General features: G+C 39.1%; 2 protein-coding genes across 19 annotated transcripts; both read left to right on the forward strand.

Annotated features, from left to right (window-relative positions):
• The first annotated feature begins 6,266 nt into the window (after positions 1-6,266).
• Positions 6,267-163,534, forward strand: PLEKHA5 (pleckstrin homology domain containing A5). 18 transcript variants are annotated; one of them, XM_088055873.1, is made up of 30 exons: positions 6,267-6,396; positions 6,543-6,619; positions 9,489-9,546; positions 98,005-98,088; positions 99,054-99,174; positions 105,427-105,531; positions 108,956-109,028; positions 112,398-112,498; positions 113,437-113,552; positions 118,574-119,044; positions 123,693-124,161; positions 128,543-128,626; positions 131,275-131,394; positions 132,007-132,060; positions 138,295-138,375; positions 144,067-144,129; positions 144,701-144,781; positions 144,916-145,065; positions 146,447-146,548; positions 147,586-147,697; positions 147,960-148,006; positions 148,792-148,980; positions 149,495-149,612; positions 151,903-152,018; positions 153,306-153,515; positions 156,097-156,255; positions 157,475-157,596; positions 158,390-158,535; positions 159,630-159,734; positions 162,646-163,534. In XM_088055873.1, exons 1-29 carry the CDS (start codon positions 6,308-6,310, stop codon positions 159,722-159,724), a joined length of 3,813 nt encoding a protein of 1,270 aa, XP_087911999.1. In that variant the 5' UTR covers positions 6,267-6,307; the 3' UTR covers positions 159,725-159,734; positions 162,646-163,534. The 18 variants fall into 18 exon arrangements, with proteins under 18 accessions (XP_087911999.1, XP_087911998.1, XP_087912012.1 ...); XM_088055872.1 differs by having other exon boundaries at positions 159,630-159,714; XM_088055886.1 differs by lacking the exon at positions 148,792-148,980.
• An 18,584-nt stretch (positions 163,535-182,118) lies between these two features.
• Positions 182,119-225,435, forward strand: AEBP2 (AE binding protein 2). Its single transcript, XM_014256009.2, has 8 exons — positions 182,119-182,626; positions 199,773-199,980; positions 202,953-203,060; positions 210,837-211,023; positions 215,906-216,030; positions 218,731-218,798; positions 221,594-221,707; positions 223,320-225,435. The coding sequence occupies exons 1-8, from the start codon at positions 182,190-182,192 to the stop codon at positions 223,348-223,350; spliced, it is 1,278 nt and encodes a 425-aa protein (XP_014111484.2). The 5' UTR covers positions 182,119-182,189; the 3' UTR covers positions 223,351-225,435.
• The last annotated feature ends 62,923 nt before the right edge of the window (positions 225,436-288,358 follow it).

Here is a 288,358-nt window from a genome sequence, read left to right on the forward strand (position 1 = left end):
AAAAAAAGAGGGAGGGGGAGAATGGATGCATATGAGGAAAGGTATGAAAAGAGACCACATAAAAGACCACATAAATAAAGCCTTTGCAGCTACAGGGCCCTGTATATCTCACATAATGCAAACCACAGGTGAAGCTCTTCCAGATATTCCACATGAAGCTCATTCTTATTTGTTCAAGCAATTACTGAACAAACAAAGGCAATTCTTCGGGAGAAACTCAGGTCATCCTCTTCTAGAGCAGAGAAAGCTTCTTCATCTCCTACTGTTTGAAACAGAGCAGGTTTTTGTGCAACTGGACAGCAGCAGTGAAAATAACTGTGAAGAAAAGCAGATGCTGAAGTCTACCAGATACTGAAGAGATCTGTGAAACAGAGAAGCCAGCTGAGAGACAGGGAATTTATTTGTGTTGCACTGTATATGATTTCCATCTAGATGATTCAAGTGAGAGGGTTATTTGAGAGATGAAATACCCTTAAGTCAAATGTAGCTAGCAATGGCCAGTTGGAGGAAAAGTAACATATTGAGATCACTGTGCTTCCCTCATAAATTATTTCCTTCTTAATACTATTTTAAAATAATCCTGGCAATAAACATGATATTAAAATGTCATTTTTAACACTCTGTGAACATCACAGGCAGCTATTGTTATAGTAGGCTTGAGGGCTTCCTAAGCAAGAAGGCTGTGAAATGGTGTGAAAGTAAAAAAGAAGGTTCCAGAAAAGTAGCTGCTCATCTTGAAAAGCAGCATCTTCAATCCTTTTTGAATATCATAGCATCAGTAAAAGAAACCTGAATGTCCCAAAGAGGGCATCCATCATTTCAGGCTGGAAGATTCTCATGTAACCTCACACATGGCATGGACCATACAGTGAACGAGTCTCTGAAAAAAGGCTTGCAACAAAAAAGTGTATAGACTTTTTTCAAAATTACACTGAACAGGCAAGATGATTCTGGCAAGATGGTGCTGGTTCAGAGAATAATAACCCCTTTTTCTTTTCTGGTGTTGTCTGCCAGGGAAAGGCAAATTTCACACTTTGGCTTTGGAGTTTGTTTTGTATTAGTCTGACTGGATGTTTCAAAGAAAATGGCCTCATATTAGGATTCACTGCCATGAAGGAAACAAAAATTCTACACAGCACGGCTAGACCTGGAAATCATTAGTTGCAGATAAAAAAAAAATAGTTTTGAAATGAGAACAACTGCTTTTCCTGTCAAGCACAAATTGCAAAACTTATGAAGCTGTAAGATACCACTCTGTTTCTACTCCCTGAGTGTGCACAGGCTTTGGTTGTGTATCTCCCAGTGTGTGAGGATATCTGGTGCTGATGGCAGGCAGGCTAATGACCCAATGCTTGTTCAGTCACATTGATGCTTTAACCCAGAAGAGGACTCCTGTGCCACTGGTACCAATGACCCCCCGAAAAACTTTCAGCCTCCAGAGCAACCAGACAGGAGCCCTGGACAGTCGTCAGGCTCTTTATTTGGAGCAAAAGAGAGGCTCCATTCTAACAACAGAGCTGTCTGCAGAGGCTGTGTTCAACAGCTTTTTTCCTCTTTCTTATTTCCTCTGACCTAGGCTAATTGCTTCTTTCATCTGCACAGAGATATCCTGACTCCAGAGAACGTCAATTAGCAGATTTGTTGATTTTTTCCCCCCTCCTCATCACTGAAGAATGTAGCCTAAAGGAGTGGTTCTTCTCTTCTCACCCCATGTGTTGGATCTAGTTATCAAGTGACCTCAGGATGTGTTAGATCAGCTTATTGATCTGATAGGAAACTAATTATTTGAGAGGATTTGTGATTTATTTTCTAACAGATCAGCAAACTGATGTAATTCACCATGGGCTGCAGTATTGCTACAAAGGCAAGAAAAACTAATGTTTGGGGATGGGGTAAAAAGGAACCCACCCTTCAGAAGTAGAGAAGTGCACATTCCCTCGTGAGAATGTGTAACATAAAACTGCACCTCCAGCAATGGTCTCTCCTCACATTTAAAGGGTTATATTGTCTCACTAGTTAAACAACATAAAAAATGTAAAGTCACAGACTCCATGAAATAACCTCATCCAGTTTGATTCATGTTGACAGAACACACAGAATCAATCGTGATGAACACAGTTCTGCTGAGAGGTTTTAGGTGGAGTATCTGCACTGGGATGGGGCAGCCCTGGCTGTATGGACAGACTGGGGTCTGGAGTGCTGGAAATGGACCAGCAATGGAAATGTATGGAATGCTGGGGTCTGGAGTGCCAGGGAAAGGGACCTGGGGGTGCTGGTCGAGGGCAAGCTGGACATGAGGCAGCAGTGCCGTGGAAGCCAGGAGGGACATCCCTGTCCTGGGGGTATCAGGGACAGCATCTCCAGCTGGGCAAGGGAGGGGATTGTCCTGCTCTGCTTGGGGCTGGGATGGCCTCACCTCGAGTTCTGGGGGCAGTTCTGGGTGCCACAATATAAAAAGGACATGAAGCTGTTAGACAGTGTCTAAAGGAGGCCACAAGGAAGGTGAAGGGCCTTGAGGAGAAGCTGTGTGAGGAGCAGCTGAGGGCACTGGGTCTGCTCAGCCTGGAGGAGACTGAAGGGACACCTCACTGCAGTCACAGCATCCTCACGAGGGGAAGAGAGGGGCAGGCACTGCTCTCTTCACTCTCATGACCTGTGGCAGGACCCAAGGGAATGGCCTGAAGTTGCATCAGGGGAGGCTTAGGTTGGATGTTAGGATAAGGTGCTTCCCCCAGAGGGTGGTGGGGCACTGGAACAGGCTCCCCAGGGAAGTGGTCATGGCCCCAAGCCTAACAGAGTTTAAGAAAGGTTTGGAAAACTCCCTCAGGCACGTGGTGTGACTGTGCAGGGCCAGGAGTTGGACTTTGATGACCCTTGTGGGTCTCTTCCAGCTCAGGATGTTCTGTGATTCTCTGACTGCCGTCCACTCCCTGCTTCAGAGGCTTTGTCAGGTGTTATGCTTAGGGTCTAGCCCTCTTTACTCAGCTCATCGTGTTTGTTGTCACCTCAGACCTGTTGGGAGAGGTGTGGATGGAATTCTCTGAGTCTTATTCAATGAATGTTCTCTCAACACTGTTTTTAATTAATCTCATTTAAAGGATTCATTGTTTTGTGGGCAGGGTTCCTTTGCCCCAGGAATTTTAAGTATTTTGATTATGAATACATTATTGAACCAAAATTATTTTCTTAAAACATCAATAGTCTTACTTCTCCCTTAGTACTCCCTGGCCCGGAGGGATTTGCTAGGAAAGGTTCTGTCGTGTGGAGGTGAAAGAGGAAGGGAAGAAGCTTGGATCAGGATGGAGAAACACGGGAAAAGTCTCAGTGGAGCTGGCTTTTTGCTTCATCTCATGCTCCCAGGGGTGGGGGTACTGATGGGAGGGCTCTGTCTCACAGATTAACATCCTGCTCCACATCCTCTTCCCGTTGGTGACAGGAGCAGCAGATAAATAAAGCCATACATGCAGAGAGCAGAGCACAGCTGTGCCAATGGTGGTCACCACTCCAGCAGTCTGTCTTCAACTCTTCTGGGAAAAAAAACAAACAAAAAAACCCCATTGGGCAGATGGGAACATTCTGATGGATTTCTCTGAGCTTTATAAATCACACTGACCAGTTTCACATTTGGAATCATTAGCTCTTTTTTAAAGTAAAAGGAATGATGTAAAAGGTACGATATGTAGTGTCTTGAATTATGCATGCAGTTTTTATAGTGATATAAACTCCTTTCAAAGACAAGTTTTACTCCCCCTAGAGATAAGTCTTTTTTTTCCCTAAATGTTGTTCTTGAGTCCTTCTTTTAAGAGCATTCATGCACTTGACTGTAGAAAAAAAAGTATCATTACTGAACCTTGCAAAAAAACTCCATGTGTGATTTGTTTTGATCAAACTTTTAGACCAACTTTGAAGCCAAAGTTTTAACTGTGGAACCTACAGCAGCCTTCAGAAAGAAAAGCTGCCAGCAGCAGCCTGCACAAATGGTGAAGATGCGCTCTCCCTCATACCCTTTGCTCCACAAAATGGCAAAATTTCGGGCTCCCAGAAATCGCTGGGAGTTCAGGGTGCATAGCACCTGGCAGGATGAACATCTGCAAATACATTTTATTTGATGGCTACTTAACATAAAATACTTGAGTCCCTGAACCCAATGTCCCTGGGTGAAGTAGAACCAGGGTCTTCCATCACTCCCTGTCTGAGCTTCCTACTCATGAAACCAGCAAGTCATGCCACCACCCTATAACCCAATAATTACATTTGCAAAATAATGTGAGGGGGAGGAGGAGCATCTTCAGTATCCTCATAGAATAGTCTCAGCTTCAGAACACCGTGTAGCTTGGAGCAAAAGCATTTTCCTGGGAATAGAGTGGCATGGTTTTGAATGCCCTTCATCCTTGAGGCTGAATATGCTCCCCGTAGTGCTTGTGGTGATGACTCTGCTGCCAGCCTGTTTGCTGTGAGTTATTCAGAAATGAAACTTGTCTTTCTTAGGTGTGGCCTGAACATGGCCAATCTATCCAGCCTCTGTGGCATCTGGGGCAGCAATGCCTTGCCTGAGAATTTGGGCATATTTTAAGTACCATGATCCTGGTTTTGCCAAGACGGCAGCAATTCTAAGCACAAGCAAAGCAGAAAGAGGCTGCAAAGCAAGGGACTGGCAGAACGTGGTGGCCTGAGGAAGCCATGTGGCAAATCACATGCTGAGATTGGGCAGGATTTATGCACCTAAGTTCTACCTAAATACCTAATTTATGGATCTAGGCCAATATAAGTCTAGCTGTGCTGCATGCACTTCTCTGCTTGGGAAAAAAATTGATTCTGCATACTGGAAGGTATCCACTCTTCTGGGGATTAAGAGCACTTGCTCTATGCTTTACTTAGGCTGTGTGGGGAAATATTAGGGCATGAGCACTACCACCTCAGGAGTCCCAAATGCACATGATTCCCACCTTGCTGTTGCCAGGCAGCTTTCCACAGCCCTTCACAGGAAGAGCCATTACTCACTTCACTCATCATCTAAGGGCTCTTTCTCTTAGGAGAGAAGGGAACTGTTTATAGAATAACTTGTGTTTTCCCCAGAGTATTGTTCCTCTGGTAGTCTATAAATCTCAGGTGCTGTCAGTGCTGAGTGGAAATGAAAGGTATTGATGGACAGGGTGGAATTCTTATCTTGCATCCAGTTACTTAAAGATAATTCCAGATCTTCTCATATGGCTGCTCTTCGTGCCTGGAATATCTTGTGTGGGACAACAGGGATTTAAAGTTTTGACCACAAGGCATAATGGGGACCAAACAACAAAACACAGTTTTAGTTTTCCTAGGGTGTTCAGAATGGGAGAGGGGACAAAACTGCCTGTGCAAAATACCGTGAATTACAGATGTGGACATGGGAATGCTGCAAGACTTCCCAGCTTTAGTGCTTATTCAGAAACTGGTATTGCAAGACAAGGTTCCCTTAGAAATATCATGGCCACGGCACAGCGTGTTTTTAATTTACATTTGTCATGTGTAAGTTAAATCGAAGGGGTGCATGGCTATAATGCACGTGCAATAGGATTATTTACGTGCACTAAACTATACACAAGGGCACAGAGAGTCATTTCTGCAGTGGATTTTACCTGAATTACTGCCACCTTCCTGAAGCACTGAAAACACGCACCCATGCCATATCCCAGACCTCTTTCGCCAAGTGGGGCACAAAGCACAGATAGCACGGTTTGCATGAAGGAAAAATATGCCACTTCTTTATACTTTGAGCCTTTACGTAAGAAATTTCAAAAACGCCTGAAGCGGAGGGTGTGAGAAGAGCGCGTTCACCCGGGGAGGAAATAGGACAAAACTTTCCATTTCCTTTGTCCTTACGGACCCGATGAGGGGCTGCCAGGGGCGCAGCCACGATTCTGGAGTTGGCAGCGCTGGGGTGCGAACGAGCGGAGCCGGGGCCGAGGCGCCGTGCCCTCCTCTGGCCGGCCGCAGCTAGCTAGCTAGCTAGCTCGCTCCCTCCGTCCCTCCTCCCCGGCTGCCGGCCGCACATCGGCTCCCGGCCCCGCGGGACTGCCCCGGCCGCCTCCCCGCGCTCCCTCCATCCCCGCGGCTCCCTCCCCACACGCCGGAACCCGCCCCCGCCGGCCGGGCGCGCCCCCGCGGCCAGCGCGCCCCCGCGGCGGGCGGGGCGGGGCGGGGCGGGGCGGGCGCTGCTCCCGCCCCTCCCCAAGGTGTTGGCGGCGGCGGGGACGCGCTCGCTGCTCGTGCCCGCGCCGCCCCCCCGCCCGCGCTCCCCTCGGCTCTCCCCGGCTGCGGCTGCTCGGCCATGGCGGAGCTGAGCGCGGAGCGGCTGCGGGCGCTGCCCGGCAGCTGGGGTTACGGGATCAGCCAGGGCGGCCGCGTCTTCTTCATCAAGTGAGCGCGGGGCCGGCCAGGAGGGGAGCGGGGCCGGGCCGGGAGGGGCGTGCGGGGAAAGGAAGGGAAGGGGAGGAGGGGGGGGGTTGAGCAGGGGGCGGCGGGGCTGCGCCTGCCTGACTCGGTCCGTGTGTCCGTCCCCGCAGCGAGGAGGCGAAGAGCACGACCTGGCTGCACCCGCTCACCGGCGAGGCCGTGATCACCGGGCACCGCCGCAGCGCAGGTAGGACCCTGCCCGGAGCCCTGCCCGGAGCCGTGCCCGGGGCCCCCGGCCCTGCCCCGGCTCGGCCGCCCCCGCCCGCCCCTGGCCCGGGCGGGTTCAGCCCGGGGTCCCCGCGGAGCCGCCGCAGCCCCCCGGGACAAGTCCCGATCCCGCTTTCCCCGCACTTCGCGCAGTTGTTCCCCCCGGGGTGAGCAGCGCTGCAGCCGCCGTGCGCTCCTGCGTGTCCAGCCTGCTCTCCAGTTTCTTCGAGCGCCTTCTCCCCCTGCCCCCGAGTTATGCCTGTGTAATGTATCTGTCTCCGCTTTCCCTCCGTTGCCTTGTATCACCCCTGCGAGGCTGTGTAGTTACCATTAGAGACCGCCTCGTTCCTCTCGTGCTCCTTGCTGGCTACCCCGGTTATCCACCTGCATAGCATCCTTCCTCACTTTAGCACGAAACCTCTCGCCGTATTTCTATTTCCAGCGGTACCTAGATTTAACCACGATAGGTGTACTAGAAATGTAGGGGCTGATTTCGCTAGTCACCTAGAAACCCTTTTTCTCCCTGCGCTTACATCTAGGCTGAGAGTCTGTGTGGTTTCCAAGTGACTGAGAGAGGTGGAATAGGTAGGAGGAAAAGGGACTTGAAACATTAGAAATAACTTGGAGGGAGGAGGGTGGAATCAAGTCTTTGCTTCTGCTGTTTGCTCCACTCTGGAGAAGTAGCAGCAGGAGGTGCTGGAGGAGGAGGATTTACAGCAGACACTCTGGAGACCCGGAGCCAAACTCTTGACTGCTGGAATTGCACACAGGCTGCATATGCCACTGGGAGGTGGTGGAGTGTAGTAATACGTGCAGTTGTTTTTATGTATATAATCACTTGGATAATCATGGGGAAATAATCTGCAAGTGAATTGGTCTGTATCAGATTATCTGCTTTCATGTTTGGTTAATACTTATGCATTAAGGAATCAGAATCAGAAACAGCCTTTTAGAAAACTGTGGACAGCCTTTTTTTTTTTGTTTTTTTTTTTTAGTTTTTGAGTTTAAAATAGTTTAATAGTGAATAGTTTAAAAACCACAGGGTTCTGTCTGTTAGAACTCTGCAGTTTGATTTGCAGCAAAGGTTCTGTTGTTTAAAAGAAGTCATTTAATGCTTGGAAGTAGAACTACTGATTGCTGTCAGGCTCCTCTTCCTCCTGCTCTCAGTGCTCAGACTGAGAGAGTGGCCTTCATCTACAGGAATATGCATGGGGGCAGATGTGTGTGAAGTGCTTTTCTCGTTCAACACCGGCATTAGCTGAGTATTAATTCTTTTTTTAAACTATTCCTCCTGTCTCTGTTGACTGATGATGATTTCCCGGTAATTTTCCAAGTGTCTCATTTGTTTCTGCTGTTAAGTGCCTTCGAAAGGAAATGCAGTTTGCTTTTGAGTGTCTGGAGTGTTGTGTGTAGCAGAGCAGAGTTATCATCAGGTAAATTAAACTTATTTTTGGACACAAGACTGAGACATTACCTTGGATACATTGGCCATAATTCATCAATCAGATACCAAAGTGTCTAAAAACCAAATCTGTTCCTATAGTTTTCCTCATTCACGAGTATGTAAATGAATCTCTCCACACACAGATATAATCAAACAGAATTATTCTGAGGTTTATCTCTTCTTCTGATGTGACCATTGTTTTGGAACCTAGTCAAAATATGTTCAAAATGCATCTATCTTCTCTTAAGAAACAATTTTTGAGTGAATGGCACTTCTTTTGCAGATGTATATTATTGCAAAGCTCTCTGTTAAATAATTCTGTGAGGCATGTTCTAGACGGTGAGGAGAGCTTTGTCCTCCATTATGAACTGAAGTGCTTTTTATTCTTGCAGCTATTCAGCACTGGAAGGGTATTTTTTGCAAAGTTCTTACAGCAACCATAAATACTTCTGCTGGAGAGACTTCCTGTTTGCTGTACTTTGCCCCATTATCGAAATATACCTTGATTTTTGTTCTGCGGAAGACAGGAGCAAAAAAAAAAAGCAGCCAGAGCAAATAAGTAATAAGGAGGATAAAAACCACCACATAACCCAGACTGATTGCTTTCTTTTTCTTTAGGCATGCATTCTGCTTTCATAATTCAATGAGAGAGCTCTATGTATCAATCATTATTTTTATTGACAGGGGCAAACTTTTAAGGGTAGTGGTGCATCTAGAGGTACAATATCTCCAGAGCTTCAATCACACCAGGAAACTGTTAAGTTGAGAGATTTTGACCATTAGTGGTATGGGGTTTTTTATATCTGGGCTCCTGACTCCAAAGAGTGGTAAAAGAAAGGAAGAGATATACCCACATCCTCCACTAGATTTACATGGAAAATGATTTTCATGTAAAATGCAATAGAGTTGTAAACACTGCAGGAACACTTGTTAGTCACAACAGTGGTGGAATTATGCTAATACAATGCTAATGCTCTGGTGTAGTTGGTATCGTGCCTCTTCAGGAGCTTCTGACTTGCATGGAACTCAGTTAGCTGGATTTTTGTTTAGATCTCTGCCTGCCAGGTAATCTGATGCTGCTGAAGTTCAAGGCAGGGAGATGTAACGATGACCCTGAGTTGCTGGGCAAAGGGACCTTAAACACGGGCACACTGAAGCCATCCTTGTTATTATTTGAGAACGAGAAACCTCAATCAGATTTTCAGGCGTGCAGCTTCTCTTGGCTCACGGAATTCACACTTAGGCAGTCTTGTGAGTCAGTTCTGAAATACTTGTTTCTGGGACTAAAGGTTTCGACATGTGGAATCAGACACGGTATTTCTACTCCCTCAATGTTAGGGAGTAGACCAGTATGGCTAGCATCATTTCAAAAGGTAATTGGAATGTTTTGCTGCTTGTTTTCCAGACTTACCCACAGGTTGGGAGGAAGCATATACTTTTGAAGGTGCAAGATACTATGTAAAGTAAGTTGAATGTTTGTCACAATACTATAATTTTCAATTAGTTTGTCTAAATGTCACTGTAATTTTGAATGCGTTCCCAACTGAACTTGAATGTTGTGCTATCAGTCCAAAAGGTGCATTTAAATTTGTTATAGGGTATGTAACCCTTTTTTTACTGAATTCTGCACAGCTAAAACAATTTCTTGACTTTTTGTGTTTATTAAAGCTGTTTGAGGATGCAGATTCAAATGCAGTTTCTGCTATGAATGTAACCATCTGACAACAAATGTCCTTGCAATCCAAGAATACCTTGAATTTGTCTGTTTGCTTGACATTTGTGTGCATACCCTCTTGTGCCACAAATGCTTTCACCAAGGCAAGATTTTACTTCATCACTGGGAGAAGAGTTGATTTCAGCCCTGTTGGCTAATTACATTGTTTAAAGCCACACTGAAGGTTTAATTTGGCCATTTTCTTTGCAGACCTCCTGCTTCTGCTTCTAGCATTGATTTCCATTATTTATTTCTTTTTTCTTCTGGTTTCAGTATGTTTAAAGGAGCACGTTCACTGTGGTAGCCTTGCTGTGTGTATTGGCTTCTTGGATGAGAGACATGAAAATCAAGCTCTTGTGTAGAAATCCAGGGGGTGTATTGGTTGGATCTGTACAAACTTCTTACAAGCTTTTCCTCTCCAGATAGTTAGTCCATTATTCCTTATCTGGAAAATTTTTAAGTGCCACCTATGTATATTTGATTAATATACTTCTTTTTCTTCTATTTAACAATTCACAGGTTTTTCTCAAATCATTCAGGAGTTTTTGCTCACGGCACTGTGTTTGGTTTGCTGTATTTTAATTAATAATGTCATTAGTGGGGTAACTTTTATGAGTGAACTTTACAGATAGTTTATAGGCTGCAGGTAGGTTTTTTTCCTGTGTTGTAGTGTTGAGCACAAGGTTGCTGCTCTGTGTAAGAGGCATTGTAGGCAGCATGAGGTGGCTGTTACATGTGTGTTTCATGGTTTACTTTATATGAGTGTGTTTGATTTGGTCCTAAACAAAAGTTAAAAACATGTACTGAAGCATAATGCTCCCAAAAATCTGACCAGAATAGGCACTGTGCTGTCTATGAGGGCAGATTAATTGTTAATAAGCAACTTGTTTTTCTGTTCTATTCTGCCTTCTTGCAATTTACATTGCAGGAGTGTTGTGTAGCAGTTGACAAGAAATACACCAGACTGAGGACAAGGATCCATTAAAAATTTCACCTCAGGAGTTCTGTGCAGATTGTTAAATGATGACAAGTGAGAATTAATGAAAGCTGTGTTTGTGTGTGTATACAATATGAAAAAAAAAATATTCTTCTGGACTTTGAGATGCAACCTTTTCTTGTAGAATAAGCCCATGAACAAAGTGTTGGCCAGCTGTAGTAACTGGAAAATAGCAACTTGAGTTTTCCTGCAATAAACAAGTGTGTGAACAGCTGTTGTAGAGTAACTGATGCTCTTCTGGCCAGACTTACTGAGTGCTAAGTTGGTTGTGCACCCTTGTCCTTCCAAGATCTCGTGTTCAAGGTGCTGCCATAACTGTGAGGATGTGCATGGAGCTGATTGTCTTGCTGACAGCCAACAGAAAATAGCTCCCGTTTGTGTTTGGAAGTTGTGCTGCCTTTGAAAACATGTTGCACAAACACTTCTGTGTGGTTTGAGAGCTGTAGGAGGATAGCAGGGATGGTGCTGTCAGGCCTGCTGAAAGGTTCACGTGGTCTGACCAGTTTGGCATCCTAAGTTAAATACTGGTTTGTTGTGTAGCATCTCAGGCTGAATTTGAATTCCTGCCTGGTGATAGCTTCTTTTAAAGCTGTCTCGCATTCCCTCTCTGTGCTGGTGCTAGAGAGGATGTGAGAGCTAACGAAGACAGGGTGACAACGTTATAATCACTGTCTTCTAATCCTAGGCACTGTAACTCCGGGTGATGTGTTGATTATAATAATTCTGGTTGTCTGAATTTTAACTACTGTGGGGCTTCTGCATGAGGGGTGAACAGCATGGGCTGTTGTGACCTTCTGCTATACAAACACCCCCACATGTGGATTTTTAACCATAACCTGCTGATTTGTGTGTACTGATTTGCTGAATGTTATTAATACCCAATTACGGCGTAGTAAAGCTATGTTAAAACTAAAAAATATTGAAATTTTGTTTGTGGTTAGTTCTGGAAGAAACAGGTCGTTTTATGTTCCATATGAGTTACAAAGTTACAATTAAATGAATTTTAATGTCATGCTTTTGGTGCTTTAGCCACTGAAACCTGTCTGCTGGATTCCTGCAATGTTTCCAGTCAGAGTTAGACAAGAAGGATAGTCAAGTTTCCTGATCACATAAATAATTTGACCTAAGTTCTGAGGCGCAGCTTCAAATATGTGGGTTGAATAGAAATGTTTAACAACCTTCCTTTATGGTAAGATCTTATGCTAGACTGTGTTTGAAAATAAAAACCTTTTGAAAATTATTCCTCTGGTTCTTTAATAATAGGTCTTCAGTGTTCCAAGTGGGTGTGTTGCTGAATCTATTACTGTGCTTTTTTTGGCTTTGATGTAGTAAACACTGTATAATCAAATTGGGATAATGTCGAGGAGATAATCGTCAGCTAAATCTTAGCATTCCTTGGACTGGCATTTCAAACAAATGACTCAGTTTACAGACTGCATTGAAATGTGATTATTTTTAAAGGACACTATTTTTCTTGGGATGTGTGCACTCGGTTTCAGAATAAGTAAATACCAAACGGTGACTATTTTACACTTTTTTTTTTTCTCTCCCATGGCATTGAATTTGTTCTAGTTTTAAGCTGGAAAGATACACTACAACAGGGAGAGATAAGGGGTTGTTCCTTTGCATACTGTGCTTTTCTTTTGGTGTAGGGTTGTCTTAGTAAGTTGATGCTAGCTAGGACTTTGACCTTTTTTGCATGTTATTTTTTGGGGTTTTTTCGAGTAGTATAATATTTGCTAATGACAGAATCATTTCCCCACATCCTCCTCACCTCTGGTAAACCCGAATGACAAAAAGTGTAGTTTGCTATTTGGAGTTAAAAAGAATGTGCAGTGTGGTGATATCTTGTGTATGTTCTCAGGAGAGTGGTTGTATTGTTTAGGGGTTTTGTCTCTTTCAGAGTGAGAAGTCTGGGTTTGTTTAATTTACATTAGACCTGTGCACTGACAGCCCTTCACTGGCACTTGGTGGGAACTCCAGCAGTAAACTTTGCTGAAGTAGTGCTTGGTTTGGTGTTTATACAACTAAACTTTTACCCAGAATATAGGGCCCTTGACTGTAGAACCAAGACATTCAATTACAACATTTGTTATTTTCAGTTAAGTATTGAATCCTCTGTATTATGAAGTAAAACTCGTGGGGCTTGAAAATTGTGATGCAGCAGACTTGGTATTTTCCTTTTGTCCTGCTTTGGGTCTTTCACTGGCCTGGTTACTTGTGCTGAGTGTATTGTGCACTTGTGAGCTCTGAAAAGTTAAGGGCTTTACTCCCAAAACACATCTAAGCTGGACAGCAGTATGGGGAGCTTAAGTTACTTATGTTATTTTTAAGTGCCTAAGGAAAGGGATCCCATGGGACAATCCCATTGTGATTCTTCTCAGTGGTGAAGACAGACCTCATCACAGGCCTCAGACTCCTCATCTAGTAAGATCATTGAGAATTTCCAGCTTGATCTTTTTAGGATTTTGTGACGACTTCATAATCTTTAGGCACCGAAGCACTGGGTTTGAGTCCTATAAAATTACATAAATGTGTATGTGCATTTATGTATTTGCATAAGAAACCTCTGTTGTTGGTTAAAACTACCTAGTGATCTAAACTCAGGCACTTGCTTCCTTTTCTTGCATTTTTGATTCTCATTGCAGTAGTTCTGAATACATGTTTAATATTTATGTAATTTTTTGTTTTCCTTTCCCAACAAGGGTTATATTATTTCAATTACTAATTTATCAAATAAGGTTGTTCTAAAAATCAATACAAATACAATATTTGTGGAATTTTGCATCAGTCTGCCTGGGTTGGCTTCTACAGAAGTACTATTAGGTAAGCTGTTTGCATGTTAGAATTTGATTTTTCTCAACTTTGCTGTAGGACTGACACTTTCTGGGCAGTACAAAAGCTGACTGCAGAAGTTCTTAAAAACTCTTAAGAGGGTTGAAGTTTCATTTTTAGGGTTTGCTCTTGAAGTTTACCTTTTTCTGTGCTCATTAGAACAGTTTTTTCCTGTTGCTAGCTGAATCAAGGCATTGGCAAACCCTGGCCACAGCCAAGGTGAGTGCACTGTTGCATCAAACAGAGGTTTTGTGTGCTTTTATAGAGGCTTTTTGTCAGTGCAGGTTTGTTTATTGTAGACATGTAGCTTGAAAATTGGGAAGGCAAGAAAAATTTATTAAGCGATTAAAAGGGATAAGATCTGGTTCAGCTCTGAGTTTCTATTGTTTACTAAAATAAACCTGTGCTCATTGAGAATTCAGCTTTCGTTTGAACCTTTGTCTTTTATGTGCATTCTAAAGACCCTTTCCCATTCAGATGAGAGTTTCTCCAGAAAAATCAAAGAACAACCAGTAGTGTTTGCAGAAAAGCCCTTTCTTGAAAGGAAATTGGAATTTGAGAAAAATATGAACAGATCAAACAGTTTTTCTCCAGGACTAAAAAATTGCAGTGTTCCTCCTGGAAATTTAGTTCTTGTTTCCTCTAACCTTTATTTTACCAAAATGAAGAATAAACTCAATTCTTTTTCTTACACGGTGTGACCTGTATAGGTCAAATAATGGTGTGTGGGTGAACTGGGACGTAGCTACAAGCTATCCTGTGCCTTTTGTCATGAGCAAAGCTGTTCAGATAAGGAGAACTTTTTTGGGAATGCCTGCACATTTATTATCTCTTTTAACATTTGCTTCTTTCTTCAACTGAAATATTTCGAGAACCAAAAATACCGCAAAGCTGAAGCTGGGTGTGGAGGTGGAAGGATTCTAGGCACAGGAAGAGATGGGTGTGGGTCAGAGGAGAGGTGGGACTTCATCCAAAAAGCAGCTTCTTATGGGTTGGATGTGGAAGGACAAGGCTGTAGGTAGTGCTGTAGTGCAGGGGAAGGCTAAAAGGCTGGGAGCAGTTGCAAAAAGGGAAAGAGTGGAGAGACAACCAGGCAGGAAGGAGCAGTGGCAAGTCAGGAAAAGGAGTGGGAGCTGATTTCCTAGGAGCAAAATTAATGGGATTTCTCCCAGAGGGAAGGGTGGCAAAAGTTCACCCTGCAAAAACAAGTTGTCTGGCTCGTGTGCAGGTCTGGAAGGGCCCATTATCCCTGGCTTAGGAGTCTGTTTCAAAGTTAGTCTGGGAGGTGGAATACCAAATGTGAATGTTAGGAATTGCTGTGCTTCTAAAGGATCTTTTTGCCTATGACGTCTGTGGTTGATATTTTGAGCTGTCTCTTTCCTGCAGTGTGTTTCTAAATTGGGCAATACCTTAAGTGCTTCAGTTTCACTGAGAAAGACTTGAAAGCATGAGAGAATTTACTGATTTTTTTAAAATCATTACCAAGTTTTTCAACACTTGTAAGAATTGACGAGTAATTACTTAAAAATACAAAAATACCTATATATGAGTAGTCACATGAAATACTGAAGTCCATGAGAAAGATATTGAAGACACTCAAACTTTTTTGAGATTTGTTAACAAATTAGTAAATTGGTCTCTAGCTTTAGATCCTTGTTTTTGAAGTGGAAAGATCTTTTCCCTAGCTTTGGTCTTTTTTTGGTGATTAAGTACTACTAGCAGATAAAGTGGATATACTCTACATTTATTACAGTGAAGTGAATTCTTACATGGTCTTTCATGTGTGAAGGATGGCAAAAAGCAGAGGAAATGCTCATCAATCAAAACTTTCATGTAGGTGGTTGCTGCAGTGTTTAATAAATACAGTAGTACATTTTTTTTCCCCAAGCCCTCCCCACTTCGCAAAAAAAAGATAATTGATGTGCCTTCTTAAGACTGATTTTGGGGCACATACCTGTATTTCATCTTCCTGTTGTGTCTGGGTGCTGCACAGGTTCTTTTTCTCTTCCCCACCTTGGTACCATTTCCTGCAGCACCTGGAGCTGAGGGACACTTCCATAAATCTCACCTGGTGCCTTGTGTACTACTTGTTGTAGCTCTGTTTGCTAGAGCTTTTACCAAAATTTTAAAATTAAAATTTTTACCAAAATTTAAAACCAGGTCCAAATTTTACCTGGTGCCTTTTATGTTCTGCTTTTGCTTTAAAGGAGTTGCACCCACTTTTCTTTTTTAACCCTGTGGTCTGATGGAGTTTTGTTGTGCTGATCAAACCCGGTGTCTGTTGTGGTGTTGCGCCAAGCCTGTTTTTCCTGCACATGTTTATGTTACCCCAGCTCTTATTCTAATGAATTACACTTCATTAAACCTGAGATACACTCGGGCTGGCAGTGCAGAGCACTCCTCAGTTCACTTCTGTGTGCTTGTGAGGGGGAGAAGGCTCTTGTGGAGCTTCAGGCAAAGAAATCCTTGCTGGAAGCGAAGCTCCACAGCCCTGACTGCTGGGATTCCTGCCAGCGTGGTGCCTGGATGTGTGTTCTTTTCTGTGTTTCAGTAAGTAAATACCTAAATTTAAACTCTTTCCCCTTCTCTCTCTCCCTCCTCCCTTGCCTTCTTTCTTTGGAATGTGTGAGATAACCATGCCTTGCAGCTCTCTCCTTGCATTTGCTTGACGGTGAGGTGTTCTCTGACAGCGATGGTGAGGAGGGAAGAAGCTGCATCAGTGGTGGCCATCAGAAGTAGAAATTTGGGGGTGGGAACTTGACAGCAGAGGCACTCCAGTAAAACTCTGCTTCCCAGTGCTGGGTAGGACAGGGAGGTCTGGTTAAATGCTTGGTGGAGAAGTTTCATCTCTTCTTCATCTCTGCTCCAGACCTATGAAACTTGAATTGAATACTTATTTGAAATCTATGGGGTGGGGAAAAAAAGGGTTTTTAAGACAGTATTTTGAATTTCTGTGCGGCCTGTGATTGTCTTGAAGCTTTATATAAACAATTAAAAAAACACTTGCATATTCAGGAGGTTCCACAAACTTAGTTCTTCATGGCTTTCTCCACTGTGATTTAGTAAGAATAATTATTTGTAAGGAAAGGTATATTGCCAAGCAACCTAACCTTTAAAATTGGCTCCCTGTTTTTACTTCTTCCAGAATCTATAAAAAATCATGTTTAATAGAAACAAGTGCTTTAAAAATAAATCTTGTGTTTTATTAACTGGAAATGTTTCAGTGTGTCAGACCAGGCAAGAGAGGTCCTACTAGGAAAAGGTATTTGGAAGCAAAATGCCTGGTGAAAGCTCCAATTTTCAAATGCCATCTTTGCCATCTTTCCACTCCAGTATTTCCTGGAAGCTTTTATCATCTACTCCCTGAATAAGTAGGATACCGTAATTGCACAAATCCTGCAAAAATACAGCTTTGGATTTTGTTCTGAGCTGTACTACTAGCAAAATTCTGTCATTTCGGAATTTTTTTTATTCCCTATTTTTTTATTTAATCCTGAAGATTATGCAGCTCCTGACCAGTGTCTGTAAGATTTATCATTTTTGAGACTATTTTTGAGATGAGTAAAAACATGTGATGTATAATCTAAAAATTTTTTTCAGTGAACTTGGTTTATAAAAAGAACAGAAATCTCTCTTCTAAATAAAATTTTGTGAGCAACAAGAATAAACATGTGGTGCTCTCAAATGCTTATGGTGAAAAACAAAACCTTTTAATCTTATTTACTTGAATGCCTGAAAGAGTAACTTGGTTTCCTCTTGGCTAAGACTGTGAGGTGGAGGGTTTTGTTGTGGATTTTAAATTTTGTTCACACCATTTTGTAGGGTTACTTTTGTCTTTTGATGTACAAGGAAAATCCTCTAGATGAATATAAAAGTCTTTGGTTGGAATTTTTTGTAAGGTTTGATGCAAGGTTGACGAAGTTGCAAACAAAAATACATGTTTGAGCAATCAATGTTGTAAGATCAAGTTTTCATTTTAATGATGAATTTTAATCAGAAGAATGATGCAAGCTAAACCTCATTAGATATTCATATCATCTGTTCTGATCTGAAATCTCTCTTGTGGTACAAACTCATCTCTGCTTGATGTGGGGATCTGTTGCTTACATGGTCTGAAACATTGAAATATTTTCAGTTGGTAAAGCACCCAAATGTTACTAATTTATTTTTTTTTTTCAATTAATAGCATTTCAGCTTCTGCTGATTGATCCATCTTCTTTGTTGTATCAGCAGAGTTAAAATAATTTGACTTTTGAAACAATAAAATTTTAACTCGTTTAATTGAAACCTAAAAATATCCCTATTACAGTGAATTTTGGAGGAGTATGTCACTAAAGCTACCCTAACCTCCTCCTCCTCAACCTTGCCTTGAAATGCTGTGAGGATGAGGCTGGAAGGAAGCAGTGTGAATTGTGCTAACCCTGCTGCAAAAGGTGTTTTATTTCCTTTGTACTCCTCTTCCTCTTGTATTCCTTCATCTGCAACTCCTGTCTGTCTGACAATTCAATAACTAAATGAATAATTTTTTCCTTTAAACTGAATTTAAAAGTTTCCCAGGTTTAGGATTGCCACATTAGCGATTGCCACAAAGAGGAGGGTTAAAGGAAAGTTTTTTGTTCTTTAGAGCAGGTAAAGTGACAACAAAACCATTAAATTTGCCTACTTTTCTAGCTGAATATATTGCACAGTGCATAGTACACAGCATAAAAATTGTCATTTTAGAATTACTTAGATGAGTGATGCCTAGTAGTATGGTAAAGTGACTTCTGTTTAAATGCAAATCTAATGAAAGGGTATCCTTTTGGTCTTCCTGTTACCACTAGTGTTTATATCTTACATCTATATATATATATATATATATATATACACACATATATATACAGAACACATTGTTCTTTATGTATCTTCTACAGACCACCCACTCCCAAGTTTCTTACCTGGAACATTTGCATTTTACTTCACTTCCAAGGTATAATAAAAATCTGAACCTTTTCCTGAAGTGCTCTTTATTCTTGCATTCTAAGCTATGCACTTTGCAGTGTGCTTCAGAACTGAGCTCACTCTGTGGTTTTCATCCAGCTTCAGGTGAAAGTGCCAAACCTGTCTAACAAGAAATTCAGGATTTCTGGTGCCTCTGATTGCTCATTTTGTGGTTCAAAACAACAAAAAGTGCTATCAAATTCAGCAATTCAAATACCTGTGTTTTATCCTGTTCATTATAATCTGTTGTTTGGGTGACTGCTGCCTCAAAACTTTTTTGAGTTCAGATATGTAAGTTCCTTGAAAATCTTGCTGTTTGGTTGCTGAAAGAGAACTAGAAGTGAGACATAAATAGAAAACAGTCTGTTGATTAAAGTGGTGATGTCCTATTAGGCTCTAAGTGGGGTTTCACAGCCCTCGATGATTTAAGCAAAGATTGCATCAGGCTGAGGAGTTGGAATTATCAGCATCCTGGTTTTAAATAAGAGGGGGAGGAAGTCTTATGCTCAGTAATGGAGTTGTTTTTTCTTTCCGACTTTTAGTGATGCTGTTTTTAAGTCATTAGTGCAGACAGAGACTTCTCAAACTTTTAATGAGGATTGAAGGTGCCATCATTTTTGTCAAGTATTGCAATCATTAACTTACACAAGAGCTCTTGCTTTTATTATTTTCCTTGAAAAACTGCATTGTGCAATTTGAAACAGGGTTTTAAAAGGCGTTCTGGTAACTTAAGGCTTTTATTTATTTTTTCAAGGAGCTGAAGAAATGAATCTGGCTCTGGTTCAGAACCTGTGTGTCTCATACACTTTCACCAGGCCTGGTGTATAGGAGATTAGGTTGCTGGCAGAGTGAATCTGTAAAGAACAAACAAAATTTTTCACTTGTTTGAAGATGGGTTAAGCACCTCTAAGAAATACTGGAGTAGAATTTGTGGAAAATTGGCTCCTGTATCCCTGTCTAATTTCTTTGCAGCAGTAGGAACCTAAATTGCAATGAATGGAGGTGAGCAGGTTTTGGATTTAACAGCTGGGTTCACCATGTGTCTCTGTTAGGAGTGGAGAGGGGATGGTCAAAAGCAGAGTTTATGGAGGATTTTATGGTCTGGGTTGTTTTTTTCTGTCTGAATTTGACATAGACATGTCAACCACAACAAAAAATCAAACGCAATGCAGACAAAGCTGCAGTTGGCAGCTGTTAATTTGTTTTGATCAGAGGCAAATATTTCAAGTCTTCTGATCAGTTTATTTTCCTTGAGCTAAAGTAATTTGGTTTTTTAGTAGTCTAAAAGCCTCTCTGCACCATTGGTTTGGAAAAAAAAAAATAGGGATTTATTTATATCAGAAAAACAACTGTCTCCAAGTCTTTGTCTCTTCAGGTCTTCTCTTCTTCTGCTGTTTGACCTTCTCTTTCTCTTCCTTTTTATTTTATTTCCGTGTACGTGCCCTTATTGTTCACCCTACTATTTTCACTGTTACTCTGCTTGCTTCTAGCACTGGTAGCTCAAGTAGTGTTAGACATGATCTTCCCCAGTTGGACTGCATGCCAGATTTTCCTAAGGGGAATGTAAATACTGCGAGGTCAGTGCAGTATCAAATGCCTGCAGCCTGAAATGAACCCAGCAAGATTTTCTGCTCTTCAGTCAAAATTAAAGCCTGCTCAAGATATGCTGCTAAATGTTGAAAAGTCGAGACTTCGAATTGTATATTAAGCTTTACAGATTTTTAATTTTTTTTTTATTATTTTAATTAAGCTTACTTTTTTTCCCCTAAAGTAAGTGTGCACTAGGGACTACTCACTAGAATTGTGGTAATTAACAGATATGTTTAGAAATCTCTCTCTGTAAATTGATGGATTAGATTACTTGATTTATTTCTAAAAATGAGGAAGAGGTGTATGTGTGTGCATGCTCACCTGCAACATATTTAATACAGTGACACTTAAACACTTAAACTAATGTGCTGTGAATAGCAAATAAAATCTTCAGCCCATCTATTCCTCTGTTTTTCCCCTCACCTCCTTCACTCTTCCCTTTCTCTCTGAAAAAGGATGGAGAGGGATAAACTCACATGGCAGAGCTAAAACAAATCATTCTTTATGACTTTCTCCTGTACTTCAAACAACCTGCTGGTCATTCTTTCGAGGGAGAACTGCACCCTGTGATTCCTTCAGATCAGTGATGCTCTTTAATTTGCCATATGATAGTTTGAATTGCTTGCTAGGGGCCAGTATTTCTTGTTTTACAAGGAGTGGAAGTAGAGATTAACAATTGAACTTGAGGGGTTTTTGCTTTGTAGGGCTGCTGTCATTAGACTGACATACTTTAGTTCTATTTGTCTTTCAGACTGCTGTCTGTGAAAGACTGGCTGCTATGAGTTTGGGGAAGAATCTGTCTAATTGAAGAAATTAGAAGAAAATAACCTCTGAATGTTAATAGACAAGCCAGGGGTTGAGTTGTGCTTTGGTATTTTCTCATGGGACGCCATGGCAAGACTGACTCTTTCTCCATTTCTCTCCAGGTCTCTTAGATGTCTTGGTAATGTCACTGTGATAACAGAAAAATAAGATTTGTGGTCAGGGAATTTTTGTTTTTTTTTTTTTTTAAATCAAAGCTGTTTTCTTTTTGGGAAGAGATAGAGTGTTGTAGTCATTAGATAAGTCCTTATTGCTTCACAATGTTTTTGTTATGTTCCTGGTAAAGTTTCATGGTTTTGTCTTGGAGACTTCATGATACTCAGATGAAGGAATATTTGGTTATTAAATGCTACACTTTCATTTTCTCAGTGGATTGAAGTGGGTATTGAAAATAACTGTTAGAGGTATTGATGAAAAACTACAGTGCTGAACACAGAATAAAACAGATTTTAAAATTAAAAGCATTAGTAGCTGTCATGTAAGCAAAGTAATGTTAAGTTGAAATGAATACATTAGGAAATACTCATTCTGAAGTAAAGATGAATGCATTATGGAGTGTAAAACTATCTTTCAAGAACAGCACTAAAATACATTCCTTGAACAGCTTTATTAATACTTAGTTTTGTGCCATTGGACAGCATTTTTTACTAGAAATAATTTACTTGGGAGATCAACATTTCATACCTTTTCTCTCTAAAAATGAAAAGATAAAACACCTGTGTGCTGGTAGGCCCTTGCTTAAAATATTCAAGTGAAAACTCAGGCTATTAGCTGTGAAGGAGTAGGAACAGGTCATCTATCAGTGAGATAAAAATAAAATGAAAAGCTATTGATGGTACTTAATAGAAGAATATATATGTGGTGTTTTTTGTTGTTCTTTATGTAATGATATATAATAGGAATTCCCAATGTCCATTTGAAAACGATGGGAATTTCATCAGCAGGATTACAAGAAGTCTGGCATGTGGCTGGCTGGGATTTGTGAGGTTGGTTGGTTTGTTTTTTACAACACTTTGCAGAAATGCTGTTGAATTGGGTGTTGGAAACACCAGTAAGTGCCTGACTTCACCATCTGGGTTGGCTGAGGTTTGGGTTCTGGAGCTGCCTGAGTGAACACCACGATGTCCCTTCAGCTCATCATTGCATCACTGATTTCCCTGGTCTGATTCTGTAACCCCAGTGTTTATTTTGGGAAAGATCCAATATTGTCAGCTGAGATGTCTACAAGGGAATGTAGTATCCAATGTTTGTTTGGTTTTTTGGGGTTTTTTTTTTTCAATCAAGTAGAACATTGATCTTTTTTAGAGGCTTCTTTTGAAGTGTTTAATGATTCCTCCTCATGAGGTGTGATGATTAAACATAGCATCCCTGTGCATCATTAAAACCTGAAAAAAAAGTGCTGATACTTGTTTTTCATTTCAGTAGGAAAGGGTGGTTGCATTTGCTGTCTTTTGTACAGCTCTGTGCCCTGCAAGGCACGGTTTCTTCTCATTGCTGAGTGAAAAATATCTGGTGAAAGGCTCTGAGAACAACAGGGATTCCGTCAGCGCGTCCACTGAGCGCGCTTTGGGATGACTTTGGAGCGTCACCTCTGTGGTGTTGCCTCTCTGCAAACCACTGGCAGCTCTGAATTCTCTGAAATCTGTATTTAAGCAATTTGTCTGCACCCCATTTCTGTAGGTTAAGCTTTTCCTGGTCAGTGAGGATGAATTCTCGGAGTTTTGGGAGGAAGTTCTCATTCTCGAGAAAGTGGCTGCAGCACCTCTACTCCAGGTGCACTTTCAAGTTGCATCTGTTAGATTTTGTCATCTTAAATAATTGAATCCAAAAGTAGAAGAGTTCTTTAGCATCCCTAAAATTATCTGGAGCTTATTGGCAAATACTTTCCTCATATACAGTTTTTTAATAACTATAAACCTAGCTTTTTCTTTGGATGGGGAGATTAAACTGAAAGCAGATAATTGTTTCAAATCCCGATCACACCACAGACAGTAAAATCTTATGTCTGAGCAACCACTAGAATATCATCATGGAAAAATTAAAGTTACAGGAAATTATGTTGCTGTGGAAAAAATAATTTGCTTTATTCCCACAGGCACTAATTATCAGGGCTCTAAACTGAAACTTGTACTTTTCTGCAAAGGATCATTGTAGGGAAAACATAATCAAGAGCCACTAAAATCTCTGGTCTTGTTTTTAGAGATAAGTTGTGCCATTTCACTGGTTGCTTTCCAAGTTATGTATTGAAATGGTAAAACAAAAAATCTTTGCTTGGCTGAATTCCACATAATGGTACATTCTTAACACCCAGCACTCAAATAAAAGAGGTGGAAATGGAGAAGAATGTAATTTCATAATACATTTCCATAATTTAGCAACTTGAGTTTACTATGTTTTTAAATACTTGATTTTTTTTTTTTTTAATTTGCATACAAAACCACTGCTCGTGTTTGTTCACTTTTCAAAGCATCTCAGCTTTTCATGCTCTTTAGGCCATGTTTTGTAGTGCACAAAATACCATGGAAATGTTAGTTCTAGAGTTCTCTGGTGACACTGCTTTGAGCTATTTTTGATTGCTGTTCTGGTGATTCTTTGGACCACCAAAAATTATGTAAGACCATTGCTAGTTTTATAAGTTATCCTTGGATGTTTAATAAATTTCTATATATATATGTGTTTATTTACTTGCTCGAGGCGTAATAAAGAGTGTATAAATATTGTGTGTGGAATGAATGATCTTTGAAGCTAGGATTTTGTTTTCAGTAATTTGCTATACTCTTCCAGTGCTCCTACTTTGATTCACCTGGTGCTAATGGCCAGGGTAATGATTTGGGGAAAGCTGACTCATGTAAAGGTGAGGAGGTGCAGCTCCCAAAAAAAAAGAGAATGGTATAGAGTAGGAGCTGATGTGCATCAGTAACTTTAGAGATGTAAATATTTTGTGAGTTACAGCAGTAAACAGGGAGTCTTGGGGAAGTGGCAACATCCCTCTGAATGGACACATTTCTTCAAAATAAAACTTTTAATGGAGGAAAAAAAAAATATCTACAAGAAAGATTGTTTCTCCAAATGTTCAGGAGTAGGATTGATGAGCAGTCCTGGCAGCTGCGGGGAGAGTGATGAACACTCTACATGAAATTAGGACAGGAATTTACATACAGGAGTTGTTTCCTTTAAGCTGAGAAGAACAGCAATGTTTTCAAGATATGACCTGTCTTGGCAGTAGATGAACTAAATAGTGTGAATTCATCAAAAGTTTATGTATCTTTGTAACCTGTTTTGAGGCCGCTGAAGTGGTTGATGTTAAATATTTTACATGGCTCAGCTCTCCCTTTTAAAGGATTTTATTTTTATCTAACCAAAATTAACCATCTGCTTGTCAGAGATTGTTTTGCTACAAAAACAGATTAAAGCTTTTCATTGCGGTGCAAGATTAATAGGTGGAAGAATATGAAGTTAGAGGCCAATTAAAATATTTTCTTGGTTACCCTGTATAGGTAGTCAGCATTAAAAAAAATAAAAAGAGATGTGTAATGGCATTCTATAGAGAATTTATTTTGGTAAATGTTTTTTCCTCTTTATATACTTGTTCATTTTGACTACTTAATTGATTTTCTTCTATTTTATTTATTTTTATTTTGTTTGCCCATTTGCCTGGGGGGAGGGACTTTTTGAAATTAAAATAATAGCCAAAAAATGCACATCTGTGTAGTGTTAATACTGGTTCAAGGTTTTTCTCTTTATAGCTGACACGTAGGGTTCATTCTTTAGGTACTGACTTGAACACTGAAATCCCTTTCTTTGCAGATTTTACCACTGGCTTCTTTAAAAAATGAATTAAAAAAATATAAGAATCTGTTTCTTGTTTAAGATAACTAGGAAGAAAACTGGCCTCTCACTTTAAATGTGTCAAGGTGGATACTGAATTCAGCAGTAACACACAGTACAGAGGAGTATCAGCTCCATATTCTTTCAGACTTTCAAAGATTTTTAAATATATCCCAACTGTTGTCAATTGTGGTACAGATTTTTTGTGAAGCGGGCACTAAAATTAAAATTTAATTTTGAGTTAAACAACAGCTTGTGTTTGTTTTTGGTTTTTTTGGTGGTTTTTTTTTGTTTGTTTTTGCCTGATGTGATTTGAACCTCTTCAAAGGCAACCTGCAGATAATAGATGCTATTTTATCACTTCAGCTTATGGAGCCACCAGGTCCTAAATTTTAGTGATGACTTTCCAGAGGTGGATGAGTTGGATGTTTGGGTTTTTCTTTTCCTCTTTATGTCGCCTTTTGAGCCAGTATCTTAATTGAATCTTTTATTTCTACTTTGCTAAAATTAACTTGGAGCAAATGTTGCTTCTTTAATGGCTACTCCTGTGGTTTGAGCGAGGAAATTCTGCATGCATTTAAAAAAACTTCACATGCAATTATATCAATTTGTTGCCTTATTGGTATTTCTAGTGCTTAGAGAGTCCTAAGCTGTTCAGGTGAGTGGGTATATTTAATAATTTCATTTGAAAAGTAAAAAGTGCTTTTTGATTCTTAGGTGTGCTCTTTTTTGTCACAATGCCACTGCTTTTCACTGACCTTTTCATGCAAGGATTTCTGGCTCTTTTTAACAAGATTTCCTTTTCCTATTTGAAAGGCAGCACTACTTGCTCAAATTCGATTGATATCTTCGTGATGCTAAGCTTATGAATTGACAGAATTGCATGCCCTCAGGATAGGAAAAAATGTAATCTATTGATATTTGGATTATATTTTATCACTTTCATTTAGGAGAAGAAGCAGAAGCTATGGCCTTCATCCACAGTGCAGAGAGAAAACAGGCTTCTTAAAATCAGACTCCAGCTGGAAAAGTCTTGTGGCTGTAAAGGCCTGACATCTGAAATAATATTGTTCCAGTTCAGCAAGCTTAGTTTCATGTTAAAGTAGTACTGGTTTAACAGGAAAATGATATAACAGGACTGGAGACACAGAGGAGTTTGACAAGGGTGATCAAGGATGGAAGAGCTTCATTTGAGGAATGCCTGCAGTTCCTCACTGAGGGCTGATGTGGAGAGTGCAGGTCTTCAAAGTGAGAAATAGTAAAGTGAAGAACAAGTAAAGAGCATGTTTGCTGTGTGTTCCACTAAGAGAGCTACCAGGAGGAATCACAAATCAAGAAGAGCTGGCCCTTGTGGCTGATGTTCCAAAGGTCTGAAAGAAATGCCTGTCATTCAGGAAAGTGGCTGAAAACACGTGGAAAGTGTAGCTTGGCATGGTGTAGGCTGGAAGTCTTCAGTCATGGAATCCTGTGGTCACTCCTTTCGTTTGGTGTCCCACTTCTGAACATTGGAATTGCCAAAACAAGGCATCCCTGTGCATCCCTCCCATCCTGATGGGCTGTCCCAGGTGTTTGCTGCTGATCACAGCACTGCTGTGTGGCTCTAACCTAGTTCAGCAGCTCTGGAGAGCAATGTTAATTACCAGGGTATAAATATTAATTTACTAGGAGTAAATGAGAGGAATGTTGTTTTAATTATGGCGCTGCAGGTACTTAGAAATGGTCTTGCAGAGTATCTCTGGCTGGTATCTTATCACTAAAGCTTTGATGGATGCTGTGTGTGCACAAAGCATGGCTGCATGCTTAATAGTTTGCTTATAGTAATGTTTTGGCTTTAACTTGTTTTGAAAATAAACTGTGTAAACATGAAAATCTTACTGATCTTCCTACTGAAGCTTTACTACACACACAGATTTAATGAGAGAAACATAAAAGTTACGAAATCATTAGATACTGTCTGCTGGCTGAGTATTGATTCAGACTGGTGTAATTGACTTTTTGCACAAAGGGGTTTGGGTGAATGAGTTGGAACCTGGCAAAGAGTTTTAAAGCTGAATTGTTTTTCAGATTATAAATGGATTTGAAGTATTAAACTTGTACCTGCTTTCAGAAATCCTATGAGATCATTTTAGAGATAGTAGGAGATTAATTTAGATGATACAAGCTTGGGGAGGGTAGAGTAAGATGCTTACAACAGTCTAAATGATGAAATATTTACTTACTTGAAAAGAAAATCTTCTCTTTTTCTCTCCCTTTCTTCCCAAAAGATCCATTTTATCAAAGCACATGGGCATCTGAAGAATGATTTTTCTTCAACTCTAGATCAGTACTTGGATTATTAGGAAGTAACTATCTTTTCTATATTATTCTCTAAAGAAATAAATTCTTTGGAAAATGTAACAAGTGGGATATAAATGTTGTAGAGGTTTAATCATAATTTAGACAACATTTTTTTCTAAAGTTAGGGATTTGGATTTTTTTCCTTTTAACTAGTGAAGCTATGAATTTATTTGAGTAATGAATCCAGAAGCTTTTTTTAACTATGGATCTCAGTGTTAGTCAGCTCTGAAAATGAATTTGTTTTCCTAAGCAAATAGTGTCAGAATACAAAGTTGCATATTCCTAAAATCTGACAGCCAAATACTTACCTTAGTATTGCTAATACTAAGTGTATTTGCAGTGTAAATCACTGTGGGTTGTATACACACAACTCCAAAAGGGTTTGGAGGACAAGAACCCTCTGTTAGAAGGTTCTGTGAAAGGTTTGATGTTTTCGGCTCAATATTATCTCATGTTATGAAACAGAACAGAAAACCTGTGGTGTTTTTTCCTATTTAGGTGTTTGGAAGAGCGGAAATATAGATTACTGGTCTGACACAAATTATGGGTTTTGTTGTTAAACTGCATTTGTGGGAATAGACTTGCAAACTTTCTCACAGGATGGGTATCAATTCTAAATTTGCTGGATGTGCCACTGGAATATCTTTAAAATATGAAGAAAATGCTATAAAGAGAATTTAGTTGGTGAAAGCTGCTTAGTGTACCACCAGCTGGATTCCCACTGTAGGGTTTATGTGCTTTTAATGATTTCTCATTTGGGTTGGGAGGAGCAAGATTAGGAATAAGTATCTAATAGTACTGGAAACCTGGGTTCTCATGTGATCTAATAAACAAGAGAGAACTGAGTAGCAAGAACATTGGAAACAAACACTTTTTAAATAAAGTTTTTTTCTTTAAGTTGTTCATCGCCAGAAATTAGGTTGTGAAGCTTCTACCAACACTGCCTGAATTAAATCCTACCAGGTATTCAGCAAAGCTTTTAAAGCCATTTGGTGGCTTTTTTTACATGGTTGTCCATTTCTGAAGAGAGAATAAGAAAATAACAAGACTGAAGAATAGCCAAGTGAGTTTCCAAATGCTGATAAAGATCTTGCCATGCTTTCCCAATTTTCAGGCTCTTTAATTTGGACTGGTTTGTGACTACTCCTTATCCTAAAAGAAGTCAGTTTAAATCCTGAGAAACAATAGAAGAATTGTTTGGCAGAGAAGCCAGCAGCCAGTATCTTGGCACTACCTTCAGCTTTTTAAGCCAGGTTGCTGACAGCAAAAACACGAACAGAACTTTGAAAAAAAAGTTGAAGATCTCCAGTCTTCCAGAAGCAAGTCTAAATGGAAAATGGACTCCACTCTAGAGAGATTACAGCTTTCTATGCAGTTACTTTAAAATTCCTCTGCATAAAATAATGACACTTGAAAACTATTTTTATCTAAAAATAGTTTTTGTTTTATGTGCAAGCTTTTTAGCTCACATAATTACTTGCACCTACTCTAATGTAATGGCATGTCCGCATCAAAAATTATTGGGGTGCAGATATCCAATTTTCATTCTCTACAAAAAACTCTTGGGACCTAACTCGTTCAGAACTCTTTGTAATAGCTGAAGAAATTGGAATACAGGAAACAACACAAGGAATTTGACATAACTTAGAAGTTATGTCAAGAGCTGCATTTGTCAAAGCAGCATTTGCTTTCTGCCACTGTTTGATGTGTAATTTTTGAGCAAGCTTGAAGCAGTGGTGAATTGAGGCCACTTTAATTGCTGACAGTATGAAATGTGTAATCAGAATAGGGGAAAGATGACAATGGATGTTCTTCAGGCTCTGCTGTACAATTATGTATTGTAGAATGGCTTGGGTTGGGAGGGACCTTAAAGACCATCCATGGCAGGGACACCTTCCACTGTCCCAGGTAGCTCAGGACTCCATCCGACCTGGCCTTGGACACTTCCAGGGATGGGGCAGCCACAGCTTCTCTGGGAACCCTGTGCCAGGGCCTCACCACCCTCATAGTACAGAATTTTTTCCTAATATCCAATCTAAACCTACTCTGAGTCTGAAGCCATTCCCTCTTGTCCTGTCCCTCCAGGCCCTTATAAATAATCCCCCCATCTTTCCTGTAGACTCCCTTCCCCTACTGGAAGGCCACAATTAGGTCACACCTGAGCCTTCTCTTTTCCAGGCTGAACACTCCAAACTGCAGTCAGAGAACTAAATAGAGTGGATGTGGCTTTGCCAGGCTCAAGGTTAATGGCTCAGTCCAAGGGAAAAGGTGTTCAGGGGTTTTTATTTGCTTGTATTTTCATTGTACCTTTGGAGCACTTTGCCAGGATTGGTTCATCTTGGCTGAGATTGGCTTGAAGCTATAAAAGTTATCAGTGCCACACATTCCTTTTCCTGTGGTCATGAAGTCTTTCCTCACTTGCAATAATTTTTGCAATCATTCAGCCATAGGGCAAGTCTCATCAAAATGAAAATGTGTCATTTGTAGTTTACAGTGAGATATGAGCTGATGTGAACCTGTATCACTTTCCAGAAGAGCTGCTGCAAATACCAGCTCCTCAGACAGTTTCAGCTATTCAGGGAAAAGACTTTTGTGCTGGCATAGGCTCCATCTGCCTTAAGAAGGTTTGTTAATGCTGAAATGTTTCTCACTAAATATCATGCTGCCTGGTAATGCTCTATGGGGGGAAAAAAAATCTGACATGTAGATTTGCTTATAGTTTTTATACAGTATTTTTATGTGCATTCTTAAGTGATGCCAGCTCAGTATTTCCCTGCAGTTCACTGGTGTTTCTATTTATACTTACAGTTTTCTTTGATTAACTAAAACAGTAAGTAGGTGCTATTTCTAGCATAGAAGGCATATTGAAATAAAGATGTGGAGATATTCTTTGAAGTCTGCTTTTATGGCTGCCTCCAAAATCAGCAGAAACTTTAGAACCCAGCAAAATTGCTAATACTGCTTATTGGGTTGAGCAACTTGCCTGTCCACAGAAGTTTGAAAAATAATGTTTTTGGGTACAACTGAAATGGAAGATGAGTCAAGTTAAAAAGTAACTGTACTGACAGGAATGAATCACAACTGTAGAATTAACTGCTCTGGCTTAGCAGTGTGTGTTGAGATCTTAAATAAGTAGAACTCTCTGAAACGAATGTAAAACCTGTGGATAACACTTGCCAGGTGCAAGTCTAAACTTTTAGGTACTTTCAAAAGTGAACTTTGGGACTGGGGGAAGGCTGATTCCCCTGTGTGTGTTTTCTCTTGGCTGTCACGTGTGTGCACGTGTGTTTGTATGCACATGAAACAAACTTTGGTATTTAGTATAGTTTCCTGCCAGTTTCGATATCAAAAATTCAGGTCCTCTCTTGGACTTGCAGATCATATCTAGAGACTAAACTATTGAAGTTAACATAGGAAAATGAGTGCCAAGCTGACTGACCAGGTAAGGATTTGTTTTTCAATTAAGGAGGGAAGCACCAAATGTAACATAATGGCAAAAGGAATGTTTACCCTGGCTACAGTTTCTGGGGGAATTTGAATCTTTAAGTTGTCGTTGATTCATTACTATATTTGATTAAAACTAAACAAAACAAAACCCCAAAATAACAAAAGAAGTTGACTTCAGAAGTGATTCAGCAAGTCATTCATCATGTTGATAAAATAAGGGAAAAGACCATTCATTTAGCTGACTTGTTCGTAAGCACTGTGTTTTCTCCATGGATTATTTGATGTGTCCGCTGCTTTTTAAGGCAGAAAACATATTCTGCATTTGATCCACCTGTTATCACAGCATAGCAGTAATTATATGGACCTCTATGCCAAGAAATAGAGTAGGTATTTCTGACTGAATACCCAGAATTTTGTCAGTTTTGGAAAGATGACTTCAGGAAATGGTTGTGCTTTGGACAATACTGTCAGAAACAGTTTTCAGTGCAGAAGCTCTCTTATTGGGCATTGACAGCTGCTGCTGCTGTTGCTGCTAACTCTTCCAGTGCTATTTGACATAGTAATATCATTTTGTCAGCAATGGCAGGGGCTTTTGCCAGCTCTTGATAAGGAAATGTAATTATCCTTGAGAGGAGCATAATCTGTGACCTGCTTCATCTCAGCTTTTGACCAGAGAAGCCGTGGGGTCTCTGTCTTTGAAGATTGTTGAAACTTGACTGCACAAGGTTCTAATTAACCTGAACGAGGTTTGAGGCTGTTCCTGCTTGGAGCACGGGGTCAGAATAAATGAGCTCCAGAGGTGGCTGCCAGCCTAAATCATTGGGTGATGTTTTGTCAGTGAAGCAGAGGCTCTTCCATAAGATAACATTATAGTATTTTTTTTCCCCATGGACATCAGCTTGTGGCTGAGATATGGAAGCACTAAGAATAAATGTGAGTGCAAACACAGATCTCAGTTCTGAGAAGTGAGTGATATCAGGGTGAGCAGAGAAGGGGATTTTTGATGCTTTTGTGGTCGCCAGTATGGTTGTAGGTTACAGAGAGCTGGAAATGTCTCTGAAATTGCAGTTTGTTCAGTAATGATAAAAACTGAGCACCTTTGTGGATCTCGCTACCAATGAGAGGTGACTTTCAGTTTAGCCCCCTGAACTAAAAAATCAAGACACACCTTAAATGTAGACTTTAAAGTCTTGGCTGTGTGTACCTGGGAGGGAACTGAAGCTCAAACTGAGGTGGTTGACTCAGTTCTGAGCTGACTGATATGATGCAGTCTGGACTGGGATGAATACTGGGAGCAAGCACCATGCCCATGCTTCTCACAGAAGCTGCAGTTTGACTTTGTCTGTAGTGTTGGGGTTGGCTGTGATGTTAAGAGAAAGCTTAAAGACCCCCTCATATCCCAGTGGATGTGATGAAAGATCAATATTTGAAATACAGAATAAAAGTTAATGGAAGTGGGTTAAGGCTCCAGCTTGTCCTGAGCGTGGTGAACTGTGAAGGAGAAATTTATGGTGCTTTTACTATGTTTAGTGTTTTTAGTGGGTTTTATTATGCTTGTGGATTTTATTTATTTTTTTAAATTTTTTTTTTGTAGCAAGTATTATTTCTATTTCATATTAATTTGTATATTTTGTTTGGAAGTGCTAAGTGCTACAGTAATTATTAAGGAAAATCTTTTCTATACCACATTGGATTTGGAACGTAGCACTTTTCAATTTATAAAAAAATGTTGAAATAAGTCTTAGTTATCAAATTACCTCTTCTTTCAGGATGCAGATGTGTCTAGGACAAGGCATTTTTCCTGCCTTGTGCTTTAATGACATCTCAGGAATAAATAAAACAGTAGAGGGAGCTTGGTAGTGTCTTTAAATTGTCTAAAAACAGCAGCAGCCAAACAAAACAATGCAACACTTGTGTACCTTCTTGGGAGAGCTGTGTGGTACACAAATGAAAATATGCAGGGAGGTTGCAGAGCAGTGTTGTAAGTTGCTTCATTTCTGGTTTGGTCCAGTAAAATATTACTTCATAAGAGAGAGGAAAATCTCTTTTCAATCCCATGGATGATGATAATGATACAGTGTTTCTCAGTTTGGTTCATGTTGGTTTTTTTACTTGTGGGTAGACAGCAAAAGAACTCAAATATTAAAGTTTGTTCTTTTATGCATTTTTTTAAACTTGTCATTTGTTTCTGTGCTTTTATATGGGCTTGTCCATGAAGAATTTGATGCTAAATCATTTAAAATTAAATTGGAGGATAATTGATTGTGACAGCATTTCTGGGTGTTATCACACAAAATAAGTTTGATTTGATAAAGCTTAAATCAAATAAGTTGTTTGATATTTGTTGTTCTTGTTTGGTTGTTATTTTTAGTTTTGTTTTAAATTCAGTGGCAGTTGAATATTTACTTGTAATTGTTATAGGCACAATGCTTGCCTAGATGTTTCTGGTTTGTTATGTGTAAAATAAGTAGCACTGCTAGTAAGAGTAGGGCTCCAAGCTCCAAGCACAATTGCAGATGTAAGCTACCATTATATGTTTATTTTTTGAATTGACTCTTGATAGAGTACATTCAAACAAACTGTATGTTATGAAGTCTCAGGAATGTGTAGGTTTTTAGGTACCAAACATCTCTCTCCATAACATGATTGTGCTATATATATGTATTTATATATATATTTTTATATATATACATATAGATGTGATACATAGGTGCTTTCATTTTTTTTCTTTCTTTTTTTTCTAGACTGAGAAGTCTAGAAACCAGTACAATCTTATTTTTTGCATTTTGCATGCCTATTTTTGCGTTAGTTTTAATTTATGTAGTGTAACTGTGAATGTTACTTGTAAATATGGTAAAAAGAGGCAGAACTTCCTTAAATTTGGGGAGCCTAAATTTATAAATAACAACTAAAGTTGTTAGTACTTGCACTATTGAGGGGTTTTTTGGTGGTTTGAGTCTGTTGCAGTGTGTGTTACAAATAATCCTAGTTTAATTTATGCTTCAAATCTAATTTAAAAATTTTACAATTCCCTCTGTTTAGTGGGAAACCAAAATGGGAAGAGAGGAACAGGGACTTTTGTAGAAATTACAGACTCATCTTTATTTTTTTGTTTGTTCTAGAGCATCTGTTGTGGAAATTTGATAACAAATGTGCTTATTTGGGGAGTTTTGGGGTTTTTTTTCATTTTTACTGTCTTTTGTAACTACTGCCTTTCCATGCCGGTAGATGAATTTCCTAATCTTATTTCACTGGGACGTGTTTCTTGAAGAAATAATTTCAGGGAGAAGCTTTGGCCTTGTGGCTGTGGTCACACACAGACTTGTAACTCGGTTGAGGTCACTTTTTTGGATTGACTGGGTTTATGCACTCTCTGGAAGCATCAATTAGTGCAACTTTCCCCATGGCAGATGCAGATCACCTGAGCGAAAAACAGCTTTGCCTCTTTACGTGGGAGAAAAGCACCAAGTAGGGGGTACAGATACCCTCGGAAACTTTTGTCCTCTCATTGTCTCTGTTTTCCTTGGTGGTCCCTCTTGCCACTGCATTTAAAACCTCAAACCTTTTAGCTGTTGTCGCCTGGGCAAGGTCATTGTGTCAGCTTGAGAGCACTGTGAGGTTCTTACTGGGATGTTGACTTACGTGGTGTTATCCTCATCGTTGATTTTCAGCCCAGGGGAAGCCAAGCTAACAGGCACAGGGTTCAAATGTGACCATGAAGAGATGAATTTCTACATGTTTATAAAGGCATTTATCTACTGTAAGTAATTTCAAACATGCCTGGTGTGGGTTAGAGCTCAAACATGATTAATCCCTACAAGGTTTTGTGTAAACAGATAGAAGCATTTATTCTGTGTGGAGAAAATATAATGGAGAACTTCAGAAATTAATTTTTGTGTGATATGCTACAGAATGCACTATTTAAATCAAGAAATCTTCCCTGAGTAAATTTTCTGGAGCATAAAAAGATTTTCAGATTGTTTGTTTTTCATCTGTGCTAGTTCAAGACCAAAGCAGCATTGCTGCATAGCTCTGTGTTGTGTGCAAGTATTTCCAGTTTGATGGCTGTTAGAGATTTCCACTGTGCTTTCACATCTTTAACGTGTCCTAAATTTCTTGACATTCCCTGGTAGAGCAGAGAGAAGGCTGCCTAACCAGATGCCTTCCAAAGTGTGGTGTTTTCCAGCCTTCAGAAAATAGAGCAAGCATGAACTTTGGGCACCTCCTTGAGTGAATCTGTGTTGGTGAGATCATCGCTGCAGTTAATTTTAGTTCATGTGTCTGGAAAAAAAAAAAAATTTGGAAGCAGGGATGAAGAAGTGGTACAATGAGGAACAGACTGGAGGAAATTATAACTTTTAGGGTTCATAGAGTGAAGCTTCATGTTTTTGTGCAGGCAACCCCCAACTTCCTACCCCATCATGGCAGTGTAGGGGGAAATAAGTTGTAAAAGACACTGGGAAGATTCTGTTTGACTGCCGTGGTTTCATTTGGACAGGACAAACTATTTGCAAGAGTAACAAGGATTCTGTAAGCAGCTCATTTGTGGAGCAGGATACTGAGAACACCCTACCTGTTGAGTCTGCAACTTCTTCACTCGGTCAAACCTGTTTCTTTAAGAAGCAGAATCAATGTGAGTCATGGCTGCAGTTGTGTCACCTCATATGAGAAGCTTTGATCTTTTATCTAAATCATGCTAATTTCTTTGACAGTGGTTTTTAAAGTAAAATCAGTGTACATTTGTTGTGGGGTTTAGGGATGGGTGTTTCTTGTGGTGGGTTTTTTTTTGAGTATTCAAATAGTGCCTTTCTATTAGAAATATTATTTAGGAAGAAAACTGCAGTAGTTAAAGCAGAGGGCAAGGAACCACTAAGACTGTATTTAAAGGCTGTAAATGATGCAGGGTTATTGAGGCTTAATGGGCTCAGAACCTTTCTTCTAGACACAGAGATTGTAAAATGAGGTTGCAGCGGCCTGTTCCTGGTGTGAGTGATGTCCCTGTACTAAAATAATGATCCAGTTTTGACTGTATTGGTTTGGGTTTGCTTACCTAGAGACTACTCTTAACTTTGCAGCTTGGCTGCTCAGGAGGTCACTAATTGCCAGGATCAGAACTCTGAGCAGAAGTAATTTGGGAATTTAGGACACAGATTGTTTTTTGACTTGTAGAAGCAGAAGGGAAACAGAACTTGAATTTCTTGTTGAAGTGGACCCACATGTTAAACTGTAGCCCTCACCTTTTCTCTCATAGGGCTGACATAGGTTGAAAGGAAGTGGAATAAACGTTTGTATTTTAGACTAATAATATGCTTCAAAGCATAAAGAAAGATTTTTCATCTACGGGAGAAGGAGTCCTGTTATTAAGTCTGTTGTGGCAATGTGTGAAAGTGCCTAATTTTTTTGAACTTCAGAGATCTATCTTGTAATATTTTCCTCTATTTTTTTATGGCATCTGGATGTTTAATCACTTTTCCAAATTAAGAGAAATTCCCCCGGATACCTTTCTTAGACACATTTCAAAAATGAGCAATCCTGTGTCCAAAAACTCTGTATCTTTCTCATCTGACATCATGAAATAACAAGTGCCTGTAGAACTTCTTCCATAGGTGCTTAGCATCCCTTTGGATCCCTTATTTGCTCCAACACGAAAACCTCATCTTTGGGAGTAAGAAAAGCAGTCAGTTGCTTCTGTGGGAGTCCTTTTGCCAGAACCACGTCAAACAATGGACAACATCCATCAGCAAAGTTAATTTATTGCTTTAAGACCCACAATATTGTAGCTATCAGAAATTACCCAATGCAAGCTGTGGTGAACGTGGGGTTGAGTGAGTTTTGTATGAAGTTTATTAAGTGTATTGCGCAACGTTGTCCATGTGATTTTGGCTCTCCTGGGCGGTGGTGCAGGTGATGAACTTAGAGTTTACAACAGTTTACAACCAGTTTAGGACCTCGTCTTTCAAGTGTAGTTAAACAGGTAATAGCAATAAAATGCTGGCTTAGGTGTTTGTGTTGCTTTGATTTAAACACAGTGTCTCTTAAGCTTTTCACTGTTTTGTTCCACTTCTAGCTTGAAACACATGAGTAATGCTGGGGTGGAGGAGCTTTGGCAATTAATTATCTTACCTCGATTATAAATGATCAAGGACTAACACAGAAGGAAAAAAATAAACATCCATTCTGTGCACCACTGCTTAATTGGAGTGTGTTCTTCCATGCTAAACTATGAACTTTATGCTTGGTGTGGTCAACAAGAAAAACTTGTTTGGCCCCAGGGTGAGTAGCTGATGAGTGCTGTGAAGCTCTTGAGGGTTTTCTTTTCTTATTTCTTTATAATTTTTTTTCTCCCTTTTCAAATAATTTAGAATTACACAAACTTTAATGCTGGTGTTGACTTTTTTGCTTCGTTGAGAAATAGTGTGTTATGCCAGTGTGAAAGAGTAAAAACTGTGTTCACAAACACAGCTTTGTATAAGTGGGATTTATAATTTTCAGGCCAAAATATTTAAATAAATTTGGCTCAGGGAGATTAAAGTTTAATCTTCTAGGAAGAAGATTCAACACTAAGATATAACAAAAATCCCTCAAGGCAGGAAGTAGTTTAATGAATATGAGTGTGTGTTGATTTTTAACATGGAAAATGGTGTATCACATTGGTACCTACCAAAAAAATAAGTTGAATTTATTGCATGACAACTCATAAATTAAAATAAATGAAAACAGCAACAACAAAACTAAGAAAAGAGCAAGAGCAGAAGGAATGACTCAATACAGTGCTAATAAAAGTTGTTCAGCATTAAGGATTTTTAGATTTTGAGTTTGTTGCCTGGGCAATGGGGCAGAGTCAAGCATCTCCCAAGACTTGGTAGTTAGAATTCACCAGCAGCAGTGATAAGAACATCAGAACTTCTGAACTAATGAAGTTGAATAGCTGTCACAAGTGGTAGGTACTTCAGGACTATTTTAAGTCGTTCTTCTGGGTGAGAAGGTGCTTGAAGTGGCAGATGCGTCCTGAAACGCTCAATGCAATCTGAATATGGCAGAAAATGGACATAAAGTAAGTGTAAAGAACCAATGTAGGGGAATAATGATTGGAAACTTGCAAGATGTGGAAGCTGAGCTGATCCCTTAATGAGTCTACTTTCATATAGACTTCAGCATTTTACAGTGGTTTGAGAGGTTTCCTTGCTTAGATGTTAAATTTAAGAGGCTGCTTTACTTCTACACTTTTACCAAAGGTATTTTTGTGTCATTCTCTTAGGAGAGTCAATGCAGCAAGAGATATTCCTGTTATTTATAGCACATCATAAAGAAAATCTATAGCTTACAGTCCACAAACTAGCACGTATTTTAATGTGTCTTAGTTCTTGAATTACAAGAGTGCATCCCTGAGCTCTCAGGTTATCAATTTTTACATATTTTAGGAGGAGGGGATGCACAGAAGTGTATTTAAGTCTTCTCATAACCTCAAGTAACCCTATGGAACTAATAGTTCCTTTTTTTTCCAAAAGTAGACAGGCATTAATTGTGTATATAATATATGAGAGGATTTTTCTCATTTGTATTTTATCTTTAGTAGATATCAACTGGCATCTTAATTAATTAGTTACAGATCCTTATCAGCCCTTGATTCGAGTAGCTCTTACATGTGAAAATACTGAAGTGTCTTGCTTTTTCTTCTGAGAAATGTTAGGAACATAATTTTGCTTCTGCAAGAATTTCAAGTGCTAAAAAAATATAAAATCCTGGTAATTTTAAAACTGGTAGCTGCAATATGCATGCATGTTATGGATATGATTAACAGCCACCTTCTTCTTATCTTCCCATCGACTTGAAAGAGAATCTCTTGGAAGTCTTCTGTCTGTCAAAAAGTAATTTATAAATGAAGCCAGGATACTGAAGTCTGCATTTGAATTTTACTGCACCTTGGGGGCAAGAGGAAGAGCCCTTTTAATTTAAATCCACATCAAAGAGTTCTTTCACAAATTGTCCGGAGTCAGGATGGTCCCAGCTTGACATTCACACTTGCGACAATGAATAATTCGCTCGTGTGGTTTCATATGGAATTATGGAAAAGGATAAGATTTAGCAGTGCTATGGATTTTTAGCAACTTTTAAACCCAGAAAAAAATATTTTTTTTCTTTTTTTTTTTCTTTTTTTTTTTTTTTCCAAATTATTGGAATCACTGTGAGATGATTTTCACCTTCTCTGCCTGCTGGGCAATAAGGGTGTCCCCTCTGCTGGTCTGTTCATGTAAAGCAGCCTACTAGTTGGAACAGATTACAAATTTTTTTATTTTTTTTTTTTAAGTGATCATATTCAACTGAAATGTCTCAAATAAAACTAAACATCTTGCCACTTGCTTGCCTTAGAATCTTCTGTTTGTTGGGTTTTTTTATGAGATAATGTGACATTCCCCCATTTTTATATAGCCTGGCTGCTGGCATGTTTAAATTCTGCTTCCTACAGAAGTGAGAATAAGTTATTCCGTGTGGTTGGTTTACCTCTGAGTTTTATTTTGAGACCAGCAAGACTACCATGCAAGTTTGGCCAGCTCCCTCTGTTGGAAACCGGGGAGATTTCTGTGCTGAGCATCTCTGTGAGCACCCTTTCTTCCATAGATCATCCCTCCAGGAAAATGTGGGCCTGCAGCTCTACTCTGTCAGCCAAGAGAGGCCATTGAAGCAGAAATAGTAGCTTAAATTTTCCTTTTCCTGTGCTCTGTTTCAGGTGATAACCTATGGGAGTAATTTGTAGCTCCTCAGGAGTGTTTGAAACCAAAACCAAATCTAATGTGTAGTGTCCTTGGCACCAAGGGTTTTGCTTTTAAAGTTCTGTTCCTGTTTCTTCTGCTTGTTTCTGTAGTCAATTACTGTAAAATGTGCTTATTATGATCTTTTAATTTCTCACAGGGTTTTAAAACAGGCTATTACTTATTTATCAGCAGGAAATGGACAATATTCAAAATAATATAATCAGTTTCTGATGTATTTCCCTGCTTGTTTTCCCATCTGTTCAAAAGTTTTTATGGATTGTGACTGCTCAGGATTTTAAACGTTTTGTGATGTCCCTTCTATCAATTAGTGAATCTTTTAATTGACACTTCTTTCCTTTTAGAAAAATCTGATAGTCTTTGGTCTTGGAAGAGTGCCTTCCATTATGTAATCCTTTGCTGCTGCTTTCTGCTCAGAAATCTCCAAGTTTTGAAATGCCAATTAAGGCAGAAAAGTAAAAATTCTTAGTTTTTTAAACGTTTACCTTGCACACCATTAAAAATTGTCATGAAGGCCTATTTTTCTTCCCTTTCCTGTTTTAATGGATCCTAGAAGGCTTTTCAGCAAAGACAGTCCCATTGCATTGCAGTTACACAATTCTTATATTAAACACTTAATATCCGTAATCTATAAATTTTATGCAACCTCTAGCTGAGCATAGGTGCTTTATTTGTACGTGCTTCATTTGAATATTTCATGTAGAAATGGAAAAATAATTCACTATCTTTTATTTAAGTGCATAAAGACTGCCAACACTAGTTTTAATTGTAACTTTTATAGCAAAAGTGACTATTGTGGCACAGTCAGCTGTAAAAATATAGAACAAAAATATGAAATACATCATATTTTTCTCACTTCATTATGAAGCAAATTGCTATGTCCATAGTATAGTCCATAATATCTATGTTTTCACAAAGCAAACTGACTTTTCTTTAAGGAAGAATTTACTGCAGGCAGAGGAGTTGTATTTAAACAGAGATGCAGACAAACTTTGGCTGCTGAGTTCCTTAAAAGATTGTGATCTGAGCCCCAACGTAGTGGCAGGAAGGGCTTAGCTGAATTACTGGGTAGGAAAAGGGGTCCCTGCAGGTCTGAAATACAACTTCCAGCTGTCACACAGGCAGGTGTTGGTTTGAATTTGCAGAGTCTGCGTTCTGCTGAAGAAGAATCACTGAACTGAAATGATTTGGACCCTGGACACAAACTCCCTGACCAGTTAGATATTACTGGGAAACTCACAGAGTCAAGAGGAATACACAGTTGTGTTTTGCAGGAAGCACATGGAACGCGTTTCACAGTAGAAAATATTTATTTGAACCTTTCAATTTTGTAAATGGGAAAATGGTTCTGATTTCAACTTCCTCAGTACAGGAACTGGATTGAAATAAATCTAGAAGGGAAACTTGTACATTATAGCCCAACTAATGCATTTCCACGAAAAAGTTGCTTGTACTGTGTGCTCAGCAATTACTTTGTGTTTAAGTTGTCCTTGTAAACATTTGGATTCAGTAACTCTTCTGAGGGGAGCAGTATTTTGACCTCATCAGAAGTTCAATACAGCTTAGAAATAACAATTCTGTTAAAAAAAAAAAAAAATCTGTTTTGCTAAAGGTATAGTCAAGGTGTGTAATCCTGAGATCACGAGAAGTGATTTAAGCTGCATTGTTGTCTGGGAATATTATTATTTTCTTTTTTTCTGCACAGGAATTAAAACAGGTCTGAAACTGCTTAAATATGAAGAGTTTCTTAAGAAAGGTACTAATGCATTGAGATCTCTTCTTGCCTAAAGCATGCAGAAACTTTATCGCTATGGATTCTATAACTTGTGGAAATTTACAGTTTTACTGAAAAAATGGTTCCCTGTAAAGAAAAATAAGAAGCACCTTAGTTTGTACTTCTGATCTTCATCTTCAGATGTATTGCATGTGCAGATTTTAACATTTTAGACTTGGAAGGTAGTCGTAAATGGAAATGAAAAGGCATTCTGCAACCACATGTAGAATACTTTGATATTTTTTTTTTTTAAAGCTTGAATATTCCTGCCAGGTGTTCATCTCTACTTTATATCCTCAGTTATCCTCCTATGGTTTCCTACTCATATTCTAAGCATTTCTCACATTTCCTTACCTCATGTGAGCACATTCATTTCCCTATGACCCCCCACATCTCCATATGAAAAGACTGGCAAGAATGTTAGTAGTTGTTTAAGCAATAAGCAATTTATGAGGGTCACCCCATCTCTCAGTATTTCAGTTTTTATTCTTGCCAGTAAAATGCTTTTTGCTAACTTTTCCTTTTTTGTTTGTTGAGAAACAAATGATGGAGAATCACACATGAAAATGTCATTGTTTGGAGGGTTGGACTGTCAGTGTGTTTGGGTGTTAAACAACTCTGGTTTGTTATAAATGGAAATTCAAAGAAGTGATAAACTTAAAATGCATAGCAACTCATAGTTGCCATGGTGCTTCAACTTGAAGTAATTTTCTTCAATATTAAAATGCTTTTGGGGTATCGCTTTTGCTTTTAAGTAGTCACTCTTTAAGAAGGAAATGGCTCTGGGGAGAAGTAACGGGAAATTATTTCGGATTATTTGATGTGACAACCAATGAAGAAGTGTCAAGAAAATTTCTCAGTGTTCTAGAATGTTTGGGACCTGTGTTTTTTTGGCAATGGAGGCTTTTATGGCACAACTTCACAAAACTAAAGACATTAGTTTTAGACATTAGGTGGGTTAGCGCACTCTTGCTCCCAGTTAGGGGGGGTCATGAGTCAATTCTTCACAAAACAAATATGAAGTTGAGTTTGTCAAATTCAGGAACCTCAGTCCCCAGTGTGTCCTGTCCCTTTGTGTCAGTCAGTGGATGAGCGCTTGTCCTTCTCCTCCCTTCCATCCGCGATGTTCGCCTACCTGCAGCTCTTCCTTCTGCGGTAATCAGAAAGAAGATTTGTCTGGATGCGCCACTTTGGAAAGACTTTAAACTTCTCCCAGAGCTGTGATGTCTCACCTCGGGAATTTTCGGTGCCAGAGCTATTGAAGTGTTAGGCTTGGGTCCCCCATGTGGACCCGAGCTGCACTACGGCTCCAACTGCTGCATTTACTCTTTATTTTTCCTGCCTCTCTTTTTTTCAAATGAGCACCTTCCATATGTTCTTCTTGCACAAGACCTTTGACTTCTTAACAAGATATGAATAATAAAGAATTCTATCAGTTACTAATCATTTTATCGTGTTCTTGCAAACAACAAAGGCTTGCAAAAGCCTCCAAAGTGGTGCATGACTTTGATACATAAGTAGTAGTAGTAATCCCAGTGTAGAAACTGGCTGAAAATGAATTTGCATTGAATTTCATTTAAGGAGTTCTAATACTGAGCATTTCTCTCTGACTCTTTAGCTTCATTGCATGTAAAAATCAGTAAAAGTGTCTCAGGAAATAACTGCAGGAAGTTGTTGGTTTTCATCTTTCTTCCGTAAAATACTTTCTATTTTAAAGGCATAACATTTGATTTTTAAAAAATAGAGTTAAAATCTGCTCCTTTGCTGTAGTCACACAAAGACTGCAGCTGGTGGAATCTTCCTGTACAGTGAACAGGCCAATTAATACAAGTTGCATAATATAAACTTCAGATTGCAGCACTGGCTTCTTTAAAGAGCTTGCATCATGTTTATTCAAATGATCAATGCTGTGTGAACCAAACATGTCAGTTAACTCAACATGACCATGTTCAGAGTTAATTTGGGCCTCTGTATTTTGACTGCTGATGTATAGCTTGGAAACTCAAGGTTTCTACAAAAAAAAAACACTGCAGCTTGTAGCTTAAAAGTCTTTAGTTAGGGTTCACTCTGATTCTTAGGGAACCATCAGTAGAGAAGTAAAATAACTTGTTTTTCTAGGAGTAAAAAAAAGGTTGCCTTGGGTGTATTTTAGATTATTTTGGTTTTTGGTTGGGGTTTTTTTGGCTTGTAAACAACAAGCATCTTTCTTTTCTAATTAGTCACTGAAAACATAACAAACTAAATATAAACAGAACAAACTAAATATAGCATGTTTTGAATGCCATTATTTCAGGCTGAGGCATAGCAGGACAATGATTTTCTTAGCACTAAAAGATGACCTCTTCAATAAAAGCAGCATTCTGCAGCTGTTCAAAGCTACCTAATGGGTAAAGCTGAAATTCAGATGCAGCTTTATCCCTGCTCACCAGGACAGTAGGGCAGTGAGTGGTTATTTACTCTTGCTAGAAAGCTCTGTGCATTCCAGCAAGGTTTCGAACAATTTCCTCTGAAAAACAGCCAATAAAATTTTGCATATTTTACATCTCCATGTTGGGTTCAGAGCTGAGAAATGATTTGGGAAGCAGTCAGAAAAGCAGTAGTGCAAACTGCCTTCTAAAGAATGCCTTTCCGACCCTGCCACATCCCTGCAGCGGCTTGTGATGAGAACCAGAATGTTTGCGTTCTGCTTCTCAGTCTAATGCTCCACCAGCTCAGGAACTCTGTCCTCGTTTCCAGAGTCAGGAATAAATCACATCACTTCAGACAGCAGGTCAGTTTTTGAAATGTGCCTTCAGATTAGTCTTTCTGTCTGTCAGCAGTCAGCACAACTTAAGTTGCTTTTTACTCAATTAAGGTGACGTAACCCAGCAGTGCGGTGGACGTAGCTGAGCAGTCTGATAAGTTTGAGGTAATTTGCCTGCCAGCAAATCCTGCTGGAACCTCCACATCAACAAATACTCGAGTTGTTATTGTAAATGGGATAGTGTTTTGAGTTAGAATTCCTAAGGGATTTAATCTTGTAGCTTCAGGCACCTCAGAAGTTATTTCAAAAGGGTTGCCTGTGTTGGCACTTACACTGTGTCCTAGTGATTTCTGGGCTGACTTTTTAAAGACTTTCCTTACACACCAAAAGTGGTTAAACCAGAGAGAAAGATAGAACTTGACATGTTTTTGAAGCTTTCTTCCCAATGCCTCTGCTCTGCTTTCACCTCAAAATTCCCTCAGCAGTTCCTCACTGGTAATTCCTATGCTTTTATAGTTTCAAGTGTGTTACCTCTATTGTGTCAGATTTTAGGAAAGGGAATACAATGCTCTTCCGTGCTGCTGCTGTTACAGTGAAGCTCATAGTTATAAGAACATTTAGCAGCTTCTTCATTACCAATCTGAAATTGTGTATTCTGTCCTGTTCAATTCCAAATGCTTCCATGGCTTTTAGCAAGACTGCTTTGTGTTTTGTGCAGTAGAACTGTAAATTAAATAATCTCATTCATGTAGCTTCTCTAGTTGAACACCAGATGCTTCCAAAAAGTGCTGTTACTCAAGGAGCTGCTTACAATGAGAATTTCTCAATTTATCTCTTGTTCCTCCTTGCCAGCAGGTATCAGTGATGACAAACACAACCTAAAACTGTGAGAGTTGCTACCAGATTGACACCACCTTAAAGCAGTAGATTTTTACCTAAAGAAATGTCAGCTAGGACATTAAATCCTGTGACTTCACTGTAGCTGCTGTCTGGAGCCCGTGGATCTCGTTGTCCTAACAGCTGAGTCTGTGATACCTTCATGATTGGGTGTTCTTTACCAAAACAATCTGCAGGGTTAAGTGCAGCGTGTGGTTGTGTTGCTGCTTTAAAAACATGCAGAATTCAGTTCAGGACATCTTCACATCAGCATCAGAATCACCATCGGTTTCAGGCTTCTGTTTTTATCCGCTCTGTGGATCCCTGTGGCACTCTGGTGTAACTTTGTGTAGACAAAAGCCTGTTTCCACGTTTCCTAAGTGTGTTCCAGCTGGCTTTTGAAATAAAAATGATGCCTTGAGGAAGCTGCTACCAGTGCCTTTAGGCTGTCACCTTGGATTCGTTCCATATGAAGTAAGACCTTGTATCTTGACTTTGGTTTATTTTTGTTTGGTGTTTGTGTGTTTTTGAGGTCCCACTGAGAAAAGATGCCAGAGCCTTCTTAAAGTCAGGGAAGGGGTGGGGGATGGTGTTTATGAAAGGAGTTTCATTTCTCAAGTCAGAAGTAATAATGATCTCTTAAGAAGTGTGTGAGGAGTAATCTTAATTTGTGTGAAATGAGAGGCAATTTTGGATGTACTCCAAGGAGAAATGGTACCTTTAAAATGAAATGTTTAGTTTTAATCTTTATTTTCTTTGCAGGGAACCTGTAGAGGTTGTTTGGATTCTTAATTTTTAATATTAGGGTGGTATCAAGAGGACTGAACCTGCTCTAAAAGGGGGTGAAGTGAGAAGAGGCAAGTTAATACAAGTGTTTGTCTGACACAAAAAGGGATGCCCTAGCTAGGAGAGTTAAAACAGTTGTAGAGACATGAAATGAAAAGTGAGAATTCAGCATATAAGAAGAGAGAGTGGAGAAATCCAGAAGGGAAATAGGAATGCATGTTATTTTGTTAAGGTCACTCTTACAGGATATATATAACAAGCATTTAATATCTGATGTAGTATTGGTAGGGGAACCCTGGACAAGGAAGTCTCTAAGTCTGGGAAAGGTCTTTGAAGCATGAAATAATTGGGTAGTTTGGCTGGGGGAGCTCCAGAGTGTTTTGACAGCCTAATGCAGTCTGAACTAATTGGTAGTTTATGAGTTTGATCCTTGTTCCATTTGAGAGGAGGGACTGGCATTGAGTGAATAGTCTTTGGTAGTGCTTTGAACTGCCTCTATGGCTTGTTGGAGTTCTTCCAAGTTATCTCCAGCTTATTTCTTTATAAATTCGGATCATTATGTCATACTTGATGTCCTCCTCTGAGAGTGTATGCATTCTTGTTATGAGATTTGGTGTCTCAACTTGGAATTAGTGGCAAGGCCAGGTTTGCCACTGGTGTAGTCTGGCACATAACCCATTCTTCTTTGTTTGTATTCATTTTTTTCTTCCCTTGCTCTCCCTGCCTGGCATGTCAGGCAGGAGAAGGGCAGTAAAGCTTTCAGGTGCAATGGATTGCTTCAACTCCAGTGGGGCCATAATGTTTGGTCTTTTGGAAGACTTTTGAGTCTGTTTCCTTGCTGAAGCTGCTCCTCTGTCCTTCTTAGGAGCATCCTGGAAATGGACTTCTCTGGTCAGCCTTGGTTACTGTAGAAGCTCATATCCAGTCAATTGATACTCAAGTCCCATTAAAACCAGTCCTGTCTGAAGTGCTTTTGGCAGCAGAGACTCTCTGAGTGCTCCAGGGGTTGGTACTGAAGATTTCTGTGTCTAATTTTTCCATGTATTCTGGAATTATGAAGCACTCACATAAATATGCAAGTATACATAGGTAAGCTGTAAAATATTTCAGTAAAGAGGAAATAACTCCTTATTTAAATTGCAACATTGTCTTATTAATAATTTATTCATTACATGTAAATTGATCCCATATTATTACTCTCTCCATGGACAAACTGTTCTCTTCCTTTTTGTTCCAAAATTTATTTTTTTTTTTTCAATACTGGTGCATTGCTAAAATGGACAAGTTGGATCAGTACCCCTGTTGCTCCTTTCCAAAAATACTATGCCTACAAATTAATATTGGAAAAGTTTTTTTTGTCTAGTGCTCATTACGGTTACTTAGTCTGGGATTGACAGTGGTTATATGGGGGAAATTATTTAGTATTAAAATGTGCAATTACTGTAAGTTCTTATTAAAAATATACACAGGATGAGTAAAGAAATAGATGTAATTAGATAGTCAATCCAGTTAATGTTTTTGATGCCACAGTTATGAAGCAATACTTCTATATAGAAGTTGGAAGCCCATTTGGGTATGGCCCATTCCCGGTTCATCATGGTGGCTTGTTTGCAGTTCTCCTACAGTTTCATGGTTTCTTCATGCTCAGAAGACAGCAAGGAAGGAACCTCAAAAAACACTCTTTCTGCCTCATTAATGGAAAAATTTGAGCCGTGACAAAAGTGGCGCAGATGAGGAGGCTGTTTTAGAAGTTCGTGCAACAATTGTTGCTTTGGAAGGAAACTCTGAGGCAGATTTTTGGGGCTTGAAGGATAGAGTAAGCATTTCTGTACAAAAGGGAAGTTTTTTCCCAAGTTGTAAGTACTGTAGTGACATGTTTGCTTTGTTTAAAAGAAAGTGTTGGTATTATTCTAAGATCAACATGAGATTTCTCTGTAATACTCTGTCCAGTAAGATTTCCTTGTTGCAAGATCACTTTCAAGCCAGTATGTAATTAACTGGTTTACAAAAGCATCTTGATTTCCCTGTCAGCAATGCAGTACTTTTATTATAAGAGCTTGCTAATTATTATGTCCTTGCTGGAGGACAGTCTCATTCTTGTATTCTCTCTCGCCAGGATTTGGTCATCCTGGATAGAACAGGTAACTGAATCTTAGAGGTTGCTCTATAATTGATCTGTTTTATTGTGAGAGTGCTGCAGAGGTGCATCCTCAGCCATAGAGATCAACTAAAAATACCCCTAAATGCCTAAATATTGAAGACATGAGGTGTACCTGTTGAGGATGAGCAGTGCTGGTGATTTCATCCATACTAGGAATTTTGGATTGTGAAAGCCAGGTGTCCCCAGTTCCATTTATTAGGCTGGAAACCTGGTTAGGGTGAATGAGACCCCTGTTAAAATCAGTAGTGAATTTCAGAATATGCACATTTCCACTTTCTTCAACAGTCACATCAAATGTACTGCAAAGAATAGTGAAAAGGTTGTAAATCCATGGGTGTATCACATTTAAGCAATAATCTGGTGAAATCACATCCAGCAGGTGCAGACTTTGAGATAACAAAAACTGTGCAAAGCGATCAGAGAGTCAGGGAAACAACCTGTAAGGAGAGATTATGTAGCCTACAGAAGAGGGAGCTGGAAGGAACTCCAGAAATACACTAATAATAGCTACAGCAAAGTGAGAGCAATTGGTTTTCTGTGTCTGGTAGCTGGGACAAGTACTAACGCTCTGAAACTGGAGCTGGGAAATAAACAACGTAAAAGGCAGGATATTCCTGATAGTTTCAAAAGCCTTGGTGGGACAGATTACAATTGCAGTCTGTGTTTGTAGTCATGGTGTTAACACACATTCAAATGATTGTTTTGTTTATTAAGCATGTGATCAAAGCACTCAAATATCTAGCTATAGCCTAAATTTATTGGCGAAGACTGTGCTCTGCCATGAGCATTTTTGTTTTTATTCTGAAATTATTATGTCACTAATAAGTTGACATGTGTTAAACTTTCACATTTATTTTTGTATCAGTGTTTGTTCAGTCTTGAGATTTTTTGCTTGCTTCTTTGTTTTTTTGATGCTGCACTCTGCATTCTGAAAGACTTTACAGATGCATATTACTTTTAGGATGGATTTATTAGCTTTCCAGTAGTAATTAATCAGGTACATTCTGTTGCATATTGTCTGCATTTTTGGTCTATTTTTCCCCCTCTCTGAATGTAAATCTCATTGAATTTTCATTCTATGCTTATATGGATGATAAGGTATTAATCCTTGACTGAGTTTTCCTTTATCATGTGTAGCGCACAAATCAAAATACCACTTGGTTTCTGGGCTAAGAAAGGGATTTTCTGAGGTAAAACTGAGGCAGTTGTATGTGTTTGTAATGGTACCAGGTATCAGAGCAGCTGTGTTGTGTGGTAGCTGTGTTCTGTGGTATCTATTCAATGGTTATTAAAGTGGTTATTATATAAATTCTGGAACCAGTATTATGTACTATAACCCACTGTCTGTCACCTTTAGGAATCTGCCTTGCTTTGCATGCTAAACCAAGTGCTTTCTTTGGGGAGCCAAATTTTTGTTATTTTCCTTTGTTCATCTAGTTACCAAGATTTTACAAGTAAATGCTCCTGTAGGGAAATTAATTTTGTCTTTTGGGAGTTAATGCTGTGTTTCTTAAAAATATGTGTGTAGCAATGGCTGAATGGACTGCCTGGGAAATGAGTAAAGAGTCTCTCAGTGCTTTAGCACTCAAGAGTTGTTTTCTGTGATTGCTGGCAAAATTCTTGATGGAAGGCGAAGTCACTTCACCTGAGTTATGATGTTAACCTTGCTGTGATGTAATGTAGGGATAAAAGGGTTAGGCTTGAAGTTTGGGTTGATGCCTGAAGTGCCATTAGTAATTGAATTTCTGGTGGAGTGTGAAAATATTGTTGTTGGGAATAATAGATTTTTTTTATTTGTTAATAAACTAGTTAACTGGGAGTGCAGGTTCTATGCTCTGGCATTAATATTGATTAAACATATTATTTTTTAATAAGAGGAGGGGAGAAAAGCCCCACAAGCGTCAGTTTGTTCTCATAAAGGGTTATATACCTGTTTCAGAACAATTCTAATGCATTCCCTAAGTGCATATTCAGGGTAGGATTTTATTGTAATCTTAAATGTTCTATTTTATTATTACACTGATACCCATGTTCCTATGCAAAAAAGCATTAAGGCTGCCTTTGGGATGTTTTGTCGAAGTGGTTGAATTTTATAGCTCAATTTTAATTGTCAAGGAAATGGGGGTTGCTTTTGTTTTTGTTTTAATCAATGGTCATCTAGAGTATAACCTCAGAATGGTTGTACTAGGCAGACAGACCTAAAAGACCTGTGTGTGATGAATGTCAAGATCTTTAGGAAAAAATATTATAAAAATAGGGTATCTACTGAGTGTGTGGGTGTGTAGCTAAATGCTGCACCAAAGCATGTTGTGGTATTTTAGTGCTCTTAGTCTGCATATGCATATGGGTTTTTTTCTGCTCTCTAGGATACTTTATGATGGGAGATAAAGAATGTGTTCCATTTGTTTCTTTCGATGAGCAAAACTTGCTTTTCAGTGAAGCTGCTCTTCATCCATCCATCCATCCATCCATCCATCCATCCATCCATCCATCCATCCATCCATCCATCCATCCATCCATCCATCCATCCATCCAGATGAATGATGATGAGTGCAGAAGGAATTTTCAGTATCACTTCTCAGTGTGGCTCCCCAGTTTGTCTTTCTGCTTTGTCTGTGCCATTGCTCCTGTGTGCCTCCTCCCCATTCTCTGCGCTTGAGCGCAGGTGACCGCAGGCTCTCAGAGACAGTCCGTGTTCATTGCTGTCCCTGGGGCTGGAGTAGGGCACAGTGCTGGATCTCCATGGCCCCTGGAGTTCCGTGGTGACAGGGTTGGCTGCTGTCCATGTTTGCTTTTTGACTGCCTCTGGGCTTTTCTTTTCCAGCCCTTTTCTGAGAGGCAGCACCTAATCCAAGCCTGATGATGCCTGGCTGCACTTCTGTTCCTGTAAGAATCCCTTTTCAATTAATGCACCCCTTTCAATTGCTATCTTGTATCTCAGGCACAGGCTATTGTGGGTTTTCTCAGCAGCCCTCTTCAATCAAATTTCCCTGTCCTGAATAATTTTATATCAAGTGCAAGTTATTCCTGTGCACTTCACTTGCTTTTTCAGGGAGTTTATGAATATCTTGAGTATAATGGGTCCCGTATTCTGCATATTCCTACCTGTACGTACACGGGGCTCAGGTTTTGTTTCATTACTATGAGACTTCTTTAAGAGATCTGAGTGAAGGACTTAAAAAAAATAAAAATCACATTTTTACAGATAACCATGTGGCTCTGATTAATATGATTCCATTACAATAAATGTGAGAAGCTTTCCCCTGCAGAGGTGATACTAATTTTTTTCACAGTATACTCTATACATTGAAATTTCTATTAATTATGTTCTTCTCTGAATACCTGATAATTATATTCTTCTTAATACCTGATAACCACCCAGTACAGAGGCTGAACTTGGAAAAAAGCAGAGAAGTGAATAAGCAGACAGGATCACCCTTTGGTATCCACATTCTTTGGATAAAACCATCCTCTTACATGCGAAGAGCAGCCATTATGTCATATTACTAATTCTTCTCATTATTTCCTTAGAATAATTAATATTACTTTAAAATAATATTTTTTAAAAAAAATACTAATTTAACCAGGTGGTTTTATTGCAGTTCACTTATGAGTTCTCTAAAATAAAACTTCTTAAGTGACATGCTTTGGGACGCTTTATAACTCTCTTGCCTGTAAAGAAATGCTTCAGTGCTTCTAAGGGGAACTTTGTTTCTCCAGTGAGAAAAACATGTTTTTCTGTGGTTTTGCCTGTCTTAAATGTTTCTTCTGCCTTTTTAGATCAAACCTCTTCTTAAGATTCTAAGAGAATTTTGTCTGTTTGGAGCAATCCTCTGTTCGATTTTTGTGCCATATGCCAGAGGCAATTTTTCTTGGCCTGCTAAAATGCAGCTTTACATTTTTGCTTTCCATACTTGGACCAGGTTGCACCTTTTGGAGGGTCCTTTTTTCTTGTGGATTTTATTTAGTGGCTTTTATGTTTTAAAGATTACAACTGGATAAGAATTGGCTGCTGTGTTTACCCAGCAGCTCCTCTGCTTTCCCCCCAGCTCCCGGCTTTCTTACTTCCAGCTGAAACAGAAAACTCCTGACTTTCTGGTAGATGGCAGCATTTACTGCCTGTTCTCCTGCCCATCCCAGTGCTTGCTGGGGGAGCTGGATTCACTTAATATGTGGGCAAACACGTTAAAGCCAAGAGGGAGGAGGGAGGGAGATTCTTGTCAGCTTTTTCCCAGACTTGGAGCAAGGATGCAGTACCTTTTGGAACGTGGTTTATGCTGCGCAGCTTGGCTCAGGAGAGGTTTTTCTTTTTCAGATCCTGGTTGTGTGGGATTTCTCAGGGGAGATTGAGTAGCTCAGCCTCTGAGTAAGAGGTGATGCTTCTCTGTTGCACAAGTCTGAGTTCTGGATGCACAAACTATAAATACAGGGTATATAAATAGCATATGTTAAAGATTACTTAAGGTGAATTTGAACATAAAGACTAGGATTATTCTAGAAAGAAATCTGTCATTAATGTTGCCTGGCTTTAATAGCAGAGATTATTCAGGCTGTTTAAATCAGGTGGTATTTTCAGTCTTTATTTCAAGCTCTCAGTATTCCCTTCTTTTTGCAAATTTGCTATGAGAACACACTTGATGTCCAGTTTAACATTTTACTTCGGCATAAATTTAGAAGTGAACTGAGAGGACAGAAAAGCAGTGTTGGAGTAGGATGTGGAATAAAATGCAGTGGGGACACAAATGAGGATGGTGTGGGAAAAGTAGGTATGTCAGGGGTAAATAGAATTGCAATATTTGGTGTTTTCATCCTTCCTGTGGAAAAAAAAAGCATGCTTGGCTTCATTGGGTAACTGTGCTTTCAACCAGTTAGTGTATATATATCTAAAGGGGAGGCAAGTGTCAAAATATTTTTAAATGTTGCTTTTTATGTCCTTGAAATGATTGTATGTGGGGGAGGGAATGGAAATAGCTCATTGCATTATGGAAGTGTTGACTTTTGTGTCCAAACCAATTCAAGGAACATACTGAAAATGCAGTTATAATCTGTTTATCATGTTCCTCCTGTTAACAAAAACATTTGGATATTTTTTGCCAATCATATCAGACACTTTAAAATCATAGTATAGTATAGATGGGAAAATCTTCTGAAGAATATGTAACTCACAGACTGGTAAAAATATTAGCCTTTATGGAAGAACTTCATAATACCTGTGCTGTGAATGTTAAATAATATAGCACTTTTCTAATGAAATCTCTAACTCACTGCATTTTTGGGCTGTAAATCTGCTGGAGCTGACTAAATCCTTATGTATCTTGAAGGCACAGGTCACTGGTGGGTTACAGGTATATCAGTGTGACTAAATCAAATCATTGATTCAGAAGAAGAAAGAATGACTTTTGTAATGATACAAGATTTAAAAGGTAGAGTAATTCTATTATTGCTAGGAACAGAAATTTTTGACTGTTTAATCCATTCTGGCTCTCTTTCCTTCTCCCTTCTTTCTGTCCCAGCCCTGAGTAGATAGTCCAGAGGAAAGAAGTCTTTTTCTCCAGGAAACCTACTATTTTTATTTTTCATGCTCTGAAGGCGAATTCTGTTCTTTGTATAAAAATTTATGTAAAGGATTTTTGGGGATAAACCACAGCAGTCCTTTCTCAGCATCTTTGAAGCTTGAGATGAAATCTAAACCAAACAAACGTGAGACTGTTCGGAGGTTTGGTTTTGGTTTGTTTTTTTTTTCTGAAGGAATTTACCTCATGTCTCTTTTACTACTTAAAAGGCTTTTGCTTAGGGTAAGACCCATTCTTGTAGCAACCTTCCTGCTCTTGCTGTTCAAGCCAGGAAGAACATTTGAGGCTCATTTTAATAAATGTAGACTGTCTTATGTTGTGAGATTCATTTTGTTGGGACAAGCTAAATACTTGGATGGGATTTCGTTTTTATTTGGTGGGGTATTGTTATTTTTTTTTAAGTTGCATTTGTGTATTAGCTTATGCTGCAGATCAGGTTACTTCTTTCACATGCTTCTGTGAATAAGCTGTGCATGTTCCACATTAAAATATTAATGCAGGATATATTTGACTCCTTGGCACAAGAATAAGATTTTCCAGGTGAAGTGACTTGAGGTTGTAAAAACCATGCCAAGTACTGCAGTGCCAAAGAGCACTAGTTTATATGTAATTATTCTCAGATGTACTTCATACAATTAATAATTATATTGTACTTAGCATCATGAATAAAACCTGTTTTTCCAACTGTTTAGGTTATTCATATCTGAATCACTTCAACATGGGTTGTTCTGGGGAAGGAAGTTGGCACTAAGTAGAATTTCTTAATGTTTCCAAGAGTGCAGAGGAATTTGAGAATGATTTTTAGAACGGACCTGTTGCCACACTAACCTGTGTTCATCCACAAACAGGCATAAATGTTCCGTACACAATTCAAAAGCAGAAAGCTGCTGTGAGAGGATACCAGTCAGGTCATCTTTCTAAAGCTGCTTCCAAACTTTAAAACTTGCATGAAGTATTTGAGGGTTAATGCTACTTTTGAGTTAATAAAATCAAAAGCTTTGGAGAAAATGCATGTTACAGGCAAGCATAAATGCTGACACTTCATTTGGAGTATCTCTTACCAGGTCTTAAAAGAGCAGAAATGCTTGGTCTGGTCTTTAAAATAAAAATTTAGGGTTTAAAATTCATATCCAGAAGGAGTAAATGTGATAATCATCAAAGGTAACTTCTGTCTTCACACTCAAAAGGAAATTCAAATGCCTGTAAGTCAACTTTCTCAAGCACACAAAAATCTAAAAGAGTTTGTCTAAAGAGAATAAAAAGGAAAAATGTAGTAGGCCACAATGTAGCTCTAAAGAATCAAAGTACCCCTGTATGAAGGAAAAACAAGTCACTTTGACATTCTTTAATACATTCAGGACATTCCTTATCACATTTGAAATGTGAAGTGGTGATGTAATTTTGATTGATCATACAATAATGGCACTGAAAATATCTGTATGTGTTCAATTCAGATATTGGTATTTCTAACAAGCTTTTGGTAGCATTTTTTATCTGAATGTGCTCTTTGGATGGTTCCTATTTACGTGGGTTGGCAGTGGAGTACTAGATTATTGCTTGTGGAGATTGATTATTTTTTATTTTTTTTTTACCTCCTGTTGTAAAAACTAAAGGAAATTATAACTCTAAAATCTGGGAGCAGTAAGTAAAGGATTTCTTTGAATATTAACCTATTACAAGCTATAAAAAAATAAATAAAAACCCAACCAAACAAAACCAACCCAGAAAACAAAGCAAAACCCCAGCACAAATACACCCTGCAACTCATATATTTAACAGAATTTAGTAATACAATGTGTAATACTTACCTGAACAAAAAGTTACTTTCAGACTATGGTAGTATTTTCCCTTAAATACATTTAGTAGGAGCACTTGTTTTAAAACTTACAGCATAATTAACTTCTTTAATACTGCTCATAGATTTTTTTTATATTTTGGTGCAGTAAGAACACTGTGAGTACCTTACTTAATTTAATCTTAAAAAAATAACACAAGTGTGAACACACCTTGTATTAGAGAGAGAGAGATTAGGGTTTTAACACATTAATTGAAACCTACTTTTTGGGAAAGCACTTTTTTCTTTGTCAAACTTCCAGTTCTAAACAAATTACTGAACTTCAGACCTTGGGTTTTCTTGAGCAGGGAATGTTTGAATGAGGAGTTTAGAACAGGGGTTGTGTTTTATTTGTTTGCTTTACACATTTAACGAATTATTCAAAACAGGGGAAAGATGTCAATGAATCTTCAAGCACTGCTGTGCAATCCTGTGTATCCCAGCACATCCTGATGGGCTGTGGTGTGACTTCCTGGGAGCTGGAAGCTGCAAGTATGTGCCTCAGGAGCTGTCCTGGTGTAGGTGGACAAATAAAAAAGTCCTGTCATACTCAATTAATAATCCTCAATTAATAGTTGGGGGTTAGTTGACGCTGCTGTCTCATTAGCCCTTGCAAGTACAAGATTTGGCAGATGTCAACACCTGTAAGGCACCCTTTGCCAAGGAAATACAACAGATTCTTGTTTTTCTCTAGTGGCAGGATGTTGCCAACCTATTTCAGCTCTGTTGGCATCGCTCTGCAGTGAGAGCACAGTGATTCATTTTGGTAGTACTATAATATCTCAGCATTATAGTCTTAGCAGCTAAGCATTTACTAAGAAACAGTATTAATCCATAATTAATGCTCTTTTATAATTATTCTGCAATACTACATGTTTATATACAGAGTAAATTAGATTATTGTTAGAAGGTTTTCAGATATAATTTAATATTTGAACTGCAGCATAGGATATTGCATTGTATCTTTATGTAAATTGTTTCAAGGCACCTAACACAATAGATATTTTTTCAGATGAAGGAATTAATCTGATAAAAATGTTAAACTTTTATTTGTCTGGAGATGGTTGCTGGAGAATTTTGTAGCTGACAATAAAGATGGTCCAGGAGGGTTTGCTCTGTGCTTGGTTGAGTTGTGTAGGTCAAACGTGGTGATTTTTGTCTACAAAAGTCATTGTCAGTCTGCACATTGCAGTTACAGATTTCTTTGGGTACAATCCACTGCAGTAGACAGAGCTGCTGTTGGGCAGAGAAACTTGTAGACAAGTTGGAATAAACACATTTACAGGTTTTGTCCATTTATGCCGTTTGCACACTCACAATGCGCCTGAACTCACACTGTACAAACTTCCCTTTTTCAAACTGGGTTACTGAAAGTAATTCAGTCTTCTTATATAATTTTCTTCCTTTTCAGTTAAGGACAAAACCAGTTTGTTGTATTTTCTTATTTTATTTGAATTTATGCAATTGTTTAGGGATTTTTTTGAGTTTCAAGCAGTGTGCTTTGAAATCTTGGGTCACAAATGGGCTTAAAAGGTGCAGAATCAGCAGCAGTTCTGAAACACAAGCAAATTTTGATTTGTTCTTCTCATCTCTTCAGCAGAGGATTAAAGTAATCATGTTCTCAAGTAATAATCAGTGTATAATAAAGCATTTGATCTTTTATTTTTCTGGTTTTCAAGTAGGATGTCAGAACATTTTTTTTTTAATTTTCACTTTCAGTGCTGCTTTATGACTGTTTGTATTTCAGTTTGTGTGTGGATATTTCTAAGTAATACCTTAGCCTTAAGAAAAGCCCATCAGAGGCTGCTTAAAAGAACAAGTAAAGCTGTGAATGAATTGCCTCTGGCTTTCACTGAAGGCTATCTTGCTCATTAATTTTTCTCTTTTCATTTTGGGCTAACTGGGTTTTTGTACTTTGGTTTCAGCATGTAATATACCATACAGTTTACCTCTCAAATTTCTTGTGATTTTTCTTTTTTTTAAGTTCTTTGGATGATAATGAGCCTTTTACTTACAGGAAGCCAAAGCTCCAGTATTTACTATTCTGTTCTTAAAGGTATTGTAAATGCACATGAATGTACATCAGTGTTAGTAATTTTAAAGATGGGTATTCTAAGAAAATATAATCACCAAATATTCTTGGTGTATACTACCTTAAAAGAATTTGTACTGGAGGATTCAAAACTGAAGAGACTTTTATTAGTCATGTAAATCCAATTGAATTGTTGATTTTCTTGTGGTTTTGTTTTTAGTTTATTTCCTGTGAATCATGTTTGAATAGTATCCTGAGAATAAATTGTGTACTTTTTGAAGGACATGAAATATTGGAGTGATAATGAAACTTCGTCCCTGGGCTGCTGTCCCGAAAGCAAAAGTCAATTAAAAAAGCATTTTCAAGTGTTACTCCCTCTAGTTTTTATTGATGTATGTAGGCTTTTTCCTATTGAGGAGAGTATAAAGCTCATTAAATCAGTTAAATCTATTTTAACGAGAGGGAAAGGCAGAATATGATGATTTTCATCTGTGCTGGTTTTATTTGAACTGTCAGTGAGATTATATTTGCTCTCAGCAGCTTTAGGAGGTTGGTGTCTGACGTGGAGCTCTTGGGGAGGGTAATGCAGGGCTGGTGGCAGCTTGGACAGAAGGAAAGCCTGTGCTATTAGGGGCTAATCCACTCTGCTGGATCCTGTGATTCAGCTGACAACAAAATTAAACAGCTACACCCTGGCTGGTGAATTTTGTTGTCTGAGTATAATAAATAGTATCCCTGTTTCAGGCATCTGTCTGTGAAACCCCCCTAACACAGACTCGTATCAAGTATCTGATGGAAATTTATAATTACAGACCTGTGTTGTGTAGGGAAGTTCAACTGCAAATTGGCTGTGGATCGTTCAGAGTTTAATTATCCTGTTCACTGGTTTCATAATCTTTCAGTGTCTGTGGCTTGAGAATTACTCTACTCTCCCTTCCACAATCCATGCTGCATCAATTTCCAGGGAAACAGGGAACAGAGGGTAAAGCTCTGGCCTGCTGGAGGGAGATGTTCTTATTTGGCAGGCTTGTGTAATTTGAAGTGAAAGTCAGCGCTGTGCCACAAGTGGGTGGATCACGTCCTGCCTTGTTGAAAAGGTGAAGAAGCCAGGGGAATAGAAAAAACTGTTGGAAGTTAGTTTTAAAGTTTGAAAAGACAAAACCCTGGTTTCTAATCCATTGATGCTATATCATTATTCCTACTGGGCTTCATGTAGCTGTGAAAAGCAGCCAAATGTAGGAGAGATTATCTCCAGCAGTTTGACATGTGCTGTGTTCAAGGTTTTTTGAACAGTGTATTTGGTGGCTATTGCAGCATTTGACAGAAACAGAGATTGCCAGAGGTGAGGATTTGTTTTGGAGGTTTTTTGGAGAACCAGCAGCTGTCTGTGGTTCAGTGACTTCAAGAGTCAGAGCTCGTATCTTTGTGTTTAACTGCACCTGGTGGGTTTCTGTATTCACCCCTGACCCCACACCAACTCTCCACAAGTTGTTTTAAAAACTAATTAAAAGCTCTGTGTTGTTTCATACGTGCACACAAAACTTTCAGTGAATTCTCTGAGATGACCAGTCTATGAAACGGTATCTATTACTGAATTATATTACTATTACTGCTAAGGTTTTATTCCATAGTAGAAATGGTCATTTCTGAGCCCTCTGTTGGATTTTTCAGAATCATGGAATGGTTTGGGTTGGAAGGGGATTTAAAGATCATCTTGCTCCCAACCCCCTGCCATGTGCAGGAACACCTTCCACAGGACCAGGTTGTTCAAAGCCCCATCCAACCTGGCCTTGAACACCTCCAGGGAAGGGATGTCCAAAGCTTCTCTTGGCTGTCTTGTTCCAGTGTCTCACTACTCTCATAGTAAAGATTTTTTTCCAATATCTAATGTAACTCTACACTCTTTCAGTTGGCAGCCATTCCCTCTTGTCCTGTGTAAAATACAGAGGGTTTTTTTCATTAGTACCACTATGGAATATCACTTGCTATTTTACTGCTTGTGTTCCTAATCTTGTGTAACTCTTCTGTGATCCTTCAGCTGGACCCTTCTTGTCTGAATGGCACCCTTGGTTCTGGGAATACTGCTAAGGTTTATTCACTCCCTCTTTGAAATCAGGGTGAAGAGTTTGTGAGCTCAAGTCCTTGCAGGTTTGTTAATTTGCATCCTTTCACTGTTGTGAACCATTACCATCTCTTCATTTCTGGCACCTTAGTTTCTTTCAGCAGCTTTAACAAGTGACCTTATAGGGTACTTTCAGGAAAACCAGATTCTCTGTGAGCTGAAATGCCTGTTAGATTATTATTATTATTATTATTATTATTATTATTATTATTGGTTTTGTTAATTTTTTTACTTATTTGGTTTATGGGGTTCTCTTTGTTGTTGTTAGCTTGTTTTACCCAATAGTTCTCTCTGCTATGGCATTCATTTTCAAGAGCTGTTGTGAATGTTTTTATTTCTTTTTTTAATTCATTGGGGTTTTTTTGGTTGAAAAGCTTTCTGATCTTGAAGTTTGAAATATGAGCTGTGTTAGGTTTGAGATATGGGCCTGTCTCTCCCCTTTTTACTCTACACATTTGCAAGTGATTCCTCGGAGCCTGCAATGTATTTATATTTAGACTTGTGACTTTTCATTGAATTTGTATTTCTTTTCCCATTTGATCACTTTGAGAATTTTTCTTTAAGTACTTCTCTCACTTTGCTATTTAGTGATGCTGATCTCTGTTTTGTTTTAATTAATTTTGAGTGCTAGTCACGTTTCCCTTGCAATGTATTAAACTTCCTCTAATGCAGAAGAGTTTTGCTGCCACTGTTTTATCACTGTTATTTCATCAACTTAATTTTTGCATATTGAGAGACTTGAGAGATGAGGCAGAGATCTTGTGCTTGTTCAGATTGGTTCAGCCAGTGCTCATGGTTGTAATTCTGCACTGACTACACAGTCAGCAAGTTGTCAGAATAGCATGTTCTTCTAAGTAGTTAATTTTAAATTCATTAAATTTGTTTTTATAAACTGATAACTGTACAAAGGGGTATTTTTACTACAGTTCCTGCCATTCATAGAAAGAAGCATCTTAATGAGCACATATGTAGCTGCAATTCAGAATGACTGGAAAGTTACTTTGAGAGAAGAACTGAGATATTTTCCAGATGGGATCGCAGCAGTTTTAACTCTGGCTTTATCAGTTAATAAAAGGGATTTGTGCTTTGTGACAGTCATTGAATAAGGATTTGAAAATGTCTATAGGTCTTGCAGCACAAAAGAGCTGCTGAGCTTCAGTGTTTCTTACACAGAAACTTGGATTTGATGTGTTTCACTTCTGTGTTGCTTCAAAAACTGAAAAATATTTTCTGCTGCCTTGGTTGATGCTAAATAGAATGGAAGGGTGTGTTCTCAGCTGACCAGGTCAATGGTGGTGTTGCCCTAAAACATTTTCTTTCCCTTGTACAATTCTTGCAGTTGCAACATTCTGTAGAAAAATTAATTGCATTGGGCATTAAGAAGAACTGTTCAGATTGGATTCCCGAGGTTGTTAGTCTTGCAGCAGAATAAACTTATTCATATATGGAACCATTTATTAAATTTCTTTTAATGGCAATTCTGAGAATAAACATAAAATAAAAAAGGAGTGTCACAAACAGATTGGAATTTAGACACAGTAACAATTTTACCTTGGCAAGTACAGTTCCTTTGTCAGGGACTGTTGTTCTCTTGCCTGTATTGAATGTGTTTTTAAATCAAATGACTATTTTTAAAAGCCAATCAAATGTATTGTGAGAAAGGTGCATGAAGGGGAATTGTCTCTACTCTGAAGAGAGGCAGGGGGTTGGCTGTGTAGTTATAGCTTGTCTTTGGGATAGGCACATCTGTAGCTTGTATTTAAAGAAAGGTGCTTGGTTCAGACCTGGCCGTAGTTTCAGACACCTTATAATATAAATATATATATATATTATTTTTTTTTTTAAACTTAGGAAACAACACTAACAGTGTGGGCAGCAGTGGCAGTTTTATATGTTCTGGCACATTGTCTGATACAATTTTCCAGTTGAATCATTATGGTCATATATTAAAGACCAACACACAGCCTGCTTTTATAAGCTGTGAACAGCAGATATAAACCTTATTTTTCCATTTTACTTATTCAAGAGCGAGAGCACAAACTGTTGTGTCGCGAGCACAAACCTATATTTAGAAATGAAATGACAACAGGAATGGGAATGCTCAGTTGACAATTCAATCTAATTGTGGGTATTTGAAGAGTGAAAGAGCATAAAGAATCAGACTTATCAGGAGATTGCAGTAATTTAAGGAATAAAATCCTAGGCAGTTATATGGTAATGTACTAAATATACACGTACTTTGTGGGTACTTTGGTTCTGTTTGCCCCATGAGAAAGAGTCAACATCTATTTAATTTTTCTGAGTATTGAAGACATTAGGACATGGGTTAACAGGGAAATAAAGACAAAAACCACAACAAAATTTTCAAGTGAGGTGCAAAAATAATTAGAAAATAACAAAAAAAAGACAATATGCGTTACACAGCAGAAACACTGAAAAAATGTAGCACAGTCAAAACTATGGATAGAAACAGGAATATAAATTATACTATAGAAATAAGAAAAAAATTACTCAGCTTTCGAACTTTGCATGTGTTATTTTCCCCTTGTGGTTGTCTAGACACAGATATATCCTTTTTCTTCATTTGGTTTGAAAAATGTTCTTTCCACTTGAAAAGGTCAGCTGACAGATAAGATGTAATAACATAATGGCAAACAGATTCCAAATTGCTACACATTTTTGGAGTATGTAGCTTTATACAGAAAGGGAAGAATTCTTACATATCTGTGATGTAGTGTTTGAGACAGATATCTTGAGGTGCATTACTCCTGGTAAGCAAACTCAGGAGAGCTGCTTGGTCATGGCAAGGTCGAGAAGAGAGCTGAAAGAGCTCACATGTAAGTGACATCCTTGTGGAATTCTTTTTAGGATGCCAGTTTCTTGTGAAACTCAGCTGTATATAATTTACTGAAGAATTTAGTATCACGCTTAGTTAAATGAAGTTAAGTTAGCGAGGAATTAATCACCTTTAGTTAAAAACATCAGTGATATAAGTCAAGGCTCTTAATTAAATCCATATAAAGCCTAGTTTAAACCCTAAAAGTGTATCATATTTAATTCTGAAAGAGCAATGAGTTTGATACTGAGACTGAAAATTAAGTATACTTCTGAACACCCATCCTATTAAAATGAGCTGCTCTGCTGTCTGTGCAGGTGATCAGGGCTGTTTGTGTGTGAGCTGTTGTAAAGAATCTGTTGGCAAGAAAGATGTTTAAAGTATTTGCCACCTGATTTCTTCTTAAATATATTAAAAGAAAAAAAACAAAAACAAAAGCACCAGCATCACTTGAGTCATTAAATATTTTCTAACTTAGCTTCTGACTGTCTGCAGAGGGTTTACTGAAATCATTTGTATTCCTGCACCACTCTCATTGTCTTTATAACACAGTGGTCTGGCATGATTTTAGTGTTTTATGAAGCAACAAGACTTTGGTTTAGATATCAGTACAGAACTAGAAAAATGTCTCGGTTTCCAAGGCTGTTTTGATTTTAGTCCCAGCTTTGTCATGTTCAGAAGAATTATTTTCTTAAAAGTCCTGTGTACAGGCTATATTTCCCTACTTGTGTATTAATTAAATTATTTTTTTCTTTTAAGACATGTTTATTAGATGGCAAATTGGCAAATTTACGCTCACTTCCTGTAAAACTTCCTTATCAAGATCTTGAAACTCAAATTTATGTCATTGTAAAGGAACCCTCTCAAGGTCAGCAAGAGGCTGCTTTGCAAGTGTTCTGCATTAATTGTGGAATCAAAGTATTTTGGCTTTATATGCTGCTCATAACCCCCTTGCATTTCATTATTGTGGCTACAATTTGTAGGTCATTAAAACAATAAAATACAGATTCATCAACAGAAGAAACAAAACTGTCCTAAAATTTCCTTACGCTTCTGTAAAGTTGGGCACTTGTCCAAGAAGTGCAGAGGGGTTGTTTTTTCCATGAAGATTTGTCTTTTGGGGGAGAATATACCCACAGAAATTTAACTTTAGAGCAGACCTTTTGAACTTGTAAACTGTTGTCTACCTCAAAGGAAATTCTTGTAATTTGTGCTCAGCTTGATGGGATTTTGGGAAACGAAGGGGAATGAACTTGAAACAACAGAACAGTGTTTACTTCAATTTTAATGGGTGTTATTAGCGGCTTCTTTTTCCTCTTCCTCATTTTCTGTATGTAGAAGCTGCAAACTAGTGATTAGGTAGCTTTGGATTTGTACAAGTAATCTATCTTCAACTGCATTTATTTATTAATTTTGTTTTCAGAATGAAGCTAGAGCAAGCCTGCCTGGATGAAAACATTTCTCATTCAGGAGGCAACTCTTTTGTCCATGACACCTTGCACTTTAAAAATACATTTTGATTTACCAGTCAGAATCTGCGTGGAAGTTCAGAGAGCAGTAACAAAGCAAATGGTGAAAACTTAGATGATGAAAGAATAAAAGCTTAGGTAAAAATGTGAAATATGATTTAGTACTTGTTTCACTTAGTTCTTTAAAATGCTCACTAGCTGGCAAAAGAAACAGTGAAATTCTTATCAAGAAGATGGCTTTTCATCACCTAATGGTAGACTGCAGAATTCATCTGAATTTTGCAATGTGGACATACACTGTAGTAAGGATCCTTTTTGTATGTTTTGGTGCAAGAAAATTAACTACCAAGGTATTATGTGATTAAAAATCAAGTGAATGCAGTTAGTGTTACATGACTGTAAATAAACTGCTTTGTATGGTGTGTCTCTGGAATATGGAATGGGATGTTTCAGTGTGGTTATAAAATCAGGTTCAGCTGTGCCACAGCTCTGATGTGCACCTTGACTTCTGGGTTTATGGCTGGAAGGGATTGCTGAAGTGAAAATACTTCCTCTCAATTTGTGTGAATTCAAAGGAAAAGGGCAGGGATTAATGTTAAAAGAATTACCTTAGTGTAAAGAGGATTTTTAAAGCATGAGAGTGCAGAGCGAAGGTCTTAGACGTCAAAACTCTCTGTCTAATGTTGCAGATCCTCGTAATAAATATAAGCATTTTTGAATAGATTGGAAAATCCAATTTTTAAGTTACTTGTAGACATTAGTGAAGCTTAGGACTAATGTCCTGCTTCTCTACCAACCATTGTGTTAACCATTATCTGCAATACTGGAAGTGGAGGATTTGATAGTAGAGTTTATTCCAGATCTTTTTCTTATGCTCAGGTGTTGTACAGATCAGGAGGAAGGTTGTGCTGCTCTTTTATACAGCATCCTTTAAAATACAGCATTTATTAAGTAGCCTGCCTGGCTTTGCTTTCAACTTGAATGATAAGCAGGAAAGCATTTTAAAAAACCAGAAGTGCCTGGGGCACAGCTTTTTTCTTTTCACAAGAGGAGGAAAACTTTGTGTATTCATTTGAAAAAATGAATATACAATAAATATGGAAAGAAGACTGTGAGATAGAGAAAACCAAAACACGGAAGACTTCTGTACCACTTGGCTGTGGGTGTATTAAAAGATGTTAATCTCCTGGGGGTAAAAGGTTTGAATATCTGGTTCACAGGATTTTTGCATGTGAATAACCTGCCTTTTGATATCCAAATAAATTGTTTCATTAAGAAGCTAAATGGTTTCTTTATGTATAAAGAGACTTTAAGTGGAGGTAAACACCTCTGGAACATAAATCACTTGCTAGACAGTTCTCAAGCCATCACATGTTTGATAGTTCTCAAGCCTTTCTTCTTGCCTTCCTCGCCCTAAAAAAAAAAAAAAAAAAAAAAAATTGAAATTAATAAATAATAAAAAACCCTGCCCAGAAATCAGCAGGTAGGATAATTCCTAAATCAATATGGACACTATTCAGCAGATCTGCTGTCTTTGTCTGATTTATGAATTGTGCTGCTGAGTGTTCAAATCATATCCTATCCTGAAAAGGTTTTCACTCTATTACAGTGGCATCATGTAATTACTGTGAAGCACATGATGATAGTGTTTAAGCCTCAGGATGCCCTTCAGGGAAGTAGTGCAAATAATTATCTGTGCATCAGCCCAGATTTAAAACAAAAAAGAGAGGGAAGGGGGAAGAAAAAAAAAAATCAATGCTGCTTGGTGGCTGAGTTTTGCGTATTCCAATTAATGATTTTTGATTTGACTTAAAGTTCTGAAATTGTTTGGAAGTAGGCCATCTCCTGCTGAGATGAAGCATCAGGCCATTTTAAATTAGGCACTGAGCATGCTCTCTCAGGTTCCCACTGTTTGAGATTTTGCAGTGTGTGTCTCCGTTCCCCGTTAGAAGAGCTGTCACTCAAGTGGGGTGGAGGAGAGCACAGCATGCCCTTTTGTCATCCTTCCATCAGCACACATATGATTCCTCTTGGAACTGGCAAGTGGAGATGTGAGACAAGCCTTGCTGTTAGATCGCCAGTGTTTTTGGTGAGTTGATATTCATCTCTTTTTCCTTTCTGATGCCTTTAGATAGCTCAGATAAAACTCAGCTTCACACTTGTCTCTCTTCTCTGATAATGGTATCTGTTTGAAATGGCTCTGCCGTCTTTCACTTCAGTGAAATAATTCTGGGAGGCGTGTGTTAATTTCTTTACTGGAGAAGAATTCCTTTTTTTATCAGGAAATCTGGGCTGGGCATAATAAATGGGCATAATGGGCATAATTTTTTTTTTCCTCTGACTTCAAATTAGCTAACTATTCTAAATATAGCAACAGTTCTTCAACCATCACTTTTCAGTGATTTTTCATTATGCTCTTTTAAACCAATCTTGGTTTAAAACCCGGATTATTTTGTGCATCTCATATTTTAGAGGGAGCTTGAGTAGTCTTGCAAAAGAGCATTTTATTTAAGACAATGCTGAAAGATATTTACAGTACTTGGTTTCAAGACAGATTGCTGAACAGGGTAAGTTAGGTGTTGTGTTAATTTTGCTGCTATGCATGTATTTCCTTCTTTGACCAACTAAGGAATAGAAAAAGGTATCTCCTAGTTCTTTGTTATGACTGAGATTTGGCATCTTGTTAAGATATAGTAGGAATTTCTGAACAAATTTATAGTCTTTGTAGTAGTTAAGGTGAATGCCTGATACGGCTTAGGATTTAATTAACTTCTAATTAACTGTGGGGAAGGCGGGATTTATGATTCAAAGTATTACCAAGGCTTAGTTCTTGCACTTGATTTAAAATCTTGTTTTCCTCCAGGAACATCTGCAAATTATAACTTTTAAATTAATTCATGCAAGGCATTAAATTGTAGCCAAAAAAAAAAAAAAAAGTCAGCTGACAATATAATTTTAAAACCTCTAAACTGGGGTTGTGAAAAGCAGGGAGTGAATTGATAAACTGGCACCACCCACTTCCATTCCAAAAAAAAAGTTGTTTCCTGATTTCACTTACCTGTGGGTGAATAAAGATGATTCAGTGTCATGACTGAACTTTGGGTGTTTTTTAAGGTTTCAGTGTGCCACAGTTCATCCCTGGATTGAGACTGGATACTTATATTATCCAATCTAAGTATTTATGCTAATGAATTCACAAATATTTTGGGGTTGGGAGGGGAGCTTGTTTTTACAAGTGGATAGCCTTTATCCTGCTCTGATTGTGGACATAATACTTTAGTCTTTCAGATAAAAGATTTGAATTACAATGGCAAAAGCTGCTTGTCAGTGAATTTGCTGAGTCTGACAAAGATTCTTGCCAAACACAACCCCTGTTATGATTCCAGCTGACCTGATTTATAGTGTAGAATCAATAAGCCCTTAAGCTTCACCATCACTGACACTCCTGGCTGGAAAAGGAACTGGACAGAGGATGGTGTGTGTAAATCTTGAGTACTTGAACATGAGTTTGCTTGACCCCCTAACGCGGGGTTTCTGGTGAAAATGATCTAAATGGGTGCAGGAGTTAAGATTTTTGTTAAATAATGCATTTAATTGAGGCCTTGTGGTGGCAAAGGGCTGTCATAACCCATCAGAAAAGCTGTGCTTGGGCTGCCAGAGCGGGATTCTAGATTGCTGCTCTGACAAATGATGAAAGAGAGGCAGCCAGGGGTAACTGCAGCCCTGTGTTGAGCAGAATAAATCACTCTACTGCCTTGTTACCTTCAAAGCATGTTATTTCTAGTACTGAGTTTTCACTCATAACTGGAACATGTTGTTTCATTGTGGTGGTGCCTTCAGGGGCCATGAGCTGTGTCTCACAGCGATCTGGAGGATAATATGAAGCTGTACAGATTTACCATAGGACAATTTCTGGACAAACAGCAATCCTAGAGAACTTCAAACCCCTCTCAGGAAGTTGTATTCCATAGGTTTTGTAAAGGAACAGTGTTTAGTCTAAAAGAAAGCAGAAATTTGCAAGTGTTGAACATCTCAACACCTTGATTTGTGTCTATTTTACTCTTCAGGATGATGTTTATTCTTTCCTTTGAAGTGAGTGCTGACTCTGGTTAGTTTTCCAAAAAGCTAAATTCTTACATTATTATTACAAAGGTTAACTGGATGTTGTAGGTAAGATCCCGTCTCTGCAGAGCTTCTCTTGTCCCATTTTATTTAACCAGTTTTATTTATATTTTTGTATTTTATACCCATTTTATGTAACCTGCAAGTCCACTTCGGGTCATGGGCAGCTTGTGGAAAAAATCTGCCTTGTGTTTATGATCTTAATGCTAATTGTGCATAAAGAGGTTATTTGGAGAACTCATAAAACTTGACAACAATATATTTATTGCCTTTTGTTTTGCTGCAGTTTTACTCTGTGCTAGTTTTATTTATTTCTTTATATTTCTAGATGTGTGCAGAGAGGGAGGTGAATGTGTGTGAGGGCTGAACAAGATTATTCAAAATGCATTTTAATTGCACTCAATTGAGAGCTGAAATGGAATAAAATGATGTTTTTTCATGTTAAGGAATGCTGTTATTCAGTCATTTTAGACATGTCAGCCATGATTAGGATTTAATTATATTTTATTGTGGATCAATATATGGTAACTTGCAACAAAATACCAGTGAAAGGTTTAAGTTCCTAGGATTGTGCTATGCAGATGTTCTGATTTTTAGAAACTGGAGGTCTGGGGAAGGAACTTGAGGAATTCACTCATGTGACTGAAAATGTAAGGCATGTAAATCAACCTGTTGAGTTATTTTTTTGAAGAGGATGAAAAAGTTAATTTTATTTTTCACATGAATAAAAAGTCACTGTCTTGTCTGGCACTTTTTCACCAGGAGAGCAGTGAGAATGTGGTGGTGGCTTTAGTCCTTTTGAGCACCACTGCTGAAGTAATGTTTAAATAAACTTTTTTGCTTGAATTTTCATGAATATAATTGTTTGTACAGGGGAAAAAAAATCAGTTAAAGATGTGGGGTGAAGGGGAATCTTCGTGTATGTATCACTTCAGCTGCCTGCCAACTGTTTTTTGAATTATTAAAATCTTTTGGACAGTGAAGGCTCAGTCTTTTTCCACTCACATTGTGTTCTAATAAGAGATTTTACTACTGCTGACAATTGCACATACTCAGTTGGTGTGCCAGATGGAGTGCCTGTGACAATTTTAGGCTGAAGGTTTTGTCTAAAAACCTTGTCAGCATTCTGCATCAGATCTTGACCTATTTTAGACAGTTTGCTACAATCTGATACTGCCATTTATTAGTTTCTTTTTTTTATATAAAGTGGAGGAAGGAGTGGAGCTATGTTTCACAAGCATGAGCTAAATTTACTTTTCCAAGTGAAAAAGAAAATGTACACCAGTACTCATTTAAAATAATTGGCTCTAATGTCAGCCATCTCTAATTGAGTCTGAGATTTTATGGAAAAGTAAAGAAGGCATTATTAGTTCTTTCTATATGTGCCTAGTATAAGTTGAAAAATGGGTTTGTTTAAGTGAAAACCTAAAATATTTGGGATTGTGTTATTTTTTAAAAACTTTGGCTTTTTTCATACCAAGAGAGTGGAAATTATGAGTTGGCTAAGTCCTTGCTGAATGAGCTAAAAATTGTCTACTTTTTCAGTACACTGAGGTTTAAAATGGGTATTAAATACAGTCCTGTGAATTTTGGCAGATTTTTGCCATGAATACACTAGATCATTGCAGTTCAATAGTGAATAGATATTTATTGGGACTATCTGTCAATGAAAATTTAGCAAATTGATTTTGTTGCACCCAATCTAGGGATTGTTTAGAACTTTAAATTTCCTAAAAGATGACTATAAAAAAAAACAAAAAGAAAAAAAAAATAAATACAGGACTGTTTCTCAACAGAGAGTCTTGTGGTCCCTTTAAATGTGATCCATTATTAAAATGAAAACAGAACCAACCAAATGGCTTTATTGCATTATTTTGAATAGATGGTTCTTTTTGACAGGATGTGTTCAGCATATGATGAAGGCTTTGGAGGGGAAGAAAATGCACTGAGAAACAAATACAAAAAGGTTTTCAGAGCTGTCATTAAAACACAGGACATCAATATGAGTATTAACTATTTTACTAGGTAGAAATTTGTCTGATATGAGACATTGTATCTTCCCTGGGAAATCTATGTTAGGCTTTTTATTTCTTATTTTTTACTCTCCTGAGAAATAGGATGAATATTTTTTTTTTTCCTTCTGGAGAAAATAGCCCAAACCATCAAGGTTGTCATAGCAGAGAACGAAAGGCATGACTTAAACAACGCCAGTTTTGGTAATACCATCTGTTTCAGCCCACTCTGCCCAGTGCATTTGTTCTCTCTATGAGCAAAGACAAGATATCCTTAGTAGCCCTCACACTGAGGCTGTCAAAATAAGTTCTTCAGTGCTGCCTCTGAAAGTGTCTCCAAGTACAGTGTGGTTCTGGCTGTGATGTGCTTCCTGCAGGAGCAGCTGAATTTAATTTCTAGCTGCCTAAATGATCAGAATAGGTTGAGAATGTTCCCCACAACCTTCCATTGCAGCCTTAGTAACTCACAGTTGTATTTAGTTGCTTTAATGACATATTTTATGTCATGACTGTACAAATTGGGAATGGTAACAGAGGTTTACTTAACCAGAATCCTAGAGGAAGCCTGGTGAAGGAGAAAGTGAAGCCAAAGGGCACATCCCTGATGCAATTAGCTCGATGATGACTGTCATTCAAATACCTCAGGCCCTGATGCATGTCAGTGCAAAGCTGCACCTGGCCCCATAGGAAGAAAAGCCAAATACCCCCAGAGAAACTTCTTGCTCAGGAAGCTGGATTGGTTTCAGTATCTTAGCTACCAGCTTTGCGTTACTCCGTTTAGAAATTCCAGTGGACTCGCAGTCCAGTCTGTTCTGGTATCATACCACGGCACTGCCCTGTTAAAGGGTAAGTTTAAGGTCCTAAATTCATCAGCTCAGGGCCCTGAGCACCAAGATGTTCTTGTCTCGTTGTGTCCTTGTGATGATTCACATTCACAGCATAGATTCAGATTGATAAATTCATCCATCGGATGCAGTTTTTTATTTCATTACCTTGTCTGTGTTGAAACCAAGTCAGAACAGCTTCAGCTTTGGTAAGACAGGACTATTAAATGTATTAATCAGTGTGGGACTTCAAGAGAATTAAATTTATTTGATTTCTTTATTTTATGTAATAGTGACGTGTCTAGTAGAGCAGCAGTGTGCCATTTTCTGACAACTGTGTTGAGGTGATGTTGAGAGTTTTTGACTGCATTCCCCTTCTCCTTTTTCATGCAAAAAATTACAAAAACTTCTGCTGCACCTATGTAAAGCTGGAACAAAGTCAGAGAACTGATTTGTGGAAAAGTAATAGCACAGCAGTCAAGAGAAGAGAAGCTAAAAAATGTCAGGGTCAGTGCAGTGTGAGTGCATGGGGTGTGTCCATACCTGTACGTGTAAGTTTAGCCACTGCTTTACACTAACCACAACCATGTTGTAGTTTCTCTAACACTTCCAGACTTTCTGATCCAGAAAGCTCTTTAGCTTCCCAGTCTCTTATCTCCATAGTTTCATATAAAAGATAAAATTAAAATGGTGCAGCCACTTCCTTGAAAAATATTAGAAGAAAAATAATTTTAATAGTTGTAAAATGTTTCCAGCTGATTCCCTGCAAAGCACTGATATCCATGTGGCGTTGAGGGAAAGTTTACAATTTGAGCCCTGAACACTGCACCCTTTTTGAAAAGCATTTCAGTGTCTGCAAACAGCCTACGCTTTCTTTACTTTTAACTTGGGGGACCAGTAGCATTCTTACTGATAAAAATGTGAATACACTTCCACTTCTCTGCAGCTTTCTCATATTGAATGAAAATAGAAGAAACTTTCTTAACTGAAGAATTACAGTAGTAAGGAATAAGAACCAGTAAGGCCCTGCTGCTTTTTATCTAGAAAAGAAATTAGTTGAAGACAACAGATTCCTTTGCTGATTGTGTTGACATCAGTCTTGGCTCCAGAGGCAGAAATTATAATTTACATGTTTAAAGTTACTGATAGATAACTTTGTCATGTCATCTATGATAGAAAAAGAGTACCCCAATGTGTAGAATAGAGAAGCTTATAACTTCTAAGTAGATGTATCTGCAGTGTGTATCAAGTCCTTTATGACACAGGGGATGGTTACCATCAATTCTGTTTCTGTCAAAATATTAAATTCAAGTTTTCTGACAGGCAGTATCCAATAGATGTGAATCATCAGAATTCATTCTGTAAAGAGCTGAACTGTTTGTAATGTGAATCTTGTTATAATTACGGGGGGAAATGTGTCTTCTCAAGCTCAAGTAGTGAACATTTGATATCGTGATTATTTTTGAGATATCAAAATGACTGACCTAACCTGATTGGAATGTACTTATTGAAACCATGCCAGTGAAGGTAAGCAACTGCTCTGCTCTAGTATGAGCATTTGCAAAATCATTAGAAGACAGTGGAGAAAAATCCTTAGAAAGCTGAATGTCACACACATGAATCTTAATCCTCAGGGAAAGTCTGCAAAGTAAGTTTGAAAGACAAACCTGGAAATGAAATTCAGAAAGCTGTTTGGTCATAAAACTCATGAGCTCAGTGGTTTTAAACCACATAATTCTCTTGACCATTTTAGCCAATCCCACTGATTTAGCACCTTTTTTAGGGAGAGAAAAAAAGGGAAGAATAATATAGAATGACATGAGCAAGCCTTGCTCCCCTCTGTTGGACTCTAAAACTCCTTGTCTTCTCACTGGTGTGATGAACACACCTCATTTCAACTCAGCAAGGTGGGTTTCAGCTTTCCTGACTCAATGAGCAGTGCTGCCTTTAAGTTTGAGCAACATCTCTTTGCTTGTTACCCATTTCCAGCACTGCCCATGGGTGTAATGAAGATCCTTGTGTAAACCTTGCCTTGCTGGCTTCAGTGCAGCTTGCAGAAATGCTAATATCAACATTTGACATCATTGCTCCATGTGCGTAGCACTTACTGTCAGGGAGAGCTCATTGTTTGGTTCCTCAGTATAAATGAGGGAGGTGAAATCTGGCTGGAACCACTTTGTGACAGTCCAAGGGCTTTAACTTAATAGCTCTTAAGAAATTTGAAGTATGAAAAATAATGCAGGCTGTTATTTCTCAGTTTTAGAAGTAATTCTTTGAAATAAGAGGAAAAACTCCAGCCTAGAAGTTCTTTAGGTGCAGTTTAAACCATATTAACTGCAATCACATTTGGGGCTTCTCTAACCTTTTAGCTTTGACTTTTTGTAAATATTGCACATTTAAATATATTTAAAAGCAGCACAGCCTATAGGTGATTTTCAGTAGCTATATTGAAAAGCTTTTGGGCTGCATAAAGCCTTGGGTAAATTTTAGAATTAAGTTTGAGTGTAACTTTATTAAGTTGTATTTGTGTACAATGGGTTCAGTTTGCACTGGTGAGATTCCATAACTTATTTACTTACATAAGATATTGAAAGTCTTGTGTTAGTGTTTTGGACCTTCAAATGTGGGTTCAGTGTCTCACTTCATTCATTGCAGGAAATAAAAAAAAGCCCTGGGGTTCTTTTCTTATCATTCCTTACTGAAGGTATCTGGTAAGTAATCACTAATATAAGTCACAAAATATTTCAAATAACGTCATTTTGCAGTCAGTCTTTGAATATAGAAGAGTGCTTACTGTATGTAAGAGATATATCCTCAAATTATGCTGTCAGGATTATTTTTTAAACACTCATTTGGTTCATCTTTCAGGAAATAATATTCTTATTGTGCTCACTTTTTAAAAAGCTTTTTGAAGCTTAAGAGAAGGAAAACATTAGATGGCTGATAAGAACAGGCAAGTGATGTCTGCAGGGCAGCAGCTTTCTGTGACACTTCTTTAATAGATTGCTACTAGTACTTGCATCAAAAATATTTTAATTCATTAAATAAAAGAAATAATAAATATTAGATATTTATTAAATAAATAAATATTTAAATTTTCATTTATCATAACCCAAGAAAATTGCTGTCAACTTTAGGTTTATAGATTAATTTTTAAAGTTTCCATTATCAACTACTTTATATTTATCAAGTCCAAAAACATTTTTTTTGCACAAATCAAGATAACTGTTGATTTAGACTGTTGTTTATTTTTTGTAGAACAAAAGTCCTTTGCATACTGGAAATTTTGGGTTTGAAGAACCTCCGAGAACAGTGCTGTATGAGCGTGTGATGATGATTCCTTAGCATCCTTGTGGATTGTATTTGGGATTTTGCCACTGGGGGGAGCAGAAGACTGTCACAGGGGACTGGGAATGGAATAAGGGTCTGCCTTCCATCTCAAGATTCAGGCCTTAATGATGAGCTGTGGGAGACTGTGGGTCCTTCATGTCTGGCAGACGCTTGAAAATCTGTTTTACAGTGAATAAAATCTCTAGATAATCAGGTTTTGTGATTGCTCTTTTCTGAAGAGTTGCATTCTGGATTAAACATGAAGTGGAATTTAGAAAAGCAAGAGAAGGAACTAAGGGGGCTTAGGAAAAGGAGGAACTTAGGCAGATAGTGAGAGGGTAAGTGCAGTGGTTTTAAATGGAAAAAGGCAGGTTTAGCTGGGTATTAGGAAGGAATTAATTACTGTGAGGTGCTGAGGCACTGGTACAGGTTGCCCAGAGAAGCTGTGGCTGCCCCATCCTTGGAGGCATCCAAGGCCAGGTTGGACAGGAGTTGGAGCAGCCTGGGATAGTGGAAGGTGTTCCTGCCCATGGCAAGAGGTTGGAATGAGATGATCTTTAAAGTCCCTTCCACACCAAACCATCCTGTGATTGAGTGAAGAGTAGGTTCTGACTGGTGTTGGCTTAAGCAGTGAGATAAAATTCCCTAAAAAGTTCTGTATCAGCTGTTGCCTAATGGCAACTCCTGCTGCAAGAGAGTGCAGTTTGCTTTAATAAAAGATGCTGTAGCTGAGAAATGTATGTATGTTTGTAAAATGAATGCATTCTTTTGCCAGACATTTGCTTTAATCCTGGTCTTTCAGCAGTAAATCTAAAAATGCTACTCCCTTCCTCTGAAAGCATTGAGAAGGAGGAAACATTCACTTTGTTTCTTTTCATTTTCAATGCATAGAATCAAAGGCAGTGTATAAACATGTTATTCTGGAAAGACTACAACTCTAAATGCTGACTGGTTATTCCCAAGCTCATTTAAGTTTCCCTCTCAGTGTCTTTGTGTGTCACTGTAATTGGGAAAAAGTGCCCCATGGGCTGTTGAGCCCTTGCCTTCCCTGCTGAGGGAGCTGGACTGGTAATGTTCATGCTGCATGCAGCTTCCATGACGTGTCTCTAACTTCTTTGATGTTTGGGACAGAACAAGACATTCCAGTTGCAAGCCAAGGTTGGGCTTTCCCTTTGGGAAAACTTGTTCGGTCTGTACTGTCAACAGCAAGCAGTGAAAATTCCTGCCTTAAAATTCATTATCATTTTTGCTCGTGGTGTATAGAGCTTAAACTAAGCAGAGTAAGCTTAAAGAAATGTTTGGGTAACACTTCAGTGCTCTCAGTCATAGATTTACAGCAGGGTTGTGGATATAGCAGAAATATCAGATGGCAGCTCCCAGTAGGTCCTGGAGCATTCCAGCAACCTGGACCAGTGATGTGTTTCCTATGGGGTCATTTGTTGTTCCACCTCTTCTTTTTTTGTTTTGACAGATCTAAGCTGCCCTAAGGCCCTTACCCCTCCTAGGTTGCTTTTTGGTTTGGTTTTTTTTTTTGTTGTTGTTGTTGGTTTTTTGGTTTTTTTTTGATATCACATTCACTTTAAAATTATTTTTTGACTGATGCTTGAAAGAGCCATGGATTCTTATTCTAGGAACATAAACAGCTGAGGGTGCAGATGTCACCACGAGAGTGATTTTTATCAACATGGATAACCCTGATGACTGGAAAAAGACAAACATTACTGTGTTTAGGAAAAAAAATAAAAAAGGCAAGGAAGAGAATCCAGGTAACTAAATGCTGGTCAGCTTCACCTCTTTCACTGAGAATATTAAAGAGCAAGTTCTCATTTAAACTGTTTCTAGGCGTGTGAAAGACTGGAAGGTAATCAGAAAAAGCCAGCAAGGATGTATCCCAAAAAAAAGGATGTATCACAGTAAAATCTGAGTCTGAGACACAGAGTGTGTGCCCTTGTTTCTGATATTTAGCTCTGAGATCCAGAAAAACACTGAATTTCATACATGAAATTTATGAGCATGTTTTCACCGTGTTACATGAAAACAACTGTTAAAGTTAGATAGAAGAAGCTAAAAGTGTGAGTGTGTAGATTAGAGAGTTTTCTTAAGTCACTGCGTGAAAAAGTTAAAGTTTAGAGTTTAAAACAGTTTAGAAAGCAGAAGACAAGATGGAGGATTTAGAATGTTGTTTCTTTTCCTTCTTTCCTCTTCATGTTCTTCTTCCAGAGGTTTTTGGGTAATAGTGAGTGATTGGATAGAGAATGTTGCAGTGCAGCACACAGGTGTTGGGTCATTGGGTCATTAAGAAAAATAATATATGTGTCTATTGTTAATTGCATAAGAATAAGTATAAAGATAAAAGAACTGCGTAGTTCGAGGCCATTTTGTGCCTTCAAAGCCAAAGTGAGCCGCAAGTGAGGCCATTTTGTACCATCAGAACAAAATTGAGCCAGGTTGTAGTGAATGGAACTTGTGCAGAAAGTCTGGAGAGGCCTGCCAGGTTTTGTGCTAATACCCTAATAAACACGAGAAACAAGATCCTAACAGGCTGTGGAGTTTTTGTCCTGACCCAGAGGACTGTGATAAGTGGGACTCCCCGTGAGGGAACATCCCCAAGGAGCTCAGCTCAGAGGAGACTGAGAAATCCAGGAGTGAAAAGAAGTGCAGAAGAAGCACAGCAGCAGAATCAAAAGAGAAAAAAGAGACAAGGTATTTAAAAAAGCTACAAAATCTTGCCTGACCAACCTGTCTACCTCCTACAGTGACTGCCTCTGAAACTGAGGGGGAAAACAGCGGAAACCACTTACATTCAGCAAGGCTTTTGATGTATCTCCATGTGGTACCTTTGTGGGGTATGGATTGGATGAATGGTGAAGAATTGATTGCAGCGTATGCAATCAATAGTTTCAAGTTCTGAATCAGCTTGCAAGGAGTCTTTCCTGGAGTTGCTGCTGGGGTGGAGCTGTTTTGGCGCTGATCAGCAAGTCAAGTGGAGGAGTCAGCGAGTTCCTGGATAACAGCACCCTTGGGAGAAGGGCTCAGAGTGCCAGAGGGCATGGCAGGCACCCACAGGGACCTCGGCAAGCTGGAGTGGGAGCAGAGTGGATCATGCAAGGGCGAGAGTGCAGGTGGAGCAGCAGCACCCAAAAAATGGCCTGCGGCTCCTGGTGGGAGCTCTAATGGGGATGGAAGTTAAATGTCGAGCTGCCCTGGGGAGAATGGTGATTATTCCCATCAGTTTGTTGCTTTAGAATATCTCTTCTGGAATAATCTGTCTGGTTTTCATCACATCAGTATGAGAGGGAAACAAACACAAGTGACTCCAGCACTAGCAGGCTACAGGGCCAGGACATATGATGTGCTAGAAAAGGATGAAGGGGTTCATGTGTTTAGCCTGAAGAAATGACAAAAACAGGGACTTAACTGCAGCCTTTCATTAACTACGTGGACTTTATAAATGAGATAGACTCTCCTCAGAACTGTTAAAAGAGCAATGGTGATAAACTGCAATAAAGCACATTCTAACAGATTAAAATAATAATTGTAAAAAACCCAAGCCTCTGGAGCAGAGAAAGATTCCATGGTTTTCTTGAAGATTTTGGAAACTGAACTGGGCAAGGGCCGGCCTTTGCAATCTGATCTGGTACTGGATTTACCTCTGAGCATGAGGTTGAACTTGATGATCATCAAGAGTCTTGTTCATCTGACATTTTTGTATGAGCCTCATTCCCATGTGGCATCTTTTTGACCTAAGGTTTTTTGTATATTCTAGCATTTACACTGACTGGCCATAAGGCAGCCTGTTGAACTAATCAGAAGCATATTCCCTAAATCAGATGTCTAAAGACCTTAATAAAATAACATAGTAAAGATCTTAGTAACTTAGATGTGAACATAAACCTCCAAATTCTGCGGAAAATAAAGGTAAGATTGCCATGTGGTTATCTGTACATATATGGCTCAGAGCAATTTTACTTTCCCCTCCTCCTTCAGCTGAATTATGTTGTTTTGTCTTTGTATTGGTTTGGCTGAAAAAACCAAAAATTTTCTTCTTGAAAATAGCAAATTATATTCAGTGGAACAGTCCATAACTCTCTGGACCAACAGGGACAATGTGTGTCCTGTTGTCCTACTCTGATTTAGACTGTTAGGATTAGTCTTAGCTGTCTCACGTTTTTAGGAAGTTAAGCTCTTTGTTGAAAATTAGGGTGCTTCAGCACTGACTGCAATCTCTGTTTGAAGGCCTTCAGAAAAAACTGTTTTTTAAAATTAAATCGAAAACTGGACAAAACCAGGAAGTTGGTGTAATTAAATATTAAGATTTTCTCTTTCAAAATCAGCCCTTACACTCTGGTAAGCTACCATGTCTCAAAACTGCTAGCTCTTTTCTTCCAGCTGCTTTGGTCTTTGTCTTTCAGTGTCATGTGCTAATGCTTCATCAGATCTTAACTCTGATCTCAGGGCTGGAGGCTATTAATGAAATTTAGATTCTTCTGGAAATAGCACAGCTCTTACAGAGAGAGGCTTTAATGCCACAGAACTAACCAGAGATGAATTACTTCTATAAAACTTAACACATACTATCAAAAAAAGGAGGAGAAGATTGCTAACTTCATTTCAAGCAGTGGATCAGTATTGTAAATTAAACGTGCCAAGTTAGAAAAAGAGGCACAGTCTCTGAACCACTTAACACATGACCAATGGCAAAACTCTTATATTTTCCAGCTCATTTCTGCATTGTTAATATTTGGTTCAAGTCTCATATTCCATACTTTTTTTTGGAAAACAGCATTTCACAGGTTTTGCACTCCAGATATTTGCTATTCTAAGTGTGACAGGTGAAATTTTTTCAAAATAGGTCACTTGCCTTCGGGGTTTAGCACTTGTGGATTTTGAAGCCAGTCTCTTTCTGACACAGAAGGGTTGGATGATCTCACCCATTAGCTCTGAACAGGCTTGGGTCCTGGCAGGAGTGTCTTGGCCATGTTTGAGCCCTGGCTTTGCACTTGGCTGCTTCTCTTTAACCATTTCCTTCCTGGCCCCCATGGCAGTTTGTGCCCTGTGTTTTTTTGTAGTTCATTCTGCCCCCCAGCTTCTGGTTTTGATGCTGCTCACACTGAAAATTGAGGAACAACTCGGGTTTTGACCCCCATTTTAAGCCTTTTCTATCTGCCTGCCACTTTGGGGGTAATTTCCCAGTCTTTTCCTTTATTCTTTCCTATCAGAAGAATGTTTTCTGTTGTTTTGAGTTGCCATTTCTTTACTTTGAAGTCCTTTGTGTTCCCTCTACTTTGTTACTTTATTCATTCCTTAAAATTTCTTATCTCGCACACGTGGGATCATTTTATAAAAAGCAGCAATTTATCTTGTGAATTTGCATCGTTCTTCTGCAAGACTTGTCTCTTTAGAGCTGACATATTTTCACTAACAAATGTACAAAAATCCAGACCTCCTCTGTGCAGAAAGGCTTGCACTGCCCTCAGTGTAGTTGACTGAAGGCGGTGCTTGCCCACACAGTGCCCCCGTTGATTACTAACCAGCTCTAAATTAGGATGGTGTTGGCTCAGGACTGCTGGAAATCTGTGGGCTGTCATATTTAAAGATGTGTGTGACGCTGATTTGAAAAATATTCATGAAGATAATCTTTGATGTTTAGGATTTTAAAATGAAAGATCTCTGCTCTCTAGTTTAAAATTTGGGATTTGGTAGAATATCCCAGCCATCCCTCCAGCTGCAACTCTGCTTTTTACTCTTGCAAAAGTGAATTTTAGTACCAAATAATTTATTAATTTGCTTTATATTTTTAAAGTAGAGTATTAGTCCCTGTTTTTTCTCTCCTGTACAGAAATTTCCTGCACTGCCTGTTGTGGTGATTTCTTTCCTTTCTGTGGTGTTCTCCACAACATTTATAGCATCACATGCTGCATTAGCATCTGTTTCAGTATTAAAAGTTCTGATTTTAGCATACAAGCATTATGGTTTTGCTCATTATTATTTTTTTTTCCTTTTCATAAAAAATAAAATTTAAAAAAAAAAAAGTTTTCCAATGGAATTGGGCAAGTACTTCCTGAGGATTGAGCTTCAGTTGTGGGGCAAACCTAGGGGCAGAAAGGAGTCAGAAAAGGGAGAAAGGTGAGGGCCAAAAACTTTCCAGCTGAATTAGCTGGAGTTTCGTAGACAGATGCCCAGTGCTGTGGTGCCAGTCTTTGCTCTTCCCCTTCATCTCATGAAGTGTTTTCTGACTATTGCTGCCAGAAAGAAAATCTTTGCAGGTTAGAGATAATTAGAGGAGCATATTTAGATAACATCTGGGGCCTTTTTTGTGTTTTGTTGTTTTGGGGTTGTTTTTTTTTTCACTTTCTCTGACTAATAGTTTGTCTAAAACTCAAGATATGCTGTTAAAATCTGTACTGTTATTTCCTGTTGAAACTTAATCCTGTTGTAAACGTTTTGTTTTCCATCATCTGGAGGATGAGATTTATTGGTAGGAGAGAGTCAGTAGTTTGGAGCTGCAGTAACATTTCAGGAATAAGTGACATCACTCTGGTATCAGCTTTCTCAGAGTCTAGCAATCCTGACAGCTAAGTTGCTTTTCCTCTGGGTCAGGGCTGTGTAGTGTTCATTGGGAAACAGCTTCCAAGAGAAAAGGGTTGTCCCTCTCATCCTTCCATGTGTTTTCTTGTTTGTTTGTCAAGCTTCTGGTAAAGAATTCATGTCTCTGGAGACTGGTGAGTAATTCTTATACATTTTAATGACTGTTTTTCCGAAGACATAAAGCATTTCCTCCCACTTTGGAAAAGAATGCTTCTCTTTAGATTTTTTAATCTAGCATTCAATATCTCACAATATATGCAAAGCAGAATACAACTTTTTTAGCATTGAAGATTTTAAGTAGAAACCTTATTGTAGGTAGAAGTTGTGTTTATTATTTACTGTAACTCTGACTTCCAAGATTTTTATTTAGACATGCTTGTTTGCTAAACCATGTCATACAGATTGAATGTAGCAGGAATTTGAGGTTTATTTTAATTAGCTTGCTGAATGGGAAGTACTTTCCAAATGGAGACTTGTAAGGTACCTGATTTTAACACACTGCCCATATGGCAGTGTTACTGGATTCCAGGTTTCAAATGTAATTTTGGGGGGCTGTAGATGCTTGTGGAGGTCAGAAAACAGAAGACCAGGTACATTTTTAGTCAGTGTATATATCTGTGTGTATCACCTGGGTGTTTATTTCTGCAGGGATGTTGTATATTGAGCTGCAAAATCTGTCAGCATAAAAATTACTTAGGAAAAAACACCGATCAACCCACAAAAGAGAATCTGGTTATAGCTTAGGATCTAAATAACTGGTAAACACTACAGTTTCTACTTGATGGTGACTGTTTTCTCATCATAAGAAAAATATAAAGTACATGTCGTCTTTTCTCCTTCCTGGCAGATAGAAGTCTAATTGTAAAAGTGTTGCAATCCTGTGACATTTGGAAATCTTGTCAGATTCCAGTTTTGAAAAGGTTTGGGTGTTTTTTTATAGCTAGAAAATTACAGCACACTTATCTACAGAGAGGTATTTAGCAAGGGAAGCCCAGGCTTTTGCTGTGTCACTTTGGTTTTGGTTTCTTTAGGTGTTCCTTTAAGGATGACAAGTCTTGATGGATGAATACATGCAAAAATGTCTTATTCATCTGTTTGAAGATTCTGGGGATTAGTGCAACTCATCTTGGTAAAAGTTAGGTATTGATTTTCATCAGGAAATAATTCCAGACTGAATTTGGATGGTCTGAATCAGAGCTGTGGGTGGCTATGTGGATGTAATACATCAGCTTCCAGAAACCTGTGCTTAGGGTAATTTCATTAATGCATCAACTGGCAATTCTTGTGGTACAGTAGTGTGGTGATGATATATTGCAGATGCAGAATTGATGTAATATTTATGATTTACATGTTTTGGAAGATGACTGTTAGCATTGAAGTTCCTTTGTAGCTCTGACTCTTCATGTAGGTGGTTTGGCTCCCAACCCAGAACTAAGAACAATGAGCTCTGGGAAATGCTTTTTAAATTTCTGTTGTTGTGAATAGAAGAACTATTTTCTGTGCCATTATAGTTCCCAAATAAATCCTAACGTTGAATTTAGATAAATATTAATGTTTAGTTTTTGTGAGATGTTTATATTTTTTTTTTTTTCCTTAAAATTGATGAGTTAAATTTTAACATGAGTTTTATCACTGGTTTGTTTTGTTGTTTTTTTTTTTTTTTTTTAGTGTGATTTGGGCTTAACCATAATCGGTTTTTATAGGCAGTTATATCAAACTGTCTTCAAAGATGTTTAAAGTGCGCTGTGCTTTTTGATATATGGAATGTACTATTAGATGGAAATAAATACAGAGGCTATGCACAAAAATGAAGTGATGGTAGCATTTTAGATTTGGAATTGTATAAACTGAGCAGCACAAATAGCTGCTGTGCTGTTTTGTTGACCGGAATTTAGGATTATGCATAAACTTCTAATTTGCTGCTTTTCTGTAGCAAAAAAACCCCATGCAGCTATACTTTCAAGTTAATCATTTAAGCACATAATAATGTGCTTAAATTCTTTCCAGAAAAGAAAAGGGAATGGAATGAGGGACCTTTCTTAAGTATAGGTCTAGAAATGCTTACTGCATCTGTTAGCTTGATCATGGTTGCTAATATGAAACTTTCTGGCTTTGTTGGTTAACTGAACGGAGCCATAGTTAGTGTGGGGATAGCTGGAATTTTCCAGTTGCTTTTTCCAACCCATAGGAGTCACATTCTAGCTCATAAGATTGCCATTTTCTTGCAGGATTAGGGGTTTGGTTTTGGTTTTTTTTAAAGGAGAAAAGGGTACAGTACAAATATGAGCAAGTGTTTTTAAACCTTAAAGTATATCTTCCTTTAAATGTGTAGCTACCTAATATAAGCTAGAAGAGGAACATATTGATGTATTTAAAGCTGTGTGTCACTGAGCTACATGATTGAAAGAAACTTCTGGCTTTGCTTCTAAACTGAGCCAGGTGTATCAGTCTGCCTATTTTACTGGTGAAAAGAGGTTACATGCAGTTCTTCTGGTATTGAAACTCCTATTTTATCTAAATAATATGATCCCTGCTGGAACACCAGGTGTGAACGTTCAGTGTGATCTGCAGTTTCCATTATCTAGACATAGGAACAAATTTTCTGCAGTAAAAAAGAGAAAGCTGTCATGCAGACAAAAATTTCCAGAAGTTTGAAGTGGGGTGTTTATTTTGGGCAGTGGAGAGATGAAGGGAAAAATTTCTGATTTCACCTGAGCAGTGAAGTAGTTTAGAGCCATGATCTCAGAACAAATTCTTTACCTCAAAATACCTTCTGCCTAATGAGGAAAAACATGAACAATATTCATGGCAAGGCACTTTTGCTTGTTCATACTTGCTTTTGGGGAAGCTGATGAACTTACTGCTTGAACTCAACATTTTATTTGCTTCAGACATTGATCTGTTTTCACTTTTAAGCATGTTCTTTTTTGCAAAGCACTGAAAATGCTTATTTTGTGAAGACCACGTTTGCTTTTGTAACATACATGCTATGAAATAAGTTTTTTAGCTTGGCATTAACATGTTTAAAACTTCAGTTACAAGGCAATGCCAGTCATTTCAGGGTTGGAGCTCTCCAAGCAGAAGTGAAAATAAATTTTATCTGAAGTTGTTCAACCAACGTGTATTTTGGCATGCGCATTTTCTGTTCCTTTAAAATGCATAAAGTAGGCTGAATTGTTTGGTTTGGGTGGTTTTGCCTTAATTATCTCCAGGAAAAGGGCATGAGGAGGGAGGGGAGACCAAGGCAAATGTTTTTTGCTGACTTGTGGTTGGCAGAGCATCCTCAGAGTCCCTGCCTGAGGCAGGCACGGACGAGGAGCGTGTTGAGTGTTAGCACACCATACAGTCAGCAGGCATGGGGAAACATTCCAGCCCAAGGCAACAGTGTGGTCAAACTCCTTAAATTCCTACTCCATGGAGGAGTTATTCAAGTGACAGTTTGTTTTCAACATGCAGAACTTAACTTTAGTCTCCATTCTCTACGTGGAATGAGAAGTTGCTGGTGAAATGATGTCTTTTTTTCTTTTTTTTTTCTTTGTCTATTTTTTTCCCCCTTCCCAGCCTTCTGCTGTTAAAATTCATTGCATTATGAGATCCCAGTGGCATAGGAGGAGAATATATTCAAAAATACCTTCAAGGGCTCCATCTTCAAGTAACTCTTTTATTGTGATGTCCACCATTAAAGAGTAATGTTGTTGTCTATACAGCTCTAGCCAGTAGCCTGTTCTAGAGATTTCATTGCCAGGGTGCACAAAATCAGGCTGATAAGGAGTTAAACACGGTCTGTGATTCCTGTTCCATGAGCTGTGTGGTGCCTGGAGCTTCAGTGGGCACCAGGAATCCAGCTTTAAAGCAAAGGAACAAATAAATACTGGTATTTTCAGCCAGGAATGACCAGGGGTGTTGGGTTTTTATCTCTTTGTGCCAATTCTAAAATACTGTGCTACTCCAAACCTGCTGGTTAAATACATCTCAAAACTTACCACGCTTTGGAGTTAGGAAAGGGAGTACACCCATATGGAGGCTGGATCCCCACAAAGAACACAAGGAGGTTTGGCATGCCAGAAGAAAACCACTCAGAAACAATTCAGTGTCAGAAGGTACGTAACAAGTAGAACTGTATTGAGTAGCTGGAGATGTGTAAAAATTCTGCATAGTTACTTTATGGATCTGGAACATCTCTAAAGATGCTGATTCTGCAAAGAGTCTATATGGTGAGAGATACTGTAAAAACATATTTCTTTACAAATCCCCTTTTTTATAGTCTTGAAATGTAGCCTAAAATCTGCTTTCCTGATACAATGTGTAATCCAGAAAGAAAAAAAAAATGAGGGAAGGAGTTTTCACTTCTGGGTTTCATATGAATATTCTCTGACTTGCAAATCTCTTCCTTATGTTCATGTTTTCTACTGGTAAGAGAAGAGTTGAGTAATACTCCATATGGTAAACAGCAGTTAATTTGACTTCTTTGGGTACAATTTTACTAGTCCTTTAAAAGTGTTTCCAAAGCCAGATTCAACATAAGAAACACTTAAACAAGTTCCTAAAGAAGTTGATAAAAAATAATGTTCCCACCCAATACAGAAGGTGGTTTTCTCTGGGGTTTTCTTTGGCATTTTAAAATCACATGAAATGACTGATGTTGAGTTTATGTCTATCATCCCAGTGTTCTTCTGTTCCTGACCCCATGCTCTGACACAAATGGAATTAACTGATTTTCACTTCACATAAGGTGTTTCTCAGTGAACTGAGTCTTCACCAGGATATTTTTCATTACCATATAGTTACACTCTTAGAAGTGACTGGACAAATTAGTTGCTCTCACATTAAAAACATCACTTTTGCCTGCTTGAGGCTGAAGATGTTTTTACACAACAATTAGCTGTTGCCAAAAAAGCCAATTCCATGTCTCTTTACTGTACCCTGGGCTTGAAAAAACCACCTGAGAAAGAAAAACAGCTCCCAGATTCTGATTCTGACTTCAGTTTGAATTTAATGGAAGAAAACACTGGCAAGGTCATTAGAGGCTTCATATCTGTTCAAGAGGTGTTGTCCTGTCGTTTTCTCTGCTGCTGTAGTTTAACCTTGGAAGGACCCACCTGGTTTGCCATTTGCTGAAGGAGCATGTGCTGCTGGGTCATCAAAAATCTTTAATAAATATTAATTGTTATTTCCATTGTATTGTGAGGTGAGGATATAGTTGTGAGAGTCGGGATGTAAAACTAGGGGACTACTGAATTATAATGGTTTTTGCTGGGTGTTTTTCCTGCAGATCTGTCAAATGTGCTGACAGTTCACTTTGTAAATAAACTCTAGTTGTTCCTTTGCATTTCTGAAGTAAAAGGATACTGCAGATCAATCTGTGTAGATGTTGAAATCAAAGATGTAAAAATACAAGGGGAGGCAGCCAAGAAATACTTTTGTCAAATGGAAATTTCTGAACTTTTAGAGCTAACGGTTTGATTATATGAGACAACAGGCATCAAAGTGATTGACAGTCTGCATATAAGCAGTGGGTGGCAGACGTAAACCCTTGATCAGATGGAGTTCTAAAATTTCATCTGGTAAGTTGAATGATGATATATCCTGCTACCAGAATGCTGTTTTTCTTGTGGTACTTATTTTGGCCAAGTCAGCTTTTAAAACACCTGACCGTATACGTGAAGTACATTCTAAAAAGAAAATCTGGTGGGTTTTTTTGTTGGTTTTTTTTAGTGTAGTGTATTAACGTTAACACTTCAAATAATTAGTGTTTACCCATTTTACAGATTTTTTTTTTTTAAAAATTCATTTTAAAAGGCTAAATTACTTTAATTAGAGAGAAAGTGTTACTCTTCATCTGCTCTGCTTCCTTACCTGATAGTGAGTATTGGTGTTGCTGCCTCTTCAGCCATCTGTCTAAATTGTGATTTTCATTTATTTTATAAGAAACTTGGCATTGAGATGGGAAGAAGTAAAGCATCACTTATGGAAATAGGATTTAATCTTCCAGTGTATTCAGGTTAACTTGTCTTTCTTACTATTTGTTAGGTAGACTGGTTCTAAATATGAATTTTTTCAAAATAACTTTTATTGTGGATATTTTGTATATGAGAATATGCTTTTAACTGCTTTTCTTTAGTATGTTTTTTTTTTAACTAAGTTGGCATTTTTGAGATAATTTTGGAGGAAGATGTTGCAGTGATGTGAAAGAATTCTGCACAGCTGGGAATCTTAAGTATTAGCACCACTTGATTAACACTATTATAATGTAACTAACTTTTTCCTGTGTGTTCTGAACTAACAGAAAGAGGATCCTGCCAGTTCTGGTAATGCATATAATAAACAGATCAAGAGGAAGCAAACTAAAACTGTATTTGAAAGAGGGTTTGTTATTTGGATTTTTTGCTTTTGTGTTGGTATGAATCTGACTGTTGCCTGACCTTGGGCATTTTCCATAAGACCAGTGCATCTAGATTGTAGAACCGTAAAATCACAGAATAGTTGGGGTTGGAAGGTCCTTAAAGATCATCTGATTCCAGCCCCATGCTGTGGGCAGTGACACCTTTCAGTAGACCAGATTGCTCAGAGCTCCATCAAAACTGGCCTTGGACATTTCCAGGGATGGGGCAGCCACAGCTTTTCTGGGCAACCTGAGAGGCCTCACCAACCTCACAAGGAAGAATTTCTTCCTAATATCCAATCTAAAGACACTCTCTGTCAGTTTGAGGCCATTCCCCCTTGTCCTGTCGCTCCAGGCCCTTGGGAATAATCTGTCTGCATCTCCCTTGTAGGTTCCCTTCAGGTGCTGCAAGGCCTCAGTTGGGTCACCCAACGCCTTCTCTTTTCCAGGCTGGACATTCCCAATTCTCCCAGCTTTTCCTCGTGAGAGAGGTGCTCCATCCCTCTGACCAGCTTGGTGGCAGAGCAGACCAGAGGGGCAGAATCTCCTCGCTCACCCTGCTGGCTGTGCTGCTTCAGATGTAGCACAGGGTACTGTTAGATAAACGCTCCCAAAAAATGTTCCATTTTGGGCCTGGTAACGGGGAGGGCACCCCTCTCCAGTTTCAGGCGTAATTTGCCCTTTTTTTGCCTTGTTTCTGTCTCACATTTCTCAGCCCATCTCTCATTGCATAAACCTGTGGGTTTCCATTGCTCTTTGATCATATGCATCAAAGCAAGGAGTTGATGTTGTAGATTAATAGCACTAAGCAGCACGGAATTAAGTGCTGCACAGGGCTGGTTTTGCTAATTGCTGACAGGTATTAGCACCAACAATTAGTGCAGACACTCACTTAACTCTGGCAATCAGAGCTGAACTCACCTCAGCAGCAGTGAGCCATCGCTGTGGATCAGAAGGTGGGTCCATCTGGGCTGACATTCTCTGCCTGATAAGGATGTTGATGTTTTAAAATGAAGTTGTGAGAGGACAATGTCAAAGTATGATACTCCTTGGTATTTTTCTGTGGATAGAGTAAGGATGCTTTTCCTGAAAAGCAGTATTTGCTGAAGCATTGAGGCCTGCCTACTTTTTATAAATACTTGAACAAGATGAGTAATAGGCAATGATGAATTAAAAATTAAATAAATGTGGCCTCTCTGCAGCTAGATCAATTCTCAGAGTTTTCCCACAAGCCTGATTGGCGTCCACACCTCTAAATTAAAATACATTATACCTGCTCCAGGATTGTTAGTCTGATTTAGGAGCAAAATAAACATTATGTGTGGATGTTTCAAGAAAACAGTGCAAGATCTATTTTAAAGGATGTGAGAGTTCGGAGAAAATCCTGAGATAATTTCTGATCTACTTGTGATGTCAAACAAATCCCAAACCAGTTTTATTTGTTGCTGATGTTTTAATCTTTTGGAGACTTGTAGAACAACTTGCTGCTATTCTTTTAAGGCAATAATATGATTATTTTTCTGAAATGATCAGCTCCTGAAGCTGCACTCAAATGAGCTCAAAGAAGGGCTCAGCTGCCCCGCTGGACTTTGGAGATGACAAGTGACATGTTCAGTGTTCCAGTTCAGTGCCACACTTTGTACCCCATGTGTCTCTGTGCTTGAACTTTACGTCACAGACAATGAATATTTTTAATAGAGTTTGTACTCTTTTGTCTGAGATGAATGCAGGCCCACACATGTTGTAAGCTTCAATTAATTATCCTCTGTGGTCTGCTGCACATATTTGCATATGCTCTTATCAGTGGACCACCAAGATTATTCAATTAAATCCCTCACAATGGCTTTAAGAAGGCCAGTGATTAAAGCCTTAGTGATGACTGTTCATTTATAAAATAATTATTTTTATAAATTTCAGTCTCAGAGCTTATTTCTTGCAAAATAGGATCTACTGGGAGAGACAGCTTGAAATACAGGATGTGTCTGAATAGGTACCACAGTTAAAACTGATAGACAAGTTGGGTGCACCAACATTTCAGCCGCTTTCTCCTGACAGATTGCTAAAAGAAAGATTTCTAATAATTTCCCAGATGACAATTACTTAGCAGAAGTTTGCCAGACTATTTTTCTTTCTCAGCAGACTTTGGAAGGGTCTGGTTCTGACCTGATGTATTCTGATGTAAGTGCTCGATAAGCGTGGTTTTCTTTTAAAACCTCTGCTGAGTTACTGATAGAAATGTGCTTTTATTTAATAAAAATGGCTGATTACCAGAGGTGTAATTGTGTGGTGACTATACCAATTCCCAGGTATCTGAAGTGATCAAGAAATTGAAGTTGTGTAGCTGTCTGGAGACAGTGTAATGTTGTTACACTTCTGTGTAACCTGGGCTAAAATGATTAAAGGATTGGTGTGATTTACACTGTCTTAAAACCAAGCACAAAAAAAACCCGAAGCAACCTACCATTCATACATATAAAAACCCAAAAAGCAAACAAACCTGAGTAAGGATAAATACTACCAGATAAGAGAAAGATAAAAATGTCACCAAAGGTAGAAAACTTAAGATAACTACGGTATTCAACTACTTCTGTTAATGATTATCATTTTTTGATCCAAATGTGCTTAGAGAGATTTGCAAAGCAACACTGTGGTTTTACCAAATGTCTGTTGAAATTCTGCTGTTGAATTTGAGGTGGTAATTCACTGAAATTATACATATTTTTCTGGTTTTATGTATCTATTGATTTGTAACTCAATAAATTCAGGAGCTTTATTTCTTTGGAGTTCTGTAGGAGGAGTTTTTTTAACAAATGCACAATTGTTTCCACATCAATAGGTATTAAACTGCTTAAATTGTCTGCATTCACTTTTCTTATAAGTATCTTTAGCATTTTTTTTTCAAAATATATTTATTGATAAACATGTTAAAATTGCTAAGAGGAATTGTTGTTAAAGTTGGTTTCTCTTGTAAAATACCTCTAATTTTGATACAGTAAAATGGAAGCATAAGTCAGAACTGCCTTTTGAATTCCTACTTCTATTTCTAACACTTGCTCAAGAACATATCTCACTTAGGCTTCCAATAAATCAGGAAGGCCAAGGCTTGCATAACTGAGCTTAGTGGTAGATAATTTTCTGTCTAGTGAGCTTTAAAAACCGTAAAAGTTGGTATGTAGCTACCAAAGCATTTGCTGAAGGTTTTCACTGAATTTGATGCTTGTAGTTGTAGAGGGGTTGACTAAGACAACTGAGTTATCTCTAATTTACTTGGTGTGATGCATTTCTTCTGGTAGTGTTGTACAGTTGTGCTCATGCAATCATTTGTCCCTTGTAAATACAAGTCGGGTTTATTTCTGAAAATTTCTAATATTGTGTGTGTAAGGAAATACCAGTGAGTGGTTTCTAATTAATGAAATGCCCCAATTTATTAGTGTAACTCCAGCAGCAAAGAGAGCTTTTTTTTGTTTTGGAACACATTTTTTGTTGGGTTGGTTTTTTTTGTTTTGGTTGGTTGGTTGTTTTGGGGTTTTGGTTGGTTGGTTTGTTTTTGTTTTGTTTTTTTAATTGAATGTGGCTTTTTGTTGCCCTCTCTACAAGTTAACTTTTACCACTTCTACCCTCTCTACCTCTTCAGGAGAGGCTGCAGTGTCCCTCCTGCATAAACAAGATTTTGGAAAACATGAGCTGGTCAGACATCTGCTGTCAGTCTTCACAGAATGCCAGGCTGGGTCAGGTTGGAAGGCACCACAGTGGTCATCTGGTGCCACCTCCCTGCTCAGGCAGGGCCATCCCAGAGCCCATGGCACAGCTTCGTGTCCAGACAGTTCTGGAATCTCTCCAGTGAGGCAGATGAGCTCTCTGGGCAGTCTGTTCAGTGCTTGGTCTGCACAGTGCACAGGGAGGAAGTTCTTCCTCATGTTCAGTGGAACCTGGCCATCAGTTCCTGCCCGTTCCTCTTGTCCCACCCATTTCTGGGCCTCACAGTCCATGCTCTGAGCCCTCCCTGAAGACAGACAAGGATGAGGTCCCCTTTCAGCCATCTCTTCTCAGGGCTGAACAGCCCCAGCCCCTCAGCCTTTCCTCCTAAGAGAGATGCTCAGTCCCCCCCACCATCTCTGAAGCTCCAGGATCCGCTCCAGGATCTCCACGTCTCTTTTGTCCTGAGGAGCCCAGAACAGGACACAGCACTCTAGTATGGCCTCACCAGGGCCGAGTAGAGGAGGGTGACATTTGCTTCCTTCCAGTCCTCAGGCACTTCTCTGTGACCTCTCAGACATGATGATGGGTGGCCTGTCGTCAGCAGGAAGAGACAGCAGCAGCCAGATTGGAGAATCCAGTGGTGCTTCTGGTCCACAAACAACCTGCTGAACCACACTGCTCCAAATCCTGTTCCTCTTTAGAAAACACATTGTGGGGTTTCATGTCAGAATTGTTAAGTTGCTCTAGTTCTTGGAATCTCTCCAGATAGTTAACCACTGAAGGATCCTTGGATTTCAAGTCTGAAGCTTACAGACAGTTCTGCCTTCTAACACCACTTCACTATTCTCCTAAACTTACCTCAGGTACCAAACAGTGTGTTAGTCATTTTTATTACAGAGTAATAATCACAGAATTTAAAGTTTTCTTCATCCACACTGCTACTATCAAGGTACTGTATTAGACCCTGGGCTTAAAATGTAATGAAATGTCACATAAGTTGATGGCACATGGCAGATACATCTCACAAATTACAACAATGGCTTTGTGGCTCTTGCTGAGTCTCAGTAGTTTACAAATTGCCAGATATGCTATCTACAGAATAAAAGGCACCTCCCACAAAGTTCTGGGAACCCTGAAAACAGTAACTTTTTCTGACAATGGAGTGTTTGATTAGAAAGAGGAGTCCGTTACTAAAACCTTCGCAATCTGTAATAGAGTGCTTGCTATTTTAGCAAGTATTTCATCCTAGCATTTTGAAAGAGTTTTTTTTCTTTAATGTTTGCTCTTGCTTACGTAAACTTAGTTTTACATTGGAAATATGTCTTGAGAGCATGCTAATCATATCTGCTCAAGTGAGAAAAGGCTGTTTTCATATTAATATTTTCCCTGGAATATGAATGCGGGTTTAGAATGGTCCCATTGAAAGGAAAATTTATCATTTTGGGGCAACAGTGCTTAATCGTTTGGAAAATAAAAATAAATGAAAAGCTGGAGTAGAGTCTGTTTTATGGAAATGTCCAGATGATTTTCACTACAGCAGCAGCAAAGATACCAAAGCTGCTATAACTGTAACTGAGGAGGACTTAAATGGAAAGTCTACAGAACTGGCAGGTTGCCTGAGAAAATAAACTCTGAGCAGCCCAGAAAAATTGTGGCAGCAGTAACTCCAGTTTAGGTGCTACATTGTCTGCCAAGAAAACGAGTAGAATTTTGTCTTCACCTTCCTAAGCGTGTGCATACACAAAGGGTGAGAAGCACTTTGTTCTGTGCAGGTTTGGGATGTGGTGCAGGTCTGTCAGCACTTTGGGACTGGCTGTCTCTTTATCCCCCCCTCTTCTGCTGGGACTCCCTGATGTTAAGTTACCATACTCAGATGTTTCCCTGTGGAGCCACGCAGCCCCGTTTCCAAACTTGTTGTTTAAAAAACTTAATTGAAAAAAGACTGGTAATTCTAGGGTATGATAGCACTGGTGAAAAAGTGCTTGCATTTGCTGTTTGCTGTAAAATGTGGCATTACAGATTTAGTAAAATAGAAGTGTCAGTATAGCCACAGACCACATCCTTGCTTGCAGTTGAGTAGGGACTGCACTTACTTAAATTTTTTCCAAGTTCAGACAACTCTTTGTTATGTAACTGCATTTCCTGCTTTTAAAAATGAGACATTCTTGTGCTGCAAAGCAAGCACACAAGGTAGAAATGTCTGATTTGATTCATCCCCCACCTCCCCTGCCCAAATGAGGAATTAAGGGCTTCACAGAAGCCAAACAAACTGGCCTAGACTTGTCTTATGGTTGTTTCTAGTTGAACGTTAGCTTTAAATATCAGTGCAAAAATTCAGCATTAATGCATAGAGAATGACTTTATTGCTCTGGTAATCTTGGTCTTCTTACCATATTTGTCATCTTTTAAATTACTTTGTCATGACAAATGCATAAAAACTGCTTCTCATAAGAAATATCACTCAGTATATTTGTGATGTATAGGGATTGTGTATGTCCATAACAGAGATGAGTTTTCCAGTCTGTTAATCTTAAGACAGAATAAATGTTAGGAAGCAGATATTTGGTGCAGCATTCTTCAGGAACGTGTTCTTCAGTGCTCATTTCTCAAAGGGAACAGTGTTTCTAAATTAAAGATGTGGAGGCCTCTTAAAGGTTGTGTCCTGGTTTGTGATTTTGTTTGTATTCAGCCTTTGCTTTGATGGCCACATTGACAATAAGCAAATGAGAAGGCCTTAGCACTGAGGAACACATAAATAAACTACAAAGAAAGGGCATGAGAGAAGCTTTGAAGTGGCATCTAGTTTTAATTTGAGTGGGAGAAAACCAGATGTGTCTTGGGGAGTTCTGGCCCAGCTTTTTGCTTTTTTTTTTTTTTTAAGAGGACAGAGAGCTCAACCAAATCATTCAGTGGAGAGACCCCAAACCAACTGTTTCCACCCTGCTACTTTGATTTTTGTTGCCACTGTGAACTGCTCTGTTCCAGAGGAAAAATGGTCTAACCCTTCATTTTAACTGTGTGCATCATCCTGTACAACTGGATAACATATCTCCTTTTTCCATTCCACCTACAGTTATCTGTGTTAATTTCCTATGCAATATACTGACAAAGATAATAGTGATTTCAAAATAGCAAAACTGATCAGAATTTTGATTTGGCTGACTTTTGTGTGTTAGAACAAAACATTGGTACACAGCATTTTGGGTCAGCAGTCCTGTAAACACAAGATGGAATGAAAGCAAAGAAACCTGCTTGTGTAGGACTTCTGTTGGCAAGCTCTGCACCTGGAATGCTGCTTACAAATAGAATAATATCTCTGAATGATATATCTGAGGGCTTTTTTTTTTTTTCAGTAGTCCTTGGATCTCATTAAACCAACAAAAAGATTGCTGTTGACTGTACATTTAGTGAGTAGATTAAAACTACACAACAAGGTTTTTTTGAACATGTCTAGAAAATAAGTAAAGTAATCCTGCCTTTTAAAGAGATTAAGAGTCTCAAAGGATGGAAAGGAGAAAGAGAGTAGATAAGAAAGCAAATAACATGAGTCAAATTCAAGGTTACTGTCATTTCTAACCTGAACAGGATAAATCTTTTTTCTCTGAGGGCTTGTCCATGTGCCAGAACTAAGCTAACCAATAAATTATGCCAAAGCTTGCAGTTTTCAGAGGAAAGAATTGGAAAGGAGAAGTTGAAAAATTCTGGAGAAAAGGGGTGAAGTTAAGTTGGTGCTGCTAGGTTGGTATCAGTTGTCTTGCACTGAGATACCCAAAAATGGACCTTCCAGCCATGTGAGGCTATTTTTATTTTTTTTTTTTGATGTGGTTAGGGTTTTGTGTTTTCGTATTTATTGTTGGTTTGATTTAGTTTGCTTTTGATTCTTTTATGGCAGGTATGAAACCACTACTGGAATCATGCACAGAATATTATCTTGATACATACAGAAATAAAACATGTTTTATTTTACACTGAAACGCTTCTCTCATGTCATCTTAGTGTAGATTTCTGGAGCCCAGCACATTCCAGTACCAAATATTAATGAGGAATAGTTTGTGCCACATACCAAGTCTGGAGAATATGTTCATGAATAGTAAGGAAATACACTGGGAGTTTTACTTGTCTTTGTCTCTAGTGTTTAGCATGCCATTAATATGGATCCTAAAATAGTAAGGGTCATGCCTTCATTATAAGTGCAGAAGACTTTGTGTGTGGTTATCCTATGTTCTCAAACCATGGGAAAATCTGGAAGGAGCAGGAAAAGGCTGTATCTCTGCCTAAGTAACACACTGGCTTCCAGCTGGATGTGTCGAAGTGAATCACTCTCTTACCAGTATAAAAGTACAGATGCAAAGATAAGCAGAGTTGAACTCTGATTTACGCATTGAACTTGATATCAAGTTGATATTGGAGTTCTTAGTAAAAAAAAATCATTTTTTGCTTTATTTCCCTTGAGATTTACTGATGATGTCTAGATTATTGTAGTATAATAAACAAAATTCTACGTGTGTCTGTGTGTACCCAGAAACTTACGAATAACTGAACAACTGTCTAAATTGGATGTTGAAGATTGTGAATATCAAACTGTAGCTTGGTTTGAGTAAAACTCTCTGTGCTCTGCAAAATGGAGTTTAAAACAAATGCCTTAACCTACTGTTATGTGGGAGGGTTATGACAATAATTATCAAGCTTCGCTACACCTTTCGCAAGTATTTTGAGGAGTCTTGTCAAAATACCAGCTAAATTACTGCCAAAAATGCACCAATTACATGAGTAATGAAAAAGTTTTCAAAGGAAAGTATTTAAAATCTATTCATCCAGTTAGACATATTTACTGTCATCACTGCTAGTTGCACAAGCTGAATTTCCAGTGTTCACCCATGAGATTTCACTTGTGTCTGAGCTGAAGGGAAAGAAAAGTCTGTTTTCCCTTTGCCTTGCCCTTTTAGAAGGAAGTGACGATACAGGTCCAGAAGGAGAGTACTGTACAATCCAGAGGAGCATGGGTCATGTCTGTGATATGTTTTCTGCCTTTTTTATGCAATCTCAACTGTCTCTTATACATCTCAACACCTGTGTGATTAGTAAGGAAAATGGTGTTTTGTGTTTAAGGGTTTTTTTGTGGTTTTGGAATGCTAGCTTGATATATGACTCAAACCTGAAGCAAACTATTCTTGAGTATTGCTTCCTTTCTTCTCCTCTCTCACTTTTCCACCCTCTCCCTTTTTTCCCTCCTGGCTTTGTGTGGCTTCCCCACTGCAGTCCTTGAGAGTGGCCTCACACAAAACACGGGATGTGCCTCCTCTTGGGTGGACCTGAGTATTTCTGGTCCCTGAGCAGAAGTCCTGATGCATTTATTTCCACGTTTATGGGTGTCAGCTGACAGTCACCTGCCAGCATTTAATGTGAACAGGAAATCAACGTCTTCACAAAGTTCTTTGTCCAGCTCATCTCCATAGTTTGTTTTTGGTTCTTTTTTTCACTTTGGTGTGAGAGTTTCTGAAGTGTCCTAGCGGGGAAAAAAAAGATTTTGGAAGGGAAGAAAAAGAGGACTCCCAAAAGAAAGAACACCCAACCTAAGAAACCTGGATGATGCCTCCTCAGGAATGTTTTGAATCTGAATTCTCTTTAATCTGGGTCTCTTTCCTTGAGAGACATTTTATGACCAAGGCATTTAGGAATGGCTCAGACTGTCCTCAGTGTCTCTTTCCTGTCTCCTCACTGTAATTGATACATTTCTGCAACAGCATCTTCTTCAGGGGCTAAACTTAGAAATCTGCTGAACTTAGAACAAAGATAAAGTACTGGCAATTGCTTGCTCATCAATTAAGCTCTATAACATAGTCTCTCCATTTAGGCATTAGGAGGTTTCTAAAATCCCGGTAGAGGAAATGCAGAGAATTGGGCTGTCTTTCTAATCTTGCACTCTAGGTTTATGAAGGTTTATCCATTCATTCACCATGATAGTAGTGTGGATTTTTATTAGGCTTTTGTTTGAAGTCAACTTTTAGTCAATAATGCTCTATAATTGCAAATTGTTATGATCCAAGGAATTTTAAAAGTGGAGAATATTAAGATATTGTTAAGTTCAGGTTGTTTTTACGAAGCAGGAAGGGCGGAAAGCGCCCTGTGCTTCATGGTTTTGAAAGTTCAGATGATTAAATGAATAGGCAGTAAAAGAAGCAGGTGTTAAGGATGAAGTGCCTCTGGAGATCATCTAGTCCAACACCTCTGCTAAAGCAGGCTCACCTAGAGCAGGTGACACAGGTTGAATTAAGGTTTGGAATCTCTCCAGAGGAGGCTCCACAGCCTCTCTGGGGATGGTGTTCCAGTGCTCAGTCACTCTCACTGTGCTTTTTCCTCATGTTCAGGTGGAAGTGGCTGTGTTTCAGTTTGTACCCTTTGTCCTGTCGCTGGGCACCACTGAAGACAGCCTGGCCCCCTGCCCTTGGCACCCACCTTTCAGAGGTGTGGATGCATTGATAAGATTCCCTCTCAACCATCTTTTCTCCAGGCTAAACAGGCCCAGCTTCCTCAGCCTTTCCTCACGGGAGAGATGCTCCAGTGGCCTCATCATCTCCATAGCCCTGTGCTGAACCTCCTCCAGAAGTTCCTTGTCTTTCCTGAACTGAGGAGCCCAGAAGCAGCCCTCCCTTTCCCTTCCCTCCCTTCAGAGGCTGGAGGACTCAGACATTGCTTTCCTGTGTGGCAGCAGCTGATAGTTGTTGAATTTGGGCAATTTCTTCCAAGCTGTGGGAGCCGCTGCCATCTCTCAGGATCTGCAGTTCAGGGGAGTGGGATAATGCAAGGGGAACATTTTTGTGCTGCTGGGGGTGAAGCTCAGCCTCCCAGCCAGTGGAAGGCACTTCTGAGCATCAGCCTGAATTAAAAAGTCACCTGGAAAAGCAAAATTGTGATTGCAACCCCTCACTCTTATTCCAGTCACTGAGTATTTATCTGTAATATTGAAAATTTTAAACTGGTTATCTTCATGTCCTGAGGATGAGAACAATTGCTTTTACAGTAAAGTTTTATCCTTACAGAGCAGTTATATGTCTCATGTTCAACTTGTCCCTATCCAGCTGAAATCCTGTTTATGAATACATAAAAGTCACAGCTGAAGTGAATTATCTATGTTCATGTAGAAATTAAAACCACTTTTACTGTTTTTAAAGTTCAGAATGGTTACCAACACAGTGCCAATGTTATCCATCTCTTCTCAGAGTTCTAATGAAGATGCTTCAATACTAGTTCTCATCCTTTTTCTTTGTGTGTGTGTGTATATATGCATTTGTGAGTTTGTAAACTTACGTTGTTATATGCCATAATTAAATATTCTTAATTGTTTTTACTGAACCCATACATTTGATATACAGGATTTACATAATTGAGCTGGAAAAATTTATTGCCTAAACTTTTCTTTCTCTCTCTTTTTCACAGTCATAATGAACGAAAAGTAACCTGCAAACATCCAGTGACAGGGCAGCCATCACAGGACAACTGTATTTTTGTTGTGAATGAGCAGTAAGTGCCTTCTGTTTCACTCTATAAAACACAGGTTTTAAAGCCCATTAATAATGAAGTAAGATTCAGTGATTACTAGTGGCAATATTTATTTTTTCCAAGTCAGATAAACATGGAGATAGTTCTGCTTGTTTAAATTACTTGAAAGTAATGATAAATATTTTATACTAACTTTTAAGATATCAACCATAGCTCAAGTCAGTTGTATGATAGAAATGCATCACATTTATGTACTGTATGAATTTCCTCTTGTCACTTTAGTTATTCTGTAATTTTAATAAACAACCTAGATATTATATAACAATCAAATAAACTTCCAGAAAGGGATAAATTTTATAACCACTGAGGCACAACCACAAGCTGTTAATCTATAATGTTTTGCCTGATAGTTCCTCCTCAACTGGTTATTTCCTTGGCCAGCTGGGACACTTTCTGAGTCACAATAACTCGGATTTGCTGTCTTTGCATTAGTTTTGTAGAACACACAACAGTACAAGAAGGTGTGCATGGAGCTCATACCTGACCTAAAGATTTTATTGGTGTCTGGGTTCTGGGTGTCCTACTCACCACCATTGCTGCAACACGTTACATGGTGGTTTGAGTGAAAACCATCAGAAAATTGGCCAAATTTCACCACTGTGCCTGTTCTCACACAAGTGGGGCAAAGCCAGATGGGGCCTTCGGAGAGCATTTCTTCCCATTTCCATCTCACACTCATACCTGTCTTTTTCCCTCCCACCAACACCTTGCTCTAATAGAGAAATTCTATTTTTAAGCAACATCTTAAGATTCATCTATAATAGATTGGAGTTTAAAACACAGTGCAGGTAACTGCAATGAAGTGTGAATTGCTTTCAAATTGGAAAAGTAGGACACAGGCTGTACAAGGCTACATCTAGGGGTGCTTTTTATTAGCAGTCTGCACACACAGCATGTTCTAGTGCTATTACATATTCTATTTTCAGGACTGCTGCAGCAATGTCATCTGAAGAAAAGAAGGAGCGACCAGTAAGCATGATATGTGAAGCAACTAACTATAATCTGACATCAGATTATGCTGCTCATCCAATGAGCCCTGTGGGCAGAGTAAGTCTTTATGTCCAAATAAATTAGAACTAAAATAATGCAGTTATTCCACAAAGTACCAGGCAGTGCTATGTGTTAGTATTCCACAGAAAAAGAGAAACAAAGCTTATATATTTTTCAGGGCACTCATCTCCTTCCGTGTTTAATATGGAAACTGAAGTGTCTCAAACAAATTGTCACTGTAGCTGTAATTTTTATCAGGTATCTCAGACCTTATGACTTGCAGGTACTTAAATTGACCTTTCTGATCTGTGTGAACAGCAAAACCTTGAGGGAGTGATGAAGCACTGGGCCAGCATTGTAGCAGGAATTGCTCCATCACAAACAATTTCCTGGATGTCTCCAGGAAAAACGGAGAGAGTTGGAATTGTGTGCAAGAAGTAGTTGTGAGAGAGGTGGGAGGTGACCCTGTGCTAAACAGCAGATGACATTGGACCAGAAGCAGAAGTCCTGGCTTCCTAGAAAAGTTCCTGGTAAATGTTTAGGAGAATCCTAGGGTCACCTTAATTTATGTTTACTTCCCCATTCAGCCAGTTTCTCAGGAGGTTAAGGTGAATGCCCAGATGTTCTTACCAATTTCTAGGTTTATTGGATAAAGCTGATGAGCATATTGTGTGCGTTTTTACATTTTTTTTTTTACATTTTCAGCTTTCCTGAGAGAGAAATGCACTTGCTACAGAATTAAGTGCCTTAAGTTTTCTAGGAGACCAAGAAAACAGCTTTGACCAGTGATGACAGACAAGAGCCGTCATCTCTTCTACCCAATAGTTAACAGTTAAACAAGGAGAAAAACCCTATACTTTAGTTAGTCATTGAAAATGTTAACCCTGAGAAGTGCTTTTTCAGCAGATTAATCCAGCCTGCAAGGGAAAAATAAACTTTGGAATGTGTTCCAACTGAACAAATTCCTTAATGTCAGAAACTTGAATTGAAATAATTGACTTACAGTGTGGTGAGAAACATTGCAAGGTTCCTTTAAGTGCATTTGGAAATTTTTTGTTGTTTTAAATATCTCATGGGACAGGCAGAATCCTTGACCTATGTTAGAAAACTGTTACTTAATGAGAAAAGTGTCTTAATCTATTAATGTTGCTGGGGGGAAAAATAGAGAGTCACAGATGTATTATGAACAGTAACAAAATCCATCTCAACTTTCATATGATCATGTTTAAGTCCATGCAGGAAAACCAGTTAAAAATACAACAAACTAGAAAACCCCCAAAGAACAACAGTAAAAAATAAACTCAAAACCAGCTAAGCCCTAAAACAACCAAGCAAGTGAAAACCGAAGGTAATTTCTTGTTAGGGTCATAGCTGTGATGTAGAATGCAATAATTACATAGCTAGTTTCTCAAAATTCATTTTCTGGGAAGCAATCTCTGGTTAAATATGCAAAATTAATTACAATTTAGGAGCATGTGTCTTACATTTTTCACACTTCTCTTTCAAAAGAGAAGTTGAAAATGCCCTTTAGCCTAATGTTTGTTTCAGTCTTTGAGAAGGAAATTGAGATTTCTATGGCCCAGTTACTGTGATTTCTTTTACTTTCATTGATTAATGACACTTTAGTTTCCTGTGAAAATAATACTTTGAAAAAAAAATACTGTTGTTCTACTTTTCATTTCTCCTGTTCTAGTTATTTAAATGCACTTAAAATATTAATATGATTATTGTGGCTGTATGTGTAATTGCTGTGCATCAGTTTTCAGATGTGAATTTGTCTGCATTAGTGCAACATCATTTATAAAGTGTTGGTTTTGGGGAAGTGAATGCTGCCAAAGTAGAACCACAGCTAATACCAGCCTGCCTTTTCTGGCAGCTATTCAAGGATAATGAGTTGAATCCTTTCTAAAGATGACTGTATAGAAATGACCCATGAGTTGTACCTGGATACAAAACTGATTTTCTTCTGTGCTTTCACTCATGTCTTCAAACAGTAGAGCCTGAAATTCTTAACTTTTTGAATGTAATGTGTAGAGGACTGGTGTATTTTAGCACAATAGAACAGGGATAAAATGTTGGTGAGGGTAGTTAGGGAGAACTAATTATATAGGAGTTAGGGAGAACTAATTACAGTGGTTGCCATTTTTTTAGGTGGTTTTTGTTTTCAGAGATAACTCATGACCACACCTGATACTGGAATTTAATGAGGAATGGAAAAGTTTGGGGTACAACTCAAGTTTCAGACAGATAAGGGGTTTAGGAGAAAGTTCTTCCTTGCATTTATGTTAATTGGTCCCAGATAGACGGGGAACTTGGAGAAGTTTCTATTTTGTGTCAGAAAGACTCTCTGGAGTCTAATGCTGCTGCTGACCAGAGGCTAATATGAGGTGAGGCAAAAATCACTTCCTACCCAGTAAAAGTCTTCATTCTAATCTTCCTTTCCCACTGTATGCATGAAGGGGGGGCAAATAACACATTACAGCTCTGTTAAGTGCTACTTACTTCCTCTTAGCTTGAAGCATATTTCCAAACATGAAGCCAGTGGCACAGACCCCTGGCTGTGAAAACCCACAGGTTTCAGATTGCTACAGAAGTATTTCTTTTCATCTCTCTGTAGAATTAAGAAATTGTTTTTTGTAGTTGTCTTTTTTTATCTTATTTTTATTCCTGCTGTTAAAATCACTACCTAGACAAACAGGATTATATGCTATAAATTGCTTTTTAATGTGTAAAGTCAGTCACATTACCAGGCACCCTCCACGGTTCAGATCTGCTGCTCTTCATTGCTGTCCTGATTATCAGCAGAATAAGCTGAATACTTTTCTCACCAAAAATGGGTGTGGAGTGTTAGCCCAGGACAGCTGAGGAGCTCCTGGTGACTCCATTACAGCTGGGATGTTTCCCAGTGCTCATAAACATTAATCAGTTTGTTTATAGGTATTTCAATTCAGCCCAGCTTTAGTTGAGTTTAGTTTAGCCATACAGGTCTGCTCAGGATCCAGGTTTAGCTGGAAACTTTGGACTAATAGTGATGAGGTTCATTAGCAAACAGCACAGTGAACAGGAGGGGTGTGAAGGGCATTACTGGTGCTCAGAGCTGAACCACCTGTACTGTGTTTTCATGGTTTATATTCAGACCAGTCCAGCAGTGCTCCTTGTGCATCTCACATTTTAGTCCTGCCTAAATGGAATCCAGTTTGCTTTATTATGCAAGCCAAAGCACACGAAGAGTAAATGACTGGGAGATTTCCTTCAAGAGCAGCCTCCTGGTCCAAGATGAAATGCTGAGGCAGAAACCCACACAGGTCATGGAAAACTGCAGCATTGGAAGGCACCAAAATTGCCCACAAAATCCAGAAAGCAGCATCATGTTGTTTTGTGGTTTGAAAGATAATGTAAGCTTTGAAGACTGGAAAAATATTTTTAAAGAGAAGTTGAAAGTAACAAAGGTACAGATTTGTATTCTCTGAATTTACATGCAGAAAATTTCCTTATTAGCAAGGTTCTCAACCTCTGTTTTTCAAATTTGCATGCAATAAATTTAATATTAATTAATAGCTTTTGTGCTAGTTCTGAAACTGGGAAAGAAGCCTCACATAAATGCTGTGTTTTTCTACCAGCTAAGTAGAGAGAAAAGCCACTTGTAGGATGATGAAATGTGCAGCCCCAGATGCTGACTGGTCTGCTGTCCAGAGTTCAAAACCCTGCTGGGTGTTTGTTTCTTCAGTTTTGGAAAACAGTGAATTTCGCTGGCTGGACATCCTGGCTTCTTTCTCAGCACATTTGTGCAGGGTTCTTCTCACAGGATCTGATTTTGGAGACATCTGAGTTGCTGGAACTGTGCCTTAGAATGGATCAGATGGTACCAGGTGTGACTCTAAGTTTGCCTGCTCTGTTACCTTCTGCACCTTCCAGCAAGTGATTAGTAGTTGGATCGTTCATTCACCATCCTCACTCTCTCTTTGCCTTCTCCAGAAGATGGAGCTGGGCAATATGTCTTGTATTACTTTGTGCTGTGGGGTAAAAAAGTAAACAAAACCAAAAACCTTCAGTTCTTATTTCTTTTTTTCCCTGTCATAGTTGGAGATAATGAGTTATGTGTGAGAGACCACGGGACAGTCAGGGATCCCAGGCATAACAAGAGGAGGCGGTGATCTGAAGTCTGACAACTCATAATTAGTTTATGTACACGCCTAAAGTATTTCAATATCCCGAAATACTCATCGTTTTAAGGTTCAGTTTGTTGTGAAGTTACTCTCTTTATGCAGTGTGTGGCAAAATAATTACAAGTTATCTAAAGTGTTCCCTGTGTTAACTAAAATTAGAAAGCACTTGTGATGCTTCATTTAATTGAAGGAAGTTTGTATTCACAGTTGGTAGTATATAACCCATTAAAACTCTGCTGTTAGCTCAGTGAAATTGGAGTCAATATGGGTTTTTATCAGACCTACCTTAGAGAGAGCTGTCTAAATTATCTGAAATTGTTAGACTTGACATAAGTGGTTGGTTGTCTTCAGAAGCATCCTTAATGTCTTAGCTATTTTTACAAGTATAGGAATTCTGGAGCACTCTTGAGGGGTTTTGAACCTTTAACATCTAATATTAGAGTAGGTGTGAATGTTACAAATGATTTCTGATCAAAGTGTTAGCACAGCTTTTGTGTGATATGCCGATACAGCAGTCATACAGGTTAACAGAGAGAGATGTAGTTCACTTTATAACTGGATTTTTATAGGTTCTTTGTTATATATTCCTTTTTCACAGCTGGATGTCATAATTTTCTTGGCTTCTTACAAATCTTTCTCCATTTTGCACTGATAGAATTTTTCAGAAGAAAATGCGGAAGTTTTTTTACTTTTATTCTTAATTAGGTTTTCAATTGTTTGCTCTGTCTTGCTTTTCAGAACTGAGTCAAATTTCTGTATCTCCAAGGGAAATTAAAAGCACTCTGGTTGTTTTTATATTCCCTCATGATTCTTGCAAAAAAAGAAACATAAAATGTATTTTGTGTTGTAGACTCTAGGCAGGCACACATAGTTTTTGTAATGCTATTATTTTTTTTTGCCAAGCAATGTTGTATTCTTCAGTTAATGGCATCATTGACAAAAGCTGCACATAATTTTCAATTAAGTTCTCAGTTTATGATTTTTAACCTACAGCTGGATTCTCTCTGAAACATGTGTAAAACCCAACTTTGTTCTGAATTTCCCTAGAGAAACCCCACACCCTCATTTGCAACAAAACCTGAGTGGTTGTTTAACATTCCTCCTCTGGGAATTTTGCATAACCAGATGCTTAGTCCCTCTAGAAGAGATAGGGAAGCTGAAACACAGGATTATATTGTCTTAATCCAAATGGTGGATTTGAAATAGAGACATGAATGCAGCTTTAAAAATGTGCTTAAACTTTACTTCTTTTGCACAGGAGTGTGCTTTCTGCTATCACATCTCATCATGTCTGAGGCACCAATTCTTACAGAATTTAAAACACAAGTAAATGTTCAGCTTATTTAGTTGCAGGACAAACTTTCTAAATGTAGGCTGAGAAGAATGAGCTGTGAATTGGCAAAGCACTGCAGGTCTCTTTGTGCCTTTTCCAATTTCTTTTGGCTATTCAAGTAGAAGGATGAAATCCCAAATGCTTTATTTTTCCTACTTCTCTTAATCATATGTGTTCATTGCAGAATTGTAAAAAGTACAAGCAACAGCTGATATGAACTCTGAAGTTTCATGGAAAGGTTTCTAAGTAGACTTTGGTGCAAGCATGTAAAATAATGAATATTCAAACCCACCAAGAGATGACCCAAGTGATCAGAACAAAGAATACCAAAAAATTAGTTTATTTTAGGAAATGGGGGAATTACATCTTGTTGGAGTCTTTACAAGTTTTCATGTGCTAGGTCAGTGTTGGAAGCAGGAAAGAGTGGAATTTCTTGCCCAGGTGATGTAGTTTTTCATAATTAATAATATTTCTGCCAGTTGACTTCTCTTCCTGCAGCTCACTAGGCATTTTACCTACCTTAGAAGGTCAGATATGTATTTGGTTGGGTTTTTCCTAGTTTAAAAGAGCCCCAAAACATCTTTTAGTACTTGTCTTGGGATTTATCTTTATATTCTCTACAGAAGAAAAGAAAGAAATGCTGAAACCAGCAGAACCATCACAATAATTATTTATCTAAAAAAAGAATACAGTTTGTGTTCTGCAGTCCCCCAGAGGAACACATATAAGAAAAAGATTTTAAAGAAAAGTGTTTTGATTTTCTACAGTTATTGATGTCATGGTTTCTTTAACATGTTCAATTTAATTTAGACATCACGATCTTCAAAGAAGGTTCATAATTTTGGAAAGAGATCGAACTCCATAAAGAGAAATCCTAATGCACCAGTTGTCAGACGAGGCTGGCTCTACAAACAGGTACTCAGACCCTTCTCACCCCCTTCTTTTTTTCTTTTTCCCTCCAGTGTGTGGTACAAAAGACAACTGCTTCTATAAAATACAATGATAGCAGTAGCAGAATGAAGCTATAAACTGTGGTCTTCAATTAATTAACTCCTTACTGAATATCAGTCTGATACAAATAAGGCCATCAGACAAGTAAAGAGCATTGATAAATTAAATAATTGATTTAATTTCAGGTATGTTGAGATAATGGGACAAGGGTGTGTGACCCAGAGTATTGGGGGTTTTCAAGTTTCTTTTGTTAGACTGTATATTTTTTCTCTTTTTTTCTAAAAGTAATATTTTCAAAAAAAAATAGTAAGTGGAGCCATTTCTTCATATATTTCACATAGGTATGTCTATTTCCTTAATTCAAAGCTAATCATCTCAAAACCAGAGATTATTTTAGGTTTTCCCATGGAGTTTAAACTAATCTGAAGTATGTGCTCTTTAGTATTGGAACAGTGTTCTATCCTGCTGTAGATTTGCTATTCTGCAATACCAGATTACACTTGCACTTTATTGGTTTGCAGGAATTCAGAGTACAGTAGCTTGATAAAAAAAAATAGAAAATGAACAACAAAACTCATTAGGCCATATTAAAAATCTGTTTTTAATATCCACCAAGAACCCTTAAGAACTCATAATTTAAACTCAGCTGAGACAAATGTGTGTATGTAATTTTGATCTACACTGTCATTTACTGTGCTTAGACTGACTGGAATGACCTGAGTATATTTCTGGGTGCTGGTGATGAGTCAGTTTTTAAAAACTGCTCAGATAAAAAAGTATGGAAGTGTCTGTTTAGTGGAAGATTTTCCCAGATTTACACAATCCTGTGGCCTCTACTCTTGTTCAATGCTGAGAGTGGAAAATTCTCACAAAGGTGACTTTGATGCAGTTTTCAGGGGCACAGAATCACACAGTTGTCTTGGTTGGAAGGGACCTCATGATAATCTAGCACAATCTCCCCTGTTCAAGCAGGCTCAGCTAGAGCAGGGTTATAGAATCCTGGCATATGCTGAGCTGGAAGGGAAGCATCAGGATCATCGAGTCCAACTCCTGGCCCTGCCCAGGACACCCCCAGAATCACACCATGAGCCTTGGACAGGCTTTGAATATCCTCACAGATGAAGGCTGCACCACAGCCTCTCTGCTGGCAACTTGTGATAGTAATTTGACCATTCTCACAGTAAAAAAGTTTTACCTTTGCTCAGGTGGAATTTTGTGTTTCTTTATTTCTGCCCATGGTTTCTTTTCTTGTCCTTGGCAAAAGTTTGGCTCCACATTCTTTACAGTCTTTCATTAGATATTTATACTGATGCCTCCTGAACTGTTCTCTTCCCAGACTGAACAGTCCCAGCTCTCTCATCCTGTTTTCATATGAAAGATGCTCCAGTCCCTCAGTCATCTCTGTGGCCCTTTGCTGGGTTCCCTCCAGTATGTTCACATTTCTCCTGTACCAGTGAGCCCAGTTCTGGAGCAGCACTGCAGCCAGCCCTCTGCAGTGCTGAGCAGAGAGGAAGGATGTCCTCCCTCCAGCTGCTGGCAGCACTGCTAACACAGTCTGGGATGCTGCTGCCCTTCTTTGCTACGAGGATGCATACCTGGCTCATGATGGTGCATGGGGTTTTCCATCTCCAGATGGAGGACTGAGCATTTCCCTCTGTTGAACTTCAAGAGGTCCTTCTCTGCCCAATTTCCCAGCTTGTCAAGTCCCTCTGAATGACAGCATAGCCATCTGGAGTATGAGGCACTCCTCACAACTCTCATTGTGTGCAGACTTGCTGAGGGTGAGCTCTGTGCCTGTGTGCAGCTCACTAATGAAGTTGTTAAATTGTCTTGGCCATGGTATCGACCCCTGGAGGAGACCACGAGGCACTGGCCTCCCACTCCCTGGGCCTGGCACTTCAACCAGGCTTTAATCCACCTCAGTGTTGGGGATGCTTTACCTGGAGAACAATTCAAGTGCTGTGATGTTCGTAGGAAAAGGCACTGCTGTGTATTTCCATATTGCAGTAGTCATCGAGAGCCAATTCAGTCAAGAGTTTTATCAACAGATATGATCTTCAGAAATGTACAGTGACAGCTTGTGCAGGTTTCTTTCTGATAGTAAAATAACATTTATATAATCACAGAAAGTGGCAATTTTTTGTTTAATTTGGGGTGTGCTGTCTTAATACATGTAATGATCTTCTGTTATTTTTCCGCTAATGTTTAAATCCAGACCATACTACTTTTTTGGAGGATGTTTACAGTGAACATACTTCTTCTCAATAATGTTTCCTAGCTAGTACTTGGTTTATCCTTTCTTCTTCTTTCAGCCCATTTCCCCCACCCCAAAAAGAGCAGAGCTTGAAATACGAGGCTCAAAATTATCCTGACTTTTCTTGGGCTGGGGAACTAACCTAAAAACAGACCCGCCCCACAGCTTCTCATTATAGAATCCCTCTTCTTCATTGTCACAAAACCTATTTACTACAAGAATATTGCTAATTCACACATACTTTTCTTCTTGGAACAGATTAACATATTTATTAAATCTGATTCTACCAGGATGTGTGTGCTGCAGTGCTCTGGCTTATTTACAGTGCAGTAGTGGTGGCAGTCTTTCATTCTGAGTTGTGTGATGTAAATTGGTTATAAGCATAAAAGAAAATTAAATTGCTGTGGCAATGAACTTTATTTGGGAAAGAAATTTGCTCTGGATGTATGAGTGGTAGTAGAAGACAAAGTTCAAAAGAAAGTTTCTTCAGAAAACAACGGAGGATCTACCTAAAATGTTATCTTGCTCTTTTAAGAGAAAAAAGCTTTTTTTAATTTTTTTTTTAATGTTTTTAAATTTAATTAGTTAGACTGTAGATTGTAATCTCTAGCACCCCTGGAGAAAAAGAGGCTCAGAGAGGGCCTCCTTACTCTCTACAGCTGGCTAAGAGGAGATTGTAGTGAGGTGGGGACTGGTCTCTTCTCCCAGGTGACAAGTGACAGGGCAGAAGGGAATAGCCTCAAGTTTTAGGCTGGATATCAGGAAAAAATTCTTCTCCAGAAGGGTTGTCAAGCACTGGAGCTGGCTGCCCAGGGAAGTGGTTGTGTCACCAGCCCCCGAGGTGTAATTAGGTGTGTTAATGTGGCACTTGAGGACGTGTTTTAGTGGTGGACTTGGCAGTGCTGGGTTGGACTCCAAACAGCCTTTTCCATCCTAAACAATTCTGGGATTCTCTCTTAACTTCAGCCTTCCTGGGGCACAGTGACAGCTCAGGATGAGAAGCCAAATCCCTAAAATAGCCAAGAGAAGGAGCTCCCAGCACACACAGCAGAGTTGTGCAGTGCCTGGTTTGTGCTGGGAGCTGCTGCTGTCCCCAGTGTGAGCACTCTGACCTGCTCCCTGTGCTTCATGCAGGATAGCACTGGGATGAAGCTGTGGAAGAAGCGCTGGTTTGTGCTCTCAGATCTCTGTCTCTTCTATTACAGAGGTAAGTTCAGCTCCTGACAGCTTCGTTCGCTAATTTTGCTTGGAGCAGATAAATTTTGACACACCACTCAAATATAAGAAATAAGAGAAATAAGCTGCTGCTCAACTTAATCCATTAATATATTGTATAGCTGTCAATATGCCTGCTACTCTTATTTTTTTCAATTTTTTTTTCCCTTTCTTTCTTAATTACCAGTTTCACATAATTGCTTCCTGCCTGCCAGGCTGTGCTCAAAGGGCAAAGCCATTCACAGCCACCTCTGTTACTAAATTCTGGGTTGTAGTTTTCTCACAGCTTCTGTGGCTGGAAACTAAGCATGTCAGGTTAAATCTGATTTTTATGTGAATTAAGTAGCTGAAACGGGGATAGGGAAGGGATATATTGCAGGGGAGCTAAAACTCAGCCTTTAGAATGATGAAGATGATATATATGCCTTTGGGAACTCTAATCATGAATACTTATGAAATGAAATGGTGTCCAATTCCATGTGAGTAGAAGTCTCTGCTGTATTTGGAATAAAAGAATCTGTTAGTAACCTCATGTAGCTTGATCAGACTTATTTTACATGGAAAAAATTAGCTGCTTCTCATTCTAGTCTGGAGTTACATGGGTTAGTGATCCCCTCACCACTGCTGCAGATTATGAACTGTAGTGCTCCTGAGGAGAAAAACAAATGGGACTTGGGCATAGGGAAACACAGACAATCCTGAAATAAAGTGTACAACCATTTTAGTTCTAAAGGAGGCCAAGAGTGGAGAGGATTGGAAAGCATGGCAAAATAAGTGGAATGTAAGCAGGGCCATTAGCAGCCTTAGCTGTGGGTGAAGGGCAGCAAAGGGTTTCAGTTTGGGATGAAACTTCGGAATTGGTAGAACTGCTGGTGATTCTGGTGATGCTGAAAGCAGAGACTGGTGAATTTAAAATGGTGTTCTCTGAAAGTGCAGTACAGATCCAGTCAAAGATAAATCAGGTCTGAAGCATAAAAGCTCTCTTTGCAACTGGTTTAGTTAACAAATTCTGAATTTTTCAAATATGATCATTAGGCTTTGTTTTTCCTACTCCAAGTGGTACACAGATGTTGGATAAACACTGCTGAATCAAAATTAGGCTAAAGTTCCAGTTGTGGAGGCATCAACTGACTGATAGAGTTACAGTGTGGTTACTTAAGTGGTCATTATATACTCTGTGCTTTTTACAGGTTTATTTTAAAATCTTCAGGCTTCTTCTTCAAAAAGTTGTAAAGAGACTGCTGCCTTAAGAACAGATTAAATTGGATTTAAGCACTGCACAGGAAGTTTGTCAAAATAAAAAAAGCAATAAGCAAAACCAACAACAAATAAAATAAACAGCTCTATAATCTTACTTTTTATTTTCTACATGTTATTCTGCCCAGCAGTCGGAAATACAAGCAAAATAATCTAAATTGTTTACATGAAAAATGTACCTTTTAGGTATCACTCACTAGAAAGTAGTTAAATCTGCTAAACTGGAATTAAATGTGAACACATTTAATATGTGATAGTCCAAAATGTATTAGAAGTGGCTGCTAAAATATAAAAAGCTTTTACTCTAAACCCTTTTATGCTGTTAATTCTGTCTCAGATACTGAAAAAATAGGAAAGTCATGCCCTTGCTCCCAGATCAAACCACACACCCTGCTTGTGGTTGTGCAGTTGTGGTTGTTGGGTTTCTTTAGTTTTGTTAGTAAATCTTAGTAAACTTGCAGAATTTTGTTCCAGTGTTAGCAGCTGAAATGCAATTTATAGATGAAAAGAAAAATTGTGTCATAGTATTTTCTCACAGCTTAGAGAATACTCTTTTTTCTGTTCCCCTGAGGCATGAAGGACCATCCACTTTCATATTGGAAGGTTCTTGTTGGCACAAATAAAAGTTCTTAGAACTGGAGAGAAGATCTGCTCTTTTTATTGTGTACTGCTCATACACAGCACACAAGTAAAGATGGGTATGGGGCAGAGGGATATGTAGATAAAAGCAAGTGTGATTTGAAACAGATTTTTAAAATCTGGAACTGGAATGTAGCAGTATGTCTTTAACAGACCAAAGTCCTCCAGACATGCAGCTGTTCAGTGGAACAAAAATGCTATTCTATGGCACCACTGGGGGGGGATTTACTCAGTCATTAGTCAAAATATGATCTAGGCTAAGAGAACTTTTCCCCCAAACAAAAGTCCAAATAAAGAAACCCAAATATTTGCACGTGTTTAGGGACGGGACACATTTTTGTGTGTGGCTAGCAAGGAGTTAGGATTTGAAGGGAGGTGGGATAGTCATGTTTAAAGGTACTGTTGAATTCCTGAAAGTAAATCCATTCCATTTCTTTTCTGCTTTCTAATCGAAATAAATTCATGCTCAGCTCTGCAATTAAGCAACTGTCCCAGAAAGCATAATTTTTATATCTAACCTGTCATGTGATACTAAAATGGCTGGGCACAACTTTCCCCATATAAATAATTTAAATGAAGGTTCTGGCTTTTCAAAATCTAGGGAGGGAGTAAATGAGAACCTGGAAAAGATTTTTAAGTCCACACATAAGCAATAGTCCTGCTCTGCTGTTCAAGTGTATTTTAATTGTAACTGTGTTAATTTTTCATTGAAATTTTGCAATACCTGTTTGCATCTTCATTTTATAGATACAGTTATTTACTGTGGCCACTGTCTTCAAGTAAGATAAGTGTTATGGGGGACAGTCTCTGACATGCTGATTGTGAATACAAGTTCTGTACATGAAATACAGTTAAGGCTGACTTTATGAATTGCATCCAATTATTCCTTTATTAAAGTATAATAGGATTCAAAAGCTGGTTGTGGCTTTCAATTAAAATGTCAATTTTTTATTAAGATCTACTGATGTGAAATTTGATGTAAAACAAGGTTCTGGGAAAAGGGTGTTTGTTTTGTGGGAGAGCTTTTTTTTACAAATGATCTGAAACATATGCATTCTTAATAATGGAATGTAATTGAGTATAAACTCTTCATGGGAATTACCACTATAATTCATAATTAAATATTATAATGGGGATTATGTAGCATAATATGCCAGAGATCAGAAGAAGAATGTGCACATTTTCTCTAAGACCAACAGTTTTAAACAAGTTTTAAATACTTGTGTTGTCATAGGTGTTTTTACTGAGCAGGCAGCAGATATGTGATATTCTTGTTCTTGGCACTGAATTAGAGGCTTGACTTCCATCTGCTCTTCAGAGTGGGTTTCTGGTTCTTAATGCATTCCCCTCTGAGCTAAAATTCTTGTTAGTGCTCATGTGAGGCTGAAAGAGTTTCATGAAGTGTGTCAGAATGCAAGTGTTGTGTGTCCAAAGGTGTTCCTCTAATCCAAGTATGCATTCCCAGATGAGAAAGAAGAAGGAATACTGGGGAGCATACTTCTGCCTAGTTTTCAGATATCTGTGCTGACTGCTGAGGACCACATTAACCGCAAATATGCCTTTAAGGTGAGGGAATCAGCTTTTCCACTTGATTTTATATCTGAAAGCACAAGAGCCTGATCACAAAAACTCATTTTACAGAGTTATTTGGTGAAAAAGAATTGACAGCTTCTGAGGCTGATTTTTACATAATAGAGTAGCAAAAGTTTCAAGTACTTAGCCTGATGTAAATATAGACATATTTACTAGAATGGGGAAATGGATGGATATCACTTAGTAGAGTATTTTTTCTTTTAGTTCATGGGTCTTAAATCCTGTGTGCTTAATCTTAAATTCTTTAGAATTATAAACCAGCATCTGCAGCCAAATTTATCCCACTAATGAAAGTTCATTAGTTATTTAATACAAAGTATCTCTACACATAAATAAAAATAAGAATTTATTATCACTTAAATCACGATATTACGTAAATCACTCTTAGGAGTGTTTCATGACAATCTTAAATCATGATATAAATTGTTTTACTAAACATTTTGTCCTGACTTTTACTATTGTTGTTTTATGAGCTCCTTTTGGCACCTCGTTTGGTCTCCTAACCAAGACATCATTTATTTACTATGGTAAGTACAAATGAAAACTTAACTGTATCATTCAGACTGCCAAAATCTATGCTAAAATCTTATTTATAAGAACTATATTAATCTACATTAATGAATGCTCTATAATTTTTAGTAGATTGAATAAATTTAAGGGCTTTTTTTTTTTTAATATATTAATGAAGAAGCAGCTATGGTTGAAAATTACAGGCAGTTATTTTGAAAATATGAATGCAGTGGCCAAAAAACACTGTAGTGTTCCTTTTGATCTTTGTTTCTTCTGATCATATTATTTGCAAAAATCTTATTAGATAAAGCATTAGAGTGAATATGCAGTAACAATATTTACCTCTTTTCTTTTACAGAATCTTGCATTTTTATTGCAATGACCATGTCATTTCCAATCAGGCAGCTCATCCAAACATGAGGACCTATTATTTCTGCACAGATACAGGGAAGGAAATGGAGTTGTGGATGAAAGCCATGATAGATGCAGCACTTGTGCAAACAGAGCCTGTGAAAAGGTAATGTGGATTGACAAAACAGTGGAACAGTGGATTGCTTTCTCTTGTTTATTTTGATTTGTTTAATGAAAGGGTAGTCCTTAAAAACAGAATGTAAATTGGCTGAAGTGATTTCTCCTTACATTGAAGAACCCTTTCTAACTCCACAGTGTTAGATAAAATTTTGAAGTAACCAAAATAATCTGAGTTCTGTTCTGAATATTGATTGTTAGGAGCTAGAAGGAAAAAAGGAGCTATCCCTTTAGCCAGTGGCATCAGAAGAAGTGCAGTGACAAATAGTATGTGCAGGCGTGTTTGACTTCCCTGCCCTCCTGACCAAACAGCAGCAGCAGCTCAACTGGTGGTAGCCTTTGGCTTAAACCTGTCATAATCCTCAAATTCACAGCTGGGGTTTCTGGCTAAATTAACCAGTTGTACCTGTGGGCAACCTGTGGGGAGCCATTCTTGTTCATCATTAAGCTGTCATCAAATTTCTGCTTACCTGATCTGGAGCCTTATCTTCCTGTGCCTGTGTGTTGACAATGAAAAGCAAATTATCACTGGAAGCTTTGTGTTCTCAGAGGCTGAACAATGTCTGCTGCTGTCTCTCCAGGGAGAGTCGTTTTCTGTCAGAATGTGGTCCCTTGGGTCAGCTCCATGGCATCTATAATGGAAACCTCATCAGCTGAGAGTTTAAAAGCTCCTCATTATTGACCGCAGAGGAGTTATTGCTGATGGCTGCTGTCACTTGATCTATTCTGCACTCTGTTAGTTCCTGCTACCCTGCAGCTAAATAAATGTCAGCAATGCTGAGAAACTCTGGGTTTTAAAAAAGTAGTTAAAAAATCTCATGGACACAGGTACCGCAGAGAAGTTTAGTAGTAATAGACTCTATCTGAAAAATCGGGTTTGTATTGCAGATACAATGGTAATTTACACATGGAGAAATTAATAAACCAACTCAAACCCACTTAACTTCAAACAAAAATCACATATCAATTGTATAAACACTTTGTAAAGGAATAAAACTGAAGGGGGTCATTCTGAATCTTTTTCTGAACCACTGAGATGACCTTCATTTTGTAATACTGTGAATATCTGCCTGGATATCACAGGCAGAACAGGCTTGCCAACAGCCAAAGAATTGTCAGAAAAGCAACTTACACAACACCATCTTGTTGTTTTAATTCAGGCAAGAAACCTCTGAAGGAAACAGAAGTACATGTGACCTCTTTGAAAACTTCGTTGGTAGCCTTGAAGTAATTACTTCAGAGAAAATAGATTTTAAGAGCAAGTCTCAAAGACTTTCATATCTGTTAGCTATAATAAGGAAGAAAATCCTTCAGACATCTGTTTTCTAAAGAATCCATCTTTTGGCTGTTTCTTAAATTCTTAAAATGAAACATAGCAGGATATGATCTTATGCAGAAGAGAGACTGTTCCTTCCCTGTAAAAATCTGTTAAGTATTAAGTGTTTTATTACCTCATCTCTAAGTAACCTAAAGTTTGGCATGCATGGTGCTCTAAGTATAAATGGTTTTGGTGCAGTCAGATTTGGCAGTGCTTTTGTTTCTGAGTTCTGTTTTTTTTCTAGAGGTTCTGACATTGCACTGAATACAGTTCTGTAACAGACTAGATACTTGAAATACAATAAATGAGTAATTAAGAACTTGCTTCCTTAAATATTCATGTATAAATTGATCTTGGTTCACTCTTAATATAAAATGCCCCATGATAAATCAAGAGGTTTTCTACAGAATAGTTCTTTAAACCTAGAAATCAAGGTACTTCACTGCTTATGGCACTCTGGAAATCAAATCCAACAGTCTGTAAAACCAGATCTTTCATTGAATTTTATCAGGTTTTTTTGTGTCTTTATTTTTCTGGAGATGCAAATTACTTGGAGAGGATAAAGGAAAAAAGGAGTTTTAAAGCATTGAGTTGGTGTGAAGGGAGGGGTGTTGCCAAGCTTTTCATAAACTACTCTTCTACTCTTATTTTCCACACATTGCCACATAAACCACAAAGGAGATACTGAAGTGAGAAAATAAAAATGTACCTGTTTCTCCTAGAACTGGTCTCTACTAGCAGCAGAAATGTTCCCTTCTGCTGTTTAGCTGCAGGGAAGGATAAACAGTATTTGGCCCTCTTGACTTAATGGTAATTACTCCTTTCTAAACAGTTTTGATTTTACCTAGATAGTACATTCAAGTTTAATAATGTACTGAGAGACCTATTTAAATAATTAAACCAAATGCTTTAGTCTGTGAGGAACTACTGAAACTTACGGCTCAAAATATGATCCCAAACACCCACTCTGGGTACTTGCTTGTGTTTGTAGATGGTAGTGTCCACCAACACACTGATTTACCATTTTACCCTAAATGCTAATTCTCTACTCTCCCAGGTTTGAGTGTCATTTCTCTGTCCTTTCACTGTCAGCTTGTGTGCTGCAGCCTTTGTTTCTTCTCAGTGATGCAGCATGTACTAAGATTGCTTTTTTTCCCTCCTGGTGCAGTTACTTTCCCTGAACAGCATAGGCCAGGCTGCCAAAAAAGCACTTGTTAGCATAGAGCCATCCACAGTGGGGGCATACTGACGTCAGTGTGCTTGGAAAAGATGTTTTTTTCCTTTTCAAATGCCTCTGCCTTGCTTTGTTAAATCACAGTCCTCTTGTCCATCTGATCATTAATCACATGCTCCCTCCCTCTCCAGCCCTTTTAGAATTATTTCTTTATATAAACCAGCATAAAACAGTACTTTTCCTGTACTGAATATTGCACATATGATTCCTTTTTGGTTGCAGAAATCTATAAATTGCATTCAGCATATGCTGAAAGACTGGTGTTCGATGTTCATTCTCTTCCTCTTCTCCTTATCCCGTCCCCAAATAGCCTGCAAACCTCATTGAATATGTCTTTGAGAGCTTGCTATAAATATGGAGCCAAATATACATATGGATTTATGTTTCTTACATTTGTTTCTGATCATTTTTTCCCATATGGATCCTTCACTATGGAAAGAGATCCTTTGCTCACGCAGAGTTGGCTGATTTGGTTTCACCAAATTAAGAGAGCCCAGCAGTCTGTTTGAATGTCAGTCCTTCAGCCTCTACACCATCCCAAAGATTGTAAGATGTAAATGTTTGGCTCTGCTGTGTACAACCATAGTAAGGAGTGGTACAGCATGAGGCTGCATGGAAAAACAGTTCTGTGGTTTTGGGGCTTGCTGGTTTTTAATTAAAACACATTGGAAAGTACTCTGAGAGTGTGAATTGAACACACTGCCAAGGCTTGACTTTACCATATGTATGATGAATGTCCTAGAGATGCCACTCTCCCTCTCCCTCATGGATTTTCCACCTTTTCCTCTGCTCTAAAACCACCTGGGAAAGATTTATAAAAAGTTTTATATTATATAATGGGGTGGGTGGTGCTATTGAGACACGCTGCTAACATCAGTGCCCATGTTCAGGATTATTTGCAAGGTAGTCTTTATGTTCATTTGTAAACTCCAGAGTGCAGGCTGAAAACTGAAATTATAACACCATTTTTTCACTTGATAAGTGTGGGAAATTGAGTTTTCCATTAACATTCCTCTTGGGAAATTCCTTAGATTTCTGGTAGAAGACTGGGTAGTACAGTTTTGAGGTGGGAGTGAGGAGGTGATGCTTTTTTTTTCTTCCATAACCTTGAGAAGGAACCTAGGCACAAATGTCTGGTCTTGGGAGCAATTCAAGATCTTGGGGGAAAAAATAAATGGCTTTTTTTGCACAATGGGGTAAGCAATAATGCTGACAGCTGTGTATGTACTCAGTTTTCTTGTGCTTCTGCTAAGTTGTGTGTGATGGGCTTTTGCCTTTTTACAGACACTTGAACTGGACACAGTTATAAAGGTGAATAATATTTGCCAAAAAAAAAAAAAAGGCAAGCAAAACAGAATGAAAAGTTAATTCAACATCATCTTAAAATAAAGTGTTGTTCTTAGTTTGGTTTTATACAGAGATGTAATCTTAAGGAATTATATCTCTTCCTCTTCTTTTCTCCCATACCAAAAAATGTAAAGCAAAACATTTTAAGATGGTGGTTTTTTTTTTTCTAGTGAACTAAACCCAAAATTCACTTTTTGAGCTGGAATTGAATTTCAGGTCCTCCCAGTATGGCAAAAGATGAAACCTCTTGACATTTTTTAATTTTAAAAAGAAGATCACTAATAGAACTGCATACATTGAGTACTTGTATAAATGCTGTAAAGCAGTAGCAACTCCAAAAATATCATTATTTTTGTGGTACAATTCCTTAAGTCAGCAGCTATTTTCCCCCTTAAAATTAGAAAAGCCACAGTCATTCTCCACCAAATGTATGCCAGCCAAAGTGATAACATACCAGAGAAACCTAATTGATACCGATGACCATGAAAAGTCATTTGCTTTCCTTAAAGGAGCTCATTATATGCTAAATTCAGCAGTATTGTGAATCACAAGCTGGCTTTGAAAATCATCTGAATTTCAGGCTGTTGACATTTGGAAGCTGTAGCTCTAGCAGAGCCACTGAGTATTTTTACCCTTTGAATTTTCAGCCCTCCAGGAGCTGAACATCCACTTTTTTCAGACTGGCTTTATTTCCTGTTGCACACATATTTTTTCTAGGGGGTTAATTGACTGTTGAATTTAAAGAAAAATTATGTCATGTTATAATTGGTTTTAAAACAGCAAATAAAGAGAAAAGTGTAGAAGAAAACAATATTTGCCAACCAGAAAAACCCCAAATCAACCAACCAAACAACAAACCGATCAAGCACTACCACCAATCCCCAAACAAAATTAAAAGCAAAAGCAAAGGAACACCAAAACAACAGCAACAAAACCCCTCCAACCTGTCCTTGATTATTGTGAAAATGTCCTGATTTTTTTTCTCTCAAAGTCAAGATATTGTTGCAAAGTGTATGGACAGGGGTTCACTGAAATAACTTCCACTTTTTTATTAGTATTTGTGAGGAATGTTTTTTTTTGGTATTAAAACTTGTCATATGTCCCCTTCCAGAATGGAGAAGTTCACTGTTGAAAATACATCACCTCGAGAGGCAAATAATATTTCAAACCACCGGGTGCTAATTAAGCCAGAGGCACAAAATCACCAGAAAAATAAAGAAGCGAACAAAAACGAGGAGAAGAAAGCTTTGGAAGCCGAAAAATACGGATTCCAGAAAGTCGGGCAAGATAAACCATTAACAAAAATTAACAGCGTCAAGCTAAACCCTTTGGGCTCCGAGTACAGGACTTTGCCCATCAGCACCGTTCCAGGGGGACACTTCAGAGCTGTCCATCTGAATGGATCTGAGAATAAATCCCTGGGAGTTGTGCTGGCGGATGCTGGAGATGGGGCCCATCACAACGCGGTGCAGGCACATGTGGAGTCCGAGCGGGTTATGCAGAGAACCAATTCCATGCTGCAGCTGGAGCAGTGGATTAAAATACAGAGGGGGAAGGGGCAGGAAGAGGAAACAAGAGGAGGGTAAGGACTGTTTAATTTTTATTTTAGGCTTTCTGGTAAATAATACTTGCATTTCTACCCTGGTTAGCTTCTTTAGTTCTTGATCTATATTATATAATTGAATTTTCATTGCTCTCTCTCATGGATGACTTCTGAGAACAGATGTATGAAAGTTTCTTTTATTAGCATTTGAATGGTTATTAATAAATAAAAGTATATTAATAACTCAATAAATAAAAATTACCATAAACCCTTTTTGGGTGTTAGAAATTTCCCTGTCCTGGCAGGAAAATGGTGTCATCAATCATAAAAATTCTTTTTCTTCTTAAAATTTGTTCTTGAAATTGCCTTCTCTTCTGCATTTTTTGTTCACAAATTCTTGTAATTATATTTTGTTTGAAATTCTTTTAAAAATATTCCCGGGAGCTTTTAAACTTCAAACCAGCTTTACGTGAATAGAGAGAGGGAAGTTTTATCTAAAAGCAAGACACAGAAATCTAACTTGATGCTTAAAACTTTTCAAGAAATTAGCTATAACCCAGTTATAATATTGAGCTCTAGTGCTTATTCATGATGTGTGAATGATTGACAATATTGAATGTCGTGCCAATAGCAATTTCTCTGTCTGACAGAAGTGTAGGGACGTTGCTTCAAGGCTGCCTTACAGACAAGCAGCTCCAGCAGGAAAATGTAAAAGGTTTTTAATATTACATTTGGTAGGAAGTGCAGAGATGCTATCACAGGTGATACTTTGAAGAGCTGGAAATTAAGGATTTTGTGTATAGATGGATGGCAGAGCAGAGCTTAAGATAAACCAAATTCAAAAAATGTGTTTCCCCCACAAATTTCAAGATATGTGGCTGGTGGCTTCTTGGTTTTTGCAAAATCTTGGAAAATTTCCATGAACTTGGCTTCCACTTGCCAAGGTTGAATATTTCCTCACTGCTTTTTGCCCTTCATTACATGTAATTAGGAATTGTTAATGTATTGTTTCATTAAATGCTCATCATAAATAGTTTGATCAAGTCTGAACTTGCAGTACAGACAGGAACTTGCACACCCTGACATTTATTTTATTATTCAAACTTGCATGATGAGAACTCAGAAGCCTCTTTGATACAGTTATTTTTTTTAATTGGACTTTAAAACTTGCAACCAAACAGAAGAAATTAGGATAGCTGTGCTATTTTTCAGCTGTGAACAGGTATAAAAACCCTAAAACTGATTTCATTGTGGGAAGCAAATAGAGGGAAGTGCTATAACAATATGTTACTAATTAACAATATTTTATTCTTGAGTATAGGGAACACTTGTTTGCCTAGATAAGGGTGGCACTGGTAACATAAATGCTTTCAAATGCAGTTCTACATGAAGGTAGCAAACTGAAGGAGAATTGGCCTGGAGCTATCTTTTTTGCTTTGCATGGAAACAGCCTTGAATAATGATCCAAATTTCTAATGTATATAGTGATGTCTTTTAAATGGGGTTTCATTTAAATTTAAAATTTTATTTTTGTTCAGGCTGACAGTTTCTGGCTGGAGACAGAAATTTAAGTAGAAGCAAAGTTGGTGAATGAGAGTAGAAAAAAGCTCTGGTTTGTGTTAAAGCTTAAGGCTGGGGTCAGAGGATCCTAAGGCTGTTTAAGACTTGTAAAACTCATAACTTGAACTCATAACTTGAATTTTTGACAAAAGTAGTCTTTGCTTAATGGGGAAAAGTTTCTGACTTTCCAGGAAGCTGCTTTCCAGTGCATCTGTATTATTGTGTCTGTGTTAGAGAAATCATGGAGGACCCAGCTGAATATCTCTGGTGTGTCAGACTGCAAAAGAAAATTAGGACAAATGTTAAAATGTTAACAGAGATGCTAAATTAAATTACTAAATATAAAAGAAAAGAGGAGCTGTCTTCAATATAGAATGAAAAATTTACTAACTAATTACCAACTACTAATTTTTTAGAGGAGCAGGCTGACCCCTCAGTAGTTTGCCCAAAAAAGTAATGTGAATGACAGCAATGTAGATTTTAATTCTTGATGGTGTTGTCTGTTTTTTCCAATGGATCTAGACATCTAAGTTGGCAAAAGCCACATGAATAAACTGCTGCCTTAAGGAAGGCAAACATTTTTTAAATCAAAAATAAATGTGGTTTAAATAAAAAGTAAACACATTCCACTTCGGTATCATTTTATTGACTTTTGCACGAGTCAGTTATGGAAAAAAAAAGGTTTTTCACAAATGTGGTTCACTTGAGTAGTCTTTCTCAAATGTGAAAAAATAGAGAAGGGTTGTTTGCTACAAAGTGATGTTTTTTGTTGTGCTAACCCAGGACCGAGCCTGTCTCTCTGCCTTGCCTATAAAAGATTCATCCAAAATTATAAATGCCTGCAATAAAACACCAGGTATCCATCCTCACTCTGCCACCCTTTCTTGACTCTTAGATGGAATTTCTGTATTTGGGGCCAGCTGGTATTTGTGTTCATTAGGACAAAGGGCTGTTTTGAGGTTACAATCCGAGGATATTCATCATAACGTCACAGAGCTGAGCCCCTAAAGGCTTAGCCGCAAAGTTCTTTCCCAAAATGCCCAACTCAGACACCAGAACCATTTGCTACCCAAGAATAGCCCTAGAGACATCCTCTAAAGGTGTCTGTAGACACATGTGGAAGACTCTATCTCATATGGGAGCAATTATAAAGAGCTATTTATGATGACAGCTGCAGAAATACTTTGCAGCCTCAGACCCAACTGCAGCCGTCTCCCCTTGTGTGCAGCTGCAGTTCTGTCTGGACTTTGGGTTTTGGGTTTGACTGGAATGACATTTTTGCAAGTATCAACAGTACATTGGTGAATCTGTTTTGATTTTATCAAATTATGTAAAAAAAAGGCTTAATATTGAGGTGATTGAGCTTTTTACAGTTTTCATGGTTTACCAACTGAAGGTGGATTATGTTATCTTTCTAAATGCTCTAGAATAAGTAATTGCATGCGGATTTTAAACCGATGTCTTTGCACAGTAAGAACTTCAGGCAGCTTTTTTGCAAGTTCAGGATATTTAAAGCTCCAACAGAATTACACTGCCCATTTAATTAATAAAATGCGTGAGGAGCTTCAGTGAGTGAGGTGTGTCTTGCTGCTCTATATATATTCATCAAAATGTCGCCCTACTGTAGCTGTTATGGGGTATAGCTACAATTCTATTTTGAAAGTTAGAAATGGAGCTCAAAAGCAACTTGTTTGATTTTAAATATGGAGATGGACAAAAGCCTTATCATTAATGGAATGTTACTTAAGAAATTTAGAGGTATTTAAGCAGATTTGGCAACAGAAGACTAGGAGTTGGAATCCCTTTTCCCTTTTTATAATTTTGTTGAAAGAATGGGAAGCTGTCCAATACAGAGTGGAGATAATTCTTCATTAATTCTTGAAAAGCTTCAGAAAATGTAGCAGATTCTGTACATAAAGCTCTTTATAGAAGTTTTAATCTTCAAAATTTTACAGGTGATCATAAATACTCAACTGTTTTCAGTGAAAAGTGGGTTTTGCCGTCATGAATTTCCTGGATCTCACATGCATAATGCTGGCTTACCTTGCCATTTGATCTACATAATTTCTTTAATATGTTTTTTTTTGTGGCACAGAAGTAATTCAAAACCATCTCCAGGTTCTGGTGCTTCATGGTGCAAGGATTTTAGTTCAGATTAGTGTGGGGTGTAGCTGGAAGCTGCTGCCCTCTCATGGCTAAATCAGGTCCAATTTGAGGCTGGTTTTGTTGTCTATAAGTAAGCATCAATCATATGCATGCTCTGTACCAAAAGGCTTTGAGAGGTGCTCATTTGCATTTTAGATAAGGGATGAATAAATCAATGTTCATGACCTAGATTTTGTCCTCTGAAAAAAATGAACAAGAAATGCTTTGTCATACTTAGGCATGCTTCAGTCCTTGATATAGAAAATTCTGTAGTTCAACTAATGTTGAAAGTTGCTAAATTACTGTAGAACTCCAGAATTTTAACGGTGCAAAAAATTAAAGAAATAAGCCTTTGAATTCATATCTGAGTTGAAAAGCAATACAATATTATTATCAAACAAAGACATGTATTGCCCTTTGTTTCACTTGAATGGCTGATACAGAATGGCTTGTCCTTGACAGCTGCAAAATATAATTTCTTTAGACAATTACTGCAGTTTTCTCATGGACTGCTGTTAAAAGAGTTTTTTTGGTTTTTTTATGTCCATAGTAATTGCTCAAGATTTTCTTAGGAAACAGGATATTTTTTTCACTTTTGAAAAAGCAAACATTTCAAATGGAAATATGGTAAGCATATGGAAACAGTGTAGAACTTTAAAGCTTTAAAAACTTTCACCTATCTAAAGTATAGGCAAGTTTCAAGATTTGATCAAAACTTGACACTATTAGACTGGCAAACTGGTAAAAAGATGAAATATGGATTATATCAGCAAGAGCTAATCAGAGAGAAAGGACCCACTTTTGGCTGCTGCAGTGCATTCAGTCAGCATCATTGATTCTTGAACTGTTGCACTGATTTTCTTGAGCGTTTTTTAAATGGCATTTGAAGCATTATAAAAGGTGAGAGCTGGACAAACCCAACCCATAGCGAACTTTTTATTGCCATGGTATTAACGCTAACAAAAGGAAACTTGTGTTCCAGCATCATCTCCTACCAGACGCTACCGAGGAACATGCCGAGCCATCGAGCTCAGGTGCTGCCCCGGTACCCAGAAGGGTACAGGACACTGCCCAGGAACAGCAAGACACGTCCAGAAAGCCTCTGCAGTGTGGCTCCCTCGGCCTACGACCGAGCCATGGGGCCCGTGAGCGCCGAGGACAAGCGGCGCTCGATGCGCGACGACACGATGTGGCAGCTCTACGAGTGGCAGCAGCGCCAGTTCTACAACAAGCAGACCACTCTCACCAGGCACAGCACCCTGAGCAGCCCAAAAACCATGATCAATATCTCTGATCAGACCATGCACTCCATTCCCACGTCCCCCTCGCACGGCTCCATCGCTGGTTTCCAGGGATACTCCCCGCAGCGGACGTACCGATCGGAAGTGTCGTCGCCGGTGCAGAGGGGAGATGTGACCATCGATCGCAGGCACAGGACACATCACACAAAGGTAAAAATCCTTTATTTTATAGCTAAAACTCTCATTTACTCATTTCTCGTTGGAGAGCCTCCTCTTACTGGAACACTTGTGTTGCACCGTAGTATATTTTATTATAACGGAGATTGTTACATCACTGGTTTCATGGAGAAAGGTGTGATTTTAAAAAGTGCTGAAAAATCTAAGGGTAGTAAAAATGTGGGTTTTTAACACACTAGATGATGAAAACATGTCCAAATATTACTGTCCATGATAATATGTTTCTGCAAGAAACATAAGGGAGAGTCAGTAGGCAAATTATTCAGAATACTTTATGTGTATACAGAAATCTAACTCCGTTCTAGCACCAGGAGGACTCAAAATCCTGGGTTCCTTTACACATTCTGCTTTCTGTTCTTCAGCAACAAGTTTGGCTGCCTTGGGTTCCAGCAGCAAATCAAGTGTATTGTTCCTTTTTGTGCCTTTGAGCTATTAGGGAGATTACTGAAGTTCAGTCTAAATGTACACAGCCTTAGTGCTTGACCACTGAGAGGGAGACACGAAGAGCTGTAAACTTGGGTGCCATATATGCCACTCTGCTACACCCAGCATGCTTGTGTTACCATGGGTTTGATTAGATTGGAAATAATCAAATTAAAGTTACTCCTTCAGCTGGATGTAAAATGCTCCTGAGTATTTTTCTAAAAGCTTTATTCTTGGATGTCTTTTTTTTTGATGCAGGGGAAAAAAAAATAAATCTATAACTTAAAGCAATTTAAACAAGTTAGAGTTCATTATCAGCTGTTGGATTTTAAAGTTTTTAGATCCCTGTCACCAAAGGAGTCATTTTGTTTTGACATCCTTTATGTCTCAAGTGCTCTGGAAATTCAGTAATCAGTGCTTCTCACATATCTGAGAAGTTTCACCAGGGTCAGTGCTGCAGAGTGTGTATTATTTGTCCTGTCAACCATGTTTTGCTTCCTGATGTTTTTGTTCCTTGTTGAACACTTTATGTTAGTCCTTCATTTATTATTTAGTATCTTTTATACAAACCTCCTATTGCCTTTGAGTTTTTCATGCTATTTTGTATTTAATTAGTTATACAACCAGCTTTTGCCATTAACTTAAAAAACACCCCTGTCCATAAGAGGTGGGTAATTAGAAGACTGATTATTAGAAATCAGTAGGGTAAATTTAACATCTAAACTCCCATCTACATGGAGATCCAAGGTTTTCCAGTGGGCTTTCAATGGCTGGCTTTCTATTTCTAGGTTCTCAAAATCTTCCTGAAACCCCTCTATGGCAGTGATTTGAAAATGCCACTCTGTGTCTCTCCAGAGCTCAGTCCCATCTATGCCCATTAAGCACTATTCCAAATTAAGAGGTGGGATGAATTTTCCTCTCCAGGGCTGTATAGCCTATATTTTATATTACAGCCTATACTGCCTGTTCTACAATTTATCCAATATTCTGTAATTCTTCTATCATGAGAAGTTAAAACAGTGTTCCTTGTAATACGTCAGTTGTTATATGCTGGAGCTTTTAACCCACAAGGAGATCAATTTTTTTCACCAATATATTCTTCTCCTTGTACTACAAGACTAATCTTATCCACCCTGGCTGGACTTCCACATTTGCAGAATTCCTGTTAGCAATTGTTACCTTGTAAGCTATTACTTTTTTTAAACTTGTTCACAAGTGGTGAGTTAGAAGGAATATCTGGAGAAGGACACGAAACAACTCAAATACTCTTTATTATGTAGAAGACAGAAGGGAGATTAATGCCCACTTAACTAAAATCAAATGGTTAGAGAGCAAGGCTGAACTTGCAGGAGCTCCATCACGTGCTGGAACTGGAAAGATGAACAAGGTCAGCAACTTTGTAGGAAAGTGGACACTTACACACTTTGAACAAAAGGCTACTAAAGAAAGTTAAAGCCCCCAGAAATGCTTCTGTGGGTGGTGGTAGAGGTCTCTTCCAGCAGAGAGTCCAGGAGCCCAAGCCATGTGAACATTTATCCGAGCATCCTCCTCAGGCTGTGTGGCCACCAAGCTGTGCTGTGTGCCTAAGTTAGGTCACCCTGCCAGGCTGAGGGTTCTCAAGCTGAATTGCTTTCCAAGAGAAGAGGATCTAGAAAGAAGAGCTGGGTTTTGTTGTGGCTTTTAGTTTTATTCTGCTGATCCCTTCACCTCAAAGGATGAGGCAAGGGTGGTATTGCAAGACGTGGCAGACACAAAACAATTGTGTTCACATCCATATGCCCATTTGCATGAATCCCCTTGTGTGTGACTATTTCAGTTTAAGAAGTCGCTGAAGACATGGTTTGAAAATGCAGGAATGAGAACATCATGGGCAGATACCAAAACTTGATTTTTTACAGCACATGGTTTTGAATTGACTGTTTGTATATGTTTAAATGGCATTGCCAACTCCGAAACAGTCACCCTGCAGCTTAAAAAAATTCTTTCTTATTTCTTTTCATGACAACTAGTTTTCTGTCCTGTGTTGTGTCTTTTCTTACTATCCCAAGACATTCCCTATTATTCTTGAAATAGAAATTACATCTGCAGCCCCAAGAATGCTGCACTACACCCACAGAATTTACTTTATCTAGCAATATGCCCCTAATATTTTGAGAATCCAGCAAAGCAGAGAAAGACTGCCTCCCCAAATTGCTATTGTTCAGTTGTCCTTAAATGAACTGTGTCCTAAAAGTTCCCTTTGCAACACCAGAAAAGAAGGTAAATGCTCAATGTTTTTTTCTCACAAATCATTGTAGATATACTTATCTGAGATATCTTGCTGTGGCTGTGGACCTTTTTGTGCTAAAACCGTCTGTTGTTTTCCAGGCTTCCTTTAAATTTGCTACAAAGCATTTCATACTTAGGAATATTTAATATTTTTCAATGTTCTTAGCCAATGTCTACATTTACGAAGTGATAGACATCCACTCTGAGGAATATTATTGATTATATTACTTGCACTTTGGAAATAGAGCTGTAGTGGCAGTCTCTCTGTGTATTGTCGGAAATAAATGTGATTTGTGGATAGACCCTGCTCATGGCTGGGGATGGTGCATCAGCTCTACCACTTCAGAGTGGTTCCCAGACGTGATCTGACTCAGGCTCTGTGCTGAGTCACAAATCCCCCCCTGTCACCCTGAAAATTAAACCTTCTGATTTTGTTTTCATAGTTGTAACTACTTACTCAGGAGAGTAACTGTAAGCATAGATGTTTATGCATTCCTTCTAAGAAACGTCTTTTGATGGGTGTTTCACACGACCAGTGTTCTTGGGAAGGTGGTAACTTAATTATCCAATCCCTGGTCATTGTCTAGAGTCTATAAATACTGGAGTCAGGAAATAAAGTGACAGGTTTTTGTTCTAACACTGGAAGTAGTAGTGTGAATCATTTCATGTCCTTTAGTGACACTCCCCTGCTTCCTCCTTGCTTGCCCAAAGTAGCAGTTTTCTTCTGAACTGCATTAGCAGGAAAAGAATTGCTTCCCACAGCCCTGGCACTGGCTGAAGTACAAAAATATATATTTGTGTGTGTTTAGGAAGGCCTTTTATTCCTGCTCACTTCTAGGAGGTCATTTCTAGGAGACTGTGCTCATACTCATGGTTCAGGCAACCCCATGGTGTAGACAAAGTATATCCCTGCAAAACCAATGGAAGAGGTGACTCAGGAAATGCTTTCTCTGGAGATCTGGGCTACTCACGTGATGGGAACAGGAAATTGCCTTGTCCAGCAAACCAAGTTTGGTCCAAAGTTGAAGACACAGGAAAATGTGAGCTAGAACTGTGCTTGGCAAGACCTAAATGTTAGTTCTGAGACCAACCTCTTGAGAATATTTTAGGCTTTGCCTGTGTCAGGATACCCCACTTCCAAAGCAGGTCACAGGCAGAAATCTGAGCCCAGAAAATGGGTTCAGATGGCTAAAACTGAAAGGTTGAAGAGTTTGGGTTTCCAAACCTGAGAGTGCCTGAGGAGTGTTACTGTGTGATGTAACTTTGAAATGTGAGGTGGAAAAGGGCAGGAAGAAGGAGAGGAAAAAGGGCTTGAAAGGTGAGGGGAAAGGGTGGGAAAAGGGAGAGAAGAAAGGGTGGGAAACATGAGGGGGGAAAAGGACAAGAAACTTAAGTGAAAAGATAAACTGTTGTTTATGCAGTCTGTCAGTAGGGCAACAATAATGATAATTAAATTACTTATGAAATTTGCGGTATTTCTAAAATTTAGAGAGAGACTACTTGACTGACCTAGGTAACAGATCAGCAGGGAGTGTGACAGGCACAAATCATAGCAAATTTTCATGAGGGGGAAGTTGGCTTGACTTTTAGCATTTAAAGTTTCTGAGTCTTTAGAAATAACTATGGATCACACTGTGCTATATTTTTTTTTGTGTTTGTACAGCATGTCTTTGTGCCTGAGAGAAGGTCGATGCCAGCAGGTCTGAGTTTACAGCCTGTTACTCCTCAGAGCCTCCAAGGCAAAACAGTGAGTTGGATTTTTATTTGGTACATCAGGGTTTTTTTAAGAATAATCCTTTAAATATGCTGAAATTTTATCCTAGTTAAAGCTTGCTTTAAATGTAGCCCTTATTTAAGTTATCAGGGAAAGAAGTACTCTGTGACTCCACAGAATTCTGAAAATATCTCTGTAGCTGCTGAGTCAAGGTTTTCTTTGGGAAATAGAGATTTATTATTTTTTAATCATCGTTGATACATTGCTGAAATTCCTGGGAGAGGGTAAACTACATCACGGAACACTTATTTCTCCATTAATTATTTAGAAAATCCTAGAAGTAAAGATTGGATTTTTTTGAAATGTAAAAGGTACTAAAAGAGGGTTTTGTAAAATGATGTCCTTTCTGATACTGTACTGTGGTAGCGCTGAAATTCTCATTAAAGATATTTCATCCAAGTGAAGCGGGTGAATACTTTCCACATTCCTAAATGAAACATGACTCTCAGCCAAAAAATTGCCCTAAGTTTATGTCACTTCTTCACCAGTTTTTGTCTCCTTTTTTGCCATGTCTCTCTCCATCAGAAAATACTGATTGAGAGAGTTAGGAATGAAGAAAACAGATACTTTTTTTGTTTGGATTTTTGGGGTTGTTTTGGGGGTTTTTTTTTGGTTTTTTTGTTATACTGTGGGCAGCCAGTCCTTCCACTGCCTCGATCCCTGTTTCCTGCACTTCCCAGCACAGATTTCTGGCACCTTCAGTGACTTCTGTGGGTTGTGGGTTGGCCTTTGGCAGCTGGAGCCTTCCAGACCTTTCTTGGGGTTCGTGGCCCCCTCAGCTCTCCTGTGCTCTGCTCCTGGAGCTGAGCTGAGCTCCGGAGGGACGAGCAGGTCCAAGAAACCAACAAGGAATCTGCCCAGAGCAGAGCGCTGCAGGGGCCAGAGGACGGAACCTGTAGGGTAGCTCTAAGGAAATTTTGTGTTGTGGTTGTTGCAAGAGTCCCGAGACCTGCATCAGATGCACAGCACCTGCAGCAACATTAAAAATGTTTAGAGAGGAGTAGGAGTTCTGTTCTAAGGGCTCCTCTGTGGGGAAAAAAGTTTGGGTTGGAGTGCCATTAGTTTATTCTTAATGCGCTAAAACTGGGCTTATTCAGAATGTACCAAAAGGAGTTTTGATCTTGAAAAAGTGGATTGCTGCTCCTTTTGCTTGGAGGTGCTACTTTTTGTTCTCATATTCCTAAAGATAAGACTTCTTGTGCTTTGAATGGATGCTACTTTCCAGGCTGAAAGCACTGTTGCCTGTTTTTGGAGAGAACTCAAAAATGCCTTGTGTATCAGTCTAGATTCTTACACTTACCTGAAATTAACAATTTTAAATCCAGGTATTGAAGGAGCACTGTAAGAAGGAAAACTGCCATTAGACAATTTGAGTTTGGTGTTGGTTTTCCCTCAAAAGCAAATGGTTTTGCCAGCTGAAGCTGTGTGGAAATCCCTTGCTCCCTCTTGTGGGCTCCTCTGTTCTGAACTCACAAAAGTGCCAGTGCCATGCTGCTTCTCAGGGGTTTTTCCTCTTTATTCTGAGAAATGGGTTTTCACTTTATTTTTAATGTGTGGTTCTCTGGAGCTCTTTTATTTACTTCTTTGCTTTGGGGAAGTTTGGTGGCTGTGGGGGAGAGCAAGCAGGGGTTTAGGAGGTTTTTGTGTTTGGGCTTTGTTTAGCTCACAGGGCCTGTGAGAAAGTCAAAACGCTGGATGAATGCTTAACCTCTTGTAAGGCTGACTTCTGAAGAAGTGTAAGAAACAGAAGCAGGAATGTAACAAAAATACTTTTGATGTTCAGTTGTTTGTTTTCTTTGAGGTATTGCTAACAGGAATGGTTCCCAGGAAGGGTTCAGGTAGAGTTCCCAAACTGACCTAAGCTGATGTGTGTGGAATTACGTGACAAATGCCCATTTGAGCTGGACTTTAATCTTGGGTCTTAAATGTGATTCTTCATCCCTTTCTAAGGCCATATTGTACAGCTTACTCATAAAAGTAAAGCAATGAAATAACCAGCAGCCTCAGACCTGTAAAAGGTGGGATGGAAAATTATTTTTGTCATGCTTGTGCAGATTTATTTTGTGAGAGGTGATTATTTCTGAGGCAGTTCAGTTAACATGGGTTTGTCATCATTTTTTCATCTCGATTTCGATGCATACATTTGAAGAATTATTTTTAAAACTGCATTTTCTTGAGGGCATGTTTTGACTCTTTCACCAAGTTCAAATGGCTGCCCCTGTACAGGTAATGACATCCTGAGGACTGGAATTGTGTCTTAAGTCAATATCACCAATTTGATATGCACATCAGGAAAAGTTTGACGACTGCACAGACTTTGTCCTGCAAAATCCTCAATTATTTTTGTCCTTGATACAGAATGTTTGACTTTTATGGCATTTGCTGGTTTGAGCAGTCAAAAGCTAACCCTTCATTTTATATTTGGAAGTGTTCATTTGGGGAAAACGGTGTCTCTCGTGTTGTATCACTGCCAGAGTTTCTGGAAGGCGCTCGGGAGGTGCGCCTCACTTTACTTAGGAAATAAACCTTTTATAAGGTGTGCCTTATTTTACTGTAGTGTTGTTTGGAGTACCAATTAACCTTTTCTCTACTCTTTGGCTTCTCACACCGCGCTCCTTCAGCCGGAGGAGCTGACGCTGCTGCTCATAAAGCTGAGACGGCAGCAGGCGGAGCTGAGTAGTATCCGGGAGCACACACTAGCACAGCTCATGCAGCTAAAGCTTGAGGCCAGCAGCCCAAAGGTCAGCTATCCAGCAATGTGTGTCATGCTCCATCCTCACTAACCCATAGTCATTCATTAATCAAAGTTTGCTTTGTGCAAAGTTTTCTCACTCCCCGTGCGAGTAGAATAGAGTAACATTAATCCTTTGTGTGTGAGGCGTTCTGCTATCAACCCTTTGAGGCTTTACTTTCTGGAATAAGCCAAGTCAAAATTGTGGTTTTTTCAAACAAAATTGAGATTAATCTGTTTTTTATACAGCCTCCTATCAGATACCATCTTATTGGAAATATGTCTGTGAAAAGCAGGACATGTTTAAAACACGGATTTCTCAAAGGGTTCATAGTTGCCTGTGTGGTGGACATTTGCATAAGCTTACTGTATTTTATATGTAAACAAAAAAATGAAATGTAGTAGCTCACTGATGGTCTGATTCATAGCAAACTTTCATCATTTCTGTGTCGGGCTCAAAACTTGTTAACAGTTTGCCAGAAAAAGGCATTTAAAAACAGCATTACATTTCTCCATAAAACAGAGCTGTCTATCACTGTCTAGTTTACATCCTTTAAAGCTCTATTCATGCATTCTGCACCTTCTGTCCTTTTCCTTTTCCCCTCTGACTGCTGCCTGCTAGAATGAGATTCTTTCACATCACCTTCAAAGGAATGCCATATATTTGGATCACCAGGTGGGATTTGCAATTTACTTGTGCATTTATATTTCTTAATGCTTTTTGCCTGCTCCTATCAAAGCTGGAAATATTTGGGGAGAAGGATTTTCAGTGCTTTTTATGAAGCTGGATGATGCCCACAGCATAAAATATCTTAATTGATCAGAAATTTGAGCTGTTACGGGAAAAAAAAATCCCTCAGTTTAAAATTTGCCAGAAAACAGTAGCCAATCACCAACTCATTTTTCTGTTCTAAATACGTTCCTAATTTCCTTTTCATAATAACACTAACTGTAGCATTTTACCTTCTGTAACCAGCCCTAATATGTTTCCAAGCTCATATGACACACATGCAATTTATAAAAAATGGGTACTTCCGAGAATTTTGGTTTTTTAAGAAGAGTTTCTATGGGACATTAAATGAAGAGGAGGTCAAACATGAAGAAATAGTTTAAACAAATGATAACATGACTCCTTTTCTTATTTTTCCTCAGTTCATTCTGAAGGATTTCTATAAGATTAAGATTTTAATTCTTTCCAATTTCTGGTATCTTATGGAGTGAGGGTACAGTTCTGTCTTCACTAACAGAATTGCCAAGTGAATAATTGCAATATCACATACCTACCTCTCTTTATGGCCTTGTTGCATGACCAAATGGGATTTCTGTACAAGTTGTGTTTGAAAAGTTTTGAAGTGGATTTTTTTTTTTTTCTCCTAGCAGCTATAAAAGACAGTCATGAGTGCTTAGAACTAAAATAACCAACTGGATGACCATTGGTCAAAAATATAAAAATCACTATTTGTAATAATCTGTCTTTTAATGAAACTTTTGAGCCTTTGACTTAAAACTGACTGTTAGAACTTTTACATTCTGCATGTTCCTCTGCTGGGGTCTCAGTGAGTTATGAATAACTCCAGCTGAGCACAGAGACACACAATACACACTCACTTGGGCTTGGTTCACCCAGTGACTTTATTTTCCTGTTACCTCTTGAAAACAGGGTGGGAATTGTGACCAATTCAGTTTGATAGCAGCACATTTCTAAACATCTCTGTACTGTTTTATTTAAGGGGCTGCAGGAGGTCCAAAACAGTAGGGCCATACTGCTTGCTGAATTAAACCAAAATGTTTCATCCAACTCAAATATTTCCAGTCTATAATGTTTTGGAATAAGGGAGTGATTCTGTCTTCAACAGTGTAATTCATTGTCAAGAAAGGATAATTGTCAGTGTGAAGTGTAAAAGTGTTGTTATTGCTTGGTTAGCCAAGCTTATGAGTCTGATGGACAGGATTAAATGGGGGGAATTGTCTGTGTGCAAGATGCAAAATAGTAAAAATTATTTTCCTTTCACTTGCACTAGATAAAATTTAGAAATATGATGTGGTAAGCATTAACTTAGGAAAGTGTGTTAGTTTTAGAGTTGTGCCATATCTGAGATGCAAGGAATCAGTACAACATAGAAATCAAGTCTAAAATATATTACCATAATCACAAAATCATGGAAGAGCAGGTTGGAATACTCATTTCTCTTGTTTTGTAATAACGTCATCTACCTGTCGGGAATAAATCTCCCTGAGAGTCTTTTTGCTTCAAGTACCACTGCTTCTAGGGTGGTACCACATGTATAGCTTTTCATTACTTTGCCAAATATCAATTTCCCTTTTTGGAAAGCATAAAAAAACCAAAACTTCTTTCAGTGTGATTGAGGCCTTTCTTGTTACCAACATCTGTAACCAGTGTGCATAATCACTTATCCTCTCTGGATTTTAAATGTCCTGTGTACTTAAATTAGGTATTTCCACTTGTATTTAATCTCTGCAAATAGTGTCAAAACCTGCTTTGCTTATAGCACATGGTGGGACTCCAGTCCCTGTATCTTCAACTCTCACCTTGGTCACAAAGGGTTCAGTACTGTCAACAATAAATAGTAAGTTTGTTCCAAGGTTGCACAGGTGACTTTTCAGGCAGACTAAAATTCCTGTGCAGGGAAAGTAACTTACATTCTGTTGCAGTAAGCTGGCTGCTGATTAGGTGGTTTTCTTGTCAAGAATCAAGAGCATTCAGTCTCCCCTTTGAAATCATGCTTTGTTTTTGTATTGCTGTTTCCTTTGGCGATGCTTAGAAATTCTCATATTACACTTTCTGATGGTTTCATACTATGCTTTCAGAATTTTTGTTGTTGTTGTTGGAGTTCAGAGAGAGAGGGAGAAAAAAGACTGAAAAGACTTGGCACACAGATATACCCAGCCATAGGATTTCTTTGATGTCTTATGGCCAGATAAATGGTTGTCCCTTTTTCTTTTCAAACCACTCTGCTGGGTCAAGAATTGCAGAGTTGGGAGAGAGATTCAGGTGCAATTTACGAAGCAGTTCTGGACACAGCTAGCAGCCCTAGGCAATGATGGTTTGTTTGCCAGCATGGAACATTGAGTACACACAGGATCTCAGCCTTCTGCATTATCAGATTTTAAAGAATCACTTACTGTGTGCTGCTAAATGCAAGCCAGCTGTTGCCTTACTTTATTTGTACCCAGTAATTACAAAAAGAGCAACCAAAACATGACGTAAGGTTGGGTTTTTTCTCAAGAAAAAGCTAGACATGCTTTTTTCTCCTTTACAAATAAAACCATTGCAGAAGGTCCCACTTGAACCTTTCTGTTATTGTCAAGAATTCCAGCACACCATTCTTCTAGTACACTTCTGAATTTTATATTGGTGGTATTGATATTCATAGTATTTCATTTGGCTGAAAAATCCTTTACTATTGAGCTTATCTGAATAAAACTCCCTATCCCAGGCCCGTTGGTCACAGGAGAAACTTTACTAAATATAATTTAATTTATTCTTTTCTGTTTTTTTATAGTTTTTTGAAATAGCTATTTATGCAAATAGTTTAGATGTATAGGAGTTAAAATAATTCTGCTGGGACTTTAATTTTTAGTTTCTTTCCACTTTCAAAGTGTGCCTAAAAATAAACAGAACTTGACTTGAACAAGAAGTTGTCAAACAAAGAAGTGAAGGTCTCACAGCCAACATACTATCTTGGTGTTTTGCTTCCATTTTTTCTTCATCATCTTCCTTTTTCTGAGGTTTTGAAAGTGGCTCTGGGGACAAGTAGTAAATTAAGGAAGGCTGAAATAATACAAGGAGGTTTGGATGGAGTTGACATGGTGTCTTGTGTTTCAGCCTAAAATTTCATGTCCTGTGTTAGCAGCTTATAGGATACTACTTTTATTTGTATTTTTCAGGTTATCAGGAAAAGGTTAAGTGGCTGACCCAGCCCTTTTTTATTTTTTTCCTCAAAGGAAGAAGGAAGGCTCAAGGACAGGGAGTCTAGAGTGAAAAAAGACTGCAAGGAGGGAGAAGTGCTTTCTCCTTTCTTTCTGGGAGAGAGGATTAAAGAGCAGAGGGAAGGTGGGAGAAAAGCTTTGTCAGATCCTGTTGCTGCTTTTACCCTCGGGGAGTTTGAGAGGGAAAGGATCAAACAGTTAATCTGAGTCTTTTGTCACCCAAAATTTACAGTGTCACCTCAGCAGTGAGGTCACCAGTCCTGGTAGGCAGGCACTGTCCCAGCTGATTGCTGCCCCCTCTCTAGAACACACCCAAATGTCAGAAATTTCCTACCAACAGTGGAATCTAGGAAAAGGCAGGAAGAGAAAAGCTGTTGACAGCCTGGCTTTCCAGTTTAAAACATAAAATACCCACTCAGAAATAAAGTTCATGCAGTTCACATGTCAAGGAGATAGGGGCTTTGCTTTTTTTTCTACTATATCAGTACAAAAAAAAGAGGAAAGATGAAACATCACTTCTTCAGAGAAAGAGTTATTTACTTGAAGTAGGAAGTGGTAAAGCCAAGACTGCTGTATTTTATTTGGGTTTGTTGCTGTGTGGCAGTTCACACTTCGGTTTGCTTATGGAGATATTAATTCAAATTTTTGTGACTTTCCTAATTGGAGAAAATCTCTGAGTGTAACACTTCTAATGTTGCATGGAAGGTCTAAAATCTGTCCTTTATTGTAAAAAACTTTTTTTTTTCTTTTTTTAACAAGTGAAAACCAAGGCTTGCCTCTTATGAGCAAGACATTATTTTTCCTTGAGCCATTTATGACATGTGAATAGTGTCCAGCTTCAGTTTTATTAATTAATAATAATTATATTATTTTATGATAATGCTTGAAGACCACAAAATAGGTCCTCTTTCAAAGCATGGGACTTGCCACTGTGTCCCAGGTAACTCTGATTTATTTGTGCACTAGCTTTAGCTTTTGGAAGGTTTGTGACACACAGCTGCTCCCTCAAGATCCAAACTCCCCAATACTTACATGGCACAATTTTTTTTGGAAACATTGATCCCAAAGGGGAAAAAGCCTTGTATTTGACTGCCCCACAGGCTCTTTGATTGGCATTGCTTTACCAATTGCCTGCTTTTTGATCATTGTTCCATAAGGGCTTCATGAACTGTGTCTTTCCTGGATATAACTGCAAACAAATAAGCTTGATTAAGCATCAGTAGTAGTAAAAAATATTGGAAGAACTCGTGTAAATCAAAGATGGAGCTTTGAGAAGACCAAAACATCACTTCACAATGTCTTTCGAGCAAATACACATTGCTTGTTTTCTAATCTGGGTTTAAACAAACTTTGAACAGTTCAACAGAAATTAATTCTGGCATTGTCTGTTATTGGTCAGAAAATAAAAATCCAAAATATTGTAGAAAGGTATTAGCTAGAGTGTATGAAGCAGTTGAAATCCTGATAATAAAAATTCATACAAACCTTTATGTTCCTAATAAAATATTTGAGCCTCAGAGAAATTTTTCATTTATTAATTTATCAGTTGGCTGTAGTTAGATTGCTTGGCTTTGGGCCTTATTGTAGCTCTTCCTATCGAGATCTCTTTTAGTATCACCACTCTGGAAAATAAATTCAATGTTGAGGGAGAACAACTTCTTGTGTCAGTTCTGATTTTCTGTTTACCTGTAATGGAGATAATTGAGTAAATGCTGGGGGCTGCTTATTTCGGGTTTTTTCCCTGCCTTGAACAAACAGAGCTTCTTAAGGTACCTTTTATTGGCTAATTAACTTACCAGCTGATCAGACTTTGCAATGGATAAAAAACAACAACAACAACAAAAAGGTTCTTTATCTACGACAAGAAAAAGAATTGCTTACCATAAGTTGAAAAAAATATTGCTCCAAATGTACGAGTTAGGTTTTTTCCCTAAATAATTTGGGGCAAGAAATACTAGAAGATATCAAAAACTCATTCTGTTGCATTTCCATTTATGAAAGAAAACCGTGCTATGCAAATTATTGGAGAATGCACATATATATATATGTTTACACATAAATGCAAAGTGAAGGATCATAAATGCTCCTTCACACAGTTTGTGTAACCATACCTGAAGCAGGTATTGCTGAAGTTTCCAACAGATCCTAAAGTTTCCAACAAAAATAGGAGGAGAATTGTGCATTAAGTGACTTCTCAGTTTTCTTTTGGAGAAGAAAACCACCTGTTTTCATAATTTTCCCCTTGTTGTTAGGAAAGTCTCCTTTTTAAAACCAAAATCTCATCGTTTTTTCTGTGTTGCATACTTTTCTGAAACCCTAAATGTATGCAGTGTGTAATATAATACCTGATTTGACATCTGCATGCTTAACAATAAATACTGATCATTATAGAAAACGTCTGGTTCCAAAATAGTTTCACTCCTGTGTATGGGGGTGGATAAGTGCAACAGGCAATGATTCAAAGGTGCAAAGGATATAAATCAGTGTAGTATATAAAGGCATTTTGTGATACGTGGAAATAAGTCTATTCACAGGCTGGGAATGCTTATATCTTTTTAATGTACACTGAGTTATTAAATCTATAATTTAAAAGGTTTTCCAATAAAGGTTTGAGTGTTCCTGCTGCAAAATCCAGTATTCCTTTTCATTTCAATACCATGCAAAGCCAAACTTATTTTAAGCTTTTTTTTTTTTTTTTAAAAGGGAGAGTGTTGGTGAATAAATATTACATTGGTGTTGAGCATTTATGTTATTTTTGATATATTTGTTTGATACTATTAAACTTTTTCAGATGTTGATATTACTGAATGATGGAATATATAAAAAGCATGGGTTAAAATGTAATCTACTGCATTATTAGAAAGAATTAAAGTAGAGGCTATATTTTACAGTGTCGTCTTTCAAATCTAGCCATGCTGTAAACTGATGTTTGCTGTATGCTCCTCCTGATTTGAAATAGATGAAAGAGAATGAACCTTTAATCACCATGGTTCACACTATGATTGAGAACTCGGCGCTAAGACCGCAACTGTACCATCAAGTAAGGTCTTGGATAGTGAATGAAATTGCTTTATCATCTGCGAGAATTTTCCTTAGTGACAGTTTTGGTTGTTCCTCAGATTTATTCATGACATCGGTGTTTCTCTTCTTTGCTTTGGAAACCCACAAGTCATCCATGCTTCCTGAGACGCTGCAATATCGTTAGCATGGCTTCCGCTGCGTTTTTGTTGTTTAGTATTCAGTGTACACTTTTGAATAGCTTCTTTCTGTCTAGACAATTTAATTAGTTGGTGCTTTATGCAGGTGTCCAGTAAATTCATGAAACTTCCAATAAGCTTCCAACATTTGTCTTAGCATGATTCTCTGCAATTAGTGTTCAAAGGTGCTTCTTTCTTTTGACCACTACAAAAGCATGTGAGTGGTGTTTACCTGGTCATTTCTGGCAATTTTGTTTTGTTCTAGGAAGTGGATTTACAAGTTTTTGTTTGCACCTACCAAGCCTTTAGCCACTGAAGAAAGAAAGGATCAAAATTACTTTGATCTGGGGCCTGTAAATCCAAAAGGCAGTGTCTGTTCATAAAGTCACAGCAGACTTTACTGTGCACACTTACAGAGTACCTAGTGCTGGTTGGCAATGCTAAGATGGAAGAAGAATCAGAAATGTGAATGGAAATATTGTCTGTCAGTTGAGACCTGCACTAACTTATGAGCATGGCCAATCCCTCTCGTTGGCACCACAGTGTCCTACACGTTCTGGGGCCGAACTGAATAGCCCCTGTCATGCCAGGGGATGTTTAAGAAGTTTCCTGCCCCAACTACAATGAAGGTGTTGTTCTCACAGGGGAGGATCTGGCCAGTTCCCTTGCATTTACATTTATGCCCCTGTCAGCCAAAATTACGCATAAAGGTTGCATAGTTTGGAGAAAAGGAGATGTTCTGCCATGTAAAACATGTTTATTATTACCATGTTTCTAAAAAATGCTGCAGCCTAATCGCATGTTTCATTTTTTTTTTGAAGTCAGCTCCACATCCTGGGTTTGTTTCCGATCCAGAAATGTTGCCAAAACAAATCTCAGCTTTCCAGAGGAGGTTGGGTTGTGAGTGACTGATTTCATGACCATCCAGTTTGTGCTCCCACATGCAAAACAGGAGCTTTAACATGGAACCTGGAGGAACTGTGTGGAGGGCAGTGAGAGAAGTAAGGTGCCCTCGAGCCCTAAATGAAATTTTGGGGTTTTTTTGTAATTTTTTTAAGAAACCTGACTGTTAGAATTTTTTCAAACCAAGTCAGTTTTATGTGATAGAGTGTGTAGGACAAATCAATAGGTGTATGATGAGCAGAGGTGTTTTAGATGCATCAGGGGAAACTAGCCCGAGCTTCTTAAATAGACATATTTGAGGTATAGCTGTGCCTGGGCTAATCTGCTCCTGCCTTTGGGAATACCAATAAATTCCCAAGTGCTGCCCTGACAAAGCTCTGCTGTCAGCTGCAGTGTCTGCCTTCACCTTGCAGGCACAGCTGCTGCTTCCTATCTGACACTGAATAAACACCTTTTTGGACATCCTTGTCAGAGAAACAGAGATTGTAACAGGTTGTGAGGACTGGATAACCTGCTGCCACTAGAGATGTGGTCTCTCCAGGTCAGAGTGTTGGTGGAAGGCTTCTGCAGAAGCTGCAGAAGAGTAACAACATTTTCTGCTTTCATGGATAAAATTTCCTGTATGAGATGTTGCATTAACTGACTTTCAGGACAGGCTGAAAATGCACTCAGAATTTCACTGCCTAAATAGTCTTCTAAACTTTTGTAATGCAAAACCAGCCTGTTTAAAATTCTGGCAACTTATTTACAGCCTAAGCAACGTATAATTTTTTTTTATTCAAATAAAATAAATTGGTTCAACAGTCATCTTTCCTGCTGCAGTTTTAAAGACATGTAAGTAATTAGGGGAAGCCTCTGTGCAAGTGACTGAAACTTCTTTTGTTGTCAGGATGCTAAAATAGTTTGTGATGACTGCAACCATTCCTGTGGATAAAGAAAAGGATCTTTCTCAGCTTCAGTTTATTCAGTTCAGTTTTATGTCTGAGCTCATTTAGAGTAAAGCAAAGGAAAGCAAGAAAAGTTTGTATTTAATTTGTCTTGCTTCCTTTTTGTAATGATTAATGTCTCTCTAGTGAAACAGCAAAAACATCTACTATTTCAAATGTGTTATTTATAAGGCACTTTTGTTTGTGATTTGTTACATCTTCAGAGTTATTTAAATCACTTGGCTTACATCAGTCTGCTCTGCAGACTGTGCTATAAATTCACCAGTACAAGTCAGGGAAATTATTCCATATGTACAGACAAGGAAAAAGGGATTTTTATTTTTACCTTGGTTTGGGCTTTTTTGCTTCTTTTTAATACTAGATGAGGAATGTTAATCTTGTTCTCTAGTCTTTTTCTCTAAAGCAAAGTACAGGCTGACTTCACAAAAGCAAAATTTTCCTCAATTCCTCTTATAAGTTTGAGTTACCTTAAGGAGGAAAAATTAAAATCTGAGTGCAACAAGCTGACATCTAGGTCTTGCCATGGATAATGGTTCTTAATACATGAAAAACACAGAAAAATCACCCTTAAGTTTTTTGTTCCTGTAAGGATGGGGAGGTTTTGCTTATGGCTTATTATTATTGTTATAGGAGCTGCATACATTTAAACTGCTCTGCATGTTAGATTTTGAGATATTTCAGGTTTTGTTACGAACACAAGGTGATTATGTCCGAGCTAAAAATCTTGTCTTTTCAATTTGTATTTGAAGTGTTTTATGTCACAGATTTCAAAATTAGAGGAGAACCTTGCTTAATGGGGCTAAATGCCCGTTTGCCCTGCTTCCTGATAGCAAAAAGTATTTTAAAAAGCAAGAAGTAAACAAAAGAGCCTCTTGGAAGTCTTGATTTTAATCTTGTGCTCAACGACAAAATGTTCTAGGTTGTCCTGTGTTCCTAATTTCCTAAGTGCAGTATCCTGCATATCGTGCTTTTGGGGTGTGAAACATCCCCCTAGATATTTATTGAATCAAAACAGTTAGAGGAGACTGAAAACAGCTTACAAAACAATGAAATAATGCTGTCACTTTAATGTTTTTAATATCAGCTACTTAAATAGCTTCAACCACTTGTGTCTCAGCAAGATCTTAGGGTGTCCAGCCTAGGAGAGGGATCTCTCCCTTTCTGGGAACCATCTGGTGCTGGTGTGTGGCAGAGGTGGGCACTGCACAGTTGATGACAGATGAATTCTAACCCAGGAGGGAGGTTCAGTTAAGGTCATGTTACTTCTTCACCTGCAGGATACACGTTTGGCCAAACTCTGCATGTGCAGTTTGCCTTTCAAAAATGGTAATTTCTATTTGTAGGTCTCAGGGTGCTGCTCCCTCATGACTGGGAGGGTTTAGGTGCCTTTCCCCGTGTTAAAAGAGTGGATTTGGTGTGTTTGAAGAGGCAAATGGAAAGGGAGGCCAGCAGCAGCTCCTGTCACTGGTTCAGTAGATGGCACTCTTGCTCTGGAGTTGCTGCCCTGGCAAAGGCTTTGTAGGAACGATTTGGCAAGAAAGGCGTTTGTGGAACGTGACACAAAGTACATTTTGATAACTCGGTCATTGGAGCTCTTATAATGCGTTTTCCAGGGTTATGAGGCTGTTAACCTTGCCTGAAATGTGTAATTGTGTTTTGTCTGCTGCAGTTCCTCCTGTCATTCCAGCAGGATGCGATCACATTCCGCGTTTCTCGCCTTGAGCGGATTTATTGATGTGCTGTGAGAAGCGGAGCTGCTGTTCTGTCAGAGATGGATTAAGTTATTCAGATTATTTGGGGAGTTTTTGTGCTAAGTCTGCGCAAAATGGTGCAGTGGAGATGTTAAAATGAAGTGGCTCTCCGGCAGAGCCTGTTGTGTGGAACTGGTACTGCTGACCAAAGCAAGAACTTGGTAGCAATTTGAAAAGTGTGATAGGATTTTAATAAGAAGAATTAGCACAGCCAGAGTGTTCTTTGAAAATCTGTTTTCCTTTTCTGAATACTTAAGAGATATTCCTTTCAGGAGGTACAGAGGGGTAGGGATGCTGAATTGGCAAACTGTTTTAAACTTGGCTATAATTAAGGTTGAAATGACAAAAAAATAAATGTCTTTATTTTTAAAAAAGTATAAAAAAAATAATGGCTTGAAAATGCAGTATGTTTTTTCCAGCCAAGCCACATAAAATGCTGAGCAGTGACTTGGAAAGGTGTATTTAAACAATAGGGGATAATCTTCCTTCTGTAAAGTCTTCCTGTTGTGAAATATAACTAGGTTTCCTCTGTCAGTTAAAGACATTTGGCCATGTTTATGAGTTTTATTTAAATATTTCCATTCCTCATTTTTCTCTCATTGTGATAAAATCAACAGTAAAACAACACAACTCTACGATAGTGGGAGTTTATATGGATATCTTAATTTGTGTGACATTCATGAGGTGCAAAAGTGCTGTGGCTTTTTTCATATTCCAACATTCATTTCAAAATGTCCATTTCAAACAAAGTTACTGTGTGTTTTTAATACACTATTCATACTTCTAAATTGTCACCAGGTACATTTGCATGAGGTATGTGGACATAATATCGTGAAATGAAACACTTTTAGTGTGTTGGAGATTTATTTCATGTTTGGAATGCTTGTCTCATGAACCCTTCCCTAGTTCTTTTATTTATAAGTGTCCCTTACCATGGACTTGTGTTTCAGTAGTTTTTCTTGTACTATTAAGTCAAAATAACCTAATTATGACAGACACATGGAAGGAAAGCATCTCTGTTGGGACTCTGTACACACAACATAATTTAATTTTAATTAAATAGAATATTAAGGTTGATAGTGTTATGTCCTTACCTCCTGTATAGGGATAGTAAGTAGTTACTGCATGTGTCAGTTCACTCTAAAATGGGGTGTAAAATATTTTTTCTTGTAAAATATTTTGAATCTTGTTATTGGTCAGTAACAGATTGAAAAAGTTAAGAACTTAATGTGAGGAGTTGCATGAAAGTAGTTTGAGGTACTTTGCATTCTGACTAGCATAAGGAGACAAGTTTACCCAAGTCCAGAGATAAAATAGAAGAGCTTCCATTTGTGGGATTTCTGATAATGCTCTGTTTGGAGGGGAGGAAATCCTATGAAAAAGTAGGAAATGCATTATGAAAAATCCATATGAAAAGTGGTGGCACTTACTGGATGTATCTCTAACAAGTTATTTACATACATGTTGTAAACTTAGGTCATTCTGCTCTGGTTCTGGCTTCACATCAGATCATCCTGCTGATTAAACAGCTGACCTTAGTGAGCCTGGAATGGTTAATTCAGAGTAGAATGAGCCCCCTGTATGTAGAATTCACATAACAAAACTTAGACACAATGATGCATCGTTATTTAGATGTACTCTGGCAATTTCATCCTCCTACATAATCCATGTTTGATTGAGTTGTACATCTTTGAAACTCCAGTTTGCATTAGAAACAGCCTGTTAATTTAATGCAACTCTACTGACAGTCTGCTTGACATTCCATTTATTTACCCTCATTAATGTATATTGGCTAAATACGTATTGTTCAATGTGGCAGGTTTACCTCTCAAGCGCAAGCTGATATCTGTGTTAAAACTCTTAAGCTGAACAGTAATTTTCATTTTCACAGTCCAACTAAGTTGTTTTATGGCAATATTATTCTTCCTTATAGTTAACACAAGAAGAATGTAGGGGTACACTATACAAATATAGAACTGAAGAGCTGGACATTGATGTAAGTCATTTGTATTCCTTCTTCCTTGTAAGTGTTGGTATTTGTCTCTTTATTTTGATAATAATTTTCCTCTTGGCTTTTGGGTTTGAAACCCACTTCATACAGGTGATTGCCACCAGAAATTGCATCATGATGTAGAGGGACATGTCTCTGTAATAAGCTTCTAACTTGCAGGAAATACTACATTTTAGGCTGAAATTTTAACTATTTGATACAATCACCTGAAAAACCATGGGACTGTGAATGTATGAAATTGTCTTTGTAATACTAAGCAATATGTAAATTAAAATGGAATCTAATCCCTATTATTAAGTTGTAAAGATTTAGCTCTAGAATCATGAATTCTATGTGTTGAGCCATGCTGCTTCAAGTTATAATGGCACTTGATGGTTTCTTAGGAGGGTTTCTTCAGTAATTTGAAAATGCAAGACTGATGCATGCATAATTTTAAAATTCTTACTTTAATAACATTTTCTGCAGATTTGTGTAATGATTTGATCAAGTTAGATTTAGATTACTGAAGATGTAAATAACAAAATGCTAATTGTGGTAATTTTCTGTTCTATACTAGGCTAAGCTTAGCCGTTTATGTGAACAGGATAAAGTTGTGCAAGCACTGGAGGAGAAGCTTCAACAGCTACACAAGGAGAAAGTAGGACAATTGTATTTATTACCTAAAGTGGATGTTATTTTACATGCTTATTATCAGAACATTGATAGCTGAAATAAAACGAAAATCAGCCTAATGATGCAGAACATTAAAAATAATTCTTTTTATTACAATAGTACACGCTTGAGCAAGCTTTGCTCTCAGCAAGTCAGGAGATAGAAATGAATGCAGATAACCCAGCAGCCATACAAAATGTAGTGTTACAGAGAGATGACTTGCAGAACGGACTGCTCAGCACTTGTCGGGAAGTATCCCGAGCCACTGCAGTAAGTACCACCTTCTTTCCTGTAAAACTGAATGAAGTGTGAAATGATGATGTTCATGTTCCTAATTCCATTGGTTTTGCTTAATTTTTTACTGCATCCCAACAAAAATTCCGTTGTCTTTTACTTGTTTGTGTTTTTGTCAAAGGTGGATGGAAAGTGATCTTTTCACTGCATCCATCAAGTGGTCTTTCTCTAATTTTTTATTTTTTTAATTTTTTTAAATTTTTTTAAATTTTTTTTTTTGAATGGGTGCATACTGACTTAATTGGTGTAGTAATTACCATCTTTGAAATACAAGAAATTGATAACAGAAGAAGTAAATAATGCAAATAAACTATTTCAAGTGATGGCAAAATAGTGTCAAGCACAAACTTTATTTGACTTATTTTAAGCAAAAGCAGCTACAGGACTGCCACAGTCTCTCTTAGAAGTGGGACATTACATTTAAAAGATCTTTCAAATTGTGCACTTCCAAAAAGTCTTTAAAACAAAAAAAGGGGATAGGAAGGAAATTGCTGTTTGTTGTACTTTTCCACTTTGTGATGATTTCTGTGCTGAAATGACAACGAATCATTTTTGCCTACTTACAGATAGATACATCCAAAAATGTGTGAAATTTGAGGGGATAGCTGTGGTAAAAACTGATACCATGTCTGCCCTGAAATCCTGGTTGTAGTCAGATTGTTGGACTGTCTTGTGGAAGGAATTGGTTGGACACAGAAAAGGGAACCAGGGGGAAGGAAATCCTCAAGATACACTTTCCCTCATTAACTTTTTAATTTATTCTAAATGAGTAAATCGCTTGATGTGGGCGGCAAAAGCGAGACGGTGGGGCTGACCTCAAAGAAGAATCATTTTTCTTTTTTCACCTTTTCCTTGTGGTGTTTGCAGTTGCACATATGTGAAGCAGTGGGGCACTCCCTGGCAGCCTTGCAGGATGAGTTACATTTCCCCTGCATAATGCATTGCCTGTGCACACACATGCTGTGCACTCACACATGTGTGTTCTGGGTGATAAAAGAGACAAATTTGCATCCATTTCTGCGGCTTTTTTGCCTCGCTGGAAAGACGGCTTAAGATCCACAGGCCTGCTGACTATAAAGGCATTTTCTGAAGAATTTGCCCTTGCCTGTCTTTTTTGTTAGTGAAAAGACAAAATGCTGTTTGTTTGAATTTCATTCAGTATCATTAGTAAATCAAAAGGCTGTTTAAACATTGCATTCTCTAAATTATGTATCTATTTATTTATTGCTTGTATCTGTCTTTGTGTTACTTCCTGATGTTTCATGCTATTGGAAAAAGAAAAAATTCTTTCTTTTGTCTTTTTTATTTTTTTAACTGAATTTGCATCTGTAATTCTTTACATTTGTTATATACTTAGGAACTGGAAAGAGCTTGGAGAGAATATGATAAATTGGAGTATGATGTAACTGTAACAAGGAACCATATGCAAGAGCAGCTCGATCGGCTTGGAGAAATTCAGGTGTGGCAAAGATCTTAACATTCAATTCACTTTGTCTTCTGTGGGTTTCAAAACTATACAAATGAAAAAAAGGGGGGAAAATGGTAAACTAACTTAGAAACTTTTCATTTCTTTTTCTACCTTGTAAGTTCTGAAGAAGTCTTCAGATTTTTATTTTTTTTTATGTTATAATGCTGGTGTTACTTTATCTGATTTTGTTTCAGTGAGGGGGTTTGAAATGGGGTGGCTTTCTCAGACCTTAATTGCTCTGGCAGTCATATCTTCACACAAATCCTTCCACTTAAGTGAATATTTTGAAGTTAAATCTTTTTATCAAAAGAAGCTATTACAGAAAATGCTCTAGGTGTTGCTTCAGGCCTTACAAAGAAAGGGTTCTGCTGTGTATTTTAGTCCTCGCTGTGCAGGACAGGAGAGTGCTGGTGCTGAATTCCTGAGGAGAGCTCTCTGTGACACACACATGGACATGGAGGTGTGCACAGGTTTTCTGGGATAGGCAGATGGGTGTGGTCTGCACTGCAGGTTCTTTGCTCCAGGGGTTGATTTTCTGTGCAGCTGTGAGATTACAAGGAAACAAAATCTGGAAAACTTGCATTGATTGGCCCACTGTGTGCATGCCCATGGATGTAAATAGGTTTGCACTCCAGCACACAGATGGACTGTGCTCATCTCCACCTGCTTTGGGGTAGGAAGTGATGGTTCCTTTTCTGTTGGTGTGTGTGGGTCTCCTGTGCAAAGTCTGCTTGGATTTTCTTTGGAGACCATAGATGCAATTCTGTTCTTGCAGTGCAGTTTGACTTGGCAGATTGCTCTCAAATTGACTGAGGCATTATGAAATTAGCCAACCTTACACTTTTTGTTCCAGACAATATTTGAATATTTTATGGGAAAGAGTCTGTCATTACTGCATTTTATTTTCCTTCAGTGTGAAAGGATATGCAGTGTAGCCTAAAGAGAGAGAAAGGTTCTCCCTTTTGTATTTTTTCCACTTGCAACATATTCTGATGTACTGGCCATGTATGCTGTTTATTTGCTGACAGACTGAATCAGCAGGGATACAGCGTGCCCAGATTCAGAAGGAGCTGTGGAGAATTCAGGATGTCATGGAGGGTTTACTTAAACATAAACAGCAAAGAAGCTCTTCTGAGGCAGGTGAGCAATGGTTTTGTTGCATAGGAAATGAAATTGGATCATATAAATTTTTAAAGTGTAAGCTCCATTGTTGCTTTTGTATGTTTGAATTAATGGCACAATGACTAAGAAAATAACGAAGAAAATGCTGCTTCAAGTTGATGCTCTATGTAGTTGATAGCAACAGGTTATTTTAAATATTTTAAATATTTTAAAAGCTGTTTACTGAAAACCATTTTTATCTTTTTTTTTCCCCTACACCTTTCCCCCTCCCCCCAAACAGGCATCATGGTATCAAGGACATTTTCTTCTATTAAATATAAAAATGAGGTATGGTTTTAGCATATTTACTATTTTAGCACTCTGGAAGTTGTAATATGGCTGTGTTAAAAACAAAGCATTATTGTGAATACTTTGAGGCTGTCTGAAGGATATATTCAGTATGTTTCTATAAAAACACCGCGTTATGAACTAGTTTTAAAGACTGATATCTCCACTAGCAATTCTAACATTCATTTGTACTGTGCCTCTGTATTCTCACTGGTATGTTTCTCTTTTCCATTTCTTACCTTTTCCTCTCCCTAGGCTCTTACCATAGAAATATAAACCCTGATTTATGGATATGTTTTCTACCCATCACACTTTTCATGGGAAGAAATACATTGCTTTCTATGTTTATTCAGATATTGAGCCTGGTTCTCAGATGGCCAGAGCACCCACAAGAAGAGGTGAAACTGTGGGAGCTCCCAAATGTTCAATTCCTCTGAAAATCTGGCTGAAAGTTACAGTTTTAAAGGGACATTGTCATGGTTATCTGAAGTGTATGCAATATACATCTGGCTAACAGAACTTTCTAAAAGTCTCATTTATGTAAAACTCTTTCAGAAGATAATGGAACTAATTTTTAAAAGTACGATTTAGAGAGTTTGTACATGTCCAACAGAAAGTGCAGGTGTTAGAATTTTTTTTTTTTTTTTCGTTAAATTTGACATTTGTCCCTTTAACTGCAAAATCTATAGCTGCTGTAGCCATGGTAATATATTTTTCTTTTTAAGTTATAAATGACTGTACCAGGTGCGCACGTCTAAATAAGGTGACTATTCTACAATCTTTAGGAAGAGGAAGTAGTCCCACCTCGTCCTCCACTCCCTCGGTCCTATGACTTTACAGAGCATCCTCCCATAATCCCCCCTCTGCCCAGTGATAGCAGCTCCTTGCTCTGTTATAGCAGGGGCCCAGTACATCTGACAGAAGAAAAGAAGATGTACCAAGTTCAAGGATATCAGAGAAATGGATCTTACTGTGTAAGTGGCTTAAACTGCCACATTGTTCTTGAAGCATCCTCCCTCCTTTGCACAGTCACCATTTTTGTTTACTCATCTGGCTACTTTTGTGTTATGGTTTCACTTTATTTAGTTTTGTTTATAGCTGCATCATTTGCTCTTCACATTTTCCTGTCATATGTTCTGTGCATATATAAAATGTCTTAAGACTTAAATTTCATAAGCTTAGATTCTTCCCCTCACTAGTTCTTTAAAAAACTCTGGGCTCAGTTTTTGAAGCTTATACCAATTTGTTTCCAGAAAAAAAAAAACAAACCCACAACTCTGCCTTTTTATGGTGATTTTTTCCTGTAATTTCTGATTGTCTGCAAATGTTGTTACTCAAATTAACTACCAAAAAATACTTCCGCCATTCCACTTAAACTGTGGAACAAGTGAGAGCAGGGTTATCACAAAACCATTGGTTTGAGTCTTAAGACATAAATACTTGTACCAAAGTGCCTGTTTATTTACCACATCCCTTGATGTTCCTCAGGGTCCTGATTATAGGCTTTATAAGAGCGAACCCGAGTTAACTACAGTAGCAGAAGTGGATGAGTCAAATGGTGAAGAAAAAACAGAACCAATTTCAGAATCAGAATCTTCTGCTAAAGGTTTGTCCCCAGGCACGGTGTTTACAGCCCTTCAGCTTTTTCACAAGGAATGCAGAGCTCAACTGTGTTAGAGAAGCTGCCTCATGGTTTGTGTCTTTGCAGCCTGTCCATTTCTCAGTTTGATGGAACAGCTTCCACAATAAAATAATGATTTAATTACAAAACGAGAGAAATTTCAGTCAATTACACCGCAGAAAAATCAAACATTACACTCACCAACAACCCTGAAATCCTTATTGACACCATGTCTAATCACATCACTCACATTCCCCACACACCATTCCCTTGAACAATTACCCATTTTATGTTCTTGCCCTTGAACAATTACTCAGTTTTTGAATCAAGCTCCCGATGTTATGTCGCTGGAACGTCCAAAAAGGCAGCACCACAGAATTTTCAGGCTCTCATAAGGCAGGGAAACAATGTCTTTTTCTTTTTTTTAATCTTGTAATTGTTGAATTGCCTTCTGTCCTCTGATATAATAGGAATAATGATCATGACCTTGGAGTGTACAGACAATAAAGGTCTTTGCAATTGCTAAATGCTTTAGATTCTTCTCTTCATCTAGCTCCCATAAAAGCTACTAATTGCTTGGTAGAGTCTTTTACCAGGAAGTGCTTCTCAATTCTGTTTGTTAAAACACACAGAATAGTTTGTTAAAGGTGGCTTCAGGAAAATGCTCAGCTTTAGCACCTCCCAAAAAACATATTAAGAGCTTTGAGTGAAAAAGCACCTAAACTTGGCTATTTTTTTTACGCTAAGGATTGATGTTGCCAGTTCCAGCAGTAATCGCTGCCTTCTGTTTTGGTGCTTTCACTAAGCATTTACAGAGCAGGCTGATGCAATGATCATAGAATTTTATCAAGAATTATGATTATACAAAGATATTGTTGTCAGCAGAATGCTCACAGAGGTTTTTAAAACTAAGGTTGGCATACAATTTGGGTATAAACTACGTGAATGGCCCTGTGATAAAATTAAGCTTGCACTTACCACACAGTTTGTCAATTCAGATTCTCTGGGGTGTTTGCTGAGATACAACGTTGAGGCACATAATTAAATTTCTGCTAACTTGGTGGCAAAAAATGAACTATTTATCCTGAGATTTGCTAATCATCAATGACCTAAATTGAAAACCTTGTCTTTCTGACAACATGCCTAGGTTTTATTGACCTGTGATGTTTCTGATTATTCACAGTAATTTATGTCAAGAGGTGAAGTAATGATAAAGACAAAGTAAGAAAATCTACACTGACAATATAAAGCAACCCAACACTTTTTAAGCACCCCAATCTGCTTTCTGTCTCAAAGACAGAAATTATTTTACTATGTCCACTTGTAGAAAGGCAGTCCTCAGTCAGGGAAAGCAACAGTGCAAATTCCTCTACGATAAATAACATATAGAGGTGTGCACCAGAACAGCTGCAGTGGTAGCAAGCGGTGGGAGGATTGTATATTCCAGAATTCCCTTCAGTCTGTTGTTCATCATTGCTGTGTTTTATCATTTGTGCATATGAATTTTCTAACAGCCATTTCTTTGGTAATAACAATCCCCATGCAGTAGGAAAACGTAACTATTTCTGATTGTTTCCTACAGTGTGTAAGCCATTACAGCTCTCTGCTGGTACAGGAAACATTTTTGTGCCATTCTGTCTCAAGTTTTTCAGCTGATAAGGAAAGAAACTTAAAGGCAGTTCATCTCTGAGTTTTTTTCTATCTTGCTGTTTTTTAGGTGTCATACTTAAATGATGGTAGTTTCTTTTTGAGGGTGGTTTTAAAAATAAATAATTTCAGAGGAAATTGATAAAGGTTTTTCTAGTGATTGTGCACTTTGCTGTACTGAGCACTCCTCATGCCAGCCATTTCCCTCTCTTTTCAAATACCAGCAGTTAAAGAGAAATGTCAGCTATGAGACCAGAGGAATATTTGTGACCTGTGTGGTACATAAGGGTGACACCAAAAAAAAAAAGGAATTCTGCTGCGTTTTATCCTTGTTTATGTCTAAAGCAGACCCAAACTGTTGCTTTATAGCAGAATATCCTCAGCTCCTGTTTTCACTCACCAGCTGACCAGGCTCAGGGGTGATTTCATTCACACACACACATGAGCATGGGTGTGCACACCCAAATGAGGCCATCCTGGACCTTCAGCATCTTCACCCATCAACTCTCAGTGCCACTTTCTGAATCTGCCCTGTGAAGAACAGTTCCCAAGGCTGACGGTGTGTCTTTTCTAGAAAACAAATCAACATTTTTGGCAGCACTCAGTATGTTGCTTGGCTGTTTTGCAGGCTCACATTTCCCTGTGGGAGTTGTACCACCCAGAACCAAATCCCCAACGCCAGAGTCCTCAACGATAGCATCCTACGTCACTTTGAGGAAGAATAAGAAGATAGATCTAAGAACGGTACTTTAAAAAAAACCTTTGAGCATTGGATGTGTTTATTTTTAAGTTTGATAGTTACTCCAAAAGTTGAAGTTATTTTCATTTTCTTTCCCCAAAAAACAAACGAAAAGCCATAAAAATCACTGTTACAAAAGCATTATATACTAGATTAATGGAGACAGCTATAGGAAGAATGATAAAATCATAAATGCCCTGCAAGTTAAACTGCATGGAGACACTGAAACTGGGCAAGAACTAAATGGTGATAAATCTGCTCATCTACTGAAGTTCAGGCTTGAGTTGAAAGCACATGAAGCACCTTTCAAACACTTGTAGTTGGCAGTTTAACAGCCCCTTTAAAACAATCACAGGCTTTTATTTCTTTCAATACTCAAACAATTTGGGAAATAGCTAAAGCAGCCACAGAATAAGGATGTGGTAAGCAGCATGCAGGTAATAAACCTGAAAATTCAGATTAGACAGTTCTGTAGTCTCTGGGTTAAAGACACACATTAGTTCACACAAAAGAGAGGAAAACTTTTGCCATAGTTACAGCACAAATAGTAGAGGAGAAGTTGTGAGAAGACTGGGAGAGGAGAGAGGAGCTCCCAGGATATTGACTGGAGAAAGAATACCACTTTTCATGTCTGAAATCAGTTACTATAAATGTACTGAATGCAGCTGATTAGCCTGAAGTCGATTTTTATCTGCTGTAAAAAGTACAAATCTGCCTGGAAACTGGTGAATTTCAAGAAAACAGTAGGTAAATGGGTGTTATTTTGGAAAAAATATAATGCTTACAATTACAGTTTTTTAAGTGGTAATAAATTCACTTTGTTTCAGCCCATACTTGCAGTTAAATGATGCCCAGCTGTAGTTTTTCTTGAAATAAAAAGGCAGAAATTACTATTAGATCAACTGGTATAAATATCCTGGATCATTACATTTCAATTATGTTTCTGTCTCAGTCAAATATCTTGTGTTTGCCAGTTTTATAATGTCTGGTAAATTGCTTCAGCTTGAGAAGGTGGCTTTGAGTGAGCACCTCCCCATTCTCTTAATGTTTATCATTGGTGATGGTAATGCTATTGTTCAGAAGAGCCAATTATTCCTTCCTTTTATTTTGAATTTCAGTGTTCATTTATTGATAATTGGATTTTGTACCTTTTTTTCACATACATAGGAGGGCTTTATTTGCCCACTATTTTTCTGCTCTTCAGTGAATCATTAGGTGATCTATTCTGGTAAGTTACCAGTCAGAAATCTTAGTTTTTTTGAAACACATATGTATTGTTTCTTCCATTTAAGGAAAGACCAAGGAGTGCAGTGGAGCAGCTGTGCCTTGCAGAAGGCTCCCGGCCTCGAATGACTGTGGAGGAACAGATGGAAAGAATAAAGAGACACCAACAAGCTTGTCTGAGGGAGAAGAGGAAAGGACTCAATATTATTGGTGTTTCAGACCAGTCTCCTTCACAGAACTTGTCCTATGTCAGGGATAATCCATTCAAATTGGCACAGGTGGGTCCCACAGTGATCAAAAGCTTTGATGTGTCCAGTTAAAAACCAAAGGAGTTTTATTTGAGACTAATTGTAGAGTCACAGACTCAAAAGGGCAACCTCCAAGCTTACACCTAATGGTAGCCACTTCTTTGCCTTTTTGGAAAACACTTCAAATCCACATCCATTTGATCACCCACTGTGTGATGTTTGGTAACAGGGTGGGGTGTTTGGTCAAATATAGCAAACAATGTGAAATTGCAAGGTTTGTGACTGAAAACAAGATCAGGGAGAATCATGACTCCGTTGATGTTGAAATGAAGTCAGTGCTGATTTTTCTGCTGTGTAATGTATTCAGACATCTGTAACATTTTTAGGTAGGAATGTGTATTTATGATCAGGGCTCCTAAGTGTTGCATTTCTGCTGTGGTGTTTGAGCCCATAAATACATTAAAACAGAACCCACACTTTTGTTTTTACTCATTCTTAAACTTGTTTATTTGCCTGAAAAGTTTATTCATGGGTAAAGGGTGGGGAGAGAAGAGGAAGATACAACTGCTTGTCATTAACCAGGAAATATTATTCTGAATATAAATCTAAAAAACCCCAAACAAGCTATCAAAGCCCAAAACTCCAAAACAAACCCAGATATAGGATAGCAGATACTAAGCAGCCTACTACTTTCTAAATATTTAAAATTAGTTTTGTTTTTTAGTAGCTTCATGGAGTGGATTTTTGGTTGGATTTTGTTTTTTTTGGGTTTTTAATCTTCTGGAATACTTGTTTTTTCAGACCACACTGTTTACTGACAGTTTTGGGGTTTTTTTACTTGCATTTCTGCTGGTATGGAAATGTTTACTTTTTTTTTGTTTTGTAGGCATTTAAACATCTGATTTTCCAAAAGCAGATTAAATATATTGCAGTGTGAGGAAATCAGGTGTTTCCAAAGATGTTTCAGCTTTGCATTTTTGGTTGGTTTTTTTCCCTTTCTCAGCATGACAAGCTGTTACAGAACTATACAAAAGTTACTTTTTCTTCAAGAGCTCTGCATCCCCAGAATACCCCAAATTCCAGTTCAGCCTTTGCAATAGAGCAGCTGCTTTTGGGCTGGCATCAGGAATGCTGTATGTGAAGGGGGTTCCTACAAACCCTTCTGTGATTCACACTGCCTTTCTCGAGAAGAGGTCGTGCAAAGCAAAGCTCTGCAGGTGGTTCCTTCAGTAGTTCTTACAGAGGTGTTTAAGCTTTACCCTTTCCCTGTGTATCATTCCATACCTCCAGGTGAGGAAGCTGCAGTCCTGTGTGTCACACCTGGGTACCTGCCCAGCCTGGGGGAATGGGCCAAATCTCTGCCAGAACTCAGAGCCATTCTCTTCCTTGCATCTTGTTTCTCAGTCTTCTCTGCGAAATCAGACCTGTGGGGAAGAGAGGAAATTTATAAAGTCAGGTCTCTGTATTGAATAATTAGCTAACAGTCCATGTTACAAAGTCACTTTTTCTATCACAGCTTTAATTCTTCCAGAATGCCATTTGGCTAAAAGCCCCAGGATGAGGTATTATGCTGAGTAATAGCTTTTATTTCTAAAAGCAGTTTTTATGTCTATTGATTTTTAGAAAAATGGTGCAATGGCATTAACTGCTGGAAGTCTTTTCGACTGTGGTTCGGCTATTTAAGAATTGGAGGGGAAAAAGGGTTTTATAAATGGCCTGCTGTGTAATTTCAAAGTGATTACCATCATACGAAAGGAAGTTGCTTCACAACTGTTGTTGGGACAAGCGTGTGATAAGGGGTGCACGCTTTAAGAGAGCAAAGACACAGATTTATGAACTGACTTACGTGGAATTTCTTCTTAATAGAGTGCATGTGTTAGATCACAGGAATTCAGCTTCGAGATTTACTGCTTCCATGGCTCCTATTTTTCTCAGCTCCAGTTCTCAGTGAGCCTCCCTTTGGGTCTGCCAATATCATGTTCACAGTGCACAATCTTAAGTCACCTCTACCATTCTTCCTCAAAATTTTTACATCAGCTTATCCTCTGCGCAGTGGATTTTGGTTTTTCTAAGAAGTAATTAATATCCTCTGCCATTATCAGATACTGTGTTGTCCTCTATTAAATCAATTCACACCATGAGCTTGGAGAATACCCAAGATAATTGGAGGAAGTGCATGCAGGTGCACTGTGAATTTTGTGCCGAAAGCAGATTTTTATCGATTTTCTTTTTCTTAAACCAGAAAAGGCTATTTTATAAAGAGAGCAGCACTTATGAATGCAAGTAAGAATGCTGCTAAGCTGATTTGTGACTGAGCTAAATGTGAATGAAATTTCAGAAGATAAGGGTGACATTGGAGAGGAAGAGGGGGCAGAAAGTACAATAATCTTACAGACAAAGAAATGTTAGACAGGCTGAACTGTTTTGAAAGGTACTAAAATGAGAAAATTCTGAGTCCTTAATGATTTCCATTTTCCTTACTGCAATCTGTGTTTAAGTTTTTTTCAAGTACTTTTTTTTTTTAATCAGTCAGAGGGACAGCACAAGGCTCAGAACTGAGCCTGTAATAACTTCAGTAACAATTTGTCCACGTACCAATTTTGTTCCACAGAATCGGAAAAAGGACGATACAGTATTGGGGAACATGAAGGAGCTAGAGAACACCAGTAGAGAAAATAATTTGAAACAAAATAATGGAAGTCCTGGAGAAGAAATAGCACAACTGAAAAACGATGGAGAGCAAGAACATAATTCAAGTTTTACTAAAGAGGTACAGAACTATTCCTTATTAAACTGTTCATCAGCTTGTCTTGCACTAAAAAAGTCTTTTAAGGCACACACACCAGAGTATGGGAAAGTGAGCCTGCTCCTTTTGCTTGGAAGATTAAGACTTCTTGTTGGATATACAACATTCCATAGAGAATCACAAAATTTTCTCGGATCTGTCTGTAGCTGAGACATTGAATTTTCTGGTATGTGGTCTTTAAATAAAAATCATTGACATATTCATTGCTTAGGTTACCCCAGTGTAATTTTTGACAGCCATTTAATGTCCCTGAATTTTTGTTTGGTTGGCTCTAGTGCATCAAATAGTTTATAGCAAGCAGAACAAAGCTGACACAATAAATCATGTATGGAAGTAGGCAGTACCTGTACTTTTAGATATTTGTCACTGCTTTGATTTCTGCCTTGAAATAGTTTGAAACAATTGGCTTGGCAGGGAATTACCTTGGTGTTTCTGGTACTAAAGTGCCCATAACACTCAGCAAAACCAGACTGACTGTGAAGAATGGATTACTAGAGTTGCTTCTACATAATCATGTCCTGTTTATAGTTTAATATTTTTTTAAAGTATTGTGTAAAGGTTTTTTTCTTCTTCTGTATTCTCAGTTAATCATTCTTTTATTTAATCATCCTTTTGTTTAATCATCCTTTTGTTTTCCTATTTTATATTTAGTTTTTAAATATATATCTGATGGAGAATGGTATAAAATCAAGTAACTAATTTATATTGTTATCTGTTAGAAACACTTCCTTATTGAGAGTAAAGTAGTAGAGTTGCTTTGCTAAATATGCAAATATTTCAAAAGGAAAATTATGTAATACACTCATATTGTTTATATGTAGTCAGACTTTAAGAGCAGCATTCAGTCTTATCAAAAAAATATTGCAGCATCTGGAGTTGTTGTTGGAATTGTGAAGAGAGGGATAGCATAAAAAAACAGGCAGGCTGCAATCCAAGGAGTTCAGATAAGTTCTGGAAGTTATTAAGTCAAACCCTGCCATGGCCTCTGGTATAAGTTTTAGGATAACTCTATTAACCTGCATGGTATTGATAAAAATTTCTTAAGTTCTGTAATTCTGAGTTACTAAGTATACATGATGGCAAAATTTGTCTGTTAATAAAACTGTTTCCTGGTACTGTATTTCTTATCTGCCACTTAGTGTGTGTTACAGCTTTTTGTTTCATGATTTCAATTTTTTTATAGCTGTCAAAAACTGATGATCTTTTATCAGATGCACATGTTGTATCTGACTCAAAAGAAATGAGTAATGAAGAGAAGGCAGAAAAGAAAAATAAATTGGAAGAAACACATGATGGTGATATAAGGTAAAAATCAAACAAGATGTTCAAAGGCTATTTTAGACTTGCATGTTGTATTTGTTAGCTGAAAGGACCAAGCAATTGCCATAAATACTGAAAAGATTTATTTATATGGTTTTGAGTGGTTTACATATAGGGAAATCTAGTGAGAGGCTTAACTGCTGCAGGGATTCAGAGCTGAGGAGTTGGTGGGTGAAGCAATATTTATTTTCAAGTGTTGTCCCAGTTGTAAGCAGAATGCATTCATAATCCTTGTTTTGGCCTCCAAAATGTGTTTAATAATGTCCATGATAATGAGTTCAATAATAAGGTCAAGCTTTGTATCAGTTTATTATGAACACTTCAGCCAACGCTTCCATCTCATGCTCTTTATTGCTGATATTTAGGAGCAAACTAAACATCTTATTCTGTATCTCCTGCTTTAATTTTTACCTCATTACTTTGCAGCATTGCAGAATTAGAGGGATATTATATCTGGGGTATTTCTCAAATTCATAACTTCAGTGTGAGTTGCACTGCAGGTCCTGAGGTCATGACTTTGTCACAGGACCCTTCAGCGGTAGGAAACTGCAGGAGTTTATAAAGGAAAGGAATTCAATTCCAGGTGCTTCTTTAAAATTGTAACTACACAAAGTAGAGGGGTTTCAAAATGCCTGCTTAATTTATGCTACCTGGACTTGCAAGTTGCAGCTTTTTTTTCTGTTAACAGGAGAAAATTAAATTATAGCTCCTAAACTTAGTGGTTAATACCTGAAATTAAGTTAGAGCCAGTCCTAAATGCTGTGCTTTTTTTAAGCAGCTTGCAGAGTGTGACCACAGTTGCAAACCACAAACCCAAAACCAGCTCAGAAGAAAGTGAAATACTTAGTGTTCAAGAACAAGAAGGGATTGTGTCTTCATTTGAATTAGCAGCACAGTCTTCAAAAGGAAATCAGGCAGCAGCAGGTATGGAAAAGAGTTTGACTGAAGCACAACTTAGCCAGTACATGTGTAAAACTTTAATTTCATTTTGATTGTGCCTTTTGATGCTCTGAAACCCTTATGAACTGAAAATGCTGAGCTAGTCTACATGTGAAGTGTTCAGTTTTACAGTGTACAGAAAAATAGTTTCCCAGTGGACAGCTACAGAAATTCCATTTTTCTGAGGTTTTAATATAGCTTTTATAGTCTCTAATTCAGGGATTTAAATAGCTGTTGCCAGAACTTGAGTCATACTGGAGTTTTTGGTTGGAGCAAATCTTTCCTTTTTCATCTCAGTGCTGGATGTGTCTAGACATTTTACCATTACTCCCTGCTCCTGAGTGACCTCAGATATGCCCAAAATTGTGGAATTATTGAGAGTTTCCAATATTTTAAACTAGCAAGTAAAAGCACCCCATTTTGGCCGTGTTTTGAGGAGTAAGGAAGATGAAGAAAACAGGAAACACTGCCTGACTGTACAATTACTGGTGGTGGACTATTTTGCAGAAGGAGAAGAGTGGAATAAAGCAAAATTATATGCAAAGAAGGAAAAAAAGAGAGGGGTGAGTAGGGAAAGGAGGAAGGGAAGAGGTAGAATTCAAGACATTATTAGGATATTTGCTGATGGGAATGGTTAAGTAAACCAAATGGTTCAACTTAGGGATATAAAAGGTGATCTGGATCTTTGTAGTGCAGTCAGCAATCCTTTCTGTGACTTGATAATCAAAACCAGAACTTGTATGTACACTTTGTACTGCTCAGCAGAATGAAAAAGTTTAGTTAATCTGAGCTGGGATATGAAGGTGGGTCTGGGTCTATCCCAACTACTTAAATTTTACTTTGTTTCCCCTCTCTTTCTAGGAAACATAAAACATCAGTATTCATGTGTTTGCTGTTCTACTAGTTATTTCTGATTAAGGATCAGCTATGCTCTCCCTTGAAGCTGTGCTTTTTGTGCTGATCAGATTTTTTAAGTCTTCACTTGTGTAGCTTTCATTTCTTAATTTGCTATGGCTTGAAATGGTGATTTTTGACCTCTATAACTTGTATTCTTATTTATTTTGCTGTATGACTTGCAGTGAAAAGTTTGCCTTCTTCACCAGAATCGTCCTTGTCACCAGCTCCATCCACACAGACACAGCTCACAGAAGGATCACATTTCATGTGTGTATAGTTACAGAGAAGTACGTTCTTTTTTTCCCCACCTTTCCTGTTCCTAATATTCTTCCAGGTATTTGTATGCTGTTATTTTTGTGAGAAACCTCTGTAGCTGATACTCAGCAAGACAGAGTTTCCTACGGTGTTGAATATAAATTAGCCAGAAAACAAACAAATTCATGTATTGATTTGCTTGCAAGGAGTTCATTCCCAAGGCAGCTACAAAGGAGAAAGGGCTAATTGGTTTATCAGGCATGTTTTCCACAGCTGGCAGGGTAACAGCCCTTGGAATTACACGGGAGGCCTGAGCTGTTACAAAATGGAGTTAAGGCGTGAGCATCGCTGCACAGGTGCAGATGAGTCTTGATGCTTCAGCCGTGGCCATGGGCAAAATGGGCAACCAGAGCTCAGACTTGGTGGTGCACAGGAGGGAATGGGCTAATGGCCTGAAGAATTTATGGCTTAAAACATAGAAGCAACAATTTAAAAACTTTTTTATTTATTTATTTCTATAGGCAGCTGCTATATTTCTCTATATTTATTTCTCTACACAGCTGCTCTTTCCTGACAGAGTGGGTGACTGCTCCTAGGAATCAAGTTAGGAAGCATGAGTTAGACTGGATTTACATGTTCCTACCTGTGCTGTTTCCCACATAATGAATGGCAATGGAAATACAAAGTGTGTGTTTGTTTAGGCAAGTGTTTAACAAAATTAGTAGGATAACAGTGTGAATGCTTCAGCACTTTACCAGCATTTAAATCAATCCACAATTCTTTGCTGTCAGGAAGTGTCTGTTTAAATAAGCTTTCTGCTGAAAGAATGAGCTTTGTTTCAATGGCAATGTTAAATACCATAGCTGATGTAACTTAAGAAAGCTTTAAAATCAATAACAATTTAAAATTGAGACATTTTCAGTCATTTAGCATGAGGAGATCTGAAAATGCATTTTTTTAAAATTTACTGTCCCAGTCTCAATTGCCAAAGTTTAATTTTAGCAAAATTAGACTTACTAGTCATCACAGAGACCTTTCTAATATTAACTAAGGGCGAGAAACTATTTATACTCCTTAAAAAAAGAAAAAATGAAAAGGAAAATTATTAAAGTATTTTCTGCTTTTGAGAAAGTGGAAAATGCCACCTTCACATTCAGTCCTGATACTGCTCCTGCCTTCCTGATGGGTGTGGTGTGCCATGATTAGATTTAGCTTGAATTTTTTTACTTTTATTCAAAATGTTTATTACAGAACTATTTAAAAAAATGAGTGAGACTTTCCTTGTGGAAATACTGATTTGCTTTTCAGGTCCACTGTATAAATACACACGCATTTATGGTGCATCTCCTTTTGAAATAGGACAAACATTCCCTCATCAGCTGGGTTTTGGGTCAGTAATGAAAGTGAAACTGCACTGCTGGATTCTGTCTGTAGGCACCTGTCAGGAACAGGGGAGCAACCAGAAATCTATCACCAATTGCATTAAGCTGCTTTCAGTTCAGATCAGCAAATTCATTTTCTTTAGGGTTTATGCTAAATAAAATAGAAATTAATAGGAAAAGGCTTGGCTCCCCCTTGGTGAGGTGTATCCCCACAGCCAGTTCTGCAGGTGAAGCATTTCTGTGCCTCTCTAAAGAGGCTTTAATTGCTTATGACAGAATGGTCCATCTGGAATGGCACTTGTCAGTCTGATTCTCTGCTTGCACATGCCTCATGTGCTGGAGAAAGGATTCCAGAACTTCAAACACATTTGTTGTGGCTGTTCAGTGTTTGGATTGAGTTGGGGAAAGCTCTTAACTATGTGCATATACATTCCACATCGCTGCATTTGATGCCTCTGTTGGTTGTTTCCTTGGAGTTCCAAAACAAATTTGTGCCATGAGCTGGGCTTAGCATACAGAGGAGATGGATGGAGCACGGTGCTTGCCTGCAGTATTTATTGCTCTTTACCTTCTTGGGCTGTGGTTCCAATATTCCAGTGCTTTGCTGAGAGATTTTTGACACATCTTTTAACATACAGGAATTCAGCATCCCTCATTTTCAAGAAGTCTTATGTGGCAAAGGGAAATTCCAAACTGTAGGATCAGCCGTGGTCACATGCAGCCAAATTTTTCAGGCAGCATCTGGAAAATGCATAGTAGATTTCAGGGAATGAAGAGGTAATACCTATATTTGGCTTTTACAGTCAATTAGAAAAATGATACTCTTGGCACAATGCCAGGGGAATTTGCCATAGGAAATTGGTGTCACAGGATATTGTAGGACTAAGGAGAAACCCCTTTACACAAGGCTCCTTTCTTGTCACAGCCCTTACTTTGCAGAGACGAATCTCTGTGTGTACCACTAACTAGATTTTAAGCATTGCATTTGCACTGAGTTATGGGGGGGATAATGAAATTTTATACAGCACCTGGATTCCAAGCTCAGGAACATTTTTACTGATGAACTGTTAAAAGCTAGTTATAGAAGTCCTTGCAGCAATTACCAAAATACAGCAAGCTCTGGGTGGAGCACTTGAACTACTCTGCCAGTACAGTGTAGCAACTCAGTAACTCTGCATCCCTCTTCAAAATGTGCCTGGCATTTCTAAGACTAGTTGGCATCTTTGCTGTTATTACTGGTTTTAGGTGAAGAGCATTTGGAGGTGACCACGTGTAACAAGGTAAAACCCACAGAGTAAACAGGTTTTCATTCAAAGTGGTGTAAATTTGAAAAAAAAAAAATCTTGGTTTTGCTTCTGTCTGTCAAAATATCCTGACAGCAGTATTATTCATCAGGAAAACGGATTTTGGAAACAACTTATTTCTAAGATATTTTATTATGTTCTACACCTAACATTGCTAGGATGAGGTCAGGAATTCTTTGCTGTACTTAATCCCCTGAGTTCTTTAGACAATATTCTGTTGCTAAAATAGAGTAACTTAATCTGTGTCTGTCTTTCAGCACCAATGGCTTCTGTTGAAACAATTCATGCCTGAGATGTATGGACCTGACCTATGAAAATATGAGAAGATATTGTACAGTATATTTTAAATCTATGAAATTCATAGTTCTGATGCTTTTGGCCACAGAGCATCGTTTTATCACTTCCTGGAAAATGTTTATTCCAAGAGAGCTTTAAATGGCCCACATGTACACTCAACAACCTTCAGATTGTTCTCCTGATACCAGCTTGCTGCTACAATTTCTGTGCACATAAAACAAAGGCTCTTTTTTAATGTGCACCCTACAGTCAGAACTTTATTTGCTGTTCTTCAGAATTTAATGCTCTTTTAATGATGGATCATATAAGTTTACTTTTTTTGCTTCTTTTAGATGCATAACTCGGTTAATTTTACATATCACCACTAAACCTTGTTTTACACTTTTTAAACATTACAATTTATTGTTTTAACAATTTATTTGTAAAATTTTTATATATATATATATACATATAGATATATTTAAAATGTGCCATTTTTATTATTGCTTAGTAAAAGATGTCCTGTTTCTGCTGTAATGATTTCTTGGTCAGGTTGCAATGTCAGCAGTTACTGCCACACTTCTGTCAACATAGACATTAATGTTAGTGGGTACTTTTTCTTGACTAAAATGGAGTGTAGGTATTTTGAGGTACTGGGCTTTTCCTTCATGGGGTTAGGGTGTGTACAGCAATAAGCAGGTTTTCAATCCAGTACTTAGTTTGTGTACAAATGTAATTATGTTCATTGTGTATATATTATACAATGAGCACATACGATGTAAGTATAAGAAGCCACTTATTATTGTTCAAATACAAATGTTCATATCCCATTTCTTTTATATCATATTAAATAAATGTTGATGTTCTTAAGGACTTGTATGGTTAGTATTTCTTCCAGCAAACAGATGTCACACTGTGTTCCACCTTTTGATGTGGGGAATGCAATTCCTATCCCATTGGCAACATCACCTGTCAACCAGAGTAGCAGTGACAGACTCTTAAGAGATCCCAGTCTTCCTCTTCGGGAAAGAATTAAGGCTGCAACACAGAACAAAACAGACAACCTGAGACTGAGATGCAAGAAATACAGGTTCAGCTCCTGGCTCTCCCAGACTTGTGTTGTGATACTGGAATAATCACTTAGTCATTCTGCGCCTCCGTTCCCTGCCTGTTTACACGGGAGGTAATAGCCTGTCTTAGTGGGGTGTGGTGAGCAGTAATTCAGTATTTGCAAACGCTGATTGCCAGGTTCAGTGGGGTTAAGGAGAGATATGTGATGATTCCTGGAGGCTTTGGCATCTGCATAGAAACTGAAAGAAAACCTGAAATGATCTGTCGAGTGTTGTCTTCGCTGTTCCATCTCACACAGCTGCTTGAATTTGCCTGAGACAAAAGAGGTTTAGAAAATAATTAAGAGAAACAAAAATATTTCGGGGAAAGCTTTTGAATCTAGAATGTAAAGCTAAGGAATCTTTTGCAGGTTCAGGCAACTGCTCTGTGCTTCAGTGCATGTGTGTGCCATAAGTGGTAAGGCAAGTTTTGCAGGAAGGCAGCTGCCAGCTCCTGTTGTGCTTTTTTTACCTTACAAATCATATCTTGATCGAGTTAATATTGCTGTTCTAGAAACTATATAATTCATGGTGCTCTTCCATAGAGAAGTGCCTGATACTGTCACACAGTTTGAAATTACTTTACCATTGCCCCTCTCCCCAAGTAGTTTGTGTTTGTTGGATTCTTTTGGCACTCCCAGCTCTGCCAGCAGTTCTTCCTGGTGCTCTTTGCCACAAAGATACAGAGTATCTTGTCTGGCTACCTGTTGTTCTCACTTTTTCTCTGAAAAGTAAAAAAATAGGGATCAGAATTCAGCAGCAGAGCCTGGAGGGAGGGGTCACAGTGAAAGAGGTGGCTGAAGAAAAGATGAATGATGATGCAGGCAGACAGCATGGAGCTGAAAAGTTATCACATTGCCCTCTATTTTTGGAACAGCAGCCCCAAATCAGTGCATCCTTCCATCCAAAAGAGCAAAGAGGAATGTGATTTTATTGCTCAACCAACCAAGGCTTAAGCTCAGTGGCATCACTGGAACACCTGAGGCAAAGCAAATAGGACACACCCTGTTCTCTCCCTAACCCTTCTAGAGAGAGCTGTTTGCTGACAAGTTTTGCAATCTCTTCCTGCCCTTGCTGCAGAGAAAAGAATTGCAACCAATAAGGGAAAGAATGACTAAGTGATTTTTGGACATTTATAGATGTTGTCTATGTCTAAAGCAGTTGTTGGTTTGGAATATCTGCAAGGAAAGGCAGTTTATAATGGAGCTGGGCAAGGGGGGGAGAATGAGCAAGTTTTGCTGATAGAACTGTTGGCAAAGACAGCAAAGGTGAACAATGCAGGAATGTAATACTGATCATAGACTATAATTTCATTTCCTGTGGGCACTTGCTGCAAAGACTTGGAGTTTCATTGGGTGCTCTATTTTTCTGTCTTATGGGAAAAAAATAATAAATGTATGGCTTTGTGTTATCACAGAGCATCTACTCTCTTACCTCATCAGAATAACTCATCCCAGTGATCGTACTCCTGAGATATAGAAATATCAGAATACTGATATGGTCAGCCTTCAAACATCTATTTTAAGTTTGTATCTAGGATATTTTTATATTTCTGACTGATTGCTTTACTGGCTATTGCACTGACACTTGTATATATGGAACGTGCTTTTTTTTCAAAAGCAAGGGTCCTTAGGAATAATGCAACACATTCTCTACAGATGTTCATGCTTTTCAGAACCAATTACATCTATTTTTGTCTTTTGTTCACCATTTGCATTGTTCCAAGGCTACTAGAGAATGTGATTCTTTTAAATCCCTTAATAAAGTGACATTACTCAAAAAGTTATAGTTGGTGTCTTGGCAGTTTTTGTATCTTGTGGGCTGGCTCAAAGGGAGAGACCTCACCAGGCAGCTGAAACCCAAACCTTGTTTATGTTATCACTGAGGTGGAAAAAGTAATCTTCAGTTAACATTTCCTCAGAAGTATGCATCATAAAATGACTCCAATGAGGTTCTATTTTCAGGAAAAAAAAAAAAAAAAAAAAAGATGCACATTTCAATCTAAATCACATTAATTGGACAGTCTTTGACAGAATTCTTATCCACCCTGTTGGATCCACAAGATGTACCAGGAGTGCATACATGAAAAACATTAATGAATTACACTGTCAGTAACAGATTAATTAAATTCTCTAGAACTTAGACTAGTGGCTTAAGTTGTACCCAGGGTGAGCTAAGCAGCAGAATAGAAGACTTCTAATCAGTGGGGCAGTTGGATAAGTCTTACCTCCAACTTTTCATTGTATTTTAAAGATGAGATGGAGGGGTTTTATTTTCCCTGTTCTAATAACCGTAAGTAGTACTCACTCAGATTTCAGAAATGGCTCATCACATCTTTTCTACACAATACTATTTTGTCCCTGTCATCTGGATTGTGCTATAATTATTTTCTGAAGTTATTCTAGGGTAGTTTAATCTTATTTCAGTTGGAATCCTAAGTTAAAATGTTATTTACTGTCCTTTAGAAAGTTGACATTTAAACAGCTGATAAACAAATTGCCTCTACCTGGCATTAATAATATATCTGAAACAACTTAACCTAACTTCTTTAAGGATGCACATAGAGATAAGAAAGCAACATCTGGCCTTCATTTCTTCTAAAGAACGTTATATATTCTTGCTGGTGTATCCTAGGAGCTGTCTGGCTTGTCCATATGGGAACACTGAAGAAGCTGCTACAAAAATAAAATTGAATATGCTGGTGGCTGCAAACAAATGCCTGACCCAAAATGACAGCTAAAAGCAGCTGCTTTCTGAACTTGACACGGACAACTTGTTACCCAGCTGTTCCAGATGTGTCAGCATTCAAATGTTACTTGTGGAATGAAGATTCTGGTTGGGTTTTTGTTTTGTTGTTGTGTTTCTTCTTTCTGTGGTATGCCAAGGAAAATGTTTTTAAAGTCTGTCTAAATATTCTCTGGCTGCTGTGGTGAAACTGCAAGCAACTGTTAATTGCAGCTCTGGGGATGTGACATCAGCAGAGAGGTTGTTAATTGCCTCATGTGGCAGCCTGGCTAGGGATGTGTTTAAAAACACTTATTTAGGCTGGATTGGGTTCTGTTTGGGATAAAAGTAAAACTATAAGCAAACGGTGCTGTTTTCAGTGGGCTGCTGTAGAAGTATATCTGGACAAAACCAGATGTGGGATCATTAACTTCTTTATTACTGAAACCAAAAGGAAAATAAGGAATTTTTTATTTTTGTCAAATTCTATCCAGATCCCTGCTCTAAGAAATGGGAATACTTGAAAGTATTTCAGACTAAAAATGGAAACACCCTCTTGCTCTTTTGAAGGTTAAATGAGTACTGTTCAAAAAAAAAAAAAATGCAGACTCTGCATGTTTAACTTTATATGTAGAGCAAGGAAGATTTACTTACAGCCTCGAGGTTTGGTCAGTGAAAACTTTCAGGAAAATACCTCATCCTCATCGGTTGTTGTCTGTGTCACAGTGAAGTGACTGGTGCTGTATTGGCCTCTGCATCTTTAAATCCATTACAGCCCAATGTGTAAAATCTTCTGCGTTCCTTATGTGGAGAAAAACTGCCTTATCCATCCCCCAGCTGTCTGTCCCTACATGAGCAGCTGAATCCGGGCAGTTTCTTGCTTGGAGTGGCAAAAATCTGCAGGTGCTTTTCATCCTGAAAGATTGAGTCAAAGCATATCATGAGAGACACCCAACATTTCCAAATAACTTGCATGTGAATCTCCTTCATTTTCAGCAATGGATTCTATTTAGGGGGGGGAAAATACCTATGTAATAGTCACTTTACTAGAAATAAAATAATTAGTAAGTACAAACAAGTACATAGGAATTTATTTGAGAAAATTGTCGTTAATTGACAGTAAATTCAAAGCAATTGGGGAAAAAAGACTGCAGAATTCAGCAACTCAACTCATAAATCACCTCTTTACAATATGAACTTCTGGTGAGTCTTGACACTGATTACACACGTAGTTGAGTGCTTCATACTGTGCAACTTTCTTCTTGGAAAATTCCCAAGTCATCAAGAACATGGAGACTGCTTCAGATGTTTTAGCTTTAAAGAGGAAGGATTTTTTATTTTTTTTGTATGCTCATTGTCTTGGTTTGAAAAGACAGGTGTTTGTTAAGGAAGGCAGGAGCCTCTCTTGAAATGGGAAATGTAAACTCCCTCTTTCTGAATTACTACAATTTTGAAATTAAGGGGCACTTAGGTAGAGATACGGGATTAGGAATAACAGTTCTTTAATAATATGTATAAATAAAAAAACCCTACAACTTAATAGGAAAATTAAAATAGAATGCAGCAGCACAAACCTACTGACAGAGTCAGAGTACAACCTGACACCCTGTCAGTCAGGGTGTTGATTGCAGTCGAAATAGATGGTGGCTGCAGTCCTCCTGGAGTGACAGATGTGGTTCTGTTGAAGCAATGATCCTGTAGCAGGGTGTAGTTCTCCTCTGAAGGTCCAGTGGTGTAGATGGGTCCTGTCTTCCTCTGGGAATCCAGTGGAAAAGGGTGCTGTGCTGTTCCAAAACTCACATTATATCCAGGTAGAAATGTTTGGCTTCTCCCCCTGGGTGGAGCATCTCCCAATGGGATGATGGAATTTTATCAGTCCTGCAGTGAGACTCAATGGCCCATTAACAGAAGATATCCCCCTGGAGGGAGGATGGGTGGTGGGAGAGATAAAGAACACTGCCCCAACCTGGTTTTAACAGCTGGTAATAGAATACATCCTTTTGGTTACATCTTGCACTGCAACCTAAGACACTCATCCACCAGTCTAGGAAACAGCTGTTAATGCTGGTTGGTTTTATTCCTTTTATACACTGAAATGGTCGTATCTAGACAGAGGAGGAAAAAAGACAGCTGAACTCTCTGAGGAGCGTTTCCTGATGCTATTTTGTGCTTGGGTTTTGGCTACCTGGAGGATGTCTCAGAGAATTTGCACATGCAAGAGCTGGTACTGCAAGGAAGCCAGCTTGTAGGAGTCGGGTCTAGCTGAAGGTGTCATTTTGTGAGCAAGGAAATTGCCTGGAAACCAAAATCACCTTTGAATAACATTCCTGGCTTTTTTCTTAGCTTGTGTTAACAGACCCATAATATTCTGTAACTACTGCCTCTAGTATATTGTGTCTACAAATAATAAATATTTTTAATAAAGACAAAGTGCCTGGATAATGTGTGAAATCCTGACCACTATTTACAAGGTAGCAAGTACAAATTAACCAACCAGCCTCAGCCATTTAGGTTGCCTTAGTAAAGAGGAATTGGTTAATACTCATGGACTACAACACTGGGAAAACCCACACTTGCTTATGTAAACTGATTGGGGGGGATAACTAGCCTGACCTCACAGCTTTTTATTTTAAAACTTCTATTTCATGACCTTAAAGCTATTCCATTCTGTGTGATCAGCTAAATATAACCTAGCTAAGCTCCACTTCATTTCCATCATCCAGATTTTAGGATGAGGGAGAACAGAGGTCATGACATTTTGATCATTTTTGCCTCATTAAAATCTCTTGGACCCCAAGGAGCACAGCTGGGTCATGTTTGTAAAAGGTGTGACTCTTAAAGCCTTGCTTTGAGCCATGCCTGTTTCACACAAGTGCTCCAGACGGATTTCCATCCATCGTCCCCTGGCTGGCTGTTTCCAGGCTGCAGCACTGCAGTTATTTCATCTGTGAACACAATCCCTAACTTTTACAACACTTTGAGGCAGTTAATCATAGGCGGTATGTGAAGTCTAAGATCTCTACAGCTGATGGCTCCAAACTGTTAAGAGGATGACAGGATACGGGAGTGAATCCTAGTTAAAGCTTTAGCACTGCAGACTCTCCGGGCAGTTCGCAAACCCTTGGGCGCTGTAACTGCATCTTTGAACGCAGCAAACCGGATTTCTGCTCACTTGAACGGATGTCCTCCTCCAACAACTTCTGGAGGAGCTGTAGATTTGAAGGATGGATTCGTGTTTTGGAAAACACGCTGGATTCGTGTTTTGGAAAGCGCTGCTGGCCATCGGTATCCCTGCAAGAGGAGGCTTTCCCTCCCCCAGCCCCGCAGCCCTCCCTTTCTCCCGCAGCTGGCACGGGCTCGCTGGCTTGGGCTGGAAAAACACTGTTATTACCTGGTGGCCTTGATGCAGGAGCAGCCAAGTTTCCTTCCAGTGCCTGCCCTGGGCAGATAAGCTGTGTTAGGAGGGGAAGCAGGAGATGAAGGGCACGGATGTCCAAGTTCAAGTGCTCACCCAGAAGGAGCCGGGGAGAACAAAGTTAGCCCGGCTGCAGCTGCCTTCCCACTGCAGCTTCCCTCCTTTTCCCTCTCTGCCCGGCCCTTTGTCCTCACGGCGTGGTTGCCATTGTATGGGAGTTTTAAGGGATGAAAGCGAGCGATCGCTGATGGGTGACATGATAGTGCTTTACATGGGAATGCAGACTGCTCCCAATACCACGCGATGGAGCAACGCGGACAAAGCAAGTGGCGGCGGCACAATAGGCTTAGGATGATGGCCATGGCCAGAAGTGACTGACAAAAGGAACAAATATCAAGATGAGTTTAAAAAAAAAAAAATGTCCAGGACTGTCAAAGACCCTGCTGTCTGAGAAGCTCTGTAGCCGTGCAAGCTGTCCAGATGTGGCGGGCTGCAGCTGACCTGTCATCTCAGTAATATTTAGTATCCCTTTCTCTTCCTTCTGGGAATCTGGGTGCTGAGCACGCGCAGGAAATCGGGGATTACAAACTTGTCTGAACTTTTCACTGCCAGACATTAACATGCGGATGCAGCAGCCTGTATGTAAATGATGTTATCTGAGCTGTTTTATGCATGTGTTTCCAGGATAAGAAAGGAGATTATTTCATTGTGTGAACTAATTACCTGTGAAGAAAAAATTTAGAGCCTTTTTAATGTTAATGCCAGGCTGTATTTTTATTAACCTTCCTTACTCAATGATGCAGTGTTGTGTGTTTATTGTGCATTTTCAAATGTTAAGGACTTGATCCTTTAACCTAAATGAAAGAAGTTCTTGATAGGACTTTGCATAAACAGGTTTCTTTGCAAGGTTGCAGCCACATCTCGGAGCCTTCCTTTGCCCATAAAATGGGGTTGCTTCACCAAATGGAAAGACAAAGTGACTTTTAAGTATCGTGATATTGCTGCTTAATGCTGCACAGTAACAATTAAAGATAAAAAGGGGACAATCATATTTCACAGGAACTGCGAGACAAATTACTGCAAAACAGAGAAAATGTGTTCTTGGCCTAACCTGCAGTTGCACATAACCAAGGCAACAGAATTTGTGTTGATGCAGCAGATCTGAGCCCAGATGGGAACAGCCCTTTTTGGTTTCAGGTGGACAGATTGCATGATTTAAAGTTAAACACGCTCACACTGCGAACATCATGACACAGGAGAGAATTTGTGTGAAAATCTGATCTCTTGTGGTTCCTACATCTCAGATGAAATTCTGCATGTTGCTTATTAATAGTATAATTAGATAAGGGAGGAAGGGAGTAACTTTCAAATGCTTCATGTTTCAATATTTATATGGCTTTTAAACCAGCATTTTTTTAATTTATTTTGTGATACTTTGTTAAGCATGATATAAACTGAGTTGCTGAGGTTTTGCTGTAGAACATAAGCTGGTGAGAATATGCTGCATGTAACGAAAAGGAATATGCATGCAATATGCCAAAAGGAGTTCCCATAGTGCAGTGCAGGTGATGGACTGAGATCACTTACTGCAATATAAGAAAGTCCCCAAATCTGATTGTATGAATATGCAAAAGACCTCCAAAATATGTACTGTGATCAATAATCTGAAATATGAGTGGCACATGGACATTGGTCCAGCACTTAATTTATCTTTTATTGAGGATGGTGAAGGAGAATGTTTGGGGTCTTTTTTCTGTAAAGTCCCATTTTAATTTGGCTGCTTTGCTTCCTCTCTACATGAAACTTGGGCTTGAGAAACTGGGATGTGAACGTGTCTGAGGCACTTTTTTGTAAGATCAGGTCCTCAAGATAGCAGGGAGAACAGAAACCATGGCCTGAAGTGGTGCCAAAGGATTTTCCTTGGAAGAAACAAGGCAGAAGTAGGTCATCGCTCTCTACAGAGCTGATACCTTAATGCTTTTGGTGCCTGAATTGCACTTCTGTAATACGTCCCTCTTTGTTGTACCTCTTATGCACTAGCACAACCTCAATCAAACAGCTTCCTCAATTAAGAAACCCCAGTTTTATGTGAAGACATGTAATCATGGACTATAAGATTCACCACATTTTAAATCAGCTGTTTTTCCCCTTGCTCTAAAAAGTTTTCTGTATTTTCCAGGCTTTAAATAGCCAAATCCACTTTTCACCAAGATAAAACAAAGGCTTAGCATTGCCAAACCCAGACAGAAATTCAACTGCAAAGATGATGGTTCTGATAAATTATCCAATGAAATGCAATATAAAGCCAAACTGCTGCTGACAGTATGCCTCTATAGCAACAGCTTGCCAAGAACATATAGTGCCCCTTTTCCTACTACAACTTCAGTATTATATGAGGTTGTTTTGGGGCACTGATCTCCCTAGCAAAACTACTGGATAGTATTTGTTTCTTGAATGCAGTTTGCATGTGTCACTAGGCAAAAATCATCAAGCACATAATGTTCACCTTGACTGAAAAAATAAACCAGTTTTAAAAGACTGACTAGACTCAAAAGCATTGTGTCATTAAAAGTCAGGCCCATCCCTGTTGAGAACACTCCATGTGTGGGTTTAACAGCAGCTTTCAATGGAAGGCTTCAAAGACAATTACACCTCAGAGCAGTCCTGGGAAAGAGACTCTCAAGCATATCCTAACCATGCATAAATTTCTGCGTAACAAGATGCTAAAATGCTTTGCTCACCCCTATGCAGTCAGCTGTTTGGAGAATCTGGGAGCAACTGAGCTGGGAATAGAATTCAGGGGAGGAGAATGGCTGCTTTGTCTATTACAGGACATGCAGTGCATCCACAGAGCACATCACTGGGGCATTGAGCTAATTTAGGACCTGCGTATCCCAATTCTGCCATGTATTCCAGGCTTCCTGAGAGAGTGGACCTCTGAACTATTGACATTCTGACTGATGGAGGGTGAAATTCTGAATCTAGTGCAACTTAGACTCTCCTGTGCAGTAGTGGCCAAGTCCACATCTCCTAGCAGCCATCAATAATATCAGGATATCAAGATTTGCTGTGAGTTCCTCAAAACTCCTTAGTTCCCCAGCTCTCAGGCTGAGTTTGATAGTCTGGCCCCACTGAGGTCAATTTTGCAATCAATACCAGAGATGCCAAAGTTTCAGACAAAGCCTGTAAAATCCCTCTGAGATCACATATCTCTGACCATTTAGTTTGCAATGAAGGTGGCTGTTGCAAGATTGGGTGTAAAGCACTCAATCTCAGTTTTCATTCCATCAGTGATAACCAGTGGGGGCATAACATAAGTTTCCAAATGTTCTCATTTCCCACTGCCTCAAATAAACAGCACCAGAACTCGATCAATATGTGCACAGCCAAAAATACCTTACTTTCTCTTTCCTTGTCTAAATTATGAGGATCTGACCTATGCAGCAAACATTTTCAGTAATTTCTGTAAAATGAAACTTCACTGGGATTGGAACAGTCTCATAGTTCTCCGAAAATTGGTGCTTGTGGTGATTACAGTGAGCACAGACAGCAGGCTGCCTAACACAGTGTGAAAGATGATGCTTTGACTTGAGCTGGAGTGGCCAGAGCTGACCAGGTAACATTCCACCCTTGTCAAGGGTATGACCCCAAGGAGCAGATCCTGCCACAGAAATCTTCAGCCTCTTGCCCCAGAGCTGCCAGGAACCCCAGAGCATACAGACACGCTGGTCCCTCACACTGAGGATGCAGGAGTGGCAGTCATTACATCGATGGAACTGGACTGCAGAATGTGCTGGCATTTGATTAGGGTTTTTACAGGCCACTGCTGCCTTCAGCATGGCATATTTGTGGCAAAAGGGTGTGCAAGAAGGCTGGGTGCTGCCCTTGTTAAACCAGAGAGAGAAACAGCAAGTGTGGGGACTATTGAAGGGAAGGCAGGGGGGCAGGAGAGATCCATTTTTTGCCAGATTGCAACTATATTCCAGCTTCAGAGGCCAGGAGTGGGGAAGTTTGCAGAGTAAAACCACGGAGGTTTGACAAGCAGGCATTCCCCTGGCTCTGTTGTCAGCATGCAGACAGGCAGCACAGTTCCTTTGGCACAGAATTGCTGCAGTGAGCTGATGAAGATCTTTTCAGTCCCTGGGCTTCCCAGTGCTGTCATGACAACAGCTACTTTCTCGGTCCTGCTGAAACCCCTTTTCACATTCAGTGAATGCCACGCACAGAAAAGTAGGTTGTTCTCATCAGTCTCCCTCTCTCTCTCTCAGATTTGATTGATTGAGAATAGGGAGGGGTGCTGTACTTCTACAAGCTTGGCTCATTTTCCATGAACATGATGGATCTTTCATCTTACAGGAAAGGTTTGAGGAGTTATGAATAGCAAACAGTGTTTTAATAGCTCAGCAGACAAATACACTATCTGTAATAAACATTTGTCATTAGTGGCAAACAACAATGAAGTCATTTGAAGTACAAAACCTGCTGCTCTTGTAATTGTTAAATTAGTTTTGATTAATTGGAGTATGACTTCTCTGTTCAGTGAATGCCCTAATAATGGCAATTCATGTCTTTGGATGCAGTTCTGAACTTTTCTGAAATTTGTGTGTTTGCTTGTGCCCAAGCCTACCAAATAATAAATTCTTATTTAAGTAAACTAATTCTGTAGATCTCTAGCTTGATAAACTTCCCATGACCCGAATTTTTCTTATAACATTAGCAGAGCAGTGGGGAGAGAAGATGAATTCTCCATCTGTTTGGGAAATCAGGACTTTGACACCTTCTCCAAGACAGCATGTTGCCCAAAGCTGGCTAGAGGGTGAGATAAATGCCTCTTTTAAGGATAACCTCTCTCCCGTAAGTCTCTAGCCTGCCAAGATCTGGCAATCACGGAAAAAACATAATCTCACTTGCTTGTCATTTCTAATCTCATGGGATGTAGCAGGACCCTAAATTTGTCATCTGTGCTGTTGTGGGAATTCTGAATGGAGCCATCAGTCTTTCTGGCTGCATCCAAACCTTCCTGCAGGGACTCAGGGCTCGGTCCCAGTCACACAGCTCAACTCAGCTGTTGTGGCTCCCAACCAGGATGACCTTCTCATCTTTATAAAGCAAGGCACGAATGGTGTCAATCTGATTTTCAACCCCACATCAGGCTGGGGCAAAGCCAGGGTATATGGTGATATTTGAGAACCCTGAAAAATATTTACTGGCTTTGCAGATTTCACAAAGCTTGTGTCTTTGTGTAACATGGGAATAATATCTCAGTTTTACAGAATCACAGAAAAGTTAAGGTTAGGAAGCACCTCAGGAGATCATAGAATCCAAGCCCCCCTGCTCCAAGCAGCAACAGCTGTAACAGGCTGCTCAGGACCATGTCCAGATGTGCTTTGAATAACGTCACAAACAGTGATGCCACAACTTCTCTGGGCAATCTTTTCCACTGCTTGAAAGCAAAAAAAGTTTCTTCTTATGTTTAAATAGGATTAATTTTCTGCATCTCAGTCTGTGACCACTGACTCTTCCCCTTACCAGATACCACTAAGTCTGGCTCCATTTTCTTTACTTCCCCTCTCAGATATTTATACCTTGATAAGACCCCCCTGAGCCTTCACTTTTTGGGGCTGGACAGTCCCATCTGTCTCAGCCTCTCCTCATCTGACATGCTCCACTCCCTTAATTATCTTCAGGGCCCCTTGCCGGGCCCACCACGGCATGTTGTGGGAAGCTGAGAACTTTGGAAGGATGTGTTCCTTGATCTTGGAAGGATAGGAGATTTGTTCAAGGAAAGAGAAAAAAAGCACACAAACTTTATAACTTTTCTGCAAGAGGATTTTTGTTTAAATTTTACGAAACATTAATTTAAAGAAATCTAAAACCATTCCATGGAAAAACCATATTCTATTTACCATCAAAAATTGAAGAAGGGGTTACCACAAGCTGAAGAAGGGGAGTTTTAAAGTAATCCTAGAATACAGAAAAGCTGTTGTAAACTTGTACTCCTTCCAAGCTGTGATTTGTATTTAATTAGCATTCAATTAATTATGTGTTTCTGTTTGGTTGTAATGGTTACACACCGGTTTTGCAACATGCAAGATCTTGATTACTTTTATGGCTGTTGAAAATAATTTCCATGTCTGCAAAAAAGCCTCTGCTCCTGACTTCACATCTATATTTTTAGGGAAAAAATGGGATTTATTGCCTAGTGTGCTTGTGCAAAATTGCCCCTCAGTTGGGATGACCTCCCCTGGTTTTACTGTGGGGTTCTGCAGCAAGTGACCTGCAGAAAATAAATGGACATACTGGTGACAGCCCTCTACATGTGCTCAGGCACACACCTTCATTTAAAGCTGGAATCCAGCTCTGTTTTGCATAAGAATGTTGAGAAAACCAATTCCCCAAATTAACAATATGTAAAGACTCTGTAATCTGGAAGCAAATATTTTAATTATCTCTGGCTAAAATGAATCTAAATTACAGCATTTAAGGATGTTGATTCTTCCAAGACTTAAGAATTTTGGCTGCCTTTACTGAAAAAGAGCAAACTGTGCCAAAAAGAAAATGTACACAAGGAGATTTAGGACACTTTGGGAGGAAAAGAAAGTATTTCTGATAATTTATGTAGGTTTTTTTTGTCATAAATAAAAATATTGACAATACTGATGACAGAGAAAAGATGTTCTATTTGCTTGTGCAGTCCCACATATATTACTGTTTTACCTGCTCATATTGCATCAGTTATTTAAATCTTTTGATGTGGCATTTGAAAAACTTTCCCAACAGTTTCAAAGAAAAGCCAATGCATTTTTAGAATACACTTATGCAAGTCCCTGGAAGTCATGAAAACTGAGAGATATGGGATGACAGGATTAATATTCAGTGATACCAGTGCAAATGTACTGCAAGTAGCTTTTGTTTCTGAAGCAAATTCTGAGTTCATTCTCAGTATCTATAATAACTAATAGGATATCACAGCTGAATAGTACTTGCTTGAAATTCTGTGCTTATATTTCACGTTTTGCAGCAACTTGTAGAGCACTTCAATGAACAACAATCAATATTACAAGGCCTCCTAATGCCTTGAAGTCACAGCTTATCTTTCATTTACAAGAAATTTTCAGGCTTTATTATTTTGCATTTCCCATTTTCCTTCAATATAATTTGACAACAAATTGAGCATCAATTAGTGTGCATTTTAGAGGTTTCATCTATTTGTAAGGTATCTGATTCCTATCAATTACATCAGAATATCTATGGAACATGGCCTTCCTGTCACTGTTTGTGTTTATAGATGGCTTAAAGCGCAGATGCCCTCAACTCCACTGAGCTGGCAGAAATGCAAATGGAATGAATGTTAGGATGTACTTTTGGATATGCTCCAGAATGACAGAATGGGGGTTTTCCATTCCTGAAGTAACCCCTGGCCCTTTGTGTCATTTTAGCAAATTTTTAACTTTTTTTGTTCCTCTCTTCCCCATCCCCAGAGTGTTATATTTGACTGAGTTGTCTGGAGCTCTCTGAAGCTTCATGACCTAACAGGAACAGAATGCCTTTTTTTTTTCCCTCCTAGTTACTACTAAAAGCAGTTCCCTGGTCTAGACCATGGCAGGAATTTCAGGGACAGCTGTGCTGGCACCAGAGAAGAGGCAGCAGATTAGCGTGACACAAAGCAGGGGCAGGGCAGAGGGGGAAGAAGGTCCCTAGCAGTATCAAGATTTCATTTTGCTGCAAAGTGTTTTTCAAAGCCAGTTACAATCCCAGACAGGGCTCAACACTCCATCCAGGGGAGAGAAGAGGGACCTTTTCCCAACATGTATTCCCTGCAGCTTTCTTCTGGTTGGCCCAACCTAAGCATGACTTGGTGTTTCTTACAGTCACGGTTTCTAAGCAGACAGTACAGACAAAGATTAAAGGCAGCTTTAAAAAGAAAAGAGGATGGAAACTGAGTTTAAAGGGAGAATTAACTGGGTGCTGCAGGAGAGGGCGGGGTGAGAATTGCATCATGAGGCAATTTCAGCCCAGTTTGAAAGGAAGGGTGAGAACCCAGCGCCGGGTGCTCACTTGAAGCAAGGAGAGATGGCAGCCTTTTCCTCCAGACCTTGAATTTGGATAGGGAAGGGTGGGGCAGAAGGAAGGGAAGGGTGCAGTCTCCAGAGGCTGCTGAGTAGGCAGAATACTGAGCAAGGTGAGTCATGAGGTGCAGGCAGCAGGAATTTCCTGCACTGCTTAAGACATGCATGGGGAGGCAGGGGTTGGAGAAGGGAGCTCAGGGATCAAATGCTCGGCTTTACTGAATCTCTCCTGATATCCTAGCAAGTGTAAGACTGGATGTTACCTTTCCTGTACTTCAGGCCTATTTAATTTTTCTTCTCTCTTTATAGGCCTTTCTTGCTGTTTTGAAGGGTTTTGCTTATATACTGTATATCATAGTACTATAATGCTGATCAAAGTTAGGGAGGAAACCTCAAGAAACCTGCCTTACACATATCTTCTGGTGATCTCACCTAAGTGTCCTTCAAGAAAACCCCATAAAACAGCAAAATTGCTGTGATTCAAGAAAAGAAGACACTACTTCTTTGGAGTGTGCTTGTCTCTCTGACCCTGCTGTCAGTGTGAATGCCCTGCACCCTGGTGTTCCTGAGGTAAGAGAATAAAAATCTTCCTTCTCCCTGCTCTGCTGTGTCTATAAGCTGTTTGTTCTTGAACAAATGGTCCTGCTTGGAATCTTCACCTGTGGACAGGCTTTTCCTGGTTTATCTACCGGCTTTTTAAAATTTATATTTATTATTTTGTACTTTGTTGATTCCTCAACACAAACGTTCGAGCTTTAAAGCATCGTTGTAAGGTGATCATACCAAGGTAGACTGAGCATAATAGAAACACTTGGTGTGAATGACACAGCAACATCCACCTGCAAAGCCCAAGTGAATGATGTGTTTTTTCTCCAAAAGATTTCCTAACAGGAAACTCTTTTTTCCTAATTCCTCCTTTGAGCTTTAATCACAGCATTCAAATGTAAATTTGATTTAGATGCTTTTGCAAGTTGTAGAATCACCTGTTCTCCGACAGATCTCTTTCAAGAAGTTTGAAAAGTAAAAAAACCTTGGAGGAAAAGGAAATCTAGCTTCAGTAAGCTGTGTGGGTTTGTACAGAGAAAGCTCAGTGAGCAATAATCGTTGCTACTTGCAGTTGATTAGGACTTTATTACTCAAGGGCCGAGCCTGGACGCAGAATTTTGTGCGTTTGAAAACCTGAGAGCAGGACACCAAGAGATGATCACAGAGTTTTTCTTTGAAGACTGCCTGCTGCAGTAGTGACCCCCTTGGTACGGAGCACTTGCTTAAATGCCAAGTGATTTCCATTAGGCAATAGAAACGTCCTGAGGTTTCCTTCCCTGACACTCTTTGAATACACAAATTACCTAATGAGCTGGCGTCTCTACCGCCCTACTTATCTCCCTGCTCGCTTTCAGCACCAAACACAAGGGGCCTTTGCGTGAACACACCACGAGAAACCCAGAGAGACCTGCGGGGAAAAAAAAGACACTGATTGCCTTGAGCACACAGGGGAGCCGATCAGGACAATTTACGTTAGAGTTCATAGAGTTCTTTGTGATAACTTTCCTCCCCTTTTATCTCATATTCACAGTTTTTGAAAGGTGTCTTTTACCGAAGTCCTTCGTATATTTTTGTTTTCTCATGACTCAGTTCTCATGAGATTTTGTCCCTTGCTACAGCACAGAACTGCAGAAGGGCATCAGTGGGTACTAGAGACATAGGAATTATTTCAGCTACTGCCGTTTCTGGACTGAATCAAAGGGTGGCTTGTTTTTGAAACGTCACGCTTAGTGTTTGATTAGACCCGTGACTGCAACACCCACCAGGGAGCCCCACGCCTTCCTCTGCGGAGAGCAAAGCACAGCACACTGTTAGCAGAAGGAAAGGAAGAAACAGGGTATAGAAACAGTTTGGTGTCTGTTTTGGTGGTTAGGAGACCTGCAATACACATCTTGCACAGATGAGAAACAGCATTGCAGCTGTTCTTGTCTTTTTTTTCCCCCTCTGGATTTTTTTTTAAAGCATTCTTAGCATTTCCACTTTCTAGCTGAGGCTTCTAGAAATCTGAGGAACTATCATCACCTTTTCACTGTTGTTGGTTTCCAAAATTTGCTTATGCTCCTCTGCAGGCTAAATATGTTATTGGTCTGTTTTCAATGATTAATCCAGTGTTGAGTCCCCAACCCCCCGTTGCTGTTTCAGTGCTGTGGCTCTCTGTTTTGATGCTGCCACACCACAGCTTGTTCTCGTTGCTGCTCCAAACTACATCGGGTGATGGGCTGGGAGCCATCTCCAGCTATGTAAATGGAGTTTTTTGGAGCACCTTCTCCAGATTTCAATCCTATGCAGTTAACTCCTCCTGGAATCCAGGATCTCTGTGGACATGCCAGATATGCCTGCTGTAACTTGAGTTGGTGATGTTCTTCCTCATGTGCAGGAGGCACAATGATTTTCTGGAATGAGTTGTGGTTCTTTGTTTTGCAGTTTGTTTTTAAGTTTGTTTTTAAACTTAACTATCGCGGCTTCGTGATTTTTGTTTTAAATGTGGCAAGCTCTGTAAGCATTGGCTAAAGACTGACAGATGTAAGATAATTAAAATTCACATGGAATAACATTTCATTACCTTTATTTACCTTTGATTGAATAGCTTTCAATTACCCTTCTCATTTCTCCAATAATTTGTCAAACTACCTGATTTTATCTCTGTGTTCAGATTCTACCTTTCTGTTCTAGTCCAAATCCCCATTCTGTGCACTTTATAGGAAACTTTATCCCCTTTCACATGATCATTAAACGACCTTAACTTTCAAACTGTCTTCTGAAGGCTTCTATACGATTGACAGTCATCCTTGTTGGGATTTCACCTTTCCCCTTTTATACACCCAGAGGTTTAGATTGGGTATTAGGAAGAAATACTTCCCTGTGAGGGTGGTGAGGCCCTGGCACAGAGAAGCTGTGGCTGCCCCATCCCTGGAAGTGTCCAAGGCCAGGCTGGACGGGGTTTAGAAGAACCTGCTCTGGTGGAAGGTGTCCAGGTGCCCAGGGCAGGGGTTTGAGATGATCTTTTAGGTTCCTGCCCATTCAAGCCACTCCATGATTCTGTCATATTTCACAATCCCCTTTGGTCACACAGCTTTCCCCCGGGAGCCAGGAAGCCTCTTCCCTGCCAATGGAGGTTTAAGGCCGGTTTGTTCTGGTTTATTCTCTCACCTCGCTTCACAGCGCGGCCGCTTTTTGCACTCCTTTTTGTCAGCGGCGCCGCAGCCCTTTCCCTGTCTCCTTTCTGCCTCGGCCGAGCCGTGCTGTGGCATTCCTGCCCGGGTGGTTCCACGGCGGGAGCCGCGCCCTTCCCGAGGAGCCCCGGTTCCCCCTTCCCGCTCGCTCCGCTTTCCCACCTCGGTGCCGTGAGGGGACCCGCAGTACGCGCTGCCACCGGGGCTCTCCCGGCCCCGCCCGAGCCACCCTGCTCCCGGCAGCGCCGGCCGGCAATGGGAACGTCCATGCCCCGCTGTGGGACACCGGTGCCGCCGGGATTTGTCCTGGAGCGAAGCGGGGAACCGGGAGCGCTTCGTTCCCGGCTCCCGGCGCGTCCCGCGGCACTCCCCGCTATCCGTGGAGCCGGGGGCGGGGATCCCCGGGGGATTCAAGGCGAGATCTTGGAGAATTCCAGCCGAGATCCCCGGGGGATTCAAGGTGGAATCCCCAGCAGACTCAAGCCGGGATCCCGTCGCTGGCCCGCCACCGCCCCTTCGCGCCGGGGGCGGGGGCCGCCGCCGCTCCGCCCTCCCCGCCTAGTTTGTCCCCGGGCGCGCTCCGTAGCGCGTGCGGCGGCGGCGGCACGAGCCGGGCCCCGCCCCGCCGGTGCGGGTGCGCGAGGAGGGCGAAGGAAGAAGGGGGGGCGGCGGGAGGGCGCACCGGCCGCACGGGCCGCGCGCGCACGCCCCCGCCGTGCGCACGCCCGCGGCCGGCCCCGCGCGCGCGGCAGCGACTCGCAGGCGCCATGGCGGCCGCTCGCTGCAGCGACATGGCGGAGCCCCAGCGGCGCCTTCCCGGGCAGGCGGCGCCCGCCGAGGAGGGGGAGGAGGGGGTGGGGGGGGGGGGGGGGGTGGCGGGCGCCCGGTGGGGCTGGATCCTCCTCGTCGTCGCCGCCGCCGCCGCCGCCTTCGTCTTCGGCCGCGGCGGAGCCGGAGCCGCTGCTGCTGCTGAACGGCGAGGCGGAGAGCATGTCGGAGCCGAGCCCGGAGAGCGCCAGCCAGGCCGGGGACGGGGAGGACGAGGACGAGGAGGAGGAAGAGGAGGAGGAGGAGGAGGGCGGCGAGGAGGAGGAGAGCAGCCTGGTGGGCAGCAGCAGCAGCAGCACGAGCAGCGGCTGTTGCAGCGACGAGACCCGCTCGCCGAGCCCCGGCGGCGGCAGCGAGGCCGACGCCAAGGAGGAGCCCAAGGGCCCCCGGGGCAGTCAGGAGGACGGGCCGGGCCGCGGCGGCGGCGGGGGCGGCAGCAGCTCCAGCAGCGTGCCCAGCGGCGGCGACGAGGGATACGGCACCGGCCCCGGCACGGGCGGCGGCAGCAGCTGCGGCAGCGCCACGTCGGGGGGCCGGCGGGGCAGCCTGGAGATGTCCTCGGACGGGGAGCCCCTCAGCCGCATGGACTCGGAGGACAGGTCAGTGTCCGGCGCCCTTTCCCGGGCAGAGCGGCGCGTCCCCGCCTCGGCAGCCCCCGCTCCCCGGGCGCCGCCCCGCTCCCGGCCGCGGGGGTGTCACGGCAGCCACAGGTTTCTCCGGCCAACTTGTGTCGGGCCCCCGCCCCTGCTCCTCGGGCCCCCCGGCTGCCCGGCCCTGGCTGGGGAGGAGGGGGCGCTCCCCGGCCATCGCCGATCCGTGAGAGCCCCGAGCGGCCCCGCCGGGCGCTGCCTCCTCCTCCGGGGCCTCTTTCCTCGGAAGCTGCGGATTTTTCTCAGGTGGTGCTTTCGGGGTTCTTCAGGGCTGTGTCTTGCGCCAAGGCACAGCGGGGTGTACTGAAGCTTCGGGACGGGAAATGCATCTCTGGATGCGGTTTTACCTGCGCCCGCAACAGGGTCTCTGCTCTAGAGGGAGAAAACCGAGTGAAAACCTCTTAAAACATCAGGGGGAAAATATCGAGTTGACTAAAATAAAAAGGAGACCAGCCTTTCGTGCATTACGTGTGCACAAGTAATAGTCATGCACAGTATGAAAGGAGGCTCAGTATTTGGAGGCTCAGAGTCATCTTTGAATGAGTTCTGTAATCGTGAATTACAGAATCTGTGAAGATGAGTTCTTGAGCTTTTGTATGTTAACGCTACACATTTCGTTTTCCCAAGACTGTAGCTCTCTTCTGTTGAAGAAGCACAAGCAAATTCTCACACATGGTTGAATTCTACCATTCAGGTCTGTTTCAGCCTACTAAGTCAAGCATTTCAAAGAACATGCCTCATGTCGTAGCTCTCTTGGATGTTGTATGCAACAGTTTACTTGAAAAACTAAAAAAAGATGAAAAAGGGACATAAAAACAGCGTGAAAGTGCTGTGTGCCCCTTACTAATTAGTCCTTTTAAATAGTTTAAGAAACTTGTACAGTTTTTCTATATGTTTAGCAGAAAAAGTGTCAGACTTCTCTGCTAGAGTTACAGTTAAGTAACAAGTAGAATTTTATTTGTATTTTATTAAGATAATTTCACTGTTAAGTATGAGAATTATGTGGTTTGGTCCAGAAATGTACTGTGAATATATGTTAGATCAAAATCTTTGTAGCTATACAAATACCCATATTTCAGAATGAAAATGGGGTGTGACTAGACCTAACCTCGAAGATTAAAATCAGCCCAGCAACCCCCTCGTGAGTCAGTTCCCAAAACCATGTAATTGGCCTAAAAGTCTTAAGAAGACAGAAAAAAAATTCAGGTCTTTAGTTTACATCAGGCTTTTGAGACTCACAGAAGTCACATTTTCTTTTTTCTAAACTTATGCAAGTGGAAAGGGGGTGTGGATGTTTGGGTTTGTTTGTAGGTTTTGTTTGGTTTTTGTCTTTTTCAAAAGTTGAGATTTTATGTGAAATTGAGTACGTATAGGAGAAGACTTCTGGAAAAACACCAGGTACATAAAGGAGCTTTAAGATAACAGTTTCTTGTTTTTCATAGAATGAAAGTCTAAATCTAATCCTCATTTTATCCAAGTGCATGTCTGTGTTGAGGAAATAACAGAAATAGCTTTCAGGGGTTTTCTGGAAGTAGTGTCATTATGCCTTGCTCTGTGCACTCCAGAGCTGGTTGCTACTTTCTTTCTCTGTCATTGTTCTTGTGTTCCTCTTGCTTTTACGTGGTTAAATCCACGTGTGTGGGTTCTTGCTCCTTCTCTCTACCACCGGTATGGGCTCTCTTGTAGGAGTGGGACTCTCTGTGTTTAGTGGTTTAAATAAGGACTGTGCCTTGTTTTTAATCCTTGCAAAGTTTTGTCTTGATATGCCAGGATGAAAGAAGACTTGGGGTGTTGAGAGTGCATTTTGTGCTCTAATTCCAGGGCCTGCTTATTGAGTTGGTGGGAAAAGAGCAATGCTAGCAAGAGTGCCATTTGTTATTCCTGGCGTTGGAAAATTTCGTTTGGTGTGCGCTCTTTGCTGCAGTGTGTTAGAATGCTTTATTATTTTTGTCACATGTAGTCCAGCAAGTTGCTTGCTTGACGTTGTGATCCAGATGATTGCTGCTGCTTGGAAGGCAGCCACAACAGAATCCTGTGCATTTCAGATGATCACACAGACAAGCAGAGTGTTGCAAAAGGTAGGGGATGTGCTGAAGAGTGCATAAACTGGAAATTGGAATAGTGAAATACCAAGGAAGAGCTGGAAACAGACTTAAGGGTGGAGGTGCAGGTATATAATAATATATTGAAATCCTGAAAGAATTAATCATTCATTGATTTGGTCACCTCTGAATTAAAATGTGAGTTCTGTGCCTATTAGAGAATGATATTTTATCTATTAAGTGATGTTTTATATGGGATAGTTTGTTGTACACCATGACCTTTGCTAGCTCCTTGTGTCTCCAAAGTGCTGAGGAACTTGGTGTCTGACTCCTCACTGTGTTGTAAAGTAAGATTCCCTGGGGAGGGAATAGAGGGAAAAGGGAAGAGATGGAACTAACAGGCTTGACTTTACAGACCCTGGGTTTAGCTAGAGGAAACTGGTAGGAGAATGTACTTGGTAAAGACTCTCCTGCTGTCAGCAGGTTTGGTAGCATTCAGGTCATGCCCCTGGGCTTGGGATTTTTTTTCTTGTTTCCTCTTTAGAAAATTTGAATGAATAAAAGGGTGTGGTAAGAGGGCCTGAATTCCATGAGTGATCAAATTTCCATTTCCCTGTGCATGTTCTTTATCATTCTCCACATTGTGTTATCTCTGATTTTTCCTTCAGTGATACCAAATACAAGTGAAGCAGATAAAGAGGAAAATCTTGCATGTGGTCAGAATAGAGCTACTGTTCAGCAACTTCTGTTTTTAACGTTTTGTTGTATTTTGAGAGTACCTGCTGACAGAAAAAATTATTTGTAGGAAATTTGTCAGTATTTATAATAACAAGAAAAACAAATACAGAGGTGGCTGTCAATGCCCTGAAATTTAGGGGGAATTTTAACCTTCCATTTCCATGCGCACAGATAGACTTTGTAGTTTGTTACAACATGCTTATCTTCCATCCCAAAAAAACCCAGAAAAAGCAAACCCCAGACTGATACCTAGGATAAATAACCAAGGTGGCATTTTCAGCTCAGCAGGGGAGTCCAGTGCAGTAACTCTAGGACTGACAGGTATATAGTTGATCCATTTTTTCCCTGGAAATTGTGCTGAGTTCCCAGTGCTGTGCAGGAGTTTGTGTGTGACTTTGTGAGCAAGCTCAGATCAGCTGGCTGAGTTATAATAGTCTGCATTCAAGCCTAGTGATCCTCTGGATTTACAGTTGGAACAAAGACTATTATCAGCACGTGAATGCTGCTCATTTTCTTGTGCTTTCCCTAACTTGAGACCTGTGCTGGAAGGATGGATGTGCTCCTCCAGAGTCCTCTGGAGCTGCTAGTCTTGCTGCAGTGCTGAGAAACATTTGACAAGACTTGAAAAGAAAAAATAATGATCCAGTTAACTATAAACACTGGACCTAAGCAAATGCATGGATTTGGGTGTAAACCAGCTGAGCTGAGTGTGGTGGAGATGCATCTGCAGCTCTCTGGTGTTGTTATTGCTGAATTATGATATTTTCTTACAAACACTTAGTTTACTGAAATAATTTAAATATTGTTTACTGGAACACTTGTTGTGGAAATACATTTAAATCTGAAATAGTTTCATCATTGGATTTTGTTTGATTTAGAAAGCAGTGGTAGGTCTTGCAGTTTTAAGAAGTTGTTGAGCAGAAATTCGAGTAGTAAATCTGTATGAAGAACTTTTTTGTTCACCCTTGTGAATTTGTGTTGTATCTTTGTTCTGTCATATAGATGTTACCCCTGGTTTACTGTTCTTATATTATTTTTACCCCTCTTAGCAGTTTATCCTTTGCTCCTTCCTCCTCCTTACTGGGCAAGGAGCATGGAAAAGGTGCATTTAAGCTGCAGGATCAGCTGTTCTGCTGAGTGATCTGTGAGTGCTGATTGATGTGCTGATAGGCCAAGGGTAACAGGTTGTCTTTGGACCTGTGTAGTAATCTTTCCCTTAGGCACAGCACTAAATAATGTCCATCTTACAGACAAATTTCATGGAACTTGTAAGGTGCTTTTTTTTTTGGAGTGGGGGGGTTAACCTTTTCATGTTTTTTGTTATTCACCAACAAGTCAGTTATTGAGAGACCCTGACTCAAGTAATACTCAGTAATACTCAGTGACAATTTGTGTTCTTAACCACATAAGACTTGCAAAATACTTGTAGAAATGTTATTACTCTGTTCCTATTTAATAGATGAGCAGTTTTGAAAACACATTTCTGATAAGTTTTTCAGTAGTAAACTTCTTTGTGCTTCAAATTGTGAAGTTTTTTTCATTTTATTGAGTGAAATGACAGTGTGGAACTAATGGGTTGAAAGATAAGAGGTTTAGACATGAAAATTCCAGGCTCTAGTCTGAGTTTTTTTGAATCTTATGTAAAATGAAGGCCTTGTCAACCTTTAAGATGTATGCTGATTTAAAAATATTAGTTTTAATTATAGTCTTTATTTTGTCTATCTTTTAAAATCTTAAAAGTGAAGAAGTTTCAAGGCTGTCTTGGCAGTGGCACATGAGTTGTATGAGTGACATCTATGAAAGCAGAATAGTAAATCTGAAATGTAATCCAGAGGACATGTGGTACTAGTAGGTGTGTTTCATGGATCCATGTGACCAGATTAAAAGGTGCTTCAGGCCTCTCCTTACTGCACAGTCTCACTTGTTCCTATGCAGGAAGTGAAGAATCATTCATTAGCACTTATGGCGAGGTGGTTAAGTTGTTAATTTTTTTTTGTGAGTGTGTGTAATATTGCCATGTCACAGTGAGCTATACAGAAGTTTACCCGAGTTTCAGAAATTCTGCTGAAAATCGTATTTGCAGTATTTCTAAGTGCATTTATTGTTGCTGTAGTTATTAGCTTTCAAATTGCAAAATAAACCCCTTGTTTCTGTAATGGTTATGTTCAGGCCTTTCTGGCACGGGAGAAAATAGCTTTTGATGGGAAGACAAAACAGCCTAGATATTTTGTATGGTGAGTATCTTTATTACTAAAGCTGTTGGTTGGTATAATTGAGTGGTTAACATGAGGTCTTTTTGTGAACTAGATGAAAGAGCTTGGTATAATGAGCTGTTATAGTTATTGTAGTAAGATGTAAATATACTTCATAGAATTTGAGAAAAACATTTTCCTATTCAGTGTAAGACAGAAATAGTTTTACTTTTATGTAGGATTTGAACATCCACACCAGTCTGTGTGCATTTTGTGTATGTTTGTGACATCATCAAGTCTGGTAACTTCTAAATGCAAGGTTTAATAGGTGGGTTTTTTCAGGGAATTTCCTAGGCAGTAATGGAAAAAACTGTCTTGGTTTTTCCCTTTTTCCACCCCCTCCCCCCCCTTTTTTTTTTTTTCTTTCTCCTTTCCCTGTTTCACTTTCCAGTGAAGTTAAACAGGGTGTTACATGCAGCCTGAGCAGCAGTTTGGCAGAGATTTGACATCACATTTCTGGAGCTGGTCACAGATAAAACCCAGCTCTCTTGGATGATGCAGTGGAAATGTTCTACCATACCACTCTTGCTCAGATCTTTCCACAGCTTTCTGGTACCTTTCATATATTTAGGTATTTTTTCAAAACCCCTGCCCAGCTGGAGAAGAACAGAGGGGGAATGAGCAGTGTGGAGAGCTGGTGTGGAAGTCAGCAGTGTGGAAATGCACCTAGAACCCATTGCCTTGGGGTGGTTGTAGAGCAGTCTGGGAAAGTGGTGCACGGCATAGAAGGGAGATGAAAAGCAGATGGAGCTTTCGAGACAGGAATAGAGGTTTCTGGCACAGGGATAATGTGAGATACACACAGAAAACTTCTGGGATGATAGGGAATGAGATATGTCTAATAGCTTGAGGGGGAAAAAGAGAACTTAACCCAAAGAAAGTGAAAAATTGGTCTCTGCTGTAAAGTAGCCAAGTAATTGCAGGCAGTCCTTGAAACAGGTGGGAATGTCATCTCCAGTTAAGTTGTTCAGGAGATGGGAACAGGAGAGGGTAAGGAACTTCTTTGTATGAACAGTGAGTTTTATCCACTCTCTCCGTTGCTGTTAAAAAAAATAAGATGGCATGACTTGCAAAAGTACAAAGTTGTAATTTTGTAAGATTCACTGAGGTAGAGAGATCTTTGGTTATCTATCCATGTAACTGATTCTTTTTTATAACTTAATATGTTTTCTGTCCAGGGTGATTCATTTCAATATGAGCGTGTTCAAAAATAATTGTTTTAGAAAATGAAATATAAATAATCCATGTTGTGCTTGTTGTTTATCATTGGTTTTGTGATATGCAAAGATAGTGATTACAGTTGTGATTTTGCATCATTCAAAACCAACAAAGAACTGGGGAAAAATTTTGAAGCCTTTTGAGATGCTGTAGTATTTTTTTTTTCCCCTTAACAAAGGTAAAATGCAAGGCAAGAAAGACCTGGGATTTCTTTTCCCATATCTAATTTTCTTCTCCATACTAGAATTTACATTCTTAAATAAATTTTGCTGAACTTCTGTTGCCAATGTCTAATGGATACTTTTTTTTTTATAGAGGTTACTTAAGGTGTATGCCGAGATATTTGATAGAGAAGAGCAAAAGATTTTTTTTTATGATTTTGAAAGTCCTGTTGTCATCCTGTACCACGTGGTAGAGGAGTGCTGTAATTCAAACAGCTTGTGTAATGTCAGAGGGAGAAAACTGCATCTTGGTGGTTTGAGTTGAGACTTGTGGAGAACTTACTGTTGGCTCATACAGTGGCATTATAATTTATTAAATATGCCTAAATAAGAACCTAGCATAAAGAATTTCCACTTACTATTAATGTCATTCCATGTAGCCTTTTGTATAAATTACTAGCTCCCCTGTAAAATTGCAGTAAAGTCCTTATTTTAATCATTTTAGTTTATTGTGCTGTAGTTATGACTTAGATTCCAAATGAAAAAAAAAAAACCTTTAAAGTACAAAGAAAATATTTTTGATCTATGCAAACAGAAATGTAAATATTTCTTTTTCTTTTGAAATAATACTCCTTTTGGCATGTCTTTAAGTAGACTTCCTTAGGCTAACTTGAATGCTAAGTTGTAGCGTAGACAATCGGTACAAGTAGAAGTTAATTCAGTGTCCCACAGAACAGGAGTCAAACCTTAATTCATGACCTTTTTATGATTAATTACGCCAGGTAGTGGAGTTGTACTTTGTTGGTTTCTTTGCTTTTGATGCCTGGTTAATACTTGAAGGAGCAAGTATTCACTGAGGTAGAAATAAGCAAGACTGCTACTTTATACAATGCTATCCTAACTGTATATTATTTTCTGTATTAAGCTGAATTTAACATGATGATAACTGAAACTGGAAGGATTTTTTAGATCTGCTCTGTGAGTTTGCATCTTTCTTTGGTTGTTTTATGTTCCACTTGTTTCGTGTTCTGGGCTGAGGGGAGGTATGGAGAACGGGAGGGTAGTACCTACAGCAGATGAAATTTCCTTGACACCACGCCTGAAGGCTGTTATCTTACAGTGCTGATGAGATAACTTCATAGTGATCATGGTTCTCAAAGTGGGAACCACTGTTAAAAAAATAAATTAGTTTTGGTGGTTCTTTAGTGAGTGTTTTTCTTCTTTGCTTCTCCTAAGCTGTGCTAGTAAACACAATCCTTTATCAGTAAGGACTGAAAATTGTGAACCACTTGTTGCTGTTCTCTAACTTTTCAGGGAGATTATTAAGTTGAAGATAACATGGTTCCCAGAAATGAAAGGCAGTTTTATTTGTATCTGTAAGGCAGAATCGAGTACAGTTTCTTGATTTGTGTAATCCTTTTGCAGATTGTCATCTTTGTGCTGTCATATCACAAGGCACATATGTTTAACCTGCTCTATTTTTGCATTGCTCCTCGGATATTTTGGCATTCCAAGCTCCCACATTGTGTTTCCAGTTGCTCTGTATGCTACAGATCCTGTGATGACCTGGGTTTGTGTTATGCAAGTATTATGAGCCCAAATATTATAGGGGCTAACAATCTAAATAATCAAATATAAGTGATCCAAGAGAGTGGAAACAGCTCTGGAGGTGGTGAATCATAACACACTTTCTCAGTCTTGTTTTGTTTCCTGTGCATGTTTGTTATTTTAAGTTCCTTAGATTTCTCGATCTCAAAGATCTTCCCTATCTTCCCTGGTTTAATATTATCTGGCTGAAGTGTTTGCAGTGTTGTTCCATTTTCTAGGTGTTTATACCTTATCTAGATGCAGATTTACTCTAAAATAAGCTGCTGCTTCAAAAGGAATTTAAAAACAAGTTTTTAATGTTACCTCTTGCCATGCCATATAAAATTCTCTCCCTTGACTGTCTTATTTTCCTCTGTGTTGTTTGCTTAGTAGTCATAAAACTATACATACATTTAATAAAGAATTTTGCAGTCTTATTTTTAAGATTGATTTATGAGCACGTTTTGAGTCTGATCATTTTGAGAAGTTTTTGTTAGAATAACGTACTCAGTGTGAAGCATGGATTTGATAAGAAAAATACTTACGTGATTCAGAAGTCCAAGTGCTTCCAAGTGAGTGGGTGCTTTCTTCAGTCATGCAGTCCTGGAAATGATGGTCTTTTTTTTCTTTATGTTGTCTTAATGTTGCTTTTACTTATTTTTGCCTATCCTGCTTTGCCCTTCCTGGCCTCTGAAGAGCTCTGGGGTCACTTGTTTTGTCTGTGTGCCAGGGGGTATTTGTGGATGTAACATACCAGAGCAGTCGTGAACAGAAGCTGCTGCCTTCAAACACCAAAAGTGGTGGACTCTCACTTCATGTAGTCCTGGCTTATTTTTCTGATCCACGTATTCTGGTTTCTTGCTGCTGTGTGAGTAATCTTTCTCTTTGGCAGCCATTTAGTGTTCTGCATTCTCTCTTTGCTCTTTTTTTTCATGGTGGTTTATCCACATACAGTATTTTTTTCTTACTGGTGGTAGGTTTTCCTGAACTCAGAAAATGATCATTATCAGTCATGACATTATTTTGGATACTTGCTATTTAAAGGTTTAAAATTAAATTGTTTTCTCTGCAAAATCAGCCAAAACCCCCCCTTAGATATGCAGATATAATAACTTAGCTGAAGTTGCTTTCTGTCTCCTTTGAAGATTGTCTCTGGGCTGGTTGCAGGTTTGATGAAAAGGAACTATAAGAGCTCTAAAGCATAATGGTGTTTTCATGCCACAGTCAAACTTCATCCATTAAAGAAAGGCAGACTGTTTTGCTTGTGAAACATAAATGTTTGATTTAGGGAATTAAATTGATAAATTACTGAAATTTAGTAGGAGTTTACCTGTTACCAATCTAGATGCATCATAAAGTACCATATTTACCAAAGATGGGCGAGGAACAAGGCAGATCTCAAACTTTGCTGCTGTGTTGCTGGCTCATGGTGATTGCTCATATTTTGTGAGCTCTGTTTTTCTTAGGACCTGTTTTAATCTTACTTTTAAATTGGCGTGATGATTTGGAGAACATAAAGCAGAATGATGAACTGCAGTCTCCTTGGCCAACTGTGTATAGTTGTCTTGAGCCCATCATTTTATTGTGTACTGATACCCCCCTGCAGATGTTCTGATAGTGACTGCAGAAAGATGTTGGCATTAAAGTTTGCTTAATACTCATTGAATTTCAGCAAAAATTAAATCTTAGTACAAAAACATAGGAATTTATTTTTCCTCTGCTTTTATTTAGGAGCCAGTGGAATTCCTGTTACTAATCTGTTTTAACTGTAGGTCTTTGGAGTTGGAGATATTTTGAAATAGGACAGGTGGAAGATCCTTCTCTCTATGATGGGAGCGGTGGATTAATAATTTGATCATTTTGAAGTTTTGTGAGGATTTATCTTCACTCAATCTTTGATTGCATTAGGAAGTAGAGAGCGCAAATTGCTTTTAATTTGGTTATGTTGGAAAGCTGTTGTTTTTGTGGAACTTGTCCATTGGCCAGAGCTGTACCCCACAATTTTCCTCCTCTTATCATGGAAAGTAATAGGAGTAGTGGGGAAAATAGTGAAGTTTTTTGTTTTCTCTGTCGAATTTTCTTAGTGAAATGAAAATAATGAGGTGCTGGGGGATGACACTAAGCATGTCATTATTATTTTCTTTCAGTGTTTCTATTTTGACTTGGTGTTTGTAATTGAATGATTGCAGTGGGTGCTGTTTGTTTTCTTTTGGGATTAGTACCTCATTGTGGCTTAATCTTCCAGGTGGTAAAAGCTTTTCTGTTGATTTCTAGGTTTTAACCCTTGAAGTTGATGTGAGATGTTACTGACTCACTCACAGTGTTCCCATTATTCTGGGGTTGTTTTATCTGACTGTATCAGTTCAGTTTTCTTTCTTAAGCTTCCCTCGTGGATTAGAACAATGTAGCTGCAGCTGTAGGGGGAAATGACGGAGTATTTCACTGACTAGTAAAAGAGAAAGAAACTAGCAGGATATTTATTTTTGTTCGGTTTGTTTGGTTTTTTTTTTAATCCTTAACCTGTTTATTTACTTCAAGTAAGGTTTGTAGCATTTGGTTTCAGAGGCAATCTGCTGATTTGATGGTTTATGGCTGGATTATCAGTGTGTATTTGAGAAGAAACTCAAAGCTTGGAGTAGTGTAGTGTGCAGCTTGATGGCTGCTCAGTAGCGTTGGTTTCAGCGACCCTGCAGTGCGTGCTGTCTGAAATCTCTGTTCATTTTTAATTTGATGCTAAGATGATGTTTTTTCCATATAGGATCTGTCAGGATCATTTGGTGTCAGCTGAATTCAGCTGGGTCCTTTGGTTACCGCACGGAGCATGTGGGCGCTGGAGCTCCTGTTGATCGGGCTCAAGGGCTGCTTGTTGACCCTCCAGGGCACGGTGTAAGGCCCATCTGTTAGGGCTGCATTTTGCCGGAGGGAAGGTTACTTCAGTTAAGGTCTACAGAGAGTATGTTTAGCAGACATTAAAAGTATAATAGCAAATTGATTGGGCTTTTGTGCATGTGTTCAGTGCCTGGCTCTGCTCTCACTTCAAGTGGACGTTTGTTAATGGGACTTGGTGGAAACTAAAAATGAAATTATTTTTCTTTCAGGTTTTTTGGTGATATTTTTTTCTCGACTCTTCCTCTCTGTTGTTCTGAAAGATGAACAAAATCAGGGAAAGAATAAAATTTGGGCACTTCATTCATTAAATTGAATAGAAGATATTACTGACAGTAGTGAGGAAAACAATCTCCTTGGAGAGCCAAGTGTGTGTCAGCAGTGATGTGCAGTATACCGTTTTATTTAATGCATTAAATCATAGTCTCATTATAGTTTCATTCACATTTAAATATACACAAAAGTTAGGGCCCAGGTGTATAGTATGTAGTTTAAAATTTGTGCATTTTAAATTGTGAATAATTTAGATTTCGTTTTTTCCCTATAGAAAATATCCATATTTACAGAACTTCAACAGTGGCTTAATTTTGCTCAGATCCTTAAAGGAGCAGAATAATACAGAATTAAAAGTGCTTGAAAAATGCTTTTTGTTTTCTGTGAAGTGAAAATGACTGGCAGCTTCTTACAAGGTTTTATAATTTTTTGTTTCAGGATTGTTTTTAGAGTTCGAACTAAATTAACAAGCTAGATGCGTTTGATTATGCAAGCACTAACCTTTTAACATGAAAGTGCTGCTAAAAATACCTTAATGTTCTTGATAATGAAGATTGTGTTATTTCTAGCCACAGGTAAAATAAGTACAGGTAAAAATAAGACCTGAAAAAAATGCCTTTGAGGTAATGATTCTTCTATTTAAGCTTGCATGGTTTTGCTTAATGAGCACATTTTAAATGTCAGTATTGTGTCGAAGCTGTTGATCTCTTGGTAGAGGGAAAATTTGTAGGAGGAGAGAAAAATTTCTGACCCCTCTGAGAAGAGTCTGTGTTTTCAGTCCTACCTTGCTGCATTTGGCAGACACTGCCAGTGTTTGCAGACTTGGTGAAATGATGTGTGGGTTTAGTAAGGCATTTCAGAAAGGCATTCTGTTCTTGCCTCTAGACCTGTGATTTTTATGTCAAGTTGATTCAGGTGCTTGATTAGGAAAATAGGGACAACAACCTTGAAGATCATGTTGTGCTTGCTGTAACAGTTCTAAATTTTAGTAATTAGTCAGTCTTTTGAATAGTGCTTCTTAAAAACTGCTATTGTGTATGCAGGCTCTCTCCAACAGTGACTGTTTTTGATGCTCTATTGTTTGGGATGACCCCTGTGCTGAACTCTCTGAAACTCAAATGTCTAATGTTCTCCATCAGGCCATGGTCTATAGATCCATTACAATGGAACTGGAGCCTGCCTAGAGCTTGGGAGCAAACCCAGACCTGTCTGTCACTGGCAAGAGGGGAATGCCACAAGCGCTTCAGTTCTGCTTGTGTCATTCTGCTTTGATTGTGGCAGGCAGGCTTTAAACAGATCTCCTGCCTGCGAGAAAGGGACTTAGCAAAAGGCAGAAAAACTTGCTTTAACTTAGCTAGCTAAAAATCTGTTTCGGTGTCTCTGTTCTATTACCAGGATGTCTGTGTTTTGCTTACTTTGTTTTCATCTCTTATGGACATTATTATTTTCCTACTTGTAGGCTTTATGGATTTGGGGTGAGAAAGCAGATAGATGTAATTTCCATCACTACCTTCCCTTTGTTAAGGAACCTTTCCTTCTGTCAGATCATCCCAAGCAGATAGAAAATCATATTGGATTGAAAAGCCCCATTCATAGAGTGAGGAGAAACACACTTTTTCTGTAGTCAAGCCCATCTTGGGCTGAGTGTTTGTGCACACATGTTATTTGCTTGTGTGTCCTGTCCTCACACCCTTTCTGAAATTCTGAGAAACAAAAAAGTGGTGAATTGGCAGCTCTAACAGACACAGTTGAAGTTAAGTCTTCACAGATTTAGTAGCAGCCACAACTCTGACTGTAAAACTTATCTTTCTGCTTCATCTCAAAATGGGCAGGTCAAGAGACCGCCCAAGTCAGTGTCTTTGATGTTACATACACTGCAGAGTATTCTCTGAAAAGCTTCCTGATATTTTCTCAGTGTATGAAGGACAAGAAAAAACTCCACACACTCGAGCTGTACTGGGAACTGGTGTTTCACAGATTCTCTTTGCAGCCTTTACTTCTTTAGTGAGGGACTTGCTAAGTGAGACAGAGACTAATTCTAGATTTCTTAGTACTGGGAGGCACCTGATCACCTGAAATACGTTGGTTCTGGAGGCACAGAAGAGGAAACAAAATATATATGTTGCATTTTTATTTACTAGATTGTTACTAGAGAAGGAATGTGCCAGGGCAGTGAGTTTTTTGCCTTAGAGTCTACCAAGAATCTATCAAGGAAGTCCATCCAAACCTAGTGATCTCTGGTTGTGTAACTCCTGGTCATTTTGTTTTATAGACAGTTGAGTTATTTCTCTAGTTGGTTCTGTTACAGCAATATTTGTCTGTGCTCTTTAATGTCGTACTCAAAGTTCTACAAACTAGAAGGAGGGAGGGCATTTTGTCTTAATTATTGAGCTGTTACTGCTCAACTGGATTTGAGCTATGTTTTTTCCCATTTTTCAACAGGATTTTGAGTAGCTTATAGAATCATAGTCCAATATGTCCAAGTCCAAGTAGCACTTCATTCTCCATTTCCAAATTCCATATGCTACTGCTTGGCTTAAGTGCTATGGGCAGTCTTTTTTTATTCCAGTTCCTCTGATACAAAAATTTTGATACCATGTTAATCTGTTAGCCCTTAGCAAACACTTAGGCTATTAAACCTGAACCCAGCAAACATTTAAATAATAGTAGCTAAATTAGCTTGTTACTGGTTTCTTATGTCATTAATAACCCTACTTGTCACGATAGCTTTTGCTGGGATCAGTTGACTTTCACATACTTTTCTCCAGAGGAAGGTAAGATAGCTTATTAAAAAACCCACAAAGTCTATGCATTTGCATTCCTTAGGCTGTAAAATTAGAGACCTGGGATTTTGTGTGAAGCTATATTGCACTGCTCTGGCAATGTGAACTAAACTCTCATGCTTTGGGTTGATGATTTTATAGGTTTTTTTTATCTCTTCTTAGAGGAATTTAGCAGATTTCATGCCTATGGAACAGAGAAACCACACACACACACACCTATGTGAGGGTGCACTTCTCTCCTGCCCCAAAATGCTTTCACAGAACTTGTTCAGGGTTACGTTTTCTCACTGCTTTCCCACTTAGGACCAGATTGTAAAGCCAGGGGGCTGTGTTGAATGCCCCTCACACTCTGTCCTGTGTCACCAGCACCGCACATCCTCTCAGTTAGAAGTCTGCTTGTACTGTTTGTGGGGTGTATGAGAATGGACCTAGTGCTGTGTGTGTAGAAACTTGTACTGACTGCAAATAGCTTTGAACTCCTCCTTGAAAGTATTTGGGAAGCAGTTTCCTTTAGTCCTTTTCAGCTGTGGGAAAGGCAGGGTTATTTACTGAGCTGAGCTGGTGTGAGGCAGCTGTTGCATGAGTGTTCTGTGTGCAGTGCTTTGCCACCCTTGGCTAAGCAGCTTCCTGTCAGGACCACTGATCCGTGTAACAGCACTGTCTGTGGCAGAAGTGGTTGGGCTTTGTGCCATTCTGTGTGTCCAAACCTACTTCCAAGTGTGATTTTGAGAAAGCTGTATTTGGGTAACTTCAACTGAGGGGGTGGTGGTGCAAATAACTATAGTTAAATATTCAATTTTTCTATCATCATGGGTGAATTTTGCTTTCACAATGTAGTTTTACAGACTTTATTTTTGGCGATAATTTTTGGTGTAGGCATCAGTTCAGGAAGGAGATGTCAGTCCCATAATTGCATCTACTGTGAGCCTGGCACAGTGGAAAAAACAGGATTACTTGCAACAGATAACAAACAACTTTTGCAGATAAAGCTTCTGACAATTTCCTACAGGAATCCTAAAATGCTGTTACAGTGTTTGTAGTTAGTGGCTGTGAATGCTGTTGGGGCTGGGAGCTTCAGCTCAGGGCCAGTGGAATATTTTTTGGCTTGCTAGTGACAGATTGGGAGGTTGTATGTCATAAAAGGAGTCAAGATTACTGGGGAGGGACCATGGAAAGCTCTCTGTATTCAGGGTGTAGAAAAGGGAAGGAAATAAAAATAATGGATATATGGAAATTTGCTGTGTAGCAGCAAGTAGCCTGTATGACTTCCATGGATAGGAACCATAGAAAGCCTTTTGAATTGTTAGACCTTGTTTGAAATGGGGAGCGGGGTGGGAGAAAGGCATGTGGTGTTTATGTAGCATTTAGGAACTATGTATTTGGTATACCTTCATTAATGCAAAAAGGTGTTGAAAAGGTACCTGAAACTTTCTTATTAACTTGGAAAACAAAGGCCTAAAAAGACCTGGTGAGTTTTAATCACAGATGGAGGCAAATGAGTTGGAAGATGATTTTTAAGGGTTCTCTAGTCAGGATATGTTATATTGGTGACTCTTGAGATAAGAGCTTGTTCATGAAACCAAATTACTCAGGGTAGTTAAAACTAAAGCTTATAACTGGGAGCATTGCTAAAGGGAATCTGTTATTTAGACTAAGGCAAGTCACTTTTCATTGATAAATGCAGTGGAATCTATGTGGTGGGTGAGAATGGGAAATCTAAACAAAGCAAATATCTGATTATTTCAAAACCTATCACAGAAAAAAACCTGCTACCACAGTAATGATTCAAAAAGATACAGATAATGTGAGAAATCACTAGTAGAAATTCTTAGCAGAAGAACAAACATGGTAATGGTGTCTTCAGATTTTGACTAATGGTGTTTGTTCTTTCATTCATCTCAGCGTGTTATAATAGAACAATACTGGGCATGTAAACAGTGATGGTAAAAATAAGGAACAGCAACTGTACCTTAAAAGCAGAATGGTTTAACATATCCCAGTTATACATGTACTGGAGAGGATCTGGTGGAAGCTCTCCAAGGTGGTTAGGGTGCTGAAGCAAATCCAGTTTGGAGAGGCTGAGTGTGTGTGTGTTCCTTCTGTTCTGGGAGGAGGAGGGCAGGGTTTTTCTGTGTTTAGTGATCTAATAGGGAGGTTTAACAATGGAGGAGGCAGAGTCATCTCAACTCTGCAGCTGCCAAGGATGAGAGAGGAGACAGAAGTTGCAGCACTGGAAATTCTGATGAGATGTTGGGAAACTTCCCCCCCTCCCCCACAAAAAGATTAGTCAGCCATTGAGAAAATTGTTTAGAAAGGTAGGAGAAATCCCAGCCTTTGAACACACCCGTTAACAACTCCACTGGACAAGACCACAGGCAATCTGATCTCATTTCTCTTGGAGCAAATTTGACCACCTGGTCTTTGAGGTTCTGTCAAAGATGAGCTGTTCTGTAATGCTGTGGCTTTGTGGAAGAAAAATCTTAAAGGCCCTCATGGCAACTGAGCAGGTTAACAAGATAAAAGAGGTATATAAGTAGCTATTTAATGAGGAAGAACATCCATCTCCATACTTTATGCTCTTTCTATATATAAGCAAACCCTTTGCAAGTGTTTTTCTGATCCATTTGATGCTTGTTTCTGTATTTGTATGTATGCCAAGATACAGAACAGAAAGGCTGATGAAGGTGACCCCTGCTGGCCACAGATTTCCTCTTCTGATTCTGGCTTCTCTGGAAACATATTGCAAAACCAGAACAATCAGCATTAGTTTTAGACCAAGACATTGTGCTGGGGCCATGTGGGAGCACCTTAAACCCTATGTAGTAGAACTGAAGTGCCATATTCTTTTTAAGTCTCGAGTGTTGGCAGGGGATACTGAGCTCAATATATTGAGGATTTTCCATTGCTCCCTTTTGTTCCCAGTGCCCAGAAGAAGTTACACTGTTGGGTAATAGTACCTATTTCCGAACTCTACGTTTATTAATAATGTGATTAACCACAATAATTAAATTTGTGCAAGGTTTTCTTTTTAACCTGTCTAAATATACCTGAAAGAAAAGAGCTACAGTTTTGATTTGCTCTGTTAACATGCAACGAATACAAACTTTGATTTAGTTTTGGTTTGTTTGTTTTGTTTTTTTTTTCTTGTCTTGCAGCATAAGCAGCACTATCATGGACGTAGACAGCACAATTTCCAGTGGGCGTTCCACGCCAGTCATGATGAATGGACAGGGAGTTCCTGCCTCCTCTGCCAAAAGCATTGCCTATAACTGTTGTTGGGATCACTGCCACGCCTGCTTCAGCTCCAGCCCGGATTTGGCGGATCACATTCGCTCCATACACGTGGATGGTCAGCGAGGAGGGGTTGGTGTTACTTTTGGGTTTTCCTTCTTTCTTATTTGCCAGTATTTTGCTCTTGAGTGACAGTAGCAAATTTTCTGTTGCAAAATTCCAGTTTTGTAACTAGTGGCAGCAGTAGTAACTGATTTGAAGAATGTAGTCTGTTTTTTCAATAAATTATTTGCGATACCAGGGTTTTGATAGTGTGTTGACTTCTCAACATTCTGAAGCTGCTGGTGTGTCTTTTAAGTGCTTACACTTGGAATTCATTTTCTTAAAACCCTTGGTGTACGTGTTCCTGCATGTGAACTCAGGTGAAGTCACATCTTAATTACTGTTACCAAAGGAGTCTCACTACAGGTAAAATCTATCCAGAATGTGTAATAGGGAAGATATAAGACTGACTCAAGAGTACAGAGTCTAAACAAAACAGCTCTGTGTGTAATACTGATGGCAAGTTTACCTTCCATATAATCGCATCTAATTTTTTTTTTAAATTAAGTTGAATATATAAGCATGTAAATTCCGGTCTAATCCCTGGTCAAATGATAATGGGTCTCAATTTTAATGTTTAAAAACATCTTCTAGTAGAGTAATTTCAACTTTATACTTAACTACCTCCCATCTTCAAGCTCCCAAATTACCTCTGATGCCTGGAATATATCATGTAAACTACCTTTACATCCAGCACAAGCAATCTGCCTGTTTTAGGCACTGTGTGTTACAGCTCTTCAATTTCTGGGAGATATAATACCAGTTTTTGAAGTGGAATAGTTGTTATCTTTTGACTTTTCATCCTGTCATTTCTTCAGAAGGAAAATGTTAAGCTGTTGCACTTCTATCTTCAGTGAATAAGAAACTTAACTAAAAATGCTAATTTGCATTACTTTAAATAATTTATTATGTAAATGTGTCACTGAGACAGCTGTGACTCTGGCTGTATTTAGCTAATATTTTTTGGCATGACTGAACTTTTCAGCTTTATATTTGATGGCTTTTTTCAGTCCAGAATCATCCATCCAGTGTAATGGCTTTTTAACCACCGATGAGATGATTTCTGAGTTCTGTCCACAGGTGTATAAAAGTGTTACATGAAACCATGAAATTAATAAGGTGTGTTTGGATCTTTGTTGCCCCATCCATGACTCCTTTACGTTTCTTAAAAAGGGGCTGGAAATTTTCGCAGATTTTGGTTTGGGTGGGGTTTTTTTTTTTCTGTATTTTATTTCTTGTCACATTTCATGTGACATGATTTGTGGATATTTTTATTTAGAAGATGTTGGGCTGTATTTATATATTTGAAAGAGGAGGTTGTAACTGTTGCATTCAGTTTTGAATCCCCCTACTGGAGTTTCTTTTTTGCGGAGTTTCCAGGGTGGTGCTGTGGAAGGGGGATGTATCCTGGCGGGTTTGTTTCAGGGATTTGTCTGCCACCTGCCGGTGAGGTGTTCAAGTGTGATGGAAATTGTGATGTGCTTCTGATGGGATTTCGGGTCTTACTTAACTGCAACGGCTCTAAATTTTAAGAAAAGTGGGGGTTAAGTTGTTGCTTATTGAGAATGGAAAGGAATAGGATAAACATCTTTGCATGGTAAAATGTATTTTTTCCAGCTAATGCCAAGGTCATGGCTGCAGTCCAAACCAGATACGTCCATGAAGAGCCTGGGAAACTTTTTGACGAAACAGTTGTGCTTACGAAAGATGTTATTTCAGAAATATTTTGGGTTCAGCTTTTTGACAGGGATTCCTGAGAAGCCTTGTCTAGAACTTCTGGCATGTGGTTTTAAGCCCAAGTCCTTGTATTTCCCCCGTCTGTAACTTGACAGTAACACACCTCTGCCAGCGCCCTGCAGTTGCTGATGGAAATGCCAGCACACTTACGGAGCTGTTGCAGAGCCAGAAATCTCAGAAATTCCAATTCTGTGGCTTGGAGGGGATCTCAAAACTGAGGAGTGCCAGACCCCAAAGGTTTAGGGGCTTGGGCCTTGTGTCAGTAGGTCTGAATCAGTCACACAGACACTGAGGGGTTTCCAGCTTTGTCTGGGTAAAGCTGGGTAATGTATCTATTATACAGCAAGAACGTAGAACTCCCGTGGCTGCTTTTTCATTTTGAAAATCAAATCTTTTGAAGATTGAGGGGTTTTATTCTCCAAAAGAGAACAAGAAACTGAAATCCAATTAGTTTCCTGCATTTCTGAAAACCTATGTTATGAACAGTGCTGTTCCTGGGAACTTTCTTTTACTGCAACAAATTAGGGCTTTACCTCCCTTCACCCACAGACCTGTTGAGGAAATTCTAATGAAAGGCAAGTTCATTGAGCTTTTTTATTCCCTCAGTTACAGATAAACACAATGGGAGGAGAGAGAAAAGCAGCATGAGTAAGTTCTGCTCTCCTTAATGCACTATTGTGCATGTGATTGTTCTGTACACTGGAATCACAAAACACCCATAGATTTTGAATCCTATGAGAAATGGTAGCTTCCTTCATCAGGAATTGAATATAAGGCCCTAACTAGAGGTATCTGCTATTCCAGAATACAAAACTCTAGTATATAAACTGCACTTCAATTAAGAGTTTTTACTTGTTCATGCTCAAAGAATAAAATTAATTGCTTATGAGAGTAAATTACTTCATAACTACTACCCAGAAAATGCAAATTTTTCATTTAAAAAGGTTCTGCCTCCATATCTGGTGGATACAGATACTGAGTGCAAACACAAATACAGCAGATCCTGTTGCTCTTGATTGTGTTTATCTGCAGGAGCATCTGTCTGTTGGTATTTTCTTCCAGTGACCTGTTTTTATTGAATACTTGGGGTTGTAATTACTTTTTCCTTGGTGAGATATGAGATGTGTGTTTCAAAATAAATGGTTGTTGTTCAGAATTCTTTGAAGTGTTGTGAAATGTAGAAACAGCCTTGTTTGCTAATGTGATTTTTTTTATTTATTGTTCTCTCTGACTTGTGTAAACTTACCGTGTTTTTACTCTATTAGGTGTTTGTTTGCTTGTGGAAAGGTTGCAAAGTATATAATACACCTTCAACAAGTCAAAGTTGGTTGCAGAGGCATATGCTGACACACAGTGGGGACAAACCTTTCAAGGTAAGGCTCATTGTAGCATACGTGATCTCTTATTATTAGAGAAATTCTCTTTATTTTTACTAAATATGTCAATCGAAAAATACCATCATTGGAGGATTTCTTAAAAAGTGAGCTGAGCCTTCTTCTTTGCAGTAATAGTGCCCAAAGGTCCTGTTCTTTTACAAAATCAGGTGAAGAAACTGTTATTGCTTCTCTATCCCTGTTTCTTTTAATCTACAAATGGCAGGGAGTGTAAAACTAAATAGTGCTGAACTTCAGGGGGTTTGTGCATTTTGCAGTTGAGCTGCTTACACTGTAACTGAGATATTTTCTCTCATACTTTACACTTCCACACTGAGTATTGGATCATGGCTGATGGTGCTCATTCTGTGCTTGAGTGGGAGCTGCTTTTGTTAAATTCACCAGAAGCACTGGCAGTAACTATTAGTGGTTCACTTCTCTGAAAAGAATAAGGAAGTCAGGAATGCAGGGCCATTGAGCTGGCTGTATTTCCTGCACAGTATTTTCTAACTTTCTCTTTCTTTCTCCCCTTAATCTGTACCTGCAATTCTAGGTATAGTAGTGTTTATCATTCCCATATCCACCAATCCGTTATTAATGAGTTGCTTCATCCTCTTATGGATACAGTTGGGGCAGTTCATAGCTGTCAGTCCTGGATCACTTGATGGTAAGTCCCACCCACACTACTTCAGACTGACGTTCTTCCATGTAGGATATGAAAATGAAACAGGATTTGGGGTTTTTTTTTTTGAGTTTAGGTAGCATTATATGCTTCCTTCTTCCCCACCCCCAACCCCACCAAGTTTTAGTCCCTGTCTTCCATCTCTTCTCTTTCTCCTCAGGTAATATTTTCCACTTTCTAAAAATTTTATTTTAAGACAGCTTTATTACTAAAAATACTTTTCTGTTACAGGGGTGTCTTTCTGTAGTTCTGTTTTCTATATAGGTTTTAATAATAGTTACAGCAGAAAACAAAACTAAATTAAACTCAAAACCAAAAGAGTAAATATAGTGCATTGCATGTGAAAAAGATTGTTTTTAATAAACAGATTTTTTTCCATACTGAACTGTGGAGTTTAGACTGAAAATTTCTGACTCAGAAAGTAACCACAGAAAAATGAGTTTGAAGGTTATCATAACTTGGTTTTGGAGGAATGAGTTTAGCATGCTCTTAGAAGGATAGTGTAAGGATTGTAGATCCCTACAAGTTTGCAGATATGGTTGTTCCAGGAACTGATATAATCTGAATTCCTAATCTCTGATTATTATTAATAATAATAGTAGTAGTAGTAGCAGAGAAAGCAACCACCAGACCACCAGTTATCAGAGGAAACTTTTACCTTAGGTTTTCTCTATTTTGGAATTAAATATTTTGTCTACCTCAAAGTATAATGACAAGTTTTGTTCTTGGATGAAAGTCTTTTAATAGCTTAATCTGTGTTCTTATTCAGTCTAGGTCAAAGAAACTCAATTTTAGAGACATAGGGTTGAAGAGGTGGGCATAGCTCAGAAACACCAGTAGTACTTTTGAGTCTGTCAGGCTTACCTAATCAAAGGCAGTTTAAATTGCTATCCTATTTTTTTTTGGCTAGGCTGGTTACAGCTAGAGCCCTAAAATTGTCAGCAGTTGTTTATGATAATAATCATCTTGTGTTCAATATCTGTTGTTTCACCAGCTGATTTTCTGTACTTTCTGGTCCTGCTGAGGGAGAGAACAAAACATTCAAGGGTTGCAGTAGTTAATCATCCTGGCTCAATGTGTGTCACTGCATTTTTTCGTACTGCTGTCTTGAGTCCCTCTGTTTGTTTTTTATCCCTGTATTTCTCAATCTGTTCCTGGGAGCTTTGAATGGAGGATAATTGTGGTCTGAGTAGAATTTTGTAACATCTTTTGTTCCCCTGTCATTTATGCTGAAATAGGCTTCAGGGCTCACATGAGCTAGCTAAGTATGTGAGCGTCTGTGATGGCAATCCATTATTTAACTGGCTCCTTTCCTTCACTTGCTGCTGCTTTTTTTTTCTGCTAACTTTAGAAATCTACTCTGAGACAAAAAACACTTGAAGTGTTGGATATTAGTCTTGACCAGTCCAAGAACAGCCTTTTATTAATTGTTTTGTGGTAGTCAGAAGTAGAGCCAGTGTGTCCATTTTGTGCTTTTAGCTTCTCTTATAAATCTTAATTGCTCACCTTTCAGGGAAAGACAGATTTTTTGAAGTCAGAATTGGTTTAAAGACCTGTTCTTGATAATTGCTGCAGACAAAACATCTCCCAAAACTTAAATTGCAAATAAAACTTCAGTTGCCACATGAAGTTATACTCGAATCCTAACACAAAAGGAAACAATCTGTCATTTTAGAAAACTTGCAGAAAGTAGTCATTCAGTCATTTTTGGCTAAAAAATAATGTTGGGATTTTTGAGGAAAGCTGTAAGAAGCAGTAATGGAAATAGTACAGCTTTATGCTGTTGTCTGAAGAACTGCTTTGTTTTAAAGAAAAACAAAGAATCTTAGCTAGGAAACTGACAACTAAAAGCGTGGAAATCTTACTTTTATAAAGGTAAAAGAACACTACAATCCTACAGTGACCAGAAGAGAGTAATAAGTATATCACAGATTCATATATTCTTGTATTTCTAGTGAAAAGAAGAGAGAAACTTATTTTCTTAAATTGAAAAGCACTGGGGACTGTCTCAAACAGAATTCTCTTTTGCATTGAATGATATATCCCTGCCCAGTTCCCCTTTTGCTTGCAAATGGACTCATTTTATGTAGTTGCACATTTTGGGTTTAATTATCTCTTTTTGTGATACACATGGAGTTGTCCTTTGACTAAAAGCTCCATTCAGCTCTAAATGAACTGTTCTGCTTTCCTATTGAAAGGTCTTTGTGGGTTTAACCTGCTCTTTCCATTCATTCTATCAACCATGTGACTGTGCAGTTCATTTGTCACAGAAATGAACCCACTTTTAAATTGCAAAGGCAAAATGGTTCATGTTTTCATAAGTTTATCCTATTTTTTCCTGGTTGTGTGGCTTAGTGTGTTTGTCTCGTCATGAACATTGCAGTACCTGTGTCACAGAAAAGGTGAATTTCCTTATGGATACCTATTTTTGAGACAGTTGTTATTCTAGCTCCTTTTTTTCTGTGGGGCTGTATCTTGGTAGTGTACAACCATCTCCTGAATCATTTCCTCTGCAGTCTGATTTTAGCCAGTCCTTTTCATATTTTTTTTTGTCATTTTAGACATTCATTGAATATAGGTATTTCCTCCAAAGACATTTAGTATGTTCATCTTTGTGTGTGATTTTACAGAGAGAGTTGAGAGAGAAAACCCTCAACATTATTCTTTATCAGTTCTCCTATTGCACAATTTTGCAGCTTCTTAGAAACCAGTAGAATATTGTGGAGTATTGTCAGCATGCAGGGCTGGTCCTGTTGAGGGTTCAGCAACTTGGCTTTCAGACCTTATAAACAGGACATAGAGGAATAATCTGCTGAGTTAGAAAACATCCTGGTTTCAACAAACTGTCCTTGGCAAGTTGAAAATAAGAGAATGAAGATACTCCATGTTTCTGGTCCTAAACTTGGCTGTTACTTGTTAAGTATTGGAATAGTTAAAGGAGTTGTGACCTGTTTTCCAGCACAGCTTCTGGTGTGCAGGAGCAAAAATAAATTAATCAAGTATTACTTAGCATTGAAAGTTACTTGTAGACACACCAAATGAGCTCTTAGATGTTGAGTACAATGAAAGGACAAATGGTAGATGAGCACGAAATAGTGGGAGATTTTATGCAAAATAATTGCATAAAATAATAAATAAAAAGAATAAAAAATAAAATAATAGTTGCATATAGCATAAGGATTGGGGCTGATGATCTTGAAGGTCTCTTCCAACTGAAATGTTTCTATAAGGGTGCATGTGGGAATGCTAGCAGCTGCTTTCACCCATGGATTCCAGTGGATATGCTCTTCATGTTCAAGAGCAGTCATGCAAGGTTTGCTCCTGTGGGGTAAATGTTTTTAGTGGCAATGAATGGTAGTGCACAGGTTCATTGGAGGCTTCTCCTTAAAATGGGGATGAAAGTAGCATTATAAATGAAGTTTGGTGCTCCCTGTAACTTCCAGAATTCATGGAGGGGTGACTGCATTTGATACAACTCTCACTAGAGTAATGCTTGGAAAATGTAGAAAACACAGTCCAGCAGCTTCAGTCTTCATTGGGAATTCATGTCTGTTACTCTCTTGGCAGAATATTTTCTATCCATTAGAGCACTGAAGATGTAAAATGTAAAGGTGCTCTGCCCAAACACACAGATGTTGAGACAATAAGATAGTTTATCCAGATATCAAAACTATTACTGTTAGATTTACTAGAAGAAACTAAATGTTGAATAACTCAAACAGGAGATTTGATTTTTTTTGAGTTTAGAACAAAAACCTGCATGGCTAGATACTTTTATATCCTGTTTGTTAGTAACTGGTCATTACTGCCCATTAGTAATGGTGGGTATGGGTACACTGGAGAAATTAAACTTCTTACATGTTTACTTACTTTCTCTTGAAGTAACATATCCACCAATCCGGACCCAATCTGTTGTATTTCAAATTCAATGCAAAATACTGAGATTTAGGTTTTGGGGGAAAAAGTGAAAAGATTGGTTTAAAGTTGTGCATAATAGTTGAGTATGACTTATTAGAAGCCCTCTAGAGCTATATAATTATCTGGTGGGAAGCTGATTTGGTGTGACTTACCGTCCAGAGATCCTGAAGTGACAGCCTGAACTGCTCCTTTATCTTTGGAGAGAAGAGACTTTACCCATTAGTAACGGATTGCTGGATATATTATTTTAGAGAAAAAAAAGAACAAACAGGTAAGATTATTTCATTCTCCTCTTCTACTATTTCCTGTCTACTACAAAGGCATTCTCTGTCATCTTTGATCTGTCAGCTGTTGATTATTTGAAGATGTGATCAGGTAGTCTTAAAGTAAACAAAATCTGAATGTAATAATTTCTGTACATAATTTGTACTGTGGCTGTAGATTATAAATATGCTTTCTGGAAAAAGACAATTTCTTGTTGCAGATATTGAGGATCTAAGGATGTTGGTTTGGGGATTTTGAAAGTAAAATTTGGGTAGAGCAAGAAAAGTTAGCAGTACCTTCTGTAGATAATTGATATAGAATATTTCTAATTGTTTGCTCTGTACGTGACAAGAAAAAAGTTTCAACATCGTGAATCAACCTGCAGTTTGTCATAAAATAATGTTTCCTGCAAAAAATAATGCATCTGAAAAGAAATGCAGTTATGGTCTGAAAAGTTTTAGAAAAGTGGCTGACACGTAGTTGGTGCTTTTTTCACAAAGGAAAAAAAATACTGTACTTTGATACTATATTTAACTTGGAATATGGTAATGCATGCATTGTACAAAGGCTTCAGGTTGTTTTTGACCTCTAGAAAGCATTGGTAAAACTAAAATTTTCTCAGTGTGACTGAATTTCAGGATATGGGCTTTTTTGGAGCTTGTTTTTTTTTCTGACAGTGTCTGTATGATGAGGAAGAGGTGGAATCTGAATTCAGGAGCACATTAGTGAAAGTTAATCCTAAATTTAGATTGGGTAGTTTAGTTTAATGAAGCTGCTTGTATGGACAAGACAACTATTTCAAGGATAAAAAAAAGGAGAGCAAAAAATGTTTAAAATTACGCACACATTGTGCACGTATCTTTTGATTGTGAGTTAAATGATCTTTCATAAAAATAAGCGTTTTGAGTTCAAGATCAGGTTGGTAGTGCTAGCAATATAATTTAGTAGATGCTGGCCTTACCCACAGCAGGGGGCTTGGAACTGAATGACTTTTAAAGCACCCTTCCAACCCAAACCATCCTGTGATTCTGTAAGTGTAAATTTTAATGTTCAGTATGAATTTAAAGTAAGGAAAATTGTGTTGGAGTTGCTGCAGTGTAAATGAGATCAGCATCCAGAGTGTGTTGGGATTCACAGGTGTGCTGGGATTTCTTCCATTGTTAGTCACTACAATCTAAGTAGACAATATTGCTGTTTGTTTGAACGTGGGAAGTCTTAGGGCAAGGTAAAAAAAAGGGGCAATTTTGGTAGAAATCTTCACAATTCTTAAATGCTTTTTAGTGGGGGAGACAGAGAGGATCAAATAGTGTGAAGGTTCTTTAAGCTTTTTGTCAGGGAATTTAATGTTTGAGTTAGTTCAGTACTTAGAGAACTTTCTCTAACTCCCTCTAAGAATTCTTCCCTTTCAAAAAACACAACAAGCACAGACAAAAAAAAGTGGAAAAATGCTTTGATTTTTTGCCTTTTACTGCCTTGAAATCTATGTACATATTTTTAGTCCTACAGCAAGTATCAAGCTGTTGGGGACAACACCATTTTTTCTCTTTGTGGACTGTATTTTACTATTGATCATGGAAAACCATTTGCTGAGTCTGAGACAGAAATAGACTTTCCAGTTCTGTAACCACTGTTAGAAAACAACACAGTTGGGGTTTAGGGGCAAAAAGTGGGACAGGTGGAGTTCTAAAGCTATTTTCTTGTTTTCCAAGCAAATTCCCAGGCCTGGGGCAGGTTACTGTAAGCTTGGAAATTCATTCTTAGCCTTCAAAATGACATAGTAGCACTTTGGCCATAGTTGCAGCAGCATTCCCTTATTCCCTGTTGTGTTAGGAAAAGAGGCAGGTGAAAGGGCTGAGAAACAGGGGAAGGAAAAGAAGAGCCAAGCAGATGTGGAAGGAGGAGAACTTTCCAATGGTTTAGGCTGGTGATAGGTTTTTTGCTGCTGGCTGATCCACTCATTTGTCCTACTGCTATTGTCTAGATCCAAAGAAAAATCAATCATATGGATACACAGCTAATTGCAGCCAGTGATAAAATGCATAATCTAAAATCACTTTTCTATTACCCATGTAAGCTCAGAGCACAATAGGAAAGGGTTGTGCTTCCCTTTCCAATTGTATCATTTAAATACTTATTTTGCAAATGAAATAATTGTAAATATGAACCAGATACTTATAAAAATAACAACAATTGTCGCCAGTACAAGCTTAGTTGCTGCTGTCATTCAGTTTGTGTTTCTGCTTGGTTGTTGTTGGATTTCCGTTGAGTGAGGACATTTCCTCTAAATGAGAGAATTACCTTAAATGTTCCTGAAGTAACAGTAGCATCCCAAACTGAATGTATAAATAATTGTTACTACTACTTTACTGAAGTTATAGACAGAGCTGTAGGGCAGCTGTCACTGACTTTTTATAGTGTTTACAAAGAGCATTAAGCTGTTTGAATTTAATGTGTGTGAGGATGTCTTTGTTACTTCATCCTTGTGACAAAAAAGGAGGGTGTTAGAGAGTGTTACTGTTACCAAACGCAGAGCATTGGAGAGGTGTTGAGAAACAGTAACAGTGCAGTACTTTGGAAGGCAAGGGAATGTTGGTCCATGAAGAGGGAAGTTCTTCAGAAGCCTGTTTTCTGTGGAAAATTTAATTTGCCAGTGCATTGAGATTAATTTTATGCTATGCAAAATAAAATATAGTATGGCATAAAAAAATGTAGTATCATGACATAATTATTGAGAGTTAAAAACTTCAAACAAATGTCTTACAGATTATGTTTTTGTTTTTCCTTTTAAGAATTGCATGGTCATTAAGAATTTGGTTTTGCTTTAGTGTGTTGGAAGCTGAGGCAGAAAAGTCAAGCCAAGGTCTCTGAAGCTCCACAGCCACTGATGCAGTTGCTCTGTTTTTTCTCACTAGTGTGTAGTTGGTGGGTGCAATGCCAGCTTTGCATCTCAGGGAGGACTTGCCCGTCATGTGCCCACACACTTCAGCCAGCAGAACTCTTCAAAAGTTGCCAGCCAGCCAAAGGCCAAAGAGGAATCTCCATCTAAAGCTGGAATGAATAAAAGAAGAAAATTGAAGAATAAGAGACGACGATCACTACGTAAGTATTTCAGAGAAGCAGAAGTTCTTGAAAGGTTTGTCTAAGAGTGGAAGTTCCTCCTCACTCTGGTGGTTCCTCTGCATATTTGAGTCTGGTAGGGTTGGCATTCCTTCTGATGGGAAGAAAACAATTCCAGATTCTGTTTATGTTCCTTTTCAGGGTAAATCTCTGTGTGTCAAGGAAAAAAGATGGGTTTCCTGTGAGCAACAATTGGAGTTGCCGATTGAAAGAAGCTTTTCATTTTAGAGTTGGTTTTTGTTTACTGACTGTATTACTGTTTGAAAGTGTTTTGTTTAGTGCTGATGAGATCTGAAGTTCAGACAGAGATTGCAGATTCATATAAATTAGAGATAAATGCATGTTATATAAGCTCTTTTTTGAGCACAACATTTCATTATGTTAATGACAGTTTTATGAGCATAACCAAGATCTAATTTTGGGCAGAATTGACTTGCTATGTTTTTTTAATCTGTCTCCACATAGTTGATGTTCATTAATTTTATATGAACCAATGTGCTGAGAGGTGTTTTGTCATTTAAAATGAGAACTATTTCCTCTAGCAAGAAATAATCACGTTACCCAGTACCTCTTCTCGTCCATTTGGATGTGGTAGTTTGATTCCCAAGTTGTCCTAGCATTAAACTAATGAGACATCAGATTTCTATAGAAATTCTAATCTACAGGAATAGTTAGGAAAGATTAGGTAATTTTTAAAATATTTCACTTTGGCTTATAATTGCTTTGGATGCAACTCTCCAGTACCAAACTGATCATTTGATAATATTAAAATGTTACTCTGACACCTGCATTTTAGAGGAGACATGAAAAAAACCTTTTCACATTTTTTTCTGCTGGTATGTCAACAGCTGAAATAAAAATAACACGAATTTTTACCCGTGGTGCAAAATTCATCTTACAGTATTGGAAAGTACCACAAGATATCTTTTTTTTATGAAGCACTGGACATTTAAAATCTTGTACTGTTCAGTTTTATTTCTCCAAAACTCCTCTGTAGCAGAACGTGTAACTGTATCCATCTTTCTCTTTCTGTGAAGAAATACAGTTCTCAGTTACTCAAATGGTACTGCAACAGTGGATTCACACACTAGTGGTTGGAGGTGATTACTCTTTATCACATGATTGTGATTTATTCTTAATACCTCACCTGTGTTTTAAGGAACTTTATGGAAATTTATGAAGCAGTGGTCATGTTCCTGCCTTGCATGCAGACAAGTGTGTCCTGGGAAGTTACATTTCCTCTGGAATTCTTTAAAGGTTCCTGAGCCTCTGGGTATGCCTGGGTATTTTTAAAATACACATGAACAAATTATGTTGTAAAATGCGGCTTAAAAGTTAAGATTTCTAATTTTAATTAGATTTCCTCTAATTTTAATTCAGCATTTAAAGAAATTAGAGAACTGTTTCTGTCCTTTTCAGTATTTGATTTTCAAAGAGCTTTCCCTTTCTATCTGGAAATCTGTGTAAATGAGAACTTTGCAGTATCTTTTTACATCATAAATGTAATGAGAGAGACATCTTGAGATAATTGCAGGTTCCTAAAGAATCATTGTGATTTGTTGACTGTGTTACTCAAAATACAAATGTCTAAGACTGGTCACTTCAAAATTTTCATTTTCAGAGGTTCCCGAAAGTTGCATGTTAGCTTGCTTCTCCATATTGATTTTGTTAGGTGGCTGATTTAATGGATCTTAATTAATATGCAGCCTCACTATATGCAGAAGTTGTTTTTCAGGTTGGCATTTTATTAGTAATTAATAAACATCATCTTATATTATTTAACTTACAAATTACAAATCAGAGCTTCATAATTAAAATTTCAAATCATCTACTAAGGTGCTGTAGTTGTAGTAAGAATTTACTTCAGAATTTATGAATGAATTTTTGGCAAAAAAATGTAAATAATAAATATTGTGGGAATGTTAAAGACCAGACTGTAGTATTTGAATGGTCTGCTGTCTTGATCAAGTGCTGCACAGGAAGAAAAGTGACAGCTGCTTGAGTAATTTCTTATCTTCTTGCCTCTCGAGACAAATGCAATGCTGGCTGTAGACTTTTGCCTTAAGGCAGAAATCATCTCTAACTGAATTGGGAACTGACTACTGTAATGTATTTCTCCAGAGGGTATGTGACCCAGAAATGTATCCAAAGTTGATGGCATTTTCTGAAAATGCTAAGTATTGGCAGCTTTCCTTTCCAACTTTGTGTGGATTATTGTTGGTGAAGTGAACGTGACAAAGGGCTGATGCAGTTTTACTTGTCTTTCTGTTTCTTAGCTTAAAGAATTTAACTAAAGTTTGTATGGTTTGTTTTTGAATGGGGGAAGGCAAAACCTCTATCTAAGAAGCCAAAATAACACAATTAACATCATTAAGTGTTTTCAGTCTAGAGTATATAAAGCTAAGAACCTGGATTTATAATTCGGTATTTTTAAGTGCCCAGAAGGAGAGGTGTTTAACACATGTACCAGGTTCTCTGCAAGTAGGGTTACAAGGACTTAATGACATGGATATAAAGCAAAATTACATTTGGTAGTGGACAATCTGTTTAAATCACTTGCAGATAATAATTTGACAAAAGATAGCAGTTTTTCAGCACAAAACAATTTGTCTCTGGAAAAAAATACTGTCAGCTCGTTCTTTCTACCTCATGGTTTTATTAGACCTTCCTTTTTTAATGGTGTAAATGCATTACTAAATATTTATTGACAATTAATGGCCAATATATGCTGTTACTGAAGCTCATGTGTAAATTCTAAGTAGTTTAAGTACAGCAAATTTATACATTTGCTTCCTCTGTTTTATATCTGAAGGTAACGCCCTTCTGTGAGAGAATGTATAATGACAAAGGAGATTTCACTGTGGGTATATGTGATGAGAATACAATCTTCTAACTTAGATTGTAAAGAGAATTTTTGCTGTTACTTAATTGGTTTTTAACATCTTGCCATTTTAAACTGTTTTCTTTTGTCCTATGAACAAGGCATGTTCTAAGTTTGAAAATCAGCTTTTATCATAACAGCTTGTTTTACAGGCATCACCCTTTTAGCTGGTTACATTCATGGTGCTATAGAGATCTTACTTGTCTTAAAAATTTTGATGTAGAATAATTCAGGACTAGAGTCTGGGCTTGTTTTCTCTTCTGGATGGCCTTTTACATGTTCCCTCATTCATACAGAGTGGCATTTAGAACCAAATATATTGAAAGTGTGTACCTCTAAAATAGGTCACAGTATTGCTATTCTGAAGCTGCCTTGAAAACAATATCGTCACTTGCTTTTTCATTGCAAATATGACACTCTAGTTATTAACTAGCATGATAATTGAGTGCACAGGAGGAATGCAAGAGATAAGGAAGTTCATGAACACTGTTCATGAAATTTACAGTAAGACTGTTACTTAGGTAGGGCTTGGATTTTCATTTGCTGGGTTACTGATCTGATGGTGTAATATATTTGACTTAAGGAATTGATGTGTACTTGAAACTTGTATTATTAAGCAGGAAGGAAGATACTTAAAGCCATTTCCTCAAAATCATTTTCAGGGTAAAGATGCATAGAAAATACAACATCAACACTTAAGAATAAATTAAATAGTTTATACACTTTTGAAAAATAGTACCCTTTCTTCTCAGTCTGCTGAATGTTTTCCACTGTAAATCCTGGAGAAATTTGCTGCATGAAACTGAAAACAAAAATTTGGTTTTGGTTTTTTTTTCCCCCCCTTCTTTTCACCCTCCCTCCTTTCCTCCCTCATATTTATTTATCAAATATTTATATGCTTGCATCACTGACCACCTGCAGCACGAGCTGTGGTCCTGCATTGCCACTTAGAGCGAGAAAACATTGCAGTGAGATGATTGCCTAATTGGCAGTGTCCAACTGAGATGGAGCAGGGACAGAACAGAGTGTACAGATGAATGCTTACCAACAATCAGCCCCAGGAGTGCAGCAAATGCGAGCTCCAAGTGGAATTTGTAGTTTGCTTTGAAATAATGGATGCAGAAGCTGTTTTAAATGAAGGCAGCAGAAGTTTGAATTGCTGTTTGTGCAGATTTCAGGGTAATACATAGTTGATAATGTAATACTAGTTCCTATTCTTACTTTTAATTTCAGTGTGTTATTTAATAAATTGCTACTTTCAAGCAAGGCTTAAAAATGTGAATATTTTCATTCAGGCTTCTTTGCTAATGTAATGTTATTACAGTTTTATATGGTATATTTTAAAACTTTATTGTGAAATATTTCTAATACCATGCAAATATGTTCTTAATAGCAATTACTTTTTAGTTTAAGTACTTTTAGTGTAGAATTGATTTATTTTACACCCTAAATGAAAAATTCAACGATCTTCCTATGGTTCAAGAAACATTTAACTGTAAAAATCCTTTTCTAAAAGAAAGAGGTCTTTATAATGCCTGCTGGTTTTATACTGGTTGCAAAATGTCAGATGGGTGTTAGTTGTGCTTTTCTCATTATAAATTGAAGAGTAATATGTGATGCATGCAGTTGGTGCTTCTTGGGCAGAAAATGTTTAGTAATAGTCCAAGAACACTGAATAACAACTTGTACATAGAGAGAAATATGTAGTACTGTGGAGTTTTTCACCTGAATATTCAGCATTATTGAAACTGAAATGAGTGGATGTGGTTACATTTTTGGAAATAGCTGTTTCATCCACAGGGAGTGTGTTTTGACCAAACTTGAACTGTGCTTCTCGAGGAATAATTTCTCCCTCTCAGTGAAATTAATGTTTGCAGCTCTCTGACAAGGTAGTGCTAGTGACATAATGAGAAATGATTTACTAATGACACTTCAGACTTATTTATGTGTTGAACACTAAGGATCTCTTTTCCTTTTTTCCAGCAAGACCTCATGACTTTTTTGATGCACAAACACTGGATGCTATAAGACATCGAGCCATCTGCTTTAATCTCTCAGCACATATAGAAAGTTTAGGAAAAGGCCACAGTGTTGTATTTCATAGTACTGTAAGTATATCTATGATGCATGCTGTTTGTTTACCTTTGTGTCTGAAAAATCTAATCTTTCAGAAAGATTTCTGGTTTCCTCTTACTGCTGTAGACATCTAATCAGAAATAAGCAATAATGGCTCTTTTATATTGTTGAGTTGTCCACTGCTATTAGTAAATTAACTTTTAAGAAGTATTGATGGTAGTTGTTCTAGCTCACAGATTGAATGGATTGCAACATTTCCTGTCTGATCCAGTTGGGGAATATGTAACAACAACTTTGTGTTGCAGAAGAAAATTGGTTCTATCTTCTAAATAAGATCACAGTTCAGACTGCATTTCCATGGTCATGAAGTGACATTGCTAATTTATCACAAATATTCTTGGTGTATAATAGAGTATGTAAAGATGCTGGTCTGAAATATGTGTTTATTCCCCTTTTTTTCTTCAGTTTAAAAGATATAATTCTGAATAAATTTATTCCTTTCATTTCCCTGTTTTTTTTTTTAATAAACTTACCACCAAAATATTGGTGAATTGCTGGAAGGAGGCAAGAACCAAGTGGGGAACTTGTGTTTGGATAAAAAAGACATAAGTATTAATTTAGAAGAGTTCAAAGCAGGGATAAGGTACTGAATTGGGGTAGAAGGATAGAGGAAGTTAAAAAAGTTGAATAACCTCAGGTTTTCTTAGGCATGCTGGGAGATGAGGGCATGTAAAAGGTGGAGACTTGGCTGAAGAAAAGATGTAAGAGATGGCACAAAATGAGGAGGGATGTCTCTAAATTGGTAGAATAGTCCAAACGAGGACTGCTGGCTGACATGTCTTCAGCTACATCTTAATCTTACTAAGGGATTCAAACTCTTGAACTATCAGTCCTTTCCATAAATAAAAGGTGATTTTGTATGCATGAAGCTTATTTCACCTTGTCTTGCAAGACTGATGATTGTTCTAAATACCTGTGGCCTGTATTGGAAATCTTTTCCAAAATATTTCTGCTGAACTTTATGTACGTTGTGCACCAGCTGCAAGTGGAGATTGCAATGGTTTAGCTGTAACTGTATTTAAATCTCATTCTAGTTTCCCTGGCCAGTGTGGATTTTACAATGCTGTGAGAAGAGCAGATTTTCTTCCAATTCACAGATTCCTTTAATCTGAAAGGTTATCTAGGCAGTCTACTCAGTTATGGAAGAACAGCTCTGGCTATTGGAATAATTCATAAGGAAGTGGAATTAGAGGAAATGTGCTCTAAAACTGCTTCACATTAACTTGAAGGAAGTGGTGAAAATCCTTTTAGCTCATCCGCGCATGTATGACTCGAGATGGTAGGAGGTTGATTAGATCTGAAATTGTTTAGACCTCAGTTGTGGGAGAGATTGTACCAGTGGGAGAACTGCTCTAGGATTCCAGCCCCGTGCTGTGCTTGGCTGCTGTATTTGGGTGTGCTGGACATCAGCTTTGGTGATGAGTCTCAGCCTAAAATCAGCTTTAAAAAGGAAAGGTAGGCCAGGAGCTGTTTTGTGGACGTGCACCATTACACTGAGCTAACAATACCTCAGATGCAAACACTCACTTTGCATCACTTGAAAGCACTAGGACATGGGATTTGAATGGTGACTGGCTAAGTGGCACAATAAGTCTGTGTGGTCCACCTTCAGATGAAGAAAAAAATGTGTAATTATCAGAGACATTAATTTGAAAGGTGGAAAACAGGAAGATGAAGTTGTCTGAAAACAGACATAAATGATGTGGCTTTATTGTTTTACGCAGCACAAGAGTGTGAGCACAATGCAATATAGTTCAGGGCAGATATTCTAATATAAAAAATTTCTAAGCAGTCACTGTAGTGTCTTTCATGTTCTCTGTAAAGGCACATCCTTTCATTTATATATACTTTCTTAAACACAACCTTTTCTTTGTAGATATGGAAAGATTTAGAATGCAGTTATTAATAAAACCTTTTTGAAAGTATGTTTGCCATCCAGAATACACCTTTAACTTGATTACGATTTTTTTTCTGCTGGCTTTTTTTTTTTTGAGTCAAATTCTTTGTATTTTAATTCTCTGAATTGTTAGATGGAAAATGCCAAGCATGTCTATTTAAACTAAGGAAATGCAACTTAGAAGTTGCCCTGTCATGCCACCTCCAAGATTTGAAGTGGCTTGAATTAATTCTCTTAAACATTTGAACACTAAACTGTTCTCTGGTCCAGCTTTTTCAGGTGTTTCAGTTCAGTGCCCACATGTATTTTAACTAGTTACATTGTTTCAGTATATTGAAACCTTGTAAGACAGTAAATGGATACAGTGAGATGAATACCAATTTACAGTGTGAAATTGTTTTCTTTTTCCAGAAGAGGTCAGCAAAACTCCATGTCTGATTTGAGACAACTTTGATGCATGTTTCCTTTGAATTTCCATTTTGTTTCTGGGACAGTGCAGGAAATGTAGAGAGTATAATAAGAATATTTCCAAATAAAGCTGTATTAAGTCTACATCTTCTGGCTGAATTGTGGTTTTCACTTAAAAACTTAAATGGACTTAAGTTCTTTGCAGAGCAAGTTTAAGTCTTCAGAGCATATTTATTGCAGGCACACAACTTGCAAGGGGTATAACAGTTTGCTTTCTGTGAATGTCTAGTAGGACATGAGGAACAACAACTTCTGAGTAAAAAAATCTGTCATTTTGGTTTTAAGTATGATTTTGTAATTATTATAGGTAATAGCTAAAAGAAAAGAAGATTCTGGCAAAATAAAACTCTTGCTTCATTGGACACCAGAGGACATGTGAGTATATTGATATGATTGATATATTGATTGAATGAGGACATGTGAGGTAGTGATATGTTTTCAGTGGGGGAGGATTTACAGTGGGATTAATGAATTGTTACTAAATTATTTTGTGCCTTTGAATATTTGAGTTAAAGTTAATATTTTAAAAATGCTTTTCAAAAAGTAATTTAGAAGTTGAGAAATTAATAAACAATTAATTTGATTTTCACTTTGACTTTCAGATCTTTGGGCTCTAATACCAGTTCAGTTAAATTTGTATCTGTATTTTTAATGCATTTTGTCACAAGTTTCAATTCATCATGAGAGACAACAGCTAAAATATTCTTATAAAATAGGCAGTTTTTTGATTCCTTTTAGGACAGATGATAGTACTATATCTAACAGCATTCTGAAATTATTATTTTTAAAATGTTACAGATGAAGACAATTTTATTTTGAGCTAAGCATTAAGAAGTATGCAACACTGGGAAGATGAAAAATAGAGTAATATTTTTGTAATACAGAGTCAAATGAGTTTTTTGCTCATGCAGATGAATTCAGTATTAGAATCTCTGCAGTGGAGAAGACAGGTTGTTCAGTAATGTCAAGGCATTCCCTGTCGAGATGAAAAACGAGGGATGGGACCACCATGCTTTGAGATGATTTGTTGCTCAAGTAGCCAGATAAGATGTCAGTCTGAAGGGGTGAGATTTAGAGAGGAGCAACAAGTCAGCCATAGCTCAAGGTAGTCATGGGTTTCTTCTTCACACAGCAATATAGAACATTTTGGTCCAATAGACAGTTAACATGGACCTAGTTTTTATTTAATGACCTATTACCTTTGCTTAATTTTGCTGCACCGCGTCTGTCTCTTAGCCAATAAGCTGACAGGTCATGTACTCGTACACACACCTCTGTTACAGCTTCTAAATCCCTAACCTGCCTTATAAGTCACATTATTACAGCTCAAACCTCCAACTATTTTATTTCATATAATTTCTTACTTACTCAAAACATATTCTTTCTTACCACTATAGGGACATAAGTTTATTTTTAAGTTGATTTTTTACCTAATGTTTCTGTACCTTTATCATTACATTAACCCAAGCTCTTTCCAAGGCTGCAGATTGAACCCTTCAGCATCTGTAGAATTTTCCATTTTTCCATTTCCCACAATTCCCAATGGACTTTAGATTTGGTTGGTCAGATCAGAGGAGTAATGTGTTTTATATTGCTGTTTGTTGCATATTGGTTGGGTTAGATAGGTTAGATAGTGTGTATTTCAGGCACTGAATGATGTAGTTTTGAATTACTGAGTTTTCAGTTCATCTTGATTGATTCCATGAGAGCAGAGGAGATGCCAAGGTGTCCTGGCACACGCCGTCAGTCTGTTTTACACTGTCAGGGTACTCATGCTTCAGGAAGTGAAATGCACTCATGGTGATTCCTTTCCACTCCACTGAGCTGTTCATCAGCCTTCCCCATGGAGCTGGCAGTAATGACTTAGCTTCTACAGAGTCCTCTTGAGAAACTGTAGAAGTTGTCCAGGATATCCATATGTTTAGGGTTTTGGTCATGAAAAATAGATACAAGTCTTTAAGTTGTTTCCTCTACAAGAGGAAAATAACTTCTTGTGGGCTAGGAGGGTGGGGGGGTATTTTGTTGGTTTTGGTTTTTGTTAAGAGCAGGAATTTATTTTTGGTGTCAGTAAATCAGATTGCTAAGTTGTCTTTCTGTATATTTCAAATCTCTGCATGTGGAAAGTTTTCTTTTTTGCTGTTTGTATCTTGAGCATACAGTTGCTACTGGAAATGTCTTCCTAATGTTGGTTGTTCAAAAAGTGATTTTTGGCTTTATTTAAAAAACTTCCCTGTTGTTTTTCCACCTTTCATGATTCATGAGACTTAGTGAATAAATGGATTGCCTGCTGGGTCGTTCTCCCTCCCCCTCTGCCCTGTTGTTTCTTCTTTTTTTTTCTTCCTCCATCTGAAAGGATTAATTGAAGAAACTCCTTTTCCTGCTGGGTTAGAGGTTCTGGGTTTCATTTCATATTTTGAATAGTTTACCCAAAAAATTGAATTTGAGTTGCAGCTAACTTTCACGCCAAGTGAAATCTGCAAAATACAGATTCGGTGAAATAATTTGCAAAAGTCTGTGAAATTTGGCTTTTCAGAGAAGGAGCCATCACATTTACTTTTAAGTGCTGGGCTTCTCAATTTGAAACCTGTTTCAAAGACTTAGGCACCTTAATTACAAAATCCTCCCCCAACCTGAAGTTAATCTTTGGCTTCTGGGACACATAAAAAAATTTTAAAACCCCACCAAAAACCCAAAGAAGAGGATAACAATTATCTTCAGCAAAGTTGGAGCATTTTGTCTTTGAAGCTTTTTGAGCTAGGAGGAAGCAAATTAGTGTAAAAAAGCTCAGTGTCTGCAGTATATTCTCTCCTTTAATTGAACAGAATCAAAGAATTTTTACCTAGTAAAATAAATTATTTTCAAAGGTCTGGTTGTTTTTTCACATTAAAGTTTTACAGTGGAGAATATAGTGCCATTATCATTGTACACTTGGAATATGTTTCTGGAATAATCTAAATTCTGTTCAGTGTCTTCTTTTCAAACTGCGAACCTGAAAAACTTCAAAATATAATGTGTAAAGATTGGCTGCCTTTCCTCACTTTGGTGAAGATGCTTTTTCAACCAGGGAAATGTGAAAATTGCTTCATATGTACTAGTTTACTACATAATTTTATGGTAAGAAAAATAGTTGATCTTTTTTGAATATTTTTATTTTATTTATTTATTCATAGTCTGCCTGATGTGTGGGTAAATGAAAGTGAGCGACATCAGTTAAAAACTAAAGTAGTTCACTTATCAAAACTACCAAAAGATACTGCCTTGCTTCTGGACCCAAACATTTACAGGTAATATCTTAATTTTGAAACTTTCTTTACTTGAATGTTATCTTAAGCCTCACTTAACTTTTTGACGTTGGAAAATCAGGATTGCTAATGTATTATACACCAGATCAAGGAGCCTTGGTACTGTAAACGTCCAGGAGTTAAGTTCTGAGGTCTTAAGTTATTTCAGAATTACTTCTTGAACTAAACTCTAGTGACTGAGAAACGGGGAATGTGTGTATTTACCAAGTGTATTTTACTTTTTTGTGCTTGGTGTACAGAAATTCTAGTAAAGGAAGTACATACAGTGGAATCCTGAAAGATCACTTCTGTTAAGATCACATACTGGTTTGTATACCAATTTTTTTAAAGTCCAAATTTATCTTTCCATATTATATTCAGCTGTAATACATGCAGTATTACCTTGAAACTTGTACTTGTATTCAAGTACTGTTACTTTTTTATTACAAGATTCTTTATAGGGGGACAAAAGGGAACAATCCATGTTACTTGTCTTTAAGCTACTTTCACATTTCTGTTTTTAGGCCCCTCAGATTGGCTTCTAATCCATCTGGTTTCTAATAATTTCCTGATTCTCCCCCCCCCACCTCTTTGTTACTGCTCTCCCATGATTGTCAGTACCCACAGTTCTGTGTGTACAGTTTTTAAAGGTAATCTGAAATGCTTCATTCATTCTGAAATTTTGAGCATCCATAGAAACATTTATGTGATTATATTAAAAATCCATGAAAATGGGTTGTGGAAAGAAAGTTTATCATAACAGAAGTTCAGTGTTCCGATGTTTCTTCCTTAACATCTGGTGACCAAGAGTCTCAAGGAGTAAATAAAACACTAATCTGAGGCCTTTCAATGCAATAAGCCTTTCAGTTCACCTTTAATATTCAGTGTATTTCACTAATCAAATTAATGAAAACTTGCTTTACAATATGAAAACCGATCCTACTGTATTTGCTATCTTTGTAAATGTGTTTTAAATACTTGCCTTAGTCTATGAATCATTGCTTTAAGTGGTAAAATCATAAAATGTTATGGCAAGATTGGATTGTGTGTTTTAAAACTGCTTAACACAGTGACTTTTATAGTCTTATTGAGGTGCTAATAATTTTATATTGATTACCTTTACTGAGCTTGACAGATTAGTTTGCTTTGAAAAGAAAAAAGTAACCTTTTAAAATAAAGATTTAATGATTTCTGGATTAAGTCCTTGGAGAAAAATTAGCAAACCTTTCTATCTCTCACAAATAACTTTAAGGTCCCTGCATGTAATGCTGTACTCTATTTTTAGCAATATGGATCAGTCTGTGATTGAAATGAGCTTTTGGGACCAGCTGAGGGAGCTTAATGATATAAATTTAAAAACCAAAACTTTTCAAGAGGAAAAGGTAGTTAAAGAAATTCAGTGGCAGCTATTAATTTCATGCTAAAATGTCATGCTTTAATAGAAAGTTTGAAATAATTATCTGAAATGTACACTTTCGTGAGATCATCTGAAATAGCTCTTGGTTTTAATAAAATGAAAGTAAATTTTATATAGTCATGACTTCATAATGCATTCAGCTGACTGATACATACATCACCAGGTCTTAATGTAAAGCTGTACCATCTTCTTTTACAGAACAATGCCCCAGAAGAGATTGAAGAGGTAAAAACCAAGCAAGTGGGGACACCTGCAGTCTTAGTCACTGACAATGGATTTAGAAATAAAGTTGCACATTAGTCAAATCCCATCTTTTTTTTTTTATTTCTTTTTTTTTCTGTTTGTTTTTTTTTGTTTGGTTGGTTGGTTTTTTGTTAGAGAAATATTTATGCTTAGTGTAAACATTCTGTGAATGAAGTTGATGCTTCCGTGGAATATATTAATATATTACTGTATATCCACATTTTCATGGAATGGTACAGTGGGAGACTGAGCAAACACTCTTCTGGCAACTTAGTGGAACAACTAAAAGGCTTTGCATGCTTGCTTCTTTAAGCTGCTTTTTTCTTTAGTGAATACAGTAGTCTATATTTGATGGAAAGAAAAAGTAACCATCACCATTTCCTCTCAATTCCCAGGAGAACTGTTAACAAGCTATTGGGCTTCCTGTCAATGTTAACTAAATCTAACACATGCCAGACAATAGAACAGCTACCAAGGGATGATCCTGTTGCCCTTTGAGTATGGTGGATAGTAATCATTCGTCCTTTGTAATCTTGTGTCCTTTTGCAGATCCCTAAAATATGTTGGATTATGATGTTGAAACAAATGTTGATGGAATGCTTGTCTTTTCCAGTCAACTCTGAGTACATATAGTACGGTTGCAAGATGTTCAGAGTGTTGCAGTCTGTCTGACCCCTTTGCAGGAGTAGTGTAGTGTGTTAATCAGATCTGCTTTGATGTGATCCATATCAATGGACGGTTTGGAAAACCTCTTTGTAAGCAGTCAGTGTTACTGGTGATTTATTTTGCTTTTTTGACCCGCTAGGATCCCCATTCACTTGTAAAGTATACTTTATTTGGCCTAATGTTTTCTAGATGTAAAGAAAATGGTATTTTTTAAAAAAAAAAAAAATTAATCTAGAAATTCAATCCTTTATGCACCAAAGTTGGCTTTGAAAAGGAAAGTAAAATCATTTTCTTGCTTAATAAGCAAGGAGCCGTGGATTTTTTTTAACTGACAAATAGAGATGCGTCTAACCTGTTAGTCTTTGTATGGAGACAAAAATGTTGCATATAGATAATAGGACATTGCTTGTAAATATTTCAGCAGATTTGTAATATATTTTTATATTATGAAATGTACTGTAGATGTTTTTCTAGAGGCATGAAAGTTAAAATGTATATATTACGGTAGAAATAATATTGAAGGATATTGTAATTCACTAGTGCTGCCAGAAGAATTGTTTAAAAAAAGCACCTTCCTTAACAGTAAAAAAAACCTTCTTTTACATACCTAAGGGACTATGTACTACTGTTAGTATCTGTTGTAAGAACAAAAATGCATTGAACATCCTTCCCAGAAATCTTAGAGGGATGAATAGTACCCATAATTAATTCATGGCACTCCTTTCTAATAGTGAACGCAGAATTAGTTTTTTCCTTACTGTCGGAAGGAACTAATATGTAAAATTTGTATGGATATATGCAGTCAAACTGCAGAGTTAGTCCTCCTTGTTGGGGAGGAATTTACTACAGTGAAACTAATAACCAGCAGTTTTTACACTAAATTTTTATTAAATAGATTAAGACTTAAAGTAACCCTTTGGTTGCAGAAGTGAGCATATCCTAATGTAATACAAATGCATTCTGCATTGGTACTGACATGAGTCTTGCTTACCTCCAGTGGGTTAAAAATGTTACTTATATACACAAAAAAGTAATCTTATCAACGATATGAAGTGCAGATTAAAAGCACCACTAATATAAGATGTTCTGGAATGGTTGTTTAATAAGGGTATTATTCATAAAATCTGTAGTGACGTGACTTTATTTTTGGAAAAAATGCAGTGTTTTGGTTTTTTATTTTTTTTTTGCTTGAGCACTTCACCTACTGCTTTTTCTGTACCTATAAAGTAATCCGTAATCCTTGTTTCTTTTTTTTTTTTAATTTGTTATAAAATTGCCAAATAGAAGTGTTTCAGATATAGTTTGTATTTGTATTTTTTTAATTTTATTGCTTCATGAATTTCTTGTAAGTCATTTATAATTGACAGATGATTGTAGACCTTGCCTGAGTATTTTTTCTAATAAAACAAAGCAAACAAACCTCATAAGCTTCAGAATTGTAAGATTTCAATGGAGATTTCAAAAACAAGCATAAAAAACCCACTGTTTCCTCTGTAAGTTGTAACACACACTGTTACAGAAGGGGGAATTCATGGAGTCAAGTAATGTGGTGGTCATGTAAAATGTGACTTCTCTTGGGTTTGAGAAAATTATTATCTGGTGTTCTCATGGCAGTTTCTGCTTTGGAAGGAAAACTCAGTTTAAATAACAAACATGTGTGAAGAAATGGTTTTATTGGAGTTAATTAAACTTTCCAGTCAAAAGGTAAGTGGAGATTTGGCTGGTTTTTACCTTGTAGTTACTGAAGTGAATTGCTAAATTCTGTTATGTTTGAGCTGTGCTTGAAAGTTGTTTTCATTCTGCAAATTTTGGAGTTACTTGGTGGTGTTTTCTTTGAAATGGCAGTCCTGTTCTCTAAAGCTCTGCTGTAGCTTTTGTGTGTGCCCCTGGGTAGGTTTCACCTTTATCGGAATACCAAGTACGTGGAGCTGCCACAGTGTGCTGGGGGGCACTGATCACTTTGTTCTGAAAATAATCTTATTCTTACTCTTGAGAAGCATTTCTGAAATAATTGGCCTCTCCCCTTTTAAGTAATTCCATGTGCTTTGTTTTGGGATGTTTGGGATGTAACATTTAAAGGTTTGTCCCTGTCTTTCTCAACAACATTTTTTTTCATGTTAGGTTTTCCAGCCATCTACAGATTGCATTCCCTCCCAGCTTGAGTGTTTATTTTTTTTGTAGAGAAATGTCAACTCCTTGAAAGTCACACTTTTCAGGAGTTGCAGTGCACACAAATATCTGTGTTCAGAATCCCATTCTTTTGGAATGTGTTGGCTTGAATTGTACAGTTTTCTAAAATGGAATAACAGGATTTTTGAGTGAGGGCTTGTGTTCTGGTCTTGAAGACCAGCTCTGCCTGTTGCTTAAGAGGATGGAAATTCTTGTATAGGAAAACTTGCTGGCATTTGGGCATAGCACATAGCTGATTGTTTGATAATAGATCTTACTCTGTTTGCTAAATTACCTTAAGAATCTGTTTATTAAAGACAGAGCAAAAGCAAATTGGTATAGTATATTCCTCAAATTACTGTTGGTCTTTCAGATTTTGGCCAAAACGTGCAATAGGTTGCACTGTATTTTCCCTCTATAGTCCATGAAGTAATTATATCAGCCATTTCAAACTGAATTGCACATTAATTATGGACTAGCTTCAGTTGGAACAAACAGTTGAATTGTGTTCAAACATGCATTGTTTTTAATAATCGGAATTCAAGTGGTTGATTTCTGTTCCCTTCAGCTTTTCACTCCTGTGTATGAATTAATTAGTGCAGAAGCCTGGTCTTGTTCAATACCTCAGTCAGAAATTCAGGACTTATTCTCACTTAATGCTTTCTTGCCTTGATATTTTTAATTTGTGAGTGAACCCTTCATAACTATTCCTCTTGTCCTATTAATGTATGACAAGTACAGAAGAAAAAAATTGTGTAGTAGGAAAGTTGGCTTTTAAAAAAGCAGCTGAATCTGTGGCAGCTGTCAGCTATTGTTGTTTTATTTATTCCAAACAAAGAATATTCTGGTAAACTTTGTTGAATCAACTTTTATTAAAAACTCTGTATTATGTTTTGGTGGAGGGGGAGATAAGCACCACCTGCATTAACGTTGTGAGCAACACAAAAACTTGTTTTGCAACCTCAAAGTAGTTCAATTTGTAATTTCTGAAATTATTTAAAAATAGATACCTGTTCTGATATATAGAATCTTACTGTCCTTTTGGGGGTGATAGCAGAATTGGGAGTTACCTGTTGTTATTCACAAGGCTTCAGTGCTGAGCTGTCCTCATGGAGCTCATGCAGTGACCAAGCCCAGGAGTCAATGTTATCTTGGGTGCAGAGGGTGCAGAAGGGGAAAAGGAGATGCTGCTTGTGAGTTTGGTGGCTGTTGGAAGGTTGAGGGTTCATAATACTGTGCTCAGCTCTAGGCTGGCAGGAACTGTGATTTAGAGATCTAGGGCTCATTTCCCCTTCTCTCCCACATACACTCATGCACTTATCTCTTACCTAGAGAAGAGTTAAAATCAGGACACGTCTGATGTCATGATGTAGCTTTACAGTGGAGTGAGGCAATGTAGTTCTTAGAATAAAATTGTGTTGATTACATACAAAAAGTGGGCTGTTGGTTGTCAGCCAGTCGTGGATGAATTCAAGTCCTGCAGTTGTTTGTGAAGATTAATGTGCTGTGATTGATGCTACATTATTTGTTTTTCCTATTTCTAAAACTGGCCCTTTGAACTTTTGTAAGTCCTCCTTGGTAGTAAAGCAACAAATACTAAGTAATATGATAAATCTGTTTATTTCTTCTCAAATGAGAGATAATTGCTGATAACATCCCCTCGGCTTGGCTTGTGTACAGGAGATTTGAGTCCTGTCTGTTGGACGCTGTTCAAAAGAACTGTCAGCTTTTAATATCCTTTCGTCTTGGTGCTTTGCCTGTGTTTGTAGCCTCAGTGGAGGATGAGAGATCCCCACACAGATTTACTGTGAAGAACTGCCTCTGATTTGAGGCAGTCAGTAGTCCTTCTCAATCAAGGACTACTGACTGTCTCAAAGGGTGGGACTTGGAGAAAAAGATAAACTTGGAGACCTTGTGAAGTGATAAGAGTATCCCTTTGGTCAGTTGGGTCAGCTGCCCTGGTTCTGCTATGGGCCCCCCAGCCCACTCCCTGGCAGGGCAGCATGAGAAGCTGACAAGCCCTTGACTGAGTATAAGCTCTTCTCAGCAAAAAGTGAAAGATCAGTGTGATACCAGCACATTTGTCATGCTAAATCCAAAACAGCACTGTACCAGCTACTAAGAAGAAAATGAACACCATCCCAGCTGAAACTAGGACATAGTGCTGGAAATGCAATGCCCCATCCAGCCTCTGAGGTCTCCTTTTTCTCAATATCATTGCTCAGTCATGTTTTTTGGCTCGTTTCATCCATGAAATGTCGTGTCTGCACTCATGTGGCTCAGTGGGATTTGCACAGACATGCAGAGGCTGACCAATGCCTCATTGACTTTAGGAGGACATGGTTACGGATATCTGACTTGTCTACCTCTGTTCAAATCTGTTGTCTGAAACCCAGGTTGTGAAATCATGAGGATCGGAACAGGATGTTGCTCATGATACATTTAAGCCAAAATGGTCAACATGAGCCACTTAAATGTGTCTAGGCACCGAAACAGATGTTTGGATTTACATAATTTCAAGGCCAAAAAATTAGTAAATGTATTGTTTTGGGAGCAAAGTCTTGGAATGTGAGATTCGAGACTGCCCCTAAGCAATAAAAGCATTTTAAACAATTTTAATTTTAAATATTTTGCAGCTTTTACTTACTAGTGAATATGAGGCAGGGACTTGGACCCTGCTTGCTTTTTCTTTCTTCATGTCATAAATATTCTCTTCTAGAGCATGGAAAATAAGTCAATTACACTTAAAACTGTTTATTGCAGGGCAGATGTGTGCATACAGCAACTGTAGCTGAAAGCCCAAGTATTTAATTAGCAGTTGCCTGCAGCTGGATTCTTTCTTTTTAAACAAGTGAGGAGGTAGGAAAGCAGAAAAGGATGTCATGAGACATTCTGCTGACAGTGAGCAAGTTCATGTGTAATTACTTACCAAAAATTTTCCTCTGCCCTTGGAGCCATCATGTGGTGTTGCTGCCTTTTCATTGTGCTGTGCAGTCATCCATGAATTTCCATGTCCTCGCTGCCCAGACACCTGTGCTGCCTCAGTCAAGTAACATTTGATGGGGTTGTGTGGCTTTGAGAAAGGAGGATCATAGATCTGAAGGTTTCTTAATAATCCTGTGCTCATCTGTTAAGTTTTTTTGTAACTGTCCCCTCTACAGTTGTTGAGAGTTTGCCATTGATTTGAAGACTGAAGATTTGTTACAGTCTGAGCTCAGAGTGTGGAAACACTTTGCTCATGGGCAGAGCTGTATGATTTGCTGCTGGAGGTGTAACAAAGGTTCTATAGGTCAAGTCCATAGTGGTGGTAGTTTTGTGTGTTTTATGTCTCATTGACTAGTAACAAATAGCTTTTAAAATGGGCAGGTGCAGATAAATGTTGTATGTATGTTGTAAAAATTTCAGAGAGCTGGTTTGTGGATAAGAGGTGGCCTCTGTCTTAAACTAAACTGCATTTCTTTTTGCTCAGAAGTGAATTGATGTGGAGGAAAAGTGCAAATAAAAGCTTACCTTGGCTGATGCTTTATCTGGGTAATTACTGCAAGCTGTACAAACTGCTCATAGTAGTTACTGATGTATTTCTCTCCTTGGACCCCTTTTTATTTTACTTCTTGGCTAAAATATTTGTCAATTTTAATCATAGAAGGTATTTTCATAATTTAGTAACTATTGCATGCATTCCAGTGGGAGCTGATTTCAGCAGTAGAGGATTCAAAGCTATTTTAAGCTGGAAGACAGTAAATATGAAGTAAATACCCAGACATGCAGCCACACACTGTGCAGTTTACAGAAAGTACAAATGATGTTCCTGTCCCACCCCAGTGTTCTCCCAGGTGCTCAGATCCCACATGTGAACAGTACATTTCCACTGTGTGTGTGTGTTTTAGGACCAACTCTAATTTCACAATGGTCTGTAACCAAAAGGTGGCAGCAGCCTACCACACTAAACTCTGCAGAAACTCATATGTCACTTGGTGCTGAGACTGCTGGAAGTTGCTTTTCTAAACCAGCCTCCTTGTGTGCAGTTTGGGTTGTTGATATAGGATGCAGTTGTGTGTTAACTACAGCTCTCCTCGCTGCTTTTCTGGTTGGTCTGTGTCTCTCAGATGTTGCAGAGGAGAAGAGAAACTGCCTTACCTTTTAATAAAACTGACTCCTAAGACTGAAAATTCTTGAAAGAAGTTGTGTTATTACCCAAATACTGAAAAGATTGAACATTATCACATTTTGTAAAATGTGCCTGGGTAATTATGGTGCTTGAGCACTTTCTTCGATTACGTTTTCATTGCCAGTGATGCCCAAGATTGCACATTTGACCGCATGTTCACTCCTAAAGTGGCATGGCAGGAATTCTGTATTTTTTGTTCAAGTAGGTTGCATATCAAATGTAATTGTTTAGGTAATCGTATTATTGGTGTTTGGGCTTTTTTCCCCTCCCAGAATTAAAAATTGGGTAATTTCAGCATGAGCTAAAAACAAACAGACCCAAACCAAACAACTTTTATGTTCCTTTAAATTGCAAAGCTTTTCAGATTACCATCCACAAAAAATGCTGCTGGAATCAGAACCATGATTTCTCTGTAACTGATTAACCCTTTCACAGGAAAATTAATTTTTTTTGTCTGTAAGATGGGTAACCATGTACAAGGCAGGATTAAAGCAAACTTCCAAAACTCACAGCTGCAGTTGGCCTTAGACTTGTCCAGTAGTATTTGTAGAACTCTGAAAAAAACATTTTTCCAGAAAGTGGTGTTACTTGGTTTGCTTTCTGCTGTATTTCTTGATTGGTCTGAGATCTCTAATGGCTTTTGATGCCCCAACACTTTGCTGTGCATCTGCTGTTTTGTAGCAATGACCTACATAACCTTTATCCTTCAGTAAATGAAGGATGGTGAGACATGATTCTGTTCCCAGTAAGGAAAGGAATTGGTTTGCATCGCTGCATGAGTGGTGCAGGGTAATGCAGTGAGCAGAGTTGTGATATGCCCAGGGAAGTGGGTGATTCACCGTCCTTGGAGGTGTTCAAAAAACATGGATGTATTAGTGGGGACACTTCAGTGATGAACATTGCTGTGTTAACAGGTGGATCTTGGAGAACTTTTCCAACCCTAGCTATTCCATGATTCTGTGATGTGCAGTGTCTCTCTTGTTTATGCTTAAAGCCTGAAATTCAAGCTGACACTTCAAGAACTGTCTTGCATGGCTACATGAGGAAGGACACAGCAGTGGATAAGCTGTGCCTCACATCTAACCCAGGAATTTCAGACCCTGAGCCTTCTCTCATCCCAGACCGTCTGGCTGGTGGTCTCATTGTGTCATTGAGCAGTTGCCTCTGTGGCTTTTTAGGGATTCCAGTAATGTCACTGCCAAGTTTCTGGTGCACTTGTGGTTAGTCTTGGGATCTTTGCACTTTCAGGTAGAGCTCAGCACACTCTGTGCAGTGGGATCATACTTTCCAGTTTCTGGACAACAACGAGGGCTAAAAATACATGAGATTAATGGCAGACAAGTGTGAAACAAAGGTAACCCCTCAATCTAGACTTAAATCTTACTACTGCTATGGCAAGGGGAAGGTGGTAAGAGGGAGGTTTCTTACACAGCCTCTTTTCTCTGCCTGCAGGTCCAGTTCTTGATTTGATGGGGAATAAACATGTGTTTGGGGGAGGGGAAGAGTTGGCAAGCATCTCAGCTATGTAAGAATTTGTTGAGCCAAATTCAGTGTTGTTCTGCTCAGTAGTCATCCAGAATGGGTGCTAAACACTGCCAAAGCAGAAGTATAGAATTTATTTACTTGTTCTGACATAATGTGAAAGGCAAGGGATGATTATGAATCTAGAAATAATGGGATGGGGTAAATGAGTCACAGCTGAAAACTGGACTGAGATGTTCTGAGGGATTTTTTGTAGTGATATAATTGTGGTTTTTTCCACTTTTGTGCAAGGTAAGTTGTTTTCAAATGATCCATGTGGGTTTGAGGTTTTTTTGATATTGGCAAGGTGCTCAACAGAAGTTGCAGAAGAAATCAGATTGTCTTGTTTGTAATCTACAGTGCAAGCTGTTTTTTATCTACAAGCTTTCTAATCAGCACCTTTGTCTAAGTGGAAGATGCACTTACTCTACATGTGGATTTCCTCCCTGCCCCCAAGAGCAGTGGCATCACCTAATCTTTAGGTTTTGAGTTTTATAACTTGGGCAGCTATTTTGGGTTTGTCCCTGAAATCCCTCCTGAATGTGAGTATGCAAATGCTGAGTAGCAAACTCACAGATTGCCTGTGTGCCACAAAGCCAGAGGTCAGCTCATGTAGGGGGTGATTTGAGTCATAACAACGTCTATTCCATGGTCCTTTGTGTGTTTCTTAGGATGTGCTGTGGACTTTATAGTGAGATCTGTTGTTTTGTGGTTTGCACAGCCAAAAGGAGTGCGTTTTTCCTATTACTTTTTTCTTTTAACAAACAGATCCACTTTTTTGGTTGATGTGTTCTGTACACATGACAGTAATCTGGCACGTGGTGGCGAGTATGTCACTAGATTCTGGCTGCATACTTAGGAAAGGTTCAGGCTTTCATGGAGCTTAGGAAACTCTTGAAATTACATGTCAGTTATTGGTGTATCTTTTTTGTGCACGGTCACCATTTGTTTTCAATTATGGATAACTTTTTCCAAAGCTGATTTCATTCCAAGCAGTGCCTAAGCATGAGGTCAGTGAGGAGAAATGATTTCTTGGGCAGCTTTTATCTTTCCAGTGGTTAATTTATCACTTCTGTAAATAAAAGATAATCTGAACGCTGCATTCTTTTATATTTCATTGTTAAACTTGAGCCGTGCCAAAGAGTAGCGACAGGCAAGATATTTTGCAGTCCTATAAAGAAAAAAAATCGCCAAGTGATAATCCCATTTTTTATTCCAGATGGATGAGGTGATCCATTTCATATCCACCATAATTACAGTTTATGAAGCAGCCAACTCAATACACAAGCTGCCATCTGCACTTCATCAGTTTCTTTTATAACAAGGGACAAAGTTTTTAGCTGTCAGTGGGACAGATGATGTGTCTTTTGAGTGATTGTATATTTTAAAAGTATAAATCCAAAAGTCAACATATCCTGTTCTCATGTGCACTTTCTTCCTCTTTCCTCCTTTGAAGATCAGTTGGCTTCAGTTTGGGAGCTATTTTGTGGTTATACCACAGAAGCAGTGCTGATTTGGTTTTGATTTGGGAGTTTTTTGTTGGTTTGTTTTGTTGGTGGGGTTTTTTGTTTGTTTGTATGTTAGTGTCAGTGGGTTTTTTGGTTTTTTTAACAGAAAAGGGACAAGAAAATAACAAATGGTTCACAGGGATAAAGCATGAAAGGTGCCCTGAAACCTGAGCTTCTTTAGGTTTTCAAACATCATCCCTATCTAGAGGCTTTTTAGGACAAATCTGGGGTGGTGGTAGAACAGAAAAACCATTTCATATGTACCCTCTGTTGGTGTCCAGCAATTTCTTCTTCATGGGTTGTCATGATTCAACATCTCCAATTTTTTTCACTTTTGCCTTGCAGCTGCAAGTCCTCTGTGTTTCCTCCAACTCCCTTTCTCTGAGGCCAGCTGTGCTGTAATTTCCCAAGACACCAGTGGGCACCAGGGCTTTGGAGGCAGAAGACCTGTGTTCTGTTACTGCATGGTTTAATAAACTTAGTGGCAGTGGGATTTTACCTTTTCCTGGTGTTGGCACTCACAGGGACACCTCACCTAAGCATGACGTTTGCCAAAGTTGATGCAATTTGATCCTGAGGTTAACATCAAGTAAGAACGAGGAGAAGGGAGGAGTGAAGGAATATGGTTCTTAAAACCTTTCTCATATTCATAACTGCTTGAAACTTTAATTCTCCTGATTACCACTGAATATAAAAATGTGTTTTCAAGCTGCCCTTCCATTCCAGTTTAAGTGTTACACTATAACAATCAGAAAGGCTCCCTGCTTTTAAAAGTTGTTACAAAAAAGTAGCCACACAAACTTACCAGGTGTTAAAATGCCACAGAAGTGTGATGCGGGGGTTTGTGTCACTTGATGCACAATTGACTTCAAAAATCCATATAAAAAATAGAGACCCAATGCTTTTTGTATTGTTCTGATGGTTTACATCTGATAATTTTTATTTCTGTTGATTTGCATACACAGCTTTTCCCCCTTTATTTTCTAAAATGTTTTGAGGAAAGAAAATCCATTTTGTCTTCAGTCTTCCACAAAGGAAAGGGTACTTTTTGTTGCTGTTCAAACAAGTTTTATCAAGAAGCGACTGAAGAAAATTAGGTCTTTTTCGAAGACAGAGATATAAAATGTATCTGCTGTGTACAAGAACATCTTAACTATTCAGGTTAACCTAATCCTACCCTCATCTGAGTGCTCTGTGATGAATTTGCTGCACAGGTAGTCTCTGAAGATGGACCTCTTTTGTCAGTGCCTCTGGGTCTAAAAGAGTGACTTTTCCCATAATCTTACACTGATGCACAATGTGAATTCCATGCAGTTGATTTTCTGCAGTGGCACCGGGGTTTTTCTTCAGCCAGGTGTATCTGAGAAAGGGCGAGACACCAGACTGGAAAGTGGCTGGGATAAAGATCCCTTTGTGCTTTTTGCACTGACAAGCTCTGGTTTTCTCAGTGCAAAGTCAGCTTATAGTTCTGATGTATTACACCATACCATATTGGATGTGTGGATTCTTTTAAAAATAAAGAACACTTTTAGAGTTAAAAGAGGAAAGAGTAAAGGTCTGCAGCCTAAAGAAATCTCTTGATGTTTTCATCACTGGAGAAATTATCCCTCCCCACCACTAAATGGGGAAATGTGCCCACAAACCATGTTAAAAAGGCAACTTGTCCTGCTGGTAATGCCTTGTTCTGCTTCTCGTTTGTCCTACTAGTCAGGGGACTCTTAGTTCCCTCTGCATGAATTTCTGGTTTTGCTGCATTCCTGGTCTGTTTAATGCTGTTAGATAAACGACCCCAAATGACTCCAGTCTTCTGGACCTGTTCACTATTATTAGCAAGGTTCCATGAGAAATCCAGGGGCTGATGCATTAAGCAAGTCCTTCAGTAAACACAAGTTATCGGAAAGTACTGTTTTAGCAGCAGAGAGTACAGCATGTCTAGGGCTGATGGCTTGAGTTAGCTGTACTAGTATTTCTAAATTAACAAAGTATTCACTGTGCTAAGCCTGTTTTATCAGGCAGCTGCCTTTGAGATGATTACGTGAAAGGAAAAATTTTGTAAGATTTTTTTTCAGCTCAGGCTTTGTTTTCCAGCCCTGAGATAGTGATAGATTAACTAGGCTTAGCCTGGAGTGTGTGTGTAAATGAGAGACAGCAGGCTCTCATGCATGAGTAAGAGTACATGTAGTAATGACCAGCAGGCTGCTCCTGGTTGTAACACAGCAATAAAATATGAGACACTGGAAATTGCATCTGCCTGTAGTAAAACAACTAACCACAAGGTCAAATAAGGTTTGAAAGCAGGCTGCAAAAGAGAAGCTATACTTCAGCATGCTGCTCTGTGAGAAATGTCTGTCCCTCCCTCCCTCTGAGTGCTACTTGCCTCATTGATTGCACTGAAAGCACAACACAGAGCTTTTCTTTGTCTTCAGGTTATTAGAAGGAGGCACAGGCTAAGTGTGTTTGGAAGATGCAGGCACACTAATCCTGCTACAGAGAATTCATGCATCTAACTCAAATTTTGTGCACCTCACCTTATGGCAGGCATCAAGCTCTAACTACTCCTTTTACTGTAGACAAAAGGTGAGGAGCTAGTACAGAATAGTACCTGAAAAGGACACAGTGAGAAACTGGATTAATGTCTTTGAAGTCAGGAGCTAAACTGAGGAGAGTTATTCAGGTAGATGGGTTTCATCACAGCCCCCAGTGAAGTGCTTGTGTGCTATTAAATTGAATATCAGATCTGCTGTATACTACTGGGATTTCCAAAACAGCCATAAATCCTTAAAGCTGTTAACAATTAAAGGTATGGGTCTCTTTTGCTTCACTGTTTAATTGAGTATGGTTGACAGAATAGAGAACTGGGTAATTTGTATTTATTTACAAATAATAATTAACATACATCCATTATCTATACAGAATAGATATGCTGTGCTTATCAGTGTCTTTTCAGCAATTCGATAGCAGCATCCTGTGTATGTCATAATATGGACAAATTCAGAAAATCATTGAGAAATTAAAAAAAAATATGGTTGAAAACTTCACACTACGGGGCAGTCAGCTGTGATACCAAGGAAAACCAAATTTTGTATATTTGACTTTTCATAATTTTTATTTGTTAAGGGGCTGTGGGTTTGTTTGGGTTTGTTTGTTTGTTTTTAATCTATTTTTTTGTTGTTGTTTTAGTTTTGGGTCTTTTAATGACTGTAGTTTAGTGTGGACATCTTATCTACTACTGGGTGCTGTTGAACAGGCCTGTTCCTAAATATGATCAAATTAAGGTAACAGTGTAGCACAGCTTTTTCAGGATTGGAAGTCCACAGCTGCTTTATTTGTTGTGAAGCCTCTTTCCATGAAAACCTTTACTGGAATTTTCCTTTCTCCATCAGTCTGCTGAGTTGCTTTCAGAGAGCCAGAAGCTTCAGTTGTGTGTCAGACTGCTCAACCCCAATCTAGATGTAATCCTTGCTGGTTAGAGTCCATGTTCTTCCTGATTTCTCTGTTTTCTGAAGTGTAAGGTCATTGTTCTGTAAAAAGGAGCAAGGTAGTGCTCTTAAATTAAGGAGATGGCATGAGGTGATGTCTTGGATAGAAAGTTTTTATTTTTCTGGTGGAGTACCAGAAGTTTAATTTTGGGATTTTTTTTTTTTTCTGTGCAGCTTCATTAGTGATGTTTTATGATGTAAGCTCTTGAATGATGTAATTTTATTAATTGCAGCTGATGTAATTGTAAGCAGGTGGCTTTTTGGGAATTTGTGTGGAGGAGAGGCTTTTTTCATAAGCATCTGAGACCTCTGAAATGAGGCCTTTAGATAGGCCAGCACCTGTGGAACAGCAGGATCTTCACAGGATTGTGTGGGTGTGGAAGGCAGAGATGAAAGTGAGATCCACCAGAATTATCTCCCTGATAGATGATAAGTTTAAGCAGCTGAAAGCAATTGTAAGGAAAAGTAGACAAGGTTTGTTCCAGACCAGGGGTACAATGGAAAAGGTGTAATTGGCAGGCTCATGGCATTTAGTCTCACATGAGTTAATGTGAGAGATAAGCTCTATGTTACCCTAAGGGCTGCTCTTAAAAATCCAGCTTAATTTGCAAGTCAAGGTCTGAACATTAAATCTGTTGTTCCTGTTTTATCTGAGTAACTTAATCCACCTTCTGCAATGCTCTGGGATTAGGTTTTGTTCTGTGATGTTACAGTTTTCAGCTGTGCACCATGGTGGTGGGAGGCAAGCCTCTAGCCCTGCAGTGATAAATGTGCTCCAGGGAGCTCTGTAAGTAGGCTTAAAAGAAGGAGTTTGATCCTAAAGCAGCATATGATTTATTCATTTTTAAATGTATCACCAGTTATGCGTGAGACATCAGCAGAGAACTGAGTGTTTAGGATCTGCCTGTGTTCTAGGCTTTGTCAAAGGTGTGGTACAGATTCCAAAAAGAATTGCATGGAATCACAGGCAGAGTTCTCTTGGTGTGAATGTTTGTTCTGACGTTTCTTGGGGATGCTCTGATTTTGGGCTGTCCTGTTGCAGGTGTGGGTTATTCCAGAGAGAACTACAAGCCCTTGTTCAAACGATGTGATAATGAAATGTGAGAGCCCAGCCTGAGCATGAGGATAAGCCTGAGGAAGCGGGATCACTGCAGCCTTTGGCACCTCAGCAACAGCCATTTTTCTGGAGCTTGTGTCAGCAGGAAATGTTTTTCTTTTCCAGAGTATGCCAGGTGTTTGACACTTGCAAAGCTGGAGTAATTGAGATTCTCTAGTGGGGAGCAGGAGAATGTCCTGGCCAATATTATTGTAGGCTTGGATGTTTCAAAAGATAGAAGGGGAAAGTGCCAAAAAGATTCAAAATGCAGTGGGGTATGCCACTTTGCCCAAAGCAAGCTTAAATTTAAATGTCTTCTTTCATTCAGCTCCTTCCTTCTTGAGTACTGCACTTGCTTTCACTCTTGCTCATGTTCAGTTTCTTTTTCCTATCTTTTTGGGAGCTATATCCAGTTTTCATGAGCATGATTTAGTGTTTTCTACTGTCATAAAAATAAGGCTGGTTTACAAATTGGGCCACCCAAGTGTGGACTGTTATGTCAAATAAGATGGTGTGGGAGGTCTGGGCTTGCTGCTTTTGTTTATTTATTTATAGCTTTGGAGGTGAGTACAGTTCCCAGGAGATTGCCAGGGGTCTGTGGAATGGGAAGTTTATTCCAACTCACCTCCAGCTAGTGGATGCAAGCCCAAGAGCTTTGGTTGCTCTTGATCCAACTGTGACTCCAGTTGTTTTTCTTTCAGTCTAGGAATTATTTTTTTTTTTTTTTAGCAGCTCCATGACAATGATACCTCTGTTTCATTCTAACAGGACATGCCAATAATTCCAGTCTTCAGATGCACAAAAGAGGCTTTTCAAGAAAAACAGTTATTCAAGTAGAAATTAGTGTAGGTGTGCAGAAGCCCCAACTGCAGTAGTGTTGTATTGTGGTCTTCTGAATATTGACCTCCTTTGGAGTGCATTTGTCTCCCTGTGCTTCTGTTCAGGATTTGTGACCTTTACTTTTAACCCCAGCACTCTTGACAACAAGCTGGAGAGTCTCTCCTCTGTTGTTCTTTGATTCTTCCTCAAACTTCTTAGGAGTTTTTTTGGTTGGGTTTTTGTTTTTTAATTCCAAGTACTCCAGGGGAACAGGGGTACAGAGAGTGAGATACCAAACAAAACACTACATTCATTATGCACCACCTCCCAGGGTAGTGAGAAGTTTGTACATTCATTCTCTGCTCCAAGAACAGGGTCATGTGTTCCTGTTTGTGCTGCCACAGTGTCTAGAGAAAAGGTGAATATTTGTAAAAAATCTAAAGCCAATAATGACTTCAGCTGTGGCTACAGAAGACATCTGGATAGCAACCACCTACCTAAATATTGCCATTTTCTAATCTGTAGGGTATTTGCATAAAGGTAGTGCAGATCCTGTAGGAGACTTTGCTCCTTCTCTGGCAATGGCTGAAACCCACGTGGGTCATGCTGTGATGTCTAGAACTTCATGGCACCTGAGTTTTGTCACCAAAAATAGTCCCTTGATAACATCTAGGGTTACAGGGGAAGGGTTGTAAAGGAAGAAAGATGGTTGAGGATGGAGGAACACTTCCAGGAACAGAAGGAACCTTCTAGGAACCTTACTAGTGTGATGGATACTCCCCTTGTTGAATAACTTCAGGGCAGCGTTGCCTTTGTGCTGCCAGGTGTTGGTCCCCAGGAGGATATGTAATAAAATATTTTATGTCTCACTTCCCAATGGAGGAATGGCTGTTCATCCTTTCTTTCTCTTCTCCCTGCTCCCAGTGAACTGTCCCTTTCCAAAAGCAGTGTGGTATGTGGGATGTATGAGAAGCTCATGCCAGAACTGATTTGGAAGCATGACCTGTTCTCCTCCATATGAAGATGTAGTATTTGTACCTGACTACTGTTTTTCCATGGTCTGGAGGAGTCTGGTTCCTTTCTCTCTGCTTTTTAACTTTGTTTTCCACAAAACTGGCTGTTTTGTTTCATTTCAGAGGGAGATTCCACAGGAGGAGATTATATCCGTATATGGACATACATGTTTAAATTGAAGATACAGGTACAGGGGTGATTTCATGGCACATATCCTCAGGAATGTTTTTAACTCTGAGCTTCTAGGAAATGCATGTATTCTACAATGACATAGCTAAGACTTACCAGAGAGCAAAATTATTATAACAAACTGTCTATCTGCAGCTACAAGAACAGGTGGTTGGCAGCGTATTACAGTGTGAAACTAAATAAGATAAATTTCTGTTCTCATCTGCTTGTGTCTCAGGTGCTGTGTAAGTTAAGACAATTCTCTCACCTGTTACAGCTCCTTCTCTGTTCATTCACCAGATATCTTCCTGAAATAAAACCAGTGTGTGGGGAGGAAATAATGCACACTCAGACCTTGACTCTCCAAGAGTCAGTAGGAATTTGTCCAGACCTGAGCAAAAGGAGCCACCTTGCTTAGCCCAAGGTGTAGAAATCCGCAATAAGCTGACGTTTGTTCTCTGGTGTGAGGGAATTGCTCAATGGGAACCAGAAGAAAATCAGCTGACGATGGTTTATTCCCATTACAACCATTTATCTAAAGCGGTGTTATCATCTGTGACTGTAACAATCTGGTCTTCTCTTACTAATCTATCTGCTTTTCAGACTTCAGGATTTGTAAATAGTAGTAGAGCTTGGACTTAGTCTGGTTATTGTCTTCCAAACTGTCTCGTGAATGCAGTGGTATAAGCACAGCCTGGTGTTCCTTGTGGCACTAAATCACTGAATGTGACATCTCAGCATTGCTGATTGTCCAAAATGGAGTTGGTTTTTATGACCACAATGTGTTCCAGAGCATTGTGGGGCACCAGCTGGAAAGCTTGTGCACTGTTGAAGATCTCGAGCACTTCTGTGGTCATTTGTGCAGCACAGCTGAAGCACAGCTCCTCAGCAAGTTCTGGTATGCAACCTCTGAAACCATGTCTACTCTCACTGGACACTGCCCAAATATTTTGGGAATTTACTATTCTAGGTGGTTTGTGGAACTCCCTCCATCAGACTTGGGTGGTGTTCTTGGTGTACACATCTCTGTGGGACTGAGCAATTTGTGCTGCTGGATCAGGTAGTCCACATTATCACATTTTTATGCATTATCATCAAATAACCCACATTATCACATCTTTGTGCATTATCATCAGATAATCCACATTGTCACATCTTTGTGCATTATCATCAGATAATCCACATTATCACATCTCTATGCATTATCATCAAATAACCCACATTATCACATCTTTGTGCATTATCATCAGATAATCCACATTGTCACATCTTTGTGCATTATCATCAGATAATCCACATTATCACATCTCTATGCATTATCATCAAATAACCCACATTATCACATCTTTGTGCATTATCATCAGATAATCCACATTATCACATCTTTGTGCATTATTGTCAGATAATCCACATTATTGCATCTCTGTGCATTATCATCAGATAATGCACCTTATTGCACCTTCCATCTGCATTTAACTGTGCAAGGTCCCCCTGACTCTGAGGGATCTGTGGGGTCTGTGCCTTCTGTTCCAGTGAAGGAGGAACAGGTTACCTTTAGAAAATGGTGATGGTTTGAGAAATTTCTGCCAAAACCCAGAACCTGCCTCTGCTCTTGCACTTCCAAGCACAGTGAAGTCTAATAAGAGTCAGGTCACACCCTTGGTGCCTCTTTCGTGGGAGGAGGAGACAGAGTAGGACATGTGTTCACCACATGAAGGACAAGAGTTTTCCATAGATTCTGGGCTTCCCTTATGTTTGAGTGACAAATATTGGTGGTGAGATCCATGCTGGCTGATCCCTCAGTGTTATTGCTGGTAAGCTAAGTGACCTTTCTTTACTCTGCAAACACGTGGGGCATCGAGTATTTTGATTTCAGACTGCTGGAGTTCAGATACAATAGTATCTTTTATGGGGTCTGCAGGATTTACGTACATTGTTGCAACTGGCCTGCAAAGCTGCTGTTATCCTATTTCTCAGATATTTCTGGGATTCTGTCTTAGCTTTAAGCATAGTCACCAGCTGAGTTAGAAATTGGTAACACCTGAGTACACAGAAGGCAGGGAAATGCTGAAATGGAAGAAAATGCCACGTGCCTGATCCTTTAGTCTGGGGTGTAAGCCAGTTCCAGTGGGGGTCTCATTTGGGGTGTGAGGTGCTTCCAGGATCAAGTCCTGAGCTGTCCAAGAGCACGTGCAAAGCTTTGAAGGGGCACTGGTTTAGGCTGTTCTGTTCCAGAGTGGCAGTGTGTTGTGGGGCTGTACTCCAGGCACCACCGTGAGTGTGGATCACAGGGGAAAACTGCCTGCAGAGCTGTGGGTGAGTACCTGGGCCTACAGGGTGTGAGGCAGAGCAAACATCGCCTTTGTCCAAGCAAAACATGTCAATCAATTTGAACTATTTTTAAATTTTTTTTTTTATTTTTAATAAACTGTCCTTTTTCTTCACATGATCTTGTGCAGAAGAGCTCAGGGCAGCAGTGTTGGCTGGAGACATTATGGCTACACAGTGGGACAAGCCATAGCACAAAGCAGAGTGTTCACTGAAATTTGGGCAGCAATGGAGGTGCTAAGTAGAAACCTTTGTTAGGACTATAAATCTAAACCCTATGGATGAGTTCCAGCCCTGGAATCTCTGGTAGATGCACCCTCAAGGTGCTGCACGAGGAGATGGGTGCTGGCCACAGCCCTGGTAGCTCATTCCTGCTTTCAGCCTTCTGAGCTTGGCCCAGCTCAGTGTTGCTTGTTTCAGGTCTCTCTGCAGGACCCCAAGTGCATGAGCACTTTAAGGACTCATTTAAGGCCCTGAGACCCTTAGTCTAATTCTGCTTTCTGATCTTCTGGCAATTTTAGAATAACTGAAAATTTTGAAGTAGAGCTGCTCTTCTCATGGCAAGTAAGTGTGCAGAGAGTTGAGTTTGATCAGTTCCTCTGTTTCCCTGCATCCAAAAGCAGAGCAGACAGATCCCTTTTTCATGCTGGGGAATTAACCTCATTGTGCCAAGCTCTGGGCTTGACTTGTCTCTTGTCTGTGTCTTATGGGAACTTGACAAGTTCCCCTGTCCTAGCAGGATAAAGCCCTTGCTTTTTGATTTGTGTTGAGGGGAAAACAGGGCCCCACTTCAGAGCAGTGGGGACGATAGTTGCTCAATTATCATGTGCTTTGCTTGAGTGGTCTCTCCTCTGGCTCAGACCCTCTTGGAGCCTGGATGAGAAGCACCTGCTGTGTTTGTAGGTGCCAGAAGGACTCTGGACTGAAGAGAATTTCACCTTGGGCGAAGCTATGGGATCTGTGTATTCTCTGACAATAAATCCCCCAGTTAATCAGTCTTTTCCTCACCCTGTGGATGCAGTGGGTGGATGTTTGGCAGCGGGCTGTGCTTTACACACCCCTGAATTTCAGCCCTGACCCTGGAAGTTAATGGGAGCTGCAGCACTTTGGGATTGAGTTGTTATTGTCTAACTGGCCACGTTGATTGGTTTTTCTTGGACTCTAATCAGCTGTGGTGTTTGATGTGTGGATGACTTCAGTTTGCTTTGAAAAAATAGATGTTTTGAATTACCTATTATCTTGCACAAAGCGAAACTATTTGCCCAACCCTGTGGTTGCCTTAGAGACTTGCTGCAAACAACAGATAGAAGCATGAGCTTCGTATGAGGAATGTCCAAAGGACAAGTATGTGAGTGCTGAAAACAGAAAAATGAAACAACATGATTGCAACATCTGTCAAAGGGGGTAGGAGACTTTGAAATATTTCAGTTTTATTGTATACTTGTTATAGGCTTTTGGAACCTTAGGTCAGCACCTGGCGTTTGTGTTTCTTCATGAAGGCCTTTAAGTGTTTCAGTCAAGATTTAATCCATCTCTTCCCCTCTGAGCCCTCAGACTGCCTTGTTTGGAGGCAGGAAAAATCTGCTTGTTTCAGTCAACATGGAGAAAAAATTCATTCTTAGCATTTGGGAAATAGAAACCCAAACCCTGGAGTTCAGTCTTGGATTTCATTTGAAATCATGGTTTCTAAAGCTATCATAGTTTTAGTAGTTTTATTATTAGTATGTAAAAATTAAAGATCTGAGTTGCTGTTAAGCTTTCATTTAAAAAACAGTTAAAAGTGGTTATCTAGCATATCCTGCAAGTTTACAGAAACAGAGTTTGTCATATAGGCTTGTAAGCCAATTATTAAAACATCTGTGAATCATTTGATGCTACATGTTGCAAACAGAATATTAATGGGGACAGCAATAGTGTGTGGGCAGCTGAGGATCCCACTCCTTTAATAAACTTTGCCCAGATGGAACTTTTATGTTCATGCATTTCCCTACATCTCAATTGCTTCTAGAGAATTCCCCAAAGAACCTGGGATCTGCTGGCAAAAATCTATTGAAGTAGAGCCTTAGGTGTGGGGTTTTAAAAAAATTTTCTTTTAAATATACCAGAAAGGAGATGGGTTTTTTTTTCAGAGCCATAACATGGATAGTACATAACCTCCTGCTTATTTGTCTGTGTGTACAAAAGTTGTATCTTTCTTCTGGGTTCCATGTTTAAAACAGTTGACCAGAGTCTTGAGGTTTTCAATTCAGGTTAATTCTGGAGGCTCTTCCTCTTCTGTCCCCACTGATCTTGATGCCCTAGTTTCATGTTGCATGCTTTGTTTTCCTGTCTTTCATTCCATTTTAAGTGTAGATTACATTTAATGAATGTCAGGACAAAAAGTTTCTGGGCTTCACTGGGGAAAGAAATGGCCGGTTCAGCTTGTATCTCAAAATAATTGATACCTGTGGAATAACTTCAGAGATACTGATGAATATTCTGGTTTTTGGGCTTTAAGGCTTTCCAGAGTAATTCACATGGTGAATAATTGGTGCCAAACAACAGAAATGGGAGTTTTCTTCTAAGCAATTTTGCTTTTCTGTGTATTAGGGGGAGTGATCTGGTTATTCTTGTATGACATGCTAAACCTTCAAAATGAAATAAAGGTTTGTTGTGTTGTCAAGGCATCCAGTCAGTAGCTAGGAAAAGAGAGCAAACAAAATCAAGTTCTAGAGACAGGAAGGTTTTGTTACTGCAGAGGCCTGTCTATGCTTGAGGGTCCATCCTGTGCTGAGCTAAATTGCATTTTATTTCATCAGTGTTGCTGCAAAATTCAGAAACCCTGTTGGCACACAAATTATTCATGTTTTCAAACTTCATTTTTGTGGGCCCTCTGTAAAGAATGGCTGTGCCCTTGCAGATGAGAACAGAGAGATCTGACTTTGTCTAGCTCTGATCCACTTGATTTCAGATGGGATTTTGTGGAGGGGGCTGACAACTGGTCTGTGATGACTGAGGTCGTGGTGCAGCAGCAGAGCTGTGATTGTTGCCATCACAGAAACGTGCTGGGATGTCTCACCTAGCTGGAGTGCTGCACTGGATGGCTGCAAGCTCTTCAGAAGAGACAGGAAAGGGAGAAGAGGTAGAGGGGAGGCCCTTTATATTAGGGAGGCTTTTGATGCCATCAGTATTTAAAGTAATAAAGATGTTGAATGTCTATGGGTAAGAATTAAAGGGAAGGCCAAACAAGGCTGACATCCCACTGGGAGTCTGTTATCATCCACCCAACCAGGAAGAAGAGGTCGACAACTTATTCTCTAAGCAGCTGGAGAATGTCTCAGGATCTCCAGCCCTTATTCTTGTAAGTGACTTCAACCTGCCAGACATCTGCTGGGAACTTCACACAGCAGAAAAGAGCCAGCCCAGGAAGTTTTTAGAGTGTGTTGGGGACAGCTTTTGTCACAGCTGGTGAGAGAGCCCACCAGGAGAGGGACTATGTTAGACCTGTTGTTGGCAAATAGAGATGGGCAGGTGGGAGATGTGGTGGTTGGAGGCTGCTTGGGGCACAGTGATCATGAAATTATAGAATTCTCGGTATTTTGTGAAATCAGGAGGAACATCAATAAGACTTTTATATTGGACTTCTGGAGAGCAGACTTTGGCCTATTTAGGGGACTTACTCTGAGATTTCCTTGGGAAGCAGCACTTAAAAACCAAGGAGTCCATGAAAGATGGGTGGGCTGCAAAGTAGAGATCTTGAGGGCACAGGAACAGACTGTCCCTGTGTGCCAAAATTCAACAAGGCAAATGTCCAGCCTGGATGGGCAAGGAGGTTTTGGAGGAACTTTGGAACAAGAAAAGGATGTATCAGCTTTGGAAGGAGGGTCAGGTCTCTCAGGAGATATTTAAGGGGGTTGCTAGAGCATGTAGGAAAAAAAATTAGAGAGGCTGAAGCTCAGTTCTAACTTAAAATGTTGACTTCTGTAAAACACAATAAAAAATGTTTTTACAAATATATTAATGGTAAAAGGAAGGGTAAGACCAACTTTATTGGGTAAGGGAGGGAACTTAGTAACTGCAGGTGAGGAGAAGGCAGAAGTACTTAATGCCTTCTTTGCCTCAGTCTAGTGGGAAAGCAACTTGTCCTCAGGACAGCTGTCCTCCTGGGTTGGTAGATGGTGTCAGGGAGCAGAATGGTCCCCCTGTTATCCAGGAGGAGGCAGTCAGAGAACTGCTGAGCCACCTGGATGTTTATAAATCTAAGGGCCCAGATGGGATCCATCCCAGGGTCATCAGGGAACTGGCAGATGAGCTTGTGAAACCACTCTCCATCATTTACCAGCAGTCCTGGCTCACTGGTGAGGTTCCAGATGGCTGGAAGCTGGCCAATGTGACACCCATTCACAAAAAGGGTGGGATGGGGTATCCTGGTCATTTTAGGCCAGTCAGCCTGACCTCAGTACCTGGTAAGGTAATGGAGCAGTTTGTCCTGAGTGTCATCGTGCAGCACTTACAGGATGGACAGGGGATCTGACCCAGCCAGTGTGGGCTTAGGAGGGGTAGGTCATGTTTGACCAACCTGATCCCCTTTTATGACCAGGTGACCCTCCTGGTGGGTGTGGGAAAGGCTGTGGATGTTGCCTGTTTGTACTTCAGCAAGGCCTTTGACACCGTCTCCCTCAGTAAACTCCTGGAAAAGCTGCAGCCCATGGCTTGGACAGGAGCACTCTGTGCTGGGTTAGGAACTGGCTGGATGGCCAGGCCCAGAGAGTGGTGGTGACCAGTGCTGCATCCAGCTGGGGGCCAGTGACCAGTGGTGTCCCTCAGGGGTCTGTGCTGGGGCCAGTCCTGTTCAATATTTTTATTGATGACGTGGATGAGGGTATTGAGTCTTTCATTAGTGAATTTGCAGATGACACTAAGCTGGGAGCGTGTGTCCATCTGTTGGAAGGGAGAAGGGCTCTGCAGAGAGACTTGGAAAGTTTAGATGAATGGGCAAAGTCCAATGGGATGAAGTTTAATGAGTCCAAGTGCTGAGTCCTGCATTTTGGCCACAATAACCCCCTGTAACACTACAGGCTGGGGATGGTGTGGCTGGACAGTGCCCAGGCAGAAAGGGACCTGGGGGTGCTGGTGACAGCCAGCTGAACATGAGCCAGCAGCGTGTCCTGGTGGCCAAGAAGACCAATGGCCCCTGGCCTGGATCAGGAATAGCGTGACCAGCAGGAGCAGGGAGGTCATTCTTCCCCTGTGCTCAGCACTGGTGAGGCCACACCTCGAGTTCTGTGTCCAGATCTGCCCCTCAGTTTGGGAAGGACGTTGAGACTCTTGAGCGCATCCAGAGGAGGCAACGAGGCTGCTGAGGGGCTGGGAACACAAACCCTGTGAGGAACGACTGAGGGAGCTGGGGTTGTTTAGCCTGGAGAAAAGGAGACTCAGAGGTGACCTTATCACTCTCTACAACTTCCTGAAGGGTGGCTGTAGTCAGGTGGGGTTGGTCTCTTTCACCAGGCAGCAACTACAGAATGAGAGGATGCAGTCTCAAGCTGTGCCAAGGGAAATAGAGGTTGGATATTAGGAAAAAGTTCTTCATGGAAAGAATAAAAAAGTACTGAAATGGTTTGCCCATTCCAGTGGGATGTGGTAGAGTCACCATCCCTGGATGTGTAAAAAAAAAGACTGGATGTGGCACTTGGTGCCATGGTTTAGTTGAGGTGTTAGGGCATGGGTTGCACTCAGTGATCTTGGAGGTCTCTTCCAACCCAGCCATTCTGTGAATTCTGTGGTTCTGTGTTTATGGCTCAAATACAAAAAGGGGGAATTGTGGAGGGGGCTGGTGTGTGAGCCAGATGACTGAGCTAGCAGAAGAAGTTGTTGATAAGATTCATCTTTACCCATGAAGGGAAGAAGACAAGGTTGATAACAAGGGAACTGAGAGAGCAGAGATTAACAGAAGACACCTGCAGTTAGAAAAAAGACGGCGGTGAAAATTTTTGTGAATGGTTGCTCAGAAATAGTAACTCAGATTGCTTTGTACCAAAGAAAACGATGAGCTGTTTTATTGTAACTGATGAATGAAGCACAGGCTTTGTTAAAGAATGTATAAAAGAGAACAAACAGCAATAAAGAAGGAAGTAACTTTTTACACCTGGGTCTGTGTGCAGTGTCTGTCTCAACAGCGACAGGATTTCACAGAATGTGTGTCAGTCATCATCAGGGCTTGGAATTGCTGCAGTACAGGAATTGTGCAGTGCAGACAGCACTTCCAAATGTACTTGGATCATACAGGGTCTAAAATGAGTAGAAGTCTGTGGAGTTACTTCAGTGCAAGTGGAATTTCTTCACGTTTTGCTGTGTATGAAACGCTCCCCAGTCTGCCAGCACTCAGATTGTGTGGTTATGTACCTCTTGTGCAAGGTTTTACACACAGCTTTGTTCAAAACTGCTCACTGCAATCACTGAGCTTTGTTTTTAGCTGCCCCATAGTAATGCTCCTGATCAGTGCTTTCTCACTGAATTGTCTCTGGGGGAAATTGCCCAGAGACATCTTGTTGGAACATCCTGTAGCTCTGCAGTGTCATGTTTCATGTGCAGGACTTGGAGTCATAGAATCATGGAATGGTTTGGGTTGGAAGGGACCTTAGAGATCACCCAGCTCCAGCCCCCTGCCAAGGGCAGGGACACCTTCCTCCAGACCACGCTGCTCCAAGCCCCATCCAACAGTGGATCACTGTTTTTATGGACACCATTCCATTCAGCCCTTCCCTGATAACGAGTTAGAATTCAGTAAATTGTGTAGATGCAGAGCTCTTGTTTTGAGAGTCAAAGTAATTTAGCCAAAAGCATAACTGCTGCACTGGAAGAAAAAAAGAAAAAGAGCAAAACAAACAGATATGTGTGTTCTGTTTCCTGCTGCTTCCCAGATGCAGTGTTTTCCTATAGAATACTCATCTTGGAAATCTTTGACATGTGCACACCTATGTTTTTGCATAATGTGAGCTAATTCCTTACAAAAAAAAAAAATAAAAAAAACCAACTTCACTATAATTTATGTGACAGTATTTTGTGTGTACATGTGCCTTGTTTCTTGAGAGAAAATAGGACCACCTGGTAAGCAAACATTTAAAAACATTGAATTCAAACATCTCTGTATGGGTGTGGTCATAGATAATACCCTTTAAAAGCTCCAGAGGCCTCTGTATGTATATATTTAAATAAGAAACTGATATTCAAGTCAGGAAAACTTCATAAATCCAAGTGTGGTGTTAATCTGCCACAATCCTGTGTTTTGTGACTATGCACATAAAACCATAAGCAAGAGCAATTGAAAGGTAGCACCACACTTATAAAATCTTAAATTTATCCAGTCAACAATGAAGATTTTTTTTTTTTTTTTTTTTAATCTTAAATTCAGTCTTAAACTCATTGAATTACAGAATGTTCATAGGGAAAAACCAGCACAACCCCTCATACATCTCTAACCCATCTAACCCTGCTGGAAACCTGTCTAGCTCAGAGGATCCCAAAGCAAAGCAAAGAGAGCACGTGCAGAGCAGCAAGGCCAGCACGTGAGACAAAAGGAACCATCAGGGAACGTCAGCTTCCTGCCCAAAACTGCGCCTGAGATTGCACAGCTGGTTAGACTGGAACTCTGGGTTCTGCCTGCAATGCCTTCCTTGATGAATTATAGGATGGCAGCTTTTCTGAAAGGCTCTCTCTGCGCTCCTTAAGAGGCTGGAGGCCATCCTTGTCCCTGGCACGCTGCTGGATCTGTGTATCCAGAAATGTGCCTGTCTCTCCTGCATCCCCATGAATGCAGGATGTATGAATGAATTGCAGCAACCATTCATGTACGGCACAAATTCATAAATGGGAGACCAGCTGAAAACAAGAGAGGGAGAAATATGAATGGCTCAAAGAGCTAAATACTGCATTAAAAAAAAAATATATACAGAAGTTGATTCAGCCTCAGGGAAGAAGAGAGCAATGAACTATGGATTTTGCACGGTTCCTTAGCTTGCTGCTCACAGAGAATTGCATGGTTACCCGAGCAAATGCCACATCAGATGAATTATCTGTGCTCTACATGACATCTCCCTCAGCACAGCACACGTGCGTGGCCCAGTCACGCGGGCTTGGCTCCCTCAGATGTGTATGTGTTTGCTGCTGGCCCAGCTACAAGAAGCACAGCATTGATGCCTATTTTTATGTGATTTAAAGCTGGACAACACCCCCTTCCCCTGCCTCCAGACTTTTGTGTGTCAGGAGAATTACCCAGTCACTATATTTTCTTTCTCCTGCTGCTCTCTATTTCTCTGCCCCTGTTTTCTCCAGCATCCGTTCCTTCAGCAAACCAAACTCTGGTTAACAAACTATGAAACCCTCAGAGTGCTCAGATGTTTCTATTCATACCTAGTGACCTTTTCATTCATCTCTTTCACTCCCCTGATCAACCAAGTGGCCTCTTGGTGCCTTGCTCCATAATGTGTTTTATTGCCCATTGGGCATAGGAGTGCTATTATTTCCACTTTTACAAGGATAATTGTCCCCATCCCAAAATTTATATGCCTTCCTTCTTTCAGATTTTATAGGATATATCTTGCCTGTAAATGTATCCTTAGAGTTTGGGATTTTTTTTTTTTTTTTTATTTCGACCTTTCCAAATCATCTAATTCATTTAGAGTGGCTCGTGGCCCTCCAGGGTTGTGCTGGAGCTTTTGGAATCTCATCTTGCTCCTGAGTGAACTCCTACAATGTGCTTTCTATTGCTGGATTCTTTCCACCCCTGCTTAGAGGCATGGCAGTAGCAGGAGGTTTCTGCCCCAGCCTTGAGCCTCTGCAGATATGAAAATAAGTATTTCCATAGTTGCCCGTTCCTTCCCCATATTCTCACTTCTCCAGGGACCCTGCTCCTGCCCTTGGAAAAACAGGGATGTGCACTGGGGAGGTGTGCAGATGAAAAATATGGGATTACAGTGCTTGGCTTTTTCCTGATGTGCTTTATTTAGTGTAACCCTGACTGAATTAATGATCAGGGAATCAGCAGAGTGGAAGTGGAATTTCATCCTGTGCTCTTTGTGTCACCACCCGGCATCTTCCACGGGTTGCTTTTGTTTTTCATCGTGGCGAAGGATCAGGTTGAGAGAGCACCATCTGAAAATGAGGAGCAAATGTTGTTCCTGACTCTCTTGCATCTTAAAGCACACTGCAGGGGCCATCCTGGAAACAACTACCAGTTCACTAAGCTGTGTTTGAAACAGTGGAGACAATATATTCCATCTATCCCATAATTCAGTATATCAACAGGGAAAAGCGAGTACAAACTGTACAGAGTGAAGATATTTACTTTCCTACCCCTGCTTACCATTTAATGCAAAAATAGTAATAAAGCTGTGGATATGGGGTGGGGTTTTTTCCAGAGAGAGATTTGGAAGTAAATTTTTGCTGTATCTCTTAACTGGATTTTTCCATAAAACTGTGTTTCAGATTTACTCCTCAAACATGAGCTGCCACTCTGATTGATGCATGTGAAATGGAGCTACCTTGCTCACTTCAAACCTGGATGGCCCTGAAGCAGTAGAGACATCTTGCATCAGCAGCAGTTGTTAAGGGCTGCTAAGGGGCTACTTAAACTGCCAGCTCATAAATCAAGTTATTTTTGGTACAGCTCCCTGAACGGTGCAGCTCCTAATTAAATGAATTCAAGCAAATATTTTATGATTTTCCGCTGAGAGAGTGGTGATGATGCACAGATTAGGCATAGGTTAGCAGTGGGCAGATGGTGAAATGTGGATGCAGAACAAGTAATAGACAGAAGGCAGTGTCACACTGAGAGATGAGGCTGTGCACTTCTGGGTAAAAAATAAAAATAAAAAATAAAAATAAAAATAAAAATAAAAATAAAAATAAAAATAAAAATACACCCTTCTGCTTTTTTCTGTATGAGTGTAAATATTCACCCTAAGATTTTGAATCAAAATGTGAGGGAAGGGCAGTGATAATGCAAAACTGCCCCGTGTTAGGGGTGTAAAGCAGAGTGGATTTGAGGGACCTGGTGCCACTTGGCTTTCTGGTGCTAGGCTGCACCTGCAGTAGAGATGATGAGTGCACTGATAATTTACACCCCTGTGCAGTAGTGCCTGGAAAAACCTAACTCACAAGTGAGCTTGATAGCTCACAGAATGATGGTGTAATAAGCAAGAGAAAAAAAAAAAAAAACAACAAAAAAAAAACCCCAAGAAAATTCCAGGCAGCCCAAGATCAGAGAAAATTAGAAACAATGAAAAGAATGTGTGTCAAACTTGACAGGTCAGGCCAAGTCACAAGGACCCTGATAAGCCCAGGCTTTGATAAATCACAGGCTTTGAGTTCTGTCTCCTGGGCCACAGCAAAGAGGAATTCTGCTTTCTCTTAGCTGGACTGAGGGAATTGTTTTAATCAGGCCCTGCTCACAGGAGCTGTTTGAACACCACTTGAATCTGCTGAAGATGAACCTGTGCAATTTCCCCCTGCTCCTCTCTTCCTCCAGAACATGCTTCACTGGCAGAAGGACTCCTGGGTGTTGATCCAATGTCTGGTCCTTTTCCTGGGCTGTGGACTTCAGGGTGTGGAAAACCACAGGTTCTGAAGAAAGTGTGATGCCCTTCCTATCTTTTCACCACAGAAAAATACCTTGGCTATGGGAGTCGACCAGAAAAGTCCTTAGGGATGATGGGACTGGAGAGCAAGACACTAGGATTAGCAAAATGAATTTTTTGACTGTAGCCTGGAAAGCTTTAGAGATCCCAACAGCCCTTTGGAAAACAAGAAATGGACCTGCATGCTCTGCCCCTGCCTGACCTCATCCCAGAGGTTTGGTTCAGCATCCTTGTGCCTGGCAGCTGTCCTTGTCATGTGGGCTCTGCTGGTGGTCTGGGCTGGTGCTTTCAAAAACAAACATTTCTTAAAAATAAGTTTTATCTCACCTCTGCCAATGTCTTGCCACTCCCTGACCCAGCCTTACCCGATTTCTCAGCAGAAAGTTATTCAAATCAACAGCAGGAATTTAATTGCTTGTAGATCCAATGAAGGAGACTTAAATGTTGGCTTGAGTGATTCTCATCTGGTTGTCTTCTTCCAAGCACAGCCAGGGAGTCAGAATTGACAGATATTGTCAAACCACAATCAGTTTTCAGCAGAAACTGCCTCTCTCAGTTCACTGTGGAGGTTAAAATGCAGAGTGCATGCAATAATTACAATGACATTCATACAGCAATGAGCAATTACAATTTGACACAGATAAAACTCTCGTCTGGCACCAGGTATTGAGCACAGGAGCATTGCAAATGTGCCTAAGCCATTTAGGTGAATAAGAACTGCTCTCTTCCAGCAGCCTCTGAAACATTCAGACATTTCTGAAAACAGGGCTTAGCTTTCCATGTCACTTCTGTGCTCTGAAAATGTTAGGTGTTTTTTAAAAGAGCTTTTGGAGAAGGCATTAAGTCATAGCTGAATATTGTACAAGCTACTTTCAGATGCAAAATCTTGGAAAGTTCAGATACTCTGTCTAAGACAACAAGGAAAATACCAGATGTATTAATCTTTCATGAGACTTACAAGGGATAAAATTAATATGCTGTATAGATAAAAATATTGATAACTTAATTATTTTGATAATAAAGCAATGCAAGCACGTTATTTGCAGGTATCTTAAAATTTCACAGGTAGGCAACATTCAAGTTCAATCTATATATTTTATCAATACACTGTTTAGTTTTCCTAATGACTTGTGGGAGTCTGGATGATTTTACCCAGTCAACTTCAATGAAAATAGTATTAGAAAAATCTCTTAAGAGAAAGAAAAACCCTTGATGTAGCATAAATCTTAAAGAGAACAGGGATGGGGCTCTACCTTTTGGAGAGTAGGTAGAAACGACAAAAGGAATGGCAGAATTTATTTCAGATAGGTGGATTCCAAGGAGGTGACTTGGAGCACAGGTGCCTTGTGTGTGTGAGCTGTCTAAGCCATGTGGGCATAAAAAGACCTGAAGACAAAATGCACCTGAAGACAAAATGTGTGATAAAATCACTGACTTACGAGGAGCCAGGAACCAGAGGTCTGTGGTGAAATAGATGTTACCACCTACATACCAAAGTGAACCATGGCAAATACTTGTGTGATGTTGCCCAACTTTCCAAACAAGAATTGACCTAACTTTCAGCCTGGAAGAACATAAATTGCTTCATTTTCTCCTGTAAGAATCCCTGCACAGCCATCAAAGCAGCCATCAAGCAGAAGGGAGAAGAAACCAGTCACACACTCACAGGTTTTCTTCAGAAACTTCCACCTAAATCCACTGAGAAACTGTGCAGTGTGATGTGCCAAGAAAAACAGCACAGAGGTCTGATACTAGCCATAATTATCTGCCTCAACAACTGAACCACTGTGGATGTCATCTTCCAGCTTAAATGCATTCTCTCACCTCCAGTAAATAGCACTGTTCTTGACTTCATGATGAGGAAACTCACAGATATACACTGAGTCATTATGTGATTTGATAAAGAGATACTGGAATAATTGCATGTAGTTTATGAATATCTTTGATGAGACAGTTCAGTCAGGAACAAGTAGACATAAGAGAACCATCTAAAAAAAAATCTTTGTTTATTCTTTTTTTTCAGTCATCTTTATTTTTTTCTTCTTTTTATTTTTTTTTCCCAGAGGAGAGCCCTACAAATAAATTTAGTGAGAAATCAGAATCTGAACTCTAGAAGACAAAGACAGAATAAAATGACTCAATTTACATATCTTGGCAGTCATATCCTTGTGAAAACGTCAGAGGCTGGCTAAGGTAGGGCTGGATTTGGCAGCTTAAGATTTGTTTTTGGGAAATCTGCACTTTAAAGTGAATCAGTGAATCGTCAGTATTCCATTTTAATAAATGTATTTAAAAGTTTTAGGTCTTTTAAAAGTGCAGAAGGAGATCTAAAAACTGAATTGCTACAATAAATTTCTAAGAAATGCAGGGATTTAGCAACTGTCAATATCCCCTTAGGGTGGAAGAAATGTTTAAGAGAAGAGGTTAGAAAATTGTTGAGAAAGAGTGGCTACTTTTAAAGTCTTAAGTAACTGAGAAATTACCAAATTATGCAAAAGAGACCAAGGAACCCAGAATGCATCCAGAGGTACTAATCAGAAAGTGGAAGAAATACTCTCTGGGACACTAGAAGAAAGGCTCACTATGGACAAACTTGGTGAATTCTTCTTTATGAACAATAATATCTAATACACTGAATTTTAAAGTTGGCAGTTACCTACATTTACACAGATTCTTGTTATGTCTATTAAAATATATACACTAAACCTCAATTAGAACTAAATTCTATTCCAGGCATCTCTCATATCCTGGGAAGTGAAGATTAAATGTACAAGCAGAAGCTTTTTTCTCTGTGGTTGAAATAAACCACCTGTTTTATGTATAGAACAATGCTGCTCATCTGTGAACATTCTCAGTGCCCTGCTGAGAGACAAGGATGAAATTTTGCTAGAAAATTTGGTGTATTCTGAAGAGAACTTTTAAAATAACTTCAGCTTTCTGGTTAAGGAGCCTCACTTCTCTGTAGCTGAGGGATAAACAGAGGCAAATGATGCTCATCTTCCATCTGTGACAATGCCAGTTTGGAGAATAAAAAATTGTGTATTAAAGATGTGTGTGGCTTCTGCCAGGTATGGGAGGAGACAGAAGGGTCATTGCAGGAACAGGCTCGTTTTCTGCTGCAAGGAATAAACCCTTGTCTGGCTTGCCTGTGTTGGCACATACAGTACCTTCCTTCCTGTGCCACTTCCCTCTATAGCAAATCAATCTTAATACTGGTCCAGAGCTCTGGGTTTTTATTCAAGCTGTTTGCCTCTACCTCTAATTTTGTATATATATATATATATATTTTTTTTTTACAGAATATGACGTAAAAAGAACTCCCAAACAATTTCTAGGTGTCTGGGAAATGGAGCCAGCTGTGAAGGCCGGACTGGATGTTACTCCTGAAATCTGCCACCAAAACTAGACCAAGAAGGATAAGGAATGTTGAATTTAATACCTTGCAGTTCATTTATGTGTCTGCAGATGCCTAGAAATAAACCAGCAAGGCAGTGCAGAATTGGGATAAAAGGGCTTTTGAACTGTAGAGAATTGACCTCAGGGTGGTGGTCCCAGCACATCACTAAAAGAATTATTGCTCTCCTGCTTAGGTGAATGCACCTTTTGGCTTTCTTTTTGCCAGAATTTTCTCTCCCTGGAGCCCAGTTTCCAGAAAAGAGCCCAGAGGCTGCAGCAATAGCAGCACAGGAACTTGTCCAGTTTCCTGTGTATTGCCTCATGCAGTTTCTTGTGTTTCTGGTCCTGGCTGAGCTGCCATCTCCTCTCACCCCTCAGCTGCACTGCCCCTGTTAGCCCCCAAAGCCAGCTCTTCACTTTCAAAGGGTGCATTAAATCTTCTCATACAACTCTGTTTCTCCAACCCCAGCTATCTGACAGAATGGAGAAAAACCTCAAACTCCAGCAGAACAAAATCCAGCCCCAGCTGCAATATCCTCATCTCCTCCTGGCTTCTGCAGAGAAGTTTAAAATTTTCCAGAATTTAATGAAGTACATGGCAGAAATCTTAGGCATTCTCTAGAAGGCTGTCCAAGAAAAACAAGAAAACTCATGGAAATATTGTGCTTGTCAACACAAGCAGTGAAACCATGCCCATCTGGCATACACCTGTATAGACCTTGACCATGTCCAAGAAAAGCAGACGGAAGACATCAAGCTCCTGCAAAAGCCTTTTTTAACATGTTTTTTTGCTCCTGTGCCTGACTGCAGTGCTTGAGGGAACCATCCTGCACTTTTAAAAAATGTTAGATGTCGATTAGGTGACGGCATTTTCATCAGAAAATATACCTGTGTAACTCCTGAAATACTGCTGAGCTCCCTACAGCTCCAATCAAGTCATCTCCCTGCTTTATTTGTCTCTAGGCTACAGTAAACATAGCTGGCACTCCAACATATGCAGTGACTTTTCATGGATGCCACCCTGAGTTTAGCATTTAGAAATCCTCTGAGTGATCAATGTAACAATTGAGGACATCTGTCTGAGATTGTCTTTATCAGTGGTGTGTGTGATGCCTTCTACATCATAACATGCTCTCAGGCGAGTTCTGCAGGGCTTCTGTGTCAGGACTTCTCAGAAAACCAAACCAAAACAACAGAAAACTTGTGACAAGGAGCATATTTTAGTGTGATGCTAAGCACATCACCGGCCACTAAGACTCACAGATTTAATGTGGCAGGACCACAAAAGGCACCCTGTGCTTTGGATGAGGCTTCCCACAGGTAGTAGGTTTTGCTCACAACACTGGGATAGTTTTGCACTGTTTTACCATTCTACTGTTCTTGAGATCTGAGGAAGATTTCACCCTCATTTTTGTGAAGTTCTGTTCAGACCTATTGATCTTTGCTTCTGTAAAGGTCAGGTAAATCTCCACAGCTTAATACTGAAACAGCCCTTTGGCTGTTTTTTCTCTCTCTCTTTCTGTTTTCTTTTTAAGATTCTCTTCACAGGAGGAAGTTAGTCATCATCTATGTTTGGACCTTTGATGGAGGCTCTTTTAAAGTGCAGAGGTTTGTCTTTCATTCCTGATACTTCCAAAGAAGCCAAGGGACTGCAGACACATCCGTGGTTGCCGGTCTTTTACGTCATTTGTGCTTTCAAATTTTGAGTGATAACGTCAGTCACGTTCTGTACATCTCATCCTCGTTCTGATTTATGTACCTGAAAGATGTGAAGTGTCTTCCTTCCTGTTCCAATCCCATCAGTTCACCTTCTTCAGTGACTCAGTGCTTGAGAGGGAAAACTCATCTGAACAGCCTTCTAATTCAGGATCTCTGAACCACTTGGGCAGCTTGCTCATACATAAGTGTCTCTTCAAAACCTGAACCCTTGGCTGGTCTGTGGAGTTTTCTTCTCCCTTCCTCATGGATTAATTAGTCATGCAGGTGGATAATAGCATAAAATGCAAGTAACTAATAAACAAGATCTGAGAAAACAGCCCTTCATTTCCACAGGGTCCGTTCCACATCCTGCTCCAAGACATTTCAGTGCCTTTGCATGTTTCTTTTAATTGGTAGGAATTTTTCAGACACTCTTAAAGACTGAGTCATCAAGGATCTTTGAGGATTCCCTGGAACAGAACCACTTGAAATAGAAGAGGTGTGACCCCATGTGCTGTGTGGGAGATGTCTTCCTTTTCTTTTGTACATCATAATTGTTGTACATACTGAATTCTGAGAATCCTAAGAAAGTAAGGCTGGAATTTCTGTTTTGAGACAGATAGTTCTGGTATTTTGCTCTGCTGGCAATTATAAACTTAATTGGTGGCTTCACATACCTTACCAAATGATGTCTTCCAGAACAATGAGAAAATACCTGGTGTCTTGGCTCTCATTTTATAGCAAATTAGACTGAAGGTCGAATAAGAGTTCTGTACTGTTCCAGAAGTTCCCAGAATTATAGAATGAATCATAGAATCACAGAATGGTTTGGGTTGAAAAGGACCTTGAAGATCATCTTGTTCCAACCCCCAGCCATGGGCAGGGACAACTTCCACTATCCCAGGTTGCTCCAACCCCCATCCAACCTGGTCTTGGGCACTTCCAGGGATGGGGCAGCCACAGATCCTCTGGAAAACCTGTGCCAGGGCCTGCCCACCCTCACAGGGAACAATTTCTTCCTAACATCTAATCTAAACCTACTCTCTCTCAGTTTAAACCATTCCCCCTTGTCCCACCACTACATGTCCTGGCAGAAACTCTCTTTCCATCTTGCTCATTCCTTTTTGACAGTACCATGCAAAAGTGCAATTAAAATCATAATTGGCATTCTCTGACCAATAGAAAAGTAATGATAATATCTGGGGAAGTATTTAAACCATTAATGGATTTAAAAGGGACGAGACTAAGGGTTTCCATCCTTCATGAAGAACATGCTTTGATTGCTGTTACCAGTTACTGAGCTAAGGCAAATGGTTTAGAGGCCTTAATTTTATATATTTCTGGTAGTTTTGAAGAAAGGGGACACAGGGACCTTGTGTGATCAATTCACAAAGGTACATTTCTAGCGAAAAAGGAAACTGTAGTGGAGGACACAAAAATTTGAGTATCTGAAAAGGATAAAATAAATGTGTTTCATCAATGGCAAAAATATAAACCAAAAGGAAGGAATGGGCAAATTACTTTGACCTGAGAAATCTTTAGGACAGAGGCTGTTTTTATCATTCTTTTCTGTGTCTGGCATAATGTGAACCTATTACAGCACCTCTTCAGTTCTCCCATATTGCAAATAAACTAATAGTAGTTACCAAAAAAAAGAGCTCTGGCAGACTGCCACTGTAGGTAAGGGCACGTAGGGATAATGTCATCACAGTGGTCAAATAGGTAAATATTAAAACTGATTTAGTGTAAGCAATGCAAGCGTGGAGTTTGGGTTATGGAACAAATGATTTGCTGCTTGAAGGTAGAGAGTTAAGTCCTCTGTGTTGGTGGGATGTGGGTGGGCTGGTTGATTCAGAGGATTGTTTTTACTCTCAGTGTTCAGACATAAAGGGAAGGGGTTTGATGAGTTAGTAAAATTATTTTCTGGAAGAATCCTGTAACCGCAGTAGCTGCAAGATGTCATGGAGCAAAATATTCCTCCCATCCTGTAGAGAAATACCTGCCTGAGGTGTTTTTTTAGCTGTTCTCATGATTTTTGCCCTTTCACACATGACCTGTTCCCTGAGTGTGTGTGCTGGTGCTGAAAGTCAAGGCTGCTCTATGTGATACAACCCTGTAAGAGTAATGTGGGCTTGCACTTAAAAAAATTAACCTGCTTTGCACATAAATCTGCTAATCTGTTAATGGCATTCACATTCAGAAACAATGAAAAGGTGATAATAGTTAATCTCCTGATTAATTCAAGAAACAGTCTGAATTTTGGTGGACCCACATGGGTCCTGGAGCAGGGTCAATTTTTAAAGCTGAGCTGTGAAAAGTGGAAAATTGAAGCACTTGCTGGGCATCCAGTTATTCTCTTTATGGGTTCCTCTGCATGTGCTTTACTCCTCAGTTCATTAGGGCCTTTGATATTATTAATTATTATTAAGGCTGATATTATCAGCCTTAGAAATAATCCTGTTACTCTTTGGTTGCCCTGGCTGTGGAGGACTGGGGCTCTGACCAGCAGCGGGGCCAGTGCTTGAATGCCGATTAGCAGAAAAGCTGAAGAGGTAAGAGAGATTTTGTTAGAGATGATTTTTCTTTTCATTCTCCTGGCATCCACAGTTTGAAACAGAAGTTGTTTGAGTTCCAGCATAGCTGACCATGCAGACTCCTTGGGAATGCTCCAGACAGGAGTGCTGCTGTCTGCAGAATGTGAGGGGTTTGCCCATGGTTTGGAGACAGGGAAAGAAGCAGCAGCAGCAGGAGTTGTGATCAGTGCTTTCTTTTCTTTGGCTCCTGCTGGGCCTAGTGAAGTTATTAGTATTTTCTTCAGAGGAATGAGACTCCTGCAAGGTTCCCTCTATGCCCTGCTTTCAGTCCACAGCCCTGGCCTGGGATTAGTGGTTTGCTTTCACACTGCTTGCACACTGGAGTTGTTACAGCTGTGAGCAATTGCTGTTGGCCCTGGCAGCCAGGGCAGAGCTATTCTTCACAGCTGAAATGAACAGAGAACCTTTAAAAAACTTGGGAGAGATCTCTGAGGTCAGCTCTGAGTAGTTGTTTGTCCTGACTGTGAAAATAACTCGATTGTAAAAAAACATTTATGACACTTTCAACTCTATCAGGCAGTATGTGTTGTCAAGATTATTTTGAAAGATAGAGGATAGACTGGGGATACAAGTATGCTTATTTTTCAAACAGGCCGAGATTAGAGCAAGCATTTACAGTTTTGCAAATTAAAGAAGCCTGGGACTTGCATCTTTGGAGCCCCTGAAGGGCAGCTCTGTCAGCCAGAAAGGAGATTTGCTGGATAAGACAGCATAGCCAAACTCTGACTCCTCATCCCGTGGTGACAGGATCCTGCTGTGCTGAGCTGCCTTAGATGTGTGCCACGGATTGCTCCCCCTGGGAGAAGCACGACCTTCCCTGCCCTGTCCCTGTGGATATGTGGATGCTGTGCTCCTGGACATGAGCAGTGCTTGTGGCTCTGGGGATGGAGCTCTTTGCAGTCGCCGTCTGCAGCAGCACCCAGCAGCTCTCGGCTGCTCGTGTTGGTTTTGCAATGGCAGCTCTGTTTCTTCCAGTGCCCCCCATCCCTTTCTTTCTGTCTTTGGAGAGTGGATTCACAGGCTGATTCACACTCCCTATTGCAGACTTTGACCAAGTACCTTGAGCAAGACTTTGACCTTGACCAGGTGCCTCTTTGTTTTTTAGGGAAGGAAGGAAGAGGAGAAAAAAAACCCCAACAACAACCACCGTTCATTCTGGCTTTGATAATGTAAATACCACTGTGCTGCAAAATGAAAAACTAAACATGCAGCCTAGATAGCTGACTTTGAAATGTGTGGTGCTGGTAATTGAGTTTATGGTTTTTTTTTTTTTCCTAATTCCTTTTTTTCCCTATTTCCTTTTATTTTTTTTTTTTTCCTTTGAATATGATTCAATTAAAGAACCTTTTTGACCAAATTTGGAGAGAATTGGGTTAAGGCTTTTGAAGAATGCCTTTCTGCTCCAGCTCTCAGTGAAAGTCATCCAAATATACGAAACAGAAAGGTTGTTGATATAGTTTCTTTGGAAGCTGTGTTATATTTTCTCCCCAGTTCAGGCTGTTTCCTTGAAACTTGATTTCTGCTTGTTGCTCTTCTGACTGAACCTGAATCCAAGATAACAAATAGTAGGGAAATAAAAAAAAAGGAAAAAAGAATAATAATTTCTGAGTCTGTTTTCAGTTCTCTTCTGTGGCTCCCAGAAAACCACTCTGCCAAGATTTCCAGTGAGCACTGTGTGCCTGGACAGCTGCTGAGCGAGCTGAGGCAGGGGAGTAATGTTACAGAGTTGTTCAGGAGCCTTCTGTGGGATTAGGAACTCTGGAAATTGATCCCAGTTTGGCTGTGCCAAGCTCCAAGTCCCTCAACAAGCTGCAGGATTTCCTTCCAAACTTAATATCAAGTTTAAACAACCATGTCTCAGGTTCTACCTTAATTTTTTTGCCGCTTTGGCTTAGAAGTTTGTCACTCCTTTTCATTTTGGTGGCAACACCATCCCATTGTCTTATACCTCTTGCTGCCTTTTATGGAAAAATCCTTCAGCTGCAATGAACTGGGCCTTTTCCCTTTCCTCTTGCTATTCTTGTAAGCCTCTTCTGAGACATTCCAAGCATCAGTGCTAAAAAGTTCAATAAACTAGAACAATAGTGGCCTTCCTTCTGTTTCCCTCTTGCCAGTAGAATTCAGGGTTGCCAAGATGAGTCTTTAAAGCCAGTCCTGAATCTTACCAATCTCTCCATCTGACATTTTGTTCCAGACAGTGTGTTGTGGTTTGGGACTATATATTGTGTGTCTCCTTGACTTCATGACTAATTGCATGTCATAAACATTATTAGTAGAATAGTTTTGACAGTATTCCATGAGAACACTCTGCTGGCTCTCCATTATGGCTTCCCATACATAAGAAATTATTTTTACTAGAGATAACTGATTTGGATACTCTTTTTAACAGTGGCCTAATTTTAATTCTGTTCTTCACCTATTTTTTTTTTTTAAATTTTTTATTATTTCAATTGTTTTGGATGTTGGCAATGTTTAGGCTCAGTAAAATTTCTCATTAGTAAAGGATTCCCTATATCTTTATGGTTCTGCTTTTGCCTTGTCTTTAGTGTGGTATCTTCTGCCTGATCTGCATTTCTATTTCAAGGGTTCTTTGTTTGGATTTGTTTTGGGGTTTTTTTTTCCAGTTCAGACTTCTCTTAAATTCGGCTTTTTAAATTTGCACTAGTGTGTTTGGGTTTTTGGAGGGTTGGATTTTTTTTTTCATTTGATTTTTTGTAGATGTGTGATCCCCATGCAGACGAGTAGAGGAGTTTTTCCACATTTCCCATTAACAAGTCTGTTCCTGAGGTGCAACCACCTCTTCATGATAACAAGTCACTGTCTAACAAAAACATTATCTTGTTAAAGGACCTCTTTTAAACATCCTTGGCTACTGTGGGAGTCTCCAGGTTAGGATTTGCAGGTGAAAGGTGGATTAGGATGCTTCCAAAATAATCTAGAATGGATTAGGGCAATAAAATATAAGATTCAAATTCTAAATCAATGTATTTTCCATCCACTCATGCTGAATAGAAGTTGTGAACAGCAAAGAAAAGGAGCTTTAAGAGCTGTTAGTAAAAGGCTAAAGAGCCTTTATCTGAGCACAAAAAAACCCTAATAAATTCACTGTAGGGAGCAGAAATGACTTTGTGCTTGTGTCACAAGCACAGAATGCTGCCAGCATCCCTCTTTCAACCCCAGACAAAATCTGGTACGCTGAGAAAGAAACTGAATTTCTTTCAGTGGCACCTAGATTCATTTTTAGGTGAATAAATGGTGGTGGATTTTCCAAAGTTTTGTTTTAATGTCCAGATACAGATAGTTGCGCCTAATCATCCAGGTTGTTTTTTTTTTTTTTTGTCTGTAAAATCAGTTACACAGTGTTCTACCTCCAAAAATTTCTCTTATTTAACCTCAGAGTGCAACCTGGGTGGGATAAAATCTGTGTCTTGGTGTCTAAACAGTGCCTAACAGGATTGAACCCTAACCTTTCCTGGCATCTTTAAACAGCTGATATTTTATAGATGATAGAAAATATGTGTTTGGGGTTTTTTTTTTTACACCTTGGCACTGTCAGAATGCAACATCAGAAAAGTCAGTTATTGCTGCAGTTTATTTTCAATGATTGCTGTGGTGCCATAAAATGCTGTAGCTCCTATAGCCACCATCACAGGAGGGTTACCTCGGGCTGGTATTTGGATAAACATTACATTTAATTTTAAGTCACACTCAGCCTTATCTGGTTGTGCCATAAAGCTTTAAAACTTAATATCCTTCCATGCATAAGGAGCAAAAAGCTGTTCTTGTGTTCCATTTATTGCTGCCTGCTGCAAAGGGAAGAGGTGGGAAACTAAAAAAAAAAAAATGCTGTAATAAAACTGCTGTTCATTTATACCAGCATAATATTTTTGAGAATAAGAGGGAAAAGCTTTAGAGATGAGGTAACATTTCTTCCACATGTTTTTTTAAAGGGGTTTTGTTTATCAAGGCTGTGCTCTCCAAAGCCCATGTTTGTGGGAAGAGAAATGCATGCAGAGAAAAATCTCTGCTGAACAAACACGGGACTGCTTTGAATGAAGGAGAGTTGTGAAGCTGTCAGCAAGCTTGTTACTGCTCCTGGCATGACTGCTTGCTGTGATTCTTCACTGAAAAGCACATTTTCTGGAATTTTAGGTGGCATCTGCAGAAAATGCCCAAAGGCATAATGGACAAAATGCCCAGAACTAATTATCTGCGACGTGGAGGGAAGTTTATAGCAGCTCCATTTTGAATGAATAATTCCAATTACTTGAGGACATTTTTAAAGCACTGGCATATTTGATAGAGGGAGGGGGGAACCCAAACTCAGCTTGCCAATGGAATCTGTTGATGCTGGCATTCAGTGGTGTAGATATTAACAGTGGGATAATACTTGTAATTCATTTAGCCTGCAAAACAAAAGCAGCCAGAGTAAGGCCAAGGTTTACAAAAAATGAGTCTCCAAAGATAAGTTCCTCACTCAATATTTATGTACTTAATAAGGACAATTGCTTTTTAAAAGTGTCAAGTACTGACCAGCTGCTATTAACACCAGCAGAATTGGTAGCAAAGGAAATAACAGAGAATGGTGCCATGATCATATGGGCTGGTTTTGCTCAAGGTAATCTGTGCCTGTGGTCAGGAGCAAGCCAAGAAAATTCAGTCTGCAGGTTCTGGCCCAGATGAGCCTGCTCTGTGATCTGAAAGAACACAAAACCCCAGAGCTGTGTGTTACAGACAGGAAGGTGGCATGGGCAGGAGGAGGAGGAAGATCCTGTTGTCAGCTGGAGGAGGTGCAGTTCCTCTGATGGATGTGATGTTGTACCTGAGTGCTCCCATGCCTAGAGACAGCCTGCAGAGCTGGAGGAGGTGACAGGGGGACCTGGGCTGAGTGCCCTGGGCAGGAGGGGTGGCACAGGAGGTGACACTGAGGCTCCCCTGAGCCTTTGGAGGAGGGGGCAGGAGACAGGGACAGATTGGACGCAAGTGGCCAGGATGGTGTGAGCTCAAAGTGCAGGCTTGCTGTGAGGGGCCTGAATTAGTTTCAGATGACATCATACACAATGGCTGATTATATTTAGAATATGTGGTAATATGTTCTGAGTCCTTCCATATGTTAATTATGAGTGCTTCAATATATGGCTACAGGAAGCTTGTGAAATCAAAGCAAAATTGCAGGTAGGGAAAATATTTTCTCTAGATAAATTTAAACACAGTTCTGCAAAAAGGCTTAACAAACCACAACCAAATTTATTTTTATTTTAAAGTTGGTTGTCTTTAATGGATGAAAGACTTGCATGCTGAAATATTCAGGCTTAGTTGAAATTTTGGAACAAGAAGGTGTTTGGTCTATATTTAATCAAATGTAGTGGTTTTGTTGAAAAGTAGAGAGCAAATATTTCTAATGTATTAAATTATAAAATGAGTTTAAAGACTCAAAGATCTCTGTGGAGTTTGTTAGCCAGTGTTGAAAATATCGCCTCTGAAATATCACAACAGCCTAGTAGATGTGGATGAGCTATTAAAAAAAATCACAAACAGCCCTGCCCCTCCCAAACAACAAAAATCCTCTTGTAAACTTGCATTTTTGGTGTAAGTAGCTTCTTATCCTTCTGCCCAACCTTACAAGGATCTCAGCTGCATAACACCAAATACTTGAAATTATGAATGCTCATCATGATTGGCAACTTTGTGTAAATGATTATCCTGGACCCTTGAACTTAGGCAAAGGGATGATTAAATTAATTAAAAGCACATTATTAACTAAGGCTGGGCTGGGGTTGGGGTAGACTACCTTCAGGACTTTAAAAATCTTTATGAGTTTTACTCCTGGTAATGCATGGATTTCAGCTGAGCATCTGTGTGACAAACTAATCTGCAAATCCTTTTTTTTTTATTTTTGTCTTTAATAAAAAGTCAGAAAATATGGTGAAAAACTGTCTTTTCTGAAAAAAAAAATTGAACAGGTTTGCCTGTGTACTAAATAATTTGGTTTGAAAACACTGTGGAAAGAAGCTGTTGGAAGTTGTGGATCACTTTTCTTATGTTCCCAGTCTGTCTGGACAGATTTCATAATAAAAATTTCAAAATTTTTGCATAGTTAGATGTAATCTGTTTGAGGAGCCCAGTTCAGACAGTGTCAACAACAGTAAGTTTCTGAGCTACAACATGTTATCAAAAGAGATTTCTAATTTGAGATGCAATATGTATTTTTCTCTAGCAAGTCCACACTTGTTTCTTTACTACTCCTCCCCAGCATTTATTAGAAAGCCTAAACTCCAGCTGAAAAAGTCTTTTAACAGAAAATATTTGACTGACCAACTTAAAACTTTTTGTTTGAGAAAAATGGTTTATACAAATCAGTTTAAAGCCGTGGTTTAGCTCTGGTCACATGGCAAGATGTCAGGGCTGAAAGATGTTTTGGGGAAGAATTTCTCTTCTTTGGCTCTTGATTAAGCATCTCCTCTCCCCCAGATAATTTCTGTGTCTATGTGGGACTGAGCTACTCTGGCTGCAGACAGGAGTACAAATTCTTCTCGGAATATTTTCTCAAAGTTGTTTTTGTAGTCAAGTCCAACATGGCAGGGTCCCACCATTCATGTTTGAAATGTGAACCTGCACCTTCACATTTCACCCAACACTGCCTTCTTTTCATCAAAGGCTTTCAAACATCTAACATTAATTTCACAATTATTTCTTTATTACCATGGTGATACAAAAGCCCTGTGGCAGCCCTTGCTGTCATTGGAAGAATTGGGACTGTTTATTCTGAGATGGCTAATGAAGAAATGGAAGAAAGCAATTTCATCAATCTCACATTTTTGTGCTCTTGTAGTTTTGAAAAATAGAATTTTTTTATTTTTTTTCCTCCCTATGGATAAGGTGTAGAACAAAACTTTTCCATAAATTCACTAAACCAGATCACAGAAATGCTCTGGGATCACAGAAATCATCTGGGCTCTTTCCACACTGGTCAGGCAGGAGGGATTATTTGCTGACTGTCCCTCTGGTGTGAAACAATAGGAAAGACTGAGTACAAACATCAAGGGAGGTGAGTAACCCAAAACAAGAAATTTATGCTGGTGGGGAAAGTGAAATGGACACTCTAGGGACAATGCAAACAGTATAGAGCAAAAGCTTTGACTAAAATGGATGTGAAATCTTCAGTTAAGGCAGGTGGCTTTGCATCAGGTGCTGGAAATAAAATCTGCAAAACAAAAATGAAGAATGAGTTGGGGTAATGCTGGAACACCCTCTGTTGAGCACCATCATTTGGGCTGACACAAAGAGAGCAGCAGCTGGGAATTCTGCTGCTATGTGAAAGTTAGGCTTCCCACATTAAAGAGAGAATGTTGTAGAGTCCAACAAAAAAACAGTGCAACAAATGATGGTTTAGGTTTAGTTTTGATGAGGCATTGAAGGCCCAGAAAAAAGCCAGGCATAGAAATTAACTTTGAAAAATCACTTCAGACGTAAGCATAAATGCAAGAGTTACCATAAAACACATTTTCCTTCATTTTTTGACTGCATTCTTGTAGTGACTGGATAAATCACTTTCTTTACCAATATCACATTTCCCTGCCTGTTTTTGTCAGAGTTCTTCAAGAGCTGCCCAGCCAGAGCTGCAAGCTGCTTCCCCAGGGGTGCAGGGTGGTCTCTTGCTCTGGTTTAAACTGTCCAGGGGGGTTCACTGCTGCACCTCTGTGCTCAGGTTTGCTGTCTGTATGAAAGTAATGAGCTCAGGGTTTTAGAGCTCTCTGTCCTGTGCTGCAGCTCTGCTGTTTTGAGATGCTGGAAGCTGATTCCTTGCTCTGGGCAGTCAATCTCTTGTTTCTTATGAGACAGGTTGGGGAAAGCTTGATGCTTTTCTCTTTTAGCCTTGTTTTTTCAAGGGATGCTTATGGGGGCAGTGTTTTATGGTTTTGCCAGTCAGAATAAACAGAAAAGCCAAGCGATGACACCTTGGCATAGACCTTGGGCATATGTAGAAACCCAAAGTCTCTTACAAATTGAAGTGGTTCCTGCTACAGGCCCATCCACTGCTTCTGTCTCTAATCATTTGCTTGTCCAGATCATGACACCTTTGAGCACCTCATATGATGCAATAAATGATATATCTAACATATAAAAATATGGTATATACATACAAATGAAATACTATATGTAATTTATATACAATATATATGTCATGTTGGATAATGAGCTGAAACAGACTCTTTCAAAAAATCCCTTTTCCTGTTAGAGAAAGGAACAGGATTCCCTGGATGTCTGTGTACAGTGCAGAGGGGAACTCAGTACCCAATTGCTGGTTCACTGCATGACATTAAAATCAGTATAATGATACCAAAATCAGCAATCAATTATATATAACAGCGACCTTTTCTTTGCCTCAGAACTATTTTAAATATTCATGGCCAGGATCTTACTGAGAGGAAGCTCTGCAGAGGATGGGGGTCTTCTTTTTTTTTGCCATTTGCTGGACAATGAGTTTCTCCAAAGAAGGAGAAAAAATTGGTACCCCTCAGAGAAAAAACCTCACTGCAATGCTCACCTGAGAACAGACTCACCTGAGAGAAGAGAATCAAATAGTGCAATCTATCACCATCTGCCTGTTATCTGCAATTAGAATTGGATATTGTCAGGAGGAGAACTGATGGCTGAGGGAGTTCAGTTCAATTTCTTTCCCCCTTGTAGTGCTGGGGTAGTTCACTGAGTTCTTTTTGGTCTTGGCTTACAGAGCCAAATGTTCTCTCTCACTGTGGGACACTGAAAGGTTGGTAACTTGGTCTCTGCTTAGGCCCCCAGATGTGAATAATAGCACTGAGGTGCTCTGAGGATTTGGGAAGGAACTTGGCTTGGATACAAGGACAATGGAGACAACAGAAGAAGCAGAACCTAATGGGTGTCTTATCTGCTAAAGATGGAAAAACATCTATGGCAAAGGCAGCAGGCTCTCAGAGCTGGCAAAGCTGTGTCCTGCCTGTGGACTAAAGGGAAAACCCCTGCATTCACTGAACAGCATCCCTGCACTCCAAGGTAAGGACCTTCCCTGGAAACAGCACAGGTGCAGCTCCAGCCAGGTAACAAAAACCTCTCCCCAGACCCTGACCCTAAGAAGTGACACAGCTCTGATGCATTGAGGCACTGGATTAGCTGGACAATGCTGTCTTCCTGTTCATTTCCCAGTGTACAGGAATTAAAGAACAGAATAACATTAAAACACACATTTTTAGTGCCCCTAAGACCTGCATGGATGGTCTGTCTGGAGAAGCTGTTGTCTTGTCATTCTTGTGTGATCAGAGCCCTTTGTGTACCTCAAATTCTGTGTCTGGTGCACACATAGCAAATAGGATTGTCACGTGGCAATGCTTGGTGTTATTTCAGGTTTGAAATTATCTCTTATTCTGGGTTTTTAGAAAACTTGAAACTCTCCACTTTGGTCTGGCTTTGTATTGCTTGATCCACATGTTTGGTTTCAAAAAGAGGTTTGGCTAAAGGAGACAGTGCATAACTGTGTGCATAGTCACAGATGTGCACAGTTGGGCACAATCTGAGGCTTTCCCAAATGTGCTTTCATTCCTTTCTCCAGTTCATATGTCCAAATGCTTCTTGAGACAAGTCTAGCACCAAACATAAGAGGAAATATTTTCCCCTTTCAAGTTTGAATCTCTAAATCTTACAGTTCCCCCTGAGGTCAGCACAAGGTTTTTATTTCCCTGCTCTAAGCAGGATAGAAAATTGCCAGTATCCTTTTTTCCCTCCATCTTCACAGGATTTATCCATGTGCAATCACTGCTGATTGGATTCTCCCTTTTCAGGCACCCAGCTGTGTTGCCTGAATGCTCAGCCCAGCCTGCTTGCCAATTTTAAATGCTTCACAGGGTCATGTTTTTATTCAAGCCAATCTGAATTGCACATCACTTCAAATGTTCCACTTCAAAACAACAACAACAACAAAAAAAAAATCCACAAAAAAAACCTACACCAAAAAAATCCCCCAAAATCTGAATCCACCCTGTCCCCCAAAGCCCAGCCTCAGATGCTTTAAATCCCTGGGATATCCCACTGTAGAATGATACATTTGTAGTGGTAAGAGATGCATCTGAACAGGGATCAGGTTTGGGCTCTCCTGAGAATTTCAGGTGTTGGGTTGCACTTTTTCTCCTGGAGTATCTCCCCTTTTCTGACATGGCAGAACTCTTTGTCCAGTCTTCACCTTTGGAAGCTTAAGATAGATCATGGTAACAAATTTCTTCCAGCCACCTTCTTTAATTGCAGAATTCTCTGCCCATATTGAATGCTCCATTATTCTGTACAGAAGCTTTTTCTGTATATATATTTTTTCTCCATTAAATTGAAAGCTGAGGTACTTTGATGAGCCAACCCTTTATGGACTTGGGTCAATCAAAGTGGATTTTGTGGCTCAAGAGGAGACCCTGTGACACCCAAGGTATCCACGGGCTTTTGACTACAAACCAGAGAAACTGCAGCAGTTTTGATTGCTCTGGCTCAAGTTGCCATTAGGGACATCTCTGTCTTGGAAGGTTTTCTTCAAAGTTTTTCTCCCCTTATTGCGTTTGAGTGATAGCATGAGGTGCTCTGATTATGCTACTGAGGCTGCAAGGTAACAAATGTGTGTTTTGCATAAGTTGTCACTGTGGGTTTGGTTTTTTTCTGTTGTCTGAAGGCATGTGACATTTTTTCCAAAATCAACTCTTAAACAGCCTCTGTTAAATGGGCTTTAGGGTTCATCAGATACTAAAGCTGATCTTTGAATAACAACATATGTAAACTTCAATTCAAAGACCTACTGGAAGTAGTGGAAAGCTGACAAAAAGTTGTCATGGAAACCACTAACACCTAGATATGGGTGAAAAAAAGAAGCTTTCATTCAGAGACCACAATTGTTTGCAAAAGAATCTGTAAGTTTCTAAAACGTTTTTTCCACTCACTTTTGATGGCAGGGCTGCTTTTAATTTTCATAAATGTATGTGTGGATTCACAAACATACGCAGATGAGGAGCGTTGTTCTTTGTGCTGGATGAATAAAGAAGTTCTGGAAGATGAAATTGCTGAGAATCAAAGAGAGATTAAAGGGAGGATTTTTTTCTGGCTTCTTGTGTTTGATTATAGCTTTTCCATTTTTGATAAAATGTGTTTAATTCTTGTTGACTGAGCACAAGAGAGAAAAATGTGCACATGAAATAAATGTATGGGCAAGATGTGGAACGGAGAGAAAGGATCTGACAAGCCTGGCTAATCAGGAAATAAAATGGCAGCTGAAATTAAGAAGAAGGGAAGGCTGTGTTTCCAGCCTGTGTTTTTGATACTCTTTTGAGTTTGTCTTGCTGAAGTAACTCAGCAGTTAATTAACATTCCTGGAAAATGTGTAGTAAGTATCTAAATTTGACTTTATACAACAATTTTTTTTTTTTTAAATTCAGATTTTTCACTTATCTAAAGACTGTGCTGGACAATGATAGGTCTGTGTCATTTAGGCAGACTTTTAAAAATGTCACCTTCTCTATCTTTACAAAGCTTTTTCAAGGCAGATATTTAAGTGTTACAATATTTTTTGGAATGCACCAGATTGACATTTCTGCACAGAAGAGTCACACTACGTTTTCAAAGGCCTGTTACTGCCACTGTCCCCTGTCCACTGCAGAGCTTTTAAATGATGCTGTGCAATTTTTCTCAGTGATACTGAACATTTCCAGCTGGGCATTGTTTACTGTTCAATGCTTGCTCTTGGCTAGGGATCGTGATGCAACAACCTTATATCTTAATTAAGCAGAATTCACAGTGCAAAGTTTAGGCTGACACTCTGCTTTCATGTCAGTGCTGTGTGACTCAGTAAAAATCCCAGTACAACAGCGAAAAATCTTAATTGGCAAGATGATCACTCTTGGTTTAGCATGACAGGCCCTGGAGACAGGGCTAATGAATAAAGATGCAGACCCCTAGGTACATGGTGAGAGCTGCTGTTGACTCATCTTAGTGATTATATGGAAAAGTAAGGTTTCTTCTACATTCTGAGTTTCCCAATGAAACTTCATCTTGAACAAGAATGACATAACTGGGCCAGACCCCTCCAGTCCTGTGTGCTTTCTCTGATAGCGACAGCAGAGGCAAGAAAAGACAGCAGAGAAGAACAAGGCAAAGTTGCAGCTCCTGAGTTAAAGGAGGTGGAAAACAAAGTGTCTGGCAGCTTGGGCAGCAGCTCTTGGCTCCTCCTGCCCCATCTGGCACCAGGGGGACTTGTCACTCTCTGCAAAGTGCCGTGTGCTCTGAGGTGTCTCAGACTGCAGGGCTGCTACCTTCACTTGGGCACCTCACCCAAAGGAGTCAAAGACAATTGTTTGTGTTTCTGAAACTTGAATTGTGTCTTTTTCTTGAAATGCTAAGGGCCTGCATTAAGCCTGTGGTAGAAATCAGTCTCACAAAAGCTTAGGTGACCACTCTGCCTAGTTCTGTTGATACTGGATAAAACAATTAAGTTTAGTAAGGATTTCAAGCAGATAGTCCACACTATTCTTTTCACATGAATGATTATATACCCATGTCTATTTAGCTATTCATTGCCTTGCCCTTTGATACAATTGCTAACTGAAAACTAATTGATTCCTATTTTTATTAAAGCAAGTGGTGCTGTAATGACGAGCAACAGACTAAATCCGTGGTGGAAGAGAATTACAGCTGCAGCCAGAGGGGTTTAGGAGATCAACATAACATTTTTGGTGGAAGAGAATGGTAGTTTAATAAAATATGAAGCAGGATTAATGCTGTAGATGACCTTAAAATACTGACTGGCAAAGAGCAGAGTGGCAATTGCACAAACATGTGTAGCTGTGACTGGCTGATGGTGAGTGCTTGATCTTAAAAGAGATGATCAAAATGTTATAAAATACCATAAATATGGATTGCTTTTGTTCATATAGTTTAAGGTGAATGTCAGCTTACCACAGAACAAAACTGCTTCTCCCATTCTGTGAAAATTAAATTAACTGTTTTGGGAAATGGAAATTTATGATAGCAAGTTCCACAGTGTGTAACTGTGGTGCTGTAGCTGCTGGGGCAGGCTCAGCAGTGTTTGGTTTGGTTTTCCATTCCAGTGCAAACTGTGTCTGTCTGTTCCAGGTCCCCCACCATGCCCCAGGGGTGTCCATGTGGCAGGAGGTGTTTTTCCTGCTGGGAGCAGCCCTTAACCCTTAACTCAGTGCTGGTGGTGCTGCACTGAGCTCCCACAAAGAGCAGATCATTTCTTTGGTGTCACGTTCTTGGAGACTGTCAGTCACTGACTGATGCTGGGGAATGCACTCCGCCTCCAGCAGATTTTTAGAGACCTGTGGGGGCAATAAACAATATTTTTCTACAAGACTTCCCTTGTTAAATTTATAAAAGCTCATTTTTTTGGAAACAAACTCCAGCAATAATTTCTCATGTGTCTTGGTCCAACTGAGATGTGTAGCAGGTCCTTGCCATAGCCTTGTGCTAGCCTTTTCAATTAACTCACAGCAACACTGAACAACACAAATAAAGTAATGCTGAGATGTGCTTGCAACACCCAGGGTCAGCACCAGGGCATTGTAAAAATGGTTTGAGACTGAATTACCATTCACCTTTTTTTATTGTTGAGCCTTAGGCTATGAACACTGAAATCTCACTTCCATGAGTCTTGATAGATTTAAAAAAAACCAACTCTATTTAATGCTTTTTTAATAACATGGTGGCATATTTTATGATGATGTTGGTTTAGTTTTGTTAGAAGTTGATCTATTTTTCTTACATGTTTTAACACCAGCAATGCCAAGACCTGTGCTATCAGGTATTTCATAATAGCTGTGCTTTGGTCCTATAAATGTTTTTATTTGCTGTAGGCATATCAAGTAATCATATGGCCACAGGCATTAAGGCTTTCTTGTGCTTTAATACTAAAATGTTTTCCCCAAGTGCAGGTTTTTTTGGTGCTAAATTTTCAGTGCAAGGACAGAAGCCTTTGGTGCTTGCTTTGAATGCAGGCTGGGCTGTGGTAAGTCTTGTTTTACCTTCTGTGGGAGATTTTTGACCATCCTTCCAGAAAACTCAGCATCCTGCACAGCTGAACTTTGCCTCTACATAAAGAAAGTGGACACTTGATAAAGAGACTGGAGGTTAAAGACCTGCTGCAGCAGCACACTGAAGGACTTTTTAAAGTTTCAGCTGACAGGCAATCCTTTGGAAATCTGGAAATTAAACCAGTGGAATGAGTAGCAGACTTCCATTGACTTCAGTGAGCCAGGATTCAATCTAATTACCTAATTAAATGCTCCTGTTCTTCAGCAAGAGCTTTAGAAAGATAAATGTTCAGTAATTGCTTTGAGTATTTTCAGTGAAATCTATTTGCTTAGGATAACACATTTCACAACAACTACTTTTGTGGTTTCAAACTGTGCAAGAGATGAATATGAAGGAGAGTTAGTAAGTTTGTGGACTTTTCTCTCAAGGTAATCATTTTGGACTCCCTGGTTGGGGTAAATCATTTCCTTCATTTTCTCATTTTCCTCTCTCAGACTATTGAAATCAAAGATGGCAAAAGGTGTTTAAAATAATTCTGCAGAATCAGCTCTTAAACTAACATTTTAGTCTTTTACATTCAGACCTGAATATAACAATTTAGAAGATAAAAGCCTTCAGAAGAAAGGTCTGTCTCTTGTGAATCATTTCCCCTTTATTCCTTTTGATCTAATTGGCTGATAACAAAACTCCTCTAAATTTTCCATTAAAAGGAAGAAAAAGGACTTTATTTTTCTGCTTCAGGGAAAAAAAAAATATGGTTTGGCAGCCTCTATTCAAATAAATAGTTGTATCTACTACCTTCGCACTGGAGAATTATTTTATGTTTGCAAAATTAATCCTAAAGATTAGAGCAGGTTTTCTGAATGAGATGAATTGTGTGTTTTAAATAGAAAAACAGAATAAAAAAAAAATCAAAACCAAAAGTTTCCTGAACAAGCCCCACTTCCACAAAAGAAAGATCACGTTGTTGCTGAGATGTGGGTCACAGCAGGATATGCTTCATACCTTTAATTGAATCTTTTTATGAATGGCACACTTTCATGCATTTTGTATTAAAGGAAACGTAGTGTTTTCATTTATTAGGAGGCAGAAGCAAGGTTGTATTAAAGAGATTAAAGGCTGTGATTTATTCACCACCAGCTGCCAGTGCTTCCGACCTGTGAGATGATACCTTCTGAGAGGGATTTCTAAGGGCAGGAGAGCTGAGCTTCATCTCATGTCCTGAGGGAATATCTTCTCCAAGGACATGCTCTCCTGCTCCACAGACATCTCCACCCAAAGCCCAGCTGTGAGGTGGAAATGCCATTTGAAGCCTCTCTTTGCTAAGAGAGCACTCCAAGGGTGGTTTCTCCTTTTCCATACAAAGCAAAGGAGCATGGAGACATGGAGTTATCCCCTCCAGCTCAGGTGAGTGTTCCATGCAGAATTCCCTTTCCACACACTGAGTTATCCCCTCCAGCTCAGGTGAGTGTTCCATGCAGAATTTCTTTTCCAGGCAGAGGTGTTGGCTGGGAAGAAGGAAGAAGAAAAGCCCAGCTTCTGCTCCCCGTGTCAGCTCACACAGGGAGCCACCCTGAGTGTCTCCACCCTGCATGGCAGTGCCTTCCCACTTGGAACTGTTTGGTTTTACAGCTCCCTTGGACCCAGAGGGAAGGCAAGGCTCCAGCAAGACTGGGAAAGATGTAAAAGCAATGCACTGATGCCTTTTACCACTACAGCAAATCCACAGGGATGGGGTAGGAGCATGATGTTGGCTCCTGTCTGTACTGCTCCTCAGTTGTGAGGGAATGTTTTCAGTTGATTTAGATGTATTCCCTCTGGTGGTAGGACAACTTCCTAAAAGGAAATAGCATCTGATTTGGACAGATGTCTGTCATTGTAATTATAAGTTTTCAAGTGGTTAATGACAGCAAAAATGGTCAGAATCAAAATATTTAGGCTGCCTCCCATGTGTGTTCTAAATCTGGCCGAGCCCTTGCACAGAAACGTGAAATAAATAAGCACATCCTCCCTGGGGCCTCATGCACACACAGATAGGAAACAATTTTTATTAGGGGAAAGTAAGCTGTGTTTGGTAAATCCAGAAACTGAATCCATACAAAATTATAGCATAAAATGCAGGTATGCCCCTCTGTAACATTAGTCTGAGTCCACTATTTCTTTTCCAGTAACATCCAGAACTGGGCCACAGTTTCCATCCCGTGCTCCTGATTTGAAACAATAACAGTAACCACATAAGGTGTTTGGTTTTAAGATCTCAGCTCTGCTGCTTTCCTGTCTCTCCACATGGTCCTCAGCTGGTGAAATTTCTTATCATGGAATAATCTCTTCTGTGTCTTGCAGGGGAAGAATAATTATTCTTGTCTCTGTTAGCCAAGTCTCCAGCAGGAAGAAGGAGGAATATTTCCAGAGGCTCTGGAGCAGATTCATTGCTTGTGGAGTATTTTCTTCTCCCCAAACATCATTCAAGGCAAGCACTTTTTCCTCTCCAAGCCCCTCTCATTACCCAGGACTCCCTTTCAATACTGGATTCATATTAGTCAGGGTTTATGCAACTTTCTAAGTGCTACAGGAGAAAGAGGAATTCTTTGCCAGCTATAAATCTGGGATGTGGACACACATGATGGCAAGAGCCCATCACATGAGCTAATTAGTAAGTGATTACTTTAAGGTGGAAGGGAAACATGCTACAAAAATTTTATTGTATTCCACTTATTCTCACCATACACTAAACCTGACCAAAATTACTTCCATATATTTTTTTCATTTCTGCTTTGAGATTTTAAGAAGGTTTTATCCTAGGCTTGTTAAGTCTGCTTCACTGTTTTTCCATATCTTACCTCAAAATGTGACCTGACACAGGATTCAGTTCATCAGTTCATGATTAAAAAACAGGCTTTTCTCCAATCATAAATACATAAGTTATCTAAATGAGGTTTATTCTGATCTCTCTTACAGGAGAATTGTTTATGCAAGCTCCTCTAGCCTTGACATGGAATTCAGATTGCCTGCAATTACCTGAAAAGTTTGAATTATCACAGTAGAAGCCTTTTTCACTTGACAAGTGGATCTTTTTTTTGAGTTCAGGGTTATTCCTCAGTCTTCAGCTCCAGAAGGCTGAATGATTTTGGTGCTCTGTGTCCTGCTTTCTCACCACATCTTCTTCAAAGCTCAAGCAGCACTGGCTCTCATCCTGCCAGAGAGGGTTTGGGTAAGCTGATCACCAGGTCACTGACAAAAATCCAGACCTGCTGAGCCACGAACAGGCAAATTGCTTTTGTCCTCCATCCCATGCTCTGACTTTGCACCTCTCTTCTTGTCCTGGCTGAAATACTGCTTGCAACAGGTAACAAATGTCTGCAGTTACGGAGTTTCTACAGGAAATGTGATTTCCTGTGTACTCATCCAGTGAAAATTTGATATCTCCATGTTTGTGACAGAGCAAGGGGCTTGGGTTTCTTTTTTTTTCTCACTGGAGTCGAGCAATGGAATTTTCTGTTTTGAAACTGCACCTGCATGCAGCTAAGATTACTGTCTGTTTTTGAAGAGTTCATCCTGCAGCCAACCCCCAGCCAGCTCTGGTTCCTGTTTCATTCAGGACTTGAACACTCCAGTCCTAATTCTTCAGTTCCTTAAATTTCATTTATGCCTGTCAGAAGTGGGTTTAACAGGCTTTGCAGCTCTGTTTTTATGCCTTTCTTTGTAGTTTTCCCAATATAAATAACACTAGAAGAGGAAAAGCAATGGAATAAATGCCTAGGAGAGATGGGATGCAATAGGAAACCAAGCTGTGATTAATTTTTCAAAATCAAGATCTATTCAATGCATTGCCTGTCTGGTTTCTAGGTTCTATTCACTTGATAAGGGAATAAAGTATATCAGAAGATTTTTGAAATTCCATTCCAGAGGGGAAAATCAAGGTCTGTACCTGCTGTCAGACTGTTTGGCTTGCAGACACCTGTGGTGGGTACCATGTGCCAGGAGTTGTGATGAGTTTGGTCAAAAGCTTGGGCAGGACAGCCTGAGCCCTGCAGTCAGCTGAACTCAGCTGATCAGGCTAATGCAGGGGAGCCTTTATCCTTCTCTCTCTGTCCTCAGGTGTTATGAAATTTAAGCCAGGTTTTCTGTCATCTTAGGGAGCTCATGCTCTGTTTCTCTACAGCATAAAAGTCGAGCAGAACACATAAAGTTAGAATAATTAGAGATTTCTTAGCGGCAAGCTGTGGCTCTTGACATAACAATTAGTGGAGAATATGTGGCCAGACTGATCCCGTGGCTGGTTGCTGATATGTTTCCAGAGCTGCTCCTGGGGACTTAGGCAGCTGGCATACTCCTAAAACAAGCTTATTTGTGATAGGGAATTGACTGGGCATTAACTTCTCCCCCAGGTTCTCACACCCTCAGTGCAGCTGAAGTGATACAATTAGCATTTTAAGTAAGGCAGTGCTTCAACAAAATTATTTTGGTTAAGATGACAGTGTGGAAGGGGATCAGTTTATGTTTTATACACTCATGGCAGCTTGCCTCACCTTTTCAGGCTGAGGTCTGCAGTTGTTGAGGCTTCTGGTGGAGATCAGGGACCTCTTCAAACACAAGTGAGTTATTGCAATTTCATCGTGAAATTAATGAAATTTGAATAAGCAGTGTCAAGAACTACCCTGCTCAGGGAAAAGGTGCAATCTTCAGGTCATCCTAACCCAGCAGAAATAATTCAGTGTCACAACTGCTGCCACACCCAGAAGTGCAGCAGCAGTGATAATGTACATCAAAATCTCTGATCCAGTAAGCTGATGGGAACCCTGCCCCATATAAAACACAGAGTTCTGCAAGAATAACTGATTTATTTCCTTAGTGGTAGCTGATGGAATTTTTGTCTGCTTTTGTCCAGGCCTGCTGGAATACACAGCAAATCCCCAGCAAAGATGGGGATCTGTGTGCTCTGAGGATGAAGTCCATATGTTTGTAGCATCCATAGTAAGACAATGCTGAGATAAAACCTTAACAAGGTAATCTAGCTCCAAGCTGAGCTGGGAGAAGCTGATGTACACCTGCATTGCTTTAATGGAGAAAAGAGTAGGTCTGAGCCAAAGGTGAGTGTCTGGGGTCTTGGCATGTGTCCTGAAGGCCAGACACTTCCAGGAGGGACATTATGACATAAACACCACCTACTTCTTGACTCCAAAGCAAGTTAAGTGGCCAGCTGAAGGTTTTACGTGTCTGAATGTATCGGTTTGTCAATAGATGAATGGCTGTTGAAGGGAAGATGAGACCTGTTCATGCCTAATTAGAGCACTGCCAGCTGTGCCTGCTGAGGTCTTGTGAGACTCAAGAACATCTGGTCCTCATCAGGCCTGTGAGCTTTTGGTTGATGAGGAGCATGCATTGCTCGTGTGACTGCGAGGCAGATAGCAAGAAGTGTGATGGTAGGAAAGTTCCTCTGGGAGTCCCTGGCTAAGGGAAGCGTGTCAGAGTTGGTTTCTGAGCACTGCAGGCCGTGTTAGCTGCAGGAGCTTTCTGCCCAATGAATTGTTTCCTGAGGCAAACTGTATCTGAACAAAACAGACTTTTGAGTTAGCTTGTTTTCATGGTGCCTTGATGAGATGGCTGGCATGGAAATCCACAGGAACACATCATGGCTCTGACGTTATTTTCTGCAAGGGATAATTGGGGCTGAAACGCTGGCCCTGGAACAGGGAACCTTAGCTTTTTCTCCAGCTTGTTCAAGAAAGTGGTTGTGATTAAAATAATGAATGAAGGAAAAGGACTTGGACTTCTATTGTAGTAATGGTCTGTATTTCACCAGACTCATTAATGCATTGAGCTCCAAATCCTCTTACTGCTGGACTGCAAAATAGCAGACCTTCCACTAGCTGTAGGCACTCCTGGGTCCCTGGAGTTTTGATAAGCAGAGAGGAAAGACTAAAAGTTCAGCATCTGGGGAAAGAAGCCCAGATTCCTTTCCTGGTGAAAAATAGCAATGAAGTAGCATTGTTCCTGTGTTTGCACCAGATCGTGGAAGCCACACAATATTCCCCTTGCAGAGCATCATTCTGCCTGTCCATCTTCTTGACCTGACTCTTGCAGCTGCCTGGCCCAAATCCCAGCTCTTCAGCAGGAGCAGAATGCTGCAGTCTGCCCTTGTATGTGTGTGTCAGGAAACATGAACATCAGCCTCGTTCTCTAACAATTATGTTGACTCCCATCTGCTTTAGAATCCAGCTCCCCTGCTCTATTTAAAACTCTATTTGACAATCTGGATATTAGCACAAAGATGCTGCTCAGCTTGCCCTCAAAAACAAAATAGAAAGAGAGGAAAAAATTTTGTTGAAATATATTAGTGAATATTACAAGCTGGAACTTGTTTCAGCCACTGTGTTCACTGACAAAAACAGTGCCTGGCTTATCTATTACAGAAAACCCCTGTGACCAAAATGTACTTCAGCTGCTGGAAACCATTGTGATTTTCCTATTGCTCACTATTTACATCAGGAGAATGAATCTTAATTAATTTTTATTAGGTACTTACTGTGATTGCTCATCTTTCTCAAGGGAAGACCGAGGTCAAGAATCAGAGTTTGCTGAAGGATTTGCCTTTTTTTTTGAGATGCTTTCCAAAGGCTTTCATTGCACCTGGAATTTTTCAGCCATATCCTCTTGGGCTGTGTGGAGAGAGCATTATGCATGAACTTTTGGAGCTAGTGAAAGAGGATGCTCCAGGATTAGAGTCTTAAGCAGTCCCACAGGCTTTTCTTCCTGCTCTCTTTTCCCTTCAGACCCCTCCCAGGTCTGCCCTGCATTTCTGTGGCAGAGATGTTAGTTTGGAGACAGGCAACAACAAGTTTGTGTAGTTAAAATATGAGTATCTTCTGAGGCAAAATTCACAGCTTTGCCTTGATCAAGTGAAATTAAAACTCTACTGCTCAACTAAACTTAAAAATATTTATAGCCTTCTCCTTTTGGCCCAGAGACCATCTTATCCAAAACAGATGAGAGCTTAACCTTGTCTTTAGATTTTGTTATTCCTAAATACTATGCTTATAAACAATTTATCAGAATTTAGCTAAATGAAACCCTTTTTAATAATGGAATTTATCCTGCAGAGTAGTGAGAAATAAAACTTCCCATTAACCTTATTCAATGAATAGATAAACAGCAGCTCTTAACACATAGAAGTGAGTTTAAAGAAGTGGGGGATTTGGTTATGATCTTTGGTTTTCCTTTATTTTCTTTTCCTTTCAATGACATTGGAGAATTTAAATCTTGGATTGCTTGGAAGAAAGAAGTTTTACTTCTTATTTGGCATCAAATTCAAATAGGGGGGGTAACACTGTCAGAGTCTGGAGGTGGATAAAACATTTCCCAGATTTTATAGAGAGCTTGAACTTGGGATTCTGATTTCATTCATTCCAAGGAAAGAATCCAGACAAGAAGTTATAAGTATAGAAATATTTTAGATGTATTAAAATATTTGTATGGCTCTCATCACTAGTTTCTAAGTGAATAGGTTTGGATCTGAATTTCAGCTGCAGACAGGAGTGTGGATCTAGGTTTTAATTTAGGGCCATCTTTCATTCTAAATGGCTTCTGTGGGTTTCTGACCTTGCTTGTTTTTTTTTTTTTCCATTGGAAACTCAATACATTTCAGAAACTTTAGGCAGCACAATGATTTAAATTGGCAAAGTATAGCAGAGTTGTTTGCAGATAATGATCTTGTGCATATAATGGGAAGCTGACACCTGTGATTGTCAACCTTGACCTCCAACAATTTTTGCTTTAAGAAAAATCTTTGTGAAAGCTTTTCCTAGTCAAAGATCTCTGAGGAAAGGCCAAAACATAGCTAGATTATTAGTGAACACACCATAAAAGCTTAAAAATAACAATTTATTTGTAATTATCCAAAAAAAAAAAAGGAAAAAAATATATATGCCATCTTAAGCTTCAGGATAAATTGCCTGGGGTTATGGGAAAATCTGAAAAGGCAAAAAGTTCTGTGTCGCTTCCTGACATTTGAGCAAACAGGTTTTTGCAGCTGTGTGTAATTACAAGAAGTTAGAGGACTGTTTATTTAACAATGATATATTTATACATTTACTAGGAAATACAGCATTAGTCAGAGAGGCATTAAAATATCTGTTAAGCTATCCATTATAATATCTGCAATCTGAAGCCCTTAAGAAACAGTATTCTTCCGCAGTATTCTTCCACACAATCATTTTTCAGTTTCCTGTAAACACAGCTAGAAAGGCATAATCCAAGGGGGAAGTTCATGGAGGTTCACACAGGACAGGGATGTGCGCCTTTAGAGTTTATTTCCCTCCCTGATATAAATTTAACACCTGTTTGCACGTCAGGACTTCAGGACTTTGGAGTGGTTTTGGTGTGTTTGTGTCACTTTTGCTATGTTGGGAAATCATGGTATCTCCATTCATTGTGGGGAAAACAACTCTGGCCTGAAAAATTCAAAAGGCAGAGGGGAGGTTTAGATGCCTAAACCTAAGGCTGACCTCTTACCTGCACTTCTAGTCCTACAGACACATTTGCAAGTGAAGATTTTTTTGTTCATGTGGAGTAATGTATGTCCTGAGTGACTTCTCTTATGCTATGCAAGATCAGTTTGCTGTTGTGCATTCCCTCTGTGGCCTGGCTCCTACCAGGATTCAGTCAGGGTTTATCTTCTGCTGGAATCAGCTCCATGTGGAGTGCACTGACAGCCTCAGCATTCATGAGAAAAATGTGTGGAGAAGGAGTGGATGGTGACACTACTCCAGTTTGCACAACAGTCTCGTGGTAAAGAGCCTTTGATGGTGATGTGATGCAGCCTCTTCCCTGTGGGACTGTAATCCATGTGCTGTAGATGTGCTTTCCTTGAAAAAGCTGCCCCAGCTCATAGCTGATGCATTGAAAATTTCTATTCCTCCTTTAAAAGTTCTTCTGTTAAGTTAAAGAGCCCAGGGAACTGCAGCCAGTGTTTCAAAGTTGCAGGCTAGCATCTTATGCATTAATATTGAAACCAGAAGACGGAATTTAGTTTTAATATTTTTCTTGGGTAATCTATCTTCTTTCTTCATCTTCTTGAATTAATTTAGTGGTGCTGAAAAGTTCTGAAATAATTTCCTGGACTAGATTAATTATTTAAGACAATGGGAGTTGTTTAGTTGACTTCACTGTGAATTAGAACAAGTCATTTATTTAAAGGCAAGATACAGCACGAACAAGCAGTAAAGTCAACTCTCCATTCTCTTGTTCCTGCTAGAGACACACAGGCACTCTCACTTGTAAGTTCAGCTTTGACCTCTAATCATGAGAACAGATTGTTCTCCAGACCTTTTCATTTTCTGGTGACTTGAGGTTACTGGTGATGAGATGCACACCTTCCTACTGGAAACCGGATTAATACAATGAATTCTTCTCTACAAGTTTTAGCAAATGGAAACCAGAGTGTATCATGGAGTGTTTAGAATAGATTTTTCTTTTTCTGGTTTAAAGCAGTTATATGGTGTGATGTTCATAATCACAGAAAACTAGAATTGTTTATGTTGGAAAAGACCCCTAAAACCATCGAGTCCATCCAGCACTGCCAAGACCACCACTCCAATAATGTTTGAATAACGTCCTTTAGGGCATGCCTTTAGTGGTGGGGAGCAAAACAGAGGCTGTGATCAAAAATGGAGAACCAGTGGGATGGATTTGTTATGCTAGAGCATTTTATTCTCAGTCCTGCAGCGCATCTTTCCCCTCCATCAGTGGCAGCATTTTGCCTGGGTGGAGAAGGCAGTACTCTACCTGACATACTCCCTTGGGCCACAGCTAATAACACCTTGTTTCTCTAGAGAACCAGCACTGAACAACACTGTGACTCCAGAGGGGAAAAACCCCAACCCTCTGACTATTTCTTTTGCTCTTATTCTTTTAAGTTTTGCTAAGGAGAGATAAAACAAACTGGATTCAATATTATGGAGTATCTTTAAGAATTTGACATAAAGCTTCTGCCTCTTCCTGCTGTGACAAATTCTATTGGAAGGGGACACATATTGCTCCACTAGAGCAATACTTCCCAGTGACTTCAAGTTTCATCTTCACTTTGGTGGCAGTGTCTTGTGTAAACGTGTTGAATTCAGATAAGATAGTTATTTAAATGGCATGTTCTGCCTTAAAATTGTTGTCTGCTTATTCTTCTTAATTATAAACATTAGGATGCATTACTCTATGACCACCCTCACCCTGCAAATCAACCTGAATCTGATTTTGAACTCTCCAGTAATTTTAATAACATGTTAATTTTCATAGTGTTAAGAATCTTTTAATCTCACTCTACCTTAGGATATTATTTTCATCATTGGTCTAGTCCTTCTCCCAATGAAGTTAAAAAAAAGGGCTTACATTAAATTGAAGAGGAGACACCATTAAATTGGAGACAGAATTTAACTCTTGTCAAAGCAGTACCTGGTTCATAGACAGATGTGCTGCCTGGACCCTCAGATGGGAAATTACAATTGAGATTTTAGTTTGATAATAAACCTCTCTGTCTACAGCAACGCAGATGACAGTCTGGATCCCAGTCAGAATAGTGAGGGGGTTCAGGTCCCTCCTTGTCTGCTGCTTAAATCTTCTGTGAAATGAACTCATATGTCACTTTTAAAAGCAAGAATGATGTTTTGTAACTCTTTCTTCTCTTTCTTGCTCCCATCTGTGCATTCAATGCAGAAAAAACCCTCCTGTATAATGTCTCCAATCTTCTCAGAGTAGTCCTAAATTGACTCTTTGTTATTTCTCTGTGTTTTCCTGGCTGTATACAGGGATGGGAATGTGGAAGATGCGGTGGATTGTTGTGAGGTTACCCTGCTGATAGCCTTACTCTAAAGATGTATTTTTACAATATATTGTCTGAATCTGCATCCCAAATTCACAAGGAGGACATATTAAACCGACTCTTCCTGTAGATTCCAATAATCCCTAAAATCATGGGCAATCTGAGCTTTTCAATCCTCTTTGGTACCCAATGGTCCTGTACCTTTTCCAAAGAGTTAAATTTATTATTGCTAGATCTTGCTGCTTCTTTCTGGTATTATTTTAATTCTGAGGTTAGTCACGTGTGCTCCACAACTTCCCCGTAAAGACAGGGGATGAGTTTTGCAATTGGCATGTTGTGATGAGACCATTTGGGACCCTAATGAATATAGTAAACAGGCTGGGGGAGATGAGAACTCTTTTGGATTTGTCTGAAGACATCTTTGGAGCCATTCAGGGAAACAAAACAAAATAAGGAAAAAAAAAAAATAATGTGTTTTCAGCGCTTCAGTTGCGACATTGTTTGCTTCAAAATGAAATGCTTCAGTTTTAGGTGACTTAAACTTCGGGCCTAGTTCCAAAGCAAATCATCTTGATTTAAGAAAGAATATTTTAGCAAAACCTTTTAATTATTTTGATCCACTGCTCCTTCCTTGTGCCTTTCCCTTCTGTGTGTCTGAAGCTGCCAAAGCTGTGGCACTAGGGCTGTAGGCTGACCTCTCCTGTTTGCCACTGCATTTTTTGCACAGTTCCAGTTGCACTGTCCTCACATCACACCAAAGTTTGAAGGCAACACTGAAAGCAGAGCATGGACAGTCAGTTTCCCCCAGTGCCTTCACAGACCTTGAGTCCCATTTGAAGCCACCTCCAAACAAAATAAATATAAAGGTTAACAGACGTTACATTCAAGAAAATTGTCTTGGAAGAGATTTAGAAATTCTTGGCTTAAGAACGTAACCCTACTGTAACTATTGGAGATGAAGGGATTAAAACTCTTCTGGGCTTATTTTTTGGTTTCTGATTCTGCCTCTGGAGCAACTGTGCTGGTCACTGAAGGCAGTAGGAACATTTAACTGGATAGAACACTGGTTCCAGCTGGTACAGCCCCTTCTGAAATCACCCCTCTGTAGCAAGATGGTTATAATTAAATGTCCTTTCTGGTGGCTGTGAAGACACTCAAAACCCCCACCACTACACGAGAACAAAGGGCTATCAGTGGCTAATGCTGATGGATGCAGTTAGTGGTTCACCAGAGCACTTGTGGGAATTTGCCCAGGATTAATTTTGATTTCCCAGCACATTTGCAGGTGAAACATATTCTGGAGTGAAATAAGAGGTTAATCATGAGAAGGCAGCTGACTGCTCTAAGCAGCAGCCTTTTTCATCAATGCCTCTGATGCAAATAAAAACCCCAAACAGCCCTAAAACTAAATATAGCAAAAAAGTCCTCAAAAGCCAGTCAATAAACAGTAATTATCTCTCACAGCTGGAAGCATGTTTTGCTTTGAGTGCAACCAACAAACTGTTCTTGACTGTGTGATGATTATTTCAATCAGGTTATAAAGGAGAATGCTATTTTGGAGCCTCTCACTTGGAAGGTGTTCTTGTAAATGTGTTCTATTTCCAAACCATTCTCTTCCTTCCCAATCTATCTGCTGCAGACCTGGATAAGTGGCAAAGCCTGGCTGATTTGATCCCAAAGCTGGATTGTGATCCCGATATTGCTGATGGGCACAACACCCTGAGACCTCTTCCCTGTGCTCCTACTCTCTACTCCTGTGCAAACACTGGTCCCAACAGAGCAAAGCAGACATCCAGTGTGGGACCAGCCCTGCCAGGTTCCATGGAGGAATGCCTCTTGGGAGGTGGGGAAGGAAGGGAAGAGACAAGAAAGCAGCTCTTGGAAGAGGAGTTAAAAACCAGGCCTGCCATGTTTCATGGCACAGCAATTTTTTTTTTTTTGTTTTTCAGACACCTCACCAGCACTGGAGAGTGGTTTAAACTATGAGATCTTGACAAACTGATCCTCATCACTGGCTCTCTAAAGCTGTCAAACTGAAGGACAAGTTTGAATTAACTCTCAAAATTAACATGTCAGCAATCAGGTCAGGAAACTGAGTTTTATAATGTTCCTGTGATGCATTGTCCTCGTTCCAGGAAGTTAAATTGTGTTGCACTACCAAATATCCCATAGAAAGCCTGGACTGGTTTGGATAATTCCCATTTCAACAAGAGCCACATTTTTCATCTTGCAATTCATGGGACCAGTTTTAGAAACAACGTTATCTTTGAGGCTTTGTTTTTTCCTGATAGAGTGATGGTTGTCTTCTGGAAAATAACATCTATTCTGATGTTCAGGCTCCATTTCTGTCAGTACCTACATATCCAGTAGTTATCTCAGTGCATAAATAAAATATTGCCAGGCTCTTGTGGGTGGATGTGCACTGCACCTCTATACTTCAGATTGTTACAGACCTCCCTGTGGGCAGCGTGCTGAATTTTGAAAGAAAATGCAATCTGAGGTGCTACTGCAGCTTTTAGATGAATATTTCACATATTCTCATCTTCCTTCTTCCTAAGTGAGCTGGTTGAAATTTTCACATGGGTTTTTTTATCACTGGTAAATTTGAGAAAGCAAAGAGGCTGCCAATTGTTTTAGCTATTGGTTAAGTAGGTCTCTGTTTTACTAGAACGACAGGCACAAGGAAGAAATTTTGAACTCCCAGGAGGGATACTTTATGTCATTTGGCTTTTTTTCAAACAATGGACTCCTTTTTTTGGAAGCCATTTAGAAGTAAAATCATTATATATATATATATTATAATCCTATCATTTAAAGGACTATGAGGTGGTTGCATTTACAGTGTGCACCTGATTTATCCTTGAGAACCATAAAAATTGCTCTATTTAAGTG

This window comes from Pseudopodoces humilis, chromosome 5 (assembly GCF_049639895.1).
Source record: "Pseudopodoces humilis isolate 2021_Gansu_Grassland_sample_001 chromosome 5, ASM4963989v1, whole genome shotgun sequence".
Classification (NCBI taxonomy): domain Eukaryota; kingdom Metazoa; phylum Chordata; class Aves; order Passeriformes; family Paridae; genus Pseudopodoces; species Pseudopodoces humilis.

Coding starts and splice junctions, on each gene's coding strand:
- PLEKHA5 (XM_088055872.1), top strand. CDS start 6,308: ATGGCGGAGCTGAGCGCGGAGCGGCTGCGGGCGCTGCCCGGCAGCTGG. Junction 109,029..112,397: donor CTGTCTCTTCTATTACAGAG/GTAAGTTCAGCT, acceptor ATGCATTCCCAG/ATGAGAAAGAAGAAGGAATA. Junction 132,061..138,294: donor CCATATATTTGGATCACCAG/GTGGGATTTGCA, acceptor GATTTGAAATAG/ATGAAAGAGAATGAACCTTT.
- AEBP2 (XM_014256009.2), top strand. CDS start 182,190: ATGTCGGAGCCGAGCCCGGAGAGCGCCAGCCAGGCCGGGGACGGGGAG. Junction 203,061..210,836: donor GTGGGGACAAACCTTTCAAG/GTAAGGCTCATT, acceptor TTTTCTCACTAG/TGTGTAGTTGGTGGGTGCAA. Junction 218,799..221,593: donor CATTGGACACCAGAGGACAT/GTGAGTATATTG, acceptor ATTTATTCATAG/TCTGCCTGATGTGTGGGTAA.